General features: G+C 42.8%; 10 protein-coding genes across 14 annotated transcripts in view; 4 read left to right on the forward strand and 6 right to left on the reverse strand.

Annotated features, from left to right (window-relative positions):
* The window catches only part of LOC308409302 (progesterone receptor-like), a 10,263-nt gene extending 6,084 nt beyond the window's left edge, over positions 1-4,179 (forward strand). For 2 of the 3 annotated variants that reach the window (XM_080901936.1, XM_080901937.1), the window contains exon 9: positions 2,972-4,179. In XM_080901936.1, coding sequence (XP_080758062.1) covers positions 2,972-3,136 — 165 coding nt within the window. In that variant the 3' untranslated portion in view covers positions 3,137-4,179. The remainder of the gene's footprint in view (positions 1-2,971) is intronic. The other variant, XR_013973999.1, reaches the window with a different exon arrangement.
* A 34,254-nt stretch (positions 4,180-38,433) lies between these two features.
* efnb1 (ephrin-B1) lies at positions 38,434-97,220 on the reverse strand. Its single transcript, XM_080900275.1, has 5 exons — positions 96,157-97,220; positions 71,970-72,247; positions 50,351-50,443; positions 44,931-45,041; positions 38,434-42,698 (listed from the first exon to the last, which is right to left on the reverse strand). The coding sequence occupies exons 1-5, from the start codon at positions 96,270-96,272 to the stop codon at positions 42,307-42,309; spliced, it is 990 nt and encodes a 329-aa protein (XP_080756401.1). The 5' UTR covers positions 96,273-97,220; the 3' UTR covers positions 38,434-42,306.
* A 12,022-nt stretch (positions 97,221-109,242) lies between these two features.
* stag2b (STAG2 cohesin complex component b) lies at positions 109,243-135,531 on the reverse strand. Of its 3 annotated transcripts, none has more exons than XM_080901094.1 (34): positions 135,356-135,531; positions 133,189-133,313; positions 133,032-133,113; positions 132,773-132,916; positions 132,573-132,669; positions 132,287-132,363; positions 131,894-132,098; positions 130,620-130,771; positions 127,245-127,318; positions 127,011-127,134; positions 126,773-126,871; positions 126,530-126,609; positions 126,261-126,368; positions 126,015-126,126; positions 125,783-125,900; positions 125,581-125,684; positions 124,669-124,761; positions 124,481-124,570; positions 124,141-124,344; positions 123,716-123,786; positions 123,515-123,602; positions 123,294-123,374; positions 123,103-123,195; positions 122,631-122,805; positions 122,401-122,540; positions 122,090-122,191; positions 121,827-121,975; positions 117,592-117,720; positions 117,136-117,362; positions 115,910-116,132; positions 114,671-114,775; positions 114,460-114,586; positions 113,500-113,574; positions 109,243-111,187 (listed from the first exon to the last, which is right to left on the reverse strand). In XM_080901094.1, the coding sequence occupies exons 2-34, from the start codon at positions 133,227-133,229 to the stop codon at positions 111,164-111,166; spliced, it is 3,813 nt and encodes a 1,270-aa protein (XP_080757220.1). In that variant the 5' UTR covers positions 133,230-133,313; positions 135,356-135,531; the 3' UTR covers positions 109,243-111,163. The 3 variants fall into 3 exon arrangements, with proteins under 3 accessions (XP_080757220.1, XP_080757218.1, XP_080757219.1); XM_080901092.1 differs by having other exon boundaries at positions 114,460-114,589; XM_080901093.1 differs by lacking the exon at positions 135,356-135,531 and adding an exon at positions 134,999-135,217 and having other exon boundaries at positions 114,460-114,589.
* A 770-nt stretch (positions 135,532-136,301) lies between these two features.
* On the reverse strand, positions 136,302-141,102 carry xiap (X-linked inhibitor of apoptosis). Its single transcript, XM_080901151.1, has 7 exons — positions 140,963-141,102; positions 138,667-138,955; positions 138,008-138,557; positions 137,793-137,892; positions 137,583-137,661; positions 137,108-137,147; positions 136,302-137,016 (listed from the first exon to the last, which is right to left on the reverse strand). The coding sequence occupies exons 2-7, from the start codon at positions 138,904-138,906 to the stop codon at positions 136,823-136,825; spliced, it is 1,203 nt and encodes a 400-aa protein (XP_080757277.1). The 5' UTR covers positions 138,907-138,955; positions 140,963-141,102; the 3' UTR covers positions 136,302-136,822.
* A 3,768-nt stretch (positions 141,103-144,870) lies between these two features.
* Positions 144,871-150,084, reverse strand: psmd10 (proteasome 26S subunit, non-ATPase 10). Its single transcript, XM_080900199.1, has 5 exons — positions 149,850-150,084; positions 149,643-149,741; positions 149,347-149,493; positions 145,525-145,691; positions 144,871-145,296 (listed from the first exon to the last, which is right to left on the reverse strand). Exons 1-5 carry the CDS (start codon positions 149,961-149,963, stop codon positions 145,143-145,145), a joined length of 681 nt encoding a protein of 226 aa, XP_080756325.1. The 5' UTR covers positions 149,964-150,084; the 3' UTR covers positions 144,871-145,142.
* A 224-nt stretch (positions 150,085-150,308) lies between these two features.
* nxt2 (nuclear transport factor 2-like export factor 2) lies at positions 150,309-157,586 on the forward strand. Its single transcript, XM_080900200.1, has 4 exons — positions 150,309-150,466; positions 150,550-150,636; positions 156,228-156,372; positions 156,515-157,586. Exons 1-4 carry the CDS (start codon positions 150,452-150,454, stop codon positions 156,697-156,699), a joined length of 432 nt encoding a protein of 143 aa, XP_080756326.1. The 5' UTR covers positions 150,309-150,451; the 3' UTR covers positions 156,700-157,586.
* On the reverse strand, positions 157,547-166,689 carry acsl4a (acyl-CoA synthetase long chain family member 4a). Its single transcript, XM_080900198.1, has 15 exons — positions 166,584-166,689; positions 164,219-164,759; positions 163,950-164,127; positions 163,713-163,822; positions 163,181-163,319; positions 162,944-163,094; positions 162,613-162,736; positions 161,960-162,031; positions 161,719-161,858; positions 161,450-161,622; positions 161,092-161,166; positions 160,809-160,997; positions 160,533-160,647; positions 158,234-158,391; positions 157,547-158,130 (listed from the first exon to the last, which is right to left on the reverse strand). Exons 2-15 carry the CDS (start codon positions 164,573-164,575, stop codon positions 157,973-157,975), a joined length of 2,139 nt encoding a protein of 712 aa, XP_080756324.1. The 5' UTR covers positions 164,576-164,759; positions 166,584-166,689; the 3' UTR covers positions 157,547-157,972.
* An 8,241-nt stretch (positions 166,690-174,930) lies between these two features.
* eif4ebp3l (eukaryotic translation initiation factor 4E binding protein 3, like) lies at positions 174,931-178,666 on the forward strand. The gene is made up of 3 exons (XM_080901102.1): positions 174,931-175,316; positions 176,801-176,977; positions 178,524-178,666. The coding sequence occupies exons 1-3, from the start codon at positions 175,184-175,186 to the stop codon at positions 178,550-178,552; spliced, it is 339 nt and encodes a 112-aa protein (XP_080757228.1). The 5' UTR covers positions 174,931-175,183; the 3' UTR covers positions 178,553-178,666.
* A 7,534-nt stretch (positions 178,667-186,200) lies between these two features.
* On the forward strand, positions 186,201-193,356 carry LOC308408961 (cysteine-rich and transmembrane domain-containing protein 1-like). Its single transcript, XM_080901445.1, has 3 exons — positions 186,201-186,341; positions 189,171-189,480; positions 192,145-193,356. The coding sequence occupies exons 2-3, from the start codon at positions 189,195-189,197 to the stop codon at positions 192,246-192,248; spliced, it is 390 nt and encodes a 129-aa protein (XP_080757571.1). The 5' UTR covers positions 186,201-186,341; positions 189,171-189,194; the 3' UTR covers positions 192,249-193,356.
* A 4,449-nt stretch (positions 193,357-197,805) lies between these two features.
* tenm2a (teneurin transmembrane protein 2a) overlaps positions 197,806-257,888 on the reverse strand; it is a 226,381-nt gene continuing 166,298 nt past the window's right edge. Inside the window, exons 6-38 of the mRNA XM_080900423.1 lie at positions 254,262-254,493; positions 242,167-242,405; positions 232,221-232,343; positions 230,644-230,849; positions 229,913-230,108; positions 228,308-228,409; positions 227,602-227,796; positions 225,937-226,137; positions 222,892-223,077; positions 221,899-221,925; positions 217,216-217,362; positions 216,779-216,989; positions 215,753-215,872; positions 214,139-214,400; positions 213,593-213,860; positions 212,218-212,361; positions 210,964-211,213; positions 210,562-210,582; positions 210,187-210,416; positions 208,870-209,024; positions 208,489-208,590; positions 208,078-208,251; positions 207,355-207,992; positions 206,922-207,097; positions 203,575-203,810; positions 203,186-203,482; positions 202,383-202,940; positions 202,020-202,289; positions 201,511-201,921; positions 201,284-201,394; positions 200,924-201,191; positions 200,401-200,531; positions 197,806-200,225 (exon numbers count right to left, since the gene is read on the reverse strand). Of these exons, the coding sequence (XP_080756549.1) occupies positions 199,488-200,225; positions 200,401-200,531; positions 200,924-201,191; positions 201,284-201,394; positions 201,511-201,921; positions 202,020-202,289; positions 202,383-202,940; positions 203,186-203,482; positions 203,575-203,810; positions 206,922-207,097; positions 207,355-207,992; positions 208,078-208,251; positions 208,489-208,590; positions 208,870-209,024; positions 210,187-210,416; positions 210,562-210,582; positions 210,964-211,213; positions 212,218-212,361; positions 213,593-213,860; positions 214,139-214,400; positions 215,753-215,872; positions 216,779-216,989; positions 217,216-217,362; positions 221,899-221,925; positions 222,892-223,077; positions 225,937-226,137; positions 227,602-227,796; positions 228,308-228,409; positions 229,913-230,108; positions 230,644-230,849; positions 232,221-232,343; positions 242,167-242,405; positions 254,262-254,493 (7,625 nt within the window). The 3' untranslated portion in view covers positions 197,806-199,487. The remainder of the gene's footprint in view (positions 200,226-200,400; positions 200,532-200,923; positions 201,192-201,283; positions 201,395-201,510; positions 201,922-202,019; positions 202,290-202,382; positions 202,941-203,185; positions 203,483-203,574; positions 203,811-206,921; positions 207,098-207,354; positions 207,993-208,077; positions 208,252-208,488; positions 208,591-208,869; positions 209,025-210,186; positions 210,417-210,561; positions 210,583-210,963; positions 211,214-212,217; positions 212,362-213,592; positions 213,861-214,138; positions 214,401-215,752; positions 215,873-216,778; positions 216,990-217,215; positions 217,363-221,898; positions 221,926-222,891; positions 223,078-225,936; positions 226,138-227,601; positions 227,797-228,307; positions 228,410-229,912; positions 230,109-230,643; positions 230,850-232,220; positions 232,344-242,166; positions 242,406-254,261; positions 254,494-257,888) is intronic.

Consider the following 257,888-nt stretch of genomic DNA (forward strand, 5'->3'; position numbering starts at 1 on the left):
AGTAAATGAACTGCTAATTACAGTCATGTGAAAAATAAAGTTTAAAGAGGCCTTTACTGCTTTGTGAGTAGCTCTGTGAAAGCGTTCATGTGTGTTAACACAATGCCACAGTCTTCCCAGGAGTGGACGTCCCAGCAAATTTTCAAACCTCTGTGAGAATGTTAAATGTTAAAGTTCATGGCAGCACAATTAGAGAAAGACTGAAAAGGTATAGCTTGTTTGGAAGGGGTGCCAGGAGAAAGTCTTCTCTCTGAAAAGAACATGGCAGGATAACTTAATTTGAAAAGGTGCAACTGAATATTTTGCTTCTGGAGATTTTGAGAAACAATGTTTTCAACGTCAAAAAAATTCAACTGGAGATGTTTGGTCATAATGCATAGTACTCATTTGGGCTTGTTTTGCAGCCGGAGGACCTGGACACATTGCAGTGATTGAGTTCAACATGAACTCTTCAGTATACCAAAGGTTTCTAGAGTCAAGCACCACAACAAATCTCTAACAGAATGGCTCACAAAGAAAATAATCAAGGTGTTGCAAAGGCCCAGCCAAAGTATAGACCTTAACCTGACAGAGATGGTGTGGCAGGACATAAGCAAGCTGTGCTTAAACAATTGCCTGCAAACCTCAAAGAACTGAAGCAATGCTGCAAAGAACACAGGGCCAAAATTCCTCCAGAATTATGTGAGAGGCTGATAACCTTTATCAGCCTCTCTCATATGACCTTCATACAGAAAATTATTATTTTGAGTTATTGCTGCTTAATGTGGTTTTACAAGCTACCAAATTATGGGCTGTTTTCACATGACTGAATACAGAGGTGGAAAAAGTACAGACTTTCTTTACTTAAGTAGAAGCACAGATACATTTGTCAAAAAAACAGTAAAAGTTGAAGCACTGAAACAACTTTACTCAAGTAAATGTGAAAAAGCATTTTTGGACAAAGGCAACTGAACTTTGCACTATAATAATATAATAAAATAATGTTAGTACATGAGAATACCAATGCTATTGAATCTAGAGTCTAACTTTAAGAAATCCACTCAGTTTCAATCTGTTGTGCAGTGACAGGGAATTAAAAGTCGAAACTACCTAATATTTTCATGCAACACAAAATGAGTTTAGCTTAGTTTGTGTTGCAGGACATTTCACAACATGAAAACACATAATTTATCAAAACATATTATATGCAAATCCAATATGTGATTAAAATGAAGCTTTAAATTTGCAGTTTATCAAGTATTACTGAGCAGTCCTTACCTTCAAACCTCTCTTCTTCCTGTCCTGTCTTTCTTATCTTAGCTGATAGAAACGTTGAATTTGAAATTACCACCTTTTAACCACCAGAAAACCAAAAAACATGTCACTTCCTTCCTTCTTTGTCCTCCTCTGCAGCGCTAGCTAGATGCTGTACCGCGTACCGTGAACCTGCACTTCTATCGGTCCACTTTAACCCCGAGTGTAAATGCTATAAATGATCATTTTAAAACAAAAGTAACGAGCCTGTTTTGAAAATGTAAGGAGTAGAACGTTCAGATATTTGTTTAAAAATCTAGTGAGTAAAAGTAAAAAGTTGCTAGAAAAAGTATTAAGTATAAAAAGTATTTGTACTTCCTTACTTCCAACCTCTGACTGAATTTGACTGCATCTGACTGCTTTTTCTACTCTCACTCAAAACACTTTTCACTACAAGCCACATGTACCTATTCACACACCAAACACTTTAATCTGTGGCCATAATTTTGACGTGATGTCATAAGAGTAGTGTTAAACCTCGAAACAAATGCATAAGCAATAAAAAAGCAGGTTCATAAGATTTGCCTTCATATGCGCGACCATGCAGAAGGTTGATTAACGAGTTTCATTGTTATTTCTGTCAAACATTTGTGCACATATATACCCAATACCAGCAAAATCAGCAACACCTGAAAAGATTTTTTAAAAGCGCTTTTTATTATATTTTAACAAAATATAGAAAGGTCAAGTTGTGCTGTGACCTTCAGTAAAAAAAGAAAATGGAAAGATTATGAACCAAAAAAAAGGCATAAAAGTCCAAGTCCAGGCATTTGAGGTAGATTTGAATGAGTAATAAAAGGTCTTTAATTTAGTTTAAATTCACCCTAAATAAGACACACGCTGATAGCCATCAGTGTATTTCTAGATTTATATTCTGTTTATTTTGTTAATAATATTTTTTCCTTTTTACCTCTAAGCCGTAAAAGACTGACGTGGTATTGTAGGTACGCAGGTGTATCTACTGAAAAACACATGTAGTTTTCCTGTTACGACTTCTCGATGTGCATTTCTTGCATTTTTATTTTCTTTTTATTTGGTGAACTTTCTTTTGTTGTTGTAATACACACTAATCACTCATCTCATCCTTACTGAGGTTTAGGAGGGGGAAGTGTGTTGATGTAGATGTGCAACCACTAGGGGGTGTAAATGCACTACTTTTAACCCTTTTTAGGATTTTTTTTTTCTTTTTGTACTTTTATCTCAATGATGAGAACAATTAGCTATCAAAGGAAAAACCCCTTACATCATTATATGAGTATGACCAGAAGAGTTAAAGCGCTATGTGGAGAGGAGCCACAACAGATTGAGCCTCCTGTCTTTCACTGTGGATTTACCTTTAAATGCTCGGCTTTGTGGCTTTTGAGCTGGAGGGCAGCCAGAGATTGTCTGGAAGGGCCCTTTAGGAAGAAGATCAGAGTTGATGAGGACTCCTTCAGCTTTGCCCTGTCTGTGGAGCTTAGTGTCACAATAAGTGTTATCTCCTAAAACCGCCTCTTAAGCTGTGCCATGAAAGTCTCGTTTGTTTTTGTTCATTCGTATTATTATTTGGGCATTTTTAGTCTTTATTATACAGGGACAATAGACAGCATCTACATGTTTTCCACGTTACATATTTATTTATCTCTTTGTTTCTAATAACCCCAACACATGTATGTATCATGTTTGTCTCTTGACATAGGTTGTGAGGAAATTACACCAGTTCACCTACGATCTGTTCATCCAAGCTCAGTCCATGCAAATGCACGTCAGCTTCCCAGAGATGATCTCGGAGATTGTGAGCGTCCACGTGCCCAAAATCCTCTCTGGGATGGTCAAGCCCATCCTTTTCCACAACGCGGCCTAGTGAGTGAGAGTCTCCAAGACTGTCTTTTCATCAGCCACACCGACCGGAAAGAGTTCTCAATGATTTTTACACTTCTGTCCTGAGAGTAGGGTGCAGTCAAGGTGTAAGCAGATGTTAACAGAAGGGCAGACAGCACATTCTTCCAGTCTAATGTAGTTTGATTTCATCTTCTCACTTCTTCTTCTTATTGCCTGTTTGAATGTATCCCGCACATACAGAAATGCTTTTTGGGGGCTGATTAAAATACTTGCATGCATTTCTGTCCACATACTAATGGTGAACCTCATGGCATGTGAACTTCTTCGGCTCTTCATGTGGATAATCACAAACTCTTCTGGGGCGTGCGGTGCAGGGGGCCAAGTTTGAAGGCAGCACATCCCGGTAGCTTGTCTGTGTGCATTAGCATGACATTTTGAACTAGCTATTTTTCACAATGAATGTTACTGTGTGCACCTGAGATGAAAAAAGGAAAAAAATTAATAAATCAGTGACTGACAGTTAATAAGCGGTTGTGACGTTCATGCTTGGAAGCAAAGCTATCTGGCCCGGAGGCATATAAAAACATTTTTTTGACAGCTGTCATCATCTATTAAAAAAATATCGGACTATTACTAGATTTCTGTTTTGTCAAAATGAAAGCACTTTCAAGGTGCGACTGGAGCGTCACCAAATTTCAAATGTATATTTATCCATTTTTGATGCCAAAAAGGTCACAGCAGTCACAGTGAAGGACGTAATTGGACAAAATGACTCCATTAGTCGAGAAACACCACGGGTGACTTTATTATTATTATTTTTTATCAGGAAAAAAAAAGGTTTTTCAGTGCCAAATATTATTAAAGTAAAGTTTTTCCACAGTGGACGTTTCATACTGTTGTAACTTTTCTACAGTTTCCTAAAGTGTTCTTTGCAAATGTTTTGTTGTGTATTACCATGTAATCCTCGTAGCTTATGACAGTTTTTGCTAAAGGTCCAGCCAAGAACCCGCTCTATTGTTGCAACATTTACAGCTTGACATGTAATAAAACAAAATAAAGCCAAAGTCTGAGTGCATACCTGATGGGTTTTTCTTTTTTGCATTGTCTTGATGATTATACGGGTGAATATTCCAGTTTTTCCCCTCCGCCTCATTCAATTCAAGCCCGCGAGGAGTTTAACTGGCTGAGCAGGGCGAACGAAACATCAGGCAGACATTTCTACTACTGCATTACCCACAGTCGGGGTTATCACACATTCTCCATCCAGTCAAGTAATACATTACAGCAGAACACGGCACAGAGCTGGATATTTAATAGCAGGCCTGGAGGATTTCTTTCATCAGTTGAGCCTGTCTGCCAATCAGTAACTCCAGCCTTTCGCTACCATCTAGTGGCGGCTGCGATAACCTGCACCAGTGAAATGAAACTTGGAAGTTGTGTAGTAGCACAACATCTGTTGGATCCATTGACATTTGCTTTGTAATGTAATTGGACACGGGTTCACTCAATGTTTGAGTGAGGTTACCATTAAATAGACCGAGGCACGAGAGTGGACTTGAGTGCATTAAAGAGTAACAGCAAGTAAAGGCTGCATGAAAAGCATGATTCAGGATTGAAAAACTTAATATAAATGTTGAGTGTAGGACCCTCACATTTAACCAGGCTGTGATGTTGAAATAACTGATTTAAAAAATGTTTTTCTTTCCTTTTCCAGAGAAAGACTCAGGTATGAGACACTATAAACAGTATATATAAAGCATTTACATAACGTCTGTAAGTCTAGATAAACAATGAGATTACTTTAAGAGCTGGCTCATTTTAGTTACGTGGTACATTTGAAAGCCTCATCCATAAAAACATGGGTAACCTCTGCCGCCATTTTTAGTCCCATTTCCTGAACCACCTCTTTCAGCAAGTATTTGTCCCTCTCATAAATGAATCGGAGCTGAACGAAGTCGGGATTGAAAGACACGCTGAAATATCACTTATTTCTAAATACGTCCCTTGCTCGGCGTGCCCCTGTGGCTTCCCTTGAAGGGAATTGCATCTGGTAGGTTTGCAATGATCAAAAATGTATGCGCTGAAGTCGACATTTGAACTTAGTTTGGATTCCATTTGATTTTTTTTGTGTTTCTCCGAGTCTGTTCCGCATCAATATTACATGTCTGCTCTGAGAGAGGAGGGGATTTTTTTTTTTTCTTTCGGGTAAGGACGACCACAGAAAGCGCAGTGACTCTGACCACAAACAACAAAAGTTAAAACTATTTCCTTATGTGTAGAAGAAGGAAAGATTAACACGAGGAAAGACAAAAAGGGCGCCCAATTAAAAGAGAAAGGGCGCGCCGAGCTTGACCCCAAAGTAACTGAACACCCACAATACCAGAGTGGTGGGGAAACGCGCTTTGCGCTTGGTACAATACTTTCTTTGCCAGAGCTTATATAAAACTCAAGCGATAATGTCTTTAACACCAGGTTACCGCAACTCAACTGCTACGGTGACCGGAAACCAATTAGATGGTGGAGGTGGTAAGATGACACCCCTGAATGGGGTGTTTCAGTGGCCTATCTAATGGAGGGTGATTCCTACCCAAGCACCAGTCCATTAACAACCAATTAACTTCCTATTAATATTTTACCAGACAGGGCCTCTCATCCTGACATGTTTTTAAGGAGCTTTTCCCAGGAGTGTTTGAACATGAGCAGCTTTTAGCGCAGCATAAAGAGGCCTGTGTAATGGGCTGGAGGAGGAGGAGTGGCAACCTGATAGCACTGAGAGCAGAGGAGGGGAGAGAGGAGAGGAGACAGACTTCTGCAGCTGGTCTGCCCCGAGCCGAGCCAAGCCTGAGCAGGGCCAAACGTACAGAGAGGGTGTAGAGGGGGGTTGCAGTGATAGGAAATCCACGAATTTTGAGACTGTGACACCACATCAGACATGATGAGTAATGATCTTGAGCGTAAGCGTGTTTTATCGGTTAAAGATGTCAGCGATGAGCGTTTTTGCTGTTTGGTCAAAAAAGAAGAGAAGGGGGGGGGAAAAAGGCTGAGTAGCAGTTTTGCTTCCAGGACCATAAGTGCTTCTCACCATCACGGGGTTCATCGTAAAATAAGTCTTAAAGAGCAACATTCCTGCTACCGATCAGCCCTAAACTTGCTTTATGCTGCGTAACGCTGGTTTTTGTGGACATTTCAAACTAGTTCAGGGAAACTCCCTGCCTTCAGAGAAGAGGAAAGCGAGAGAGAGAGAAAGGCCATTATGACTATAGCCTGCAGCTACTCCCAACGGATAAGGCATTTGTCTTCACTTGAAAGTATGATTTATTTTTCCAGCAGTCAGAAGGGTTATGTTTGTCACCGCGCACTGAAAGGACTTTTGGAAATAGCAGCAGAAATGGGGAAAAAAGAATGTCTGCTGGTTTTCTAATGTAGTCTTGATGTTTTCTCAAATGCTTCTCCCTTCTATGGTTACATCGCCTGCGATCGCTTTCAGTCTTCATTAACTTTAGTTAATCATACTGAACCTCGCGTCTAATTTATCAGCGGGAGCGTTTAGTGTGTGTGAGCTGATGATTAAGAGAAAGACGGGTATGTGGGAAGGTGGCGGAGGGGGGCTGCAGGGGGGAGGAGGCGACGTGGTTGTATCAGGTTCCTCCACTGGGTGTAGATGTGGTCTTAGATTTCTCTCCGGGCTGCTGATTAGCCGTGCGTACGTGTTTGCGTGCGCGCGTGCTCAAGTGTGAGCGCGCGAGCCGGGAGTTGCACCGGAGGAGGAGACGAGAGGAACTTCGGCTTTAATTTCCCCCAGCTCCAGATATTACACCCCCGCGCACTCCTGTTTTTATTGGAACGGAGACCAAAAAACACCAAGTGTTTATGATGCATTAAAACATGGCGGGGAACTTGAGTGTGGAATTGTAAATCTATACGTTTGGCCCCGTCTCTCCAAAGCGAGCTTAAGTCTTTTATCGAGGATTTTGGCGTGTTTTACAAAGACTGATGATTGTAGTGCTCCGTGAAATCATGTTTATCATCTTAATGTGGAGGACAGAGGTGAGAGAAGCAAATGGAGGCAGAACTTTGGAAATAAAATGGGTTGTGGTTGAAGCACAGAAGGAGAGAATTATTCTGCATTCCCCTAATGGACATTTGAACAAACAGATAGGTGAGGAGACCACATTACATTCTATTAAGACCACTTTTGTTGTCAGTGAACTGTTAATGATGTACAAAGGGAGTTTTGCACCTCTCTCCAGGACACTGCGAGCTTTGTGTTTCTCATTATTCTCAGGAAAACGCCAACAGCTTTTATACCTGGAGACACATTAGCTGGCTCTAATTAGAGCAAATATTCTTCTGGTATAACAGCGGTATTGCCTCACCAATCCGGCAGCGATTAGCTCTGTGTTTTTCTGCAGGGCTGCTTATTCATTCCCGGCCCCTCTCCATCTCTCATTCTGATGTTTTTTTCTGTCTTGATCATTGCTTTCGCCTCTTCCTCACTCTTTCCCTCTCCGCACTCAATTTACGTCTCGTCTCTCTCCGCCGCTCTCTCTATCTCTCCCTCCCTCCATCCTCACAGCAGGCACGGAGCACCGCTAGCTGTGACAGAATCACACTGCCTGCCCATGCTCCACACACCTCCCAAGTTCATTATATCTGTACACACAGGCCATCTCTTGTAGGCCCTCATACCGCCTATGTCCCAGCCAAATACAATGTGACAGCGCCGCCAAAGCCCTCATTTAGGGCCATCACAGGACAGATTTCCCCTTCCAAGGCTCCCGTCTGCAGCCTGATAGATGGTACCCCTGCTTTTTTCTTGCGCGTGCATGCTCCAGTGTTGTTATTTTGTGGGCGTGCACACAGTTGTGTGTGCTTTTACATCCCTACATTCATCTACGTCTGCACCTGTGTTAGTCTTTGTGTTTGCAGCAGGCCTGAACTTAGAACAGCAACGTTTCCCCTGTCAGTAGTAATCGCTGAAACAATGTGTTATGATATTACCGGGCTTTGCTTCCACTTACTCACACGCAGTGTTTTTATATCTAATGCACTCTGCATACGTTGTTCTGATTTTGCGCTTAACTTTCAGAGCGCTGCTCAGTTTTAAGTGCACGCTTCGTGCGAGACCCTCCATTCCTGTGGCGTGCTTATTGGCGCACCCTTGGGGCGGGCACATATCTAGTTCGGGGGGGGGGGGAATGCTGCAGCACACTTTAGTTAGCGTGCACACTTTCTGGTATCTTGTCTTTTCTTCCCTCTGAATTTTAGACTAAGAGTGGCCGCCCCGGGCATCAGTTCTGTGTCATACTGGGAAGGTCAAAAACAGACACACACACACACACTCATAGATTTCGAATATCTCCATCAGCCCTCAGAGGATCAGATTGTTTTACGGGAAATCATGTCACGGGTCAAATGATTGAATTATTAATGGAAGTGTGGTGCAATAACAATCGGCCCTTGTCTATTATGATTCCAACGTGATATTCACAGGCCCCCTCTCAGCCTGACTTACTATGTTACAATCCAAATCCAATAATGCCGACTCGGCAGAAGAATGTTTCCCCTCCTCCTCCTGCTATTGTTTCATCAGTCGAAGAGCGTCTTTAGTCTGTTGAATCCACAGGCACGAGTATTTCCAAGTCTCTCAAACCATATCGACTGCCGTGCCATGTTTCCAAGGTTAAAGCAATACATTTTCATCAAAGGAGTCATGGTAAAGTAATCCGTGACGTAGGACTCTTTCACAACATGCTGCTCTATGAAAAGTGTATGTTTTTGTGCATACACTGGGTCTAATACAGTATGAGGGTGCGTAATCTAGCATTCCTTCAAAAAACTCTAATCTTTGTTCCTTTTTGCGGTGCCAAATATGGATTTTGTTTCTGAGCATAGCTGGAAATCAACCAAGCAAATCTAAGGCCTATTCATGATTCACATTATGGAAATGAAGGCAGACAATTCGGTATTCCCGCATTTGCATATGTAAAGATCCACACTCTGAGAGGTACAAGTATTTTAACCTAATTTGAAGCACAAGAGATTCAATTGGAAGCAATATGTTGGTTTTATGATGTTTTGAGAGGGGCTCAGTGCAAGTAGAAGCACTTCTTATCATTTTCCCTCGGGCCTGCTTCTCACACAGAGCCGGTATGGAAATGCATGTTCATGTAGGGAAAAGGGGAGGGGGGGATGGTGATGGATTCTTGACCTCGACTCAGGAGGATTTCTCGGGTCTGTTTTGAGAATGACCGTAAAGCAACACGGGGGAAAGAGACGTTAGGTCAACCATTTCGCATTTATTATCTGCTGGTGCCAGAAAACACAACTCTTTTAGACATCCTAAACATAGCACACTGGACACATGGGCTGACAACTTCACTTAGGCAAAGGAAATCAAGCAGGCTTGTTAATGCAGCTGTTGAAAACAGTCCCATTAGGAGCAGTCACTCCTTTGCTTTGTTTTTTAATCATTTGTTCTTGCCTTTTCATCGTCTCTCCCTATTGGGTATGGCTGTGGGGTTTTTTTGTTTTTTTTTTATTTTTAAAAAAGAGAGAAATGAAACATGTTCCCAAACATTTAATGAAGACATCTCTCTTCCTCTTATGGCTCGAAAAAGGATATCACAGAGAATAATAGAAGAAAAGAAAAAGAAAAGTTGTAATAGGTTTCTTGGTTTCATGTTCCCCAACAAAGGCGCAGGCATGTCTAGCTTAATCAAGCTCGTTTGTGTCATTATGCATTCTCATTACAGCTTAACAGAAGTTTCCCATCTGGAGAAGCAATGTCGCTGTTTACAGTCCTCTCTTCCTCCCTTCTCCTCCCATTTCAAACCCCATAGACATTCTCCTAGGCCTAAATGAGCTTGAAGACAAAAAGAGCACTGTGTAGCGTTACACGGTTCTGTGTAGAAATGAGCTTTTTCCCTCATTATGCTCCTCATTTTATGGGAATAGAAAACAAAAGAAGACATATGTAATTACAGCATGAGCAAAGCATAAACATGCCACATACAATGAGGCTACGCTCTCGGCAGCAGGCTAATTGTAACTTTGCCCTTCTCCTTCAGTGCCTGAGTTATGCGATCGCTCACTTCGAGACCCAGAAAACACGCATATGTGCTCCTAAACACGCACGTACGCACCCATGCTGTGCGTGTGCGCCCGACCGAGCTTCACTTTCAGTTTCTCAAAAACGGGGACAATTCCCAAGGTTGTTTGTGGTCTTTATTGCTTTATAGAGAGAGGCACGTGGCTTTAATGAGGGTAAGTGACACTGCAGCTATTTTGTCAAGCACATGATAGTCATATAGTTATATCTTCTGCACTTTGCTCAAATAAAATTTTGTTTTTTTTAAAAAAAAGATTCTGAAGCAAGCAGCATTTTTTTTTAGACGCAAACAGCGTTTGAGATTGCGACAGGCCATGTGTTAAAACTACTGTAAAGAACTTGCCAGTCACAGCCTTAAAGTCTCCTCAGGCAGTTAAAACCACAACACTACAACCATGAATGGCATCCCAGCCTTGGTCCACACACACATCATTCCACACATTACTCCCTTCAGCTCCCCTTTTGATGTGTCAGAGAGAGAACTAGCCACTGTTCCACTGTGTTTTTATTGCTCACACAGCAATGTGCGTGTACATATATGACTCTGTGTGTGTGTGTGTGTGTGAGAGAGAGCAGCAAAGTGTTTGCTCTTCAAAGGCAGCAAAGGGGTGTGCTACTTAAGGCCTATTAAACCTGGAGCTCTGTTCATTGTGGCTGGGAGAGAGACCACTGCATGCTGAGGCAGACAAAACGGCAAAGGCGTACCTTTGAACTGGAATCATGTGGGAGCTCACATTTTCACAAGTGCTGCAGAACAGAAAACAATGTTTTGGAGAGTCCCCTGATATATATGTGTGTGTGTGTGTGTGTGTGAGAATCTGTTATGGCTTTGCCCCTGACGGTGTGATATTACAAGCTCGCAGTACATAATCCAACATACTGCAACTTATTAAAATATGACCATAGCAGCTCCCTGAGGCTACATAAACTCTCTCTCTCTCTCTCTCTCTCTCTCTCTCTCTCTCTCTCTCTCTCACACACACACACACACACACACACACACACACACACACACACACACACACACACACACACACACACATTGGTATACATTCCTGTGGCACACATGGGAACGCACTGTCCATACTTCTGTCTCGCTCTCTTTCTCTAATAGCACATTCTGTAGACCCAAGCTGCACTGTGGCTCAGCGGCTGTTAGCACTGTTACCTCACAGCACGTCACTCCTGGGTTTGAACCTAGCGCTGGTGCGGATTCATCTGGGGGCTCCATTTCCGCCATAATTAAGCCAAGATCAATATTTTCTCTGTATTTGCTTAACTAAGGCTCTGGCTTACAGCTGGAGTTTTGGCACTTCGTTGTGGTTGCCTGTTGCTCCTTAAACTCTTTTTTGAATAATCTTTATTTTGTTATAAATAATTTACAGAAAAGAGGCACAAAAAGTACAAATATGACGGTGGGAGTTATATAAACAGACAATCATTTAACAGCATGCAAACTATTGTTCTTGGGAACACTTGTCAAATGTCAAATAGTATAAAGCTGTGCTGTAAAGTGATGCTAATACATTTTTCATACAAAAACATCATCATTTCAGTCCAGAAAATCCTTACATCACTTTGCATTTCATCATTAGTTATTATTAATCTCTGTCTTCCACAGTGTGTCTCTTGTCTACCCCTCCTTGAGCCTGGTTCTATTGGAGGCTTCTTCCTGTTAAAAGGGAGTTTTTCCTTCCCGCTGTCGCCAAGTGCTTGCTCAAAGAGGTCATTTGATTGTTGTTGTTTTCAAATCAAATCAAACCACTTTTATTGTCACATCACATGTGCAGGTACATTGGTACAGCACATGCAAGTGAAATTCTTGTGTGCGAGCTTCACAAGCAACAGAGTTGTGCAAAATACAATAACATAAACAGGCAAAATATACGAATGGCTAAATCTGAAACTAATAAATATATGTACAATATATAATAGTATATGCAAAAATAATAATAATTTCTGGATGTGTATACTAAATGTTTTTCTACGTGTGTGTGTGTGTGTGTGTGTGTGTGTGTGTGTGTGTGTGTGTGTGTGTGTGTGTGTGTGTGTGTGTGTGTGTGTGTGTATAAATATTTTACAAATTAAATAGAGTCAACAATAAATAAAATATATAAAAATATACAGAGTTGAGACATGTGCAAAACAGTGGCATTACTGTACAGTATGTAGTGCATAATGTTGAAGTTCCAGTAGGTAAGCTGAGGTGTCTATGACGTGTTCAGCAGTCTGATGGCCTGATGGAAGAAGCTGTCTCTCAGTCTGCTGGTTCGGGACCGGATGCTGCAGAACCTCCTTCCTGATGGGAGTAGTCTGAACAGTTTATGGCTGGGGTGACTGGAGTCCTTGATGATCCTCCCCGCTTTCCTCAGGCACCGCTTCCTGTAGATGTCTTGGAGGGAGGGAAGCTCACCTCCAATTATCCGTTCAGAGCACCGCACTACTCGCTGGAGAGCTTTGCAGTTGTAGGCGGTGCTGTTGCCATACCAGGTGGTGATGAATCCAGTGAGGATGCTCTCAATGGAACAGTGATAGAAGGTCCTGAGGATGCGGGGGTTCATGCCGAATCTTTTAAGTCTCCTGAGAAAGAAGAGGCGCTGCTGGGCCTTCTTCACTGTTTTGTTTATGTGTACTGACCACATAAGATCCTCAGCCAGATGTACACCAAGGAACCGGAAGCTGCTCACTCTCTCCACAGCAGCGCCGCTGATGGTGATGGGGGTGTGTACTTCTCTGCACCTCCGGAAGTCCACTATCAACTCCTTTGTCTTTGCGACGTTGAGGGTGAGATGGTTGTCTTGACACCAGTAGGTCAGGGCGCTGACCTCCTCCCTGTAAGCCGTCTCATCACCGTTGGTGATAAGACCCACCACTGTAGTGTCGTCTGCAAACTTCACAATGATGTTGGAGTTGTTAGTGGCTGTTCTCTTGTTGTTCTCTTTATTATTGTAGGGTCTTTACCTTATAATATAAAGGGCTTTGAGGCGACTTGTTGTGATTTTTGGCTCTATATAAATAAAACTAAATTGAATTGTGTGGGAGCAGTTGCAGAAGAGAGGCATCACTGCTCACAGTTAGGATGGGTTAAATACATAGAATCAATTTCCCCTAGGGGGATTAATAAGGGAAAAAAATCCAGGCATGAGCACACACTTTTATTTAAAACTGCATTTGAGTTCACATCCCGCCATGGGAAGATAAATGTCGCCAACAAATCAATACTCTGATGGAGTTTCGTACTTTCATTACACACCTCTTGCTGCAGCTAATTGTCCCGCAAGGTGAAGAAAGGCATGCCTCAGGAAGAGCATACCAGTGTATATGTTACTCAATATCACTGGATACAGCTGATAAGCATATCAGACACAGCTCTCTCTGTCAGGAAGCAGGAAGGAAGTGAGTCAGACGCACCGAGTCTGATCTGTACCACAGACTGCAGTTTATGTATAGGGAATCTAAAAAACAGAGTGAAAGAATTATCATAACCTGCAGGGCGTCTGTGCAAAGCAAAGTTTGGCTGGATTGATTTCCAAAACTCATTCCAAATAACAAGAAGCAAGTTGAGCGCAAGGGCTGCAGTAATGATAGATATGCCCGTATTGGATTCTTTTATAGAGTGGGAGTGGAGCACTATTGTTAGATCATAATTCAGACAACCTGCTTCTTTCAACTATGGTGGATGAGTCTCCCAGGAGGGTACTGTTGTAGTCATCTGCATTATGTGTGTGCTTGCATGCTCACACATAATGCATCCACATCCACCTAGACACGCACATGCACACACACATTCTGTGGGCTCATACAATTTTGGTGTTCGTGCAGTCCCCAGGGCGCTGAGCAGGACAGGAGATTTATGTTCTCTGTCGTCCAGACACGGTTCTCCCGGCTAGCTCCCCACTCATTAGAGCTCCTACATGGTCATACGTGTTACTCTAACAAGCTGAATAAAGCCTCCCTCCAAAGCCTGATGGATTCGATGGGTGGAGTGAGTTCTCCTCATTGCAAGAACCCCGAAGGAGACGTCACAATACACGAAGCAGTGCAGCAGCAACTTATCTCCATCGAAGCGGGAGGGGGGGGAGGGGAGAAGGACTACGGTGTTGTTCAGCCATCCATCATGGTTATACACATTTATTAGGACTTAGTTTAATGATCCTTCCGTGGACATGGAGATGCACTTAAATTAAAATGTTTGGTTTGCGCTGTGTCGTGTGTAAAACTGAGGCGAGAAGCCCTGTTATCACCGCTACGACTGCAAGTGAAGCCAGAGAGCGTGTTTGCTAATCTCTATAGTTACCAGATATGAAATGAGTGTTGTACTCATTCACTCCCGGTTACAGAGACCGGAGTAAACATGGAGGCCAAATGAACAAACAGATGAGTTGTTTGTGAACTGCTCTGCTCACAGGGTTTATCAGTATTGTTTCTAATCCACCTGATAATGAATCCAGAGTCTATTTTGCAACCCGTGCCTGACTGGTCATGGTATGTGCACGTGTCTTTGTGTCTCTGTGTGTGTGTTGATTACAGCAGAGCTACTGATGTATCTTCCAATGAGAGCTGTTCGCATTGGTGGAATTGATTGCAACGTAAAAAGAGCTGTGCTTTGTTATAAATTTAATTTCTTGTGAAAGCTCGGGCAATAAGCGGTAATATTGCTGCCAATGAAGCTCATTTCATCTAAGTCTGCACCCTGGGATTTAATCAAAAACCCTTTAGCTGTTCGCTTACAAGTGTTGAGATCAGGCTCTCCACTACAGAGGAATACATTATAATGATTTCTGTATGGGAGATATATTGAATGTTCTCATGCTAACTGCTGAGGCTCGGATCAGGAAAATGACTGACCAAGCCACAGTTAATAATCTCCCACTGGACTAGTTTTTTCTTCTCTTTTTACAACCAAGGCAACAAAGTTGCACACAGGTGAAGGTTGCAATGAAGCAGCCATTAGTTGGTAAAGCGAGATGGGAGACAACCAGCCAAGCATTATTTACAACTTAGTTGGCGTAAGACGGGCTGAAGAGATGCCCCTACATGCTCCACACGGCCCATATTTCACACACAGCTATCAAGAAGTGGCAAATAAAATGTCTGCAGTCAAATTTTACAGACCAGTAAAGTGTAACTTAATAAAGGCGGTGAAATGCATGGTGCATTGACTGCCTGTGCAACAACATAGTGATTCCAGAATGATGGAGGATGCCATTAACAGCATCATTAATGAGCCAACTCAATGCTTTTGTAATCAAATGAATCCATTCAACGGCCTAACTTATTCAAACAAACAGCAGGGAGTGAAAAGAGCGGTGATAGCACAGCCACAGCCGGCAGTGCGTTCTTCCCAAGCCTTTCCTGATTAATCGCGCTAGAATTTTTGTGCGCTGGGTCATTCACCTCAGCAGTTCTGGCACTGAGAAGGACTTGGATGGCTCTTGGAAAAAGCGCTGTTTATCATCGCACCAAGAGCAGGCTTTTTTTTTTTTTAATGTAGCACAAGTCAATTCATTCATCCTAAAAGTGTTTGAGTTGGCATGCGGCGCAGGTTTTTAAAAAGATATTTAGTGATCTGGGGAGAGTTTCACTTTTCTAACGCAACATCCAAAGTAAACCTTTTTCACTTCCAATGATAGTGGATCAGCGCGGCACAGACAGAAAGCCATGCCATTGTAAATTAATCAGGTTTGTGGAGGAGAAAGAGGAAGAAAGCATTCCTCAAATGAGACAAACCCCAGCCCCAGCTTGATGCCGGCAAACCCTGGCTGTGTGATATGGCCAGCTTGCATTCTAGAGCCAAGGCAAATTTAGAGCTGATAAAGTTGGCCAGGTCTGTTACAGAGAACCTCTGCGTTATCACAGCTCCGGCCAATTATCTGTACAGATTCCTCCACTTGTGCGCTTGTCTATCACTCCAGGGGCACAGATGAGAGCCAATAAGTATGTAGGAGTATTTTTCTTTTAGGGAAATAACATTAGAGTCAAGTTGTGTCTTGGCTGTGTGACTGGGATTCCACCACTGAGTCACTGTCAGATTTGTGCCTTTTTTTCACCTCACTGGGGAATAGAGTAAGGGAGACTGTTGTGTATGCAGTCTCTGTACAAGCTGCTCTGTCTGGGGGGGACACCAAGCCAGCCTGGCTGCCCGGCCCCTTCATGGAGACAGTGCTGGGTTTAATTATTCCCAGCTGTGCCTCATCTCCCTCCCCAGCTGGGCTCTGTGTCCCAGTGTCCTCTGCAAGTATGCCACCTTCAGCAAAGTCAAGGTGAGACACAAAGATGAGTGTACCCACACACAGAGCCGATGCTGGGGCTCATTCAAATCCACACAGAGAGAATCTCCCCTGCATAGAAGAAGAGAGACAAAGTAGCATGAATTCCATTTGGGACAAAGGTTTAGTTTAGTCAGCTTGCAGAAGCTGGCATTGTTCTGCAGGCTCAGTCAATTTGAATTATAACAACCCAGTTTTACATCAAATTGCACTTAGAGGAGTGTTATGTCAATATAAACAAGTGTGGCCAAAGTTATACCAGATGAACTAAAATAATATTTGGAGGTTTGTGTAAATTCCTCTGCAGTCAGTGACCGCCTGGAGTCTTTGACACAAAGACATCTGCAGATCCTTTCAATCCACCTTCTCTACTGCACACACGTTTTCAGCTTTTGCTTTTTTTTGTGGGCGCTCTCCACCTTTAGTCTGCTCCAAGAAAGTGGAATGCAGCTCAATCAGGTTGAGATCAGCAGACGAGGATTTCCAGCCTACACATTTAAGGCCGATTCCGTTGTGTGCTTCAGCATTGTTGTCCCGCTGAATTGTGAAACGTCCAATATGTTTTGATGCGTTTGGCTCAACCTGAGCGCACAGAAATCCCCCTGCAAACCTCTGCATTTATCCTGCTGCTTGCAGCGTCAGTGAAATCATCAACGAATACCAGCGTACCGGCGCTAGTGGCAGCCGTAATGATGACGGGGGTGCTTTAATCATGTCGCTGTTCTTTTTCATCCGCCTGACAGAGGTGAAGTTTTGTTTCATCAGACCAAAGAACTTTGTTCCACAACACTGCCTCACTTTTGTACATTTTTGTGAACTGATGCTTGGCCTATCTGTTTCTGAGTCTTACCAGATGTTGCATGCCTTCATCCTGGAGACCATCGAGGACTTGTGCAGCCATAAATGGTTTTTTTTTCTGAACTATTCAAATGGGTTGCCATTTTCAAGTTTCTTGTGTGCACAGGCTTCTTTTTTTTTTGTAGAAGGAAACCAACTGTTGATTTTACCTTTGATATCTCTCTCTGACAGATTCTGCCATGTTATCTCATCTTACTCTCACTCTCTCTCTCTCTCTGAGCCACTTCGGAGCTCTTTTATGCATGAAGGAAACTTTGAATAAACACACACCTGGCTCAAAGGGATATTGTGGCAGTTTCCAATTACTTTTGAATCTTGCCGTCTGGGCACCGTGTGGTTAAAATAGCTATATCTCCCACACAGTTTTTTTTTTTCATCACTGACACAAACACACTCAAATCAATGCTGAAATTATTTCATTTCAAATTAAATATACAGAATCTCAGGGAGAAGGACGTGACAAGTGGAACTATCCAAAAAACTTGTATGTTTTTGTGCTTTAATTCATTTCAGTTTCATTTATATAACACAAAATCACAACAACAGTCACCTCAAGTTGACTTATACTGCATGGCCCTATCTAGGTCCTATAAGACCCTACAATACTACAGAGAAAAGCCCAACAATCAAACGAACTCCAATGAACAAGCAGTTGGCAACAGTGGGAAGGAAAAACTCCCTTTAAACAGGAAGAAACTTCCAGCAGCAGCCATCTGCCACAACCAACCAGCTAAAGTTGAGGAGACTACTACAGAAACACAAGTGAGAGGATGTCAGGATAAAATGCTGTCGTTTTTATCAGAGAAACCATTTCCACGGGTATGTCTCCATGTTTTTAAGAAGAGCCAGAAACACTATCATTGCTCTAAGTGTACCAAAAACATGGTCAGTTACTCTTCCAGGTGTCCTTTACCGGTCCTTTTTGCAGCATGTCGCCATGGTACAAAAGTTTTTAAAATAAAGGTTGAATTAAATTTGGTCTACTTTAAATAGCTCGCCTAGTATTAATGCTGTAAAACTGAGTAGTTGGATTTCACAGAGTTGGATAAATAGAAGGAAAACCAGGCTGATCATACCCCACCCATATCTGACTTGTATTAATCTAGAGCTCTACCTCATATTGGGAAATCCCATAATCATCCAAAAAGAAAACTGAATTAACAGTGTTTTCAAGGATCTCAGTCTCAGAACATGAAGTATTTTTTGCTAAACCAGCATGTTACCGAGTTGCTCTTGTTTCCGTGAACGTGGCCTGTGCGGAAGGACAGCGACGCATTAATCATGCACACTTTCGCGTAAAACAGATGTGATGTGCTGAGATAACAGAGCAGCGATGCCGCATACTGTTTTCAGAATGAGACAAATGCTTATGAAAGCTGTCCCTGCGTGAAGCTTTTGCGTGACCACCACTCTGGCAGTTTTGATTGAATCCCAATCTGACTGAGTTTGACTTGGTCCATCTGTGCGACTGTCCTTGGCCTTGGTTTAGGGTTTTGGGGTAGAAGGGAGGGGTGTAGAGTTATCACACTGAGAGGCTGTTAGGGTCATTACAACCCTCTGCTTCGATATTTCAATTTTTTCCCCTTTTTTTTGATGGGAGCCAAATGTTGTGCTGGAATCCCTGTGTCTGTCTGTCTTTGTTCCTGTCTCTCACCATCCTGTCCAGGGCTATGCCAGCACAGCTGTGAGCGGCAGCGTGTAATAAAAGTCTAATGCGAGCAGCTGCTGGGGGTTTAAACTGTAATGAGATGGTGTGTGAGATTACCACACTTCGCTAGTCGCTGAGAGAAAGCCTGGCACCCCTACAACACTGTCCCCCCCAATGGTACAATTACACTTTAGATATGGCTAATAGAATATCCACACAACGCCTGTAAGCAAGATGCATAATGAGCTTTAGCTCTGCCTCTTCTCCTTCTTTTTTATCTGTCTCTCCATCTCCCTCACTCTCTCTCTCTTATGCCCACAGCTGCACAGAACGTCCACCCCCAAGGAGCTGCTGTAAACTGTGAGGGGCTGATGTAGGAAACAGAGACAGTGTTTTTGAAATCAAAGGCACGCCTAGTCAGAAGATTCCCACAGAGGGGGACAGTTTTTTTCTCCCCCTTTTTTCTCTTTTCTGTTTTTTTCCAGGGTCTGATCGCTGGAAACACAGTTTGCCTTCTTACATCAACCCAACAAATAATTCAGGCCTCAAGTCATGAATAGTTGAAAGCCCTGTGTCAACTTCATTAGTCATCACGGGGGAGTTGGTGGTGGAGGATGTATGCATACCCACATGGTGCCCATGCATTGAATGGCAGGGTTACAATAGAAAGGAGGCTTGCTTTAGGTCTGCTGTGGAGCCTTTGTTACGAGCTACTTTATTATGCAAAATCTTTTTTTCCCCACTTCTCTGTTATTGTCTTGCTTATTTTTCTCTTCTCTTCTCTTCTCTTCTCTTCTCTTCTCTTCTCTTCTCTTCTCTTCTCTTCTCTTCTCTTCTCTTCTCTTCTCCTTCTGTGTCATCCTATTATTAGAGCTCTCTATCCCGGGCTTGATTCGATGAATGTAGGAACATAAAAGTCCTTGTTATGATTCCCGCATCTCTTCTGAGTCTCTCTGTAATGAAAGTTCAGGGTGTCTGGGTGTGAGGCGTACGTACCTGTCATAGCGGTGCTGCGATAATAGGCCCATTGGTGCCACTGCCTCATCGTGGCGGATGAGGAACTCCTCTGAATGCATGCTGCTATTCATTACCTCATGCAGAAAGGCTAAACTCCAGATTCACAGCTCTGTAGGGCTGGATATTGTGAACGTGACCCCAGGGAGCAGAGCAGCGGAATTTCAATACGCCACTCGGCCAGTATTATTCCACACCTGAATGCAGAGCCTTCCAGACAATTAGCGGAGAATTATAGCAGGGGAGACGTTGGGTAATTTACAGAGTCCGTCTCGCCTCTGCCCCAGCCTTGGCCTTGCCATCCGTGGAAGGATATTACACATTTTGCACAGCGGGGAGATTGCAAAGTCGCTGGCAGGAGAAAGAAAATGGATGCTCTCAGAGTACTTAAATGGGAGCAAACTCCATTTCTACAGGTATTTAGGAGATGTCGAGTGAGGTGGCTCCTGCCTTTCAAAATCTTAAACATTACTGTGAGAAGTGTGCACATCAAGCCTAATGTCTGACTCCTTTTTTTTCTCCTCCAGCTGCACTCATACGTCTACATTCCCTGCAGGTATGGCTGTGAGGCTTTACGTGCAGCAAATGGCCTGTCACTGTTGCCAACTGTAACTGTTTTATCAATCCAGCGCAGACGAGCTCCATCCCATTATAAATGCAAAGGATGATCAAGTCATTAAAGTAATGTTTGAGCCTGGACCGTGGATATGCAGCCTTATCGGCGTATTCCACCGTCCCTTTCATTAGCCCACCTCGTCTTGTTATTATCATCAGCAGCAGATATCGTCTGCTGCAGATAACGGTTGTCATTTAACCGCGCCGCAGCCCTTGATTAAAGTGACACACTGTTGTTATTTTGCCATGAATCCATCTCTTCATCTATACAGAAATTTGGGTGATTATAATACGGCATGAACATAATGGGAAGTTGAGCAGAATCTCCAAACAAATGCTCAAGCGAATGCATCAGTCAGCCTCACTTCTGTTTGCCTTGTCATCTTGTCGTGCGACGCCTCGGCTCGCCGCTCGATGTGGAATGCTCCTTGCCACATGAGATCTTCTCAGTATCCCAGCCCTCTCCTTCCAAAACGTGTGTTCCAGCTGTTACCACTCTCCGGAGTTGTGAGGTTATAATGAGCATGGAAGCAGCTGCTTCCTCCTACAGTAGAGGCCCCAGCCTCTCTAATCCTGATCATTAAGAAAGGAAAGGGTGTGTGGAAGCCAGAGCGCGCAGACTTGTGGGCCTCGACACTCCAGGACAGGCTGCAGAGACTTGGGTTACTCGACCATTTTATTAGTCCGCCCAGCAGGTATAGCCCTATTGATCTGCCTGAAGTGGTAAAAAGAACCAACTTATGCAAGGCAGCTGGAGCAGCGACTACAAAGAAGCACTGCCACTATGGTTTCCGCCTATCGTTGTCCAAAAATATTTGCCTCCATTACTCCACGAAGCTGCTTACCCGAGATTAAGACACAGTAGCCTGATATTTCGGTATTCTCCCAGCCTTAACTTCGCCATGCATAAACTCAATCTTACACAGAAAATATCAGATTGTGAAATATTTATGTTCTGACCTTTCTCAGTAATGATTTCATGATTTAATTTTCTCTGGCTTTACCTTAAAGTGCTGAGAGAATACAAAACAGACCAAAGCACCAGGGACGGGCGGGGGGTGTAAAAAGATGATCTATAGAGACGATGACATTTGCATTCAGCTTGTAAATATCAACAACACTCAGGCAGATTATTCATAGGTTTAGACTTTCCTGTTCCACAAGTGTCTCTCACTAATCCTTCAGACATTGCCAAAGACATCTCTCTCTGTCTTTGATTTCACTCGGATGAAACAGTAGAGTGAGCGAAGTTTAAAACACACCGATACCCAACGCAAAAGCTGGAAATAACATACCGTGGATGCGTCCCCATTAAAGCGAAATATATGCAAGCGCACAGCATGGAATGTACCAGTGTAAAGTTAATAGAGTTACATTTAGAATAACAAGCTCGCTCAACCTTGTCATGGTTCGGTCGACGCGAAACTGCACCCAGAGCTATTTTATGTAGATTAGTTATATGCTAATTTGAAGCATGACCTCACTGTTTGCCAGAGAAAGTCTGTCTCTCTTTTTGATCTGCATATTAATGCCCAAAGAGTCGATGGAAGTTGAGACATGAAAAGGTTTAATAAAATCAGCAGGTAAAACGCGGCCTCATAATTAATCCAGCAAAGAGGAAGTCTTCTGCAGACAATGGCCGCACCTCAGATTCATAATTAGGCCCTTTATTGATATTCCACAGCCTCTCTGGCACATCACCTGAAACAGTGATTAATCTTTCGCGGTAAGAAAAAAGCGAGACATGCTTAACTTCCTCCTGTACGACTGGCTTAACCGAGCAGAATCCTGAATTATCTTGACCAGAGTCATAATACACCCCCCTCATCCCCCGCGATGAGGGGGGTGTATTATGATAAATACACAAACTAGCAAAACTACTAACCAAACTCATTTTTCAGCTCCAAGCCCAAACGTAGATGGAGTTCACGGGACGGTGCAGCGGCTTTGTGTGTCATTGCGTTTGCTCTGCCTAACCTTTCCTGACACCTGGAGTCAGGGACCCCCCTCTAAATGTGTAATATTCAATCTTCCTGACAGCTCTGCTAATGACCAGAAGGAACCAAAACAGAGGTAATAGGTGAGCCTCAAAATTGCTTTCAAATTATCCCTGATAATGATTCCCGTCCAAGTAATAAACTCTGCTGTGTGAGCGAGTGTGTGAGTGGCGGTGTGTTTATGTCGAGGGGGGAATGTTAGAATGGCAGGGCTAATTATCAGCACTATTAAAGGTAAGTACATCCAGCTGCATCCCGGACAAGTCCTAATGAAGGACAGCAGACGAGCTGGACTCTTTCATCTGTCTGCTGTTGTTGGTCAATATCCACACCTCTGGACCACCGGTGTCTGTGCCACTCTGCTCCGACTTGGAGGAGAGAATTAAACATTGCGCGGTGACAGGGGTCGTATTTCTTCAGCGCCTGCTTTCTTTTCCACTTGTCAAGCAAAGGGCGATTTTGTGATGGATTATAAAGTTTTCAAATGAAAAACTTGTTGTGTTAGGTTGATTAATTCTCTTTTGTCCTCTTTTTTACCTTCTTCACTGGTGGATATAATACAGCCAGCCTGACTTTGTCTATCTGTGGTTTATTCTTTATTTATTATTACTTATTTATTTATTTTTGACAATGGCGTTAAAAACGTACTGTCGTCACTCTTGAGTTGGGTTGCTTTCCCTATAATTAAACCATTAAAAACCCCAGTCTGCACTACATAAGAGTAAAACTGTACTTTATCTGTTGAGCATTTAAAATTGCTCTTTAAAGTCCTATGATTTATATATATATCATAACTGGATCAAGATTTTAATATACCTAGACAATTAGAATGCAATAAAAAGGTATTTGGTGCTTGTATAATTTTGTCATCTGTCCAAAATTACTTCCATAAGCTTTCAGATGGTGCCTCACCAAACAGCTCCAATAGAAGGATTTTATTAGCTGTGTAAAGTTTGGAGGACAAGCACAAGAAAACACGTGAAATATGTAAGCGTATAAATAAATGTACCCCAGTAATATTTTATAGACAAGGTGCACATATATACATATATAGTAAAATCGTGTTTCCCAAATGCTTTGTGCTCTGTAAAAAGCCCCTGTAGGCTGTGGAGCCTTGGTCTCTTTATCTTTTTTGATAGGGGATTTAAGGCGTAACACAATAGGCAAAAAATGAAGCGTACAAAAGTGAAACACACAGACTTCCACAGACATAAAACCAGTGTTACTGTTGGAAACATGTCATGAAGTATTCAGTTACGAAAAATGGTGTAATGTCAGAGTCCTCATTAAGACCCTGAGAGGCTACGATACTCAGTGTATACCTCCAGAAGTCTGATGCAGGGTATTGTACTGTAAGCACTGTACAGCTAAAAAAAAGGAAGAAAAAAGGCTGATCTGGTAGCTGTTTGGAGTGTGGCTCGACATGTTCTTACATCTGCTATTTTCCTGATCCGCCACCCTTGGTATTGAATTCTGGGGTACGTGTGATTTTTCTCATTTTGCCTTTTCAGATAGCGCTCCCATCCCGTTACCATCACTTTCCAACATCTCCAAAATTGTTTTTTCTTCCCTTTTAAAAACATTCACGGCCTATTTGTGTTTTCTGATCCGTCACCTCTGTGAGATTATCATTTATAAAGAATTGGCCAGGTTTAAACACAACAAGCGTTCAGAGGCTGTGCTCAGTGTTAAACAGACACCGACACGGATTGTTGGTAGCGGACAGGAAATAGCAATTTTTGGTGCAAAGTCTAATTTTTGATTCGTCACACTATTTCCACCTCTGCCTCTGAGAGAGGGAGCAGTCATGAGGCAGGATGCTTGTCAGGAAAATGTGCATTTCAACCAACCCAACAAATGGGAGCTTCAACCAAGTTGTTGAGTAGTGACCCATAATGCCGCAGTGCCACGCCAAGCACACAAATCCCAGGTAACACTCAGTCAGAGGCTGTAAGTGTTAGTTAAGCTTACAGCACTTTGTTTGTTCTACTTGGAAGCCTGCAAATGTTTTTCATCAGGGTCATGGGTGAATATGGGGTCAGGAAGTTGTTTTACTTCCGAAATCTATGCAATACACTGATTTTTTTGTGCGCTGCAAATGATAACAAAAACACTTATTCCCCTTTAGATAGTGTTACATGACTATATAGGAAGTCCTGGCTTAAGATATCTTGTTCCACTGTGTAAAGCCTGCAGATCTTTTCCCACTATCTTCTTGTAGGGTATGTTTGGTGCCAAAAAAGTAAAGAAATAGCTTTTAAAAAATAGCCCTGTTTCTTCTGGACCGCAGCTCATTGTATTTACAGTGCTTCACTGTAGTTCGTAAGCCAAACAGCAATCCATCAGTCTCTATTTCTCCTCTAATGCATGTAATGTAGCAGTTTGTACATTTCTAATCAGTGCTGTGTATACATCACTGTCAGCATTCAGCACCCCACCGACTTGTTTCTTTTCTCAGATTACAACCGTTGTAGTCGGTCGTATATTTCCAGAGCTCGTGAATTATGAATGATAGGAAATATTTAAAAAAACCCAGCACAGAGCAACAGTAGAAAGAGCTTCTCGATCAGTCGTGTATGCATGTGGTCTGTACTTACCTAAATGAGCCCAGAGCTGTGCATAGTCTAACTGTCTGACCTCTACGCTGCACATTTATTTTCCAAACATATGTTGGCTATTTCGGCAGCTCTGGACTGTGAAACTGAGACAGGAGGAGAGAGGTCTGTCGAACATGTGAGCATGATCTAACTGGCTGTGAATACGGGGCAAATGGACCAGCGGTTAGCGGTTGAGGAGAAAAGCTAGCAAACTGACTGACATGTTTTTGTGATCCAATGCAGATTTTGCAGAAGTGCTCTGTAGGACTGCGTAACCCCGGGCCTTGGGGCTATGAAATTCCAATCATTTCCGAAAATGCATGAGCGCACACGCACACACAGCCACACACAATCCCCACCAGCATAAACACTCATGAGGTACAGCTGTTCTACTGTGTCTGATATTAAATGACAAGGTGACTTGGTGTCCTGTGGGCCACCTGAGAGGTAGGGCTCTGCAAGGGGGACACAGCAATCTATTCTCCTCAGTACTGAGAGGAACTTACTCAAGCAGAGCAGCAGTTATTTCCCCACTCTGCTCTGCCCCTGATCCCTCCCCGTTTGCCTTCAAGTCAGCACCAGTTAGCAGTTCCTTCAGTGTGTGCACGCGCGTGAGCATGTGTATGCGAGACCGCGCGCCGGGCTAATTTCTACCGCCGTGCACTGCAGTGTGTTACGAGCATTCTCCGGGATATTGATGTGCTGCATATTAGGGAGCCGAGTGAATCAGTGCTGTGCGCTGTAAATATTCTATTGTCACTTTAATGCCTCTGTCAATGGCTTTGTCCGGGGTAATTCTGTCCCCCGTAGCGTCCACACACTTCATGCGCACACATGCAGACACTGAGACTGAAACAGAGAAAATGAAGGAAGAGAGATGGAGAGGATACACACACACATACACTTTGCCTGAGGTTTTTTTTCTTGCCGTCACAGATGATCAGGCCCAGCTCTGGCTTTAGCACAGCTCTGGCCAACCCCGGGTCCTGAAGCCAAACTGTTAAAAGACATTAAGTCAGCACAGAGACGCGCCACTGCTTCCTCTCTCTGCTAACCACAGGACAACTAAAAGTGTGTGTGTGCATGTGCGCATGTGTCTGCGCTATGAAAACGGAGAGACTTTGGGGCTAAGATCTGCACACATGTGTATCCTAATGAGTCTTTGCATGTACTACCGCATGTGTAGCCCTCTCCTTGCTGAGGTCAGATAAAGCGGGGGGTTTGGTGGGGGGGTGGCAGAATATTTGGAGCAGCCTTCCGGTCTCTCTGGGCTCACCACATGCCTGTCGCAGCTCAGTGAGCAGACTGTGAAAAGCTTATGTAAATGACGAGCCGCTCAGATGTGAAATCAGCTCTGTATTAAATTGTTTTGTTCCACTTGTCAGAGCTGATTAGTCCAAAAGCTCTCCAAAAGCTGCACAGGTATTGTGTTGATTGTATTCATATAGGAGCGAGTGCAGAAAGAAATGCGTGGAACACCTCGGGGAAGAGCATCTGTGTAGGTAGCGGGGTACAATTGCCCTCTCAAGTGTGATCACTAGTCAGATATCCGATGGCAGATTAGTAGATTCTGAAGATGCTGGATGGCCCCTCACAGATGCACACTGATTGAGATCTGCCCCCATACGAATCCAGAAACACTCCACTTGTCTCTTCAAAAGAGGCCGTTTTCACTCCATTACAAAGCCCCAGATCACAGGCTCCATTAGTCTAACCTTAGTTCACTTCTGAGAGAGCCTCAGAGCTACATCCCCCTACCTTGCCTTCCTCTGTTGCTCTCTCTCTCACACGCACATGCACGTACACGCTTCTGGGATGCAGCACAGGTGACATTGTTTTTTCAACTGAGTATTCGAATAGTGGGGGAGAAATTAGAGTGAAAGAGAGAGGTATGTGGGAGAAAGCGGGGAAGCAGGTCTAAGAGACGTGTGCAGAGAGAAAGAAAGAGAGGGGGAGAGAGAGAGGCAGTGAGAAGATTGCAGCACTACGTCTGGAGGGCTCCCAGCATAAAGCAGGTCTTTGAAAAGGGCAGACAAAGAGAAAAGGTCTCGGCCAAATACCTGAAAGAATGTAGAGAGGAAAGAGGAGCGCGGCCAGAGGGAGATAAGGCAGTTAGCCGCACACTGAGGCCAGCTCCTGTGTCATTGGATTGGGTTACTCCTGCTCGCGTTCGCATGTGCGTGTGTCTTCGCATGTGCTCATCTGCGCACTCGTCCATTTGAGCCGGCCGAGCTCGATGCCGACATTCCAGAGTGGTCTGCCTCTGTTCACGGTCCAGTGAGGTCGCTGACAAAGCTGTGATGGGCAAGGATGTGTGTGGCGCCTCCGGGGCGAGCCCAGGTTGGTCAGACAAGACCCCTGGGCTGCAGATGTGAGCATCAGGCCAGACTACAGGGTAAAAGAGGTTTAACAAAGTCTCAATATTTCTGTTAAACCCAAGAGAATCTAGGTTCCTGTGCGTCACTTTTTTCTTTTTTTCCAAGCTCTTCTCCTGGGCTTCAAAGCATCTAAAGATGAGAGCCTTCTTTGAAAATGATTTTCAAGTCTGGGCTTTATCGGTGTGTGGGAAATCACCCTCTAGCTATTTTGTAAAGCTTAGGCACCTTTGAATATACTAACAGAGCCTAAGGATAAAGGGATCTACTGAGCTACCATACTGGCAAGGCAAAACGAGGTGCAGACCAGCTTCTCCCCGTGTTGGGGTGGCAATGACAACAAATCCGTCAGGATATTAGAAGTGGATAATATGAGTATCGAAACAAATCTAAGCAGTTATTAGTTGTGATTGAGGTCTGATAGCAATTAGTCTCGCTCCGGCACACAGACTGACTCCTGTCTAATGATGTCATTGACCTTGTCACCTACTCGAGGTCAAAGTGTCCATGTTAAACCATGCGTAATGGTTCCGTGTTTAGACTACAAGGGCCCGTCCAGCTAAATAGTGATGGATCGCTTCTTCTCGCTGCTGGTGGTGTGTGTTGCATCAGATGATACGGGTCTCAACATGATACGCAGTTGATTAAATCAATACTCCAAGGAAATATGTGGTGAGCTCAATTTCAGTCCAATAACACAGGGGTTTTAGGTGCACGTGTGAGAGCGCGCGTGTCTGCGCATGTATGTCTCTCCACGCGCTCCCCTGAGGAGCATTTCCACAGCACACAGAATAAAGGACAAGGACATTGTGTTTGTTTGCAATATGCTTTTTCAAATGAGGTCATCAGCAGGAAAAAAAAGAAAAAGCTATCAGTGATCATCTGAAAACACATGAAAACAAAATTCCCTTCCCTATCAGCCATGACAGAGCGGATGACAGCGTGGTTATTTACTGCCCCGGGTGTCAAAATCATAAAGGCGAGATGGAAAAATTACAAAAAACCCAAAGTCGGCTTATGCAAAAATTGGAGAATATTTTTCTATTTTCTCTCGCTTGCTTATTAGATTTGCTTGTGTGAACTGAATGAGGGAGGCAGTACATAAAGGATGCCAAATTTGGATGCAGAATAGCAGATCTGAAAGAATTTCCACCCATATGGCCACTGCTTTCTGTCTGTGAGCCGGACAGGTGCTGCCCTTAGGCAGTGAACGTTAACGAATGCAGGCACGCTGTTCAAAACACGAGCAAAACAGGGCTAAAAACAAGAACAATCATTTGTGCTATTTTAGTCCTTACCTGTATTTTGTTGTTTTCTCTCTTCCCTTTTTTCTGCCTCGGCCCAGCGGTGACCCACAGCAACCCTCAGCCTAATGACTGCTGCAGTTTAACACTCATTAAAGGTGGTCAATTAACCAGAGGGCCCAGAGTCACTTTCATTAGGCGACTTGTAAAGGTCTATTTTAGTCTGGCTTTAAATACAAACATAAGGGGGGCAGACAGGACGGGTTGCTCGGTGCCTTGACCTCCAGTGCTTGTAGCTTTAGATGCAAGAAAATAAGGGTTGGAGAGGGGGTCGGTTAAAAACCTGCAAGAGGAAGAAAAAGAACCTCAGGAGAGTCATTTGTTTTGTTTATTATTTGTTTTGTTGAACTGGATTCTGTTGGTGTTTTATGGAAACAAACTCAAATGGTAAAAAAAACAAAAAAGCAGAGAAATTGCTGAACAGAGCACAAAAAATGAGATCTCATGAGAGTGAAGATGAAAAACAGAGCCATCTGCGCCGAGGGTTGGCTCTCTAAAGACGATCTGGTCTCATTTCAATCCTTTGTATCACTCCTTTATAGTAAATCAAGAGAGAGACTTTTTTTTTCTGTGGTTTTTAAGTTTTTGCGTGCGCGCGTACTTATAGATGCTCGCGCTCGACACAAGACCAACCACGTTAAGGGGGAATGACTGTTTTTTTCCCCCATTCCTGTAACACATCTTAGAGAGAGAGTGTGCGTGTGAGAGGGGAATGTGCGGATCTGGTTTTAGGCAGAAAGCGTCTCCTGGTCCCAGGCCTCTGGAGTCATCAGCCTGTGAAGGTCAAGTCTGATTCAGAAAGAGACAAGGCAGATTGGCATGGAAATGGAATCTGCTGTCTCTGTGCCAAACGTCCAGACTGACTGACTGGCCTCAGCCTCTCATCACATCCAAGTCTATCCTCTCATCGCACCGTGCACTCCTCCTCCTCCTCTCGCGGACGCCTCTGCATACCAATATCAGAATAAGACAGCGGAGGACGGGCTCTGAAACAGGCCTGTTTTATAATCACGATGTCAAACAACGTCCGCATGAAAAGGAAACACGAATACAGCTGTTAGTCGCAGCTAGGAACCATCTGCTAAAAGCAAAACTGTCTCTTCTTGCTGCCTTTTTTTTTTTCTTTTGCATATGGCAGATTTAGCCTTAAGACATTTCTGAGGCAGTTATTTCATAATGAAACAAGAAATGCACTTATTGTGCTAATGGATTCATAAGCAGCTGCTGCTAAAAGATATTGTTCAAATGTTTATTATATCTTTATGAGAGACAGCAAGTTAGATGAGTTGCACGATGGCTAATGGCTGGTGTGCGAGTGTGTGTGTTCTGCTGTTGTATGTAATGAGCATGCGCTTTTGATATGAATGAGTGCAGTGAGGCATGAGATGAGTATGTGCCTGCTGGTATGGAACGAGTCCTTGCACTTCTTCCGTGTGTGTGTGTGTGTGTGTGTGTGTGTGTGTGTGTGTGTGTGTGTGTGTGTGTGTGTGTGTGTGTGTGTGTGTGTGTGTGTGTAAGCGAAGGAGAGAGGGAGAGAGTGTTCACTGGGCTGAAATGGGTCCCTGCCCTTCATGAATATTCAGCTGCTCTCCCCCCACCACGTTCTACTGATGTCTCACTGATGTCAGCTTGCGTGTGGGAAAACGAGTTGGCCCAGTAAAACAGCACTCCCCTAAAGCTGTTCTTGCTGCTGCAAAAAAAGGGGATGTGCTCTCTAGGTCATCCCCGAAAATGCAGAAAAAAAGGGGAAAAAAAAGTGTGCCGGTGCAGAGCCAGTAACAACATACAGATGAGTGAAATGTTCTTGATCTCATGTGGCACTCCTAAATCTAGGGCAGCACTTAGGTCACATGTTTAGGTCAGTCACCCTTCACTCAGAGATCCTCTAATGCATCCTGTCAAGCATCGCGCAGCCGCGGCACGTCTGCGGACGCTCTCTTGATACTTCCCGGCTGCTCTTCTCCGTTTTTCATTTTTTTCTCTGTGTTTGTTAAGCTAACAAGCGCCGATACATACGCTGTCTTCAAGTCGGGTGACATTGAGAGATCCTTCACCGTGCTGCTGACTCAGAGACGTTATTATTCTGTCACTGTCGTTGAGGAACAGATTTCCAGACAAAAACACAGTGGCATGCACAGACACACACTCCACTCTGCCCCCACAGATGTTGTTCAGTATTTAGGTCAGTTAGTGTGCAGATGGGTGGTCAGCGACGCTTGTATTAGCTCGGGTTTACAGGAACTGATACAATAGGCCAGTCAGCTCTCAGTTGCCACCCTGGAGAGACCGGAAGTGCAGCTCTTTATAATCACAATGGACAGTGTTTGCTCACGGACACCAAACAGCATTAAGGACCAGTTAATGACTGTAGCCAGAAGATTTAGACTGCTGTGAAAATTTAATATACTTCTACAGTACTGTAGCTGTGGAAATAAGATTGCTCATATGACTAAGTACAGCTTACAGCATGTTCCTAGAGGTAGGCTATTCCTTTTTTTGGTATTACTCTGCACGGGGGCCATAAATGCACAGACCACTAAGCAGAGACTGGCATGCGGTAGAGGACAAAACATTATTACTGTGTGCTGAGGAAACTGGCAATCAAATACAAATGGAAATGCAAAGCTATGAGAGAGAAATCTGTGCGATAAACTAGGACGAATTTTTCATTTAAAAAAATTATCCCACAGGTTTGTATGTGTGATATGAAGTTATAGAACAAGATACATAAATGAAATCCTATGCCAGCAATTCTCAACGAGTCATCACAGAGCCATATACAAACCAAAAAGATATGGAATACTTTGAGGACTGGCGTTGGCTGTTAAATGCATTGCATTGGGATGGTGGCGTTAGTCATGCGTTTGCACAAGCATGACCGCAATGATTCTTCCTCGGGCTCAGCTTTGTGAGGTTTATCTGTGGTGACACTGTCACTGTGTGACCAGAAAGCAACCACCCATCCATTTTGCAAATGGACTATGTAAAGGTCATGCATGTAGTGCTGGCTGACTGGCAAATGCACAGCCTGGACATGGAGGGGTTAGAAAATACATATAGGAGACAGACTGGTCAAAGGGGCCTGAAGTCTATGACAGAGAAGAAAGCAAATATTAATCGACCACCGATGCATAGCAGAAGGTAGGGATGCAAAAAAAGTGACAGGAAGAAAAGAGTCCAAACTACTATACAAACATGAATGTAGCTGAAACAGTAACTCATACACAATGTAGGCAAACATCTGGACTAATTATTTGCAGCTTAATGCAGCATTTATCAAACACAATGATGGTAAGGACATAATGCTGAAATATGTCAAGTACATATAGAAGGCAAATTACAGGTAACTTTAACAGTCTCAGTAAGGTGCTGGACAACAATGTGCTGCCGGCATTGATTCTCTAGTGCAGTGCTAGAAGGATGAAAGACCACTCGTCCAAATAATATTCCCTCATTTGGTGTTTTGATGTTGTGTGCAGACAGCATAGTGCACCGTGTGTTGCGCTAATTAAATCTGATGCAATCTAGTGGCTGCAAAGGCCATACCCACCGGCCACTTCATTAGGTACTATCACTGGGTTAAACCCCCTTTGCCTTCAGAACTGTCTTAATTCTTTGTGGCACAGAGTCAACAAAGTGCTGGAAACATGGCTCAGAGGTTCTTGTTCATTCTTACATCATATCACTAAGTTGCTGCAGATGTGTCAGCCAGCACATCCCATTTCCATCCCATGGAGGGCATTTAAGTACAGCGAACGCCCCATCCTGTTTTTAATATTATAACTTTATTATTTTTAATCTCTGCCTCTCTTCCACAGCACATATTTTCTCCTGTCTCTCTCCATTCACCCACAACCAGTTGTGGCAGGTCAATGCTGCTACCTCTCTTCCTGTCAAAAGGCAGTTTTTCCTTCCCACTGTTGCCAAGTACTTTTTCATAGGGGGTTACAACATACAGCACCTTGAGGTGACCATGTTAAGGTTCTTACTCAAAAAAGTAACATATTACACATTACTCTTAAACACAGTGGAGTAGGTTATTCAATTGCTCGCTGGAGAAAAAGTAATGCACTGTTAAATGCACTCTCTCATAATTACTAGTTTACAATATTAACCTGAGGCTACAGTCCCACACACCAACACAAATGGGTACCCCTTTTTTTTGTGTTCATGTATGAACACAAAGCCAACAGCACAAAGCAAAAATGAAAACCAACCCAAGAAGAACTCAAAACAATCGCCACAGTGATTCTACTTTAAACACATGAACAGGTAGAAACGGAGACTTTAGCCCAACTGCTCATCAACTTGTTACCTGTTGAAGTTGAGGGTCTGGCTGCTGGGCAGGGGTCAGGATTCACTCAGCTTTAACATCTCTCTAGGCTCTTGGTTAGCTTAGCATTAGCATGCTGCCTGTGCAGATGCTTGCAAATAGAGGAAGTTGCATAACACAGGTGTTTCTGTCCTGGATGCAGATTACATTCTACTGTTGTTATCCTTTTGTTGAATAAAAATAAAAAGTAGTGTCCACATCTCCACTCCTGAAAAAATGCACATCACTCTGTCATTTTTGTCCTCCTGGCACATAAACTGAAATCAGTGCACAGGAAGAAAAGAACGCATGCTTGTTTGCTGTTTTTCTTTCTTTCTTTCTTTCTTTGCTCCCTGCGTGCAGATACTTTGTAACGAAAGTAGCAATATAATTGTAACAGTTTCTAATGCATTACACTCCACACATGTGGGAGGCTGTGGTGTTTAAATGATGCTCAGATGGTACTAAGGGGCCCAAAGTGTGCCAAGAAACTATCCCCACACCATTACACCACCACCATCCACATTGACTGTTGATATAAGGAAAGAAGGGCGCATGTTTTCACATTGTAGCAGAAATCGAAACTCAACAGACAAGGCAATGTTTATGCAGTCCTCTGTTGTCCAGTTTTTAGTAAGCCTTTGCTGCTTGTACCCTGAGTTTCCTGTTCTTACAGGAGCGGCGCATGGCGTGGTCTTCTGCTGCTGTAGGAGAACTGTTTCAAGGTTTGATGTGTTGGCTGTTCAGAGATGCTCTTCTGCATGTACCTTGGTGGTAACAAGTGGTTATTTGAGTTACTGTTGCCTTTCTATCAGCTCAAGCCAGTTGGACCATTCTCCTCTGGGATCAACAAAGCTTTCTCACCCAGAGAGCTGCTGCTCAACTGGATATTTTCTTCTTTCCAACCCTTCTCTGTAAACCCCAGTAAATCAGCAGTTTCTGAAATATTCAGACCAACCCATCTGGCATCAACTTTTCTTCCCCATCTGATGCTTCTGTTGCTTCTGTTTGGTCGACATGCCTAACAAAACGACTGGTGAGTGTATATGATTTAGCCATTATGTGACATTAATGCCATACGGATAGGAGCATTGCTGTTTTAGAGACATCTTAGAGTTTCATTAAAGGTTAAAGGTCATCACTTACATAAATTTGTATTGATTTCCCCTCTTTCTATGGGGTGTGCCAGCAAATGCTCCCCAAAGACTTACGGAGCCATCAGATCCCCTCACTGAATGCACCCAGAGTTAATCTTCCCCACTTTTCAGCCTGTATTTAATTTGTGTTTAATATTTTTTGGTAATTATATTTTTTTGTATATTTTTGTAGAGTATTCTCAAGGGTTCTGGAGACTTTGTGAAACATTCAATTCATTCATTATTCACTTCAGATTAAATACCCTCAGGTTTTTGAGCCACTAGTTGATGGTTTTTGTTTAATAGTTTCTTATTGCTATTCAAAATCTCATTTTAATGTTTATTTAGTCAAAAAAGTTTCTATTTCATTCAATGTTTCTTGTATTTCTTCAATGTTGTAAAGTTTTTGTTTAATTTCACTTAATATTCTCATGTTTTTGGCTCAGTTGGGCATTTGAGCAGTGATTTTTTGTCATGTTTGTCGTTCTTCAGTGCCCTCGAGTTCTTACTCTTTCAGTAATCTCCATTTTTTATGATTAGGCATTTTCAGATTTTTGTTTATCACTCATGCAGACTCAGGAAATGTAAACATTTCTCAAATATTCTGGTGTTTTAATTCCAATTTTTTTATTCCCCAGGCATTCTTTAAGATTTAAGTTTTCTTTCTTGCTACCCATCAGTCACAGGGGGCCAGGGCGCAAATGATTAAGCTCGAGGTCCTGAAAGTAAAGTTTCGTAAACACCAGCAACACATGAAGAGAAAAAAAGGTGCCATTATTTAAAAGTAGAAATGTATGTCTGTATTTGCAGGGGTGACTCTTTTGTAGTGTTACACATCAAGAGCGGTTTGAGTGAAAAGGGGGGAAATGAGAGAGACAGAACGAACCAAAGCTTCAAGGCATAATACTGAAATTGGAAAATTGTGCAAATGCGTTTTGGAGTCATGTTATATAAATGGCCAGCAGAGATAATGCCTGAGATTCGAGGCATGGCCTAATTGAGAGTAGGAGATGGAGGAGGAGAGGGGTGTTGATGCTGAGGGGGCAAATGAAGTGTGGGTTTTAAATTGGGAGAAGAAAATGTGGATGGAAATGGCGTTTTCAAAGACATGGGAGGGCGGCACAGGGAGAAAAAGAGCCGTTTCTCTTTAAAGGGGAGAGGAGGGAAAGAAAGAAAGGGAATAATTCCCACTTTCTCCCTTGCTCTCCACACCTGTGACCCAGCAGCCAAGCGGCCCCAGCTATTTCTCCAGGTTTTTTCTTTTTTTTTTAATGCATACAAGTCTCTTTGGTTCCCTCACTCTGTATGATTGATGAGTCTCGGTTAGACCTGGATCCCTGCCACGGCCCAGGCCTGATCAGGCATGTTCTGGTCATAACAATGCCATCAATATGTGGCTGACGGCTGTGCTTGTGCATGTGTGTGTGTCTGTGCATATGTGAACGTGTGTTTATAGTGAAGCATAAAATACAAACATACTATAACCCTTAAGAACCAAGATGCTTTAGTGGAATTTCCGTTTCCTGCCCCTCCGAGGGATTAAAGAGGAATGTTGTTTAGACACAGTTCCCCCCACTGATTGGAATTTGAATCACATTAATGAGCCCTTTCATGAATGATCTAAATGTTACTGTTTGACTAATGAACTCTCTTTTCATGTCTCCCCTTCCCCTCCCCTCTCGGTTTCCCCTTTCTTTGTGCCATCTCAGGTTTCCTCCGTAACTCTGAGATTGAGCAAAAATCTGCTTGATATTTGATGAGCAGCATGTGATGAAAGGCATTAGAAGGCCTGCATTATTTATGAATGGCGAGTGATGCATTAAGTCATTAAATATGTATATGTACATTACATGAGAAAGAACATGTCCCATTGCATGTCATATTGATTCTGGTGTGAGTTACGAGTCTTCTGTATGATCCCTATGAAAAAACATTAAGAGATCGCACACCAAAATCAGTTAAGAGCTCTATTGACCGCCTTTCCCTCTGGATCCCCCGGTCACAGTCGAAAAGTTGCAGAGTTCTGAACTCACTTGCTTCACCAGATCAAGGGTAGCATCTGCACGCGCAGCAGATTTTGTGAGCGAGCGGATTGTGTGAAATAACGTGAGGGGGGGACTAAGATGCGGTGCCAGCTTACACCGTTTGAGGAATCGCACCAATGTTCCTAAATTCTTTCCATCATCTGGCGCGGTGTCGCTTTTCTTCTCCAACTTTATTTTTCCATCTGTGGCTTCGTGGCCTTGTCAGAACTGCAAAAGGCTTGCCTAGTAGACAGCGACGTAGTAAGCGAAATGATAAAAATCTGAGGGAGATAACCACCAGCAGAACTGAAAATAAATTACTTAGTGCAAAGGGAGAAAAAAAAAACCATTAAGCAGTGCTTCTTCACCTTAAAAGACCCTGCTCTTGTTTAGTTTACATCACTGGTGACAATAATTAGTATGGTGGCCACACGCTGTGAATTTCTTAATGCATTTTTTTTGTCAGCTTGAAAATAAAGTTCAACTCCATTTCACAAATAAGACGTGAGTTTGCTTGTTGGGCTTGCTGACTAAGTGTGACGTTAGACTCTCCAATAATTCAAATCTTTTCCACAGTCAAAAAGAAAAATCTTCCTTGGAAGTCTTCTTCTGAATTAGTATTCATGGTCATGGATGAATATGTAAGTTAAATTGTTCCCAAGCCACCACAAGCTGCTGGCAGTTTCTGCTTTCCCAGGTGACTTGTTTCATCTATAAAGATGTTCCAGCCGCCATGCTACACGATTAAAAAAACATAAGACATGCACATACTTACATCAAGTGGGAACTCGTGAGGACGGGGTTCAGCTGCTGACAAGTAAATAGACAATACCGAGATGCAATCAAAAGGATGAATTACTGCACACTACAACCACTGTATGCTGCCAGAGTCTCTCCTAATGCTGCAGCAACATATGCAGCGAGGACACGAGGCTAATATTTGATTTAAGGAATGACGAGGAAAAATGCTGCAGTGCACGCTGCAATGCTATTTTTTCCCTAGGATTTTTTTTCGTGTGTGTGTGTGTGTGTGTTAGTGAAAACAACAGAAGAACCCCCGTGGCAAATCCGTGCACACACACACACAAACACACACTTGCAGAGTCACAAACACAGAGACATACACAGAAAAAACATGCAGTCACACACAGTAGCTCAGTGGGGGGAAGGATTTAATAAACCCACACATGCAGTCACACACAGTAGCTCAGTGGGGGGAAGGATTTAATAAACCCACAGTAACATGGATCTACGGGGGTGTCTCGGGACCGAGCCAGGAAACCAGATGAATGTACCTGCCCTCGGGCACAGAAGGAAACAGCAAGGGTTGGGTGGGTGGACTGAAGTGAAGGGCTATGGTGTGTGTGTGCATGTGCATGGGGGGGGGGGGGGGGGGGAGTGAAGCCACAGGCACATTAAGCCTCTCATTGCCCTGACTTTTTCTTTCTTCTGCCATCAGTCTCTTCACTCGCCCACTCTGTCTCTGCTCACATCATCAGCCACAACGAAAGCCATGCCCACAAACACTGATGTGTTTGTCAGAGAAAATGCCCAATCACTTTAATAGCATTTCATGCCATCTCCACTTTCACCAAGGACTTGGAGTTTGCTCCTCAGTCGGATAAATGGGGACTGTAATTTCAGACAAACGCAATGGAAATGCCGAGTGCAGCCAATCAGATGTAATCATGTATGAAGAAATGTAATTCTGGAGGACACTGGGGCAGAGCGGGTTGATATGGATATTAGTTACTATGCAAAAAGGCGTGTCCATACTCCCCGAATATGAATTTATGAAGCCTGCTTGTGATTTCAATCTGACTAATGTATCAGAACAAACCCATCTGTGCAGCACTGACCCCTGAGGTGAGGGTTTTTGGAGGGGTTTGGAGAGGAGGGGGCACTGAGGGGGAAATGCTTCGAGCGTGGGCGACTGGTTTGTGCTCCCACCATGTACGAAGGTGGTCAGTGGGAAGGCAAATTAAATCTTTTGCCCACATTCATAAGGCTTTGAAGAAGGGGGGATGACAAAATGAAAAGAAAAAACATCACTCCAGACCAAGTTCCATGGGAAAAATTTTATTTATCAATATGCGGTAGTTTCCAAACTGGTGGAACGTTATTTCCATTGTAGCTGGTGCCAACAGGTTATGCTGAGAAGCTGCAGAAAAAAAAAGTGAACGGCAAAATGAAATAAAAAACAAAAACTCGACAGCTGTGATTCAAACAAAGGGAAACGAATTCAACAGGTTCTGCTTACACATGCACATTGAAAAATAATACTGTGGCTTTGAACAATAGCAGAAATCAACCTACAGTGAGGCTCGTGCCACGAGCGACCAGCATCCTTGTGCTAAATTGGGAAGGGAGTGATGACAAAGGAGAGGGGCAGAGGGAGGGAAAGAGAAGGAGAGAGCATCTTTAAAACAAAGGACCGCCTGGGAGATAATGAGTGGTGTAAACCAGATGATTTATTGGCGAGCGCAGTACGGCCACACACTCATACATGGCCTCCTTTTCTCCTCCTTTCTCTCCCTCTCTCTACATCTCTCTCTCTTTCTCAGTCTGGCCCGACAGACTTATTAAAACTGAGGAAAGATTCATCTTTGCGGGCCCAGAGTGTTTTACATCTTATAATGGAGTGGAAGGTGCAGGTAACTCAAAGGCAGTGGAATAACAGTCTTCATATGCAGAGTTAAGTGGCGTCTCCAACAGGGAAGGGCCTTATCACTCACAGCTTCAGCGTGACGCATCCTTTTCAAAGCCACTCTGTGACAAAGCTTCAGTCCTGAACAGCTTCTAGTACAATTTGTGTTTAATGGCAATGTAAAAAATAAAATAAAATAAAAATCTGAACCCCATTTTTTTCTTTTTAAAACACATGTGGTAACAAAGACTTTTCTTTATTTTGACAATACTGGACAAAGCTGCACAAAAAAAGGCAGCTCATGTGAACTTTTGCAATATTAACTCTAAAGGAAAAAGTAAATAAAAACATGTTGCAGAGACCAAACAAAAAAAAAAATGCAAGGATTCATACAAAACACACTTTAAAAAGACAGCTATTTACAAACATCCTCCATTACAAAAATCTAATCTTAATTTTTTTGTCCTTGTGAGCAGTGTTCGGGTGAAATTACATCTTAAATTGGGCTCTATCCATATATTTACATTTACTGTTTTATACCCCTCCCACCCCGCCCACCCCGCCCCCCCCAAAAAAAACACAAAAAAAACTCGAATAACATTAAGTGGTTTACTAGAATGAATGAAAATGAGATATGGGTTTGTGGTAATTTGGTAATGACTCCCTAAGCTGGTGTAGGTGAACGGATGCGCGGCGATCCGAAACAAAAATATTTGATCTAGATGTGTTTCGCAGAGGGCCGCTGAGGGCTGCATGCTGAGTTAAAACACAGGACCACAAAAGCACAAGCAGCTGTTTAGGTTGTTAACTCTGAGGTTAACGACACGCACAAAAAAAAAAAGCCACTGGAGTCTTCCCAGAGTCTTCAAGCTGGGCTGCCTTTTAACTCAGCAGTGTCTGTCGGTGGATGGCAACGGTATGTGGCAGCGGATGATGGGTGTCTCTACCGGTGAATAAACATTAACCGGCAGCCTGACCGTTTGACTGGAGATAAACCTGGACCCGTCAGTCTTGGTGTGTTTGTGTGTGTGTGTGTGTGTGTGCGCGCGCACATGTGCGTCAAACGTCAGCTCATGTCTGCGTGCCGAGGAATGGCTGTCCTTATCTGCTCCCCTCTCCTCTCGCACATCATTAACCGGGACTGCGGCACTCTGTACTTTGGCAGCCACACTGTTTGGAGCACCTACTTCCACAGTCCCAAAAAAAAAAAAAGTCTGTTCAGAGGCTGGACCACAGAAGGGTACACTTACACACACTCACACATGTGCGCATACGTACAGAAATAAACTGCAAATATAAGCACAAATAAGCACTCACACATATGAGCACCTACACGTTCACGCAGCGAGCCTCTGCGTGCACACACACATCCAGCAGCAGTAAATCCTGTTTCGGTGCCGCTGCCCTGGGCTGTGTGATAGCTGGTCTGCAGTGTCCTCGCTGGCTGAACACCTTGACTGTGGAATAATTTGCGCAGCATTTTTATTCACAGCACAACTGGCGAGAGGATGGAGGGGGGTGAACGCTAAAAAAGCTACCTCCGCCTCACCCGTCACCCCCTCGTTCCCACCGCCATCACCCTCGCAGGTTAAAGCCAAGTCACAGGAACATTTTCTCTTCTAGCCGCCGCTCTCACTCTCTCTGCTCCCCGGCTGGTGAGTGTGGGCATGGAGATGGCACACAGATTAGTCACACGCTGGCGACACCGCTAACTGTGCACTCCACTGACTCATCCACAGATGGCAGCCAATTGGCATCTGATAATACTGTAGCTCTGTGTTCAGCTGTAGCTCTCCATCCAACTTATATATAGGGCATCCTACCTATGTAGGCCAGCCAATCAGTGCCAGCCTACGCCCACCTTGCCCAGGCAGCGAGCATGAAATTGTTTGATGCTTACACTGTGGCTCCAAAAGCTAGAATAAACAAATATCAACCTGCCTGCTGTCTTAAAAACAATCGCCCTGAAAGCTCATCAGACACAGTAAAGATCAGTGCCAACTGGAGCACTGAAAGGGTTTTGCAAGAGCTCGGGCTTGTCTCTCTGCAGGCGCGTCGTTCTGTCTGTGTGTGTCATTTTTGAAGCTTGCAACAGTAACCTAGTGTTCTACCTCTAAGCCAATAAGGCTTCTCAGATACCAAACGGGTCTGGACATGTCCAAACACACTAATGGAAGACACGCCCTGATAAAACACACACACACAGAGAAGTTGTAATGGTAAAGCTCATATCAGGCCAGCAGAGATAGGAGTATTCCTGGAAACATACATACTCACGCATACACACCTTGACATCAGCAGTCCAGGTCAAGGTAATTCCTTACGGGGAAGGAAAAGAAAAAAAGAAAAAAAATGGGAGCAGTGGATGATATGGGCGATGAGAAGATGGAGAAATAATGGTGCTCTATGTAACTCTATACATTGTGCACTTGTAGGAAAAGTCTAACAAAATACAACTGCTTTGTGAACTGAATCGGGGTTCAAGGAAATCCTCCATCAAAAATAGTAAGGCAAACATCAGAGGTGCGAAGGGAGAGGAACACATTATTTCACACACTGTGTCTGATACCTGAGCTATCTGGAGAGTTTCCTGGCCCAGCACGGAGCCCCGACTAACACACACGCGCGCGCACACATGCACAGAAATGCACGTATACACACACACACACACAAACACACACGTTTGTTTTGTAGTTTGTTTTTTTCCAACACTTGCACACAAACTGCAGGCCGAGCGGTGTTCGGGCCTGCGTCTGCCTGCTCCTGCCTTAGTGTGCTAGGGTGGTGTGTTTAATTGGGAGTAGAGCAGACTTTGGGGAACTGAGATAAGTTATATCCCGTCCCCACAAAGGGACAGCGAACGACGAAGTTTGAGTTCCATCTGTTGGTGTCTCCCCCCCCCCCCCCCCCCCCCCCCGGCAACCCCACCCTCCTCGCGGTCAGAACACAGCTGGGAGAACGGTACGGGAGGTGGGAGGTGAGGCAAAGTGGGGGGGAGGAGGAGGAGGGAAGAAGGTGGGGATTGTCAGGCAAGCCAAACAAACAGAATAAACCTCTGTCTCTTATCCGTCAGCTCCTAACCCCGCTGGTTACTGGTCAGTGCACGGTTCTCCAGATTTGTGCAGCAGGTGGTAGAAATAACACGGGCTTGAAGAAACAAGTTCCCCGAAAATGCAAAAGGAAAGTGTCCTTCCCACGAACATAAGTCAAGCGCTCCTCTCTTTTTTTTCCTTCTCTCTCTCTCTTTCTATCTCCTGACCGCGACGCCGGCTGCGCAAAAGCGCGTCAGACTTTGTAGTAGATGTTGGCGGGGCTCTGCGGCGGCATCTCCTGGACGATGTAGACCGGGTGGCCATAGTCGCCGCTCACCTTCTCATAGTGAGGGCAGTAGTTGTTCTCTGTCCGCAGCGGAATGATGATGTCGCTGGGCTCCGTCCCAGCCGTGCCCCCCGGCAGCTTGGGGTTGGACAGGGTGCTGAGGGACAGCGCGGAGGGGCGGGGCTGCGAGTGGGCGTTTTTCCTGGCCCGCTTGCGCATCTTAATGAGGAGGATAACGAGGAGGAGGATGAGCAGGAGGAAGATGATGCAGCCGACCCCGATGACGGAGAACAGGGCCGCTTTGGACCTGAGGATGCCCTCTGAATCTGAAGACCCGGACTGGTCCTGATTCATGTGGTCTGGAAAACACACATAAAAAGAGAAAAAGGGGGTTTAGGGACTGTATAAAAAAATTATTACAGTGGATAGAAGGTCAGGAAAATCGAGAATATCGTAATTTATACTTTTTTCCGTCTGACTTCTTGCAGAAAAAAACGACAAGTCTTTTTATCTTTTTTGGGGGGGCCCATATTTCTGCTATTTCACATTTTGCATTTGTGAGATTTATTATTCAAAAAGATCAAATGCATACATGAGAAACCTGCTTGTCATGCGCTCTGCAGAGTTGCATTTGGCCATGTGTAAAGAATATGTGGTGGTGGTTGTGTGCTTTCCATTCGGGGAGGAGGTGCAAAGCTATCGCCTCTTGTTGCTTCACTCATTTGGTGGCTGGAATCGGCCTAATCTCACTATATTCAGAAGTACAGAGTAGGGGGGGCTGGGGGTAACAGTGTGCAATGAACATATTAATAAAAGCATCAAGCTTATTCCGTTTTCCTTTTTTTTGGTGGTGAATAAGGCTGAGCACCCACCACCACCACTGTAATTTTCATATAGTCCCTTAGAGACTGCAGACCATTTACAGTAAGCCCGTCCTGTCGTGTGCACATCTTGCAGTCTGAATCGACTGCGAGCACGGCTCAGTTTGTTGTTTGCTCAACATGACTAACAGCCCCATTGATGTAATCTAATTGAATCAGCTCAATCAAGAATAGGCCTCTAATGAAATCTGTAGTCATCACTCAACATAACAAAGATTCATGATAGGATTTGTGCCTGGGCAAGTCGTACGACATGTCAAGGTTTATATGGCAAAGGCCAAATGAGATATGGAAAAAAATGAGGAAGGCATATCTGAGCATCTGATTTTATTTGATCCCTTTGTTTAAGGGGTTCAGGGTGGAGGGGGAGGCGAGGTTGGTTGTTACTGGTTGGAAAAGAGAATGACTGGCTCCTCCAGTGACTGAAATATGAGAAGAACCAAATCTGTTTTCCATGTATGCATGCAGCTGCTGCCAAAGAGCAGCACTCGCCCCTCTCCCAGCACCACCTTTTTACTGTCCGTGACCCCCGCACAGGCACACAAAAGTCTCATAACTCCAGAGACTGCCATCCCCGCTTAATGACTGTGTCTCCGCAATCATCTGGCCACTCCTGGACTTAACCATTTAGCGAAGGAGGGGCTGGCTCTGCTTTTGTTTTCAAACTTTTTTTTCATGCCTTATCGCAACCAAATGGCATCAAGGAAAGCTACCAGTTCTGGCCTTATCAGCGAAATCAGAAACTGGAGGAATTTTCTACACTCTGGTTGCTGGAGAAAGATGGAAAAAGAGGCTGTCAGAAATGTCATTCCTGAAATATCTGCCCCTCAAACCGCATTGCCTCGTCCTTCATTCCGCCCTCCACTTCTTCACTTGACATAATCACTGATCTAACAATGGCAGACAGGCAAAAGCCCAGGTATGAGGAAAAGTGACATTAGGAAATCTTTTTATAGAGCAACTAGTGTCAAATAAGCAATTATTAAATGAGGACAGCTTATCACATTGGGACAGGCAGAACAGTCTGTACTTGGAGGAAGTTTGTAGCATTGAAAGTTGTGGAGTAAGTCAAAAAGTTAGCACGGGGAGTGATCAAAAAAAGAAAAAGAAAGCAGTCCCTCCTGTGGGAAGCAGCTATGAAAGGTGCTGGTAAAAACAGGAAACAAGGAGGGCCCAGAGCATCCGAGGAGGCTCATGTGACTTCTTCAATTATCGCTGCCTCTAATCTTCATTTATCTGCAATTCTAATGAGGTTTAAAAAGATATATAATAAAAAAAGTGTGTCTTTGAGTCTCCTTGGGTGCAGTACACCCTGTGTGTACAGCATGAATAAGTAAAGTGAGCTGTATTTGTTTTACGGTGGCGTTTCATGTTGTTGGACTGCACCTGTACTTTTGGGGAGTTTTATTACCTGTGATTTTACAAGTATGTTAGCATGCTGACCCCCAAAATCAAAGGACTGCTGGAGGGGTGAAAAATCCATATGAGAGAATTCAGACTTCATTTTTTACTTTCTCTTTTGAGGCTAAATGTGACTAATTATGAAGAAGCCTGGAGGCTGTGAATATTCTCTCCCTCTCTACTTTTATTTTCTTTTACATTTCACAAACCTTTATTTTACTAAAATATTTGCACTCGAGAAACTAGAAAGCATTTTTAATGAAGTGTTAAGCTGCAGTTTATGGTAATAATATCAGTCAGTCTGCTCACCAGTGTTTCCTGGTATCTCTGCTCCCGGCCGATCCTGGTCAGGCAGACTGGGACTGGACTCGGGTATGGTGTTGTCTGGAACCTCCGGCACGGCAGGGTTTGCATTTGGAACTGTAGGAAATAAAACGCACACAGAAAAACTTAGCCTTGACGAGCTGCATATGCTGAATTACAATGACTTGTTCTCTGCGACGCCACGGATTACTTTTATTATCTTTTGATATATCTTTTGTGTTGGGAGAAGGTTATCTTTGCGTGTGTTGAAAGCGTTTCACAGGCAAAGATGAAAGCACAAAAAGAGGAAGGACAAGTTAGCGAGTGTCTGTGAAACACGCCAACATCCCTGTCCTGCTGTAAAAAACCCAAAAAAAACGAGCTCACATCTACATCAGCAGCTCCTTCAGCAAACACTCAGACAGCCATTTCCAACACTGACACATTCATGAGACACACACACACACCGCCATGCGCACACACCAATGCACACACCTACAATATACTTACAATACACTTAGGCATGGCAGAATGAGGGTAAAGTAGTTATATATTAACTTTTTATTGTTTTACATTATTCATCACGTTAAAAGGCCATAATATGCCTTATTTATTGCTTCGGCTTTAACTCTGCCAGAAAGAGGCAGACTTCTGAGGAGAAGAGAATAGAAGGACAGGAAAGAAAATGGGGGAGACAAGGAGAGGAAGGGATTGCATAAGCTTTGAGGTGAGGCGCAAAGGAAAGAGACAGTTTATCTCTCTGTCTGTTGTGATCTCAGCCAAAACACTTTGAAGTCTTTGTGCAGTAAACACTGGTGGGTCCACAGCGTGGTTTTTACAAGGGCAGGGTCGGCAGACAGAAGACAGTTATAAGCTATTACCGTAGCCAGCCAGATGGATGCCACAGTACACTATCAGATGCTTCTTCTCTATCAGGCCTTATCTGCATCTGCCCAAAGGGCTGTTCAAGGGGCGTGTGTGCGAAATAGAGAGGAGGGCGTGTGAGGAGGCAATTTACATTCGAGTCCCCCATGGCAAGTGTGTGTGTGTGTGTGTGTGTGTGTGTGTGTGTGTGTGTGTGTGTGTGTGTGTGTGTGTGTGTGTGTGTGTGTGTGTGTGTGTGTGAGTGAAAAGAGCCTTTCAGTCTAGGAGTGTACTTCCTATTTCCACCCCAGCTTGGCCAAATCAAACTAGAGAATGAGCAGCGTGGGGAGTGCAGGGGGAGGTGGTGGTTTTGGGGGGCGTCTGGCAGATATGATAGAAGAAAAAGGAAAACAAAGAAGGAAAGAAATATGAGAGCGTTAATTCGTTTTCTTCTTCTTCTGTTTTTTGGAGCATAAACCGCACTGTTCCCCCATGTTCTCCATGTCCACACCAGCCCATCGCTGCTTACTGATTGCAGCGGTGGTGAACCTTAGCTGTTGTGCGCTGTCAATAATTGATGAGGAAAGACAGGAGTGAGAAGTGGGAACATTCACGCATGGCAGAGGATATGAGAGGACACAGTGATCTGATTCACTCCATGAATATAGCCACAACACTGTGTCAACCACTGAGCATGTGCAGGGAGTGTTCTAACGTTCTGACCCATTTTTCGAGCGTGTACTGCTGACATTTCCCTTAGCTATGCAGACAGCAACTACCTCAGAACTGCCAACCCACCAGAAGGAGGAGGAAGGTGGGGGACGAGGAGGAGAACGCGAGTGAGTGAGGGAGACAATGATGGAGCGATAGAAGGGAAAGACAGATTTTGCTGGGGAGAGAAGAAGAGAGGGAGAGAAAACATGAGGGGGAGATGCGATCGAGGCGGTGAGTCAACACATTTCTAATGAGCACATGAGTGACACGAGTGTAGCGGAGGGGATAAGAGCGTGCTGAACAGCAGCGTAGGTATAAAAAATAGGCTTCCTGCTTCCCCTCGAACGCCCCCCCTCCAATCGGCTTCTCTTCTTTTTGAAGACAAAGGAAAGAATGCGAGGCATTTAAAAAACAATTAAATATCAATGTGTCAGAGACGGATGACTCGACGTGACTCTGCCCAGACGTGTTGTCACAGTGAAATGGAAATGCAATGCAAATGTAGCATTAGAAGAATGTGCACATATCTCACAGTGGAGTGAGTCACCAGAATACAATCGTGGTGAAAGTGCAAAAGGAGTACAAGGGGACATATGGGAAGATCTTGGGGATCTGGCAAGAGGAGGAGCTGGCATTCGAGCTACAGATACGCAGGGAATGTGAAGCAAACAGTCAAACACGGCAGCATCTGGGGTCAGAAGCAAGCGGAGCCCAGGTTTTAGCGTTTGCTAAAGCAAAGCCTTATGTGACTGCAGAAGATACGAGTATAGGAGTGTAAATAAGGCCTGCTTTCTGTAATGATTAGTCCACTGAAGATTTTAAAGCTGAGTCATTTAAATGTCAAGATACTGCAGAAATTACATTTAACCATGGAGTAGATCAATCTCTGAGCCAAATGTATTCAATTTGTGTATTAATTTAAAAACTGATTTCTTTAGTAATTTAATTCCAAGTCCATGAATTTGTGTTAAAGCCTGTCGATATGGATAAAGTGGTGTGTTATTAGCTGAATATACTCCAGTATTCAGCACTAATAATTGTTCGCTGGATTACAGATGGTGAAGGTAATATCTTAAAGTTAACACTGCAGAGTATGCACATTATTTATTTTTATATATATACATACATATACACACACACACACACACACACACACACACACACACACACACATACATATATACATACATATACACACACACACACACACACACACACACACACACATATATATATATATATATATATATATATATATATATATATATATATATATATATATATATATATATATATATATATATATATATATATATATCAGATAGACAGATTCATCTGTCTTTAGTGAAAAAAGAATAATAATGTGAAAAAGTACACAGCAGCAAAATCAAAGTTCCTGTCAACGCTCTAATTTCTCGAGGACCTTCTTCAAATAGTTACTGGGTTGGACGGGAACATTATACATCAAAAGTTCCACCCGCAGAAATAGATTTAAAAGTAGTAGCAGCAGAGCCAACAGCATCTTTTCTATCAAGGTTTTTAGGGCACATTGATTGTGAGTGACAGCTCGCTATGGACCATTTTGGAAAATGAGCGCATCGCTCTGGCGAAGTTGAGGAACAGCCAGGAGGTACAGGAACACACTCCAGCTGAGACAAACTTTCCTCGAACTTTCCTCGAAAAGGACATTTCCTTTCAACTTTGATTAACGTTAAACGATGAAATTGTTTCCCCCCAGTTAATAGCGTGGCGTAAAACCCCGCACTCATGCATCCGTGTTGTCATTCTGCGAGGGGATTGCAATCCCAGGCTATTGGATGCTCAAATTGACCTACATGGAAAGATAATGCAACGGCTGTCTCCTTGTGAGATTGCTGTGGGTATTTTTCACTGTATTTGCTGAATTTGTTCCCACTCAGACCTTGCTAGCATCAGCAGCTTGTTAGCTTCTATTCTCTCTCTCTCTCTTTCTCTGGCTGCCAGGATATGCTGCTGTCATCTCGCAAGCCAGAATTCAAATATCTGCACACAAATTTGCAGACACACACACACACACACACTGGAGATTTCTCAGCGAGACTGAGCGAGTTTATTTTTGACGGGATGTTGGGATCGAGCTTTTAAGCTGGAATCAGATCACTGTGGCAGGCAGATGTTCCTCTCAGATGGTGGTTAGTGTCTCTTTCGGTCAAAACAACCAAACTGAGGATTGGGGAAATGTTTACAGAGTAACACATCTGTGTACTGTATTCTGTCAAACTCAGGATATGGATGTCCACATATCAAGTAAAACTGCGTATAAAAGTGAAATGTATGATGCAAACCAAATGTTGCGACCAAAGATATCCAAACAAAGTGAGCTTGTTTACTTCTAGCATTTTTAGATGACTTGCCCCGACCGTGCACTTACATACCAATTTCAAACACATTTTTGTTCTGTGATTACTGTATAACAATCACAGCCGAGGAACATCAGAGGCCTTTTTTTACAATTTGGAACTGGAGTCATTCCTCATAGATGTTTCTCATTTGGTTGTTATTCCTCCGGGATCTCATTTTCCACACTGTGCAAAAACTGTTTGTGGATATTTAAGATGTATTCAAAACTAGTGTACGAGTGTAGAGATGAGCTAATGGATAAAATCAACCATTAGGGTAAATGTAACTTTATATGGTAATGACAATCTATCTTTCTTTTTTTTTTTTGCTCTGTTCAAGTGAAAATGATGACAGGAATTCAATGGGTGGCAAATCAGGTCAGTGACGCACAAATCCTGAAAATTCAATAGTGTAATCTATAAAGTAGTCCTGGTTATTGATTTACAATATTGCCTGTAACTATGTAATGCAACACAGATATCAAAGGGGTAATAACTGCAGTATTTCAGCCTGCCCTAGAGTCCAAAATGAATCAATATCTACTGATTTTAAAGTGATGCCTAAAACTGAAATTTATTTTTTTGTAATAATTAAACGTTTTCTTAAATTGTGTTTAAAAAATACGCAATTTTGTAACAATTAATTGAAAGCTACAAACGACTTCACATGCAAAGCTTCCATAACAGCTCATCAAATAACTGATGAAATATAATAAAATACAACACTTCTTCTGATAAAAGCTACAAGATACGAAAGAAAGTATCAAATAATTATTTCCAAGGTCAAGATTAATTCAAAGTTTAACATGTTTGAATGAAATTTGAAAACGACTGGAATTAACTTTCAGCATAACTGTAAACAATTTGTACTTAATTAGCCTAAATATCTTTTTTTTAAACTATTTGGTAAGTTTTTTGTTTTTTTTAAGAAAATTGTTCATATTGATGATCTCACCGTGTTTTTATTATCTTCTTTTACAACTATATTTTTTCTAAACTACCACAAAATACTGCTTTAACAATACTATTTTGATTTTTTTCTTAAATATTTTAGAATAATAAACACAAAAAAAATAATAACAGGTTAATATCAGATCATCTTTTCCTCATTATACACAGAAAAGTCCAAATCTAGTTTGTAAATGTTAATTTCATTTTATCTGGAGCAGCTCGTTTAGATGTCAACATTTTATCGAGTCCCATCATCGCCACGTCGCTCAAACTCAATAAATTAGGTACTTCCCTCAAAGAAGTCAAATAAAAAAATGACAATAATATTAACCTTGGTGGCCAATCTATTTTCTAGCGTAACTTAACAGCTCCGCAGAGCAGGTCTGGTCGGAGGCCGGAGGCAGTCGTGTCACACTAGTAACGCACGGCGTTAAATGAAAATGTCACACCAAAGTGAAACATCGCTTTGAGGCAGAAGCGCTGTATTGTGTTCTACATGTGAGGTGAGCGCACATTTACCTTGCCCGACTTTCATGATGACTTTCATGGCTCGGCTCTTGCACACGCCTCCCTCCCGGTTCTCGAGGCCCTCGACTGTACCGTTGGAGGTTGCTGGAGGGTAAGAAGGAGAAAGTGGGGGGAAAAAAAGAGAGGGAGAGAGAATGAGAAGAAGTGGGAGGACGTTGATGGAGGGTAAAGAAGAGAAAAGTGGGGGTGGGGGGGGGGAGAGAGAAGATGACACACCGGTTAATGAGCACGTCCATAACGCACAGAACTAATCAATATTTACGACAAGCACTGATTAGCTGTTCCAGTGATTAGCCGTTCTCATCCTCAATCAACCGCCGGCTTCTCTCAACGGTGTGTCTCATTAACACAATAAAGTGAAGTCAAATGAATGGAACAACATTAGAGTCTACTGAGGGAGGTGGGTGCTGAGGTGAAGAGAAGAAACATGGTCAAACCTGCGTGTGTGTGTGTGTGTGTTTCTACTTGTGCATAGTTTAGCAGTGAGGCATGCCAGCAAGACTTCCAGCTGCTTGCCAACTCCTCCAGCAGCCACATGTGTCACTACTTGCTGGTATTGCAGCGAGCTAAATGCCTCCCTCAGTGTGTGTGTGTGTCCATTTTTATATTGGTGCATGTGTGCGTGTCAGCCTCTCTGCATTTGTTTCAAAGCGCACGCTCGTTCCATAAGTTGAGCGAGGAGCTCAGGGTTGAGGGCTGTTTATTCAATGTCACATTCACTTCAGACACCGCGATACAATTGGCCGTCTATTTTAGGGCCCATGATAATGACCTAGGGAGACAGAGTGTGACTCTGACCTTAACACTGGGCAGCTAAGCACACGGCTGTATGCGTGCTCGAGTGTGTGTGTGTGTGTGGGCATGCGCCTGTGTGGGTGCATATGATGGCAGCTCTAATTTTGGAATTCCCCAAATGATCTCCATCTCCGCTTAGTCTGCCGTTTCAACTCACTCCCTTCCTCTGAAATGCTTTTGTTTCTCTTCCTCGCATTATCCGTCTTGCTCTCTCTTTCCCTGCTTTTTTTCCCCTCCGCTCACTTCATTTAGTTTTTTTTAGTCTTCTTTTTTTATCAGCACTATCTGGCTCTACCCCTCCCCTTCCCTCCCTCTTAACTCAATGACCATCTCCCTGGGTGATTGCCTCAGATGGCACCCTCATTATGATGAGATAGTCTTGGAGAGGCTGCTTATCTAATGATGACACAAAGAGAAGCAGACTTGGCAACAGGCAGGGGAGTTGGGTGGGTCCAAACAATGCACTACAAACACGGCTGGCACGGTGCATCAGTGTTTCTACACGCGTTCCCCTGCTAGAAACTGATGTTGTATCGCTCTGTGTTGAAATTTGGCTCCGGAGCGACGTAAAAGCTCATCTAGCTGATTCATGTCCCATCACTCCTAAGTGTTATTAATGTTGACATTTTGTTGCCCTGTGGGATTTCAGCTTTGTGCTTCGGCAAAATTGAAGAAAACCAAATAATGAATTGCACTAATATTATGCTACATTATCAGATCGCACTCAAGAGTCGGCGGCAAATTTACAACGAGAACCACAACATTTTGTCAGCGTGGCCGGAGAACTCGATAATTTGCAAGAAGGATTGTGATAACATCATGTCAGGGGCTCTTTGGCAAAATCCCCCTCGCTGTAGACTCAACACGACTGAGTGAACCGGACACCGAAATATATACGAGGGGGCCAGAGGAGCCCGGCGCTGCGCAGGACCAGAAAAAAAATAAGAGCGAGAGAGACTTGAAATTTACGTGGGGCATTAATGTGAAAGAACACTCACGACTAAGTGAGTCTTATGATTTATGTAAAGTCTACACAGGGACTGTGTCTCTTCTAAAGGGAACATTCAAAGACAGTGAGGTGAACAGGCCTGTTTCCAGTCTTGAAGGCGCACACCCGTCTCCCAGCCCCCGAATGGCCCAGACGCTGCCACAAGTGCTAACCTCATCCTGCCATTTTCCACCAAATTTCTTCTCTTCGTTCAATTTTTAAATTTCCAGGGCAAGGTTATACAAAAAAATGAGCTCTTTGAAGATCAATCTCAAAGGCGCTTGAATAATCTGACTAACAGTGAGCTTCATGCTATGAATTTTATATCCTCTCCAGGAGAGCAAATCTACTCAGTGTTAACTTACTCCTGTCATCTAAATTAACTATTCCTTCAGGCTGGCTGAACGGGCCTGTGCAGTACTGATGTGGCATAATGATAAGTTGCCCCTCTGGGGCCTCTGTTTAGCCAAACAACTGAGACTGAAAACAGAGCAGGATTTATAAAGAGATGATTGCTTTATATGTTGTTTGCATTCAGGCCATTTAAAAGTCAAATAATTCAGCCCTTTACTGTACCAGTGGAAACTCATAATCCGATTAAATGTGTCCAATTTTAACCACATTTCCTTATGTGAATCATTTTTAAGTATTATTCAAGATGGAAATCAACTAAAGAGACAACTGTTGAGCGCATTTAAAAACCTGCACTAAATCTCGAAACTCGCACACCGTTAAGAAACGTGCATTCCTGTGTTGCTTGATATCGGTGCATTCACATCTATCATGTCAAAGATCAGAGGAAAAAAACCTGCCAGCCATGTTTCTCAGAACCCCCAACCTTACTCTGCAAATAAAGACATACTGCCAGCTTCCTCCTCTTTAAATCTAAAAGCCTTTCGCTCATTCTATCACTTCTTCCTCTCACTCAATTTGTCCTCCCCTCTTTAACCCTCCCTCTCTTTCATTTCATCCCTCGCATACTGACGTTAATCCAAATCTGGATTTTCAGATATTAAAAGGCCGACGGTCGTGTCGCATTTTGGAAAGAGGAAACTGGGGAATTGGGTCTTCCCGTGTGTCTCGGGCAGAGATAAAAACACACGGGGATAAAGGAACGACAGCATGAAGAACAAAGAAACTCCCAGTCTGCTGCTAATGATTTGGGGGAACAAACTGTTTCAGAGTACAGCGGTTCAGAATACAGAAAGAGCTGGTCATTGCATGAAGGAATGTTGCTTTTTTTTAATAAAGCCGACGGCTCCAAAGAATGGCTTTTGTATGATTTAAGGCCCTTTTTGTGGGTGTGGATCACTGGCCACAGAGTGACTAGTGGGGGGAACAAAAGATCTACAGCTGCTGAAGTCATAAGAGAAACCAGGTGCCAAATGTTGATGTTGGGAAATATCGACAGCACGAATGTATCGGCCAAGGAGAAGCATTACGGGGGGGGGGGAGAGCTGGCCTGGAAGAAAGGCTCCCGTTCCAACGCTACACACGTACAACTACTGCACACATTACCTAAAGCATAACCCATTAACATGCATATGTGAATGTAGGCGCTTGCAAATACACCAGTGCACACAGACTTCACAAGGACATACAGGGTAGAGTGGAAGGGCTGCTCCCCGAGGTGCTCTGAAGAGAAGAGTGGGAGAAGTGTGAGAGACGCACCACTGACTGGCCAAGACAACGCGAGCTAAGGCTAGAGTGCGAAGCGGTGGTCTATATTTATTCTCAGGTCTGCTAAATGAGGTCACTCAGGTGGTCCTGCTGAATACATTCCCCATCTCTATCATGAATCATCTGCTGCTTATTATTCCTGTCCAGCCCCGGGGGGGGGGGCTTGCTTTCATACAGCGCAATGGGCTGTGTGTCCGCGAGTGTGCGTAACGCTGCTGTGTGTGTGTCTATGCGTGCAACATCTGCCCAAAGCACCAAACCAGGGGATGGATAGAGCCCATGTGACAGACAGAGAGCAGGTTGTTTAATGAGAAAGTGGATGAGAGGTGACATTCATTGGCTACCTTTCACACACACCACCGACAACACTCCCCACCCCCCCACTTCCATTCTCTACAGCATTCAGACTTCCACTTAGACGAGCTGAGCAGGCACTGGGTAGTCACAGTAACCACCAGTAATAATGTCTATATTTTCAAAAAAAAAGCTAAATACATAAACAGGCACAACCACAATCTGATCATTTACACTTAGCATCAAGGAAAAACACCAGCACAAAGAGCTTTTTCATCAATTTGAGGCAAAAGCAGGGAGCTAACGCAGCTGTGGCAGGTATGAGTGTCTGCATCAAACAGAGCGTCACAGCAGAAATGGCTATTTCTCATACCTGCGACTTTCCTATCTCGGCTTTTGTTTACATTACCGAACCAGAATCAAAGTGGTGAGAAGGAAAAGAGGGCCTATTTGCACAAAATATTTCACTCCTGAATAAGCACAGAGAGGGTTAGATTAGGTTTATGCGCCTGATTCCAGAGATAACCCACCCCAGCAGATCTGGCATGCATGCAAGAATGCATGCACACACTCACACACACTCTTCCACAGACACAAACACAAAGTGAGGTTGGCAGACTGGAAATAATACTGGGGGATCTAGATGTTTGCACTTTGAACCTTTTCTAATCCTTAGTATTAGGGCATGGCTAAAGCCTGATTATGGTGGAATGAAATGGATCTAAATAGATGTCCCAACCCATCAGCCTTCCATTTCTTTGTCCTAGAAATAGAAATGGAAATAAGTAATCAACCTCCAACCTCTCACTGGCCGACTCTCCCACGTAGCCTCCTCCGCAGGTTTGGCACCAGCAAAGAAAATTCATTCAGACTTTTCACATCATCTCTGATGAATTGGGTGCTCTCTCAGCCTGGCCGAGGCTTTTTTTTTTAAATTCCCGTGTTTCTTTTCAGTAATAAAACCTGACAGACAATATAAAATAGTGATATCTTCAACGCTAGTCCCGCGCATTTTTTATGCCATTTTGGAAATTCAATATTGAATTTAGGTTAGAATGAATGTGGTTTTGAGTAATGAGGGTGGACACAGATGATTTTCTCATCTTCACATTCAAAAGCTTTTTTTTTTTTTTTTTACAATTTACTCTTGCAAGCATCACCATGCACCAGCTCTGGCATTACCACGTGCTGTCTGCTCTCAGGAGCCACTTTGCTGAGGGTACAGAGAGCAGGTAGCAGCAGCGTTAGAGACGAGGTTTAAGGCTGGTTAGCGGCCCAGTGCACACAACTGTTGCTTAGCTCACTGCTTCAGTATACAGCCAGAGGGGGAGCTCCTCTCCTGTGCCCTCATTAGAATCCTCTCTCTCTCTCTCACACACACACACACACACACACACACACACACACACACACACACACACACACACACACACTTGAAATGGTTGCAAGAAATATATATACAGACATGTAAGAACTTGGGCCTACAGAAGTGAACAGAGATGATGCATACACTCACACACACACACACACACACACACACACACACACACACACACACACACACACACACACACACACACACACACACACACACACACACAGGCTGCCTGTGTAGCCAAAAGATCAGGCGGGACTTAAGAGCTCCTCCGGCACCAAAATTACAGGGTACCTCTAAATCCTCCCAGCAGAGAGCACTATGGGATGGCGCAGGGTGGGGGGAGGATGAGGAGGAGGGGGTGGGTGAGGTGCTGTGGGGCTGTGAGAGAGGGAGGTGAAGTGGAGAGGTGTGTGTGTGAGCAGAGCACATGTGTGGTGATCAGGGAAGGGATGGAAAGAGGAGTGCGTGCAGGGGTGCGAGGAGGGGCGGGAGACGAAGCTGGACATTCCGAGAGAGTGTGCGAGCTGGACAGGGGTGAGATTTGATCTGTCTGAAGTGTGCGTGTGTAGGGGTTTGCAGGATGGGTGTGCGTGCATATGCCGGTGAGGGAATATGGAAGGAGGTGATGAAGTGAGGAGTTGAGAAGGAGGAGGAGGAGGAGGAGGCAGGCTCCGTTTGGAGAGAAGAAGTGGGAGGTGATCTCTCTGTGAAGTAAAGGAAGCATATGTGTGCTGGATTGTGTGCATCTGAATATTTGTGTTCATTACTGTGTGTGTGTGTGTGTGTGTGTGTGTGTGTGTGTGTGTGTGTGTGTGTGTGTGTGTGTGTGTGTGTGTGTGTGTGTGTTTCGGCCAGCTTGCTTCTCTCTCACTCACACTCAACATTTCTCTTACACTCTCCCCTAAGTATTCAGTTGTGTGTGTTTTTTGGCTTGTGCAACTGGATCCATTTGAGTAAACTGTGTGAGTGTGCACATACATTTATGTGCATTGGAGCTCACATTTGTAAAAATGTGTACAGATGTCACTGGGAATATATATGACTTTTGCAACTTTTTTATTGAGTGTGTGTTTTATGTGTAGGTGTGTGGTCCTAGATTATCAAGACAGAGGTACGGCATTATGAACTTCCAGCTAGCCCTACAGGGTAAGTGCTTCAAGGCTACTTATGACAGCTTTTAACCTCTGCAGAGGACCTGTCAGCGGCTCCCAAAGTGTCTGTGTGTGTGTCTATCCTTGGAATGTGTGCGTCTCTACAAGACTCCACAGCCTGCAGTCACAGAGAGCTTCTGCATCATTTAGCTGTGGGTGTCTGCGTGTCACCTCTACACTGGATCCAGTGGGGCAGAGTTTTTACACCACTGCACTTTCCACTCTTCATTTCCCAGCTCAGCATGCTACAAAACCCCTGTGCTCCCACACAGCATCAAACTTCCCCTCGTGTCCGCACACACACTTGGATGAAGATAGAGGATGTCACTGTCCCGTGCGCGATCACAAGTAGTCTGCACACACATACACACCGCACACCTACACGCAAACAAACAAAAAGTAGGCACGCGGTGCAGGGCCGTCTGTCGGATCGGTAGGAGATAAAGGATGCAGAATAACAGGAGGACCTTGGGGAGCAGGGCAAGTCATCTGTCTCAAACACGAACAGACTGAGCGCGCTCCAACATCACATCCTGAACCTCTCTCTCTCTCGCACCCCACCCAGCACGAGCGCACGCAGACACATCCAAGGCGCACAAATTTGCAAACACACAGGGAAAACAAACGCGGCCTGCTCAAAATGTGCAAGCATGCTTCAGAGCCTGAGCCCACACAATCTGACAGGTGCACACCGAGGGAGTGCAGAATTCTGAATGCAATCGATTGTCACAATAAAACTGTGCAACCCAATGGAAGGCGAGGCTTAAAGCTCCTAATACTATAAGCTGTTGCATACACTATTAAAAGTTATGAGAAGCAACGACGGCGCCAACAGCATTCAATATAAATTTAATAAACCACGCCGACAACTACAGTTAAAGCCTACCCACAGCTCCCAATGCTCCCAATATGGGGCATTTTTTAGATATTGGCTATTTCAACTTTTACCAGTTATTTTAGCTATAATATATTCTGTTGTGTGGAGAAGTTGCCAGTAGCCCACACAACCCTCCCTAATGACAGAGTAGCTAATTGGCAGTAATGGCTCTTTTCACCGATATCATCGAGCTGCAGCCACAGAAAACCTCAGCAGTTTAACACTAATCATTTGCAGAGAAACAACTGGGGGGGGGAAAAGCCTGAAGTAGTGGCCTGGAGTAACTCTCTTTGCCTTAGATGACCAGCATCTATAAATGTGTAATTACACAGGCTTAACCATTTGAAAAAACAGACAGTTGTGACTGTTATTTTTCTTTGTTTGCTGTTGTTCCTTGTCAATAAGGTATGTTTGTTTTTTCCTAGGTACAGCCTTAGTGGGCGCACACACACATTGTTCACCTGTTAGTTTAGTGTATTCAAGGGTGCTACACGAGCCACGGGTGACACACCTACACAGACACACACACACAAACACACCGTTGCCTCTGAACTCCCCCAGCAGACAGCGCATCATTTGACTAATAGCAGCTGAAATGTTGCGTGTTCAGAGAAATAAGTAGAGGGGAAAGTAGGTCAGCGAGAGAGAGAGGAAAAAAAAACTGGCATTTCACCTTCCTATCGGTCCGAGCTAAAGGTTAGCAGGGATGCTGCACATGCTGGGACACACACGTGTGCGCACACACGAGCTCTCTAAAGCTAAAGGTTAATATGGTTCACATAGGAGTTGCTGAGTTGGTGTTTATCTCGGTCTTAACCATTATGTCTGTGTGCACAAGGCTTGATTGCACGCCTGTGTGTGCAGCTAACAATGAGCATGAGTTTCATCCCTGTTAAAGACAGAAGCCAGTTCTGTATTTGCTGTCCCGTTAATCCCGCCGGAGACTCGGTTTGCTTTCTATCGCTGTCATCTTCCAAATGTCCATTAATCCACATTAACAATCCATCAACATGACTTCTAACCGCGTATTTCAGTTCAAATCTTCATTCGACTGATAACATCCTCACTAACTTCTAATCTGTTCTAATTTGTTATGAGGAACCTTTTTTTCGCAGCATGAATGATCACTTCAGGTTGAAATAATAATAAAATTTAAAAAAAAAAAAAAAACCTCCCTTCAACATTGTTGCAATTTCATTTGGTCATGTTCACTCTGGGAAGTTATGCACAAAGAAATGGAGCATAATATTCAATTTTCATTCTCTATTAACTGTCATTTTATACAGGGGGGGGGAGCTGGGGAGATGCCAAGAGAGATGGCAGGCAAAATAGACAAGTATCTGTTGAGAATATTAAGAGTAACTGCCCTGAAATGAGCGCCTCACATGAAATGTGTCAAAAATCGTAAAGGCGGCGATAAATCAGAAAGTAAAATTCAATACACGGGATGAATAAGGTATACCAACAGGGGATCTTCAGAGGAGAAGAAGTGGTTTGACGTGTGAATTTTGTCCACTACTAAGCCACGCATTCAGACTTTTATTTATTTTATGTTGCGTATTAAGTATTAATGTTATGACTGTTAGCCCATCTTGAGGAATTAAACTAGCAAATGAACATTTGGCTGTGTGAGTCATTTAAATGAAGCCAGTTTTGGGACAGATACCATTATCCATAAGAAAAAAAACAACTGGGCATCCTTTACAAAAGTCAGAAAAACGTCATTTCTGCATTAATGGAAAAGAACGGCTGTTTCTTATCCCACACTGTGACCATAATGAGGGAACCACTGGTCTGAAGATATTCAGCTTTTCTCAAGTTTTGTCCTTACTGTTGACATGAGAGCTGATTACTTCACAGGCTGCAAAGGACAAGGTCTAACTGCGGTTTTATATGCTATAACTGTGAGGGACACCTTTTCACTATGCCTCAAGTAGAAGAAAACTCTTTCCATAGCACACTGCTGCCTTCTTTGCACAAATGTTAAATGCATGAGGAGCACATTTTTATTTGAATGCACTAAAAACTGTTTTTCTCCAAAGCAAATGCATTAACAATGCTCTTGCTGAACGCTGAATCCATAAATTGTTTTTGCAAAACAAAACTGCAGCAATCTGGCCTCATTCTTATTGTACTGTTAAGGGGGGGGGGGGGGGGGGGTGTACAACACTGATTATCCTATTATTTCTCTCATGAAAATGCCTTTGTATTTAGCTTAGCCTACTATAAATCCCAGTGGTTATGTCCTTAAAAACATCCCGCAGCATCCACATTAGTGGGTGGTAGTGCTATTGTGAGGTTGCACATGTGTAATCAGGAGGCAGATGTACAAACAAGGTCCCCCAGTAAGCTCGATCCTCAGCAGGATGCTCATTGAAGTTTTTTTTTTTTTCCTCCGTCCTGCTTCATTTGTACTGCTAATCACACGAGGTGAACCGTGGTTCACCCGCTAAATCCCGACAGATGATAAACCTGATCCTCGCTGTCTTTTCTCCGGCCTCTGTGGTCGTCTACAAAGGCCGATATGGGACTCTGGACTCCAGAAAGGAGTCGCCCTCCTCGATCCACCTCTGAGGGCGCACGAGCCACAAATCAGCCCACGCTGGCTGATAAAAGAACCACTGGGATGGATCGGAATGTGGTGGGAGATAGCAGTGTCATGTCAAAGGCCGTGAGGGTCCAAAAAAACATAGACTAGCTCTAGGAGCCATCTTTGAGTGACCTTGCCGCGAGAGAAACCAGAGGTGAAGCAATGGAACACGTCGACGAACTCGACGTTCACTCACGCTGACGTGTACAAAATGTTTGTAATGCATTTACATTTTTAAGTGTGCGAGGCTCTCGTGTGTCTGTGCGGCTCTCTTATACCATATCCATTCATCCTCCCCCAAGAGAGGAGCTTCATTTTCGCTGACCTTTTCAATACGGCCTCCAGAGGAGAGTTATGACAGCTGAGTGAGCCCGGTGTTTCTCGGCACAATAACACACATCAAAGATGGAGAAACCAACAAACAAACAATAATTCCTACTGCAGGCGCAGCGTTTCCCCTCTCAAACAGGCGATGCAAAACAAACCAAATGAGGCAATCTAAGTGAGAAGAAACCGTACCGGTGGACGGGGAGGATGCAGAGTCCAGGCACTGACCCAGGTGAGAAAACTGCCTTCAGGCTAATGATGCTGCTTGTATAATAATCAGGTGTGAGCAACATCAAAAGGGAAAGATTCAGCTAAACGTGGATTAATTGTTACAAGATGTCAGAAAGCAGCTTCCATCAAAAAGCGGAGAGATATTACTCAATTAACGACAAAAACAACCCCCCCGAAAAAGAGATCCTGCAATAATCAGCGACTGGAGCTTTTTCTCGCTCAGTAACTAACTGATGATGTGTTGCAGCGATGGAGAGATTATAATGTAAAGGCAGTGAGATAGAGGGCAGAGAGAGAGATGTCAGTGAAAGAGACAGAGGGTGTACTTGTGATGGAGGACAGAGTCGACGTCGGTCCATCTGTTGTCCACAAAAACAAAATCTGCAAAAAGCAGAACAAAGACAGACAGAGAGAGGACAGTGCACAGGTGTGTGGGCGTGCACGTGTCCCTGCGATCGTACACGTGTGTGTGTGCCCGCATGTGTGAATTTTTGCACATTAACGTGTGAGCCTGTGTGCCTGGGCCCCGGGGGAATCTCCTGTACCTGCTAACATGGAGGCGACTGAGCAAAGCTGACTGCAGCTAACATGCAGTGTAAAACGCACACGGTCAAACCTGAGACACATGGTGGCACATGGGCAGATGGATTATATATTATATACATATATATTTTTATATACATATATATATGTACATATGTTTATATTGGTTTGTTTTTTTGGTTTTTTTTAGATATATAGCAATATTAAAGTGGGTGTGGGGTGTATAATGGAGCTGATGTGAAAAGTACCAGGGCTCCAAGCAAGGCTCCAAAACCGCAATTCGGCTCCTCGAGCATTGAAGCCAGGCTTGCAACACAAGAAGCAGGGAAAGAAACACGCTTTTTCCTCCCTTTCCCCCCGTTAACCACCCAAAAAAAACCCAATCAGAAAAGCACAGCAGACCACAGAGAACATGCTGCTGATTACATCCTAATATGCACAAAGGCAAGCAATTGACACGCATATACAAACATGCACAAACACAAAACACACACACTGATTACATCCTCTCTTTCTCCTCTCTCCTGATCCTTGGTATCGTTTACACGGTAAAGACGGCGCTGATCGAGGACCAGTGTTTTTTTGGCACAGGCCAGCAAAAGAGCTCAGGAGCTTAACCTCTAGTCCGATGAGCGGAGAGAGACTGAGGCTCAGGATCCCCCACCCCCCCACCGCCCTACCACCTTGGTGCCCCCAAGCACAAATAAACAGCTACAACACAGACAGACACACACAAAAATGTCTAGCTTACTCGAAACAGTTTCCTGAAGAATCTGTCACTGTGCAAGAGGGATGGGAGAGGGTGGAGGGGTGATCTAAGGAGGAGAGAAAATAGGTGGAACAGCAAAGGCGGATGGAGAGGTAGATTAAGTTGCACGGAAGGGGGTTGGAGGGGGGGAGGAAAAGACGAACAGAAAAGAGACTGAGAGAAATTGGACCCATGGGTTTGGGGAGAAAAAAAAACATGTACGAAATCATCGAGTCGCTGCAAGAGGCGGCGCGAGCCTGAACTCAAAACGCAACACATATTCATTTGAAGACACGTTTCTTTTCAGCATCCATCCATCCAAACAACCAATCGTCGTGGCACCCGTGCACAAGCTCCCGACAGCGTGCACGCTTTTCACTCGTGGGACAGCTGACTGAGAATATCTCGTGCTGAGCTACAGCACAATGCATACAGCAGCTTCTATTAGGCAAGCAAATCTGTGGAGAGGGAGAGAGATGGAGGACGGATGTGTGCGAGCAGATTGTGTTTTTGTGCAAGCATCTATTTGCAATCTAGTGTGAGCTTATGAGTATATATATATATTTGAATTTGCTTATGTGGCTTTGTGCTTATTTATGCCTGTGTGTTGGGCGCGCATGCATGCACGCACACACAAACGCACACGCCTCTTGTGTGTTTGTCTGCTCCTGTTACTGTGTTTGTGTGCCTGCGGTCGTGCTGGAATGGAACACTGCCGCTGAGCTGAATTCACAGAAACGGGTTTGGTCCTGGCCTGCAGAGCAGTATTTAGACTCTGTATTTATGCGTCGGACAACCACAGCAATCTCTATCACCGCCTTGTGATTCATGTTTGTTTGCTTTGCTCTGTGTTGATTCGATTCCATCAAGAAGTTGCCCCCCTCCCCTTCTATCTCGTTCCCCTAAAACTCTTCCCACAGAAATGTTCACGCCATACCCGGTCAGAGTTTCATCAGCCACCCGTCATCGGAGCTGACCAAGCACGCAGTGGGTTTCCATAGCGAGGATGCGACATTAAAACTAACAGCCTCTATAATTATACATCCATATTTCTCCGATGAGTTTGTGTAAACAAGTCCGGGCTCCAGCTCGGGGGAGGCGGACTTCTTGGCAGGCCCTGGCTGAGGGTGCCACTGAATGGCTGTCGGAAAACAAAGCCATTTCAGAGTGTGCCTTGGAAAAGACAAACCGCTGTTCTAGGGATGGTGGAGAGGCAGAGCAAGCTCCATCTGACAGACACAGAGCTGTGATTTGAGCTCAGTTATTGGCCAGAGAAGAAAGACACTGAGAATATGTGTTGTTGGCAACGCAGAGGGCAAACAACCTCAGACAATCTCTGATGGAAAGGAAAATATGCATTTCCAGAGTGTTTTAGATTACGGGCCTTCATTGTTTTATCCCGTGTTTCTGCTTACGTGTTTTTTTTTTTAAAGCAATACGCCATTGTCCAGTATAATTTGCCTTATGGACATTGACGCTCGTCTTTCCATGTCCTACATTTACTTTTCCTAATCATCGCGGACTCCAAAAATGCAGCTAACCAGCAGTCTTAATATGCCTCTCCTTCTTTTTGCCTGAAGCTATTTTAGGGGTTGTAAAAACCACAGAGGTAGTTTCAGCATAGAGGATGAAATTAAAACAAGCCCAGGAAGCCACGTTTGACAACTGAAAATCGCTCCTGGAGAAATAGTAATTCGACAAATGAGTTTGTGCTAGATGAGAGGGTTGGAAAAAAAACTAAAACAAAACAAAAAAAATCAACAGTGTTGTTGCTTCTGAGTCAGCTCTGCGGTCTCTCGTGGCCTCTGTGCTGAGAGGAGATCTAAGATAGCGGTTAACAAAAACGACTTGAACAGACTTCCCACAGCACCTGCAAATGCACACACACACACTCACACATATAAAACTTTGAAACGTGAGAGCAGAGGACGGATGGTTTAAGGGGTGGAAACAAGGAATGACATCGCAGGAAAGAGCAGAGCGCGAGGCCTCGCATCCGCGCAGGATAAAAATATTCTAATAAGATAAGCGCGGAGCACAGCCGAGGAGGGATGAGTGTCTGCGTTTGGGGGATGCACGGAGAGGACTAATTGAGATGAATACATGAATATATCAGCTTCATCTAGAAGCAACGGGTTCAGTCGTAACCAATGGTTACCATTCAGTTGTACAGTCACATGAGCAGCCCCCCCCCCCTCCACTTACCAAATAGCCCCCCCCCCCCCCCCCCCCACAACCCTTCAATGCCCCCCCCCCCGCCTCCGACTCTAAACAAGCTCCTCTGTAATAAACGAAAGGCAATAACCAGCGACAATCATGCTGTGCCTGCTAACCCTCTCTGAATGAAATATCCAAAGGAGAGCTAGCAGAGGCGGCCCGGATAGATTTGCAAAGCAAGCAGAAAGTCATATATTACACTGGCACTCTAATAAACACTGGGCTATGTTCACTCACGGGGGGAGGGTGGTGGTGGTGGGGGTTAAATCTCCTTAGTCCAGGCCATGATGCTTCACCGGTGATAACCTGACCTGTTAGCGGGGTTTACTTTTGAAAATGGAATCCTTTAAAGCTTACTGATTAGCCGCTTTAACCTGTAATCAGTAACATCAATGACAGTTATTTAGTCAATCAACAACTATTACTCTCTACGATCAATACTCAATAACTTAAAACACACACTGAACTTAATCATGTATGATTACATTTAAGGGTTACTCGAGGCATCTTTTGTGTTTTGCTTGTTTTACAAATGCTATTTATAACTTTTGAATCAAAAGGATGTTAAAACTGCTTCATTAATATTGCTTTTAGAGTCTTTTATGCTTTTAAACTGTAACGTTTTACAAAACAGGACAGACAGAAATGTTTGCCAACATTCCAAATTATTATTTCAGTGCCTGTTTCTTCAATGTCCACAATCTGATAAATATGCAATGAAACAATACAGCTTTTGTTCTCTACTTATAATAAGTATGTAGGAGAGGCCATAATTGATGCAAAAGGAAAATCCTACACGGAGCCTCTTGCTTGTAATTAAAATATTTCAGTGTGATTTTTACAGAGGGAGGCTACCAGATGTTAACAGTTATCATTTCTTGACAAAAAAATCATTTAATTGCCAGTTAAGAAATGTGCGAGTTATTTGCATCTCTATAATCTGACAATCAAAATGCCTTTGTGTAGTTTAAATGCTCCGCTGACAACTGCAGCTGCCTTGTTTCTGAGTGCCTGTGATTTGATTATGGTAATTTTATGTTAACTCTAAAAGATGACATTTAACACTTTTTTTTAAAAAATCAGATTACTGTTATTGCGCTACATCATAATCGAGCCACTAGTGTCGATGTATATTTATTTGGCTGTGTACGTGCCTTTGCATTTGTATGCGTGTTTCCAGCTTCCTGAAGTTGTGAACCTTGCATTAGTGCATGCGAGGTATGATAGAGAGTTTATGTCCTTGCATGCAAATGTGGGGCAAGGGAGGATCTTGTGATCTTCTGCAGCCGAGCCCAGGGTTTCATTCTCAACCTCCAACAATTCCAAGACCAAAAAAAAAAATTCTTATATATGCGAATGTTATCCAGGGGGAAGATGACTGCTATAGGTGGTGGTTGGATGGAGGGGTATTATGTGTGGGCTGAAGCAAAAAAATAAATAGAGATACTTATGTAGAGGAGAGTCCACATCAAAAAGCATATTATGAGGCGTGAGCAAAAAAATCATCTCAGTGTGTCAAATGCAGTTTGTCAGATGTTCTCGGGCAGTGATTTTCAAATACTGGATAAGCACCCATCTTTAAGTGTTTTGGGAGATAAATACGGGTCTTTCGTGACTGACTTATTCTCAGATGACAACAACAGTCTCTTTCTGTTTCCAGAACAAACAATCAGAAGGTGTTCCGACAGATTTATGTGGAAAGTCAAAGAAATAAAATCAGCTACACTGTTTGCCGTGAGCAGACATAATGTTTTTGGGCTTTTTTTTTTCCTCCTTTTCGGTTGCTCCCCCCCCCCCTCTCCCCCTTCCTGCCTACTTTCTCTCTTTCAGTGGGGCATATCTTGTGGAGGTAAGACAATGTGTGCACCACTGCGGCAGCATTCTGGTGGGGAAGTCTGTGCGTGTCAGTGTCCATGATGGTACACTGTGATGGAGAGTGACAGCTGTCGGGAGGCATCAGGCGTACTCTGCCCCGCTACACGGGAAGAGGAGAAGTGCACCACGATAGGTTGCCTCCGTCTCCTGCCTCGTGGCCCTTTTTCACTTATATCTAGCAGAGCTTTACCGGCCCGGTTAACCACTGCAAACGTCTAACCAAGCAGTCACGCTACATTATCTCAATGAGGAGCGAATGGGAGAGAAAATGAAGGGACTATTTTTTTTTGGCCCCTGCTAGGTGACATATAAAGAGTGCCTGTGTATATATTTGTACAGGCGTGTATGCTTGTCCTCCCTCTCTCTCTTACCGCTCTGTTGCTCATTTTCCCCATTATATTTCCTTTTCCTTTAAAAGCCTCCTGTCTAAAATCACCTCTCCTGCCTCTAACCCCTAAACGCGCCGCAGTCATTTTGCTCACAAACAGCTCGTTCAAAATCCACGTGTTTAGACAACGCAATGAAATATAACCAGTTTGTCCGCTTTTACACCTGGATGGGGGGTGGGAATGTGTATGTGTGTGTACATAGCTGGCATGGAGGGAACTGAAGGTCTGGGATTAAGATCAGTGCAGGGTTATCATTACTGACCCCCCTGCTGTGTTTCCGTGACCCCTTGGCCATGAATTTTGACCTTTAAACCCACCACGACTCCTGTAAGAGCGGGGCTGGGATGAGTGGACGGGATCCCCTGTGGTGATCACCAGAGTCAACACACACACGCTCACCATTTGGTGCTTACTTTACCCCAAACCTTTTGTTGCTTATTCTGCCCCACGGAAAGAGACGAGGTAAAGGATGGGAGTGGGGGTGTGCGAATGATAAAGGGGCTAACAGAGCCACGGAGTCAGACTGGAGGTCGGGTGTGGACAAGAAAAAGACTGCCAGTAGATTGAGTGGAATGTCCACTCCCCTGTGCGTCTTCTTCTGATCTCAAACGGTGTCTTTCCCGTCTGACCGTTAATCAGAGCAGATAAGCCAGGTCATTATACACAGAGCAGATTTACACCGCTCTGCTGGCTGACCGGACCACATTCCCACAGAGTCACTGGGATAACCTACTCACATCTTCTAGGCAGGGATAAGCTTGCCTAAGGGGGCCTCAACACACACACACACACAAACACACACACACAGTGCACTGCTGCACAGGTAAAGCAGGCGGTGCGTTCAATGCAGGTGCTTATTCTCTCTTCTCTTGCTCCCTCAAGGAAATGCACACATAACACACACACACACACACACATATGCGCCAGCCACACATGGCCATTATCTAAATGATAGATGAAGTGTGTCATGGTGTATGCACAGGCTGCGGTGGAATAAATAAAACAAGCTTTTCCTGTTGCAAAGGACAACAACATTACCATAATACCAAGACAAATACTACATCCGATTACTGCTGACACGAAAACGTTACAGTATATGAGCCTAATAATGATCCACCATCAGGCTGGATTCTGCACGACCAGACTCCCCCGTGAAGGATTTACAACTGCTTCTGTGAGAAAACACTATGGAGAGAGTGTTAAGTGCTCCTAATGCTTACATAAAAAAACACACATCAGCAGGAATGCTGTTACGGAGCAGAGACACAAGAGAACGTTGCAGAAAAGCTCATTCGAGCTAAAGTAAAGCTGATGTTCGCTCAAACCGCAGTCGAGATGCACGGAGATGCATGTGCCATTAATAAAGTTCGCTCTAATATTTATGAAGACAATATGCGGAGAAGCTCTGCGAACAGCTGGTTAGCAAAACTTTGAGGAAGACGCCCAAAAATAACAATAAAAAATGCCCAAGGTGTTATCTGCAAGACATGTGGGCGTAATAAAGCTCAAAGAAATATTTCTAAAAGTCCACGAGATGCGTTGCAACAGCAGCCCACCCCTCTCTAAAAACGTCCCTTGATAACATCACAAGCTTCATGCTTCTCTGCATCCCCGTTTGTGAGGGGGAGTTCGCAAGTATCGATTAAACCGCTACACATGAAAAGAGAAACATATGTGCGATTTAATTTGTGTGTGTGGAGAGTGTGAAAAAAACAGAAGCCACTTGTGAGACTAAAATCTACACATCTGAACTTTTGAGATGTTTTATACCCAAAGTTACATTTTATACAGTTAAACCATGCAAGGAAGACTTATGTTCTTATTTGGGAAAAATGTAACATAAGGAGATTAATCGTGTTTTGTGAATATTTGGAAATATAAAAAAATTAATTATGTGTTGGATAAAACACTGTTATGTATCACGCCTCATTAGAGGAGACTGGTACTGGGTCCATGTTTTCCTGCAGTAATTTCTCATTGTGCCAGTCATCCTCTGGCATACGGCAGCTTGTTGCATGAGTTTAGACAGTGTGTTTCTAATGTCAGAGTCATCTCTAATAGTTTCAGAATAAATCACAGATGCAATGAAGACTTTGACTGACTGTTTTCTGAGACAAGATCAAGCAAAACTCGGCGTCTAATTTTAGAAATGTTTTAAAGTCAGACAACTTAAAAAAAAATAAATACTAACAGAAGATAAAATTAGAGCCTAAGTAAGCAAAACAAGGCCTTATTTTCCTTTATTAGCTCAGTATGTTATCATGTGCAGAATCCCATTAAAAAGACAAAAACAGCAAGTGTTTCATCTTTTTGCAGATTGAAATCATTAGCTCCTTCCACGATAAAGACGACATTTGATGACGTTCTGAAACCTCAGTGTATATCAGTAAACACGTGGTGGTGGTGCAACTTCTGATGCACATCTGTGCTGATTCCTGCTTATGACAGAAACAGCTCAGTTCAAATAAGAGCTTCAAGAGTTCCTCCTAGTCGACTTTCAGACTGCAGAGCATTAAAGAGTGGTTCTAAACAAACATAATATACAGTAAAAATGCATGTTGTCTTTCGACTTTCCCGAATAAAACAAATTAATGTTGTTTTTTTGATACGCTCATGCACGATCTGCCTCTGCAGCTCGGCTGGCTTATCAACAGTTAAAAGATGTCAGGTGAGATTTACTGTTACCACCAAGCCAAAACTAACAATGAATGTCTGCTGCAGTCTTATCAGAGTGCATTTAAGTGTGAATCATATGCTTTATGTTTTTTTAGATCGCACCAGTGATAGAACTCCTCCAACGTCAGCCAGAAACTAAGGCTGTTGAAGACATGATAATCCTTGTGTTGAAGGACGGCAAAAGGACAGTGAGTTAATAAGACATATACAAACCAACCGCCCCTACATGTTAAACTGTTTGCAATGAAGTAAAGTACCTGAGATAAAACCCCTGTTTTCATTTCTCTTTGAAGGCTTTGAGAGTTTAAACTGGAGTTGCCAAGCCTCTTCTCATGCTGGCAAGGCTAGAAACCAAAAGAGGATCTATAATAGTTGCTTTAAATTCGTAATGATTTTATCTTTTAAATGTGTCAAAACTGCACTTTATATCTGGTTTTTCAGGTGTGAGTTTTTCAGGTAAATACAAATAATAAATGAGGTTTCAAGGCCAGATGCTCCACAGTCCATTCTCTGAATTTTTAGCAAGCTATATTTGATGCACAACTACTAACAGCTTCAATTCTGATGACTCGAACCTAGGGACATCCTAAAATCCCAAAACATGGCATTCGATGTATTTAGAGAGAAGCAGGAGGAGGCGGCCGACCGGTATTGGTATCTTCCAGGATTATCAGGACAACTTCTCCTATTCCATCAGGTTTAAAATGGTCCTGTTCATTTTGAAATTGCACGTTTCAGCCCAAGATCCCAAAAGTCTGACTTGTTTCTAAATCACCCCCTGTCAACCTTTTTCCAGGGTTCGGAGTAACAGGATTGAGGTTTTCTACATTCTCCAGGAGAAAGACCTCAAACCCACCAAAGAACCAGACACTGCTGTGATTCTGGATTTTCCGGCTCCTCTGACCCCACCTGTTAAACCACTGGTCATTACTTCAGTGCTAAATTACTCAACCAGACACTTGGGTGAAGCAGATTTACACAGCCAAGTTTAGAGGTAGATGCGGTCCCATCAGTTTTTTCCCCCTGCTGAGCCTCAATCCTTAAAGGAAAATATAGTACGTAAAGGAGCAGTCCAACCACGAGAACTCCTTCCAGCTCTTACACCCATTGCTAACTCTGAGGTAATTACTACGGCATCAAATTACACGAGCAGGAATCTGTGTGAAAGGCAGCAACCGCCACCCAGTACAGTGACAGACCCAGTTCCTTTGACACCCTCTACTAAAAGTCCTTTACTCATAGACAGACAAGTGAGGTTACAAATTAAAAGATCTGTCCTAAAGCCAACCAGAGAGCAAGACTCTGCTATTGTTCCAGCGTGACTGCAAAAATAGTCACCTATAATAAGGAAGCAGTAATAATTTATTTTGACAGTGTCTAAAAAATATGTGTAGGGGAAAGTTTGCACAATCTACAATCTTTAATTTTTTAGTAAGTAAATTTAACACTACACAAGCATTATTACTAAACAAAATATGGTAAAAGTACACATTAGATGGAAGGGCAAAAAACTTTAATTCTACAAGTTTGTAATTTCTTAATAATTTTCCAGAATATTTCCCAAAAATAGCTTTACAGTTTTACTTTACTTTTGGCACTAATTACAGAGAAAATACACATTTCCGTAAAAGAAAAGCTACATTTAAGCCCAAACTGTTCACTATTTATTTATCTTTGCAAACTGAAGTCTCCATATATGTTCAGCTGCCTCTCTGTGACAAATTTGGCATTATCGCACGCCCATCTGTCTGAAACGTTTCGCTCTGGTGATGAAAAGGTACGCTCGAGTTAGTGGAAGCGATAAAATAAGAGTGCAACAAATGCACTGTATTTTTGCATTTCCATCACGTAGAAAAAAAAAGAAAAAATAGTACTTTTTTATTTTTATTTTTTAGGAAATGGAATGAAATATTACCTCATATTATTATAATATAATTGCATTCTAATTGTTTATGTTGTGTTAAATTAACCTTTATTTAACTTCAATCAGCAGCGGTTAAATATAATAATATGCACACAAATGCACGTATGTAAAGTACATATACACACATACATGTTATAAAAGACTGAGGTCCAACATAATAAACTTCAAAGCTAAACAAACTAAAAACAGTGTATTAAGTCACTGTCACAGTCATCTCAGACCAAACAAGGGCAGTAATGTTCAGGCTTAAAAAGATTTCCAAAAGATTTGAAGCCTTTTCTTCTGTATGAGCTCGAGGAAAAGCTAGAATAAATAAGTCAACAGCTTCCTGTGCTTTTTTAAGACAGCTGGCGGTCAGTAAAACAGAAACAGACAAGTGTTTATTTTATTACTGACGTTTTAGCAAAAAAGCAATATTTAAACCTAAAACGCTGCATCTAGTGGGAACTGCAATATAGCTGTGTTGTTCTCTGTAAAACAGCAGTTTGAAAGAATAAAGTAGAATCAGGCTGAAAACTTTAAGTGAAATATCGAAACAGTGCCCGAGCGCAGAACTAAATAGCAGCAGTAAATCTACTCGGTGACTTTAGACGACTGCAGAAAATTCTATTTTTCCCACCACAAAAATGTAAAAAATAAAAAACCCAACATTCAGCAGTCAGTCAAGGTTGCCACTTTAAGGTCCCGTAATGATATGGAACATTTCCATCCTAAACACCTAATACCGCTCTGCTCTCTAGCTGCTGCTGTGGTGCTGCTGCAGCGGCCATTAAAATGCAGTTTTCCTAGGAAACTCCCAGGTGTGACTGTGTGTAACTGAGTGTGAAGCAGAGATTATTACTCAGATCGTTCAGTCGGGCCTCTGCGGTTAAATGAAGGTTAAAAAGCTAAATATCAACAATAAATCATCTTTCACGACAAACTTACAGGTGATGTAGTAGTTGACGTTCCTCTTGAACTCCAAGCCCATGTAGTTGGGGCTGAACTCCTGGAATTTGATGGTGAACTTGATGTCCTTCTCGGGTTTGTTACAGTTGACCAGGACGTTAGGATCGAGGACTGTACTGCAGCTCTCCGCCTGCTCCCTCTTCACCAGATACAACTTGTAGTATTCGTAGTCTGTCCCTTGGTCCGCTTTGGGACAGATGATATCCAGCTTGTCCCCGATGTCGGGGTAAATCACCAGGCCTTTTCCAGCCACAAACCTGAGAGTGGGGAGGGGGGGAGAAAAAGAAAAGAAATTGTTACAAACACATAAAAAACTAAGTCTGGAAAAGCAGCCGCATAATTCAGCAACAGTTTATACAGCCTTAATACTTTGAGCTGTCGGAGTTATGGGTTTAGATTTGTCTGGCATGGCCTTTTAGGCAGAGTGCAGTTAATTTAGCCCCGCAAAAACACTACATGTAGCAGCTTGACATTGTTCAGCATTAGTGTGTTTCACACAAATCCCCTTAAGTTCCTTCTCATACTTGGATATGAATCAAAGCATACCAAAAGTTTGCGAGAAGGGAAACAAGATGGCCTGACACAAAATGGCCGCCACAGAAATGGCCGTACGGGTCGGATTACATCACATTTTTGAAAAAAAGCTTCTTCATGATTTCAGATTTTTTGAGTTTTGGATAATACCAGCCTGTCGGCGTGGTATTCACATGGCATCTACTTCAGTAGCCTGCATCTCTGGAGGAAAACATTGTACCAGGGGTCTGCTGGGAGCTTACAGCTTCCCGGTTCATCTTCCCCTCTGCCGTGATCATCTACTGAAGGATTAAGATAATCCATCTGGCCTTACTGTACCTCTCCACCTCGCTCTCTGCTGCCAACTCAATCAGATCAGCTCTTGTTCTCCTTTATTCACTAAAGGTGGGGAACAGGAGGAGACCCAGTGTGTGTTTGTCTGTAAGTGTATGTGAAGAGAGGAGGCGGAGGGGACACGCCAAGTACTAAGCAGTATGTTTGGGCAGTGGTGTGTATGTTCATGCACGCCTGCCTGTGTGTGTGTGTATGTGCGGTCAGCAAAATGGGCTGAGGTTGCAGTCTGATGTGGGGTGGGGGCTGGACGGGCTGAATCATTGTTCTGGACTTGTTTGAGGCTTAAAATGTCAACATGGTTCAACTCTGCTGTCCCAGTTAGCCAAGCATTAACCCAGACAGCCGGACTGACCACGGGTGTGTTTATGTACGTGTACGTGTCTGTGTGTGTGCGTGCGTGTGTCATGGGCGCAGACAGCGAGCACAGCAGCAGGGCTATCTGCTAGATCTGCCCATGCCAGCGGATTTAAGCAGGATTTAGCAACGCGCGATGCATTTGTTGTTTTTTCTGATCCCTTGTGTTTTAACAAGACATCAGGGGTTGGGCCCCTCTCTGTCCCCCCCTCTCTCTCACAGTCTCTTCCCTCTTTTTTTTTTACCCTTCACAGTGTAATCTCACCTTATCTACAGCCCCTCATTTCATCGTCACACACATCATTTCACCAGTAAATAACTGACTCCTCAGACAGCCCCGGATGAAAGTAGAGAACTGATGCCTGATAGTGTAAGTGCGCGAGTGTGGTCGAGCTTATTGGGGGGAGGCAGCGGCAACGGCGGTGGTGCTGCGTGATCACCAATCTTCTTCCTCTGATGATGTTAAACGCTGGCAAACACCCACCCATTGTAAGAAATGATCTTTTAAAAAGTCTTCAATCTTCAGAAGAACCCCCCCCCCCCATGAAAATTAACATGATTGGATTAACATTCATGGCCATTCATCTCAGACAGGGTCATTACCAAACATATGAGTTCATTCACAAAAGAGATATGAGATATAAGATAAGAGACATGCAAAGTGGTCGAAATCCTCTCTGTCAGCCCGGCTGAATATGATGTCATGAAAGCATGTGTGGGATGGTGGGTATGTGGGGGGGGGGGTCTTATACAACGCTTGGAAGAGGGTGAGACGTTATTTGGCCGCCATTGTCTGAGGCTCATTGGGGTGGAGGTTGAGGGGAGGGGTTGTGCAAATTCAAGGGCCGATAAGAGAGAGGGAACTCGGGGTATCCTTTTGTCCTACGTCTCCCGACAATCTGCCCATTTTCAGCAGCAACAATTTGCATGCGCTTGTGTGCTCGTGCACTTGTGTGTATGCGTGCATCCATATGTTTTCATGCATGTGCGTGTGTGTGTGCGCTGTGCCCAGTTACACGTGCGTACGTCTATGAAGACACAGACACAATCAGTCTCTAATTGGATCTACAAGATGCATCAGTGAGGCATAAACAAGTTTCCATGGCAACATTAGGCTTTGTTACTGACCACCCCTCCCCTCCCCACCTTCTTGCTATTCCTCCATCTACCCCCCCAGCCCCCTCTATTTCTACTCCACAATCTCATTCCCCATTGCTTTATCCTTCCCTCTCATTCACCTCCTCAACATTTCCCTCATTCCAATTTTCCCTCATCACCACCACCACCCCTTTCTCCATCCTCCCCCTCGCTTCTCTCTCCACACACACACACACACACACACACACACACACACACACACACACACACACACGCACACACACACACACACACACACCTACAGAAAAACAAGCATGAAACCACAGAGCAGGGGGGGAAAGGAGAAAGAGGAGGCAAACATCATGATTACACTGCTGTTTGTTTCACTCAACAAGTAGCTTGCAGTTTCTGTTTTCTTTGTAGGTAAATTGTTGGCAATTTTGGGGTTTTTTTGATCAAATGTTCTGATTCAAACATTTAAAAGTCTGGCTAGCAACTAAAACGAGTAGCCTCACACTGGACTCCTCGCTTTTACAGGCCATTTATTCCGTTATCAAAGCGAGCCGCAACCATTTAGATGAATAATTAAGATTTCCAAAAAATCTTAATATCTTAATATCCCTGAAGGATTTCATCGCGAGCCGGCCCCTGTCATTGATTCAATTTTCCGAGCAGGCCTCCTAGTTGGCAGTTAGATAGCTATCCTAAGTGAATTCTCCGCTTCTGTTTCCCAGCCTTTGTTAACTGTCTGCTATAATGAGGCTCTGGCTGCTGTGGAGGTCTGGAAGCGCCATCGCAGATGGGAAAGAAGCAACATAAAAGAAATAGGGCAGCAATTAGTGTTTAGCCCAGTTTAAAAGCCCTCCACTTGGCAAGCTGCGGCCCAGCTCCAGTCCAGGATGTGAAACTAAACTGGTGGGCTGGGACTTTGTCTCCTGTTTGTCTCTCTGTTGGCTTAATCAGCACCACTCCGGTGCTACACACAGCCACGCAATGAAGAGGAGGAGACAAGTGACTGAAGATTATTGTACTTTTGAGGAGGTCGAAAAGGGAAAAAAGGGGGTTGGCGGTGGGGTGGGGGTGAATTGCATCTTTCATTCATGTTGTCTGGAGACTTTTTAAGACCTGTTGATGAAAGAAGGTTGAGCGCACAGAGGAAGAGCTGTGCAGATACAAATAATGTTTCTGGGAAATGACCCTGAACGTGAGAGAGCCTTTATTCCCCTCATGTCAAACGAGGTGGATCTGCCCGAACCAAGCAAAATAAAGAGAATCATTTTCAAAACAACCAAATGAGGTTGGTTTTGTTTCATCTGGATGGCTCCACAGCATGCTGAATCCTGTAAAGAGCTTATGCAAACATACCTACGCTGTGGTGGAGAGGGAACAGAAAACAACGAAGCAAAAAGAGAGGAGAACCCCCCACCCTCCCACCCTTTTCTTTTTACATTCCACTGGTGAATATGAGCACATGATCTCAAATATGCTACACCCCCCACCCACCTTCCCATATGCGCACACACACACACACACACGGATGTGAGAGCACACAAAAGCACTGTGGGGTGCATCCTAGGCCTTCCCAGCCACCCCTATTCAAGCACCCTGCCCTCACCGACTTTCATATAAAACGCCGCCTACACTAAGGCCCACTCAAAACCCCTTACAGAGCCTCAATCTCCCCCCACCACCGCCATGTTCCCATGTTCTCCACCCCCGTCCAGTCAGCCCAAGCCTCTGCCCCGAGCGTTGCGCTGGCAGGCAGCCTTGGCCGCTGAATGAATGGACCCGAGGCACAGGAACTGAGAGAGAAATGGGCAGAGACGGCTCATATCAACAGAATGGTGTCAAATTGATTTGTTCCTCCTGAGCAGCAGCTCGAACATGCCATACATATCAATTAAAATCAATTACATTTCTGCGACGTATACACAGTTAATTCCTCCGTGCCAGGCCCCAGATGCAGGCACCGGCTCTTCTCTTAATGTCTCGATTTTGCAGCTGGGCGCATAATTACTCTCTCGTTCTCTTCAGCCTTTACAATACATAAAATCATGTAAAATAACAAACATATGCACGCTCTCCACAAACGACAACAGGTATTCAATTCCCCCTGATATCAGCGTGGTAATTATCACACCAGGAGATCTGTTCCCTCACCAATTACTTCTTCTCTCTCTGCATTATCCACACAATCAGCATGGCCGCCCCCACCCCCCACCTATTATTAGAGATTACACTTTCCATACGGCGTGAGACATTTCCTAACATTTCAATCAATACTCCATAAGTTTGCCGCTCAAACATACTAGAGTCTCCCTGCAGTAAAGCACCCGTGTGACACAGTTATGCTTAAGTCTGCAAAGAACACAAAGCCGTGTTATGCAAAGAGCATTGTGGTTGAGCGCTTGTGTAAGATAGTGTGCGGCGGCAGGGATTTACAACAGATTCATTCACTCGAGGCAGTCTATGTTTTGTGTAATCACAGGGTACAAATGCGTCCTGTTCTCATTCAAGTCAATCAATATTAAATAATTGCCTGCTACCAGGGACTGCTTTGGCCTTTCATTTCCCTCTAGGTGCAGCCAACTGCTTGCTCGGCCTCGCAATGAAAACATTCAAATAGCAGGTTCTGAAATGGCTTCGCTCTTAATGTGGCGGCACGCCGCATGGTCGTTTCAGGCCAAAGAGAGTTTTGCCACTAATTCACGTGAACGACGACAGAACCAGACCCCAAACCGGTCCGAAGCTTCGAGAAGGTGAGCTGGTCGCAGGGTTGCGCTTGTAGCCCGCAGCCCGACCCCGATCGGTTGTATACATAGCTGGCTTCTGTCAGGCTGTCGCGGGGGCAGATGTTCTTAGGGAGGCCTGACTATAAACACACGCGCATAAACACACGCCCCGCAGTGTACACACACAGATTTCCTCACATGTCAAGCACAGTAAACAAGTCGCCTCCAATGCTCACCCAGGCCCCACACACACACATAAAGACACATGAGCAAACACAAGCATCCTGAAATTAAGAAAAACAAGGTCCATCTGGCCCCAGAACTGTTTAGTAAAGCAGGAAGGATTTGACCCTTATTATAGAAAAAGAACAACAAACTAGCCAGAGGGTAGCGATATTGGATAAACTATAAACTCCGGTCCAAGCTGCACTGTAGGCCAGACTTGGCAACAGTGACTTGCTGAAAAGTAGAAAGCTTGGTATTTTCCCTCCGGGCTGTCCCCATTAGAGGGACATAAATGACGATGTCAGAGGCAAAAAAAAAAGACAGACAGAATATCCTGAATTCCACCCTGCAGAGAACTGCTTTTGTATGTGTGAACACAGGCTTCCTTTTTCTCTCTCTTTCTCACAGAAACACACAAACACGACACTAGCTTTAGTTAGCTCAGTCAACAGGCTGGCATGCAGAGCAGATCAGATCCCATCCAGCGTGGCTCATAACAGTGGCAAACGGATGAGCTCCAACGCAAGCGCACACACCCCTCGTGTTCAAAAACGAGCCCCGTATGCTTGCCCTCTATCACTGTCACATGAAGGGCTAGCATAACACCATCAGCGGCTGTAATGAGCTAACAAGATGATGCCCAGATGGCCTTGCCACAAGTAGGACAGAAGTGGACGTTGTTTCCAGACGAACAAGCTGAAGAGCACTGTTGAGCGAGAGGAGTGTCAGAATTCATTAGGGAGGAGAAAGAGCATAATCTGTTTCTTCTTATGGCCTCTGTGGTTTCTGTCGGAGCTGAGCCCATCCCTCCCTAAGAGCAGGGGAGTTAAGCGAGCATGGGTGTATGCGGCGTGATTGAACGGCATCCACGGTATCGCTGACAGCAAGAGAAGGCCCAGACTGTTGCTCTCTGGGCCTCCACTTATTCATTCTTCAGCTCGGGGATTGAGCTCTTCCAGCTGGAGGGCTGAAGAGAAGAGAAGAGAAGAGAAGAGAAGAGAAGAGAAGAGAAGAGAAGAGAAGAGAAGAGAAGAGAAGAGAAGAGATTTGGCTCGGCTTGAGAGACATTGGGTCAGTTTCAGCCTGAGTTTAGCCCTCATTCTGAGGTTGCTCTGTGACCCAAACACACACAAGGCTCTTTCCTCTCCCCTAGCCCCTTTCCTGGCCACAACACAACACACACAGACACACACACACACACACACACACACAGCCAGCTGCCTCCCATCACTGAGGAGCAGCCACAGATGGGCTCTGCATGCTCCGTAAAGATCTCTCCACAGGCCCAGTCTACAGTCACAGCCAAACCCGCCTGGCCCAAACTCACTGTATATGTGCTTGTGTGGCTGTGTGCAGATTATACATGTGTCCGTGCAGGCCTGAGTGGGTGACGGTGAGCAGGCCTGTGTGCCAGACGCCCCGATTGAGCCAAAGTTTGCGATGAATGTGCGTGTAAATGAGGTGTGGGCTGCTGGACGATCACAGAGAGAAGGATCCCCGAGGACGAGCTGCCGCAGGGCAGAGAGTCGAGAGCTGGACCGGGATGCGAGGCTACAATCAGTGCCGAGCAGACCGAAAAGGGGGAGAAATCAGGAGAACCTCCCAGACGAACAATAGCATCCCTCACCCTCACCACGACTGGGTTTCACTCCCACTTAAGGGAGCACAGGAAGAAACCAGGGGAAAGAAAAAAAAACATAACCATTATCAAACCCACACAGCTTGCAAACATGCTACCAGAGGCCTTTTTGTGCTTGGTATCTCTAACCCCATCAATAAGCCCTTAGAAAACATTTTCATTAAAAAAAAAAATTGCTGCTCAGTCACATGCACTAATAAACACATCCAACACACACACACACACACACACACACTAAAACGTTAAAAAGTTATTTAATTTCTGTTCAGCTCAGATACAGCCAGTCATGGTTAAATTCAATTGCTAACAATTGCCCTCCTATCTCAGCATGGTTAAAATTACTTGAGGGATCTCAGTTTTAGACTGAATAATGAAGCAAGTAAAAAAGCTTATTGAGGATGAGGGTCTGGATACGGTTTGTTGCTAATTTTCCAAACTTGTGCTTCTAATAAAAGTGGCTCTTAGAAACACCGTGATGAAGTGCAGCTGCCCGGTTTAGAAATATTCTGGCACCCACACATCTGGGAATCAAATCAAATCACCAAAACACACTGGACACCCATTACTAATGTGGTTTTTCCTCTGAGTGATAGCTTGACATTTTGAGAATTTTGTTTATTTGCTTCCCAAAAGGCTAGCTTAACCTAGCATAAAGTTCTAAACGTCATAAGAGAACATGTCACTTTAATACTTCAGTTTATAAACATGAGATATGATCATTTCTAAGACCTTAAGGTGCATTTAGGTTACCCTGCTCTGTCCTATGTGACAAAAGTAAGTAATTTCTCTGTTTAAAGTAAGCTACATTGATACTTGCTTGTTTTCCAAAAGGCTAGCTTAACCTAGCATAAAGTTATTAGTACAATAAGAAAACATTTTGGTTTTACTCTCCAGTTTGTGTCATATAAAAATGGAATATTTTAGTTTTTAAGACCTAAAGGTCCATTTAAGTTAATTTGTGACATAGGGCAGAATAGCTAATTCTCTTGATTTCTATTCTTTTTCTTTAAACACTTTAACGCTTGCTTCTAAAAATGGTTAGCTCAACCTAGCATAAAGCTTTTGAATACCAAAAAATAACATGACATTTTCACTTCAGTTTGTGTCATATAAAATGAGATATATTGTGATAATTTGCTTATGCTTGCTTGCTAGCTTCATAAATAGCATAGTCTTTATCATAATTCTTAGCAAGAAAGAGCAGGTGATTATATATTCCAAAAGGTCAAACAGTTCCTAAATGAATCTGCCATAATGTGATAATATATTAAGACTTGTGCTCTTTCTTCTGAAGGATTACTTGACTTTTTCAAAATTTTGTTTATTTGCTTCCCAAAAGGTTAGCTTAACATAGCATCAAGTTGTGAATGTGAAAAGACATGATATCATTTTAAAACTGTATTTAGTGTTCTATATAAAAATGAGACCTGATCATTTGTAAGAATTACAGGTATATTTTAATTAATTTTTTCACATAGGACAAAGCCGGACAAACCATTTTTCTCAATTTCCAGTCTTATGCTAACTTAACCCATATGGAAAAGATATATATAAATCTTATAAAGTTTGTATCTGTCTTGTGTGAAACTTGTATGAAAAGCATAAAAGAGTGAGAACAGATATAAGATCCTTAGAAAAATTATATAAATGAAACTTGTATGTTTTGGATACTTCCTAAAATAGTATACAAAAGTAATGAGAAAGTGGCCTTATATGATTCACTATATGAAGCAAGCCAAATCTGATGCAAGTCTTTTATAACTTTTTCCTATTTCTTTCCCATATGGGAAACAAGCCTGATGTTCACTTTGATGCTTGCTTAATTAATGTAAAAAATAATTATATATTCCAAAAGGTCAAATAGTTCTTAAATTAATCTGCCCTAATGTAATAACATATTAAGACTTCCAGAGTTGGGGTCTTATAGAAAGATTTGAGTTTGCCTCTATAGAATACAGAAATGAACCGCATGCAGGTTGAATTTTACAGCAGCTCTTTACGATCAAAGGGGAGCTACATCTATATTTTATAAGCCTGTATGTTGTTAACAGGTGTTAATATGACACAGCTACAGAAAATCTGGAATACTGGAAAGACACCAAAGCCTTCCTGGAAGAACAAAGGGAAGACATGGTGCACAGAAAGCGAATCAATCAATCTCTGCCAGAACACGTCTGGCTTTGACAGCGCAGCTCTGAACCCAGAAGTAAAAGATAGCACGCAGCAAAGTTCAAAATACTTCCATTGTTCATCTGTCAGTGTGAAAGACAATTGCACGGGAGAGGGAGGAAAAATACTAACACAATATTTATCTTGTGTCCCCTTCCATCCTGACTTACTCTTTTTTTAATGTATTCCTGCTATTGTGAGGAGTGCTGGGAGATGGATGGGTAGAGGAGTCCGGTAGGTGATATGTGTCTGCTACAAGCACTGTGCAGTCACTCACACATTTCCCCCTCCGTCTCCAATCTCGAGGAACGGCAATAATTCAGTCACCAACAAACAGCACCGGGGGTTTTTTTCTTCTTCTTCTTCTTTTTCTTTGTGGCATTTCAATTGTCGGTGGTTGGTGGTTTTTCTTCTGCATTGTTCTTGAAACTGCTTCCCTGGGAAACTGGGAAAGTCAAACAGCTGATGAGATGTCACCTCATGAACTCCCTCCTTAGTTTCACACACTCACAAACAACCACGTCGGCGATCTGACACACACTCACCCGGTCTCTCTTTTCTCCTTCCACAAACACGCACACACAATTCTAAGGATCTCTCATCAACCGCGTGTCAAGCTCAATGACACACATCTCTGTCTAAACAGGCCATGAGCTGCTGCCTCTCACAGGCACTGGCTGTTGCCTTTCAAGGCCGGTGACTCTTGATCATATCAAATTGGACATGCGAGTCTTATGAAGGCTGCCGGTCTTCGCTCTTTGTTCGCGAGTTACGATAAAAGTCTCCCAGTGAACGTCTCGGGGTTTATCTTAGAGTGTGGACACATTCCTGAAAACCTTGTTTTCCATTTTGCCTCCAGCAGCGATCACTAAAAAAGTATGTGTGTGGTGCAATAAAACTTAAATTTAACAGTCATTTCCCCATAGCAATACCTGCTCACTGTGCATGCCCGTACCTGGGCTTTGCACATGCCTGTTGCGACTGGCGTTATATGAGAAGCACGTATGACCCGAGGAATCATCCGGTTGTTTGAACAGGGTTGTGAACACACACATTCTCACATGTGCATATATACTTACACATTCTTTAAAAGCCAACAGTAGCGAAACAAGAGAAGATAGGCCTCTCTGTATGCAGCTGACAGAGTGAATTACACAGAGAGCTAAAAACCACCGCTTCCCGTCTCACCCAACAGCACTGGATGGCTTTCAGATGGATTTCTCCGAATCTTGTACAAACAGTGAGTCAATATCGGGGTAATGGCCTATCGTTGAGGAAGAACAATTCACAAGTGATTTGCGGAGAAAATGTGTGTTTAGGGCACTTTGGACCGCACTCTGTCACCCAGCCGTAACTAGGGCGCTCTGCCAACAGGCTCCATTTGCAGGGCTTGACAAGAGTACTGCATGCAGGTATTTGAGTATTCTACCCGACCCCTTAATATGTGCAGCCATTCCTCATCAGAGGCAGGCATCGGAAAAAGAAAAAATAATAATAATAAGAGAGAGAGAATTCCCACTGATGAATAGCTGATAATTCTGTTTCTGACGATTCAGGAAGCCATGAAATCAATGACAAATTTGCATTATGAGCAAACGTACACGACGTTTTAATCCTTCCGCACTTTGCCTCTGATGTTTATGCCTGTCGCGGGCGCTTTCATTATCATAGAGCGTGTTTAATATTTCTCAGCTGCGTGAGAGGGACCGCCACACTACAGATGATTGAGTGTGCTGGATTTAGTGTCGTTCTCCTTCCCTTTCTCCAGCTGTGACCATGTACTTCAGGACATATACACACACACAGACACGACAGAGTCAACCGAGAGAGAGGGCACCAGAGAGAAGGGGGGGAAAAAAAAAAAGAGGGGAGGCGGGGAGGAGGGAGCAAATCTGAGGACGTGGTGCCAACCAGAGAGGCCCACCGTGCCTCAGTCCCATCTCTCCAGCTGAGGGCTTTGATTCGCCTGATTGTCTCCAATATTGAGACACACAATAAACACAACACTTGGCGGCCATTTGCAATTCTAATCAGCTCCTCTCAACTGGCCAGGACAACTCGGCTAGAGCCCTCTGAGATATCACTCATCTGACTGCAAAATAATGACACAATCATCGCCATGGCTACGCTCCTACTACATCCCATGAGCGGCAGCACAGAGAGGATATTAATACACAGGAGCACTTGGAGAACCAAACGAATTAGCAAAGAGATTAGCCAGATACCGGGTTAATGAATGTGCCACGCAAGGAAACGTGCTCACACCCACCTCCTCTTTAAAAAAATGAGGAGCAGCAAGCGGACAAGCTAGCAGGTCTACACCTGTTTCCGCAAGTGCATGCCGCAACAGGTTTGCTAAATAAACTATCTTCTTTCAACGCGAAATTCCGACTATGTAAACTTAAGCTGATTGTTTCTGGATAAGGCAGCGAGTTGTTAACTTTGACAGCACTATCTGTTTTTCAAATGCTCTGCAGAGTGCAGAAAAAGCAGCATGCGAGCTCCGATGCGATCATTATCGAGTGAAACCTGAGCCTATATGTTGACACGGTGAAATACTGTGTTTCCTGGTGTTAAGAAGTTAACGTAATTTAGGACGTTTACGATAAGATAAGAGCGAGGGGGGAACGAGGGGTTTATCCTCAACAAACTGTCCCAAAAATCCTACATCTGTGAATTCTAAAAAGCCCATCTGTTGGCTTTTCTCCCCCGTGCCGTTTGCACCGACTTGACAACATGACGGTAATAGATGCTTTGCAGATAAATGAAAGCAAAGTGACATGCAATCATCCAGCGTTTTAGTAGCCTTGATGTATTTGCTTTAACACGCAGGCGGAAGATGAGAAACTGAAATTTATTTCAGAAAATAACAGGCAGGTCTTATGAAACTGGTTATTAGACTTGCAAATCATTCCGATGATTCATAACCGGGACCATGCTCGTATGACCTCGTTTTTGTTTTTTATGTTTGTTTGTTTTTTCCAAGCATGCACAAGTGCATGCCTGCATAGGTTCATTTAAGTGTGTGTTGGTTTGTGAGGATTCTTGCAGGGGCATGTGAGCGACAGCCTGTCAGTGAAAGCGATGTCATTATCTGGCTGATGTCTGTGTGAATTGTGACCGGGTGCAGGGTCACATCTCTAGTGGGAAGCTGACACTGCGGACAGGAAGCATTACTTTATGATTTTCCCTCCAGGAGGAAAACACTCATCACAATCAGCGACGCTACTGTTCAGGCCTCGTTTAGAGGTTAATTCAATATGGGCAGCATGCTAATGACAATAGCATGACGAATGCCTACATCTTAAAACCCGCTTTTTACAGGATACATGTTCTTTAAAATAACATAGTGGGGAATTTTTTTATGCTTTGTTCTCAGTGCCTTGAAAAAGAAGAAGGGAGGGAGGGGGGTTCAGGCAAAGCCCTTCCCTCCCTGTTCTTAGCCTTTGACTTTTTCTGTGTAACAACAATACACGGGGTTTTAGTTCAGTGTCCTGCAGTCGATCTGTTAGGCCACTGATAAGAAAAGCTGATGGATAGGTTTAATCAGCCAAGCCCAGGGATCAAGACCACGGGACAGATCAATCAAATGCTGTGTGGTTTCTAAAAGAAACTGCTTTTATCAGTGTCAGAAAGGACTCTCGCTGGATTTTTTTTTTCTTTTTTTGTGTTTGCAGGAAGGAAGAAAGCAACATTAGCAAAGTAAACTAAATATAAAGAAACAAGGGAATGTATTTCAGGTGCATGAGTGGAAAGCTACACTAACTAAGCCCGGCTAAAAATAAGTGCAGCAGAGCAGAAAAAGAAACATCTGTAATCACTACGCTGAGATTGTTAAAACTCCTTGAGGCAACTCTCCGACAAAGCATAAAACTAAATGTCCCTGGTCTCTTATATACTAAACACCTCCTGACATAAACAGAAATAAAATGTAAAAAAACCCAAAACCTTCTGAAACAGTGAAACTAAACCTGCACTGAAATCAAACAGGAAGCACAACAGAAAGACTGAGAGCTATCTCCAGCGCACAACAGATCTCTGTAGAAGAGAGCAACGATGAACTGTAATAACTAGGACGCGGTGCTTTTAATACACAGCTGCCTTCCATTTCTTAAAAGAAGCTTCTTATCGGAGAATTTGAGTGACAAGCCTATTCTCTCGCTTACAATCTCGGGCTCATGATTGTAAAAGACAGCTACACATGTCCCATCAAATCCAAGACAAATTGGTTCCTCTTTCTTCTTTGCCTTGGATGGGAGATCTTATCCAGGCGGACATGCTTAAGTTGTCAGTGGGTTTTCTAAAACCCGTATTGAACGGCATATTGACTGATGCAATCGCGGAGACACACATCATTAGGCTCATTAACAGCGAATGTAAAAAGGGGAGGACGGCCTAACTGGTGCAGCGGGAGTCTGTGTCTCCTCTGATAACACTCGCCTTTAACAAGCGGAGCGCGCGGGCAAAGATGCAGGCTGTCGGTATTAAAATGAAATGTATGCTTGTGTGTGTGATGCATCTGCTAATAAATAGCTTGTTTGACATGACGCTGTTCTCATTCGCGCAGTTTGCTCTGTGATAACCGGTCGGATTGTGGCCTCGTAAAGATGCTCCATGTGTTGTTTTAGGAAGCCATTACAAACTGGGCCGTCTCCATTACAAGGGCTATCTGATCATTATTACTGCCATCTGTAACGCACACTCAAACCTTAATCTGGGCGAGCCAACCACAGCTGACTCCTGAGTTGGCACGCACGCACATCCATACTACCTTCCCCTGTATGTGCGTGTGTGTACATCCAAACGTGACACGGCAGCTGTTGCCTCGTCACATTGCAGGCCCTTGGGCTCGACACATTTTACTCCAGCCTACTAAAGCAAGGCTGAGTGGAGCAGCGCAATCCCATTGAAGCCACTGACTTGCAAGTCTCTTTTTGAGAGGCCGAACCCCCTCCAACACCTGTGCAATGCAATCGCAATCTCCCAGCCAGAGCTGCTCCCACCCTTCAAAGGCTCGTCACAGGACGCACATCTAATGCAGAGAGATGGCCGGTTAAAGCCTCAGCCAGGCACACCGCTTTGAAGCGACTGCTCCGGCCCCACCAAAAGAGAAGCCAAATCATTTCCCTTCCCTCTACCCCCGTCCATTGTGCGAGAGGTGCACCAGGCGCTCTTATTCGGTGGCCGCATGTGGGGCGCCTTCAAAGATCACGCCACTCCATTCCAAAGCAGGGCCACTACAGGAAATGAGACTCTCCCGGATGCACGGGGGCTTCTCGGCGATAAATATATTCATGCATTCATGTATATTTCAAATAAGAATTTGACTCAGCCCGCATAATGCACATGGCAAGGTTCAGACTTTGAGATTCTTGACATGCATGAGGCGCTACAATCAGGAGTGTATAAATAAATCAGAAAACGCAGCAAACAGAGCTCCTAAAAGCAGCAACACAGGGCCTGAGCTCGGCGCGAAGAAAAGGACTCGCAGAGGTTTGTCTGAAAGAGAAAAAGCTTTCATCTCCGAGACAGCAGAGGAGAAGAGAGGAGTGATGTGATGGATGTTTGGGCTGTCATGTTTCACAGCTGGGGGGGGGGGGGGGGGGGGGACTTGAGACAGATGAGAGGAATAGCTAAAAGTAGTCAAACTTTTCAGGGCGAAGGGGAAAATGGAAGATGAGACAGCAGAACAGCGGATGGAGCGCCACACATTAAGATTAGCCGGTTAAAATCGCAGTGTGAAATCTCGTGCTACGGAGCCTCGAGGGGCAAAACCGCCAGAGTAACTCGTTAAATGGAGCCGACGCAACGCCGACGGTCGTGTTCTCCGAACAGTTCATAAAGGGAAGCTGAGAGGTTTTGGAATATTGTGTTTGCTTTAGCAGACCCTAACTCCGATTTCCAATATCGGAGAGATGATGAGGGACTTCCACGGCTGAGCACATCATGGGGGAGAATAAACACACGTGTAATGGGAAACATGTGTGTGCGAGATGAAACGGCCTCCCTCATATGAATGGGATGAAATATAGACCTGCATCCTGCCGGGCTCCAATCAGGGCCGTAAGAACTCGGCATGGAGGGGAAATGACGGACCCCCGACGGGCTCACACACACACACACACGCACACACACAGATACGGATAAGCTGCCAATATGGTCATTCTGGAGCAGATTCATGTGGAGGCCAGAGTCTGACAGTGACATCTCCATTCACTCCTGAATTCTTTTTCGCTTCCCAACATGCATGGGCACACACACACACATGCACACACACATGCACACAGAGCTAGAGGCCATGGGAGGAGGAGGAGCAGCACTGAGGCATTAAAAAAAAAAAGCCTTTCTCCCCGCCGTGGGTCTCTGTGGGGTTTAGCATGGCATTATGGGAAGATTAGACTTTAGAGTGCTTTACTATCTGATGTCATTGTTGGTTTTACGTTGTCTGGATGGCTTGTGGAACTCGGACCTGATGGCAGGCACATTTCTCTCCAGACAAAATGCTCGGGGCTGCAGTTGTGATTGATTACAGGTTCCTATTGTATCTGTCTGGTATGGCTCTGTTGGAAGAAGAATTAGTCAGACAAAAAAAGTCATGGAAACGCTACACATTTGACTCCATCAATCAAGTCAGCAATCAAAATAATTCAATTAAGAGACTTAAATCCCGCTGGCTCACCAGTCCCTGCTCCAATAGCCCAGAGACAAACTCAATTTACTGACAACCCATACATGATAGCATTAACTCCACTTTAAGGCTCCAATCTTTTTCCATTACTTATGTTTTCTAAATATCAAGGGAAATTCAGAGGAAATAGCAGAGCTATGGTGTTTACGAGAGACGACAAATTGGAAAAAATTAAATAAACAAGAGCAGCTTCAAATGCATAATGAAATTGAAGAAGGGCTGTCCGGACAACTAAGCTAATTTGCAAGTTGTTTAGAAGGCAGACTTATTTGCAAAACACAAGAAACTTTGCAAATGTGTTTTCATAGGCCGTACATCAATGATGCAGGATTGCAGACAGACTGGGAAGGGAGGTTGCTGAATATGTGTGTAATTGTCTTTTTTCCCCCCCGTTTCCGAGGTGTGAAAGGGAATGCAGGGTTGCGCTGGGGCATCCCGGGGAGAGGCGATTGAAGCGTCACTCACAGCTGCCACACAGAGCCCCGGCGCACACCAAATCCCAGGCCCGGGCTTTTCCCGGGCAGAGGGGCCGGGGCCGGGCCTGGGAGCAGCAGGAGTCCCACAGGCCTTTTCTTCCAACTCCTCTCACCAGCACAAGGGGGACCAGGTCCCTGCTGGGAGTTTGCTTAGAAAAGACTGAGCCAAGACTTGGCAGAATGGGTTAACGGAGGCATACACACACACATATACACACACTATTTCAAATGCTTTTTGGGGGCTGTCTGTCTTGCCTGTGGGCATGGTGGGAAAAAAATGAAGTAGGGAAGAGAAAAAAAAAACCCCAAAGATAAATCAAACTTCCAGTTAACAGCTGAAAATTTGGGACACGCAAACGCAGAGATGCAGAAAGAGACGACGAGCAAGAGAGGCACTGCTCAAACTAGATTACCGGAGAAATGAGTGGGGGGTTTTCTGCTCGATGCCCGGGGAGCCTAATAGAGGAAAAGTCCCAAGGATTATACACTGTGCCATTTCCACGCTCGCCCTAATAGTCTCCATGTCCTGCCTCTGTATGCCATAGATGGATTATGATGCTTTATAATTAACATGGGTAAGGGGGTTGTTACAGACCGCCCATCTGCCACGCTGACACACTTACGGGGGGTATCCCTTGGGAAAAGGAGGCCGCTACCACACTATTCCATTACTTTATCATTCTATCATTCTATTATCCTACCACTCGATTCAATTACCCTGTCACTCCATTAGTGTACTCGTAACAGTGAACAAAGAGCTCCGTGATGATCATTAATGATATGTTCCGAGCCGGTTGTGGCGTGGTCATGCTTCATCCAGGCTCTTCTTGTAAAAATATGATCTTTTACAAAGCACGGCTCATTTTTGGTTCCAATTAAGATGTCAAACGTAAATTGAGAAGCTCGTCGGCAGCCATAAGAAACATCTAAATGTGATACACTTTATTTTATTATTCTTTTTTGGAGCATGCAAAAGATTACTTGCCTTCATTTTCTGCAAGAAAAAACTGAGGACGTAAACTGTTACTCGACTTGCAGAGTAAAAGCATTTTTTGTCAATAATACACATTTTTTAGTGTTGAAAGTTCCAGAAAAACTTTTGTCCAACCAAATCTATCGTTTGATTAATTAAGTTGAAACTTGTAAAAATGCTACAATTTTCATTTGTATTTTTGTTTTGGAGTTTTTTTAAAAAAGGCGAGAAACCGTATAACCCTACATCGCAATTTATATTCCCACCTCAGTGTTTTCACCAATTTTATTTGTTAATAAACACGCACTTCCTCCCCTGTCCCACACATTTTTGCGATTAGTCGCTGGGCTCCGTCACCTCCTGGCACAGTAAATGCAAACCAATCCTACAAAGGTCTTTAGTGTGCCACAAACTCGGAGGGGGAAACAGATCCCTCGTCGCCTGTATGCCGGTGACAGCCCCTGACGTCTTAAAGAATGTGCGGTGCAGCTGGCTGTTGAGGTTGCCTGCCCACTGTTAGGGAATGGCATCCGATGAGGTCTGCCTCCTCAGCACAGAGGGGTTCTATGAGAAAGAGTTAAGTCTGTGAGGTCAGTCTGGAGGAGGAGGTTACGAGTTCCCCGAGTCGGAGCCGTGGGGGTAATGGTTTTAGAGATGGCTGTCACACAGATCCGTTCCACTGTCCAATACTGCCGCTGATCTCCACCAGCCCGAGTCTGCTTGCTTTTCAATTGCTCAACTTCTCTCTCCCCGTCCTCCTTTCTTCTTTTCTCCCCTTCTTTCCTCCTTGCACTGACACATGGAAGTAATCTAGGATCTCTATGCTGGACTCAAAGGATGTGCGGTTGAGCCCGGGGCTGCATTTCGACGCTCTACATTAGCTTCCTTTCCTCTTCTGTTTAATCCCCTTATATTCAACTGCTCTTATTTAAAAGAACTTAGCTGGAAAACAAAAGGCAGACTTTGCCCATTCAACTTTTTTCTCTCTCTCTCTCCCTCTCTCTTCGTTTCCTGTAACTCTGCATCCCTTCCCATTTTTCTTCTCGAATCAGCTAAAAGCACAGGCGAGGCGACAAGTAGGACTCTTAAGGGAAGCCTTCCAGCACCGTCGTCTGTGCCTCTGCTTGGCAGAGCCGGAGCTGATGGGAACTTCCTGGTCGCTGCCAGCCAGGCCTCCGTCTAATGAAGCTGGGTCGCTAACAGCCTGTAAGGCAGCCACTGTTCAGCCACTCTACACTCATCCACCACCCGGCCCTCGACACTTTCACAGGGGCACACTGGCACGCTCCTAACACTTCCTTAATGCTCCGCTGTGGCTGGACAAAGAACAATGGCGCACGGACGTGCACTCTTAAGCACTCCTTCACTTCCACGAGCTCAAGAGGAAAAATAAACAAGACTCAGACTGATTGGAAGTTTATTTTATACTCAACTGAACTTACAATTACTCTTTAAATAAGCATCTATACACCCTATTTTTTCCTTTTAGGAGGTAGGATCCTTTATTGGGTACAAGCAAAAGAAGACAAGGCAGGAAATACGGGACAGAGAGCAGGGGAGCGACTCCCAGCAAAGGAGGCAAGCCAGTTGCGGTGCTGCTCGGCTGAATTTGCACCCATGTGGTGCACGCCCTAACCACTCAGCTATCATGACCCATTTAAATGAATGTGGTGTTTATCCCAGTGAAGAATTTTTTGTTGCATAATGCACTTTGCTGCATTTGTCATTGTTATCAGTGACTCACAACTCTGACTCACTAGCAACTGTCACACCTATATGAAAATTCCCCAAATGTAAAAACAGTTTTTACCCCAGGGCTTTGGTAACAAGTTCCTATCTGTCATCCCCCCCCAAGCATAAGTATATTAGATGTCTTATTTCACACAAACACTCCAAAACAAAAAGTGTTAAAAATGCTAAATCCTAACCAGCTTTTCTTGTATGAAAAATTAATTTAATTAATTGGTGGTGGGGGGCAGGAATTAGGCAATATGTGTGCAATGTGTGCATTTTGCTGATTTTTTCTGTGCCGTTTCTGTTAGTTGATGTGTGTGCAATATTTCTACTAGTGTCAGGTTACAATCCTGAGCTGCAACTCCCCACATAAACAAAAAAAAGTCAATACACTTGATTTGGATTTTTGCCTGTTTGTGTAGCTGTATATATATTTAAATAGAAGTACATATGGTAATATTGTGATATGACACGTTGCCTGCGGATTTAGATTCTCGACGTCAGTAAAGTTGCTGTTGATTGTGTCCAGTCACTGCTGTTTATGTTCTTGTTCTGCTAATTGACTAATCCTTCCAGGCATTGTCCACTCTTGCCAAATGATTCACTGCTTTCAGCTGCTGTCCCTGTAATATGTCTTGAAAGAAAACCAACTGGAACTGTGGGTCACGATGACCAGTTGGAAAAACACACACACACACACACACACACACACACACACACACACACACACACACACACACACACACACACACACACACACACACAAACACACACACACATAGAACAAAAAGACGGAGGAAGAAAGAAAGAAAGAAAAAATCCAAACAAATTAGTAGCAAATGCTACTTTTCCCAAACTCGGGGAACAAAAGCTTTGGTTTCGTGTGCACCACTGCTTGAATATAAAGAAATGAATGCATCAATAACACAGCAAAACAGAATGATCAGCTTTCAGTGATGTGGCAGCCAAAACCACCAGTGGATAAAGTGAGTCCATCTGGAGCAAAACCATGATGAAAAAGCTGCATTGTTTTCCTCTTTTTCTTCTTCTTCTTCTACTTCTTCTTCTTCGCTGAAATAACCTAAACGCCCTGCAGCCCTCTTTCCCGAGCCCAGGTGCCTTGTGTAGATAACCAAATGAAGAATCTGCCATTACCCACACACACCGCTGAAACAACAGTCGTGTCGACACAGAAGCACGCGTGTGCGCGCACACACACACACAGACACATAAAAGCAAACGCAGCTGTCCTTACAGCGAGACACAGGGACCCTTTACAGCACTGTGGGCCAGTTGCTATCCAGAGGTATTTCTTATTGGTTGGCCCTCTCTCGTTCTCTCTGAGTGGGGCTCAGGCTCTAAGTCCTCTCTGTGTGTAATGAGATCTCTATCAGAGGGAAACATGATCAGAGTCTAAAGGGTGGAGAAAGGGGGAGACTGTGGGAGGCAAAGAGAGAGAGGGAAAAGGTACGTATCGCGAAGGGGTAACGGGGGCAAGCGGCGGGGTGTGAGGCAGGGAAGAAACAAAAACAGGCCTCTGACCCTCCCGACAGTGACCGCGGCTGCACGGAGCAGGAGAGGGGAGCGCTCGCTGGACTCCAAACCAAATCCTGATTCTCGTCTGAGGCTGCATCCGGCTCTCGCTCAACAGGTTTCGGCAGTTTTCAAGTTGTGCCGTTTCAGTTTGTTTTGTTTCACTTCCTCCTGAAAGTCGGCATAGCTGAGCAGGTGAAAGTGGCAGATGAGTCAGTGTCTGAGAACAAACCCATTGAAATGATTGCTTTTGTAAGAGGCACTTCCAAGATAAGGAAGACATTGTATTCTTCTCATTACCTCATGCAAAGAAAAAAGAAAGAAAGAAAGAAAAAAAATCTGCCTAATTAGCTTATTGTAAAACACTAAACATGAAAACAAAACCAGCAGCAGTTAAATTAAATTATGCTGTGATGGAAATGTAGTGAACCAATAAAATTGCTGCCTCATCATCTCAAAGCGCTTTGCAATAAAAAAAAAAAGCCACAAAAATTCCCTTTTTTTGTTTTGGGAAAAATTAAACATATTTGCTAAATGTCCCAGTGGTAATAAAGTTTAGCTTAATTACAAGCCCACTGAACCATTTAACCACGCAAGCGTGATATAAAGCAAACCAGTCAACTGTTAAACTCTGAGCCAGACAGCTGAGGTAAAGGGACAGCAAAGTAAGTCGAGTAAAGTAGAGACTCACAGGCTCGAATCAGGAGACTTTACTTTTTATCAAACGCGAACGCTCTTTTCGTTTTTACCCCCCTTTCTTCTGCTATTTTGCGTCCCTTTGTGGGCTTTGACACAGAGGCCAAAAAATAAAAAATAATTCATGCAAAGTCTTTCCAAGCCTCACCAAAAAATGCAAAGAGTTCAAAAGCAGTGCAGCAGACTGTTGCCCAGCCTGTGGCCGCTTCCTCGCTGCATGTTTTTAGAGGTGTGCAACTGTGTTTTCCATCTCTCCTCCTCTCCTTTTCTTTCTCTTACCCCTCTCTCACCACCTTGTTTGTCTCCTGAGCTGCTGCAAACAGGCTGTGGTAGTTACAGGTCATGAGGTAAATATTAGCCGAGGAGGGCTGGAGGACGTGCAGGAACTGCTCACAGCAACCTTGTCAGATCATCATTAAATTGGCATCACTGCAGTGTACCTCAGCACAGTGTGAGTGTCAGTGTGTGTGTGTGTCCATGTATGTAGCACGCCTGTACATAGCGGCGCTAGCTTCAGCCAAGGCGATGGGACGTGATCAGTCATAACAAAGTGACATTTCGTGGCGTAATCCCACTCAGCTAAATGAGAACTAATCCGATTTGCTCTGATCAAATGTTAGACTGTGCTTTACCGGCCGGGGGGACGCTGACACATCTCAGCCTTCTTCTTCTTTTTCTGCACGGCTGCTCCTTCATCACCCCCCCCCCCCTCCCCTCCCACCGACACCCCTACTTTGCCACTTCACTCATCCGGCCCCAAATTAAATATCAAAAAGGTATGATGCATCCTGCAGCACAAAAAAAGAAGAAGAGAGAACTAAAACTCAAGCATGTTTCCTCTTGTTATTTTTCTCACAAGACAGTGCTACCGTGATGATGTATGCTGCCTGTTCAAGCACGCTGGGAGGAAATCAATTAAGCAAACCCCCAGTTATTGATAATACAGGAGGCGGGAGTGATGGCCTCCTCACATGAAAATCCATAGCAGCAGGAATGCACATAAACCTGCACAAACACACACACCGTAGCGGCCCAAACCTGCTGGTTTCCTAGACTTTGCCTCATAACTAATGGCCTGTGGGGAGGCACTGGTATTGTTATAGTTTTTGTGTGTATGTAGTACACTGTGCAAGCAGAGGGCCAGATTAATTTATTAGCTGAGGCAGCAGCGCTCCCAAAAGCAGGAACAGGAAGTAAGACATCGTAAATCTCGATAAGTCACCAGATAGTGTACTGTACATTTCTATAGGCTTCTTCCACTGTTATCGCTATAGAGTAATATAGGCCAATACCGAGAGATGGAGTTTAGAGGAACAAACAGTGAAGACTGATGCTGATTCCTGCGCAAGCACACCCACCCCATCTCTGTTTCTTTTATTGCCTATCAGCGAGTGCTGCTGACTGATACATTTCAGAGCAAAAACAGGTTTGTCTCTCTCTCTTTTTTTGTTATTGTAAAGCCTGCACACAGCAAGATAATTGTCTATTGTTTTCCAAAAGGCAGAGCAGCGGGATAATTAGCTTGAGAGAACACTTTGCAGAGTGCATTATTGTTCCACTGTGAACTTTATGAAATATTCAGCCGTTCGTGGGGATTTTACAAGGAGCAGAGTGGAGAAACAGATGGAGAAACGATCTTCCAGTCCCTAAAATCCCAGCATGGTAACCTTCTAAGACATTCCCTTCAGGTGACATCATCAATCAATAAATGTCTCCCTCTATTTTTTTTTTTTTACTCTTAACTAAAAAGTGTGGATTTTTGCATGTGTGTGTGTGTGTGTGTATCTTTGTCTGATGACGCTCATTGTTCCACTACTTCTGCAGCCAAATAAAAGCTGATGGGCCGTAGTCTTGCCATTAGGACCGGGCCACACACACACACTCAGAGACACACACTTCAATGAACATGGCAGCAATATTCATACCCACTGACTGCACAACGAGCCTCTATGACATTTGACATTTGGGGGATAAATCATGGATTCACTTCAATGAGTAACTTACAGTTATAGGCTGGTCGAGCTACTCTCCATTTCCCCCCAGTGCTGTGAGCTCGAATGAAGGTCAGCTCCAACCACACAGATCTTTCTCTCTCTCTCTCTTTTTCTCTTTTAGTTTATTTCCCCCCCCTTTATGAATGCTTTCCAACATGATGTAAATGTGGGAGTCAAGTCTAAGTGGGTGATAATTGTTACCAGAGCGTAATCTATTATCAGTAGTCTGGGCTCACTTTACTTGTTTGGATGGGAATAATATGGATTTTTAAAGAAAGTGTCTGGCTTCAGCTGCTGACTTTTGAAAAACGTGTCCTTGATTTCATGGGAAGAAATTGCGCTGGATCCAAGCCAGGGTAATTAAGAAAAATACAATTATTTTCAATCATTTGCTCACCTGATATCTGGAACCATCTTGTTATGCATTTTTGTGGGGAGAAACTAAATTCAAACTTGGCCACTTTGGACGGAGTGTGGCCCTCGTACGCCTGTTGGGAGGAAAAAATATCCTGCGCTATAGCTGAACACACTTGGCGTGGTTTACTTGACTTTTTCACCTTTATTCTTTGCACCAATTATGAGTGGATGAACTTCTCACAGCCCTAGAATAGCCGTGATTTAGTTGGAAAATAAAACGGTGGGTGCAATATTGCGAATAAAATTGCTATAATTACCCATCTTAATGTGTGATTTAAGCTGGGCCCGTTGTACATTGTATAAGCATGTACTTAACGGTGTTTCTTCAGTGTTGGGAAATTCCCCACTGGGAAAGACGTCAACGCCACACTCTGCGGCGCAGAGAGGACAATTAGAACTAAATAAATTGTGTTCTTTTTAAGATAATTGCCACATTTAACAGAACATTTAACCCAACGTGTACACAATGGCAACTTTTCCATAAATGTTAGCCCTCCATTGAGCGCGCACACACACTCACACACACCCATAGAGTTTGAAACCCTCGTCCAAATGAAAATGCAAGACTTACTTGGGATTCTGCGAGCTCCAGATTATAGTCTCCAGCGACTTAGCCGAGGGTAACGCCGACCTGCACATTATTGTAAAGATCCAGAGGTAATACTTCCAACAACCGAGTCCCGCCATTCTGATAAATGCACAAGACGGGTGAGCCGAGAACTCTAGAGCTACGGACGGTGCGCTTGGCAACCTTTATCTGCGGTTCGCCCGGTGGGAAGGTGAGCTACGATCAGTCGGGAGCATGTGAGGTCGATATCAGATACATGTCCTTGTGTCCGACTTCTTTAGATCTGCTCCAGACCCCGTGTCCTTAACTGAACTGCCGTGCGAAGGAGCCCCGGTTCTTGATAGGATTTGGAGGAAAGCAGCAGCAGCAGCCCACCGAGTGTCCTGGTTGACCTGTGGCTGAGGCAGTAGAAAGAAAAAACACGACCTTTTCTTTCACTCTGTGGACAAAACTCAGCGATCCCTATGCGTGGAGCGGATCTGACCAATCGCGCAGTTTTGCCAAAATCTGGCGATGCGGCTGTCGGTGGAGCGCCGCGCCGCGTCTTTGTCAGAGCTGCCCTCGGTGGTGCGTGTACCTGTCGCCGTTTATAGCCTACAGATGACCACATTCATCCATCAGTCACAACTCCGCAGCACGCCAGGAATCCCGAGGTCCACTTCATTCCAGTGTTATCTTTCACTCCTCCGCCCCCCTTCTTTTGCTATTCTTCCTCCCCCCCCCCAAAAAAAAAAAAGGAATTGAGTTTCTATTGTAAATATTCCTCCTGGCTCTCAGTGGCGTTACGCGTGCGTGTTGCGCTCCGGCAGGGTCGCTTCTAGTCCAACTCGGGCATGCTGCGTGGCCGGTGCGTAAAAATACAGTCCGGTCTCCCCGCTAGTTTATTGCTTCATGAAACACACACAAAAAAGTGCCGAGGTAAGATTAGACCTGCTCCCCTGCTTCTCGACGTGGCTCCTAAATCAGCTCACCAACATTTCCACGCCGGTATGTTGTTTTTTTTTTCTGACCGTCTGTAACACTGTGCACTCCGGTGTGTGCGGCAGCCCGAGCTCAACTGTAACCCGAGCTGAACAGAGCGCATGAGGAACAGCCCACTGTGCCAGCAGCGGCCAATCACAGCGCTCTGTCCGAACTTGGAAGCAGGAAGCGAAGGCATTTAAGGGACGTGGATGGGTAGATGGTAGGTAGAAGGAGGGAGCGAGAATTGGTGAGGGGGGCGGGGGTGTTATTGGGTTGACCCCACATCTCCACCTCGGCCCGAGCCATCGACCCAAATTGAAATGGACGTTGGAGTTATTCGTCATACTGAAAGCTTCGGTGAGGAAAACGAGTGCACCAGTGTGTGTGTGTGTGTGTGTGTGTGTGTGTGTGTGTGTGTGTGTGTGTGTGTGTGTGTGTGTGTGTGTGTGTGTGTGTGTGTGTGTGAAAGTGCTTACAAGAGCAAAACTTTGGCCCCTTTAAGTCCAGGGCTTGTTGTTCCCAGTAGATAACTAATTACTAATTGGTCCATCAAGAAATTCGCCTGGAGCGCCACATTTATCATTTTGGTTATGAAGGATTGCATTTGTAACATTTTCCCTACGACTAGTCTGTTATTTCTGCTATTTCTAGCTGTGCCGCTGTAAATATATTGGTTTTATTCTATATACACAGGATTACAGTATCTGTTCTTTTGGCCCCCTTCTTTTTCTTCTCTGAAGGGAATGATGATTAATGGTCTCTTTGGATCTCTTTCTAGTCGTCCTCTTTTGGGATAATGAACTGCATGAGAACTTAGTCTCCAGTGTCAATAGACAATAGACGGTCGGTAGCCTATAGTCACTGGGCCATTCATTCACTGAGGAAGAAATGCTTGACACATAATTGATCATGTCCATGTCTGTGCCCCCTTTGTGCGCGCATATGTGTGTGTGTTTGAGGGAGAAAGGAGAGAAGAGTTCCCCTTCATTTCCTTGCATTTATTCAATCAATGCTGCCCCCTAATGGCTGTGATGAAATCGATTCTCAGACTACAGGTGGGGGGGGGGGGGGGGGGGGGGAAGACTGAGTCTAATTGGAAAGGAAATAAAGCAGACATGTAAAGACACGTCTTATGGTTTCTGAAATTATTTTTTTTATTACATCCTGTGGCGTGTTGACAGCTCATAAATCTCTGTGAGACAATAACACAGGCTTCCAGTGATTATACACCCTAATTGTCTGAGTAAATTTATATTTGTGCAGTTAATGTGTGCGCATCCTCAACAGCAGCAGTTGCCACAGAGTTGCCATCTTGGATGCCTGATGCTTTACCAATCAGAGGGTCATGGACAGATGCCACCTGTGTACAACTTTGTGGACTGCCACACATGGTGCCAGCAGTTCGTGAGAATAGTGATGTAGAGGTTTGTTAGCCCAGCAAAACATTATCCATAGATTTGTCCTAGGAATGATCAAAATTAATCTTTTACAATAGTATATGTAGATTTCAAAAGAAAAAAAAATGTTATATTCACTACAATATGTGAAACATGACTGACTGTCCACATGCCTTTACATAAACAAAAACTCCTCTGTGCAACAAGGAGTGTATTGAGCTTAGCTTTCATATTCACTCACATCATAGAGAACCCATTTGAGTGTTTTTCACCCTTCCTACAGCTACCTATGAGATACTGGCATTTTCAAGGAATGAGGTCATTGTGTTAATGTGTATAGGTGGCTGTGATTAGTGCTTCCATAAATAGCCTGAATGTACTTTCATATCACAGCAGCTCACGCACACACACTTCAAAATGGAGAATGCCCATGTCTAAGGGGTTTTTTCATCGCTGATTGGTAGTAATGTGTAACCTCACATTATTTATTTCAGCGCAGCTGTTTATCAGCTTGTTATCCAGGTATGTTTTTACTGCTTTTCTAGTGTGTTTGTGATCAATATCAGATGATACTCGCTGTTGTACCTCTCTTTCGACCTCCCACAACCTGTTACATCTGATTTTCAGTTCAGTTCTTAAGTAATTTAGCAAACCTCAGCCCCTTCCTCTTCCTTAAGAATGCCTAAATGACACCTACCCTTCTACTGAGACTCTTTCCGATGAGGCTTCAGTCAACAGTAGTACAGATATTGCTCGTCTGCTGTAGGGTTGTTGTCGTTTTTTTGTCTAGTTCCCTCAAAAATTTTAAGGCCATGCTAAACACCATGTAACAATATAACAACTTGTCATCTAATAGCTCTTTAAGAATCACCTTGTTGATGCAAAAATACAGTTTTATGTCGGTCAAACTGTTTTTCATAGATTCAGTTAAACTAATTATGTGTTTTTGCAAGAAGCTTCCGGTAATAAAGTGTCTAAAGATACAATTTAAAATTGGTTTATGTTTGTCTGTTTATGTGCAGACACAACACTGGTTCAGCCCACACGTTAAGTGCCTTTTTGCTTTAAGAGCTTGAATGATTTATAGATCAGGTCAGTGTTGAGCGGCTTAACAAACAGACAAACAAACAGAAGCTTCCTCGGAAAGTTGTCAGGTACAAGGACTGGACTGAAAATGAGTTAAAAAGCAGTCAATGTCCAAAGAAAACCTTGGAATGACCTTCACAAAGCCTGGAGAACTGTGGCTCAAGACCACTTTTTAAAATATTACAGGAAAGTCTGGCTCCTTGGAAGCAGAATATAAAGAAATCAGGGGTAGCTCAACACTTGTGCACAGCACTGTAATCATGCTTTTATTCATTTAATATTTAATTGGTCAAATGTGTCAGAATGCGGTCAATTCACAGTTCAAAACACCTACTACCACGCTGACACGCTTATAATGACCAGGCAGATACCAAGTAGGTGTCCTGCTTATTCACCCTCTCACTTTTAGTGTTGCAAAGTTCAGCTGAGGCTGATTAAGAACGTCACCACTTTAGCAGTTATTACGTTGTAACCCAAAGTACTGGATTAATTGAAATTTTGACTGGATATTGGCACAGACACACGTGAAAGGATTACTAGAGTATTTCTATCCCGCTTTAGGGAACACGAGCGCGCAGCAGATATTATTGCAGTATATCCAATTGCAGTGAAGACTTTTTCCTTAAAGATGCTCCTGCTGGTGTTAAAAGAAATGTCAGGTGATTGCCATTCCTCCTCTGTGGGCCATGAATGTCTATATGAACCTGCAAGGCAACACATTCAGTAGTTTTAGAGACTGACTGGCAGTCAGCTTAACATTACACTCCCCAAATCCTGCTACCGTTCTTGCTATGAATACTATATTGTCATATAAAGCAGGAACACTGTAAATTCTCCCTTTTTCAAACTGAAGCGATTCTTTGGTTCTGAAACGTTCACAGATTTATATGAAATTCATTGTGTCGTCATTTCTTACAGCTCGTAAATGGGAGAACGGAGAGACATTTGCCGTCGCTTTTGTTTTCTTCTCTCTGAATCCAAGATGAACCCTGCTGTCGAGCACATAGTTGCTTCCCAATCTGATATTTACACTTAGCAAACACTGAAAGTATGACATCATGGTTCCAGGATGAAGCCGCTGCGGGCTCGTAATTCGTCCAGCAACCTCACAGGGGAAGTAAATCACGGTTAAAACGCCCTCCTCTCGCTTTTAATCTGCCCTTAATGAAGTCTGGCACATTTCCCTTTAGTCGTGGCTCCATGACACGACTGTGATCTACAGGCCCAGCCCGGAGACCAGAGGCCCGTGGCCTTGGTAAGTGCTGTGGGAGAGGTGGCTTGAGCCGGGGCTGCGCGTCCAGGTATGAGCCGAGCCCCTTTGGCATGCACGGGGTCAAGTGGTTAACCCTCATTATCTGGAGAGGACGAGGAACATGTGACTGGGACGTTCCAGCTGCAATCAATATCGAACAGTCATTAACCGCAGAGACAATGCATCCTCACACACAGAGACGCCCGCGCACACCCGAGCACTTAGTGGCACATGTTTCTCGTCCATGTCACGTACTGTAAAGTCTCCACCAAAGGAAACGTAAGGGCATAAACACAAACAACACTGATCCACTCCAAACACTGAGCCATTTTAAACGGTGGGAAAACTCAGCTAATGTTAACAGGCTATTTTCAGAGGCTGACACTTGAAGGTTGTTGTATAAGCTTTTCCTGCTGCTTTGATTTAACTGTAGCGGCAGAGAGGCCAATCACAACAGCTGGGCTATCCGCAGACTTACATTTCCTGTTTGTGGTATGCTTGATTGCTGTCCAGACGTCTTCCTCCCTTCTCTTCTTATGCTTGCTTCAATCTACCTCCTCTCCTTTACTCGTCTCAGCCATCACGACTGACAGAAAAGCACTGATTACACACAAATAACAATCTGCTTAAAACATGTCCTCCACATATTACCATCCCAGTATGAGACGCAAGTAAAACCCTCTTCTCTTCTCTTCTCTTCTCTTCTCTTCTCTTCTCTTCTCTTCTCTTCTCTTCTCTTCTCTTCTCTTCTCTTCTCTTCTCTTCTCTTCTCTTCTCTTCTCTCATAGTAGTAATTAGGCTTGATAACCACCCAAGACAATAGATATTTCATGTAACCATCTTTGTCGACATATAAACATCCAGGAATCTCGATAGCAATCCTGATTAGTGCCTGGTTGTGATCCTCCTATCTTAACTTGCCGCAGTTCCCTGCATTATACCTTTTTAGCCTCTCGGATGAGATTAGAATTTGAAAAGGGAAATTGTCCTTTGATGCTTCATATCAAAGAACTAGACAATTCCCATTGAAAAAACGGGTAGAAAGTGAAGACATGTGCTCACAAACACACACACAGACACGCACACACGCATATGTTATTAACTCACTGTGATTATTTGTTAGCGTAAGCTGCATTTTGTAGGCCTGTGGCCCGGAGGGTTTAGAAAAGAGCTAAACTGATGGAGAGAATATGCCAAATGCTGGCCTGTGGGGGTGTTCTGTCTATTCTAATAGAATTACCAGCCTCTGATAGATGAGTCTTTTCTCCGAGGCTACTTGTCTGTCAAACATTAGGTCACACTCAGCTTCCAGACTCGGAATTGGGGTGGGATGGGGTGGGAGGGAGAGAAGAAGGGGGCTCAAGGCGCAGGAAAAAAATGTCTGGAGAGGTGCCTCACTCCCTGCCAAGAAAAGGAAGGCAACAAAAGTGAAAAAGGGTTAGAGAGGGAGGGATGGGAGAGGGGGGGGAGCGAGGGTGGGAGCTGGTGAAAGAGAGTGAAATGAGTGAAAGTGGGGGTTAAAGAAAGAGAAGAGAGCGAGCAGGGGTACAAAAGGGTGCATTCGAATCCACTCTAATTAAGGCCCGTGTGATGGACAGGACCTGCGGACGTGCCTTCTTTTCTTTTTTGAGTGTCTGTGTGTGAGGGGACAGTGTGACGATGGGAGGAGCCGGAGCCCTAGTAGAGATGTCTACTGCCAGCACCCTGAATGGGACAAAGACCTGAATAGAAACTTCAAAGCAACCTCTGTGAGCTCGACTCCCCCCCCCCCCTTCTTCGCAGTCCCTTGGCTGTGTGATGGTCAACAAGCTCCTGCTCAAGTGTGTCCGTGTCCGTGTGTGTGTGTGTGTGATTCTGTTTGGCAGTCTGTTATTTTCTGACTGCTACATGCATTTCTTGGCAGCTATGCGTGCAGTGTGGATTTCAAAGTGTGTCTTTCTGCCTGGGTGTGCTTTTTGTCTTATGCGACGATGTGTGCGTGTGCGTTTTAAAGAGCAGACTGCAGGATGCAGATATAATTGGAGCAGAGGATCTGACTCATTGCTCTCTCCCTCTGAACTGAGCGCCGGCTCTCTATGGCAGGGTTGGAAGTGAAACAAGTAGCCCACAGAGCTGACGTGTTGAAGAAATTATTGTCGCTAAATGATACACGGGGATTTAGCTTCTAATTTGATCCCAGTGTCCTTACTGATTTTGGCCTGCGTTACGATCTTGTGGTGTGCGTCATCTAATTCGATTTGGCTCCGGCTCAGGCCAACTAATGATCTTCCACTTATCACCCCTCTTCTTCTCCCCTGTTGATACTCGTCAAAGTGTCTTTCCCATCAGACCCACCAGCCTCACATGACTCCCGACAACTGCAGCAGAGAGTTGGAATCACTCGGGGCCCCTTCAGAAAAACAGGAAGCCCTAAAGGGTGAGGGCCAGGGCAGGCAGAAAGATAAGATTTATGCATACTTGTGTGCTGTACGCTCTGGCATGCTAACGATCGTGTGCGTGTGTGTGTGTGTTTTCGGATATCTCGTAGAAGTATCTGTCCTGTCTGAACCCTCTTGCACCAGTCAAGTGTCAGGTCAGACTCTAAAGCTCCTGAGATCAACATGTCATTGTTCCTGCCTGGTGTCACTGACATGTCCTCAGTGACATCATCGCCAGGGGACGCTTAGCATATCTCTCACCTCTCTCTTCAGTGCTCGTCTGAAGTAGCATTAGCCTCCGCCTCTAATCAGAGTACATAATAAAGTAGCCACAACAACCTCATCAGTGGCTTTTATGCCCTGGCAGGTGCAGCTCAGCATTGTAATTGTGTAGGCTGCTGCAACTTTGATCACGTATTTATATTTAAAGAGGTAGTATAGCAACCCTGGATGCGTGCGTGCAAGTACGCCTTCACAATCCTGGTAATGGAAACATCGTCTGAATGGGCCTTTTTTTTCTTTCAGTAGCACTTGTTGTATTGCATTTCCGAGCAAACGTGCTTCAATTCATGCCATAGAAAACCACTTTGAGATAACTTTATCAGCAGATAGAAAATGTTATCTGCTATCCTGATTATGTCATGTTTTCAGCTGAGCAGCAATAAATAAAGAGGCCGTAAAAAATCCTGGAGGTAGTTTATGGGGAATAATTCCCCTGCCCTCTCACACACACACACATAATGCTGTAATTGTGACACGCCTTTAAAGCAAAGACGCAGGAATGCATATGTGCACATGCCCACGCTCAAACTTGGAAAAGAAAGGAAGCATTGCACCTAAGAACGCACTGTTGCGCAAACACACCTTTGGCAAACAAAGATATACTTTAAAAAAAAGAAGAAGAAAAAAACACTTTAAACCCAGGGAGACAAACTCCTAAATCTGAGGATGTCCTTGTTAGTAAGCAGCCGAGGGTACATGAGTGCTCTCAGCCGCATCATGAAAGCCTCAGCAATTACTCCCATGCTCCCTCGCTCTGGCATAAATCTGCTCTTATCTCGGCTCGCTGCAGGATCAGGGAATATCAGCTCCAGCATCTGCTCCATCTACAAACCCAGCCACTAAAAGCACAACAAAGTGGTTCTGCAGGCATAAATAAAGGAAGGTGGTGGCGGGCGGGAGGCGTACCGGAAGAAGCGCAGGGGGTTGAAGAGAGGGAATATAGAAAGGAACTGAGAATGAGAAATAGGAGGAGGGGGTTGCGTCTGTATCTCTTTAGCATTTCTCTCTGCATGTGTCAATCAGCCAGTCAGAAAAACATAATTCCAGCTCAGCTCAGCTCAGCAGAACCTCTTGGAGGGAAATGAAGATATATGGAGAGAACAAAAGGTCAACAGCATGGGTCATAAGGGGCAACTTTTACATTAGGGAGTATGGGAAGATGCAAAGTTAAGTCAGGGATGTTTTATCTACTGGAGGGGTAATCACCGATGCTTCTTTTATCCAATAAACTTTTCTTTTTCTTTACATTAACATCATTTTTGTCATTACAAGTTTATTCAGAGAGGTCAGCGGATTCTGGGCATGCTATAGACAGCAAAGTTGCTCGCACCTGGCTAAAGTAACAACAAGGACGGATGAACAGGACTCCAAACTATTTTTAGGAGGATGTTTATTTTCCTCACGGTCCGACTGGAACATCTTTCATTCTGGCCTCTTTTTTTTTATCACAGCTGTGACCCTGACCCCCCCCCACCACCACCACCACCACCACCACCACTCCGTCCTCCGCCTCCTCCGCCCGTCCTGTCTCCTGTGCCTCCCCGGTTCTCTCTGCATTTCTTCCTCTCTCACTGTCCTCTACTCCCATGTTACCTTGGGTCAGCCACTCCTTTCTCTCTCTGCCTGAGTGTGTGTGCATGAATGGTTAATGGAGCCATATAGAAATGTATAACCATTCCAGTCGGTTCTGCTCAGCGTGCACGCCTGGGAAGTCATAATAGAGATGAAATGTTACAAGGAAATGTTGAGAGGAAATACCTCAGCTCCAGGTGCTGGCTGAGGGTCAGGGGTGAAGAGGTGGCACACCAAGCCTCGGGGTCCCCTGAACCCTGACCTCACGAGACTGATGAATAGCGTGCTAACAAGGACCAGCTCTCTCTTAGGGTGTCTGCACTCTCTCTTCTTGTCTTTGACTACCTCTTATTTTGCTCTCCCAGGAACTGATCTGGCAGCAGCAGAGTAGTAATACTTATACCGGCTGAACCTTTAAAGTACCTCGCCATCTGTCGTCTTCCTTGGATTTATAATTATCATCATATCACATTCAAACTACGCACTGTCGCACTCTTACATAACCTAACCCCTATCTACCAGTGCCTGCAATACTTAAGAATAGATTGAATAAATTATTATTGGGTGAGGTGTTAAATCTTGGCCAGGAGTACAAGTGCTTTCTTTCTAATGAGGCTCCGCTACATCGTCTCTGCTCCTCATCGGCACGGAAGAGAAGCGAGAAAGCCTGCAGCAGGCACATTCACGGGCCTCCCGCATACACATATGCATGCACATACACCGAGTACACCCCCACATACATGCACAAATGGTAATAGTTTAAATGTGGGTGTTGCACACACGAACATGCACATTTACACTCACACACACACACATTCCAGCCGCACCCTGGCCCATTTGCAAAGCTGTATCATAAAGCCAATTAAAGAGATGAGTCTTATTAGCAGAGGTGTCTCAGCCCTCGTTCATCACTGGGGTTTCCTGGCAGGGGCTGGTGACATGCAGAGCTCTTCATCATCTTTATGAGACCTGTCTCATCACGCCCTTATAAGACACTCATCCAAACTTTACTGAGACTCATGATTTAGCAGAGCGGGCTTGGCCCACAAATCCATTCAGTCGTCCTCGGGTCACCTTTGAATGCGCTTCAAGGGATTTGAAAATGAAAGTGGAGAAAATGTAGGCCTTGCATGGCACACTGCTAGTGTCTTCTGTCCCCCACCCTCCTCCATACCCTCTCATTGAAAAACCCGTAATCTTGTTTCCTCTTCCTGCAGGGAAAACCTTTATTATCCTCACCGCAGAGCACAGGCCCACTGGGATGAGTGAAAGTGGCTTCACAACAATGGTGTGAAGTGAGGAGAGAAGGTGTAGAGAATCAAATTCCAGGGTAACCCTGGGTAAATATCCTCCTGCTCCCAGCTGAAAACTCGTCTTGTTTTCTTGCTTCGTGAGGTCGAATGCCCCGCTCAGACCTCTGGACCACCTGCAGCTCTGCTGATGACAGATTCCCTCCACACTCTGGACCATCAGTGCCAAAGAGAGACTAATCCTCCAGCTTCTATCCCCCAAGTACAATAGCCCTGTCACTCGTTCACTCATTCAGCATACCTTTAGCAGCTCTGCCTGTGTGTCAATATGAAGAAAACCGACAGGAGGCAGAAGGTGGATTCCCACGGCGCTCTATTCATAGCTTCTCACTGGAATCTCTGACCTGTTCTGGCTTGTCTCATGAAACCTGCTCATCATAATGAAGGGCATTGATCCTACTTCTCATTTCACATTCACCTTGACATCTCAGTTACAGCCCACAGAGCGTCTCCTCTTAATCCAGGAGAGATTATTTCCCTTTATTTGGTTACAAGATATTTTATTGGATGCCCAGCACATTGTTGGAATGATACGGTTTGGAATGAATGAGGCGCTAGAAGATGAGTCTGGACATTCAAGCGCTGCTGGCCTGTCTGTGTGAATGAGGCCGCGTGCCTAATCTGAGGCCGGCTCTGGTAAATGATTTTCCAGGGTCAGCTGCTTTCCTCTGCCCTTACAAGCTGAGAAGATTACAACCGATGTTCTCATTAATGATTTATCCACGGAATTAAAAAACTCTAGGTTTATCTCCTCGCAGAGTCCTGGAAAAGTCTCAGGCGCTGCGTGAAACAGCTCTTCTTAGGGGGAGGCTTGTGATCAATCACAAGAAAGAGCAGCAATTAATGTAGAGCAAAGATATTTTGAATGACCATGAAATGCTGTTCGGATCCTCTTAGATGAGTTTCCACAGTGAACTCACGTGTATGTGTAAATCAGAAGTCCTCCTTGACCCGCTGAGGTTTCAACACCAGCTGAACTGATAGTGTATGTTGAGGCCTTTGGGTTATCAGAAGTAAATACAGGCTCTAAGTCCATATGAGGCTGTGATTTAAAATCCGCAGCCCTGACCTCTGTACAGCTTTTAACCCCCAAGTCAGCCCAAGCAGATGCATTGCTGTGGGAAAAAGAAAAGGAAGTAAAAAAAAAAAACAGCTACAGAAAGAAAAGTATAGGGAAGATAATCGCTTTGGCACAGAAGCGTGAGATGTGGAAATAACTTTGACAATTGGTTTGACAACAGCTACACACCAATCCAAGATTCCTCTTTGGTCTCTTTCTGCATGAACACCACTAACAGCATGTTACAAAAAAAGGTTGACAGCTCAGATGACAATTACACAGGGCTGCAGAGGGAAGTGCTTCCCTTCGCAGTATTCTGATAGCCGACGTGTGACAAGCAGACGTAGTGATAGATGAGCCTCTTCATGTATTACAAGCTGGACATGAAGGGCGCTCACTGCCAGGTCCTATTCTGGTACGCCCGCAGTGATCTGAGCGCCTCTTTATTAATCATGCATTTAACACAGAAGTCTCAGTTGCTTTCATCCCTTTTTTTTTCCTGCTACCACGCGTCCTCACTTTTATCAGAAGAGGAACACTGGCGCTCTTTGTCTCTACATGACAACTCTTGCTAAAAATGGGATGTTTTTGATAGTCAACACAAAGGTTGTGTGTAGCAAGATGTGTACATTCTGTTTGTCAGTAACTTAGAAGTGCAAGATATAAATCTATATGTATTATGAGTCAGAAAATGTACAGCAGTAAAGCCACTGTAGGGAGAGTGGAGGTCTGCCTTGAACCACACTGCCCCCATGTGGCATGAAAGGTAATACTTTTCCAGCGGTTACCTGTTGTTTACCTGACGTCCTGAAAAACTCAAACTCCCTCAGAAGTAATTCAAAATTTCAAGATTGTAAGTCAAAAATTTTCTCCAACTAGTAATTTTGTAATAACTCAAAATTTCAACATAGCTCTGCTTGCTCCAGAAACAAGCTTCCATAGAAGTGTGTTCAGTTAAACCCATTTCTAACTGAATTTAAATAATGTTCGCTGAACAATTACTTAACTGTAGTTTGTTTCAGTTGTATAAATTAACTCAAGGAATCAAAAGCCTTTTCAAGGATTCTGTTTAAATACAACGGTTTTTATCCGCACTAGAATGTTACGGCTTTAAAAATTAATGCAGTTTAACGGTATACCTCCTAGCCATACTTTAGTCAAATTTACATTTTATTTACATCCGCCATCCACTGAAGTTTACATTGTTTGTTCAACAACTCTGTTTACCTGTAGTATAATTTGCTTTAACAGTTACTAGCTTGCTAACGGTTTGCCTCCGAGCCATACTTTAGGCTAAATTTACATCTAGACATAAACACTGTTGTTAATTATGTATATCCGTAGTGTTTCTCTGCTTTATATGTTAAAACCCAATTCAAAAACTTAACCGCTAGCTACACTTTTCGTTCAATTAATATTTTATTTATGTGAATTTCCATTTCCTACCTACATCGTTAGTATGAAAGCTAACTATTATCCATATTCTAGTGTTAAGGATAATCGGATTTTCGTTTTTAGATTTACACACTTTGCCTTTTTTTTTTAAAACTTTATATTAATCAACTGTTAACATGTTGAGGTGCACTTGATACTGTATACGTTTCAGCCTCCTCCACCTTTGGAATCACCAAACCACACCATATTTAGGCTTTGCAAAGAGAACATAAGAAGTCTACTGTGCAGCCCGATTAGTCATAGCTCCATTAGTTGCAGTTTGTTTCTTGTGGTCAAAAGTAAAAAGTACCACAGATGAAATGTGTTGATTTTTATTCAAAAGTTACTGTCTCCAGACAAGTACAAATCAGAAAACAGAGTGACTGAAAGAGGATGGGATAATAGACAACAACTCAGAGTGTAGGCAAGAGTGCTGACAAAATAAAACACAGACATGGCCAAAATGAAGGAAAGAAATAAAATTTTGTATATATACACATGATCTAATAAGAATTTATACCGATGTAGTGGTAAGTAACAAACAATAAACAGTACTTTTTTCCTTAAAAGAATTTTTCTTTTTTACTTACATAAAATAATTAGGCAAAACACATATAGGCTGTTTATCTACTTTATCACATTACATCTGACCACCTCATATTTCATGTTCTAAGAAGCCAATTATCCACCTTTAAACATGACTGATCCTCTGACATGGAAGATTACTGTGAGAAAATGTGACCTCCACAAGCATGTTTAAGGCTTAAGCATGGAATGACTACAAAATAAAAACCTCAGTAGACAAAACATTTCATTAAAACTTGTGTGTGACAAATACATGTCAAAATCTAAGCTTTGTCTAGCTGCCACAGCGCTGCTGAATAACTTTCATCTTCAGTATTGGCTGAATGACTACCTTACAGTTTTAACATTTGAAATCTAGAAGTATTTTGTGACCGGACTCTTTTTTTAAATGTTGAGAAAACCTTAAAGCTGAATTTCACAAGTCTTTTCATTAGTTTTATCCAAACTAATTTACATGTAGGAAAAAAGGTAGAAACCCGAAGACATTATCAAGACAAAGAAAAAATAAAAATAAAAGAACAAAACATAAAAATACAAATTTAAAAATCTTCCTTGATGCATGGCTTTACATGCTTTCATTTTTTTTAGGTTTTACTTACACATTTCTCACTTTGTGACTGAAGGTTGAAAAGTTGAAAATAAGAAAATAATAAACCAAAAGCACATATATAAAATCAGCACCGATTCATATATAACTTTTATTTAAAATGTAGAGATACCCATTTCAACATTATGCTGCTGGATTTTAAAGAGAAAAAAGGTGATTTTCTTTGACCGAGCCGTTATCCCCCAGAGCCCACACAGTGGTACTACTGGGATTAAAAAAGAAGAAGGGGAAAAAAAGCTCATTTTGAGGGGGAAAGGTGTACATATGTATCTGGTAAGATGGTGATTAAGGAGTGATCCAAATCTTGGGCTAAGCTCTGGGACTTACAGCGTGGAGCATTCAGTGGACTCTATAGGAATCTTCACAGCATAAAGGGATCTTAACTGATTCTACATGACATCTTAACCATCTTAACCACCAGTGGTTATTAGGACCTCAACTCAGGGCCAACAACAGGAAGAAGAAACAGACAAAAGGGAGAAAGGGGGGAAGAAAAAAAAACCAGAAAAAAAAAAACCACAGAAACATAAAGACCTCCATCCACTTGGCTAACACAGTACAAGCAAGCTACTACAGTCCGTTTATAAATTACTACTTCACACCTGGTAACTTACTACAATTGTAAAAAGGGTTAGACATAAACAAAAATGTTTCTTAAGTTAAACACACCATTTCATCCCCATTAAAAAAAAAGAAAGAGAAAAAAAAAAAGGAAAACAAAAAGCTATTACTGATTTTTCTTCAGACATGTCTCATCTCTAATAGGTTTGGAAGTGGCCTGTTACGCTATTTCTGAACAGGAAGAGCTTACCCAAGATTATAAAAGTAAATATTTGAAACAAAGTCCTCTCTGAGCAAGCAACACTGAGTGTGGGTTGTCATTGGTCCATGTAAAGTACAAGCCAGATTTTTTTCTTTCCTTTTTTTTTTTTTTTCATTTTTGCCTTTTCTTACAGAAAACACTTCTGTTTTCACTTCTAAAATTCTCTTTAAATACAAAGCGCCTCTTCTCTCATCCCAGCGTCAAAATCATCTGGATATTAGCTTAAAACATGGACACCCCAAGCATCTGGAAGAAACAAACAGAACATTAATACAGACTTCACACTGCACTCTCATGGATGTTTACATGATTGAATGTCCATCTACATCAGTAATGATTAAAGTCTGACAGAACATGATCGTTTTCAACCAGTTTCCAAACTAAATTAACAGTTACTGAGAAATCCTGATCTTAATCAGGCTGGTTCTGAGCCGTGCAAAAAAATTGGTAAAAGCCAAGTACATCGCAAATGGTTTATATCCTCAGAAAAACCTTAATGGAACAAGATTTGAAGTATTTAGCGCAGACAAAACTGCTCCAATCTGATGATTTAGTTTCATTTTTGTGATCAAAAAGGTTGTTAAAGATAACATAAACCAGTCACACAGGGCTCTACTTAGCCTTACATTGTTCTATAGGGAGTGCAGAATTATTAGGCAAGTTGTATTTTTGAGGAATAATTTTATTATTGAACAACAACCATGTTCTCAATGAACCCAAAAAACTCATTAATATCAAAGCTGAATGTTTTTGGAAGTAGTTTTTAGTTTTAGCTATTTTAGGGGGATATCTGTGTGTGCAGGTGACTATTACTGTGCATAATTATTAGGCAACTTAACAAAAAACTAATATATACCCATTTCAATTATTTATTTTTACCAGTGAAACCAATATAACATCTCCACATTCACAAATATACATTTCTGACATTCAAAAACAAAACAAAAACAAATCAGCGACCAATATAGCCACCTTTCTTTGCAAGGACACTCAAAAGCCTGCCATCCATGGATTCTGTCAGTGTTTTGATCTGTTCACCATCAACATTGCGTGCAGCAGCAACCACAGCCTCCCAGACACTGTTCAGAGAGGTGTACTGTTTTCCCTCCTTGTAAATCTCACATTTGATGATGGACCACAGGTTCTCAATGGGGTTCAGATCAGGTGAACAAGGAGGCCATGTCATTAGTTTTTCTTCTTTTATACCCTTTCTTGCCAGCCACGCTGTGGAGTACTTGGACGCGTGTGATGGAGCATTGTCCTGCATGAAAATCATGTTTTTCTTGAAGGATGCAGACTTCTTCCTGTACCACTGCTTGAAGAAGGTGTCTTCCAGAAACTGGCAGTAGGACTGGGAGTTGAGCTTGACTCCATCCTCAACCCGAAAAGGCCCCACAAGCTCATCTTTGATGATACCAGCCCAAACCAGTACTCCACCTCCACCTTGCTGGCGTCTGAGTCGGACTGGAGCTCTCTGCCCTTTACCAATCCAGCCACGGGCCCATCCATCTGGCCCATCAAGACTCACTCTCATTTCATCGGTCCATAAAACCTTAGAAAAACCAGTCTTGAGATATTTCTTGGCCCAGTCTTGACGTTTCAGCTTGTGTGTCTTGTTCAGTGGTGGTCGTCTTTCAGCCTTTCTTACCTTGGCCATGTCTCTGAGTATTGCACACCTTGTGCTTTTGGGCACTCCAGTGATGTCGCAGCTCTGAAATATGGCCAAACTGGTGGCAAGTGGCATCTTGGCAGCTGCACGCTTGACTTTTCTCAGTTCATGGGCAGTTATTTGGCGCCTTGGTTTTTCCACACGCTTCTTGCGACCCTGTTGACTATTTTGAATGAAAGGCTTGATTGTTCGATGGTCACGCTTCAGAAGCTTTGCAATTTTGAGACTGCTGCATCCCTCTGCAAGATATCTCACTATTTTTGACTTTTCTGAGCCTGTCAAGTCCTTCTTTTGACCCACCATGCCAAAGGAAAGGACGTTGCCTAATAATTATGCACACCTGATATAGGGTGTTGATGTCATTAGACCACACCCCTTCTCATTACAGAGATGCACATCACCTAATATGCTTAATTGGTAGTAGGCTTTAGAGCCTATACAGCTTGGAGTAGGACAACATGCATGAAGAGGATGATGTGGACAAAATACTCATTTGCCTAATAATTCTGCACTCCCTGTAGAAGAGGAGGAAAAAGAAAGAAAGAAAAAAAACCTTCCCAGAGGTTTTGTGACAGTCTGGAACAAGAATTTAAGGCTGGATATCCAGTCAGACATAAATAAAAATCATTTATACAAGCCTAATGGTTGCTCTGCTCACCAAAAAGAAATGTTGCACTTGGCTTAAGGTTAGTCAGCTCAGCCTGTCAAAATGCACAGCCTTATTCACAACCCAAATAAAACAGGCTAGCAGCTGGTCTAGCTTAAAAAGGCAGGCAATTGCAATTTACTTCCCAACAGTTGTGTCGCTTCACATGTAACAGACGTCAACAAACAAAATATAAGATTGTGAGCAGGATCAGTACAGGATCCTGATCTTGATGCTGCTTACCGATTCATCCATGATAGAAGGGTCAAAGTAATCGGGCTTGAGCTCAGACCTCTCACGGCGGTTCTTGGAGGGTGGCTATGAGATTTAAGAAACGGCATATTTAGTAGACTGTCAAACAACTACTCCCACCCACTGTTAGAACTTTACCCCCATATATTAAAAAAAAAGGAGAGAGAAAAAAAAGCAGAGACTGCAGAAATCGACAGAACCAACATAAACAAATAGGGGGTATGTAATTTCAGCATGTGTTTGGAACATTCAAGTAGAGTGAATTTAGAGAAACGAGGACAGTTGTACAGTCTTCTGGTTGATTCAACATGACATTTGGAGCCCATCTCATGGAATCCAGCTCCAGCATCCAAGAGGGGTATTAGCCTCGGATCAAATTTTGTTCTGGCTTTACACTCGGCATACATAAATCTGTGGTGTTGGCATAAATGATGAAAATAAATTTGTCTTTTTTGATCATGGTATACCAACAATTGCAATGTACTGGCAAGTACATACTTTAAAAAGAAGAAGAAAAAGACATATATTCTTCCCACAAGCAAACATTTCTCTTTAATGATTTCTGACTTGTGCTAGTTCTATTACAGGCAACATTCAAAACAAGGTGCCTGGTTACATCCTATGCTGGCAGTTTGTGCAATAAAAAACACTTACACAAATGCATCAGAATACATTCTGAACTTAGTTGTAAAAGGGTTAATTTTCTTTGTTAATCTCCAACTACCATCAAACTGAATCATTAAATGACAAAGAGACAATTTAGAAACAGATACTTGTGTAAAATGCTGATTTGCCTTCCAAGACCATTAACAAAAAACAAAAACCGACTTTAATTGTGATCTAGAGTTTCCTCTAGATCACAAGAAGACACAAGCTTGTATCACAGCGCTTTAGAGGACATCTTAATGTTTGTACACCAAGTACAAACTCATGAAAATGCATGTATCTCACCAGATCAATGTCCATGGTGTCAAAGTCCATGCCTTCATTGAGGTCATCCATACGGCCTTCTGATGACATCATCACATCCTCCACAATCGGCTCTTCGTCTTCTTCCATGAGCCCAGTGCCGCGACGACTGCTGAGCAAACCATTAAATAATTACTAAGTGTACCCAGTCTTCAGATTTACACATCGGCATACAGGTGTGCCTGTGACTTACATAGCATGCTGCAGATTGGTCCTGAGCTTGGCATAATTCATGGCTCTTTCTTGCTGGCGTGCCTCCTCTTGCTGTCTTTGAGCCAGCATCCACGTCACCTGGGAACTAAATATATGAGAGCACATTATTTAGCCATGTTTTGACCCACAACTGTCTGGTGTTTTTACTGGGGATACCATGAGGATACAACTTAGTTGCACACTGGCCCGATGCCTGTAAAAACTCAGGGTGGATAAATAAACTAGTCAGTCACTGTCCCAGTAGGACCAACACTTGGCAGGCTGTTAGGCACAACCATTTTGCTACCATTTGCCCTCCAAATTAATAGCATGCAAATGGGCAATTACACTGAACCCTGTCTTAATGTATTTTGGCTCATTCCAGTCCAAACCTTTTCTCAGAGAATAAGTGATGCTCTGGCCTGAATAATCGGCCTGGATATGAGCCTAGATGTATTTATAAAATGTTATAGTATGAAACATCGGGATAAGCTCAAATAACAGATAATTAATTAAAAGTAAATGGTCATTAAAGAGCTTTGAGATTATAGGGTCAACAAAGAAAGAAGAGGGAAAAAACGTTAATGTTGGACTGTGGGGTTTTTGAGTAATTGGAGATGCTAAAGGAAAGTAAGTGGTTACTGCTGTAGCTCCAGGCTACTTCCAGTTTTCTCAGCCTGTACTTTGAGAAGCTACAACTTTTCACTACTCATCTTATATAATCTCAACTTAGTTAGAGGCACTATTCCAAATCCTGCTCACTAATATCATGTAGGCAGATTGATTAATTCAATTCTGAAGCTCAGACACCATTTTTCCTCATTGATCTGCCCATTCTCTGCTGATTAAGAGACACATAGCAAATCTGTAAAGACTCCTAATGTGTTTGTTCTTTTCCTAGAGATTTATCTAGGTAATAGGTCATTATCAAAACTGCCCTCATTATTGTGCATCAAAATGCTTCGCTAATAATTTCACACTGATATGTTACAGACCTAAGTAATGTGTTTGAGTCTTTGAACCTATGTGTGGTCTTGCCAACTCAAGTGTACTTGTATTTTATTACGCACTTATAAACAAAGTTTTCAGAGGTTTTGCATCTAAGGACAGTGAAGAATCAATAAGTCCTCTACAGTAAAAATGTTTTTATTTGAAAGAAGCAGCGTGTATTAGCCTGTAACGATTACGGTGCTGAACATGACAGCAATAGTGCAGCAATGAAAGACTGAGGCATGCATACTTGTAATCCATGGATGCCTGGTGGTGCTGGGGCGTCGGTTGATGGTGCTGCGGGTGTTGGTGGGGTTGCTGCTGGTCGTGAGGGAGGGGGTAGACCCCCATGAAGCTGTCATCACGTGCCCTCTTAGGGTCCCGCATGGCAGTGGAGGTGAGATGGGGAGATGGCATCATGACTGGAGTCTGCATGCTCTGCTGCCAGACTTCGCTGCTGCTGCTGCTCTCCTCTGCACGGGAAAAGCCAAAGAGTTTGTTTCAAACAACCACACACATTCTCGTTTTTATACATTTTGCATAAGTTAGCAATGCAAAGCTCTATTGTCCTGGCCATGCTGATTTTGAGGAGAATCAAAATTTAGGATTTTGTTTGGTTGCTATGGCAAAAGCAACACATTAACCCTTGCACCAGGGGCAGGGATTGCCACAGTTCACAGAAGAAGCATACAACTGAAATACAGTTCTGAGCATGTCTGTGTGTTTGGCACTCCAGGAACAGAAACCACCTGGAAAATTACACAACAATGAAAACGGTGGGCCGTCTCTCCCCAGCCTCCAGTGAGCCACAATACTCAGCCGTGTTGTCACATTGATAAAGGCTAGCATATCTACCTATTATTAACCGTTATTCTTGGCTTAATTTGTCCACAATATGAATTAGCATGGCATTCTGTTTAAGTGCTCTGGTGGCAACAGAGTAATGTTCTCTGGAGCTGTAAATTAAGCCATAACATCAGAAACATGAAGTATCACTTGTAAAGGACAAAACAAAAACAAACTTGATGGTGATTGTATGAAGCTTTTATGCTTTCTCATTTATTAGTTAGGGGCTTTAAAATAACCAAGAAGGCTTGGACTTTGCCTTGGGGCCGGTAAACTCTACTTTTCTTGAAATCAGAGCGATATCCTGTCATGAATAGTTCCGAAGCAAACATACACAAGAGAGGTTTTTTGACTGTTAAAGAGTACTTTGACTCCCTCCTAACATCTGCTGTTTAATCTCCTAACCCCACCCATGCAGGCTAGTGAGAAGACATCTGGGTTAATCTGGGCTCTGTGTTTGTAACATCGTACCTGGCTGAGTTGTATGCATTTCTCCGATTTAATTCATGTTTATAGTTTATAGAAACCTGCTAGCTTTAATCTTTTTAAACCAAACTAAAAATCAATATATTTTTTCCACCTGCACTATAATTAAGCACTTTTATTTTAATATTCCTGAGTAAACAATACCTTCTGGCAACTTCCTCTTGGCTGCTGAAGTTCCAGCTGTAACAACAGGAGGCTTAGTCTTCTTGGAGCGAACGGAAGAGCCTCTGCTGGAGTAGCCACTCATCACAGACATGGTATCATCATCGCCCCCAGCCTGTAGGGAATTCCTGTAGGAAATGAGAGGAAGCCAGCAGTCCTCTCGCTGCAGCGCCATCTGGAACGTCATGAATCGCTCCAGGTACATGTGGCTGGGGAGAAGAGGGAGGTCATCTTGAGAAAATGAAATACGAAATACACAGGACAAACTTCACACGTGAAACCAGGTGCACATTCCAATTGGGGCATTCGAAGCTGCAAAAAAGCTGTCATGCATCAGAAACACCAGTTGCACCAGTTGTCACAAACACCTGTTCCACTGAGATACTGAAGCTTCCCATCCAAAAACAGAGGGGGGAGAAAAGAAGAAAATCAGCTTACACAGTCCTCTTGTCTTGTCTCATAAGCTTGGAGGAGAACTCGCTGAGGATGTCCAAGAAAGCCAGGTTGCGTGGGGGGCTTCCTTCTCCTTGGGGACTAGGCTCCTTAAATGCAAACTCAATACCATCCCTGAGAAAAGCACAGAGGCAGAGAGAAAAAGAAAGACCTGTGAGCAAGGATTAGCAACGTTTTGTGGACATTAAACAAAAAGCAGTTCATCTTAACTGTGTAGTAGAGGTGTGCATACGCACATCATTCATGATAATACCGGTATTTTTTGGTTTTGCCCCGGGTCAATAAATAAATATTATATCGCGATGGTGTAAAAACAAATCACCCTATTACACAGCGGATTACGCTAACGTCGATCATGCAGCATGAAGTTATTAAAGTTGTGAAAGTGACTGCAAACATGGCTAAAGCATCACCGCTGAAGATTTAATTCCCAAAAGAGCAGCTACTTGAGTGGTTTGGAAATATTTTGGATACAAACGAGCAGAAACAGAACAGACCACAATAATATGGAAGGAGTGCAAGATGCCTGTAATATCGAATGGGGGAAAGTACTTCTAAACTTACTTCACCATCTCAAGCATCAGCAGCCAAGTCTGTACCAGGATTGTCTGAAAGCCTGAGAGAAAACTCTGCAGCTAACACTACAAAACTAAAACAAAGTAAGCTCATTCAGCATAGCCTCACCGAGTCTCTAGCTAGTTGTACTCCGTATGATTTTAAAAAACAAACGCTGGAACTAGGGCTGTGCGATATGACCAATCACAAAAATTTCTGTAAATTATGTGAATCTCGGGCAGCTCGACTTGCGTGAAGTGTTTCCAGCTGCGCATCCTTTACCTGGAGTCGAGTGTTTTAACCGATGTATGAAACTATACATTTTTAAACATAAGTTGTAACGGCTGCCGTTTTCTTTGTATTTATTACACAGCGTGTTGCGGGGAAAAGCCTGTTCTAACTTTTTTAATTCTCATCTGTAAATAATCTGCTCTTTCACGTGATTCAGTTTATTTTGAAAAGTCTCAACAGGATCTTGAGCTTTTTTGTGAAAGGTTTATGTGGAACATATCACTCATTCCTACTGTCGTAAAATATCTGAGTTAAGAGCAGCAACCCTGTGCATATCCTTAGATGCTGAGGCTGGAATCACTGGGATTTTCAACATTTAGAGACCTTTCAAAATCAAAAGATAAAAAAAAATAATCTGCTTCAATAACTATTTGTATAATATGGTACCTACATAGAGCTTCACTAATTAGATTGTTAATTGCTCAAACAGCACACTCATTTGTTATTACAGGCTAGCGGTTTACCTTTCCTAAATGTAACAAACTGAGAATGGACCACTGAATATTTTAGGTTATCGGATTCTTAATATAAAAACAAACTGTTGTGACTTGTTGGCCCCATATCAGATCAGTAGCTTAAGTGTGTTGAACACATACAGCATTTGATTCGTACCACTTAAGTAAAGCAAGTTGCAGTAGGCATGCCACAACTTTCAATAAATGAAAGTTGTGGCATGCCTACTTTAAAACAGTTTAAAGGGGTGGCTGTAGCTCAGGTGGCAGAGCAGGTCAACCACTAATCAGAAGGTCGGTGGTTCGATCTCAGGCTGCATGCCAAATATCCTTGGGCAAGATACTAACCCCATGTTTGCCTACTGGTGGTGGTCAGAGGGCCCGGTGGCGCCAGTGTCCGGCAGCCTTGCCTCTGTCAGTGCGCCCCAGGGCAGCTGTGGCTACAATGTAGCTTGCCATTGCCAGTGTGTGAATGTGTGTGTGAATGGGTGAATGACTGAATGTAGTGTAAAGCGCTTTGGGGTCCTTAGGGACTGAGTAAAGCGCTATACAAATGCAGGCCATTTACCATTTTAGTGTAATATTACTTTATATAAAATAAACCTGTGAAATACTAGAGAGAGCTGTCAGAATTACTACCTCTTTAGTACACATTTTAAAATATGACCTCATGACAAGTGTACTGGACCCAACTAGGCAGGCATATTGTAAGATTCTGGGTCTATAGCAACAATTAATGGGAACTACTTTTATACATTTATTTTTGTCTGTTTCAGTCCTCTTGCACTCTTCTCTCTGCACCATGGAACAAAAGAATTCAATTTCCAGTAATAACTTAAGTAGTTTTAGGCCTTCTTTCAGAACTCTTTGAATTGGAACAAATTTAATAATACTAATCTGTGAAACTGATTGGCTCAAACAGATAAAGGTTTACTAGTACCAATGTTTCATCAGAGATTTCGCTCCGGATGTCCAATATAACGTAGCACTCACTGACTGTGAGAGATTTAACAATTCACATGAAAGAAACAAGCCACCAAGAAGATTGAATGCTTAAAACAACCAATTTTCCACCACTTATAACAGTATTAAAATAGATTTCTACCACAGTTTTTAGAGAAGATAGTTGAAATGATAGTAGTGATTAGAGCAGGGCGATATGGCCAAAAATATTTATCACGATATATATTTGAAAATTTGCGATAACGATATAACTGACGATATAATTGATGCGAGACAAAATACAACTCCACAACATTACTAGCGCAAAAAGAAAACCTTCCATTTATTTTCACTTAAATAAGAAGCTGGTTTTTATGTACATTAAAGCTTTATAAAAATGTAACAGTGCAAATACAAATTCCTTGCTGAAAGTTTAACCAAAAGGCATTTCCAGTAGAAATGGGCTGACATATCCTGAGCATAACCATGTATAATATCCACTGAAGTTAAAAAGAGGTGCTTTGCAAAATTAAACTGCAGTATGCAATACGTATTTTTCGGACCATAAGGTGCACGGGATTATAACGCACATCAAGCGAAACAAAGCAGTCAGATAAATCTAACTTTATTAAACTCATTCTTCTTGCTTCCTCCACTTCTGTACCATTGATTCATTAATGTTGAATTCTCTGGCAGCTGCTCTATTCCCATGTTGTTGCAGTATATTAATGACTAACCTCGTATTGTGGATGGATTATCTCAGTTGTTCTCCTGACTGAAGTTTGGTCTGTTTACAGCACCCTGCCATGCGATTGCATTTGTCTCTAACCATGAGGAACCTTAACGTTAACTTTTATAAGTGGAAAAGTGTTAGTGTTCGTCCTCCAGCTTCCCTGTTTATGTTATGCTAACATAGCTGTGTCGCTAGTGATCACGTAGCACATCATTATATACCAGCTAGCCCAACTTCAGTAACCCTACAAACGTCACTGCTGTTTAGTTTCCTGTCTTCATTTATGTTGGAAGTGATAGCAGAGCTGTACGTTTGATTTTTTTCAGAAATCTCTCAGTCAGAACATGCAATATCATGCTTAGGTAACTAGCGAGCTAACTTCCGCTAGCTTCCCGCTAACTTCTAACTCTGTTAAATGTAATAAATTTTGTTTTAATGGATGCCTGGAAGTTAAACTTCATAGTTACACCTGGTAAAGCAGCAATGCTGATCGTTTTATTAAAGATGAAAGAATTTAGACAGTTTTTAACGCTCAGTGATGCTGCAGTGTTCGTTTGAACTGAAGAATAAGGAGTTTAGGACCCAGATTACTCCCAGATTTAAGAGCATCTTAGTCCGACAAATACGACAATAACGACGGCCGCTTGCATGTTCTGCAAAAAAAAGTGCTTTGTCGTGTATCTGACGGACAAACACCAAACCAGTTCCACATCACTGAAGTTGCACCATTTTTACAAACCAATTCTGGTTCATCTGTTTCACTCAACAATCGGCCATGTGCGTATGAAAACAAAGGCACTGCACATGCGCGTTTTACTCATATTCTATCGCGATATTTCATTTTCCTATTGTTGCCTAACATTATACCGGTATTACCGTGAACGGTATAATATGGCCCAGCCCTAGTAGTGATGATCCACCATCAGATATTAAGAAAAGTCTGTGCGGCTCATTTCATTCACACGGCTCAAATATGTAACGGTTGGTTGCCATCCTTTATGTTTCTGCAGTTCAGTGTTGTGTTTTTGTTTTGTTTTAAACATGTTTTTCTACAATACTTACTGTACTGGAAAAGGGTAGAGTGTAACATTTCATGCATTAAGCCTCTCCAAAATCCGGAGAAAAAACAACATGGCAAAGGAAACACAGTATTCAAGAAGTAATTTGTCTAACATGACAGTTCCCAGATACGGGGCCAAAATCTAAGAAAAGCTTTGTAACCCAATATGAGCAGAATAAAGCCTTACTTGTGCAGCATGGCAATGGCATCTCTGGTTTTGACTTGATCGAGACCGAAAGTTAGAGAAAAACGACGTGCCAACTCCTTGATTCCACAGAATGCCGAGGAGGAGCGATCAAAGCCATGACCCAGTTCAGTCACCATTTCAATAAATAACTAGGACACAGAGAGATATGGAACATTAGATAACATCTTAACCACTGGGACGCATGAGCAGAAGGTCACAATTATGGAATTAATTAATATGCGAGCAACAGTGTGCACACTGACCTGCTGCAAACTGAGGATGAGCGTCTTGGCACACTGAATCTTGTCAATTTGCCGAGTCTTACTCATAGTCTCCTTGATGATATCACCGTAATCATTGTAATACTGTAAAAGCAAAAAAACAAACAAACAGGAAAAACATTGAAAGGTCGTGAAGAATTTTGTGCGTGTGTGCATGCATGTGCCCAAGGTCAGGACAACAGCAAATGTGTTAATTAAACAACTATTTTTTCCTGTAAGAGTTACTTATATTCACAGTTAATGGGGGTAATACACAACTGCATATTTTTAAAATGACAAATGCTTAAGCTTACCCTCATGTACTGTTTAAAGATATCAGCTCCAGTCCTCATTTCTACCACACAGTAGATAATGAGTTTACAATAGGCAGCCAGGAGGTTTCTTCTCTTGTGCAGAGCTTCAATCTTTACTGCCTCGTCGTCCTGTTGCCCATCTGAGGGGGAACAAACAATTTGAAATCCCATTAGCTACTTCCTCACTTTGGCCAGTGCAGTGCCAAAACTGCACATCTGCATATTCATACCTGTGCTATTTGTGTCATCATCCTGGTCTATGAAGACATGGTTCATGATGAACGAGAGCAGTTCAGACTGTAGTGAGTCCTCTGGAGAATAGACCAGGGGCTCCAGGTGTTCTCTGCCTCCGGACACCATCTGGTGGCTAAAGATGAGCAGGAGATCACACAGGATGGTGAACGCCTGTGGAAAAAAACGAAGAAGAAAAGAACAAAGTTAAAACTCTGTGTGCACAAGCCCTAAACAAAATGATCACAAATTAGATTTCGAATTAAGCAGATACATTATAAGTGCTCTGGAGCTTAAAAAACATCCATTGTAGCTGCAATAAGGGGCAACAAAACCACCACTTCAGAGTTAAAAGGAAAGTCTGTTCAGCTGCACAAAGTCCATGTACTTTAGGTGTTCTTGCTTTGCTTTCAAGTTGATTTTACACGCACTTTTAAACATGGATAATTGTCACTTTCTCATCTGTGTCACCTGCTCTTTGACAGCTGTGTTAACGTTGGTGAGGTAGCGCTGACACATCATACAGAATGCCCTCATCTGCTTCCTCAGGGTCACCAGATCATCCTGAAACAAAGACAAACGCATTTTAAAACATTACATTTATAGCTGCTTAAATCTGTTAAAACAGCACAAAATAGCAATGAAATATGATTAGACCTCACCTTTCTGGAGCTGCCCTCAGATAACTTGGCCAGGTGCCACAGTATCACGTAGTGGGTACATTGCAGTGAATGGATGACTATCTACTCACAAGGAGTGAGAGAGAAAGAGAAAAAACCCACACAAAAGAAAAAAGAAAAGAAAAAATGTATCAGTATTTTCGAGCATTTAATAAAAATAAAACAAAATTATGCAGAGTAACTTATATATATATATATATTACCTGCTCAGGCATGTCCCCGTTCTCTATGCCAGTATTAAGCAGCTTGAAGTTGCTGGTAAAAAGGTCCCATCCCGAGAGGTCATGTGCACTGCAAAAGAGTTGATGACGTCTCATCACTTTCAAAAACGTGCACACTGAATCTACCAACAATGCAGCAGACGTAGATAAAATCACATAGAAAATACTTCTGAGAAAACATACTTGTGAAAAGCTGTGATCCTCTTTAGAGTTGACAAAACCTGATAAGCATCATCTTCATCAGCATCTTCACCCTGTACAGAAAAAAGTGATTTTAACAGGTCAAGATCTTTAATGTTATCATAAATAAAAACAAACTGGAGTTTTCAGATTGTCCAGAAAGGTGAAAATTTCTGATGAGCTTCTTTACAAACTATATGGTAAGGTCATTCACAACACATCAAGTATTTTCATCCTTGCTATATATAAGACTTCTGTACAACAGGATAAGTTCCAGTACCAATAAATGAAGAGTTATGAAATGTGACAGAGCTAGAACAGAACACAAATAATGGAGGCTGTGCTCTTTTCATGGTTTATGTTGAGCTAGTTTCTGTTGTACTGGACTTATAGGTATGCTGGACATTTAAGCGCACTATTACTCTCACCTCTTGTAAAAAGTCCTCCAATAGCCTATTAAATTTGTCCACCAGCTCATCCAGCAGCTGGGAGCGGGCTATGTCCACCCTGTTAAAGATTGTGAATTCCTCATTGCAGAGGGCGTGGTAAGTCTTAGAGCAGGACTCTAAAACCTCAGTGTCTGTGTGCTTCTCCACAATTTCTTTGATCTGACGCAGCAGGGATTCCAGGTGCTGGATGGAGGAGAGCGAGAGATAAGAGATATTAGCATCGCGTGTGTGTGATAAACAATCACATTAATATGTTAAATACATTAATCCAATTTGTTCTGATCTGATTAGCGCTGTCCGACAAGCCAATTTGTCTTACCTTCTCCAGACGCCCTGTGGTATAAATTTCCAGGTCAAAGAATTGCGGAAGCTGCAACAAGTTAGTCACCTTCTCTCCATCCACGGCATACTGTGGAGCACATAAAGAGCACAATGATGCTGTACTGTTAAAAGTACAACCTCCTTAGGAAGATTGCTTCTAAGAAAGCTGAGTGGATGACGACATACCTTTGCCAGTAGAGGGGGCAAAGCCACAGCAAACAGCTCTGTTATTCTGGTTCTGTCATCCAGCTGAGTCTTCTTCTCTTTAGCTGTCATCACCTGATGTGTGATGCAACCACATTAGACCACACAACTAGTCTCCATTCATCCATTCAGAAAGTGTACTCTGACTTCTTAATACCAAACACCACCATTTAGGGTAAATGTAAACTACATTAATTAATTAATCTTTTTTGGCGCATCTGGGGAATTTTATTTTTAGCTTTTAACTGAATTTCCTAAATAATTTAAGTAGTAAACTGAGAAATCGATGTGTTGTAAACAACTCAGAAGGACTGCATAAAAAGGGCCGAAAGCAGCTGTGGTTAAACTCATTAAAATAAAGAAAGTATGCAAGTGCAGTAGAAACATGACAGAAAGTACATGTTTAGTATCTACAATTATGCAGAGTGAAGCTATGCACCAACTTTCAACTGTTTAAAAAAAAACAACAAAAAAAAAACATGAAGAATATCCCAGAACTGTTCTTATCTCCAAAATCAAACACCACGACAATGAGCAACAGAAAGTATATACATTAAAACAATCTTAGCAAACAGTCTTATCCTCTGATAGCCTACATGTTGCACTTCAGACAGCAAAATTACAAAAATAAATAAATAATCAAACAACAAGTTGGCTGACAATTATTTGAAGACCTATGAACAGACGTGGATCTGTAGATCTTTTAAGTGGCCGTGTTTCAGAAGGTTCATAAAGAGTTAACCAATTTAACATAATTAACTCTATAATATTACTGTCACCAAAGAAATCCCAGGATAGTTGGCCGATTAGGAGAACAGCACAAAGACAGCATAATCCAACAAACAGACATGACTAGTATTGGCTTGTGATTTTTAGCGTGTCAGCCACTCTTACCCTCTTCCCTGTTCCTCTTCCAACAGGTGGGTGGCACTCAGCAGCCTGGCGTACAGTGCACAGCATGATTTCAATCAAAGCCGTCTCTTGTCTGTCTGTAAGAGCTGCGAAGAAAAACCAAACAGAGAAATCAATAAATCACAATAGTGCTCTCAACTGCATACCAGTACAAAGAAAGAAAGAAAAAAACCCAGTGCCATACCTTCCTCTCCTGGCAACGGGTCATCTAGCAGTAAGCTGATCATACACTCCCAGTCTTTCAGTAGCTCTGCACCACATTCCCAGAGTGAGTCCACTAGGTAAGCCGCATGCTCGTGGAGCTGATGGAATAAGTGTTCAAACAGATGAGGGATGGATCACTGATACTGTTTACAAAACAGTACGCGCAATAAAGACAGAAATGTGAGAACAGAAAATATAGCATGATAATGTACCTCACTCTCCAGGAAGAAAAAGACAGTGGTCTTAATGAGGTTGGCATTGGGACTTTGTCTGCCTCTCCTTTTAGGGGCACCTTCATCTTCCGGTTCTCGGTGGCTGAACAATCTTTGAGAATATTTTTCATTAGTTGGGAATCACATGGAATACTAACTCAAACAGCTGATATACTATTTCTTGGAACTGTAAACAAAAATCACTACAAGCCTGAAGCTAGAAATCTTAACTTATGTCTAACATACTTCTTAAAAAGGAATTCTCCAGCTGCAACTGCGACCGGCCTGTGTGCCGAGTACACCAAGTGATAGACACTCTCACAGTCCTCAGGAGTCAACACCTCATCTGTACTACTGCAGAAACAAATACAAAGAAAATTACAAAGACTTTATCAGTAGCACACATGTACTTGATGCAAATCACAAAATTTACAAGTGCTCAGCCTTGAAGTATAAACTACGTCCCAATCACTTGTGCTGAACAACATTACATATTATCAAAAACAACCACTTACTTCAAGACAAGAGTAAGTAGCTTAATAGCTTGTACTGCTACATCATATTCTTTGTCAAGAGTCATAGAGACGATGCGGTCCTAAACAAAAGGAGAGACAGAAAACTTAATGAGTCATTTTGCCTCGCAAACTCCTGAATTACTGAAAGCATAGTTAAATAAAGACAAGCCCATGGAGTTTGTTTCTCCAAGTATGGAACAAATACAGTTGTTGTGTTTAAGTTGTCCAGCAGGTGGTGCTGACCTTAAAGCGACTGGTGAAGAGCTCCAGTCTGGCATTGAGTTCTCTGTTGTGATAGAGGCCCTGCAGTGCTGTGAGACACTTTAGACGTACTTCACCTTGCTGGAATAGAGTACGAAAGTATCCATTACTGGTTACTGCAGTTATCAACACACTCTTTTTAAAAAAATAAAATAAAATAAATTAAGTATACACCTTAAGAGGAGCTTTTAAAAAATTCAGAGTCCTTTGTATTGCCCACCTTATCGTGCATCGTCCATCCCACATACTTCAGATAGCTGTCGTTGAGGAAGGCATCACTATAGAGTTTCATCCACACTCCAATCTCTTCTATACAGATCGCCCTGATTTCTGCTATTGAATCCCTGTTAAAACATTATTTAATAAAAAAAACGAATGAGGGCTGTTAGCAGTCTGTAGAAAAGACAGTGATAACAAAGTTCAAGACTGGATGCTGACTGACGTAAGGCCATACCGATATCTGTGCACAAACACTCCTTTGAATATTGCGTTCATCATGTTTTCAATCTCGTCCTGATTTTCCTGGAGCTGAAATTAAGAGCAGAAAAAACCATGTCAGCGCATTTTATCACACAAACACAGCAACTGACCAGACTGCAACAATAACTGGTGGTCAGGATGCATTGTTAACATAATAAGACTAGTGTGACAGTCAACTATGCCACCATGCTGCGGTGTGGCTGCACAGTGAACTAACAGATGGATGCCCTGTGGGACCTGCTGTTATATAACCAATAAACCCGCCATACAGGCTAAATAACACTTGGCATTATGGGTTCACCACCTACAGAGGAGCAGCAGTCACTATTCTTCCTAAACCAACAAATGTCTGCTCACAAGCTACAGTAATTCCTGTTTACATGGTTATATAGGTTCTTTCATGACTTGGGGAGAGTCCAAGTTTAACATCAATTGTTGATTTTGTAGAATACTGGTTTCAATTCTTTGAGGTGACCACAAAAAAAAAAAAGGAACAAATAAAGAACAAACAATATACTGTGAATCTTTCACAAATCACCTGAGATTTCTGGTATCGTCATCTCTGATTCACAATAGAGTCCTTATTTTGAAACAAAGTTCAATTCAATAAATACTCTAGTTCAGAAGAATATACTGTGTATGCAATGACTATCACTCCCCCCCCCCCAAAAAAAGTTCTGAGAGAAACTGGTCTGTGTCCTCCCACTTCACGGGGGAAATGGGTACAAAGCGCTGTGTTGTTGCCAACACCGTCTCCAGCTGCTGAAACATAATAACCAGTTAAGCCCATTGTGTTCCACAACTCTGCACAGACGCAAGCTCTTACAAATTAAACAAATCAAGGACCAAAGTAGTTTTCTTCACCTAAACAGAGTAGGCTAAAATTTATCTGTTCAAATGGATTTGGTTACCAGGGAGTTTTCAAAGCTTGTTACTAATTTGCTAAATCTAAAATGGATCCATTCTTTACAGTTCAACTTTACTGTGTGCTAGATGATACACATTATTCTCACACATCAATGCTACACTTTTACCTCATTTACATAGCTACACTGGCAATATTTAAAAATCTATAGCTGCTTTCAATTAATGTAATGGCATCTGAATGTGTTGGCTTCGTGTCTAAAGGACTCTGGTCATTTTTCAAAAATGGAGAAAAAGAACATGAGAGTATGTGCACTAGGGCAGACACAGTAACATTTGCAAATCTGCTTGAACAGGGCATAAATCTGAAATGCATGCAGTCACATTAACAGGCAGACCTTGAACAGCAATAACATTTATCTCTCCAACTTCAATTTTCATTTGCACCAAGATTGAAGCATTAGTCATTTCTGTTACTTTCAAGCTGTAAGAGACGTCCTTCTCACAGCCTGTGTGGAAGGGGCAGGGAAGAGATGCCTCTCAGCTGCAGCATCATGCAGCACGTGCACACAGACACAGAATTAAACTTTCAAAAGTGTGGCTCCACTTCAACAGTCAACACGATGCTTGCCAACACAAATGCAACAAGTCTTTTAAACACAGGGCACACCTTTCTTATGCACCGCATCTCTCTGAATTAAGCAATTTTCTGTAATATTTATGAACTTTAAAAAAGTATACATTATTGAAAATTTTCTCAAAATATTGTGATATATTTTTGAGGCTATACAGCCTACCCAACTGCTCCTGTTTTTGTCTAACTGAAGGAAAAGCAGCATTTAATGCAAATAAATGAGGGGTGTTTTCAATCCTTCTTTTCCATAAGCTACTGTCATGGATGACAAACTACAGTTGTAGTTTGTCAGCATTATAACCATCAACAGCATAAATAAAATGCAAGCACAGAAGTAGAAGTCTAGTTAGCGTTTGTCCTGTAAACTTTAAGTTTTATATAACTCTTTAATACTTTAACAAAAGCTGACATAAATCTAAATTCTAATTCATCAGAAACTTGTACAACATTTTCATACATGTGGAAGATGAAGTTTTTTCTTTCTATTTGGGTCAAACATCTCCAGCTGCAAGCATCTCCTTCCTTTGTAGCCTGGTTTTACTCAACAGTATGTTTTTATCTCAATAAATGTGTTGTTTCCACATTTATGGGGAACAGTTGTATATGTATATATTGTATATATTATATACATTGCAAATATCAGTGCTTTGTTGGAGATTGTTGAAGTAGTTCTCTTTTAGGTACGAAACTGTCATTAGAGTGTGACACAATGCTCTTACTTTCAGACATGCCTGGCTTTGTCTCCTTGTTGTACACACAAAAGAACGTAAACAAATGGTTTTGCTACAGTAAAAATATTGCGATAGTAGGGCTGCACGATTAATCGTTAGAAAATCGCGAGCTTAATTCATACTTATGTGCGATCTCATTTCCAAATGACAACGATTAAAAAAAAAAAAAGAAAAAAGAAAAAAGAAAAAAGAGACGACGACGATTGTACCGCATTTTGATCCGGGACGTAATCTGCATGAAAACAAGCGCTCACTCTTCCTGCTCAACAAATGACAAGGGCGGAGCCTTATACCACGTGATACAGAAGCTGGCTGCTAAAATTAGCAGGGAAAAAACAACGGAGAGCACGTCAGGGATGACGAGAAAGTGACTGGAGAAAATCCGTCCCGGTCAACCACCCAAACATCAATAACGGGAACCTTATACAGCGCTTCCCTATACACGTCGAACTCCCGCAGGCACAAACAAATTACGGAGGCTATTACTTATCACCTGACCAAAGATATGGCTCCCATCAACACTGTGCAAAACGAGGGATTTAGGAAAATGATCAACACCCTAGACAAACGCTACACAGTGCCGTCCCGCAACTATTTTTCTATTGTTGCACTACCTGCTCTATACACGCAGTGTCGAGCAAAGGTGGAGACGAATTACAAGCAGTACAACATTTGGCGGAAACGACAAAATGTGAGACATTTGTTGTTTTTATGTTTATTTATTGTTTTTATGTTCAGTCTCAACTGTTACGAAGTTGATGTGCAGTTAATAAGTGCAATAAATATTTATACTGGAAAAGAAAATCGTGAGAGAATCGTGATCTCAATTCTAAGCAAAAAAAAATCGTGATTCTCATTTTATGCAAAATCGTGCAGCCCTATGCGATAGGATACTTTTAACGTAAAAATGTATACCGGTACTATAGCTGATGATACAATGTGGCAGAGCCCTAAGAAACAGTCGCCAATTATTTTGATACATTACCAAATCACTACTCAAACAAACCAGTTTTCAATGTGAAGTTTAAGTGTCAAACGTACAAATGAATAAACATGACATGTGCTTAATGTAATAAGCTGCATGACAAAAACAAATGCAACCAATTGTTGCAATGCTTACCTCTTTACGTTTTTGCAACAGCAGCTCCAGCCTGTCATTTGCCCTTTTAGCGACCATTTTATTTCTCTCTGCCTCATACTGGCGTTGGGTGTTGTCCATGTTGATGCTCAAGTTTAGAGCTACATTCACCAGGGCTGTCATCAGCTTCATGGCTGTCAAAAACACAAAGAACATGAAGAAATAAAATAATTTCTGTTATCTGTAGATTATTTCAAAACTATCTCTCATTAAGTTATGTGAGCTTATCTGACATCAGTGGGTTTTGGTATTAATAATTTGCAATGAAAGTTAGTTCTGATTGCACTACAGAGCAAAATTGCAATACCTTAAATTTAGAGGATGGTGAAATGGTCACAACTGGAACAATATTTGTATTTTAGAAAAAAAAAATAAAATATGTTTGGGTTCCTTTAATTCTGACTAAGTAGACACCTTGAATTCAAGTATGCTTTACAAAAGACGACAAGTCACCAAACTCAAAGCAAATTGATTATGAATAAATCCAGTTTTAGCAACACCTGGGTAACACAGTAGCTTAGGTGCAGAGAACAATCATTAACTAGTGTATTATCTAAAATAACTATCCACCAGCTGAAACAGGCCAGCCTGCCAAGACCAACACTCACACCCAAACAGAAGCACAAAAAAAAGCATATTGAAAGTTCATGACAACAACTTTCCAGATAGAAAAAACCCCTGTATGTTTTATAGTCACAGTACCCACGTGACAGAGTAAGCATTAAGCCTAACAATATCGCCTATGTGTTCTACACAGCTCGGATTATTGTAGAGCATATGATCAAGATTCTTCTGCGTTTTTTTAATGCGTTTAAATCCCCCTTTGCTGCTTACATTTATCCTAAGTGTTCATGTGTACACAACATGCTCATAATAAAGACTTCAGTTGCCCTGCCCTTAGGAGTGTAAAAACATTTAAAAGAATCTAATCACAAAAAATAACTTAAAACATTTGTGCAGGTGGCCCATCTAGGTTGATCACTGGGGTTATTAACTTTAATACTACTATGAAACAAAATGTGCAGACTGTATAAAAAAAAAACTAGAGTTTACACCAATGAAAATTTCTGACCTCATAAATATCCAAGAGCACTACAAATGAGTCTCCAGTTCAAACACAAGGATACAACAAGGAAGAACCTTTAAAACACACAACTTTTCCCAGCTAGCTAACTGTTGTATGCTTGGAAAAGAAGCTATTGATTGTAAATCAGCACAAACACTTAAATATAATTCATAAACACACACAATCTTACCTGCCAGTGTTGAGGTGTGTCTGAAGGCTCGGACTTGGGAATCCGATAGTCCGGTGAGAAGGGAGATGACTGTGTCCATCATATACTCATCATAGATGATACTGTATTGACACTGGCGCACTAGCACCGAAATGAATTCACAAAAGCTTGTTTTGAACTTCTTCCACTGGGGCCCGGCTATGGTTAGAGGGTAGTCACCGCTGTCCTGCAAAGTACACAGAGGAACGACAGTCCTTCACTACAATGACTAGTACAAGTGGCAGTTATCTACCACAAATTAGCAAAGTTTATTGTCCTTGGTACGTACATGAATTCTGTATTTGGCATCTGAAATCAAACTTAAGTGATTTATAGCGAATATGGTGTGATTATTAGTCTAATGTGGTAACTTGCCTCATCAAATTCCTCTGTCATCCGTCGGATGATCTCAGAGTTCTGCATGTTGCGAAACATTTCTCCAGTAACCACACCTGACAGGAAAAAACACAGAAGAAGAAGGAGAAGATGAAGAATAAAGAGGTTAGACAGAAGACAATTTCCTGAGTGGAAAAGCAGAACTACTGATTCAGATGAGTGGAGGGAGGTTCTGCAGGACAACAAAGACTACATACTTCCTCAATATAGTTTAAAAAACAGCCAATCGTGTAGTATTCGTACTGAAGCTGAGAAACATAAATACCTTTGCATCCTGAGCACTGGATGAAGAAATTGATGAGATCCAACAGTGCAACATCTCTGTCATGTTTGTAAGATTCAATCCAGTCATCAACAACAGACTGCAAGAAGATGGGGACAAGCACAAGTTGTGTATTTTTTTCTCTTACTGAGTAAAAGAAAAGGGAAAAAAGGTGGCAATTTCAAAGGGTTTCCTGTTCATACCTGCATTGCACTCCTTCCCAGCTTCACAACCTCAAACAGCATCATGTTTTCCATGCCATTCTCTTGGTGGTGGCCATTTATACGGCCTGCTCCTTTCCCTCCTTTTCCTTTCTCCCCTGCTGCCTTCTTCCCCTTCTTTCCACCCTGGGAAAGTAGTGAAAAAACAAATATAAATCTGAGAACCACTGCAGAGTGTAAGGAAAGAAAAACAATGTGTGTTACCAATACTTGTGCAATGGTCCATTTGTTGCATCTATACCTTTCCTTTAGCTGAATTTGCACTCCTTCCATCAGGATCCTCAGAGAAGTCTGTGTCTGAGGAGAATCGAGTGTCTGTATCCCTGACAAAAACAAATAACTGCATGAGATATCATATCAACCTTAACAATAAATGTAAACTATTAGTAGATACTTACTGAGTATAGGCGAACTCTGATGGTATTTCTGGTGCTATCATTGTTGCAACATCTTCTGGATAACTTTAACTTACGACTGGCTTATAATCCTCACAAAATACAAGGCAGGAGACGTTGCATGTGACCTAGAATATGGAGCAGAATTGTTGTAGAGTGCTACACATGCAGTCTTATTGCACATTTCACCAGCAACACTGAAAACTAAACAAAATAAACACTTTGTGTTTCCAGAAATCACAGCATCTGTAGTGAGCAAATGTTACTTTGATGTCTTTGAAAGAGAGAGTGAGAGAGGAAAAAAGAAAAAAAGGTTTCACATGGTAACAGGGGGCGGACACAAACGCTCCTGTCATGCTCACTGTCCAACCATTGGCTCCCTCCCTTTCTCTGCTCTCCTGGGTTTACAGACAACGTCATACAATCAAGACCGGAGTGTCTTCCTCAATGTCCAAATATGGCACTGCCCTATCCGCCCCATACATATCTCAACCAATCAAATGCCAGTATCAACATCAACAAGATTCTGCAGGCCACAGGGAAACTATTGCATGGTTGTGAAGTGTAAATTAGTGGCACACAGATCAAAGTAGCAAGTAGAAGTAACTTTTCAAATCAGGACTAATACCATGTCCACTCTGAACCAAATGTAATTTTTTCTGTAGCAGTCAGTGAAATCAATAAAAGCCCTACCGAGTAAACGATTCAGTCTGGAAAAGACAAACTCCACCCATTATACACCAGGTTGGGTGCAGTGAGTCCCTCTTTCAGTCCTAGTACACTTAGAGCTAACATACACAACGTTGTCATTCTTCCATTATTAAACCAGACACTTAGTAAACTTTAAGGCCGACTATCCGATTTAAATCGAAAGTAACGTTAGCAAATTGATTCTTACAATTTCACGCAAAATGAAGGCTCACGCGTGCCAAATTACAGGTTATTACTGTTTACTGTGAATTAAATAGTAAACGTGAAATTGGTTAACATCAGCTAACAACAAAGCAAAGAGTAGTGCTCAATATGATGATGTTTCTATGACTATGTGAGTTTCAGCTTTTCACAGTTAATTCTTGGTTTGAGAGTTTGGTACCGTACCCATTTCCTTGATAGTGAGGGGGATACTGCATGACAAGACGGGATTCGTGCAGACAGAAAAAGTGGCGCCAAATCGGGGAGTGTATCTCATAAACTTGTTAATGCGAAACGACAGTAAAGAATGCTATATAACAAAAAACACGCTAATGTGAAACTCAACTGTGTGAATTTTTCAAGGACAACTATACCACCAACTACCGGCTCCGCTCGCCCCAACGCTGCCGACACGGAGCCGCTCTTCGTCGGTTCCTGTCAAAATTGACGCCGGTGCGCTGCTGGTGCTAGCGCGAGTAGCTAAGTAACCGTGCATTTTTGGCGTATTTTCCCCAGCGTCAGCTAGTTGAAATTTGATGAAGTAAGCATGCGCTACTTAGGGAAAACAAACTATGAATAGCCAAATAAGAAGAACGAGAAGCGCATACAATGCAATATCGTCAGATTTTCAGAACATGCCAGCGTTTACCATTGCTATACTAGTTGGACCATAATAACAAAACAACGCAAGCCTTTCTGTACTAGCGTAAGCTAATATTAGCCAGAACACAATAAGGCTAGTCAGCAATGCTGCCGTGTACATTAACTAATTTCTGTCTACGTGTCACTCGTAACCAGTCTTCGTCCGAAGATAAAGTAAATAATAGCAGATAAACTCCAATGGACGAGCTGAAAATAACTCCCACTAGTTAGCAATGCTAAGAGCTACTGCTAACGTTACCTAAAAAAAACATCACGTCCTTGCGTCCTCCATCTTGCCTCGGGAGTTCCAGTACCGTATTGCATAAGCAACAAACACTTTGTTTACAAATATATAAAGTGCAAGTAAGTCGGTTGTGGCAATAAAACGCTTCGGTCTGTTCCGAGCTACGTATTTTGCGCCGCTGTGTAAAAAATCCAGTTCGTTAGCCTGCTAACAACCGAAGTAGCCATGTTCCGCGAGCTAGCGAAGCGACTTGGTTCAGGCAGACATCCGCGCTCTGCGCTCATCTAAAGCTAGCCTGGCTAGCGAGACAGCTAGCAAAATACAAATCAACTAAGTTCCAGATAGATCTCCGCCATTTTACAGCTAACTTACCTTGTTGTGAAATGTAGTCCCGGTACAATCGTAACTTTTACTACTCGTATACAGCCTCCGTCTGAATTCCGCCACAATTCTGTAAAAAGAGTTTAAAAGTCGCGGTCAGAGGCGGTTTCGGACGTTCTCTCACCCCGCTTGCTCCGTAGTTCGGTTTGTTGTTTCGACGACCTGGGAGGAGGATATCCTGGTGCAGAGCTACCACCTAGCGGCCACAATACTCGCACTGAATGCACGGTTTATAGCCTGACATCTAGTGGTAACTGACGAGAACTGCACGGAAACACTACCGCCTCTGTTTTCCGTGGGCTAGCTTTTCTAGCCATTTGTTTTGTATGTATAAAAGGAGCACACAATACTGACCTAGGATGTTACTATTTGAAGTATCGTAGCAAATCTGTATGGTTCTCGTCTGCAGTTCCCTCCCAGTTCACAGTGACAACTTACACACAAACAAAAACAAACTAAGGAGCTAAGCAACATATAGACAAGGTATTTTGTTTAGCACATCAGATAAGACAGTTCTCCAATTCTGCTGTAAGGGTTAAAACACCCTCCCCTACTGTCCTTTAGGAAGATTGTGGAGGTATGTAAAGACGACACCTGATGGTCCGTCACGAGATACTTAATAAAATACAGATCTAATTCCTACAAGATCATTACTCTATATGAGTAATGATTTTTACCATAATTGAAACTAAAATGCTGCACAAAAATTAAAAATCTGTTTCTAAATCTGATTAATTTGGGTCAGTTCTTGTATATTTTACCATCTGCCATCACTTCAGTTTATAGGCAGTCAAATGCCACATCACTCTTACACTTTCTCAAACCTCATCTGATAGAAATGTGACTTTCTAGCTAACATTGCACAATCAGTGCACCGGGATCATCTCTGCAAATACAACACAAAACATTTTGTTTAGTGATGAAATGAAACTCCAAGTCTGCATAATTATTTATTCACACTTAATTAAAGAAACAATAAAATGATTCTTACATTACAATGGTTAACTCCAAGCCCTAAACTTGAGCTTAGAAATGTAAAGGCACAGCAACTGGTTCTATACATAAAACACACAAGTTAAATCCGAATAAATAGGATAAAAGTGGATGAAAATGACAGCAATAACATCAAAGTCAATTTATCTGTGGTAAGTGATGCATTAGAATACATAAACCAAAAGAAAGGCACTTCTGGCAAAATGTGTTTCAAAATAGGAACGGCCCTTTAATGTGTATTTACATCTCAAGGAACTATTTATAAAACCATCTACATCTATACAGATATTTACCATTGTAAGGACTAGGAAAATATAGTTTTACACATTATCATTCTAAGATTTATTAAAGAAAATTGATCCAGAAATAATATTATAGGCTCTCTACTTTACAATTACGATATAATTACAATATTATAATGACAGCGTAAAAGCAGCATTGCGTCTGAGCAAGAGTATATTGTTCTCAAGCAATATAGGTCTTGATCTTCTGTGTTATGTCTTGACAGCAGATCGGACACTTGTTGAGGGCCTGTGAACAATTCTCACAAGCAACAAGGTGAGCGCATGGAATGAATACAATGGCAATATCTCTGTCCATGCATATTTTGCACTGTTTTTCCCTCTGCAGCCTCTGTAGTTTCTCCAGTGGGTCCTCATCTGACATAAAATTAAATAAACAGAAGTCAGCACTGCTCAGACTTTGTTTCATGATGTATCTGGGGCACTGAAGTAAAAAAGAAAAATGTACCTTCCATATCTTCTGAAACTGGATTTTGATGACTTGAAGCCTGGAAGCAGAGAAAAACAAAATCCTGTGATTGAGATCACTGAAGACCGTAAGTCCTTTAATTATGACGCTCCTTTCACACGCTGAAATGGAACACTAAGCTTATTTTAACTAGAGCCCAATCTGGGACTACTGATGATTTTTCTGGTGTAGAAAATTAATATACTCCCAAATATTCATATACACCCATTTATACATATAAAGTGTGGTACATTTCCAAAACAAGTTAGTGATTGTCTGTGAAGAACAATGTGAGCCTTCCTGCTTTGCAATCCATGATGAAAACCTTTCTAAACTAACCTTAAGATTTTCAGCACTGTTCAACTTTCATTTGGGCACATACACCAGACCTCTAGTGTTGATATTGACAGTGCTTTAAGGGAATGTTAATTTGTAGTTTACGCATCCACAACTTGTGGAAAAAGCAAAAACTTACAGCTCTGTCATGTTGTGGTCTTTGTAGCTGGATGCTGTTGACAAATTCTGGCCCTTTGTTTGCCAAAAGGAAGCTGCACCTGTTTTAAAACAGTATATACTTTGATTAAAACAGACGCAAATGCCACAGAACAAAGAAGACAACCTGTGTGTGTGTATAGATATGTGTAAAAGCATATTAAGAAGACGGGGGTACCATAGTTGTTCTTACCCTGGGAAGTGTTTGGCATGCTCCACCCAAGGGTCTTCCTCAGGCTGCCAATTGTTCAAGCCTCCACCGCAATGGAAACACAAGACTGCGTCTCCTCTTCCTGCAAGGATACAAATTACATTTGATTGCATTCACAGCTACCTACTAGAAAATTTAGATCATACATTTTAAAATGTTGCACAATGTTTCTTTAGCCTCAAACACCTGAACATTACCTGTGCTGTAGAAACCAGCTCTGGCAAGCCTCTCGTGGTCAATAGGGTGCCGGACACCAGCAAAAGTAGCACGCCTTGCCTCAAAATTCTGCATTAAGGCCGGGTCATTTGCACGCAGATTGTTGCTGGCATCCTCCTCTATACCTGTCTGGATTGGGATGTTCCCAACATCATGCCCAAGGATAAAGTAGCAGTTGGGATAATGCTTGCTGTGCTCACTCCAGGCAGAATCTCCTGGTTCCCACCCATTCAGCCGACCACCACAGCAGAAACACTGAACCTTGTCACTCTGCCCCACGTAAAAGAAGCCGGCTTGGGCCAGATCTCTGGGTCTCACCGGAGTACGGTTGGGCCAAGAAGAGAAGGTCCGAAGTCGGGCTTCTTCATTTCTCATGTGAGGAACTATAGGGTAGGGGGCCTCATCAACCACTTCACCTGTTCTCAAACGATATTCCACGTCTCCTACTTCTTCACTGATTAGTGCAGTATTGGAATTCTGGTTAAAACTGGTACGGTGGACGCAGGTGAGAAACGTGCATGATGGAGAAAACTGTGAGAATGAGAAAATTAGAATTGGATCAATTTGGAAGAAAACCAAACAGACAAAAAAAAGTGAAATATTAACCACTTCCACTTTTTCATGTTACAAGTTTGATTACCTGCTTGTGCTTGTCTACAGGCCTGTCTCCACTGTACCAATTATCCACAGTCATATTACAGCTGAAACAGCGGACACGGTCAGACTCGCCAGTGTAGAAGAAACCAGCCTGTGCCAGTGTTTCCGCAGGCACCTTGTTAGCAAGGTTGGAGCCACGGAATGAGTCTATGCGTCTTGTCAACGAGGAAAAATCGGGCGCATTGTCCGACTCCCAAAGACCATCTTGACTGAGATCACACATGATTGAAACAGGAAGCTGTAGGGATTTGTTAACTTGATGGACAGATGATCTGCAAATAGAAAGAAACAGGATATGTTTGAAAAAAAAAAAAAATGGTACAGTCTCCTCATTTGCTTGTTTGTTTGTAAACAGACTCTTCAGTGGTTAAATTCCTGCATTTCCATGTCTGGCGCCAGAGAGCCAAACGGCACATCTGCAGGGTCTCTGTACCTTTAAGAGAATGCCAGCCTGTTATCACATGCAGGAACTGAATGTTCCATGTGAGGGATGGGCACTGGAGAGGCAGGTTTGTCTACAGGCACATTGCATATTACACCACATAAAAGGGTTATACTGCTCGAAGATACAATGCAGCAGAGATCTCAAACAAAAGGCCCAGGAGCCAGAATCAGCCGGTTCGGTTCGCTGTACAGCTTTGGAAAATGTGAAAGAAGGAATGTATTTTGGGCTTTTGACTATAGTTTTACTGCTTTTCCTATTGACAGAGACCTCCCCGTTCATAACACACCAAAGTAATTAAGTAATACATAAACAATAAAATGACAGAATAGTTCCTGTTTTATCTGTCTACAATAATAATGTCTGTTTTTTCTTTTCAAAAAGGTAATGTGTAATGTAATGTGTTAGTCCCCATAGGGAAATAGTTCCTCTGCATTTAACCCATTCACCCAGTGAAGCAGTGGGCAGCCACCAATGCAGCACCCGGGGAGCAGTGTGTAGGGACGGTACCTTGCTCAGGGGTACCTCGGGGTAGCCGTTCAGTGGAGTCGAACCCCCGACCTTCCGATCATGGCGCCACCACTCTACCTACTGAGCTATCCCTGCCCTTTTACTCTGCCCAGAGTTTTGTTTTGTTTTTTGTTTGTTTTTTAAAGGGAGGAGGCGAGCATTTTCTGTGAATTAACAGAAACTTTCTCTTTTACAATTACAGCACAGTCTGAGAAATGAGCTGCCAGAACTTCTGAAAGTTTATGCATTTATTTCTTACAATTTAACCCTGGAGAGCTGTGCTGACAGGTTTCTTTGATCTACTGCAGCAGTGTTTCTATGGCCTGAAGAAAATCTGAGAAGTACTGTTGAAATCACCCTTCTTTTTTGATACCTCAAGTATGAGATTTTGCAGATAAACTTCTTAACGCTGAGAGTAAGGGTAGTTTCACTGGGCTTGAGGTCTAAAGTGAGCTTGTATGTGGCCTTAGAAGAAAAATGAGTTTGACATCCTGGCAATGCAGAATATGACGAAAGAGAGCAATAATAACCCAAGGCGTGAAACTATGATTTCAGAATCTTTACATTCCTCAGCGTCATAGTTTGACGCAAATTGGACTTATCGTCCAACGACAGCACACAGTCACCGATTGTGTGCTGGGTCAGATGTTTAAACAGCTGTTTATCAGCTGATACGTTGCCGTATTGATGGGATGCGATCTTTGAACTGTCTTTAGGTGTCTGCATTATTTCAAGTAAATCAATCGCCAGCGTCATCCTTTTATTTTTTTTTTAACTTGAGCCAAGACTGCATCGTCCCACGCATTAAAATGCTCACTTTTTGACTGACTCGTAACTGCGAACGACATCTAACCGAAAGTAAAACCAGCGACAGGGGAGTTTTCCCACAAGCAGTTCCACGTGTTTCTTTTAACATTTATTAATGATCAGAGTGGAGAGGATATAACCCCAGCAAATTCCAGAAAGGCCCCACAGCTTTGCTTCAGTTGAACACGACACAGAAGCCGTACTGTTTCTGGGAAACGCCGAGAACAATGACAGCAACTGACAGCCAAGACCTCGCTAAACCCACACCGTGTTTTCGTTCAGTTAGAAATTAGTCAATACAGTTACCTAAAAGTGCTTTTATATGTAAAATGTAAACACCCAAAGCGACAATCTTGGACTCTGACCTGTGCTTTGGATCTGTACTGCTAGGATCGTAAGCGGAATCGCGAATGCTAGCTTCAGAGTGCTTGGTAGCTACATTAGCTTAGCCTTTTTACCCAACGCTAGCTAGGTCACCCAGTGACTTATCGAATATAATAACGAAATTTTAAATGTTTACCTTTCAACACAGCTCCTCTGTTTCCTCCAGATAGTGTAGAGTGCGAACACCTCGGAAAGGAGACTCCGGTGAAGTCTTTTGTGACCTCCCTGTCAGGAAGTGAAAACAGCCTTATCAGGTGACGTCAGGAAAGGGTTGTGCCGTGGTGGTTTTCCGTGTTTGGCCAGATCTCTTGGAAAAAGAAATTTTTGATATTAATAATATTTTTAAACCTGGATTACTTATGTAAGAGTCAAATTGCATTAAAATGCTTCTACGTTCTGATCAGAATGGGGGTTCGCTCAAAATGGCTTAGTATCGTCCAGGAGAGCTATGTTTATAAGCCAACAAGCTACATTTGTAGTCCGTTTTCTGATTTAGTTGCATTTCAGCTGTCAGCTACGCCGTTTAATTTAAATGTATCTCCTATCGAATCCGCCAGTCACAGAGCAGCAAGCCAATGCACTTAGGAAAATGGCAGAAATGGTAAAAACGACCTCAAACTGAGCATCAGAATGGGGAAGAAAGGTGATTTAAACACGGTTGCTGGTGCAAGATGGGCAAATCTGATAATAAACTGCTAATCTACTGGGATTTTCCTGCAATACTAGTATTTAATAAATAAATAAAATAAATAAAAAAAACTATTCAGTGAATGTCAGTTGCAAGGTATGAAGAAGCGCATAATGTGGTGTGAACACCACACCTTGGTATGTTGTTCTTTGCATTTTATTAAACACACAATAAACATTGAGGTAGATGAGACTCAGCAATAGACTACACCCGATGGCATTCCTGTGAGCTGAGAACCTGTTTGTTTTCAGTTTTATTTGTCATATGCAAGTTAGCACATGGTCAACGTTGTAATGAAATGTGTTTGACGAGCAGCAGTCACTAAGCAGCATGATACAGTAGAAGAAAATATAATAAAATAAAATAAAGTAATAAAAAATAGTAAGGAGCAAAATATTAGAGAGATGTGGTAAAAGAGAAAGATGACTAAATATATATGTATCTATAAATATAAATATATGTACACTAGTGATTAAATAAGAAAATCTTGAAAAGAAATATGAAGGGAGGGCAGATGGGATATTGCACAGGAATGAGCAGCAGAAAATTACAGTATTGCACTTTTAAATATAAATAGCAATAACAATAACGTGGAGTGACCAGTGCAGATTAAACAGAGTACTTGTGAAGCTGCAGGTAGCTTCTGAGTGCGTCCTGTGGACTGTGTTGTGTGTGTTTAAGTGTTGTGGTTGAGGTGTCGTATGGCTTGGTGGTAAAAACTGTTTTTGAGTCTTGTAGTCCGAGCAGACAGACTCCTGTAACGTCTGCCAGATGGTAACAAGGAGAACAGCTGATGTGCTGGGTGGCTGTGGTCCTTGATGATGCTGTGTGCTTTACGGAGGCATCGCTGGAGATAAATGTCCTGCATGGCAGGAAGCCTCATGCCAGTGATGTGCTCTGCTGCCTTCACCACCCTCTGTAGTGATTTACGGCTGCTGGCAGAGCAGCTTCCGTACCAAACTGTGATGCAGCTCGTCAGCAAGCTCTCAATTGCACACCTGTAAAAATTTGAGGTGATGTTGGCGTTCATGCCAAACTTCCTCAGCCTCCTCAGGAAATAAAGCTGCTGGCGAGCTTTCCTGATAGCAGTGTCTGTGTGAAGGGTCCAGGAGAAGTCCTCTGTGATGTTGACTCCAAGGAACTTGAAGCTGCTGACCCTTTCGACCTTGATACCGTTGATGTGGCTGGGCTGGTGTTCTCTGACTGGTTGTTTCCGGTAGTCCACTATCATCTCTCTAGTTTTGCTGATGTTGAGAGTCAGGTTATTTTCCAGACACCACTCGTACAGTGCCATCACCTCCTCTCTATAGGCCGTCTCATCATTGCCTGTGATGAGGCCTATGATGGTTGTGTCATCCGCAAACTTGATGATGATGTTGGACTCGTGTTTAGCAACACAGTCGTGTGTGAACAGGGAATATAGGAGGGGGCTAAGCACACAACCCTGTGGCGTACCTGTGTTTAGGATGAGTGGTGAAGAGGGGTGCTTACCAACTCTCACCACCTGGGGCCTGTTTGTGAGGAAGTTTAGAATCCATCTGCAGATTGGTGTTTCCAGCCCAAGGTCGACGAGCTTCGTGGCAAGTTTTGAGGGGATGATGGTGTTAAATGCCGAGCTGTAGTCGATGAAGAGCATCCTTGCATATGTATTCCCTTTCTCCAGGTGAGTGAGGGTGGTGTGCGTTGCCAGGGCGATGGCATCCTCTGTGGCTCTGTTTGTCCGATAGGCAAACTGAAGAGGGTCCAGTGTGTCAGGGAGGGAGGAGCAGATGTGACCTTTGACCAGCCGCTCCAGGCACTTCATGATGACGGATGTCAGTGCAACAGGACAGTAGTCATTCAGACAGGAGACCACTGATTTTTTGGGAACGGGAATGATGGTGGATGCTTTGAGGGACGTGGGGACCACTGACTGCCTCAGGGAGAGGTTGAAGATGTTGGTGAACACCCCTGCCAGCTGGTCGGCACACACTCTGAGAAGCCGGCCTGGGATGCCGTCTGGTCCTGGAGCTTTGTGAGGATTGACCTTTTTAAAGGTCCATCTCACAGCTTCTGTTTTCAGAGTTAAAGTACTGTACATTTGGATCCAAATTGTACATTTGGATTAAACGACATGAAGTCGTGGATCCAGCCTGGTTTTTATCAGTGGTTCAAGCAGCTGCTGATGGTGCTGAAATGGTTACTCTTGGCCTCTTAATACCAAAGGAACATCATTTAAATGTCACAGCATACTTGAGTGTTGTTGCTCACCTTGGCCATCCTTTAAATACCTAAAAACTATTCATTTATTTTTAGGCAATTTGAAGTTTCCTCAATTTATAGGCTGGCCAGATCCCAGCAAACTCAATGTGGTAGAACATTGGACCCATTCCTAACACTGAGAATCTTTTAGCATGTGCTAAAACTTGATATTTTTGTTAAGTGACAGTCTTTTCACTTTCATGTATTCTTCTTTTTTGTCTCAGAGTCCTTTAAAACTATTATTTACTGTTCTTTCCGTTTTCTCCAGCAATCATTTGGCTTCCATCAACTTATCCATTTGTTTTTTTGAGCTGAGTTACAAGTGAGAGTTGCCTTCCCAGCAGTTTCATGCTTATTCTAGCTTTATTTTCCTTTGTGGTAGTTTCAGTCATGTTCCACAAAAACCTGCTTTGCTTGTGGGGGAAATTTTCCACTTCAGTGTCGACAGCCTGTCATAATGAAGACACCCTTTGCTGCTTCCTTCACAGCCATTGAGTAAAAGGCAGACTATAGAAAAGAAGGCTGAAAACTTCCGCTAATAAAAATGTGGGCCATAATCTCAACATGTGGAACAGGGAACAAGAAACAAACGCTTTGCAGCACTACGTCAATAGGGAAAACCTGGCCACTTCTGTTTTCCACTCACTGTTCCTTGTATTGGCAGTATTATAAATAACATATAACATATATTGCATGACTACTGCAGGATTTAAATAGCTGTTGTGCTGGGAAGTTGTCAGGTTGACATGCTACAAAGGTATGCATTATTTAAGATTTAGCTTAAAAACAATGAAGCTGCACAACTTTTTATTTGTTATTCAGTTAATCTGAAATCTGAGAAGTCCAAAAACGGTTTGCTTAGGATTCTTAATGTCCAGGGTTTTGGGGTGTGGTCAGATAAAGCTCTGTTGCAGATTTAACCATATTCCACATAGCCACACCTATATGTCACCATCACCAGGTGAGAGGTTAATACTGTTGCAGGTAGGCAACAATATTTTCAGTTAGTCTTTAAGGAACCTGGGTATAAGCTAATAATAAAAAGAACAAAAATGTAGGAAACATTCACAATATTTTGTGCAATAATAGCTTAAATTACTAAAGGCAGCAGTACGTCATTCATGAACAACACATTTATTAACAGGTTGAACTTCATGTTTTACATTACAATTCAAATTTAATAGAAAATAGCCTGTGGGGTTTGAAAACCTGTGCTCAGACAACAAATAAGATCTGTGCAGTCTCAAAGCACCATCTGAGTCCATCATCTCATCTTCCACACGGACCGCTTAAGGAGGACTGAGCGGGATGGGAAATCTTAGAATGTAACTTGGCGGTTGGTGGTGGGGATTTGAGCTGGAACAAGACGCGTCGGTCAGATAAAGCATCATCCCTCCACGATCTGACGGAGTATGTTCCCAAGACTGCCCTTTGCTATCTGGAGCGGGGTCTTCTCCTCCTTGTTCTCAATGTAAATGCTCGCTCCATGTTCCACCAGCAACTTGGCTGCTTCAACACGCTCCTCATCGCATGCAAGATGGCTGGGAGAAGAAAAAAATAAAAATCAATGCATAACTATAAATACAGAAATGCCTCCCCCCCCCCAATGCTAATCACACTGTATAGCTAATGTAATGTGGATGATAACTTCTAGTACTGCTAGGATAAGTAAGAAAACATTTTATTTTTAGGTATAATTAGAGTTCATCTTTGTATTCATATTGCATGATGTTAAAAAAAAATTGCATGTGACATATATGTAATCATACAGAGGTGTGTTGCCCTGTGAGTCCTGAATATTTGTTGATGCACTCTGTTTGAGAAGCAGCTGGATGAGCCGGTAGTTGCCCTTGGCAGATGCTCTGTGAAGAGGCGTAGAGTCCAGCTTGTCAGTAGCATTGGGGTCTGCTCCATTTTCCAACAGCAGCAGGGCAATCTGCAAAGAGGTAACCATGTTTCATTCACAAGCTGAAAACCACACTTTTACATCCAGTTATTTCTAGTTTCTATGAAATACCCGTTTTCAGATCTCGTCATTTTGGTTACCACAGTCATGTGGAAGTTTCACGTTAGGAAGTGAGACTGAAAGTTAGGACAATCCTGACTGGGAAAAGAAACCTGTGGTTGAAATAAAATCCTGTAAATGTACAATGAAATCCATTCATGTCATGTCCAAGTCCTTGTGAGAGAAGACGATGAAAAAATTCAGTTTCATGATCTTTTATATGCACATTTGATTTAACAAAAAAAATGCATCTTGATTGTTGCAGTGTGTTGGACCCCGTTTCCCACCATCTCAAGTCTCCCATATATACATAGGTCTTTATTAAATCTTTGTAATATTAGCAATGATATAGGTACTGCAGCATACATGCTACAACAATGCCACGATTTTTGAGATAGCTATGTCCTTTTATTGTTATATTATTATCAGTTATATTGAATAAAACATTCTTGTCATCTTAAAAATAAAGCTGCAGATAGTGATTTTTTTTTGTTTTTGTTTTTTTTTGTTTTTAAATAAAGCTGACAAATCATCTTTTCTTATATCCAAGGGATCCTTCTCAGAGAGCAAGACGGGATGTATTGATGTATTAGTGATGATGGTTCAGAACAAATAAGAAATGTTCAGTAAAACCTTCTAATACTCCAGATAAAAACAAATACGGAAATAAAACTTCATTACATGTCCAGAGGAAAGGTTAGAGTCTAACTGAAAACTGTACATAAGCAGTGAACACAGCGGGAACACATTACAAGCACGTGTTGACGGTATCTTTGTAATACCTCTATGTGCCACAAGGGGGAGACAAATATTCAGCACAACAAGTTTATTGTTAAAGAAAAGCTGTTTTGTTTTGCACATTTGAGAAGTATAAGCAACCTATAATTATATTTTACTTATTCCTACAGGGTTTCCTTAAAAGTACTAAAGCTCATATCTACAAGTTTCATTCTAAAGAGAAAACTTTATGCTGATCTAAGAAAAGACGAAAAGGCACAATCGAATCCTGGTACCCTGGATGAGAACATGTTTCAAAAATTTAATAACCTGTTGCGTGTACAGGGCGTGACTTATAGGTGACAGAGAGTGGTTACTCATAAGCCAAGCCCTGTGTGTATAGGGCGCAGCGATAATAAAGGGGTGGTAACACAGGGGTAATAAGAAAAAAAAAAAAGATAACAAGAAACAGCAAGACGGTTGTGGGTGTAGGTGATGGGATTGCTGTTTATCTTGATGTGAGGAAAGTAAAAGCAGCAGACAAAGGTACATTAGTCATACTATACGGGAAGAAAGAAAAAAAATGTAATGAAAATTATCTTAATAAGAAGAGGAGGGCTTTTAGACATTCCAGCAAAGGCAAGCCACAGAATAAAGGTGTGCTGTAGGGTCCAACACCTGCCTCCCCCATGGATGCCCCAGTCTCAAGCTGGCCTCCTGCCATGCTTACTCTATTGAAGTGCATTTATCCCCCTTTCCTGTGTTCTGTTGCACTTTCTATATTTGTGTGTGAAGCACCAGTAGAGCTTGTGTAGAGAACAAGAAACCCACCGGTGTAACCCACCATTCAGCACCCCACCTGTAGCATATTACAGGGCCCACCTGCAGGAAGCGAGGGCAAAATTTGAAAAAATAAATAAATAAATAAATAACAGCAACAGATAAACAATTAATTTGAATTAATATGCAATCATTCCTAATGATTATTACTATATTGAGAGCCAGTGTTATTGTACTAATGTCGGGTAAACTGGGCCCTGAAAAGTCCTACTTTGCATAATTATCTTTTTTCAAAATGCTTAGGACGCATTAGCTCAGATCACATGGCCATAGCTGACTGAAGTCTTGGTGTGTTTCACTTCAGCTTTCAGGGGCTTACCCACTGTGTCTAAGTGTAGAACAAAAACTGATGACATCGCAAACTATGGAAATACCAGCGGGCACCAGTTCTACCCCTTTATGCCTACAGTATAAATCTGAAAATACCCTATCAGGCTTTTAAGGTTGTGGGTAAAAAAGCTTAAGAGTCATCTGCAGCACCAGGAGTGGCAACAGCAACCACAGCCAGGTTTAGTGTCACCCACAGTATTCACAGTGTAATTACTGATGGCACTGTAGAAGTCAAAAAAAATACATACCTCACTGATGCATTTGTTCCAAGGGCACATGATGCACTAATGTATTTGGAGCAATGATGTAAACATTTGAATAAACAGCACATCTTGGAAAAAAGTAAAAAGAACAAAACAAAATATACCAATATATACCCACAAGAAGTGTACTGTTTAATTGTAGTTTTTCCAAGGCTGAGGAGGTAATTTGTATTAAAAATAAATAAAAATAAATAACTAAATGCAGAGTCTTTAATATATTAACACGTGTGTACATGCGTGAGACATGCTTCATCAGTCTCAAAGTTTTTCTCGCTTTGGTCAATGAGGATTTCTCCAAATCATGCGCTGGTCATACTTATTGTTAGCCTGGTATAACTTATAGCTTTATTTAGAACTGTGCAAAACACGTTTGTTGTGTGTTCACAGAGTAGACATCATCAAGACATGACAATAGTAAAAGTGGCCAGTGGGTGTCACTGTGGAAATTGTTTTGAAACCTCAGTGCAATCCTGGCACAGCTGCTTCAAATGTTTCACTACTTCACACAGCTGTGCTTTGCCCATCACTAGAAGACACTCACAGCTGTACTTCTCCCCTGAGCTACACCACTGACAACAATTTTAACCAAAAGTTTCACATTTAAATTCATCACTCCATCAGATGTGTTGCCACCGATTTCAGTCCAGTTCTTGTGTAATTTGTCATACTTGAGCCTTTTGTCCCTATTTTCCTTCCTTAAGAATGGCTTCTTGATAGCCAACCTTCAGCTGAGACCATTTCTGAGGCTTCAGTGAACAGCAGATGGGTCAACAGAAGTGCGAGATGCATCTTCTCAGGTTCTATGTCAGGTCTTTCCTTGATTTTTCCTATTTTTTGAGAAAATGACTTAAATATATTGTTGCATTTGTTGTAGATTGCCTGCCACTTCTTTTGTCGTCCACTTGTCCACTTTCATTTAAAGGACATACTGCACACCGTGGTGAGGTTTGCCATGTTTTTGGCGTACAAGACATTTTATGCCTCTTAATCTTTTTTTTTTTTTTTTTTTTATCTCTGGCATTATTGTAGATTTAACTAAAGAAATGGGAATGAATTGTGTTTTCATGACAAGCTGCTAGTAACAAAGTGCCTAAAGATACTATTTAAAATTAGTTCTTTGCTAATTCGTCTGTTATGTGCAGCCAACACTGGCTCATTCCTGGAGTTAGGTGTCTTTTTTTGTTTGTTTGAATGATTCATAGGTTAGTGTTATGTGGCTTATATGGAAAAAATACTTCTCTGAAATTTGTGAGGTATAAGAACTGGACCGAAGATAAGTGGAAAAAGCAGACAAATGTCCAAACTCTTTTGCACAACACTATATAATTAATTATGTGCAGAAACAAAGCACCACTGAACTAAACGGGGAGATAACACAACTGTATTAACTGACTGCAGAAGTATGGAGGACTAATACTGCAACCTGTGGATGTTACCTCATATCTGTCTTTGGAGGCGGCGTAGTGCAGAGGGGTGCATCCATTTTGATTAACTGAGTTGAGCTGAGCTCCTTTGGATATCAGAGATCTCACGATGTCTTCTCTGCCTGCAGATGCTGCAATGTGCAAAGGGGTCCACGAAGCCTGAGAGCGAAAAACAAAACACAGACATCAGTGGCATCATTCTGAAACAATGTGTTCATCAGTATATCTCTTGTATTAATGGTCACATGGCACCTTATAGGGAAAAGTCTACAGAAGGAAAGAATTAATGTACCCACAAATAAACTTACATCATCTTGCAGGTTCACTTCAACTCCCATGTCAAGAAGAAACTCCACAATATCGGTGTGTCCAGCAGAACAAGCCCAGTGCAGCGCGGTTCTCCGGTCCTGAAATCACAGAAAGTTGTGTTGCTTTAAAAAGAAAATTATTATTCCGATTTACTGTAGGGAAAAACGAATTCCCGCAGGCTGTACTGGTGGGTCATGTGTTCTTACCTGGTCTGTTTTGCAGGCAAGCGTTTTATCTGACAGGATGCACTGTTTTAATTTCTCAAACTGCCCCGTGTAAGCAAAGTTACACACCTCCACATTGGACACAGACCCCTCCATTCTTAAAATATAGCTAAATGTCCAAATAAATATATTAAAGCTTACTGAGGATACTCTTTAGTTATTTCGTTTAATAAACCACAGAAGCAATGACTCAGGAAATTATGAGTTCTCTTTCCGCGCTGGTCGACCTTTTCTTTTCAAACTAAAACTCCATCACCAAAATGGTACTGACTTTGCCACGCCACTTCCGCGTTATTATCCACACAGTCAACATTTACTACCACTATTGTTTCCTTAAAATGTAAAAAACACGACATGAAAGTGGAACTCGGAAGAGAGAAGCTTAAATGAGTCTGAAAGATTGTACTGACATCTTATTTTGGTAGGCAGAGTTGGTGACCCGAGGAAGTAATACCCAGTGTGATAGAAATGTGTTGGTTGCTAAAGGAATAACAAGAGAAGAAAAGAAGTTTGAATTGTGACGTTTTCTCGGTCTTTTTGTAATATTTTTGTTTTGAGTTGTTTCCAATAATTTATCTGTTCATATGGCAACCACCCTGGTAAGCTTTTCCATGCCGTTTCCAAAAAAACACACGTTAAATCACCGTGTCCAGCTTTGAGTAATACGTAGTTATCTCTTCAGGATTTCAGGACTCATGCCGACCAGTCATGCAGATATTCAGAAGAATTTGTCAACATTTATTACGACTGTATGGATAAGAAGAGGCGGGTGAGTTTTGTTTCTGTAATTTAACTTAAATTAATTTGTAAGACCAAACTATATACGGTGGCCCGAAAGTGCCGTTGTTCCAGATCTACTGGCGTTTAGATCAACTGGCGTTGGTCGAACAGATGTGTGGCAGTCTTGTGTTTCAGGAGCTGCTACCGACAAACCAGCAAAAAAACGCCAAATGTGTCACCTGTGACACTTGTGAGGTTGTCTCAAACACACTCCGTCAGTCTTGATGCTGTTGAACAACAAAATGTTTAAAAATGTGGCGAGTTTACCTGGTGATATCCTCATGCGCGACCGCGAAAACAGCAAACAATTAACACCACGCCGATGTTGTTCACGGGACAGCAAGAGTAAACGATCGGGAGACTCTTGTCGTCGTTATCGTTCCCCTCGCACGGTTTATTTCTCCGGTTTCAGCGTTTTTGCTTCACAACTAAAGCGAGCAGTTTGCTTTGTGCACTAACATGGAGTCGAGTCAACCAGCGCCACCTCTGGCCAAGTGCCCCAGCCTACAGCCAGATCAACCTGTGACACACATCTGTACCACGTTTGAATTCGTGTCATGCACAACACATTTGTACCTTTCAATTGTGTCTGTTTGTGCGTCATGCAAATAAACCATTGAAATGAATGAAATGATATCATATATTTATTATCAGCCTACATTTGTACAAAATGCCAAATGACATACACATAATCATAAGAATCACCATCCTGATATCAATACTTTTGCCCATAAGAAAAATGCCGTGAACAAATATATGACACACTAATATTTCACCAGTGTTGTAACATCACATGTCGTTAGCATAGTCTGCCTGTGTCTTCCCTCTGCAAACGAACATTTCAGAGTTGGTTGTGATATACAGTCTGCATAAGTGTGGTTAATCTAATAAACATTTGTAAGGAGATGGCAGTTACTGTGAATGTACAGCAGTTACACAGTGATTAGTAGTAAACAGTCAGACAATGACTCTGACAATCTCATTCAATCTTGCAGATTGAATGCACCTTCTGTGGAAAGTGGTACCACACGGTGTGTGTGTGGACTTCCCCTGTGCAGAAGGCGACTACAAATGTTGTGGGTGCTAAATAAACAGAAAAAATTTATCCCTGTTGTCTTTGCTTACTGATTGTTTTCAGTGTTGACAATCCACATTGCTGGCATTGCATCTTTCAACATGTTTGTGGGTAGATTTGGATGTACCAGGGGTAAGTGCAGCCACTCAGCCTCTACTCAATGTGATCATAGCAGCAGGTGCAGATGTGTCACAAGTTAATCTAGTAGTGGCCTATGGTAGTAGTGGACTGACTAGTGATGGGCAGATGAAGCTTCATGAAGCACTGAAGCTTTTCATCCAATTGGTTCACCCCAGCGCAAAGCTTCTTGAAGCTTCATTTGCTCTAGTAGGACACCTACTGGACGTAAAAATATTAGTTGGCATGAATTTGAAGAGTGTGGCCTTTTGCACACAGCCTGTAAATGTCAACAACAAAAGTGTATAAAACAGTGTGTAAAACATCTATATTGTAGTGATGGCAGTATACTGTGTATATTTATACTGGCAGTATGGAAAATGATTATTTGGAAATGCTTAAAATGGAAATGATCATTTACTGTGAGGTGAGGTGTGGTTGGGGTGTGGACAGTAGTTGTGCTTTTGTAACGTTGAGGTATGGACAGCTACAGACTGAGGCCTCAGTCCTGCCTGTTCACATTTTATTCAGTAAAAACTAAATTTTCACTGCTTTTATGACCTTTTTAGTGGGGAGAACATAGCTAGGATTTAATGATTTAACAAATCTTTTAAATCCTTTGTCCTCCACAATGCTAAATGGCTGGGAGTCCTCAATCACCATGCTAACCAGGTCTTCATCTATTTGAGATTGTCTTTATTGTCTTTCCTCAGGAGAACAAAGCACAAATATAAATATCACACACGTAACTTATAACAGCTGTATAATATTGTTATATCATTTAGTAACATTACTGCATGCTATATTATCATTGCATTTGATGGCTCACCTGGTCTTGCCCCACAATCGGTGTTCCCCTTATTCTCATGCAAAGCTCTGTAGTACCTAAGCGTGGATGAGGTGTTGTTGTTATATCCCAGCTCCCTGGCACATAGCAAACACTTCACCTTGTACAAAAGTCAAGACAGCTTAACATAAATTGTATTGCACCATCAGTATTATGAAAATACATCTTCTGTAGAAATTTACCTTGTTGGGAGGAATAAGATCAAAATGTTCCCACACAGGGGAGGACATCCTCCTCTTCTTAGCTGGCGCTATTCTCTCCTGACTTTCTCTCCTCACTCTCATAAACCTCCAAACGGTCTCCAAACTCTCACTAACAGCAACTCTCCATCAAACACCCACATTTTGAATGAAGTCTGAGGGGTTTATATCTCTGTCATAGCTCGCGGCAAAGTTCGAACCACTTCCTGAACCAGTCACGTGGTACAGCCGGGCAGCGAGGCTTCGGACGTCTCATTTTCAGCTCCTCCCATAAATGAAGCAAGCCTCGTTACGCGCATCGCGGAAACGCCCCCTCAATTACTCGACACAAGCTTCGAAGCCTCGATACAGAATGTCACATCACTAGGACTGACCTCCATTTGAAACTGCTCCAGCTGCTGTGTGATAGTGGATCTGCTACAAATTGAAGATCATATGGAAGTTTTGGAAATTAACCCTTGTATTAAGTTGAAGAACACACAATTGACATTGATTTTGTTGCGGGTCATTTAGATCCGTACTGTGTAAATCCACTCAGAATTATCCAAAAACTGCAATAAAACAATAGCAACTTTATTTCCCATTAGATAAACATGTAGAACACAGACATACAACTGTTAGACTTTACATAACTATTTTAGGAACAATTTGGCTTTTGAACTTGCCCAACTTTCTCAGTTTTTCAATGCTCAACATTTTCGATTTTGTCCACATGATGGACAGAATGTAACTGTGTGCTTTCTGCAGATGTACTTCTTGCATTTCTCACAAAAAGTGCTTGTTTTCAAACAGGAACCTTCCTAACTAAGATTTAAAACAAAAGATTTCTACGTCTCCTCCAGTCTCACAAACAGATGACAAACCAAGCGACACACCTGAGTCACTGACTTTCTTAAATCCACTCACTCTCACTGGCTGTTTATTACTAATCACTGTGTAACTGCTGTGAATTCACAGTAACTGCCATCTCCTTACAAATCTTCATTAGATTAACCACACTTATACAGATTGTATATAACTACCAACTCCCCAGCCATGTTGATGGATTGCCTATATTGGCTGGAAATATTAATTTCCAGGGAAAAGACACAGGCAGACTCTGCTTACAGGATGTGATGTGACAACACTAATTAAATATTGATTTGTCATATTTGTCCAAGGTGTATTTCATTGTTATGGAAAAAGAGAATATCAAAATCATGATGACCAATTGGAGTGGTGATTTCTATGACTTTGTGTATATAATTTGGAATTTTGTACAAATGTAGGCCAATAAGGAATATATGATATCATTTCATTCATTTCAAAGGTTTATTTGCATGACCCACAAACAGACACAATTGAAAGGTACAAATGTGTTGTGCATGACACGAATTCAAACGTGCTGCAGATGTGTGTCACAGGTTGATCTGGCTGTAGGCTGGGGCACTTGGCCAGAGGTGGCGCTGGTTGACTCGACTCCATGTTAGTGCACAAAGTAAACTGCTCGCTGTAGTTGTGAAGCAAAAACGCTGAAACCGGAGAAATAAACCGTGCGAGGGGGACGATAACGACGACAAGAGTCTCCCGATCGTTTACTCTTGCTGTCCCGTGAACAACATCGGCGTGGTGTTAATTGTTTGCTGTTTTCGCGATCGCGTCGCGCATGAGGATATCACCAGGTAAACTCGCCACATTTTTAAACATTTTGTTGTTCAACAGCATCAAGACTGACGGAGTGTGTTTGAGACAACCTCACAAGTGTCACAGGTGACACATTTGGCGTTTTTTTGCTGGTTTGTCGGTAGCAGCTCCTGAAACGCAAGTCTGCCACACATCTGTTCGACCAACGCCAGTTGATCTAAACGCCAGTAGATCTGGAACACCGGTCATTCCATTAGGCACACATTTCTAGTTGCGCCTCTCTTTTTCCTTCAGTCCCGTCTTAAATCTTCATGGCAAAGATTCAACAAAGTGATTTTGGTGCTTGTGGACTTGACAGCGTCACAGATTTGTCAGCTGCATATCCATGATGTAACTCCTGTTCCACTTTGAAAGGCCAAGTTGGATTGTGATCTAATGACCGGAGGCCATTTTACTACAGTGAATTCATTGTCATGTTCAAGAAACCAGTCTGAGACGGCCTGAGCTTTGCAATGTGATGGAAGAGCTTGTAGTAGTCATCAGAAGATGACTACACTGTGGTCACAAGGGGATGCGTATGGTCAGCAACGTCAGCTAAGATGTGACATTTAAACAGCTGGTACAAAGGAGCCATGTACCAAGAAAATGTCCCAAAAAATCTTAAACTCCAATATAAATGTTAAAGACCAAACGAAAATGACGTATTTCATTGAAAATGTTATTCCAAAAACACAAACCACATTAGCTATAAATTGCTAATGTTGTGCAGTCGTATGAAAAGTGTTAAGGCCAATGTGTGACCCACTCCTTCAATACAGAGTTTAAGTTAAAGTAATGAGTAATATCACAAACTAACCACCTCCAGTTACCAATTTTAATTTCTGTTTCAGATAAATGTATATAAATGTTTAAGTGTACATACTTGTGAGTAATTACAAACTGAATTTCTGTTATTACTGCAGCCTACCTGCAGTACCTTTTGTGGCCTGCCAGGGGTGGGGCAGCCCACACTTTAAGAATCACTGACCTACGCCATCACACCTCCACCATCCTTAACTGTTGATACAAGGATAGATCTGTGCTATCACTTTGTTTACACCAAATTCAGACCCTGCCAAATGTTGCAGCAGAAAGCAAAAATCATCAGATCAGGCAACATTTTCTAGTCTTCTGTATTTTGTCAACTTTAGTTAGCACGTGTGAATTGTAGTCTCCGCTTCCTGTTCTTAGCTGACAGGAGTGACAGCCTGTGGTCTTCTGCTGCTGTAGCCAATCTGCTTCAAGGTTTGAATGCATTCACAGATGCTCTTCTGGGTGTTTCATCTTTACGTTTTTCATCTTTTGGCCATTATAAGTCCTGATATATTGGTCAGTACATCGGTTGGGCTCCAGCTTGAATAAGTACCTAATAATGTGGCCAATGAGTGTAGGTTATAGCATGTTGAAACTTAGCTTTAAAATCTTCTAAGTAAGAGATATTGTGAAGACTTCCTTATTTGGGCCTGTGATGTAAATTTATTAAAGTGGATTCAACTATGAGCTCCCCACTAACCCACAGCTCCTCTGCAGTGAAAGCAGTCTTATTCTTAAAGTGATAGTTTTCATTTTAAAGATCACAACCTTTCAGTTTCACTAGAGCTAATGAGCATGGTGCTCTGCTACAGGCTGATGGCACTGTTGCTGTTAATGTTCACCATTGTCTGGCTCCCATGTGCTAGAACTTAATCCGGCTCTACCTGGACAAGGCTACCTTGGTGTGGAACGGAAATGCGGTGTCAGGACAGGAAGCCCTGGGCGAGTTTTTTGAGTCACTGCCATCCAGCGAGTTCCAGGTTCAAACACTGGATTGCCAGCCTGTGCACGGTCAGTGGGTCAATCCCAAACTCAACACATTTGAACTATTAAATTGATCCCCATTAATCATATTGTCTCATTAAAATGTGAATGTAAACCTTTATTCTTCTGTTGCTGCTTTAGAAAATAACTAACTTCTCCTCACTCACAGAGCAAGCAACCCAAGGCCAGACAACACTGCTTGTGGTGACCGGTGGCATAGTCAAGTTTGAAGGGAACAAACAGCGTTTTTTCAACCAGAACTTTCTCCTAACAGCTCAGGCTTCACCCAACAACGATCAGCCCGTGTGGAAGATCGCTAGCGACTGTTTCCGCTTTCAAGACTGGAATAGCTGAGGCTCTGCTTTCCCCTGAAGTGTACAAAGGCTTCAGCAGTGATCACCTTAATAATAATCAATATTGCATTTGTATATTCAGTTTTTTGTAATAAAATAAAGTGTCATACAACACTGAGTACGAAAAGGTGTTTATTCTTGAAATGTCGAACATGGCATGTGACTGCAATGATGGGAGTAATAAATACACGTAGGTTCACCAAACAACTAAAGTGACTGCCATCGTCTGTGTACTTAAAACTTTTAACAATGCAAATCCACCAACATGATAGTATTTGGAAAAATACATAGAAAACACATTAAAACTGAGTTCAGAGGATCCTTTATACCAAATCGTACAATAACCTATTAACTGAGGTAAAGTACGCACAGTATTACAGTATGCCAGTTGTGACTATAATAAAGGCTAAGCAGTTTAGTAGTTAATTGTGTGGTTTTTTTAAATAAGGTGCCTACAAACATTTGTCAAAATGTTTCTATACCCCACATTTGACAACTTCATATATTAAAACATTTGTCCGTCTTCCTGAGTCATTTAGGCCAACACATTTTGGTCTTCCTTTCTTAACAAACCATTAAAATAACATTAAAGCATAAATAAAACAGGTAAGAAACAAAATCAAAGCTAAATACACAGACAAACGACTGTAAATGCTCTTGATCGTGTCGATGTGTCTGCGGTGGGGAGTATTTTTCCTTTCAAGTAAACACGGCATTCAGCCTTTTTTGTAACTTTTCTTTTTTACTGTCTAGCTACCACCTCTGCTCGACTACATGAGAACTGCAGACTGAAGGCACCTTAACATCAGTACTCCAACTTTACAAAACAGCATGACATGCCTCTGTGATCATGGTCGCATTTTTTTCCTTTATTTTTTTGAAACATTTTCAATGAAAGCAGCAGCAAGACTTAAGCAACATGTGGACCGAAGGTGCCGTTTCTAACAGCTACAAATAAGAGTCCCAGCAATTTCCAATGGATGGCAGTTGAGAGCTGCAATAGCCTTTCACCCTTCTAATAACAAAAACTGACACTTTGGTGCATCTCTTACAAACACAACTTCTCACACACTCACACACACACACACACACACACACACACACACACACACACACACGGATAAACGGCTACAACTATTTATAGCTTACGCTTTTCTCTGTGAAGCTGTGGAACACAAATAAACTACAGCTTTGTAACCAGAGGAATATTTGCACATCAAAATCGTGGTTATGGTGAAAGCAGTAACTCCTGGGTGGTGTGGGCCTGCTGGAAGTTACTTCCTCCCATACATTCTCTCTATGTGATGGAGATAGTGGTTCTTCAGCTCTTTCCTCTTCAACTTGAATGCATCTGTGACTAGGCCCGTTTCAGGCGTCCACGGCTCTGGACTCAGATGCACCTTCACTGGAATCTCAAATCTCTGGAGTTTAACTACAAGGAAGGAAAGTGATGTTCAGGCACGTTTGGACAAAGTATGGATGAAAGCAAAACTTGCAAAGCTTCTGTTATCGCAATGCTGTGAAAAGACTCTTACTGTTAATGGCGACCTCCTTGATCGCCTTCAGGACCTCGCTTTCCATTTCAGGATTAGTGCAGATCTCCTCCCATGTCCCCTCTATGCTCCTCTGTTTGGCCAGTTCTGTGAGCTTTTTCTGATTGGGAACCACGAAGCTGATCACATAGTTCTGATCACTGCAAGGGCACACAATTTAAAACAAACAAAAAAAAGTTTAGAAACTGTTCAACATTACGTCGCATGCCCACCACTGAACAACTACAGACAAAATAATTAATTCAAGTTGCAGCCGTAATCACTTCAGTCTAATTAAGTGCCATATTTAATTGTTCCGATATCAGCTGAAGTCGAAGTGAGCGCTACATTTGTTGATTCAGTCGTCATTAAGACACTTAAACGTCACTTGGAGTTCTCATGTCAGCCAGAGTGCAGGTGACACATCTGAAGTGGGAAGAATTTCATGACGGTTTGGGTGTTCACACTGAAAGCTGTCAGTTCAAGTGCGTAGGCGCAAAAGCCTGTCAGGTAATTATGTATGAACAGTAACAATTTGATTTTATTGGAGCTTGGAGAAGAACTGAGACTGGAAATGATTTAAAGTGTAAACATGAAGGTATAATAAGCACAGGGAAAAAAAAAAAAAAAAAAAAAAAAGGCAAAGAATGACTGCAGGAGCGGTGCTGAGTGATGTGGAATGATAAAAGGAGAAAAGAATTCAAGGAGTGGAGCTGTGAGACACAAGCAAGTGCTGGCAACGTTGAGAAATACTGCTACTGCTGGGATATCCTGAGTAACCATCTCTGTGTAATATTATGCAATATACCATGTTTAAACTGTTCTGACAACACGTCAGTACTGCTGTAGCTAAACCGGGTGCCCCTTTTCAGAAGCGGAACTAAACCTGCCTGCATAATTAGAACAGTACACACATGTTTAACAGACTGGACTAAATTTAGGTTGAAAAATGTTTTCCTGCACATTATGTTTATATTAAGAGCCCAGAAATAAACACTTGCTTAACACTGTATTTGGTCAGAAAAAACAAAATAATAATTTAAAAAAACAAAAAAGAAACAAACACAAAACACCTACCCAATGAATTAAACCTTAGCTTGCTTAATTCGATATGCTAAAATACATTACATGGACAAAAGTGCTGGATGACCTACAAGAGCTGCTCAGCCATGCAAACCCACACCGTGAAGCTCCCCGTGCACAGCGTTTATGCTGATGTTTGAAACTCTGCAGTTATTGAATCAGCAGATCGTTGATGACTTTATAAAACCCTGCTCTGCAACTTTACATGCTCCGAGTTGCTGTGGTTCCAATAATACATTTACAGTCAACTGTAGAATATCTAGTAGGGAAAAAATGTCCCACACTAACTTTGTCCTATTACAGCACCACACTCACATTCAGTGAGCTCTTTACAATGACCCACTCTTTCACGGATGTTTGCAAAGGCAGATCGCATGGCTAGGTGCTTGGTTGTATATGCATTTGGCTAAGAACAGAAAACAATGATTGCAAGGTGTGGCCCAATTCTTTTGTCCATATACTGCATTATGTACTGCATTTATTAAACTGATGATAAAGTGTCATTCACATTTTCAAATGGAGATCATCATCTCAAATCCCAAGTGTGAGATAAGTGAAAGACGTTTCTATAGATACGCAATCATGTATAGTACAAATAGAAACCGCCTGTAGCTGATGAATATACCATACGTACAAGTAAACATTTCATGGAAATGTCATCTGGGTTGTTTACTAGTACCTTTATCTTTTATTTCATTTCCTGGTTCATTTGCATCAACTGATAAGAAACCCTGACCCTGAATAACATTTTCTGTAATTCTAACTTTATGCAAGTATCTCGTGAAATAATATTTGTTTGTACCCGTCATATGCAAATCTGTGTTTAGTCAGTGTTTATTAGCACAAAACTTCAGCTGGCCTATCATGCATATGAAACTGATATGAATCTATGACTGATCGCTATAATGTAATTTTTCTCCAAAGTCAAACGTGAAGAATGAAAAAATATTTCAAGAAGCACTCGTGTTCTTAAGTTTAGAGTAAAAACACAGACGCCTGCAGCAGTTGAATATGATGTTTGAACTGTAAACAGCTCGTGGAAAGGTCACCATCTGCAAATTCATTCAGCTGTTTCCCCATATCGTTTATAATCTGCCATTATACTCGTTGATCCAGATGTAAATCATATATTAGGATATGGAAAAACTTTGCCTCTAAATTGCATCTCCTACCATTTTAACTTTCCCTGAATAAATAAATAAAAAAGTAGGTCACTCACCTGTTTGCATAAGCACAGATGTTGTCTATAAGAGGGCAGTTTTTCAGAGCAGATTCCACTTTACCGAGAGACACGTACTCTCCAGCCTGCAGTTTCACCAAATCTTTCTTGCGGTCTTAATGAGAAAAAGTAAATGATAAATGGACTGATTTTTATATAGCACTTAAAAAAAAAAAAAAAAAAAAAAAACTCTACTTAAGCACTCAAAGGGCTTTATACAATACGTATCATTCACAGTAGCATCCCACCCCCACCCAGAAAAAGAAATATACACACCAACAATTTGTAGACAGCCATCTGGGTAAACCTCTCCTACATCTCCGGTGCAGAACCATCTCTGACCATTTTCATCCACAAAGAAGTCCTGATTGTTGCCTTCACTCCTGTAGTAGCCCATGGTTACATTGGGGCCACCGATCAAGATCTCCCCTCTTGGATTTGGCTTGTCTTTACTGGTGTAGCCACCTGAGTGAAAATAAAAAACACATGATTACGCTGCAATGGAGATCTTTCCATTCTGCAAAAGCATGTCCCGGCATGTTTTCCCCCCCAAACATACCTTCAGCCCAGTCCCTGAGTCTAATCTCACAGCAAATCAGAGGAGCTCCAACACGACCAGTGCTGATGTCTTCAACTGTAAAATGAAAAACATTTCTTAAGAACAGTCATTTAAACATTATTTTCAATTTAGGCCCATCTGCTTCTATCCTGAGGTATTTGTTTATCCTGTGTGACTATTGGCCAGGCTCACTACAATAATGACTGCTTCCAGTCAGCAGATCACTAGGGAACTGAGGCACTTTAGTTAATCCAACTTAAAATAAAACTGTAAGTCAGGATTTGTTTCTTTTAAATTAAATAATGCCTAAATTTGAACTCATCTGTCATTATTTTGGGCACTCAAAATGTTATCTTACCCTCTGTGATAGTGCCTGCTCCACAGGTCTCAGTGAGGCCGTAGCCCTGGCCCACTGGACAGCAAAAACACACATTCATAAATCTCTGAGTGGCCGGGGACAGGGGGGCTCCTCCAGACAGCATCATCCTCACTCGCCCACCCAGCAGTTTCTTTACTTTCCGGAACAACAAGCTGCAAAGAGAGATCACGCAGTGTTTTGATTTTAAGTTAAACAAGCCAATCATGTTTTAGTGCAAGGGTCACAGGAACGCATAGGATGCTTCTTACGCATTGCAGAGTGGTGCGTCATAGCCCCTCCTGATCTGCTCCAGTTTATAATTGTAGCCCAGTGTAAACAGCATCTTCTGAACAAAACCCATTTCCTGCACTTTGCTCATCACGTTCTTGTTGATGCGATCCATGATTTCCTTTTTGGACCAAACATATAGGAGTTATTTAGACACCAGTTGACAAACAAAATAAAATAAAGAAAGACACAAACAGGATAAATAAAAAACAAGGTTCTTACTGGCACAGCTGCCATCAGTGTGGGCCTGAGCACAGAGCAATCTCCTTTACTTCCCTTCTTTATCCTGGTAGACTAAAGAGGAGAAGGAAAAAAATAAAAATTGAAATATTGTCCAACTTTTGTAATGTAACTCCTCCTCAATCTGCCCTGCTTCCCACTGATGTGACTAATGTGGCCACAGACTACAGAATCTAATCGACAAAGGCAAGATCAAGTCACACTGGTTTGTGGACAAACTCATGCCTCAAGTTTTAATAAAACCAGACATTATTAAAGTGTTTCTCATCATTTCCAACCGACTTGTTGCGCAGTTAGCAAAGCTTCCAGTGGGCTAAGTTAGGCATCTCCTTTAAGTAAGATTAAAAAAATAAATATAAGAAGCTGCTTTTTTGGAGAGCTACTGTTCGCCATGATAAACACGATTCACATCTGGTTTTGTGAACTCTCGTTTCCTCAAATCTTTACAATGTAGATAAAGTGTGGACCGATGCCACGGCACGCAATCGTCACAATGGCCACTTAAACTGTGAAAAACAACAGCTTGAAATAAACCAGACTTTTCATCTAAATATTAACAGAAACACCACTAAGAGTCAATTAAAATATAGACTACAGTGACAGAAACAATGCAACCTGGCGTCGGTGCTGCTTACCTGGTCTGACAGTGTCTGTGGGGACGAATAGCCAATCCGACAACCATATGTGACACAGGAGATTTCAGCTGTCATTTCCAGAACATGAGCCAGGGGCAGATAGGCTATGTAGGTATCATTAGGCCTGCCACAGTAGAATCATTGAAAGTCTTGGTTAGGACCAACGATTAGTAGACATTTTCAGTTCCTCTTTCCAATGTTTACACTGAGGATCTTTGACTGCACTTCCTTAGTTCCAATTTGAACTTAAACTTTCTTTTTTTCTTAGATTTCTTCACATCTCCAAGTAGCCTTACTAAAATACAACAAATCAGCCATTGCTGCAACTCACCCGAGCCCAGGGATGCGTTCACACTGGCCTGTCATTCCTGCAATTAGGTTACTGTGGACAATGACAACTCCTTTGGGTCTGCCTGTGGAACCGCTGGTGTACATCACAACGGCCAGATCGGATGGCCGGGGCTCAACAATTGCCCTAGCCACTGTAGAACAAAGGAAAGCGTTACCGTCTTGTACTGTGCCTGAAATAGGACAAAAAGCACAACCAGAGTGAGTCAGAAATACACACCATTCTCCGGCTGCCTGCCCATCTCTCGTACGGACTGCATGCTGCGGATGGAAAGCCCTGCTGGGTAGCCTTCTGTGTTCATTTTCTTGTCATCCACATAAATCACATGCTTCAGGTTGGGGATCTGTGGCAGTACAGTCTATGCAGAAAAAGCAAAGAGTAAAAATGTTACAGGAGGATGCCCAAGTACAAGATTTCGTTCTATAAATAACATTTTTAAAAAAGTGATAGTCCTTTGGGATTTTCTTTGTAACAGAAAGCCAGTAAATGCATCTTTTAAAAAAAAAAATAAATGCTTTAACAAATCAATTCTGTGTTCCTTATTTCATCCATGAAGCTGTGGACAAAAACATTATTCTGGGCTTTCCAAACTTTAATGTTAACAATTTGCTACATCTTAAATTATAATCATGTGATGATAATTGAGGCTGTTAGATGGTAAACAAAGACGTCTCATGAGAATAATCATATCACTGCTTCTCTTGCTCTTAGGAGTGGTGGTTGGACCATGTGCTGTAAAGGATTAACTCACTTTCAGCTTAGTCTCAAGGAGCTCCACGTTGGTGACCAAATGTGAAACACCCGTCTCATTCAGTCCAAAAGCAATCGCCTCCTCCCCCAGTGTGGCGTAGAATGTCACCACTGCAATAATAATATTGTTTAAAAAAGGATCTCAGTGAGTGAGATAATTAAATTATGAAACACTTAACACAGCATTCACGCTATCTGACCCCAAAACCTTGGATTGAACGCGCTGAGATATACTTACGTGGGAAATTGTGTCTGAAGCATGCCTGAGCAGTGATCATCCACTCTGCCCTGGTTTCACAGAAGACTGCAATAGTGCTTTTGGGTTGCTGCCCCAAAGCCGCCAATCCACTGCCAAACTCACCGACTATGGAGTCGAGTTCATTGTAGGATAACCATTTGTACTCCCCCAGGATCAGCTAAAAGGAGAAAGGGTCACATAAATAACACCGAACATCTCTGATCACTTACGCATTTGTCAACAGAGCAGTAAACTCTAAGCAACCTTACCTTTTTAAAAACTTTGCCGTTGGGCTGAGTCTCGTTCTCTTCGCTCAGAATCTCTCGGGTTCCTAGACAATCAGCTTCACCGAAGCGCTGCACAGCATGCTTGAACAGCTTATCGAGTGTGTCCTTGCCTGGGAAGTCTTCCCTGGCCAGGGAATCAAATTGGTCCACGGAGCGGTATGGTCCCTCGGCACATCCTGATTTGGAACGGGCTTTTATCCTCTTGGACAGAGCTTTTCCTTGGCCAGCTCCGGTGAGGTAGTACCAAGGCAGGAATGAGACTATTGAGTACAGCCATATGATAAGGTGGATTGGAAAAAGGAGGATAGATTGGAGGACAGAGTCTGACTGAAGACCCATGCTTTTTTCTGGAAGGGAGCTGAGCAGCAGGTTATCAGAAAACTTTCAAGCTTGGTGGCCCCAAAGATGTTTGAGGTGCGTCAAGAGAATTGTGTTGGACGGGAAGAGGGGGAAAAAAAGCTCTTAAACTCTTAAGAGTCCCACAGTTGTAGCATGTAAATATTTGGTCCACAAAATGCTTAAGCTAAAGTTGAGACAGAAAAGAAAAACAAAAAACACAATACAGTCAATTGATACAGTTCATTCATCAGCTGCCTGTGAGATCACTTAAATAACTCAGGTTAAAAGTCAAAAGCAAGAAAGTTGATTTTCACCCAAATATCTATCGCATGCCAAGAGATGTCACAAAAGGGAAGTTGGCTGGTTAACTAAGTTTGTCTGGTGGTTGACTTCTTGCTTAAAGGAACTCTGACAAAACACTAGATTGGAAATAAAAAGTGAACTATTAACCATCAGTATCTGAGGCTTATCTAAACCGTTCCACCACTGTGCTACCTCTTCTTACAGACAGGAAGACTGCACTACACACGGCAATTATCCACAGCCTCACCACCTCCTCGCTGCGTACCAAACCGCCTCTGTATGTCTGAACGTTTTCAGTGCTCAGCTCCTTATAATGTCCTCTGCTGCACTCAAACACCTGCCTGCTTTTAAACAACAGGTCAACTGAAAGGTCATGGAGGGATGCAGTAGTGCGGAGATGTGGTCACTCTGACCAGACTGGCTACTGTCCAATGAGGATTGTGCTGCAGACAACCAATGACAATACTCTTTAGGCTCACCCCACTTGGTGGTCAGGGAAGGGTCACTATAGAGCAAGCTCAGCCTGCTGATATCCTCAGAGTGCAGAGACGGTAAAGTAGTTAAAACAAATTGTGTCTCATAATTGCAAAATGTAGTCAATATCCACATGTTTGCTCTGTGGCTAAACGTCACGTGCTGAACCCGTTTAGCACGTGACAAAGTAATTGTAGCCTACGGCAGTCAGCTATTAAGTGGAAAGTGTCTTCATGGCACAAGACAGACACCGGTTACCTGCAAATAAGAGAACACTGTGTACTTAGCTACATTAAGACATTTATGGAAAGAGAAGGTCAAACCACGTAACTGGCTTTCCCAATCCTGAAAGCTCACACTCTTCATCGTGAATCATTTCCGTGAATCATATCCTCAGTGTACGTCACATCTGTCCATACATCTTAAAGAATGACAGTACACCCACAGATGAATCAAAGCGGCGGAGAAAGAAATATTTATATGTCAGGATCTTTTTCTGGGCTCTTACTGTGAAAATAAAAATACCCTGAAAACATTCCTGTGTGATGACAGGACGTGGGGATGGTGATGATGATGATGGAAAAGCCATGGACCACTAGCTTAAAACAGTTTTTCCTCTCTCTCTTGGGTGGAATTGAATAAAAGCAAATTCAAATCATTTTACACGGGAATACGGGAGTGAGTGGTTCGATGCAAATCTCCTCACACGTCTATATCTAGTTGTGAGTGATAAACACGTTATCTAACGGTAAAAAGCCAAACACTGCATATCCGTTTAGGGCAGGTATTGCTAACAAAAGCGACAGTTTAATACCGGGAAATGCTAAAGTTGTAGCCGGGGTTTGCAGTTTCCACTTGTAACACGTTACGCTAAAACACCATGAAAAACAATACGAGCTGTAATTAAAATTAAAGCGCCTTTCTTGCTCCCTTTACATAATTGGTGTGCTTCAAAATAAGGCGAGCTGGGAAGCAAATCTGACCTCCTTATCTAGCACTGAAACGACAATGGGTCAGGAGCGGCATGGCAGACGAAATGATGACAAAAAGCCGCCGCACATTGCTGGCACGGCGCGTCTCACTGGCAAGTTGATTAACGTTAGCTGCTGTCGCTTAAACCTGCTCAATATTAGCAGTACATATTAACTAACGGATAAAGGCTCTAATGAGATTACAGCGGTCAGCTAGAGAGTGATACCATGCTGTATTGGCAGGCTGGCAGCGTTCTTACCTTCAGCTGAAGAAAGCCCGGTCAGCCGTGTGCCGCTCTTTCACAAATGACCGAAAGTTACCTTTTGTTGGGACCTAGAAACCCGGAACCACTACGTCATCTGATTCCATATTTCTCGACCAATGAGCAGCCAAAGCGGATTTGCGCTCTCTTATGCTATGTCCGCTTAAAAAGAAAAAGAAAAAAAGAAAAAGGTAACAGGAAATCAGTAATGCGTATGTTCTCTGGCTCTGTTACAGCACCTGTATTTTTCTTTCATCATGTAATGGTTATGTGTGTATTTTACCGAAGTTTACATCCAAACAAAAGCAAAACAATAATAATAATAATAAAAAAGTTACCGTACTTGCACTCTTATCTAATATATTTTGCAGATAGATCTGATAATTGAGATCAGATCATTTGTTTACATATTATGCAGCTTACACAAATCTAGCTGAGATCTGATAATTTATGTTTATATATGATGGAGCTTACATAACCCCGTATAATATTAGATTGAAACCTGGTTTTTACATTTATGATCCTGCTTTGATGTGTGCCTGATTTGGTATTTTTATTAAAGACACTGAAAATTCTTTCAAGTACAAGCACCATTCCCACTCATTAAAACAACAAATGGTTGCGCACGCTCGGAGTGCACCAGTGAAGACAATGCATTCATCATCACAGAGCATGCCGTGAGGAACACCTTCAGGAGGGTGAACACCAGGAAGGCAGCAGGACCAGATGCAATCCCTGGCCGGGTCCTGAGAGCCTGCGCTGACCAGCTAGCACCGGTGTTCACGGAGATCTTCAACCTTTCCCTGGCCCAAGCAATGGTTCCCACGTGCTTCAAACAGTCCATCATTGTCCCTGTTCCAAAGAAACAACAGCCCGCTTGCCACAATGACTACCGTCCAGTAGCACTGACTTCAATTGTAATGAAGTGTTTTGAAAGACTGATGAGAGATCACATCACTTCTTCACTTCCTGCCACCATCGACTCATTTCAGTTTGCTTACCGGACTAATCGTTCCACAGACGATGCCATATGTCACCTGCTCCACACATCCCTGAGTCACCTGGACACTGGCAGAAGGAATTATGTTAGGATGCTGTTCGTGGACTACAGTTCAGCATTCAACACAATAATTCCCTCTAAGCTTTTCACCAAGTTGACGGATCTAGGACTCAGCTCATCACTGTGTCAGTGGATCCTCAACTTCCTCACAGACAGACCCCAATCAGTGAGGGTGGGAAAACAAGTCTCCCCCTCCATCTCACTCAGCACTGGAGTGCCTCAGGGCTGTGTTTTAAGCCCCCTGCTGTACTCACTGTACACTTATGACTGTGTAGCCACATCAGACACCACCTCCATTGTCAAGTTTGCTGACGACACTGTTGTTGTGGGCCTGATCTCCGACAACATTGAGACGGCCTACCTGGAGGAGATTAGGAACCTGGAGACCTGGTGCCAGGAGAATAACCTCCTCCTAAACGTCAGCAAGACTAAGGAGCTGATCGTGGACTTCACTACAAAGCAGGCGAGGAATTACAAGCCCCCCATCATCTGTGGCACGCCAGTGGAGGAAGTGGACAATTTCCGATACCTGGGTGTCCACATCACTCGGGACTTGTCATGGTCCTGTCACATCAACACCCTGGTTAAGAAAGCTCGTCAGCGTCTCTTCTTCCTCAGAAGACTTAGAGACTTCCATCTGCCACTGAAGGTGCTCAAGAACTTTTACTCCTGCACCATCGAGAGCATCCTGACGGGAAACATCTGCACCTGGTTTGGGAACAGCACCAAGCAGGACAGACGAGATATGCAAAGAGTGGTGCGCTCGGCCGAACGCATCATTCAATCAGAGCTCCCTGACCTGCTGTCCGTCTACACCAAGCGGTGCAAGACCAAAGCTAGGAAGATTATGATGGACCTCTCCCATCCCAACAATGGACTCTTCTCACTGTTGAGGTCTGGGAAGCGCTTCCGCTCCCTTAAGGCCAAAACAGAGAGAATGAGGAGGAGCTTCTTCCCCCAGGCTATTTGGGTCCTGAACCAGGTGTAGGTCTGGACTCTCCCACACACATCACATCACTATAAGACTGGACTCTCACACACATCACATCACCACACGCACTCTGTTTTTTCTTCATGCACACTTCCTATAATTTATAATCTCTATTTCTGCTATTTGCACATTTTTACTGTAAATTTCTAAGTTAAATCTGTAAATTTTGTAATAACCTGTAAATTGTAAATACTGTAAAATCACTGTCATTTAATGGTCAGGCATTGCATTGCACAGCTACAAGCATTTCACCTCATGTCATACTGTGTATGGTTGTGTGTGTGACAAATAAAATTTGAATTTGAATTTAAATAGATTGATGGATAAATAGGTACGTAGATACAGCATAGACTGATTGCTGATTACTGGACTATGGAGTCCTTAGCCTGAACAAGATTATTTAAAATCACCTGTGCCAATCTGAAAGAGCTGGAGTGAGTTTAGCTATGAAACATGGAATGGATTCAGAAAACCTCAAAACTGTAGGAGTTCAGAATCAGAATCAGAATACTTTATTGATCCCTGGGGGAAATTATTTTTTTGTTACAGTGCTCCATTATAAACCAACATAAACCAACATTAACAAGACAGACAATACGCTAACTAACAATAGTACAATATATATATATATATATTGTACTATTATATATATATATATATATATATATATATATATATATATATATATATATATATATATATATATATATGTATATATATATATATATATATATATATATATATATATATGTATATATATATATATATATATATATGTATATATATATATATATATATATATATATATATATATATATATATATATATTTAAGTCACTCATTAACAAATAGCTGAAAAAGAAACATGTGTAGTTGTAGCAGTAACCAGTGTGTTAAGTGGATGCGTTGTACAGGGAGATGGCCACAGGCAGGAAAGATTTCCTGTGTCGTTCAGTGGTGCTTTTCGGTAATCTCAGTCTCTCACTGAACGTGCTCCTGTGACTGACCAGCATGTCATGGAGTGGGTGGGAGGTGTTATCCAACATTGTCTTTATCTTGGACAGCATCCGCCTCTCCGACACCACCTTGAGGGAGTCCAGCTCCATCCCCACAACATTACAGATTAGTTTATTGAGTCTGTTGGCATCTGCTACCCTCAGCCTGCTCCCCCAGCTCGCACTGGCCACAACAGACTCATAGAAAATCCTGAGCATTTTCTGGCAGATGTTGAAGGACCTCAGTAGCCTCAAAAAATAGAGACGACTCTGGCCCTTCCTGTAAAGTGCTGTGGTGTTTTTAGCCCAGTCCAGTTTATTGTCAATGTGTACTCCAAGGTACTTCTCCAAGGTTGGAGAAGTAAATCCAAGAAAAACAATGACAGCACAATGGCATATCACTCTGTGATGTAAAAAAAAAAAAAGAGAGAGAGAGAAAAAGAGAAAACTCTTTTAAAGCAAATAAATATTCCATCACTGAGGCACAAGTCAGCTGTGAAAACAAGGGATGCTGGATTTTTTTTTTTTTAATTCAGTGCAGGGGAGCACTCATCCACAATAACAATACAACAACTTAGGTAAGAGTCATCATCTTTATCACCACATTCTATTGTAAAATCACTGAGTTGACAAAATTTGGCATATCAGAGCATTCAGACTTTGCACACGGATCCCTCCAGGTTGATTTATTTATTTATTTATTTTTGCTTTTTATCCACCAAGGACATGACTTTCAGGTACTGCTCATCTACTGTCGTTTTTTTCAGTTGGAGCGTGCCACTTCTTCTTTTGTCCTCTACCTTTCCAGTTTCCTCAAATTTTCTAAGGTCAACATATGCAAGGTTTTCAGCTAATAGCTGTTTGTGAATGACAAGATATCTGTTAGACTGTATTAACTTTGATGCTCTATGCTTAGATAAGTTACAGGTCAGTGTTGAGTGTCTTAAATAGAAATTATTCATTTGAAAATGGTCAGATAAAAGAATTGGACTGAAAATGAAAAAAAATTGAAAAAGCAGATAATGTGAAAGAAAACCTGAAGAACTTTTGTTTAAAAACACTTTACAAAATTACAAGAATGTCTAGCTCTTTGGGATTTTTCTTCATCATCACCATCATCATCAACTTTATTTATAAAGCACTTTAAAACAACCACAGCTGACACAAAGTGCTGTACATTGGAACTGTAAAATAAAATTACATAAGATATAAATAAAACACAAATAAAAGAAGAGTGAAATCATTAATTAAATAACTACTTCAATTAAAAGAGAAACTAAATCTCACTGAGGTTAAAAGCCAAGGAATAAAAGTGGGTTTTAAGACGTGATTTAAGATATACTTTTGTGTTTGACTCTTTTGTTCCTCCAAGCCACAGGTGTCAAGCTCCAGTCCTCAAGGGCCAGTATCCTTTAACTTTTAGATGTGTCCCTGCTGCAACACACCTGAATAAATTTAGTAGGTCGTTAGCAGTTCAGCCATTTGATTCATGTTACAGCAGCTAATGAATGAATGAACATGGTGCAATAAAAGTACTTTTAAAAGTACATTTTTCCAAACACAAAATGTATTTAAATTTACTTGAGTAGGATTAGTGGTTGCCACCTCAGCATGCAGTCAAGACCTATAGTGTCTTGCTAACGATCTACTAATGTTATTCAGGTGTGTTGGAGCAGGGACACATGTTAAAGATTCAGGATACTGGCCCTCAAGGACTGGAGTTTGACATCTCTGCATCTAAGCAGTTGCACCAATGAGAATGCACCACGTTCCTGCTTGTAGTTCCTTGCGAAGGCTTTGGAAATGATACTTCCAAAACACCATTCTACCAGAACCCTACGGCACACATGAGTCAGGCTGTTACCACCACCGCTCAGCTGTGGGGGGCTACAAGTATGATGTAAACAGAAGATTCTGAGCAATCCTCCCTTATGATAAGGTCTGGAAATCATGAGCTGCACCTTTCTGTAGTGTTTCGCAAGAATGAATGAAAAAGCGTACTGGAAAGCGCATATACCTTGGAGGTTTATGCAAACCATAATCTTGTCATTCCTGTTCTCCTTGGTACCTGGATTAGAAGGATGTGTTATGCAAACATGAGTTCCATGTGTGTAACCCATGAATCATAGAATGCTAACCTAATAGTTAGTATGTGTTGTCAGGGAAGTTTGTGTAATGTTAATTCACAAACTCAAAGTCAGTTAATGAGTTTATTGTCGGTTCACTGACACCACACAAAGCCCCAGTTTCTTTGTGACAAAAACCTTAAAGTAACAAGTGCCCAGAGATAAACTGGTTCAGGCCATCCTCTGCAGGTCACAGATGAAAGCTGGATTTCAAAAGCGTAAAAATCTCCGTAGCTTTTCCCTTAAACATTCAAACACAATCTCTAAAACTGATTTAATCAAATTGCTGCTGGGGTCACTTCATTAATGTGGTCAAATTAATTTGACATCCTAAAATTAATATGAAGTTAAACCTTATTCCTAGGACGTTTATTTTAAGCATCAATGCAATACTGGAGTAGCACTAAACTTTTTATAGTTAAAACTAGTGATGTGACATTCTGTATCGAGGCTTCAAAGCTTGTGTCGAGTAATGGAGGGGGCGTTTCCGCGATGCGCGTATCGAGGCTTGCTTCATTTATGGGAGGAGCTGAAAATGAGACGTCCGAAGCCTCGCTGCCCGGCTGTACCACGTGACTGGTTCAGGAAGTGGTTCGAACTTTGCCGCGAGCTATGACAGAGATATAAACCCCTCAGACTTCATTCAAAATGTGGGTGTTTGATGGAGAGTTGCGGTTAGTGAGAGTTTGGAGACAGTTTGGAGGTTTATGAGAGTGAGGAGAGAAAGTCAGGAGAGAATAGCGCCAGCTAAGAAGAGGAGGATGTCCTCCCCTGTGTGGGAACATTTTGATCTAATTCCTCCCAACAAGGTAAATTTCTACAGAAGATGTATTGTCATGATACTGATGGTGCAATACAATTTATGTTAAGCTGTCTTGCCTTTTGTACAAGGTGAAGTGTTTGCTATGTGCCAGGGAGCTGGGATATAACAACAACACCTCATCCATGCTTAGGCACTACAGAGCTTTGCATGAGAATAAGGGGAACACCGATTGTGGGGCAAGACCAGGTGAGCCATCAAATGCAATGATAATATAGCATGCAGTAATGTTACTAAATGATATAACAATATTATACAACTGTAATAAGTTACGTGTGTGATATTTATATTTGTGCTTTGTTCTCCTGAGGAAAGACAATAAAGACAATCTCAAATAGATGAAGACCTGGTTAGCATGGTGATTGAGGACTCCCAGCCATTTAGCATTGTGGAGGACAAAGGATTTAAAAGATTTGTTAAATCATTAAATCCTAGCTATGTTCTCCCCACTAAAAAGGTCATAAAAGCAGTGAAATTTTAGTTTTTACTGAATAAAATGTGAACAGGCAGGACTGAGGCCTCAGTCTGTAGCTGTCCATACCTCAACGTTACAAAAGCACAACCACTGTCCATACTCCAACCACACCTCACCTCACAGTAAATGATCATTTCCATTTTAAGCATTTCCAAATAATCATTTTCCATACTGCCAGTATAAATATACACAGTATACTGCCATCACTACAATATACATGTTTTACACACTCCTTTTGTTGTTGACATTTACAGGCTATGTGCAAAATGCCACTCTCTTCAAATTCATGCTAACTAATATTTTTACGTCCAGTAGATGTCCTACTAGAGCAAATGAAGCTTCAAGACGCTTTGCGCTGGGGTGAACCAATTGGATGAAAAGCTTCAGTGCTTCATGAAGCTTCATCTGCCCATCACTAGTTAAAACACCCAGACTAGTCATTGAAAAGTTCCACACACATTTAATATGAACAAATTGTTCATGTCAATGTCGCCCTCAAGTGGTCAGTGAAGTAGCAGATGGGGTTAATGAGGTTCAGCTGCTTTGGTGTTAATGAAATTAAGAGCAGCAACAATGAGACAAACCAAACCTGGACCCTACAAAGGTCGCACAGATAGTCCAACTCCTCCAGTGCGGCACATCAATAAATACCATTGCCAGAAGGTTTGCTGTGTCTCCCAGCACAGACTCAAGAGCGTGGAGGAGATCCCAGGAAACAGGCGGTTATTATGAGAAAGATTTTTAATTTTTTTTAAAGTGTTCCTTGTGTTAACGTCAATGTCGCCCTCAAGTGGCTGAAAAGTAGGAGAATTTTTTTTAAAACAAATAAAATAAAACCAAAAGGCAGGTCAATCTGTCAAATAAAACTACAAACAAATATGTCACTTTAAAGGAGTCCTGATTAAACCGATTTAATGCCAACTTTAATTATCTCTTTTGTGTACATATTCTATTGGAAATACATGTTTATTTATGTATCTGTTTATGTTTATAATAACAAGACTAACTGACCAAAGGCTAGAAATTTCTAGACCAATGGGAAATCTGTTTTGCTTCTCTATTTGCTGATTTAATCCACTCCAAGAGAATCTTTATTATTCATAAATGTAATAAAATAAAACGCAAGCAACACAAGTGAGTAAATAGACAAATGTATAACTATATGCATCTAATGTATCTCCCGATTACAGAAAAAGTAAATCGCGTAACCCTTATTGATACTTACTGCAGGAATTGATCAGAGCTCTGCTGATTCGTGCGAGACGTGCACACTTTGTTCCAAAACACTGAAACGGGTAAATATATCTCCATATAAACCTATATATAGGAAATGTTTGGATAAATGAAATGTTGGAGAGTAATAAAGCATTTCCTGATTAAAGAAAACTTATAATAAAACAGAGATGACTGTAACCCGTATAGACGGTGCTGCTGTTATTGATCAGAGATCTGGAGCTGCCACGTGAGAGACGTGCACACGGTGCTTCTCCTCTAAACATGAAGGCATGGTACTAACACACTGACACACATGTAGGGGGCAGTGTTGCCAAGTGATTGACAACCACGAGGTGGATGCGTGGTTTGTGAACCAGATGACCCCTGTCTAGGTATTCTCGCGGGAACTCGTGTTATTTCTATCCAGTATACGGCTATTTTAATACCATTCGTTTACAAAGAGAAACTAATGTTATTCATTGGTAATAATACAATTCCCACTATTTCCCCCACGGGGTAAACTGACAGTGATAGAGAGTAGAATACAACGCTCTCTTTACTCATTGTCACCGCCCTCGCGGACTGTCGTTTGGGAATAAACATTCGTACCCAATACACGCTGTCCCACGTGCCTGGTAGCTACTGCACAAAAACATGACGGCTGGCTGCTGCAGACTTGGGTACCACGAATGCAGAGTGTAGCAGCGTTTGGAAGCTGGTTGTCGTGACAGACCTTAAAACTTTGAGCTTGCTTTAACTCTTAGTTTGCAAGTGAAACTTGTAAAACTTTACGGTATCTTACGTAGTTTTGTCCGTGAGGAAAGCTGTGGGGAAACTTGTATTTACGAGTTTCGGGGCTAAAGAAACAAAGAAAGTCGCTAGCACTTTTTGAAGCAGTAGTTAGGCCAAAATTAGCATGTCGGTCGACGCAAATCAAGTTAAAAGCCGTCCTATCCCCACCAGGGTGCTTACCCTGAAGGACTGGTCCCAGCTACCAGACTGTTACAGCCAAACACCCGGGGGTACCCTGTTCTCCACCACGCCTGGAGGTAAGAAAAACTGCACTGTGTTGTGTTTTTGTGTTATCAATTTATGTTTTCAGAACTCAACAGGAAAGAAAAAGGGGAAAACCCTCGAAAAGTTCGACTTTTGCTGGAAACTAATGGTTTGTGCCTACGTCCAAACGGTCACGCGTCATCTCTCGCGAGAGGCTGCACGCGACAACATAAGTGTCTGATGTAATATTAGTTTCCCCTAACGTCAATAAAAACAGCCCTCGCACTTGCTCGAGACCAAAAAGCGGGCAAAGATGGGGCCCCTGCCTCGTTTGTAGATTAAGAGCATGCTCACAGCAGGCCACAGCCCCGTATGTTCACGAGTGTGCTTTACCTGCATCGAGTTGGTTAATACTCTAACGTCGGTGTTTTGTTTTTTCCTAAATTGTGTTTTCTTTTCTTTTTTTATACATGTATAACTACATACATATTGTTTAAGTTCTGTAGTTAAACTTGTATCGGTAAGGCTTATAACAACACTGCCCCCTGTGACAAACGAAAACACGGTGGTCTGATCGGTGACTTGTTGCAGCGTCAAACTTACTGATTGTTGTCTCAAACACAACACGCCCAGTCTTAACTCGTGACTTTTAGGGTGTATGTGTCCGGCTGCCAGAAATGCAGAGTGATTGGCCTTCGCAGTGGTGGAGGAGCGGGAGGCCGTCCTATCCCTGCTTCTCTCTGTTCTGCATTTGAGGAACAGTAGAGAACATTCTGTACATTTTGAAGGGGGAGGGGATGAAATGTGTAATGCATGGGGGAATGTAAACATTTCAAGAAAAAGGCCTAAAAATGGATGCCAAAGGACACGTGACAGGATGTCGCTACTGAGTTTTGACTTGAGTTAAACTTTGTATAGTGACACATTAAATTTTGCACACCCTATCAGGTCGATGCTTGTGTTGCTAACCCTAACCCTTTGTCACATGTAGCTGCATGGCGCAGTCGCTGCTTTCACTATAGGTTGCATTCCAGCCCCCTTCCCCTGCCCCATTTCCCTCTGCTTTGCTTCCCTTTGTCTAGGATGAATTGCCGTAACTGTTTTTCAACGTGTTTTTCCTTGTAGACGGTACAAACTCCATTTTGAAAAGAAAAATAAGTACTTTTAGGTTAATTCATAAGCATTTAATGACTGCTGTATATGTAACAGCTTTCTGCTGAATCAAAATATGAAACATGTGGCTTTAATCTGAAAGCATCTTGCTTCAAAGTGAGAATGTTTTGTGGTTTGATTTCTTGGAATTCCTAGAATTACTGTGACGGCTCTAAACATTGTGTGCACACAACCCTTTCCCCACTTAAATCTCTTCCAATACAGAATAATATTGTCCAAATCTCCAGATGTGCACCTTAGATCACTGCAAAGGGGCTTGAGTAATAACTAGGCTGCAGTTTGAGCTTGCAGAAGTCCAGCCTTTGTTCTGTTGTTTGACTCTTTGTTTCGATTTTAACCCCCACCCCCTCCTAAAACAAAATAGGCACCCGCATCATCTATGACAGAAAGTTCCTCTTGGATTGTCGAAACTCTCCTCTTGCTCGGACCCCCCCATGCTGTCTTCCCCAAATCCCAGGGGTAACTGTACCAGCCACACACTCCACGGGGAAGTTGCAGGATCTCAAAGAGGAGGAAGAAGAGGAAGAGAAAGACATTGCAGGTAAATGTCTTGTACATATAAGATTCATTTGTGTCACCACAACTTGTAATGTGGAATTTTACTTGATATATATTGAGTCTCCTGAAAGTTCAGAATCCTTATTGTTCCCTTTATTTGTGAGAGTGATGTCAGCCAACACAATTTTATCAATCTGAACACTCAGGATAAATACTGGGAGGGGAAAAAAGCTTTGCATGTGACTGAGGTGCCCAAAACAAATAGTTCAATAATTTGTTTTGCAATGTGCAGCTGTTGGGTTAGGGTGGTGGGGGGCATGCCAACACTGATAAAAGGGATTAATAAGCTTCAAGGCATATGAGCCCATGAAATGGAACCTGTTCTTAAGTAAAACAGTTTTTGATTCCTGTCTTTTTCCTAACCCCTGAGAAAAGTGTGTGTGTGTGTGTGTGTGTGTGTGTGGGGGGGGGGGGGGGGGGTGTCGCAATTGACATTAAATCATCCTCCCCTCTCAGATTTTTCTAACTGATACAAAGAAGGCTCCACTGACTGTTTTATGATTAAGTCGAAATGCTGATTAAGCCAGCGTGTCCAGCCTTAACCATCATATGCATACAGCCTGCTGTTCTTGCAGTCCTCAACTCTGCAGCTGAACTGTTTGTTAGCTGTTTACCTTTTTATTAAAAAGAGGCCAGCAGTTTATTGGTAAACAATCATGTCTGACAAAGTGACTTTGCACGATTAACAGTTCAAAATCTGGTTATCTTAAACTGCATAGATGTTGTTCCTCTCTTTAGAACCATTTTAGCTGTCTTTTGATTGGCGGCCCCTCATGGATAGAAGTCAGAAAGTTGTGTGAGATGATCATATGTTCAGGATATTGTTTTCTGGGCAAGGAGAATAAAACAACTCAAGGAATGAGCATTTAGACGAGTGTTAAGCCTGAGCTTGTGACTCACTGCGATTACTTGTACAAACACAGCCAAAGATTCAGATCATAATGTCACAGGCTGAGGAAAAGCATCATATTTCCACTTTTTTTTTTTTTTTTTTAAAGTTTAATGTCTTTTGGTAAACAACTTGACTTATTATTATTATTATTATTATTGATTTCCAATTAGAATATTGTGACTTGCTAGAGATAAAGTTCCTTATTTTGGCAACAAATCCTCTAGTGGGGCTTATTGTGGCCATGTGACCAAAGGTTGGGTTCACAGTTTAGTCATTTGTTATTGACTGAAGTACATGCAGCTATCAATCTGCCCTCCTCCATTCCTCCTGTCAAACTGAAGACCATGAGGATTACACGTGACCCCTGCCTACTTGTCTCCTTCTTTGTGTGGGTAAAAACACCCAAGACGTGCCGTGGGTCTTGTTTTTATGTTCTATGTCCTTGGTGTGTCCGTGTGTTTTTTGCCCCCTTGATGGTTTCCTTTGCAGTGATAAGAGCTAGTTTGTTCTCGTCGCCATTGTCGGTTAAGGTGTGGCTGCAACCGCACAAATAAGGTGATGGCAGATTATCAAACCTCACTGTTTTTAATCTCAACTGTTTTGTTTTGTGCTTCTTTTTTTTTTTTTCCCCCAACAGATGACAACCAGTTTGAGATGGACATCTGAGCTGCAGTATTACCTCCTGTGGAGATGTTTAAATGCCTCCAAGGTCATCACTGACCGTAACGCATTACAAATGAAGCTTTTTCACTTTTATTTTTTTTTTATTTTATTTTATTTTTTTTTTTAAAACGAGTAAAAGCTTTTGTCTGGAATTAAAGAATGAAAGCATAAAAGTAGGGTGCTTTTAACCCTACAAAAGTGTTTATTGTACTAAATGGGTTGTTTGGTTGCTGATTCACTTCAGAACTGTAGCAGGATTAAAAAAAAAAAAAATCCATTTTGATTTCACTTTTTAAAATCTTTGTAAATAAGAAACTTGTACTATGTTGCTTTTTTTTTTTTTTTTTTTTTTTTTTTTTCTTTTTTTTTTTTTAAATCGAGGGACTATAAGATGATCGTACCGAGACATATGAAGTTGGTACTTTCAATGCATGCATCATTTATCATTTCCCCCACCCGCCCTAAAAAGGAAGGTTGACTTTCTTTGTTTGGTAGACAGGTGTCACCTAACATTGCGGGGGTGCCTTCTGAAATTCAGGTCCTACTTTGTTTTGTATAGAGGAAGTGATGGAATGTGAAGAAATTCAAATAAAGGCTGTGAAAACTGTCAAATTGTTTCTTCGCTTTCTTTTTGTCCATGTTTTAGCTTTTAAGCTGCACACTAACATAAAGGCCTTGTAACTTAAACTTTTACCATTTCCAATAAAGTATATATTTCTCTAAAGAGAAATGGTCTACAAGGGTTTCAAGTGTTAATGTATTTTTATGACCCCAAAGGATAGCTCATAAAGTTTGATAACATGTACTTTGGGTAAAGTACACGTCTGTGCTTTATGTCAGGTTTTCTCTGTGCTCAAATGGACTCAAATGGAGCCTGTAAGCCTGGGCTTCACGTTTAGTAAATGATTGTGCTGCCTTATTTCACAGAAATCCACTATAGCCAGTGTAGCTAAGACGATGACCCTGTTACACCTTGTAACAGAAAAGCATGTTGCCATGCAAAAATGTATATTAGGCAGTTAGTATGTTGCATTACTTGTGTACTGATACTCTTGTATTCTTAAAAAGGGAAATCCACATGTGCATAGAAGCTCAATTTTGCTGATCTGTGTGAAGTAAAATGGTTATTTTTAGGCTTGTGGTTCTCTGAATGTCAGGAACAGGGCCAGACTGAATATGATTTTTCTAGGAGAAGGTGGAAAATAAAAAAAAAAAAAGTCCTTCCAGTCAAAGTTTTGTGGATAATCCCCAGCTATTCTAGTCTGCATGCTGAAGTATCATTGTCCAAGATGCATTTATCAGTGCGTGTGTGGGAAAGTTAGAGAAAAAGTATGAGAACCACAGCTTTAGTCTTTATCCTGGTATTATGCACCGTTTATGTTGATGGGAAATGCAATCTTGAATTTTCAGACATAGCAAAAAAACACTGAAAAATCTATTAAGTGTTTTTTCTTTTTTTTTTTTTTTTTCTAATATTTATCAGGAGTGGCTTTGAAGCACAAGGCTGCCCAGAGTCATGTACACTGTGTCTCCGGCCGTGGCCACTCAGCAAGGTCAGTGCTAGGCATGCTGGCTTATTCCAGACACTGGCAGTCTATAGATCAGGGAAACTGACTGTGGAAGTAGGTCTGGTCTTAAGGAATGAAAGCAGCTGCACCTCAGAGGCCAGACACAGTAAAACTATACCGCAGTATGGGGGCGGGGGTATGACACCTGCTGGTATTTGACCAGATAGTCATTTCAAATATGTAATTGTGGATTTACTGAGTATTTTAGCTAATAATAATGACAGTCTATTCTGAGTGGAGTATTCAAGCAAAAACGGACAAGCAGCCCCTGCCCCACATTGTTCATGTTTAATTTTGTGACATCATTCTGTTCAGATGTTGAAGACATGGTTTTGCAGATATTATTACCAACCACCTCTAATTAATTAAAGCAAGCAGTGTAGTAACTGTAGTTCCTTTAAGAACAAGCAAATTAAATGTGCTCTGTTAGCTTGTATTAGCTCACCTTACAGCAAATACAATGCTCAGACAGCAGGTTAACATTTTGCTTCTGTAATAATTCTAGACTAGACTAGACCATCGAGGTCACCATCTATCAACGATATTTGGCTGAATTCTGGCTGCATTGAGCTGATTTTACAGCTGAATCCAGGCTAAAGTAAGCTACAAATGTTAGCCAAGGTTTTCAAACATATTTTGATTTATTTCTTTATTTTTAATAAAGTACGTAAATGGACTTTGCATGCTCATTGCCAGCTCTGTTTTTTTAAATTCTTGGACTCCTCTAGAGTGGCTTTACATGACTCACAGTTCAAAATAATCCCTGTTTATCTTACTGTGGACTTCAGTGCAGGCTCTCAGTTTTTAAACTATCTGAAACAAGCTATTTTGCATCCAGTATCTGTGTATCCATTATTGCGACAGTATATATATGAGATAAACCAAGGGAAAGGATGATGGGTCGACTTCAGAGAAATGATAAGAAAGGTTTGTTGCAGCAATAATAAGTCTCAGAGTGAGCGAGATTTACTTAAGGAACTCTATTGCAGGGCATATGACAGCCTATCGATACCTCCGACATCTCAATATGACAAGATATAATAGCACACATTTCAGGAGTGTAGTAGGCCATTATGATGCTTTTATACAATGCATTTTCACTGCATTGCATACATTACACTGTGTCCAGCAAGCAGCTGATCCTGAAATGTTTTGTGTTGTTGATGAGTGGACTACCAGTCTCTGGTCTGCTGCACATTTGTGAAATGTTATTTTGGAAAAAATATGTCTGTGCTGTTGAAAACAACACCACAGATGACCACCCTTGCCATCCAAGTTCAAATGAACCCTGGTAAACTTGCTCCAGTGCCCTTTTCCAAAGAGTTAAGATCCCTTCTTTGCGTCTTCGCTCCTCCCAGTTTCCCTGTAAGAGGGTCGGGTAAAGCTGGCATGGCCGATGAGGATCTATTTTTATCAGCTGCTCCTGTGCTCCTGTTAAAGCCGAGCAGTACAAGTTCAGGATGAATCGCCCGGGTGACGATGTAAACAGACACTCAAACACACAGCCTACTAGGTGACATATATCCTGACAGGAAGGGGCCTGGAGGGGTGGGAGTGGGCTGATGCAGGCCGCATGTTTGACACATACACGCACACAAACTCAATTTCACATTACTTACACCACAGGAAAGCCAGCCAGCTGTTTACCAGGATTCCTGTTGAGCACATGAGTAAAAGAGTACACTGTAAACGCTGATTCCTCGATCGCTGTTACACTGAAATTTAATATGAGACACTGTCAGATGTTTCTTGGATTACATGAGGCTTATATGATGCTTGAAAACATTTCATTGTAATTTTTTTTTTTTTACTATATTCCCTAGAAGTGATCTTTGAAAAGTATTTTTGAATTGTTTTTCATGTATTCAGAACTGGTCTGTGATGTTTACAATGCAGGCTACACCGTCTTGCATTTGGCTCAGTAACGCTGACGATTTCTTCACTGTTTGTTGCACAATCGCTGCTGTTGCCTAATGTGTCACCGGTAACTTTCATCAACAGACTTTCTGTGCATGACTTTACGCTTCCGCTGTAAACATACTGTGCTTAGTGTGCATATGTCAGAGATCAGGGTTTCGATACCCAGTGGCACCACTGGTTTACAGCTCTGTTTGTTGATACAGGTGTCCTGTTACACATACTCAATGTGCAAGCCTCATCACATGTTGCTACATGGAATTCTTTGCAGAACAGAAATCATTGCCTTTTAAATTCAACTGTCAATAGCAGAGGTCACGCTGTCCAATTTCTGGTATGCTACTCATTCATTAAACAGAATATCATGTATTGTCAAACATCCACCATACCTGCTGCTGAAACAAGCATGTATATACTGTATATATAGTAACCAGTTATCCATCCCTTCTTTATTTCATAATTTATTCAAACATCTTTGCACTCCTCACCATTGCACATACAGTATGGATATGCCATACATGTTGTTACTATACTGGCTGTTCATTCTGTTTACACTGAATGCAAAGGGAAAAAAACAGAGCCCAGTTCCTTGTATGTGCACACATACTGATTCCGATATATAATAGTGAAGAATTATATTTTGGTTTAACATCTACCAGTGATTTAAAAAAAAAAAAACCCTTATATGTGAGATATGCCCAGGTTGGTTTGTATTACAGTTACTTTACAGTGTAATAAGATAGATATAAGGGTGTTATTGTCTTAGAAAACATGATGTATGTTAATGAATTTGTAAATATTATCCAGCAATATATATTGATGTAAGAATTACAGATCCTTTTTTGGTTTCATAATGAGTACTTACAGCTGGGAAAACAAACTTATACTTCTAATGGAGCTATTGACATGAAATCATTACCAGATGTTGGTAACATCCCAAATAATCTGTGCATACAAAGAAACCAAGACAAATGAGTCCTTAAATTAAGCCATGTGTAGTGGCGTGGAATGACACAAGGACATATGAAGAAAGGGAGGTGTGAAAAGGCATTGAAAGCCTTAGCCAACTTTATATCTCAATGTCACCAGGTGATGTTGAACCTATCCAAACAATTAATAAATGCATTGAGCAAATTAACAACTGGATGTCTCATAATTTCCTTCAACTGAACAAAACCAAAACTGAAGTACTTATCTTTGGACCCAAAAAAGATCGACTAAATATCAGTAATCAGCTTAAACTGGTCCAACTAGAAACTACTGACCAGGCCAGAAATTTAGGTGTAATAATGGACTCAGACCTGAACCTCCAGGGCCACATAAAAGTAATAACAAGGTCAGCCTTCTATCATATGAGGAACATTTCTAGGATTAAAGGACTGATGACACAAGGAGACCTAGAAAAACTCATCCATGAATTTATCTCTAGCCACCTTGATTACTGTAACAGTATCTTCACAGGTTTACCTAAAAAATCAATCAGACAACTGCAGCTGATCCAGAACGCTGTTGCTTGTGTTCTCACTAGAATCAAGAAAATAGAGCACATTACCCCAGTTCTAAAGTCATTACACTGGCTCCCTCTAGCTCAGAGAATAGACTTTAAAGTGCTTTTATTAGTTTATAAATCATTGAATGGGCTAGCACCAGAGTACATTAGAGATCTGCTATCATGGTACAAATCATCTAGATCAGTTAGGTCCTCCAGCTCTAGTTTAGTGACTGTCCCTAGAACCAGAACTAAACATGGAGAAGCAGCTTTTCGTTTCTATGCTCCTCACATCTGGAGCGCACTATCAGGAGAATGCAAAGCTGCAGAGACACTGAACTCCTTACTTGTTTAGACTTGCTTATGAGTAACTGATCTTATTATGGCTTTCTACTTGCTTGTTTTTAATTTTGAATTGCACCTTGAATTGCCTTGTGCTTAAAGTGTGCTATACAAATAAAATTGCCTTGCTTTGCCTAGAAGCCAGCTGAGATCTCTCTCTATTATGAATGCAATCCTGCCCCCTATCAGTGGAAATTAGTACTAGCTGGTTCAGTCCTAACTCATGGCCTATAAGAAAGGTTTCTCATTACCAAGGTGTCACAGCAAATGCAGCTTATGACGGGTAAACCTTATTGTTGCAAGACAGTAGGAGCCTTACTGTTGCAGAAGATACTGATGGGATCAGTTACGGGCATATTTCTGACCTTCAGGATGTTACAGTGAATTAGGGAAGTGGAAAGAACATCATTTCACGATAAACCAGCCACAATCAAACGTTCCTCACAAGATTTCTGATAGAAGAGTCAGAACCTCATCAAAAGAGTTGTCCAAGAGCCAAGAACCACTCGGGGAAAGCTTCAGAAAGAACTGTGGTCTATGCTAAGCAGCCAGACTTGGCTGGCTTATCCAGGTAACTTCTGGGTTAAACCTGGGTTTTCTTTACTATGAAGTATTCACTTCTTGTTGGGGTAAATTGGTAGATTAAGAATCAACTCAAGAATCAAATCAAGAATCAGTTCTCCAGAAAAGAGTGTCACCGTACCGGGAGATCCCTCGGGCACCTGCATGTGAACAGTAAAAAAGGTCTAAAGTTTTTTTTTTGTTGTTGTTGTTTTTAAATACCATGTAATGTCTTTGATTCCCTGATGAGCATTATTAATTAACACTTACATATAAATAAATAATTAATACTTACATATTTTTTTCAATTTTATTGTTCTGCAGCTTAGAGAATAAACACTCAAACTGTCAGGAGAAGGTTATGTTCAGAGTTTGGGTTTAAAATCATTTGTAAGCAACACGTTTTCACTAATTCTTTTCTTTTAAAGCACGTTGTAAGTGTGATGTAGATTCTCTATTGGGACAATACATAATATGTTAAGCTGTACCTTACTAAAATCACAAAATGAAGCCAAACTGTGTCAGTTGTCAAAGGAAGCCCTTTAACAGTCTTGCATTTTACTGGCATTTTATGTTGTTTTGAGATTTTCATCACCATTTGATAACGTCTCTGGAGTAGGTGACACTCACAGGGATCATTTTCTGTGGAAAAGTCACATGAGTCTTGAAACCTCCCTTCGTGATTGGTCAGATGCTGACGTCACCCCTTTCATGTGATAGCACAGGGGAAATCCTGGGTTAATTTAGGGAGTTGATAACCAGCGTTGTTTGCCATTTATCCTGATAGCCAATGTTAGGGTAGGTGAATCTAGGTAGGGGAAAAAGCTTCTTTGAACTCGCTGTGTAGTATGGAGCCCTGAGTTAACAGGTACAGTTGTTTCAAAGAAAACAAATTCACTCAACCGCCATGGCCTCTCTGCACGTGCAAGACATTTTGACAAGCCAATAAATCACTGGGAGAATACGGTCACAGATAAGAGGGTTTATAGCAATCAGCCTATAGTGAACACAAGTGCAGCTATACAGCCCACTCCACAAACCACTTTCGTGGAGTTTGTTTTCCTTCTCTCGGATCTGTAAGATATACAATTGAAATCTGCCAAAGTGCTGCAATTACTGGGACCCAGAAAGATCGAAAGTGTCTTAGATTAATGCCTGAATCTTACAGCATATAATGTTAATAAACAGCTAACAACTCAACGACACGGTGTCCTGGTGTGCTCAGCAACTTAAACAAAATTAAACACACGCATTTGGCGAATATCCGAATTGTGTATCTCATATAAACACGAGAAGGTCTTATGATTCCAGGCTGGGGCTAGCCTGACATCTGCTGGGACAAAACCAGCAATGCAATATGATAGATAAAACACAGGAAATAATAAAAAAAGTTCATTCTTACATATATAAAATAATATTTGACTATGTGTCTTTGGTAACATGTAAATTATCCATTAGCTTTATGAGCAAAACTCCCATGAGTGAGAGAAATAAGATCATCGATGAATAATTGACCAGTTAGTCACTCCTCTGAGCTATTCTTGCTCCTCGTGTGAATTTCGTCACTGGCTGGGTGATGTAGACCCGCTAAATCGGTTATCTGTTCAAAGGACCAGAAGTCATTGTTTTTTTCCCTGGCGAACGGCTGGTCATCGCTCTAGCTTGTGATTGGACGCTGGCGAGCGGGGGCCGGCTCAGCAGCCAATCCCGCCCTTCGGTGGCCCACCGAAACGCCTCCCGCATATCGTACCCTTTAAATGACGTCACACCCAGTGAACGCGATACGCACCAAATTTCTGGACAGTGGTCGGTCATTGCGGTAAGAAGTAGTAACAAGAAGAGAAGACTGACGCCGTTTCTGGTTAAGCAGACTTTGCTGCCGTCTCCAGCTGACCGGAATAGTGGTTACTCAAAGGTAGGAAGCCCAGCCAGGGCCGGACTGTGTATATTTGTGTGTACGAGCCTTGTCACTGTGAAATTAGAGATGGGTCGGACTGGGTTGTGGCCTGCAGGTGCGACTTCTGTTTGCCTCATGTAAAGGCTATAGAGTTCTTTAAAAAAAAAAAAACATTTAATAGGCTAAACTAAATTCTGTTGACTAACCCTGATAATAAGTGGGCTAGTCATACTAACAAACGCTTATTGAAAATACAAACGGATCAAATATTAACAGACTAGCTTTAGCTTAACTCAGATTAATTCAAGGCAGCGTTGCTGAGCAACAAAGGTTCCGGTTATAGTTTCTGTTCTTTTTTTCTTTTTGTTTTCGTGTCTTTTTTTAGTTTAGAGCTTTTTTTTTTCTCAGTTTGCTCCAAGCACCTGTTTATATGACAGAATTATGGTTCTGATTGCTCTTAATTGGGTCCAATGGGGTGTCTTAATATACACGGAGTCTTGTCTTGTCTCTAGACAAAGACAAGGTAAACAGGGGCTGCCAGGCTACCGAACTGCTTTGCCACAGCTCAGCTTGTACAAACATGATGTAAATCTAATGTAAGCTCATTCATTTTGGGCAATATGGGCTTTTACCCCCCCCTTTATTTATTTATTTATTTATTATAGCTGGTCCTTTTAGGCCCTGGTATTTAGGTAGATATGTGTATTTTCTCTGAACAGAATTTTTAAATTGGCATCATATCTTAAGTAGTTCAAGTCCTATGTACTAAAAAACATTAAAATGCCCAAATAGATTTTTTTTCTTTTACTACTTAATGCTAATTATTAGCACTTCTTTTGGGTTTGTGAGGCTATATTTTAAATATTCCATAGTAATGCTTACGTGTTCTGCTTTACCACCCAGTTTATTTTCCAGATGTTAGTGTTAAACTCAGCCACAAGGATAACACAACTGTTAGGGAAACTTCTTGCTTGTCATTATTTAACAATGGCATTTTCAGTGGCATTTAAAGGATTCAGGAAGGTTTAGTGTTCAGTGTCCAGTTACTCCGTGTGCCCTGTTTGTCTGTGATATTGTCATCATGATACTGTTGTGGAAACACATGTGATCTCACTTCACTCATTTATTTTTGCTTTTCATCAGAGGGGAAAAACAAACACATGCAAATTATCACTCTCGGACACAGTAAAGACACACTGAGAAAACCTTCATAGAAATCAACGTCTATTAAAATCTTTTCATTAAAACTTAACCCTGTACCAAAGTCTAGTAAGAAATGTACGTAGGTATAATAAAAGCCCATGGCCTTCAAGGTGAACTTTGACAGTATATGCAGACATCCTCATAGGTGTCAGGTTACCGATCATTTGTTTGGCTTCTTTCTCAACCTTCAACACGTAATCTTACACAGGAAGAGAGGGACAGAATAGACCTTCATCACAGGGGACACTTTGGCGTCACCTCTCATTGTCCCAGCAGGACAGGTGAGCTTATTCCAGTGTTGTTGTTTTTTTGCTGGTGAGTGTGCTGGCTTACTGTAACTACTTAAACAAATCATCAGGAATTGTTTTGTCCCTCCTAGGCATCTTTAGAGGGAGTGCCGTCTGCTAGTAGCTTGAAGAACATATTCAGGTGGTGAAATGCGTGAAAGCCGTGATAAAGCTTATTGTCACATGGGCTGCTAATGTTAACATTCCCACATCACTTTGAAAGTGGTATGAAACCAACCTCATAGCTTATCTGCAGGTATAACATTACCCAAGAGCCACAATCAAACATGGTTATTAATGCCATTGGGCAATGACACTTATAAAAAGACTTATGTACTTTGAACCCAATAAGAGATTTTCCATAAGTGATAAGTACAGAAAAGTACACTGTTAAATCCTACTGAGTAGATTAGTGGTAATAACGTTTTTCACCATCCAGTTTGGAAGTACTCTGTGTGTGCACCTTTTTTTAAATTACAGATGGGAGATTGAATGTGGATAAAAAGATGAGCAGGAAGGAATGAAAGCCATTTGGATGTTTATAGTGTACATATACAAGGTGAAAAAGGGATTCCAGTGATGTAAGCACCACCACAGTTTTCCAACTATCAGCCTTTTCTTTTTCTGTGGCTCTTCTACGTGAAAGCTAGCAAGTGTTTCGGTGTTGGCCTTCTCAGAAACCACTGGTTGGGAAATGCACTTGAAAGAAATGACTTTTAAATGGCTGATCTCAGACATAGTTTATTTACTTTGATAATGGCTTTGGGATCATTTTCTTTCCCGTTTGATTCGCACACTGACAAAAAGAAGACATGAACGTGTGATATAATGTGATACGTGTGAAAATGCAACTTGTACGGGCCTTGTGGTTACAGAGTTCTTTCTTCCTCTCTCTTATTCACGTGTTCTACTGGCCTCACTCTGTACGCTGTGAAGCCAATCTTTCTGTGTGAACAGTAAAATAATTATGCTTGCCTCTGGAATGGTTGATGTGTTTTGTGACTGACCACTGAATCATAAGATATCCTCTGCAAACATTAGAGTAATGTACTGTGCTTGTCTTTCCTCTGTGGCTGAGTGGAGATAATGGCTGTTTGCCGAAAGTGTGGAATAGTCAACAGGTTAAAGAAGTAGTGAGTGAAGTGTGTGATGTATACAAACTAGAAACAGTTTCTCTTTTTTTTAGAACTTTGGCAAAATACTGCCAAATATTACTTTAGACTTTCTGAGTAGGAAACCGGAATATGGAGGAATTGAAAAGGTATTCTGTGTTGCTTCAGTGTATCTGCTTTCTAGTCAAGAAAAGGGCCATAATCACACCACCTTTAACTTTTTTTTTTTCTCTTTTCCTTTTAAGCAATCGTTTGACCTAAAGCCAAACATGGAGAACCCGCCTCCATACCCAGGCAATGGCCCGACTGCTCCTGGTTACCCAGCCCAGGGCCCACCACCTCAAGGCTACCCAGGGTATCCTCAGCAGGGATACCCTGTGAACATGGAGCAACCTAACCCAGCTTACCCGAACTACCCTCCCGGACCAATGGGACCTGGCGGTCCTTATCCTGGACCAGGACAACCTCCTTATGGGTATGCTGGACAGCCTCAGTTTGGCTGGCAGGGTGGACCTCCTCCCGGGCCCATGTATGGGGAAGCTCCCAAAAACACAGGTAAGCACTGTGACCCAAATGTGCTACACAACACTTGTGAGTCCAAATCCAGCAGTACTAGCAGAACTACAAGTTGTCACTGTCCTTACACAATTTTAAGTCCTGTGCTGAATTACTTGTTGACTGGATGTTATGGAGATGCACTGGGAGTCTTGCAAGTCTGCATTCAGCTGCAAGGATTAGCTACTCGCATAACTCAAACAGTAGGAAAGCTGTTTGTAGCTACATTGTTTTCACACACTGGTTTTTGAAAGGCATTTTGAAAACATTTTGGAGCTAAGAATGACCATATTTGTGTGAGACGATGCAGTGCTACCTTGTCAGCTGGCTACTAAAGGAACTGCACATTTTGGCACCTGGCATTGGTTTTAGGTCTGGAGGTTGCCCCTTGTTAGTACCACTAGGAAGCTGATCTGTTAACGTTAGCTGTACCTTTTTAAGATGGTTACATAAGTACCTTAAACACATATTCTTTGTAATGGCAAGAGAAGGGCCTTTCCGCTGCTCTAGCAAATATGCCAGATAAGCAAAATATCTTATTGCTCACTTGATCTTAGACCTTTAACATTTTCTTGATGAGTTTATGGTCATAGCTGGAGTAAAACTGGTGGTATGCTTTAGGACTGGCCTGCCTTGTGATTAACAAATTTCTACTGAATGAACAAGCTGTATTGCTCAGTCACATCCTCCTGAGGCATATGACAAAAAATAAAGCTTCATAAACAAAAACTGATGTCTATGTTTGTGACAAGTGAAGTGAACTATATTTAAATACTGAAGTGGACACATTTCAGTGGGCTCCTGAAACACGAGTTCCTGTTTGGGACAGGTGTGTAATTTCTCTTAGCTAGTTTTAGATTAGACTGAATATTACACCCTCGCTGCAAGAAGGAGCGCTTTCGCAGATCATTCATCCCAATAGCAGTTAGACTCTATAACTCCTCAATCACAATGTCATAAGTCACTGGACACTGTGAACAGCCACGGTCACCACTTCATGCATAATGGTGTGTGTGTGTGTGTGTGTGTGTGTGTGTGTGTGTGTGTGTGTGTGTGTGTGTGTGTGTGTGTGTGTGTGTGTGTGTGTGTGTGTGTGTGTGTGTGTGTGTGTGTGTGTGTGTGTGTGTGGTACAATAGCTATATAGTTTATGTTCTTCCATATTTTCAACCATATCCATGATCACATACTGTGTATGCTACCATTGTATATAGTGTATTATCTTACTTTTTTTCCATTGATTGTACTTATTTGTATTTTTGTATTTCCTTCTGATATCTGTACCTGAGCTGAGGTGATGCAAAAATTTCCCCGTTGTGGGATCAATAAAGTCTTATCTTATCTTATTGAATCTAAGCTTCATCAACGGGAAGTCACTACTTTAGCATGTAGTCGTTACTACTTTTTTTTTTTTTTTTCCCCCTTAAGTGTGTGCTTAACACAATAAAGTCAACATTGTTTAACAAAGTATACAACACACTCGGGCAGAATGGGGGGGGAAAAAAACAGGATTTCATTTACATGCTTGGCTTCCTTGAAAAAGTCCCACTTTATTAATGTAAGCATTGGGGTTTCGCTGCTTTAAAAGCCACCATTCTGTTCCCTAACAACATCAACAAATAACGTGTTGTTAAGTCGTGGTACTTGATAATCTAATTGCCAATTTGACAAATGCCTGTGTTTCTACCAGGAACCTTAACGTGGTACAACTTCAAGCATCCCCAAGCAGGCAGCTAAGGTTTCAGATGTGTGAAGTCAAGTCGGGTTTTAGATGAAAGGTGTGTTAATGCGGCTTGAACTCCCCACTGAGCAGCCAATAAAGTGTAGCACAAGCTGGGAAAGAAAGGGCACGTTTTAAAAATAAATATTCAAAGTGAGTATGCAAAGAGAACAGCCTTGCATGAAGAAAACACGGCCAATCCTTCTATTTATGAAAGCGAGCACTAAGGTGTTGCTGCTTTTGTAGCCTAAGATAAACCTGATCTGGTCAATAAAAGCTAAGTGTGCTGTGACTGAGATTCTCATTGCACGCCATGTCGATTAGCGGCATTAAAAATAAATATTGGCCAAACATTTATTAACCTTTGCCACATCGTTATCAGAGTTCAGTATGAAAAGTGGTAAGCCATCTGTCCTTGCCTATTGGGTCAGTGGCATGTCACCTAGGTAACTTGCCTCCCAGCTGAAGCTGTTAAAAGCTGGATTAGTGTTTGCTTCCACATAAATGATTAATCAGAAACACAAAGAAGGTGAGATGTGCTCATTCAGGCTGGAGCAGCTGTTAAAGCTCATGTATGGCTAACATGATCATTTGCCTCGACAAGTTTCCACATGTTGGTGAAGGATGAAATAAAGCCACTGCTACACACGTGAAGTAAAGGGAAAGCACCGAAGGCGAGCTGATGTTAGTCAAGTGTAATGCTGTGTGATCATGGCTGTGCGCTGCTATGGTATTACTGTAAAGATTAAACTCCTAAGATGACTGTAATTAGAGGAAAAGTGTATAAACCCCTGGTTACACTTGAACTCCCTGCTGGAGATTTGACACTGAGAATTATATCACTGGACTTTATGTTGTTTTAGAAAAGAAATCACTAATTGCTTTCTTTTTCTTTAAAACCCTTTCCAACCTCTTTCTTCCATCTCTACTCTTTATTTCACTGTAGTGTACGTGGTTGAAGACAGGAGAAGGGATGACACAGCGGACACATGCCTGACAGCCTGCTGGACAGCTCTGTGCTGCTGCTGTCTCTGGGACATGCTGACATAACGCCATTCCCCTACTGATTGACCCCCATTACCCTCTTGCCCCTATTTCTGTGCCTCGAAGCCCATCGCCCTTTCTCCCATCTGACTTAAACCTTGCACTTCCTCACAAATGCCCCTCTGTTCCCTCCAGAAGTCTTGTATGTCTGTAAAGCTATAAATTACTTCTATAAATGAAGTCCTCGCTCCCACATGGAAGCTTCATCCCAGTGCTCTACCTTCATGTGCAACCCTCCACCTTCATGTGCAACCCTCCACACTGACTGACTGACCTGTCCACGGTTACACAGTTGCTGTCCACGGTTACACAGTAGCAGTTTCTAACAGAGCTTGTAAACATTACCAAAATCTCAGGCTCCTTACTAAAATTGTGCAACAACACACAAGCTACAGATTTGCACACACAATATGGTAGATGCCAAACATACAGCATACTATGATCTCAGGCTCATCCTGCGTGATTCACTTGGGCACTTTATAATGATTGCCTCTGTAATATACTCCTTCCTGTCTTCATAACCACATAAAAGCTTTCCTTACTCCTCCCCTTCAGCTATGCTATCTGCAAAACTTCAAGGACTCTTACCCAGTATGATGATACCCAAAGGCTGTGAGAACCCCGCTGCAGACAGGGCTGATGCTTGAAATGTTTCCCATCTCATTTGCACACAAGTCATTTTAACAAATGTACGTTTGTCCATAGGCGGTAAGACAATAAATGGAATGCTCTTATTTTATTATTTTGATTAATGGCAACATTTAACAGCCACAATGTTTTTCTTCATATACAAAGAAATGACTATCAATATTCAAAGGAGCTTGCAAAGAAAAGCATCTGGACTTCTGAAGAAGCTTCTCGGATGAGAGGTGAAATGTCTTCAAGCAACTTAAAGAAGTCCAGACGCTTTTCTTTGCAAGCTCCTTTGACTGCGATGACCTGGATGACTGAGAACCTTCACAGACTATCAATATTATTTTTATCATATTAGCTTTTCAGCTTTATTTCTCACTGAAACAAGATGTTGTGATTGCTATACAGACTGATCCAAATTACCCATACGATGCCTTTTTGCTGTAGATGATTAAAATAATTTATTGCCATAACCATAAAAGGCTCTGTTTGGGTTGTTTTTTTTTTTTTTTTTTTAATGGGCAATGTGAATGAGGTATGTGTGTGTGTGCGTGTGCGATTTAGGCAGGGATGAAAGTGCAGATTTGTGGCTGTTGGTGACTGAGTTTTCAACTATTTTTAACACCAAATGTCTTACAATCAAATAAAAGGAAGGGGGGGGAGCAGAGGAGAAAATGAGACATAATTGGCAGCCAGTAGTTGTGGAGGAGGTAAATTACAAGATGCATAGTTACTCAAGCATAAACACTTTTAGGGTACTTGTACTTCTAGTGATTTTCTTTTTTGCCACAATACTTGAAATGCAGGATCTTTACATTTTCAGAAGAAATCCTAAAATAAACTGCACAGTTGAAACATCAATCTGTTGCTTATTATCCATGTTTATGAATCAAAATTAACATTACTATATATATTCAGAATATAAAGAAGACTTATTTGTAATGTAAGTTTCTGTATTTTACTTACACCTATAAGAGCTTTCTCTAATTGGCCACTTGGGGGCACTGTGGAAACAGTCTATGAAGCTAAAATTCCCTTGTAGCAACATTTTCCCAGTTACACTACCACTCTGTTTGTTTTTATCAAATATAAGTCTGACACTCACCTGCAAGCACTACTGCTTAATGTTTCCACTACAGTTGCCAGCTAAGCTAGTTCACTGCAACTGGTGGTAACAAAAGGAGACCCTTTCCCCACCCAAACTGCCTGCTGAGCTAAGAATGAGCCATCACTGAAAAGTCGTGAGCTTTGAGCATGAAAACTATCACTTTACACATTAAACATAGCATTAGACAGTTTTCACTGTATTTCACTTCATTTGTGGGATACAGCAGAGAGCTCACATGTGAATCAACCGTAGTTTGTATCACATTTCTCATTAAGCTAGCCTCCACAGTATTTATAACTGTTTCAATTAAAAGACATTCAAAGCTTTTTAAAGTTATAAGTTTAACTTGTGCTTATGCTGCTGTAACCTACACTGGCTGGGCAATTTATTATGTTCTTATTACTGCTAATATGCATTCAAACAATAACATGACGGAAACTTAAAGCATTTAGGTTTGAAGACATGGCTGACGTGACATAGTTCAAACTAGGCTCAGAGTGGGAAGAAAGGTGATTTAAGTGACTTTGAATGTGGCATTGTTGTTAGTACCAGGTGGGCTAGTCTGAGATTTCCCATAGAACATGGGCTTGCAGAAAATGGTCTGGAAAAGAGAAAATATACAGTAAGCAGTTCTGTGGGGGAAAAAGCCTTGATGATGTCAGAGGCTGAACGAGAATAGCTAGACCCCTAATAGCTGATAGTTGAGTTACTATTGCCTGCCTAACGAACTCACTCTGTACAACCGAGGTATGCAGAAAAGCATCTCTGAATGCACGTTATGCCAAAACTTGAAGTTGATGGAGCAGAAGACCAGCAGAAGACCAGACCAGGCATCACTCCTGTCAGCTATTAACAGGAAACTGAGGCTACAACTCATAATAGAAGATTAGGAAAATGCCATGTGGTCTTATGAGTCTTGATTTTGCTGCAACACTTAGATGACAGGGTCAGAATTTGCCATAAACAACATAAAAAAAACATGGATTCATCCTGCTTCGTATCAATGGTTCAGCCTGATGTTGGTGTAACAGTGTGGGGGATATTTTCTTGTACCACGTTAGCACTGTTTAAATGCCACAGCTTAGCTGAGGATAATTGCTTACCATGTTTGTCCCTTTAACCATCTTCTGCTGTCATCTTTTCACAAAGCTCAGATCTCCTCAAACTACTTTCTTAAATATATGACAGTGAGGTCACTGTATTTAAACGGCTTCTACAGTCACCAGATCTCAAGCCAACAGAGCACCTTTGGGATGTGACCGACCGGTGGCACTGACGTCACATCTTATGAAGACTCTAGAGCGGCTCTTCCTCAACCTCCTCCGACCACAGGTACAACATGCCCAGGACCCACTACAGTTTGCATACAAGGCGGGTGTCGGAGTGGAGGATGCCATCCTGTACCTCCTACACAGAGCCCACTCACACCTGGATGGGGGAAAAGGCACGGTCAGGATCCTGTTTCTTGACTTTTCCAGTGCCTTTAATACCATCCGGCCCTGTATGCTTCAGGAAAAACTGAACAGGATGGAGGTGGACCCCTGCCTGGTGGCTTGGATCTCCGACTACCTCACCGACAGACCACAGTACGTCAGGCTGAAGGACATCACGTCTGACACAGTGGTCAGCAGCACAGGAGCACCACAGGGAACTGTGCTGTCCCCTCTTCTCTTCACCCTGTACACCTCTGACTTCTGCTACAACTCTGAATTATGCCACATTCAGAAGTTTGCAGACGACACAGCCATCATGGGGTGTATCTGGGATGATCAGGAAGAGGAGTACAGAAGTCTGGTGAGGAACTTTGTCGCATGGAGTCACACAAACCACCTGCAACTCAACACCTCAAAGACTAAGGAACTGGTTGTGGACTTCGGGAGGTCTAGAGCAGGTCCACTGCCGGTTCAGATAGAGGGGGAGGAGGTGGAGGTGGTCAACAAGTACAAGTACCTCGGGCTGTGGGTGGACAATAAACTGGACTGGTCATGCAACACAGAGTACCTGTATAAAAAAGCCCAAAGCCGACTGTACTTCCTCAGGAGGCTGAGGTCTTTTAACATCTGCAGGAAGCTCCTGAGGATGTTTTACCAGTCGGTGGTTGCTGGAGTACTTTTCTATGCTGTGGTGTGCTGGGGGAGCAGCACAGCAAAGAAGGACTCATCCAGGCTGGAGAAACTGATCAGGAGGGCTAGCTCTGTGGTCGGCATGAAGCTGGACACTCTGGTGACAGTGGCAGAGAAAAGGACATTAAAGAAACTGATGGACATTATGGACAATGCTGGGCATCCTCTGCACACGGCCATTAACAACCAGAAGAGTCTGTTCAGTGACAGGTTGCTTCTCCCAAAGACAAGAACTAACAGACTTAAAAACTCCTTTGTCCCACACGCCATCAGACTGTTTAACTCCTCTCTGGAGGGGAGAGGGAGGGGAAACAGGAGGACAAAGGAGGGAACAACTAAGCTGTAGTGCCTCTTCACCTCACTGTGCAATACCTTTTGTGCAATACTTTTGTAAATAGTCAACGGTGCAATAGACTCAATACTTTAAATGTGCAATTCACTTGTATTTTTATTTTTATTCCTATTTATTCTATTTATCCCCTTTGTATATTTTATTTATATTGTCTCTGTATTTATATATATGTGTGTGTGTATAACTCTGTAACTTCTGTCGGTGCTGTGCTTTTTTGGAAATCGAATTTCCCAGAGGAACCCACCCGAGGGATTAATAAAGTTCTATCTTATCTTATCTCTTATCTTAATGGGAGAGTTACATTATGGACTTTGTGATGCTGTCATGCCACTTTGGAACAACATCTCTGAGGAATATTTCCAGAACCTTCTTTAGTCTGTGCCATGGAGACTTGATGCAAATCTGAAGGCAAAAGGAAGTCCAACCCGGTATTGGCAAGTTGTACCTAAAAGAGCGAGCAGTGAGCGTAAATGGACAGTAAATTCTACACATTTTAATCACATTACTAATACCCATTAATACAAACATTTTTAATGTTTATAGGAAACATTTACTAGAGTAGTTGCTGGTGGCATGGACATGAAGATGTCAGAGTTATATTTTTTAAACTGTGTTGTCTGAGCTGGCAATATATCAGATCCTGCCCTGTGCCTTATTGCGATAATTGCCTTGGCAACAGTGAGAAACCCCTAAAAAAAAGAGAGGGAGACCACAACTTCACCTGTCAAACCTGGCAGGTGTATTGCTGGAGACTAAGAGTGAAAGTGCAGGTTCGAGTCTGAGGTTGTGTTTTTTGGGGGCTTTTAAATTTGTAAGAAACATCATCAAAGGCACTGCGATATCATCTGCGACCGCACGCTCCTCCTTTATAATTAAGCCTTCATTCAAAATGCTGTCACATCTACTTTAGCTTATGTAAACATGCCCGAGTAAGTGTCAAGAGGCAGCAGATATAAAAAATGTAGCCCCCCCCCCCCCCCCAGAGCATAGACGAGAGGGAAATGGTAGCTCTCTGTGTGTTTATAAAACACTGCTGTTAATTACCTCTTATTTTCCGAACAAACCTAAGGAAATTATGTACAGTTAACAAAGAAAGGGCTGGGTGCGGGCTGCCCGTTTTAATTATTGGAACTTTCCAGTACCAGCAACAAGCTCAAAGATACCTTTGAAATGCATTTCAGCATCACACAACTAATACGAATGCATGTCATAAAATAATGAGGATGTTCCGTATGAGTAACATCGGTAGTCTTCAAACGGAAAAGTGGGATGAAAGTGAAGTACACGTCACTCGGCTGAAGTAAACAATTATGTTTTATTGATAAGGTTTCTCAGAAGAGTCTCGTTTTCAGCGAATGTATAAGAATCATCCTTTGATAATACTGATTTGGTACATTATGACATCCAGCACGAGTCTCTTCACAGTGAGAGGGATCCATTACTGCTACTGCTGTTGGGATCTAGGACAGCTTCCGAACAAAAAGAAAAAAAAAACAACCCCCAGTCAAAAACAACAAACTGGGGGTCGGGTGGGGGGGTCGATATTGTAGATATGGAGTATTAGAGTGCCACAAAACTCTAGAGTAGTAAGACCAGCTAAAGATTTTGCACATTACAAGCCACTTCCTCTTAGAAATATAAAACTTGATAATCTGAACAATATTCTACTGTGCTGCATAAAGGTAAGTCTATACACTGTACATCGAAATATATTTCGAAAAAACAGATTTCACAGTTTTAAAGACTTTATTTAAAGTATAAACTGTTTTTTTTAAAACACTTTATTACATAAATTATTCTTTTTGAGAGTGACTATTATTTGCCCTGGCAGCAAACGGAAATGAATACAAAAAAACCCCAAAAATGAACAATTTCTTACATATCTTACAAAAGAAAATAAACTCATCCATTTAATGTTCATATTGAATAGAACTGGTGACTCATTCATGATTGTCATATAGTACTAAGAATAAATAAATTTAAAAAAAAAGAAGAAGAAAATCAAATAAATACTAACGTAAGCATGTTGTCTGGACTCTGTGATCGGTGTGTTTGATCGTTCTGTACAGAAGTGCCTTATGTGAAAGTCTCACAATTCTACCGCGACTGGAACGTACAAAACTACGGCATCTACAGTATACGCAACATCCTGAAATTCAGTGTAGTTGGACACATATGTAAGTAGTATGATTCTTTTCCCCGTTTCAAAATAAACAATGCCGTGTGACACCACTGTCCACAAATATAGCCATCACATTTTTTTGACTTTGTTTTTGTTAAAAAGTTTACTTCGTAGTCTGTTAACAGCGTGGATTTTTCAAGGATGCCGTTAGCCCGCGTGTTGCTTGGTTGGGTGTCCGAGGTGGACAATGGGAGGCCTGAGACAGGGAGACGACTCATAGTGGTGGGCAACTCTTAGCGTTGCCGTGTCTGTCGCTGTGCACGACGTCCTCCTTTTGATGAGCAGTTTTAATGGCGGCACTCTGGAGTGCTCCTCCACTTTGGTCCCTTTTTTTTTGTTTTTTTTGCCTCTAGCGTCGATTAGAGACAGATAAGCCTCGATCGCAGAAGCCACCGCAGTGCAAACCCTCCGTGTTACCAGTAGCTGTCATGGACGCTCTCAGTGTGACCCAAAAAATATGGGCAAAAATATCACTATCTTTTTTAAAAAGGGGAATCTTCTTACTCATTAAGCAACAGTTCTCAAAGTTCTTCAGTGCTTTTTCAGTTGTTCAAAGTTTTTTCAAAAGAAAAAAAAAAAACAGAACAAAAAATCTGACTGACTAAACTGTATTTTTTATTTGTATTTTTATTTTTTTGCCTGTGGCAGTAAAATTAACAATGTGTTGTCTGGTAAGTCATTCTTTTTTAAAAGTCCCTGCAGCGTTCCGTGAATAACCCCGTTTGTTGGTTAAATCTCCATGGGTTTTAAGAGGAGGGAGGGTAAGAGAAAAAAAAAGGAACCGGGACAAAATCTCGAGATGTGAAAGTGGGAGAGAGTGGGAAGAGTCCGCCCTTCCAGTGGGCTGTTACCTCCTGCCCATCTCGTTCTGTCTGAGAAACTGGATGTTGTTGCTGCTGTCAGCCAGTTCTGGATACTGCTCCACAGGCAGTACGTAGTAGCCGTCATAGCCCTGTACTCGACCTGTCGTTAGGAGCTGCTGTCTCTCCCCTTCTGTCCAGAGGCGACTGCCTCCCTTTCCGTCCCTAGCTCGCTGCTGTTCCTTGGCCCAGGCCCCCGCCAGCGCCCTCTGCCTGGCCAGCTCCAACAGTCTTACCTTCTCTTCGTCCAGCACGTCTGCAGCGAGCCCGTACCGAACGCTCAGTAATAATGATGGAACTGCAAACTCCACGGTCACTCCTCTCCTCGACCGCCCGCTCACTGTCACATTGATTCCGCTCTCCAGTGACTTGCGCCCGTTTGTGAGCCCCAGGGCCAGCAGGTCGCTGTCAGCAGAGCCTACCTTCACAAAGTAGTGGCAGTCCTTTCCATCCTGTGTGTAATGCGTGCCTTCGAGGTACTGCGCACCATTGAGCACCAGAGCCACTTTGCGGCTGTCTTCGCTGGCCAGCGCCGACACGCCAGCCACCACTCTCCCCTCCTGCAGCGCTACCATTACTCCTCTGCCTATTATGGGGGTGCTGGTGCCGAACCAGTGGCCAGGCTTGTCCTTGCGCCTGCGACGCTCCTTGTTGAGCAGACGACCCTCCAGGGCCATGAAGGCCTGGTTGTGCCGCTCAGCTGCTTGCTGCACCCCGGTTATGAGCTATATAGAAAAAGTTAAAGAAAAGCTTTGTCACTTTTTTGAAAGAGATGATAATGTAATAACACACAGCTGACCGCAGTGAGTAAATACAGGGCACATTTATATTAGATTTAAAAGAAAATGGTCAATATTTGATTTAATAATGAGAGTGGGTATATATTTTAAATAGGTGTACCTGTCCGTTCTCACAGTGCTGGGTGGCCTGCAGCTCATACGGTGGCTCCACAAAGTAGAGCGAGTGTCGAGGGAACCCTGGGATTATGTTACTGAGCTGGAAGCCAAACATTACCAGCCAACTCTTCACATCTACAGCAAGCAGACGAGGGGAAATTACTTTTGCTGAATGACAAAGTTAAACACAGTAGCAAATGAAGCAGTGGTTTTAGTATAACAAAAAACCAAAAAACTGAAAGCGTGTTTGCTTTTGTGACTTATCTCGTCCGTGCCATCTGTAGTACATTGTTACTAGCATAAACTATCTAGTCCACAACAATCTGTTCTGCTGAACACTAGAGATTCCTGACAGTCTCAGGACATAAGCTAAGATGAGCTTGTTAAGTAAACTAGAAGCGTTATTTTCCCTGCTTTTTAATATGCCAGGAAGAAACACAGCCAACCATCTGAGACAGAGTACAAGGGCTAAATATTCATACAACACATTTCACCATTTGGCCCACATAATATTTGTAACTCTCTACCTGTGACGTAGTTTTTAACATCCAGCATGTCACTGAGTGGGTTGTTGTTCTTGAACATATACAGATTAAAGGGAGCGGGATCTTTTCCTATCTTGGGCCACATGCTGTAGTCGGGTGAGGTCCACCGCCCAGCCAAGACATCGTAGTCCCGCTGGGTGAAGTGGACCAGCTTCGTCAAGGGGTCGTACAGGCCGCCGTGGAAACCCACCACCAGTTGGAACTCTGGGTTAGAGTCCAGATACACCTCGCCGTAGGCGGTGTACTGGACCTGGGTAAAAGAAGCAGATCACTCAAATATAAACAACAATGCGGATGGTGGAGGGAATAAATGTGGAACAGGTGTGATTCACAGCTGGATACCTGTTTGATCATTTGTCCATTGCTGCTGAAGACTGCTAGCGGTGTGCCGGTGTTGTCAGAAGCTATGTAATATTCCTCTCCACTGCTCACCTCCATGGCAAAGAGATGACCCTGATCATAGGACAGTTACAAATTCCCATTTTAGTTCAGGATCGTGTTTGTGCTGATTAATCAGTCTGTACCACAAACATTATAGGATGATCTTATAATTAACCAACCACGCCCACCTGGAGGTCATAGTAGAGTGACGAGATATCAGAGCTGGAGTGATTGAAGATGTGCGTCACCCTGGTTGGATGGTTGAGGTCAGCATAGAAGAACTGAAGGTGCTGCCCCAGGCTGTTCCTTGTGGACACCCTGCGACCGAGCCCATCATAGTGATATACAATGCTCCAGCCTCCTGGACCTCTGTTGTACGCCCGCAGGAGCTGACCTTTGGAGTTATAGTCAAAAACGTCCGTCCCACGCTGACTCAGGAAGCCGTCTTCGTCCAAGCGATATTGGACATCTCCCAGGCGCGTAATGCGATCTCTGAGGTCGTAACGCAGAGGCAAGATCCGGGCACTGTTCCCAGGATTCAGCAGGTGGAGGTTACCGTTAAGGTCGTAGCTGTAGCGCCAGGTAGACCAATCATTCACCTGGAAACAAACAATGATGTTTGTAAATCAGAGTTATGGATACTTCAGCCTCTAATGAAGACACACCGCACGGTTAGAATCCCAGCCTCTCTGCTCACCTTGACGCCACTGAGCTGCCCGTCTCCATCGTAATCGTAGCGGTACTGTGTGGTGTTGGCGTAGGGCCCGATCTTAAGCTCTCTCTTCACCACACGTCCCATGCTGTCATACTGGACCGTCATCCAGTACATGAGAGAACGAAAGATCTCGTACTGGACCTCCTTGATGCGACCGTGGGTGTCAAAATGCTTACTCAGTGTCATAACGGCAGTGGTGATGATTTGATTGATGTCGTAGTAAATGACCCCAAACTTTCCAAAGTGTTCTATCTGTAAGGAGGAAAAAGCAAGAAAGGTAAGCTACAAATACTTGGAAAGGGCGTTGCTAAAACAGGAAAGTAAACCAGAACAAATCTTCTGCACCTTTCCAGAGATCTCATCATATCGGTAGAGGTCAACAGGCAGTGGCGTCTCACTGATGACCGGCTTCATGCTGGCAATCCGGAAGCTGTTGTCATGGTAGGTGTAGTCGAACCGCGCGTTGACCATCCCCTCCTCACTGAAGCGATAGATCTGCTTGTCGATAAGCGGGCCCATTTTGCGATAGCGGATGGTGCAGGAGAAACCCCCGCTCTGCAGGTTGACCATCTTTAGCACGCCGGCTGTCTCGTCATACCCAAAAGTGACGGCGGTGCTGTCGTAAACGATCTCCGACAGCTTTGTTAGCTTGCCGTACTTGTAGAGGACACGCCGCCCAGTGCCCAGGTAATGTACGGCCTGAGGTCTGCCGTCCTCACTGAAATCGTGGATGATGGAGGCGTTGCTCTCCGGAGGGTTGTAGGTGTTGCGAATATAGCCAACGGACACGTGCGTGAACATAGTGTGGCGAGCGACACTGGGCATCGTGACAGCTGTGACTCGACCCGAGGCGTCAAACTCAAAGATGTACTGCCTCTGGCTTTGCAGGAGCAGCACCATGGACTGGAAGCAGAGCAGGGAGGTGAAATACGGATTAATATAATAGCATTATCACTGCGTGACTTGTCTCCTGTGAAATAGCACCAGGAGTAATTTGCTCTCTCCCCTGACAAATCTGAACCTTCATAACCATAAAAATGATGTATTATTTCACTCAGTCCTACAATCCAAATTACTGTACTTTCTTGCTAATGCCTTCCTCTGGATGTGACTCTGCGGCTGACAGTGTTGAAGATAAATGCACTCACTTTGTCAAGATAGCTGTAGCTCCACACCTTCCCGTCTACAAAAGAGCGAGACAGGATGCGTCCCTGGGGGTCAAATTCCGTCCTCTCACTCATGCTTCCCCTCTGCAGCCCTACAAGCTGTCCGGTGGCGGAGTACGACACGTTGACTACGGCCAGGCTGCTGCTGGGCAACCACATAGCTGGCCGGCCCTGAGCATCGTACATGATGCGCAGCGTGAACTTGCGGTGATCGTCGTAAATCTTTTCCGTACGGGTGTTGCGATCGAAATCGATGGAGAGGAGATTGCGGCCATGAGCCTAAAGAAAAGGAAGGCGTTTGTCAGGTAAGTTAAGTGAACTGCACATGTGGATTTTAACAAAGCAGTGGACAGGTTAGTAAAATTGGTTACCCTCAGCTTCCTCCCAAACACGGTGATCTTGCCCTTGGTCTGCTCCTTGCGCAGTCGCCACTCAATGGAGTTGAGACCATTGTCTGTAGGCAGAGTGATGTTCCTTCGGCCGATGGTTGGACTGACAGAACCCGCCAGGATGTGCGGCTCTGTGTGGAAACTGATGCCCATCCCATTGGCGTACATCACTCTTAGGGTCCCGTTGTTACACAGCTGATAGCTGTTCCTCACTTGGTCTGTAGGGGGACACCAGCAGACACGGCATCAAAGACAAGACGAGTGGCACACAAGACTTCCAGGTTCCAACTGAATAGCCAATGTCTTTTGGGAAGCTTCCACAATGAGTGAAGTGACCCGGAAATATGGGTGTGGCGACCATAATAAGAGCTGGTAAACACTAAAGTGCTTTAGTGCTTCCTTTATGACTTCCTTAAGCACAGGCTACAGCGGACTATGAAAGGAAAGAAGATAATGCTTGAGAACAAAGTGATGACTAGACTGCTAAACTGTCAGCCTAATGCCACATCTGGAGCTGATATACAAATACTTTGAAAACTTTTAACAATTTGTTAAACCAACTCGAAACGTTCCACTTTATTTAAATCTGCTGCTGCCTCATGTGAAGTATTTTTCAGCATGAGTTTACAAAAGCGCTATATAAATAAAGCTAATTAGCCATTTTAAAATAATGTAAAAGGGAAGGTTGTTTAGTTTAGTGTTGTGTGCTTATATCCTTGTTTTGGGAGCTGCTGCACACACTGCCAACTTTTAGGATTATCATTACTTAATTTTGCTCCAGAGATGCTGAAAGCCCCAATAAAGGATGAGTTAAAGTCGATTCAGCGGAGAGAGACAGAAAGAGAAAATACGAGTGGACAGGAGGGGGAGCAACATCTCTTAAGACAACACCACCGCTGTGACAGGAAAAGATATTCTTCTTATAAACTCCAATCTAACTAATAAAGTGGAAAGTGCTTCATCTTTGGGCAATTTCAGCTTCTACCTGGCACACTCAGGTCAACAGCCTCCTCATATTATCAAACAGCTTAGTGTAAGTGCAGTCTCTTTGCCTACATCTTTGCAAATTCTCCTCTGCACCTTTCCTTTGCTTCATGACGTTTTCCACTGAGGTGAATGAAAAGTGGTTTGAAAAAGAGAAAGTCTGACTATTCAACTGCAACCTAAGTTCTTGTGTTGAGATCCAAATGACAGTACCTCAGAAGAAGCGTAGTACCTAAATCTTAGCAAATCGAAACCTCAAAGTATTCGATTCAGGTCAGACAGTCGGTAAAAAAATTATAATCTATGAAATCAGAATAGCAATGTGAAGGTACTAGTTTCATGCAGAGGATATTGGCAATAGATAGGATATGAACACTGGTGAGGAGAATACATTACGTTTTATGACCTTTCAGGCAAGGATACATAGGATCATTCACTCTGAAAATTACTATACGTACAGTAAAAGAAGGTGAAAAGATAAAAAAACACTGTAGGTTCCATCAGACAAGTTGTATCATTTTATCTTTGCACTGCTTTTCAACCGTACTGCATTTTCACTGTGGTCTGGGAAATGTTACATAAGCTTTCTACTGTTTGGATGAGCTGATTCTGTCAGGCAAACTGCAGCCTGTGTTGACAGATTCACGTATTTACTCTGTTTTTTTACCGCACAAAATCCAAGCTTAGACCCGATGGACCAATCAGAAGTGATCCGACAGAACGGGCACTTTAGCATCTGATGGCGATGGGAAATCCGAGTCACAGAGGCTTACGTCAGTCGGAATCAGATCGTGTCCATTAAACGTTTGCCGACCTGATTTCTGACTCCTTCCCACAAACTGCGCGCTATTTTAAATAGAAAAATCCTCAGGCTAAAGAGACATCGCTCCACAATCAACATCTCTCCAATTTATCGACTTCAACAAGAATAGAGACAGATAAGCCCGTGATTAATGCAGAGGCTAAATTTTCCCTCTGATGTCTGAAAGCAAGCTCTCCTCCCCACCCCCGACCACAATGAAGTGATTAAAAGCGAGATTAAATTGTTTTCAGCTCAGAAATATCGAGAAGATGCAGAGTTGGGAGCTTTCTTTATTTCACTTACAAAAGGTGAGAGGGTAGGGGATTGGATGGTTGTCTCTTTGAAGTCCTGCCATAAATGACAGTAATCCATAAGGCCAATTTGTAATAAAGCTCCAGGCACATTTTAACAATGCCTCAAACAGACAAGTGAAGCTTTTTCCATTGACTTGGCAGCAACAGCCTTTAGATAAATCTTCTCCGCTCTCTCTGTCTGAACAACCTCGTAATAAAACAGAAGCGAGGTAGAGGGATAGCGAGCGTGCGTGAGAGAGAGAGAGAGAGAGGGTGAAATGAGAGCTGGAGGGCCAAGGAGAATTCACTGTGCTGGAGTTAATGAAGAGAGCGAGAAAGAGCCGAAAGTGAGGGAGACGGTTAAGTGAGTATGTCAGCAGAGAGCTGTGCTCAAACCCACACAGTGCAGTGGAAACCTTAAATTACTTACAGCCGTGTGAACAACTCTTCTCTTCTACCACAACAAAGGTGGACGACTAAACATATATGTAGACGCAAGGTTTTCTCAATGTTTTTGGACCGTAACGAGTCTGGTCTGGATTCAGACATCCGTCACACGGCACCGGTCAGTGGAGGGGTGGGGGGGTCGGGAGAATTCTTCTTCTTCTTCGTCTTTGTCCCCCCACCTCTCTAAACAGACCAAATAAGCTCAGGGATCATGGGAACTGTCAGTATGTGTGCGTGTGTTTCTGTCTGTGTGTAAGGAGAGAGCTTGAGGGATGAGGAGGATTCACTCTACACGAGTTAATGAATTTTGCTGTGATGATATTCAAAAGCAGGATGATCCCAGCTGGGATTAACTATATATTGGTAATTTTACTCCTTAAGAGGGGAGCGAGAGAGGGCTGGGTGTGGGTAGGGGGAAAGAAAATAATCTCCTGGAGCATGCACATAACTGAGTGAAAATTATAAGACTTTCAATTAGAGCCGGCAGGCCTGAGCACATTCAGCATCAGAGGGCGGCTGTGTTTTTTTGAATGCTAAGACAAAGCAGTGCTAGAGCCTGCATGAATCTCATTAGGGCGATGATACCACATAAACAGATCTGCTTCACCGTTATCAGGATTACTTAAAAGTCTACTCAGAATGACTAATGAATGATAGTTGCTTGATTTGCACTGTTCCATGTTGATAAGTTGAACCCAGGATTAGCCTGTCTTTGTGCCACATCATTTCACAAGTATTTAAAAATTCAATGCCGGATCATTTTTCCTCCGTGTGTCCAGGTATGTGCTAAGCGTGTCCCCTACCTTGTACCACGGTGTATGAGGCTTCAACCGAGGACAGGTTGGTGATGACGGTGACATCGTCGTCTCTGCTCGAGCTCTCAATGTCGATGTTGATGGAGCGCTCGATCTCTCGGTGCAGACTTGTCACCATGCCCGTCGGGTACGTCACGTTGGTCAGTCGACCCTCGCTGTCATACCTGCGAAATGGGAGATTGCAGACTTGTTCATACTTGTGCCACCTGTGTGTTGAAAATCGAGCGCACATCCAACAGTCACAAAAAACAGTTTGGCAAGGGGGTGGGGGTGTTTGGTTGTAGATATAAAAGCTAACATTTGGGGGCAGCAGAGCACTTTGTGAAACTCAAGGAGAAAGCAGGAATCAGAGGACGGGAATTGATGGAAATGAACCCGACAGCACTCAAAGACGACAATGCAGACAGTGTCACACACTTACTGGTAAAATGTGGTCCATCCAGTCTCGTCAGCTTTGGTTGCCAGGAGGCCCGTGTTGCCGCTGTAGCTCATCAGAGCCACTTCTTGGCCCAAGGCTGACACACTACGCAGCCCCCCACTGGGGTCCAGTGCAAGGGTCACCACTTGATTCTCAGGCAGCAGCACCAGTCTGAGCAGGCCGGCTCCTCCTCCTTGGCCCAGCCCATCCCGCCTCACTTTCACAGTATTGTTGCAGTTATCCACCAGCATGGCCAGCTCGCCATCGGGGCTGTAGGTGAAGTTGAAAAGCGGCTCCCCAGTCACGAGGCTGACTGTCTGGATGTGAAGCCCCTCCCCGTTGAAGACGTACAGCTCCTGCTCCCTCGGAGACGCGACTTCGTACTGCGCCGATCCCACGTACCCGACGCTCGAGAGGGCAGGGCCGGGCCGGTTCGCTCGCACGGCTCGGATGCGTATGTTGTTGAGGTCTGCAATAAAAAGAGTCCCGTCGGGGGACACGGCCAGGGAAGTTGGGGAGTTCAAGCCAGCGTCGGGGGCGTAGCCCTCGTCACCATAGAAGCAGTTGCAGTTGACGTCGTTCTTGCAGTCGCAGTCAGAGGCAGCACCGGCCAGGAGAGAGATTTCTCCATTAGTGCTCACCTAAAAATAAATAAATGAACAAATAAATAAATTAAAAAAAAAACACCCACACTTTGAACAAAGAAACAACCAGACAACCGCATACCTGTCTCACTCGGTTAATCTTTTTCTCATCTGTTTCGGCGATGTACAGGATGCCGGTGTGGGACAAGGCGATGGCTGTGGCACTCTCCAGGGCGGCGTGTATAGCCAGCTTACTGAGGCTGTAGTCAATGCCCGGCACTTGGCAGTGCATAGGCCGACCCGCTATAATGCTCACCTTTAGGAAACAATGCAGAAAGTATTGATGATCCAAAAAAGTAGGATGCCAACATAAGATTCCAAAGTAGTAAGTAGTATCTTCCTAGAACTAATTAATCAGTAATTTTCCTGCAAAACTTAGAATTTGAACTTTTTACTTCTAAATTGGCTTTAGGAAGGCTAATTGGGACGAAATCTTGTCAAAGCCTATGGTGAGTGTGCACTCTAATGGGTTTGCAGCCCTGTATGTACAGACCTGGTGGTTCTCAGTGATGCGTAAAATGACGTTGTTTTCCAGGACGTACAGAGAGTTGTCCATGGGGTTCACGGCTAAGTCTGTGGGCCACTCAAGACGCACCTGACGGGCAGAAACAGAAGTTATACGATCTGTGAGACGGTATCTATGCCGAAAGGGTGCCAAGGTTCAGACAAGTCTCTTATTCATTTAAGTGACTGCAGCAGTGTTCACTTTCTTCTGATCCATTCATTTATCCATTGACTCTTTAATCCCTCCCTAAATCAGTTTCTCCCTGACCTCCCGGCTGGCTCTACTCCACAGAGTCATCATAGCTCAGCACTAAGGGAGCTCTTAGATCATCATCAATCACACCGTCGGCTTTTGTCTCTTTTTCCCCACCTGGCTGACGTCCATGCTGGTGTCACAGCTCAGAGGCCGCACGGCGGTCAGGTCGTTAGCCCCCAGCAGAGTAGAGATGATGCCATTCTGGTCCACCTTGCGGATCATGGTGGCGTCCACGAAATACATCAGCCCGTTTTTATCCACTGCGATACCTGTCAGCGGGGGGAGATGAACACCGTGAATGACGACTCATAACTCAAACACTGCGGGGCCATACCCATAGACATTTTAAGTCAATTAAACTTCACTCTTTCAGCCGCTGAAAATGAATAGCAGCCCGGGCCGCTCAATTGCTCAATGCTTCATCGAATGAGAGGGAACACAGAGATGGAACGGGCATTGAACTGTTGAGAAATGTTAGTTTTGGGATGAGTCATTGGGATGCCGAGCTGAACTCCCCTTAGAGGGCAACCGCAGACGGCACGCAGATCATCTAGAATGGCGAGTGATCTCTTGCGCTTCTCTTCCTTCCTTGGTTTCCTCTTGATCTCTTTTTTGTTTTTTGACACCCAACTTTCGACTTGTTTATACCTCTCTCCGTTTTATCCTTTATCACTGGGTTGGTGTCACCCCGTCAGTCTATCAGACAGCAGACGCTCAGAGAGGTGTGACTGTTCAAGTAAAGTGTACCCAGAAATAACTTCTAGATGCACTGGGATAGTAAACAACAGATGGAGGATACAGCGAAGGGTGCACAGAGTAAATGATACGGAGATAAATAGGAAAAAGAGCGGAAGAGCTGGAGGAAGAGAAGAAACAGGAAAAGGGAGGAACTGACGCTTTCTGACTGCGTGACGGGTAAGAGAGAATCAGCAGTTCATTGTCTTCCCCGATCGTCCCATCTTATCTCATGAACTGTGCATACACACACACATGCATGCACTCTTGCATGCACACAGTGTATATATTCTAACATCTGTGGTGCTACATGTACACACATGACAAGAAATGTGACAGTGTGACATCCTTGACAGTTTGGTGTCACAGTGTTCTGAGATCCAATGATCCACAAAAATAATCCCATTATAAGTTTAACATTAACCTGGTTTATAACCTCCTTCTGTCTCTGTCCTGCTTTAGTTGAGTCATAAGATGGGCGCATTATGAAAAAAAAAACCTCATCAGTGAAAATGTAAGCACCCTTAAATTACACGTCTTGTGAACTGAACTGTGGATCACAAAGTCTCCTCAACAAAACTCATTTCGAAGGATGTCTTAAGAGTCTGTATCCACATTTTATACTGTAATACAAGAAAATGCAATTTGAACAATATGAAGTTAACTGTGACGTGAAATTCCCCCTAAGTGGCTCACCTTTGGGGCTCATAAGTGTAGCTTCAGTGGCTTTTCCACCATCGCCACAGCGCTCATCGAAGGGCAGGCACTGCTCCCCGGTCCCCGCCACGACCTCAGCATTATCCGACAGCAGACGACCACCGGTTAATGACCGCACGCGGTAAATCCGTCGCGAGTTTGTGTCTGAGATAAACAGCGCCCCAGATACCGGATCCACAGCCATAAAGTATTTATGGGTTGGGTTATTACTGAAGCAAAAAAAGACAAAAAAACAAAACAGGTATAATTATAAAATCAGCCTGGATTTACATTGTAAATGATACTTTGAAGCGCTTTTGCATTTATTTTTTCCTTTGCTGGCATGTTGTTAATTTCTCATCCTGAGCCTCTTACCTGTGTCTGAAATCTTTGTTCCTTTAAGAAAAGAAAGGGAGACAGAAGCACAGCAAAACAAATGTTAATTCACACAGTCTGCACAGAGCAACCTACAGAGAGCAACACAAAGCTGGCAGTGGTGTGAAGAGCAACATTTAAAGATGTGTAAAAACACCCTGGGGAAATGTTATCTAGCACAGTCTATATTTCTTGCCAGTCCAAGTCTCTCACCTCACTTCTTTCATCTAACATCTTGTAAGCACTGAAAACATCCAGTCTTTATCCACAATTTTTCCTTTTCCTGGTGACTTACCTCAATATATCTGCAACATAGAGAAACCTCTAAATTCACAACTGCTTTCCTATTGATTACTATTCTATTAATTCGTAATTTACTGTCCCATAGATCTGGAGGTTTACCTCAGTTCCAGGATGCCAGTTGTGTTCATAGATGGGTAGACCCGGCGCACAAAATTGAGGTCCCCGACATACAGGCTGCCATCGATGCCCATTGCCAAAGCAACCGGAGCCAGCAGCTTGTTGCCGTCCGCGAGGCCATTACAGCTGGGGCACGAGATGCTGCGCCTGCGGCCGTTCCCCATGATGCTCGTGATTACTGGAGGCTGCTCTGTCACAAAGATGTTTTCCCCGCTGCCTTTGTGAAGGATGCCTGTGAACAACAAAAGACAAACAGATATATCAAAAGCAGATAAGGGCTCATTATTCCACAGGTAACAGTGGAATCAGCTACCCCCAATCACATCCACCCCGATGTAGAAATGGTTTCCTTTAACTCGTTGGTGGAGCCATCAAGAATGCAAAATTTAGCTTGTTCAATGTTTTTTTTAATTTGATACCTGGAAGCTTTTAGCCTCGGCTGAACTTGTGCATAGTGAGCTAATTAGCTCGTTCAAACCAAGCGGCAACCCTTAGGGTTGAAAAACGAAGCCAACATAAAAGTGCCAAAAAACCCCAAAACAAAATTACAGTTCCCTTTAATTGGTAGCTATCAGCTAATTCAACTCACTGAACTGGACTTCACGACTGGGTTTGCGGTGACAAATATTATGTCAGCTCATGTCCAAGAAGCCGAGGTTCCAGTTTTAATGAATGAAATTCTAGTATTATTTCACATTTATCTCTGTTTATTCGAGGAAACGACACGGACTTGGTAACCGAGCTTACTGGCACTAGCTGATCCTGTGCCAACACGGCAATGGCCATAATGCTAAAATTAAGGCCTCACAATTGGAGTTCACAAACCAATAGGTGAGATCATCTATCTTTTATATACAGCTTATGGAATACCACTCAAGCGATCCTGAACTAAGTTTTGGCAAAGGTGTCTCTGCCAACCACACCACCTGTCTCTGTTTTAGTAGCTGCTGCTGATTGGTCGGTGCACACTTTTAGTGGATGAGGGAGTCAAACTAGGTGAGACAACACTTCCTGTGAAAATCCTCACTGACAGATAAAGTCTGGCAACTTCAACTAGAGGAAGCGCAGTGTGGTCTAACCCCTCTCCACCAGCACCACCAAGACAATAACACATTGTGTACTGTAAACCTGCTACACACAGGGAACGGGCTAAATATAAACTGGAAGGCAAAACAGGGGACAAACAGAAAAGGCTTTTGCATAACTATGAGTGTGTAAGTGTGTGTGTATACGTACCACTGCGTGTGTTGAGTATGTGGTGCTTGTTGAGCGACCAGCCGCCCAGATTTGTGGGATCCAATTCGTAGCCCTGCAGGAGGGCCGTCCTCTTCTCCCAGAGGATGAGACTGGCACATGACTCATACTCATAGCCCACTGACACTACATGCAGGAAAGAGTAGAGGCAAGAGAAACGAGAGGGGTGGGGTTGGGTGGAGGGGAACGTGCAAAATAAAGGGATGAGAAAACATCAAAGAATCATTTAAGAAACAACATAGGAAGAGAGGCTGTGAAACTTCATCAAAATATAATCTCCTAAGTTCATTTAAGGTGTGAAACACAGAGAAGCTAGTTAGCACCTGTACCAAAACCTGCACTCGCACCTTACTAACACTCTGGCATGCTGTTAAACCAATTAAAAAGCTTGCTAATTGGAAAGATTGCCCTTTAAACCTGCAGGCCACGCTGGCTGCAACAGTAAAAACTTTGCTCGTGGAAAAATAATGCCCTGATCGTGTTCGCGTCCTGACTGAGCCACGGTTAATTTGAGTAAATAAATTGAACAATTAAGGGAAATTAGTTGCGATCAGGTGTATTTTTGAAGACTACTCAGAGAGTGTTTGTGTTACGTGCTTGTTTTTGGGTTTTTTTCATGGGTGTGCTGTTGTGTTCCTGCTTGTTAAAGGGAAAAAAGTGTGTTAACACATCATTTCCCTCCTGAGTTAAAGAGAGTGCTGCTGCCAGCACATTTTCAGCTTCACTACAAGCAGTAATGCAGTATACCTGTGTCTGTATCTATGCTTAGCAAAACATAACCTAATCATCAGCCACGTATGTCCTTTATATTCTCCAGGAATTGGAAAATTGCTCCTACTCAAGGGACATTTAAGATCTTTCAGCGAATGCAATTTTCCAAACAGTGTGCCCCTCCACACTGAAGCCCCAGATGTCCACTGCATCTGTGGCCTGACAGCAGTGTTTGGCTGACAGCATCTGTGAGCGACTGTGACAGCAGAATGTAATAGCACTGAGGCTCCCCTGGACTCCTGCTTGCTGCTCCAGTAGTTAACTGCTAACTCCTCCTGATGGTTAATAACCCTTCACCACAGTTACGGCTGGCTGACTGAACCAAACGCGGCTTCAATGAAAAATAGACATATGAAAAAAAAAAAAGAGCCCTTCACTGGGGCCATATTGCGAAGTGGATCCAAGCTGGGTTTCTGGTGTATTATCTCTCCTTCAGGCTCACTAATTAGCCCCACTCCCTCTGTCATAACCAGTGCTGTCTTAGTGGTAAAGTGTCTAATGTATTCAGGGTGTGCAAGGCTGGGAGAAAAAAAAAAGATCTGTGCCCGCCAGCACAGCTTTTCCTCCATCCATCCCTTCCACTTACCGACAGCTTCGGAAAGCCCGTAGACCCTTTGCCCGTATGCATCTGTCTTATCCCAGATGTAGGTATATGCCAAGTTGGGCGAGGCGTGGAACCACTTCTGGAAGAGGTGGCCCTCCACCGCGACCATCAGGTGAACCTTCAGAAGGCCCATGGACACCACAGCTGGAGTCATGGTGACCTTGAGGAGGGAGCGATAACCTTGGGTCCTGGAGCTTAGGTAGCACAGCTTTAAACTTGTGCCAGGCACCTCGATCTGCTCATGCAGCACCTGGAAGACAAAGAGAGGATGGCGGGAGAGAGGGATTAGGGAGGATTAGAGAAAGAGGGAGTAATGGGGGTCACGCTTCCACTGATGGCTGAAGGACAAGAAATGGCAAAAAAACAATGGGAGAAATAAAGGAATAGGAAAGAGGGAATAAAATGGGGGAACTATGGAAGCGGAAGGAGAAAGAGAGCTACAAAAAGATAAGCATACAGGAGAGTGGGAAGAGAGCGAGGGAACCAGAAGGAAGATTAGCCGGCAGCCAGAGGTCAGTGGTACTGCACCTGTGTCTCCGGTATGATGGGTTTCTCCCCTGGCTTGGAGCTGAAGAAGGAGGAGAGAGGGGATGCAATCACAAGTGGGTCAGGCCTGACGAAACCGCTCAGGTCACAGCCTGGGATCGTGTTCTCTTCTGTCTTAAGCACCAGAGTGTCCATAGCATAAAACTGGCTCCAGGGCAGCCACACGGTGCGCTCCTGGCTCAGGAAGGGGGCGCGCTCGAACCGAAGGGTCAGTGATGCACCACCATTAGCTATCAGGTCAAACCTGGAGAGGTTTGCGAGAAGAGGACGGGAATGAGGTATACATGGGGAGTGCCGTGGTGGATGGACAGGCCAAGTTACTTAGACCTAAACAGAGCTTAACACAGCAATTACTCCACAACAACAAAACACCTGAAATAAATATTCCGACATTATTAATTACGGTCCAAAAAAACAGTACACAGACCACAACAAGGTGACAAGTTGAAGGCCAACCTAGCCATCGGTCTGCTCTGAAATATGAACAAGGCGACGTTAGAACACACGTCTCATAACAGAAGTGATTTTATTAGATGTTATCCTTTTACCCTTTGTCACTAAATTATGGGTAACAGCTGTAGGTTAATGATTAGTAGAGGAAAAGGTCACACACACACACACACACACGCACACAATTGACACGTCTTATGGGAAACGGCCAGAGCTGCGTGAAGAGCTGCGAGAAAATAACATAGAATCCGCGAGACCAAACAAGACCAGACGCAGACGTGTTCATTGAAGACCGCGTCTGGAATTCAAGGTCAATTAAACATTACAAGAAGTTTGCATATTTCTCGAAGAAACCGCTGCAAAGAAACAAATGATAAAAGGCGATTGCTTAAAGAATATGACAGAAGACAGGGAGAGGAGAAAAATGTATTTTTAATGCGTGGAGATCAGGCTGAAGAACCAGTGAATCAAATTTTGAAATAACATGTTAGAGATGTCAGCCAGACTTAAATTAAATAGAAGTTGTTGGGGGGGAAATTGGACAGAGAAGTCAAATCAAAGCAGCCGAGAAGCTGGAATTCCTGCAGAGGAACTAAAAAGACATGTAAGATGACTTAACTAAGTGTGTTTGGAAAGTGGCTATCAAAGAAGAAAAAAAACCTAAGAAATTCAAAAATTAAGCTGTTAAGGCTTTGATTCAACCTTGCTTTGATCGCTACAGTGAAAAAGAAAATCACATGTGAAATCACGAAATCAAATCAAGTTTAACAGGAGGAAGAAGTAAGAGGTAATGAAGTAGAAGGAAGAATTTAAACCCTACATTGCGTTATGCACTTTGTTTTTCCCTTTCTTCCTCTGCATTTGCTATAATGTACATGTGTTTTTCTTTTTAGCAGTTTCACTTCAGAGAAGATTCTAGTGTTACAATCCTCAGTTGTGTTGTTCTTGTTACAGACATTTACTCCTCTGCTATTTGAAATCTCCTTTTCTTTCATGTATCTAATTATTTATTCCACCAACAGCACTGCCTTCTCGTGGGATCAGTTTTCTAACCTAATCTAATCAAATCTGATTTAATAACAGAGCCTATGTGGTGAGGTAGTTTCCATATTTCAGCAAGGAGTGCTGGGTGGCTGTTGTACATACATTCCATCCTGCCGTGTCAGCGTGTATCCGTAGTGGGGATAGTTGACAAAAGACACGTTCACCCCCACCAGAGGGGTTCCATCTGTAGTCAACACCTGACCCCGAATTAGAGATGCCAAGCTGGAAGAAGACAGAGGAGACACAAGTGAGGGGAGCGAAAGTCAGCCTGTCAAACCAGTCTTCCCAAACCATCCATCATCTGATTTGATTAATCTCTCCATCTTTCAATCATCCAATTTGCCCATTCAATTATTGCCCTGCTCTTCCACCACTCATTAATTAGAAACAATCAGCTACCCCCACCGTCTAGATGAGCTCGTGTCAATCACGTAAACAAACCATGACAATATAGATGGGATGTGCACGTATTGTTAAGTACGGGCGAGAGATTGCATTCTCGAGAACTAATAGACGCAGATTAACATTTAAACATTTCAGGGTAGCGTCGCTTTGATAAGTTATTTTCTTTGAAACGTCCGATGTCAGCATGTGTAAATATATTCGGAGGAAAATCAACACAGTGGACAGCGCTTCACAGCTCTTCTAAATCTATGGGGAATCTTGGCTTGCCAGCAATTGGCTGTGGGATTTGTTAAGGTCTTGGCTAGCTGTACGAACCATTTCAAAGTCTATTTGATATTTGTTTTTGGAAATCTAAAGATTGGAAATTTTCCACGGCTCGTATTTTTTCACTTAAATGTCAAATCTTTTAAGATTCGCAGTCAGATTGCAGTCATGCACAGTCACCACACAATGTTACAGTGTTTGCAACACCAACGAAAGACAAAGTAAATGTAGATGATCAAAGCTTTTATCCTGCATTCCTACTTTCATTATTGGCTTGTATTGCTAGTTTGTGGGGCGCAGAACAGTATCACTACACTGTATGTATAGATATTCACCGGTGACTTCATATTATTCTCATATTTTAAAATATGAGATCTGTAATGTTTCTGTGAACGGCTCTTTTGTGTCACAGTCTTAAGATATGGCCTTAGTTGCTAGCGGTTGAATTTCCTGCCATACCTGGAGTTGAACGGGTTTTCCAAAGGGATGATGTGGGTGCTGTCCCGTCCCACAAGCATCTTGACGCGGTCGTAGAAGGAGCGGACTCGTGGCTGGGACATCGGGCTCTGCTGGATGACTAGCAGAGGGTCCCGGGAGCCCCGGCACAGGGGGCTGTTCTGGCAGGGACTCTGGATGCAGCAGTCTGGGTCCATGCAGTCTGTCAGTCCATCTGATAGAAGAAGAGCAATGATAAATGCTCTAAGGGACGCGAAAAAAAAAGAAGAAGCTTTGAATAATCTGTTTCTTTCACTTAGGAAAGTTTAATTTTGCCATCCACAATCAAGGCTCTTCTCAGGAGACCTTAATTTTATATTTTGTTTAATTTATTATTTTCTCCATCATCCTTTATTTCTTTGAATTCTTAAGGCACTATACGCCCCCCCACCCAAACTCACCTCCTTCGTTGTCCTTGTTGTCGGCACAGGAGGTCTCCATGGCAACACTGCAACCAGGGCCCCTCCACCCCGTCTGACATTCACAATGCCAACTCTGCTGGCCCATGGTGCACTGGCCGTTACCGTTACACAAGTTAGGACAGCCATCTGTGAGAAGAGGACAGGAGAGGGGAGAGGGAGGGGGGGAGGGAGAGAAACAAGGTGATGTTTGTTTTATCATTAATGATGCACAGATGAAAACACACACACGCACGCACAAACACACGCACGCACACATATGCTCATATGGTAATGATAGATCAATGAGTCACACTCAGTGTGGTAACCAAATAATGGTAGCATACTGCCAGTGCTGATTGTTCAGGAATCAATTCCAATCAGGAGGTCAGTTTCCATGCACACCTTTCCATCTTTATGTCTCTGCACCTGAGGGATGCCTCCTAGTATGTGTATATGTGTGTGTGGACCGAGGTGGATAGATCACTTTATTCACTTACTGGATGGAGCCCAACCCGATCATCTCTCTCTCTTTCTCGGGTGCAGTTTCACTCTCTCTCTCTTACTTATGATTCAGTGTAGGTAATGGGATTCTGATGGCCTGAGAGTAATGCTTTCTCATGAGAGAATGAGATTATGCTTGACAGAGTGTGTGCGTGCATGCGTGTGTCTGTGTGGTGGCAGTCCATGAACTAATAAACCTTCGCTTCGGCGTATGCAAAAAACCCTTACCAGAATCTACGACCCTGGAGCCAAGTAAGTTCTGTTACTAGCATAGCGAGGGCACCCTCAACTCAGGAGTGACTTTAAGGCAAGGCAGAGCGGACGTTTTGAGGTGCTCTGGATAAGGGAATTTGCAATTATAGAGGAAAGTGCCATTTTCTCACTTTAATATTATCTGGTAACTTTTGGAGGCTTATATCATATATACATATTTATATATGCTATATATATGTGTATGCTTTATACATGCCATATTTCTCTATGTGAGGCTGTAAACTGCAGCCAGTTATCTTAACATAAAGACTGGAAGCAGGGAAACAGCTAACTTGGCACTTATGTTATAATATCCATCAATCAGTTCTGATAAAACTGCACAAAATAACATGTTATATGCTAAAAGTGGAGTGCGAAAACTTGCATTTTGTCATTTTACAGGAAGGTATGTGTGGGATTATTTCTTGCCAGGCAGCAGAGACTTCCTGGAGTGTTGTGACTGCGTGTTGGCCAGGAATCCAGGAGAAAATCCAGAAAGTTATAGCGCTATAGGGCACAAACAAGCCTCATGCATAACCCCGTGTAATAAGTTGTTTTGAATTCAATTCATTTATTTTTTTTTTTGTATAGTGCCATCTCAAAGTGCTTTATATTGTACGGCAAAAACCCTACAATAAGACGACCCCAACAATCAGATGACCCCTATGAGCAAGCACTTGGAGACAGTGGGAAGGAAAAACTCCCTTTTAACAGGAATAAGCCTCCAGCAGAACCAGGATGGGGGGGGGGGGGGGGGGGGGGGGGATATCTGCTGCGACTGGTTAGGGGTGAGGGGAGGAAGACAGGACAAAGACAAACTGTGGACCAGAGTGAGACAGTTTTGCACATTGTACAGCGAAGCTAGCTTTTTCCTGGCTTGATGCTAATCTTAGCCAAATGGCTGGTCGTTCGTGATGAACAGATAGGCCTGAGACTACATCAATTTTCCACAAAATGTTCATTTCTTCCTTTTAACTGACTCCTATATTAAGACAATTTCACCGAATTGGGACCATTTAATATCTCCTAAATGCCACAAAATCAAAACTTTTCTTTAAAAATCATTCGATTCCATTTGATAATTTGCACCCATGCTGAGACAACGTACCCCATCAATGCCATTTAAAGGGGAAAAAAAGCCTTTAACTCCTGGCTTCCCTTACAACTTTCCCGTATCTTTCGAAATCCCACCTCTCTAATGCAAAACTGTCTGTTTGCCACATTATAATCTATCAAGGAGGGGAGGGGTGTGGAAAAAAAGGCATGATGACACACAATGACAATGTTTTCTCCAGCAGCACAAAGAGCCCCAAACAAACTTGTCACAGTGATTTCCTCTTAAACAAATGAGGGAGCGGGGTGCGACACTCTTAAGTCTACCCACGGGAGACGAAGGCAAAGAAAAGGGTTGACTGATAAAACAATACGTGCATGCACGAAAAGGCTCTCGCTCGCAAACACACGCACACGCCTAGCACGACACACCCTGGAGATATGACCTGACATTTCTCACTCGGTACTATTGTGCCGACAGAGTGAGGAAGGACAAAATAACCCAGTAAGAGATTATGAATATGAAATGCTTTTCACTGAGTCCTGCTCAGTAGATTAATGAACATATTTTCACTCAAGTTGCACTGTAGAATTTTGCCCTCTAACAAATCGCTGCATCAATAAAGCCATGCATTATGAATACAAATAGTGCAATCTAAATCGTGGCAGCGGCTAAATTAACAGGCATTTCACCCCGATTGGCATTTTATCATATGTCTCAACCAACAGACGATGAGGGGGGAAAGTCAAAAAAGGACTTTTAGAGAAAGACGGCGCACCATCTTGTTTGTGGTGGAAGAGGTGGGGAGCCGGGCGAGCTTAACAACGTTACTCAGTTCAACACGAAGACTCAAATCAAAGGTTTTATCTTTAATTATGACCATTTTCTGCATCAGGGGACTGCTCATGATGCTGTATTAACAGTCAGCCTGGAATAGATTGTCCCCAAGTATTGAGCTCGGGGAACAAAGGCAGTTAGCAGTGATTGCCTGTTAAATGGAGTTGCCATTTAAAAGCAGCCAAATACTTATGAAGCACCCGGACAGGACAATCCATAGCGGGCATTGATTGGCTTGCCTGGGCAGGCCGGCACGAGGCTCCTCTCTCTTTAATGCCAGGACCCAGTCGATACCCCCTCATACTAACTAGAATAAAGTGGGATTTCAGAAACTATTAAGTCCACCCTCCCCAGTAATGTGGTTGGACTCTGATGAAATCCTCCTAAAAATGAGAAGAAATTGCCTTGGGTTATGGGTGAGCACACACACACACACACACACACACACACACACACGCACACACACACACACACACACACACACACACACACACACACACACACACACACACACACACACATTATGTGGTGTGCAGTGTCTGTGGGTGTGGATGGTGGGGCATATGACTCGAAAGATATCGTGTAGGACTCCAAGGATGAAGTGAGAGGGAGGCAGGCGGAGATAGAGACAGATAGAATGAGAACAAAGTGTATGAAAGAAAGTAAGTTGAGACATTGTACTGAAAAGTTCCACCTTTCTCTCCATTCCCCTTGTACCCAGCTCTGCCTCCTTTAAAGGTCATGAAGTAAAGGTCACAGCCATAAATCCGCGATCAGAGCTCATAGATGGACCAGATAACGCTGTACTTTCTCAAATATACCCCACTTAGCTGCTTCTCCTATTCTTAACAAGCTACCTTTGAAATTACATTGATTGCTTTATCCCAAATTGTTCTTTGACCTGCCTCTCTGCTTCCCTTTGGCTCCGTCTCTTCCTTTTTCTTTTTTTTGCGCCCTGCCTCTTGCTCCCTTTTTAACCCTGCAATTTACCTTTTCTCTGGGTTGGCTCTTCATAAAACAATGAGAGCTATTCCATTAAGCGTAGAGGGTGAGAGGACACTCTCAACGGCGCTCCAGGGACCTGTACTGTCAGGCAATCTGTGCCGCTCCGTGCAACCCGGCAGAGGTTCAGCTGCGGGGCTATCTATTAAGCATTCTTGTTGTGCGTGTGAGACAACTCACCTCAGACCCAAACTCGTCTCTGTGTGTTAACCTCAGCTGTTATTCTGTTTATTATTGAGTGATCTGACTAAATGGCATATTTTTTTGCTTTGGTGTGGTTTTGGCGGGGATGTTGAAAATCAGAAATTCTTAAATTAATACTGTAGGCCCTTTCAGTCACACAAGCATAATCAAGCACACACACGTGCACAAAATAAATTTAGCAGCCACTCTACCATGGCCACGACACTTGCCACACAAACCCAAATGTAAACACACACACACACACACACACACACACACACACACACACACACACACACACACACACACACACACACACACACACACACACACACACACACACACTTAACAGTTCTGTATGTATTTGACACCACATTGAGGACCTGCATCATTGGGTTATGAAATACACCAATTACCTCCAAACTTTTTTACAACTTTCATTATTTTCTCCTCGTGTGAAGCAGATTGTGTTTACACAACACATGAGTGGAATACCTGAGTGTTTTTTTTGTGTTTCCAGGCTCCACGTTGGAAATATTAAGGAGAACACGCTCACACGCATGCACGATCACACTTTTCACAGCACAGCCCCTCGACACTGCTGATACCACACTAGGCTCTACGGTACCCCACAACACATCAAGTCTCAATGACAGCTAACCCCTGCTGTAGTCCACTGCTGCAATGGGAGTGCACTACATGTAGGGAGTCATCATTGAGGCTGGAGCCCTAATCTACGGACAGATAGCACCACAGAGTCTACAGAGCCAAGCCAGGCCAAGAACCCACAAATGCAGCAGCTAGCTTCTACCACCACAGGCTAAGAAACAAAACACCAGAGTCAGATACGGTACCTGCTTTGTCAACCATGCTCCCATGGTCTGCAGTGGGAGAAAATGTGCAAAAGGTAAGAGATGGGGAGAGTATTTTTTTTCTGAAAGAAATGCAAGCAACATCATGCAGAGCTGAAATGAATAACAGGCAAGCTGAGATAAGCTAACGCTGAGAGTGTCTGGTGCTAGTGAAGTGTGCTTTGCACCAAGCTGAGGCCTGATAACTCTTTCATCTTGGGCTGATGGTGCAGTCAAAGCTGCCCTACTTTCTGATGGGGGAAATCGGGAGATCATAAACTGTTATTCCCCTGTGCATATGTATGTGCCTATGCGTGTGTAGGTGTGTGCGTGTGTGTGTATATATATATATATATATATATATTGGTGTTTTGTTTGGTGTGTGTGTATCAGATTGCAATCACAGTGCTTTTGGTGACAAGGAAATGAGACTTTGTGTCTCAAAGCACTGACGGTGAATCAAAGGAATCTGGCACTCATCCATCCAAAGTGACAGTGATGTCAATATGAGACAGTGATTGACTGACAAAAACGCTCACTCACACTCTAGCGCAACTGTGTGCATGCACACACCATAAACAAAGTGAGAGTTATTTTTTGATCGCAGTGAGGTGAAGTGGGGATTTTGTTTTGTGCCTTTCATCACATAACTTTGGTGTTTCAAAGGCCATAAAAACTAAAACTCCTGGGGTCTGCAGTTGAGAGGCAGCATAAAACAGCTAAATCCTGCTCTTGTGTAATCTCCCACCCCCACTTCTAAGAAGTTTGCACCTCTTCTCTCTGCTCGCCCACCTTCTACGTCAGCCCCTTCTTCAATTCCCCATGGCCTTCCTCCTGCTTCCACTTCTGATTTCCAAATTCCTTTAAGAAAGTATAAAGGAGCTGCCATTTTAGTCTGACTGGGTGCTGGTGTTTCTGTGCACACCCACGTGTTGACACACAGGCACGCACGTCAAACACACACCTCCAGACACACGCTCACGGGAACACACTCACCGATGGTGCAGTGCTCTCCGTTCCAGCCCTGGTGACACTGGCACTTCCCGTCCTTGCAGGTTCCATGTTTGATGCAGAGAGGGTTGCACACACGCTGGTCACAGCCTGCACCGGTCCAGCCTTCCTCACAGCGACAGGCTCCGCCCATGCACACTCCGTGAGTTCCACAGTCCACTGAGCAGACCTCTGAAGGAGAAAAGATTTGGATCACAAACAAACGGTGCTAGACTCAAAAGTCAGTGTTTCCTGTATTTATTATTTTTAGTATTCTAAAATTTCATATACAGTCACGTGAAAAACCAAATACAGCTCTTGATTCAAAAGCTTTTAACCAATGATAACTTGAAGTAATTGTGTTTTGTATAACTCAGTCGTTCACATTGTTGTGGAGGAATTTTTTTGCAACTTTGCTTCAGTTCATTGAGGTTTGCAGGCATTCATTTAAACTGTCTTAAGGTCTCCCCACAGCTTTTCAGTCGGCTTGACGTCTGGACTTTGACTGGGCCACTGGAGCATCCTGATTCTTTGCTTTTTCAGCCATTCTGCCGCAGATTTACTGGTAAGTTTGGATCACGGACCAGTTTGGGTCAAACTTCAGGTGTTGGAAATTTGACTCTAGACTCTACACAGAGTCATGGGCAACTCAGTGACTACAAGGTGACCAGGTCCTTGTCCTTTCAGTTTGATGACAGGCTTGTTTTGCAAAACAGCCTGAAGTCATCATGCCTCCATCACCACACTTGGCAGTTGATTTTTGGATTTGCCAAACATCTCCACATCGATTCTTCAGTGGAAAAGACACAAGAAGTCTTGTGGTTTGTTCAGATGAAGCTTTTCAAACCTAAGCTGTGCTGCCATATCCTTTTTTAGAGAGAAGAGGCTTTCTCCTGGCAATCTTTCTAAATAGGCCAATCACAGTGTTCAGTCTTATTAAGTCTTTTTCTATTTGTACTCTCGCAAACTTTAACATTTAACATGTTAACTGAGGTCTGCAGAGTCTGAGATGTAGCTCTTAGTTTTTTTGGAATTCCTCTAAGCATTGCATGATGTGACCTTGAGGTAATTTTGCTGAGACACTTACTCCTGGGAAGATCTGAATTCTCCAGTGCAGGAAACGGCAAAGACGTGCTTTTATAGACGTGCTTATATTTGCAGATGATCAATTAATCCGGTGCATTTGATTAGCAGCTCCAGGCTGCTACTTACCCTCTTTACTCCAATGGAAGCAGTAAGGGTGCACTTAGTTTTTCACAGGAACACATGACTATATGTATTCATAATGGACACTACTGGGCAGTGAACATGGTTGCTGTTCAGATACATATATGATCTTTTTCATGAATAACATAATAGCAAATGTTACAAAGTACCAGTTCCTAACTTGAAATGCCTGTAAATATGGTGGTATCTGAAAAAAATATCTGCAAAAACTTCATTTTCAATCCTTTTAGTCAATTTTTGAAGCTAGAAAACATAAATTTGTCTGCATTTGATTTCAAATCACATCGGCAAGTGCAAAAATAGAGAACCTTGAGCTTCAAAACAATCAAATCCACATTACACGAAAACACAACTCTCTGTCATGTATTTTTAATTAAAATCAGTAGTTATAGTAGTGCAACAACAGGGTTTATTTCCTGAGCTTCTATTACAGTCGCTGTCTGAGAGGCTCAGATGTTGCAGTCGGCGACAGTGCATGTGGCGAAATGTGACAATCCCGCTTGTGTGCTCAGGACCCCTGGTGTGCAGGGAACGCGGTATGTACAGACGTTTTGATACACACTTGCTGAGGGATCCTGCAGTGTGAAACAATGTTGTCTTTATTAAAGTTAAGCATTGCTTCTCTCATAACAAATGCTGGTGCTCTCGTCGTGCTCCTGAGGAAGCGTTCCCAGGCTGGCATGACGGAGGTGGCTGTCTTACTTTCTAAAGTGGAAGCTTAACGGCTTCATTTTATTGAGATAAAGAACTGTGAAACCTCCTATCCCATCTTGGTAAACTGTATGTGTTACTATCCGCAGTGCAAGAACACCTCCAATACATTCTTATGAAAGCCTTGGAACTAGCATGCCATTATCTCCGCGGTACTAGAATCACAGAATTGGCTCCCAGAGCAATACATAACCAATTAAAAAAATTCTGATAGTAATCACGAAGGCTTAACAAAGTTAGGATTCCTACCTCATTTCTGAGTAGCTCACTGAATGCAGCCTAATCATACCTCTTGGGTCATACAGTCTTTCGAGTCTACAAGATTAAAAAAAGTTTTACTTTGGCCTGAACTGAGATGTGTTACAGCTACCTTGTTTAGACATTATAAATTTCAAGTGCTTGTATTTTCTTATTGGCTGACCCTATAAACAGCAGGTCTGAACAGCAGGTGGGCGGGGCTTCTGCACTCAAACAGTGTATCCGACATGACCGTATTTGGATCATTAAGGAGTTTCGAGCAGTTTGAAGCCCAAGCTTTTGGTTCGTAGATGCAACTTATACATGCTCTGAAAGCCCAGCCATGTTTAATATGTGTCAGAACACAGGGACAGAGTCATTTTATTCATATTCCTTTTATGCAAAACCCAGAGTACTGTAGTTTGGTACATAAATAAAAGTGTTCTGCCTTTCCCAAATTAGAATTTTAAGCACTACCCTGATAACCATAAAAATCTGTCATTACCATACTGTCACTGACAGTCTACTGAGAGAGATAATTTTATATAGTCTTGATAGTACAAACTTGCCACATTTTTATTCCTGCATGTTCCAATTTGGCTTCGATACCACAACAGTTGTTGTACCCTGTTTCTGAGCATGTTGTAATTTTTTTTTTTTTTTTTTACGATTTGGTAGATTTGGTCCAAGTGTAGCTCGAAAACCAGAACAGTATGAAATAAAATGGCAAACTAATTAGCCATACTGGGACCGCGAAATATGTTTGGACAAAGGGTAATCAGCAGTTATTTCTTTCCAACTTTCAAACCCACAACCCCCATTTTTACCCGATGTATCTGACTCTCGCAGCTGAACCAGCTTTACAATCGCACTCACCCATGGAGCAGTCGGGTCCCATCCAGTTGGGGTCACAGCTGCACAGCCCAGTGTCTGGTATGAAGGCACCGTGGCCATGGCACTGATCTGGGCACTGGGCCCTGGGCAGTTCGCAGTGGAGTCCTCCCCAGCCTGGCTTACAGTGGCACTCCCCGTTCACACAGATGCCATTGTTGGAACATGTTGGATCCATGCAGTCCACTGGATTAAGCCAGCAATACACCAATTTAAAAGAAAAAAAGCAGAAAAAAAAGAAATTAACAAACAAACTAAAAAATGTCATTACAGAGCTGACGACAAAAACAAATTAATGGTTGTTTTTTTTTTTTAAAAAAACAGACGTGACAGAGGACATCATTTCACTCTGTGTTTATAAAAAGATAATGAAATAAAGTAAAATGTTACCAGACGTATTACTAAAGCAATTAAAGCACACGATAATGAATAGCTAAGTCTATAATTGGGGCACAGCAGCAAATGCGTTCCACTCTGAAAGAGCAGTGCGCTTCGCTGACACATCATTTGGTGTGAGCTTTTCGCCCGTGTGGATGTGGAAGTGTGTGTGTGTGGTTGATTTGTGTGTATGCGTGTATCGTGCCAATACACGGGGAGAATCTGACACTGTCAGTCTGCCAGGTTGACAGGCAGCTCTGAGTCCAAGCAGTGAGTGAAAACCAATTTGACAAATTACCTCCTCCCGGCAATACGCACACCCATCCCACCCACCCACTCGCTCGCCCGCCCCTTCTCAGGCCTCCTCGCATTGCTCTGTCCCGGTCACTTGCATTTTCCTCTCTCTCTTTCTCTCTCATCTTGTCCTCTTCTTTGTGACACTGCTCTCCCCACCTCCATCTCCTCCCCCTTTTTCCACCACCTCGGGCATGATTGACCCCGGCGCACACGCAGTATTAATAAAAGCAGCCCCCTCGCACACAACCTCGACCCTCCATTTCTGTTTGCCTGGCAGAAATGGCGGATCACAGTTATCGATTTTCATGTCGCTGGCACTTCAGGTAAATTGTTTGAGGGACTCTGCTGTGATGAATATCAGATTTGAGGCTGGAGTAGAAGGGGAAAAATTGGATGAGAGGGAGATTGGGGATCGGCGGGGTGGGAGAGAAAATTGAAGCGCAGAGGAGAGAAAATGCTGACCTTGTTCTCAGGCCCCATGTTTTGACTCTTTCTGCCACTCATCTCTATTCTTCACTTTGCATCTCCCTCTCTGCCGATCTTCTTCTTCACCCCTGGCGTGCTGCTTTCTCTTTTCCTTCTTCTCAACCTATTCTCTCTTTCTTCATACATATTCACCTCTCACCACCCTGACTCCAGCTCCCTCCTCAGCATCTTTTTATCCCTTTATTTTTTCTCCCTTGCTTTCTGATGACTACGATCGCGGCATGCTGATCCTTCTTAACAAAGATCAATAGAAGCGATTTCAGCCCTTAATAAAATCTGTGATATGTTTGGCTGCGCCATCATACTTCATCTGTATACATGGACGCTCAGTCAGCGTAAGATTATGCCATGATAAGCTGTCTTCACTGGTGTTAGAAGGGGTAAATCTGTGAAGTTTGTTGTGCTTCACCTTACTTTCAAAGCGATCACACAGAACAGTTTTAAAGAAAAAAAAAAACAAACATGCACCATTACACCTCCTGCGCTCACCCTCTGCACAGTTTGGCCCTTTGTAACCGACGGAGCACACGCAGTTTCCATCAGTGCAGGTGCCGTGGCCGCTGCAAAGAGGGTCTATGCACTGTGTGACAGGGACGTCGCATTCGGGTCCTTTCCAGCCGCTGTAACACACACAGGAGCCCTTGTCGTACTGGCCGTTGCCGCTGCACAGCACCGGGCATGCCGCTGTAGGAACAGAGAAACGGAGAGATTAAACCCTGCGCATAAGAACAAACCAAACAAACAAACAAAGAAAAAAAAAAACAATTAGCAAGCTTTTTAAAAGATCGCCAAAGCGGCGAAAAGTGCACGTCGCCCACCCACGCAGATCCACATCCCACCGTGCAGGAGGGTTGAATAGAGTGGCTAAGGGGCTGGAGAGCGCCAATGACATGAAGAGTAATTACAGGCAGAGGTAACTAAACTATTCATCAAAGCTGTCTACCCCAGGTGAGCACAGAGCCAGGGAGTCGTTAGCTAGGGGAGCTGCCATTCATCATCAGTCATCTTGTCTCAGCTCCACCTAAGGCCATGCACCATCTTGCTACTCTTAATCCTCTTCTCCTTTTTTTTATGTTTTATTTTTGCACGAAGCTGAAATGTGTCTGCTCATCTAATTAGACAGCGGAAATGACAGATTTTTTTTCCTTTTCATCCTTGCTCCGACGGAAGAAGCGCATTCGTAAACAGCTAATACCTTTGGAGCAGTCCATGCCATGGAATCCTGGGAAGCAGTGGCACACACCAGAATTACACTCTCCGTTGCCATGGCAATTGCGCGGGCACTCTTGCACTGAATCTGTGAAGAAGATGAAGTGAAACAGAGAGAGGGAGAGGCGAGGGGTGAGACAGTGTGACGGCAAGCATCAAAGCCTTCCATTAAACCATTGGCACAATTCATTCTTTAAGATACTACAAATTGAGTCGAAGCGCTGCCGAGTCTCACAGTCGCACAGACATCAAACGCGCTCCTCCAAGATTCCATGAGTTTCTTTTTTGTCTGCATTTTTCATAATGTGGCAAGAATGTATTATGAATCAGCCATTTTGACGAGATGGGATCCACCAATGCTCCGCTCATAGAAAACAAGAGTATCCCCCTCCACTCTCCTTCTTTCTCTTCGACCCTTTTCTATCCATGGCTCACTTTCTCACTCCTCACTCATGTCCGGCCCCACCGAGGTCACTAATATTTCATCAAGCTGCGGATGTTTGGTGCAGCTAGGCCAGATTTTAGCTGGACTCTGAGCTGCTCCATCTGCCTTCTAACCTACTCACTAGAAATGAGAAACAGTTTGGTGGGAAGGAACGGGGTCGGTGCTAATCATAATCACAAGGAGGACACTTGGACTTTTATCCTCTCTGTTCTATATGCTTCTTCCAACTTCCACTCTTCTTACACAAAGAATGACACAGCCAAGCCTCACTGCTTCTCCTAACACTTCCCCTACTCCATGCACCCCCCCCTAAATAAAAAAAAACTAAAGCCCCTCGCCTCCCTCTTTACCCTAATGCCACCCTCTCTTCCATTCTCCTCTTCAGCTCCTCCTCCCATCCTTCACTCCACTTCATCCCATTCTGGCTTTGCCCCTACCATTAGGCCTTTCTTCCAACTCCCCCTCTAACTACTCCACTCTCATTCTGCCCCTGCCGCCTCCGCCTCTCCATCTCGCCACTACTCCAACTGCTGAAAGCTCTACCCCTCCGTTATTGACAGTGAAGGATTCTTTCACTCCGCTTGACTCTTTCCATCCAACCCCGCCTTTTGTCCTTTTGTTCTCCTTTGGCTCGAATGCAACCGAAATGATCTGGTTAGGATCCTAAAATCATTCTGTTTACAGGGCCGTGTGACACTGTGGTCCTCACCCACCTCAAAGATGAAGGTTGTTTAATGTAAGTGTGTGGGGTTTTTTTTGTTTTTTTTTGTTTTTTTTTGTCACACTGTTGGACATATTAGCGTGCCCAACTATGTTTTGGCAAACGTACATTTTTAACTCACTGAGCAGTCTTTCCTACTTGACAATGTTACTATGGTTGTGTTGCATTGGCAACATTGTTCACATGCTGCCGGGGAGCATTTTTGCACGTCGTGAATGTGTAAAGTCACAGAGTAACTGATGGGGAATCTATTTGACTAAAATAGCAGCCTTGCTTTGCCGCCAGTGGTAGAGAAAGTTTCTGCGTGCCTCTCTCTAACCAGCTCCTAAAATCCGGTGCCTAATCTCATTTTCACTGCCGTTCTGCTTTTCCCTGCCGCGCTGCCACCTCTCCGCCCACAGCGACAGATGCCGACTCTGTCTCACCCATGACATTCGTGCTGAAGGAAACCGTCTCTCGCTCCCGACCGTCGTTGTAGAAGGCCAGGTGCCAGGCACCGGCGTCCAGGTACTGGACAAACACCGCCTCATTGAGGACCACGGTTTGGATACTCCTCCTCTCCCGTGGAGACTCCACCACGCTCCACTTCTCCTTCCCATCGAGGCGCTCCATATAGTCGTACTGCAGAGGAAAACGTGTGAGAGCAAGTTCACTTTTTCAGGCTTCAGAAAATGAGGCATGGTTTTATATGCTTGAGGAATTTGGTAAATAAGATAGCTGGCAAATGACAGTGAAGCATGAGGAAGGGAACACAAAGCTCCTCGCAGGGTTTTCTTTGGGTGTCTGTGTGCATTGCAGGGGAGTGTTTTTACACTTGCCCCGACTGTGCAGTTTCCCCAGCTGAAGTCAGGTCAGGCAGTGAAACAGCTATCTGAATGCAATTATCCCTTCCTACAAATCGAATCCATTGTTAATGGAGTAGCTTCTAATTAATAAGAGGCAGTAAAAGTTACATTACTGTGAAATTTAATTAAGTGTAAATCTTAGTCTAAATTAGTTTTTTCAAACAACTATTACAATGAATCACAAATGAATTTTAAGATGTCCCAAGAAACAAGCCCATTTCTTTCTTTCTTTCTTTTTTAAAAATACATTCTCCACTCAGATGAATATGAAGATTATTTTTTCATTATGATGGTCCTTGTACAGATTTTACCTGCGCATGCGAAGGAGGCAAGCCCTTGCGGATGTACACCCCGAAAAGGGCATCTTTGCCGAGGGAGATGTTGAACTTCAGGAACTGTGGTTGGCTGAGGTGGAGCAGGGACCTCCAAAACACTCCCGGAGGGACTTCTTGGGTCACCCGCCTCCCAACCTCGATGCTGCCTGAGTCTATACTGCTGTTCCGGCCTGCCCATGGACCTGGAGCAAAGGGGAAAGAAACTGCATAATCTGTGATTCCAGACATTGATTGGTACAGTCAATAGTTAATCATCGCACTTTAATGGGAATAACCTGGCACAAACATTGAATGGTATAGAGGACACGCACCATTAGCTGTGCAAACTGTTCAAAGTTTATACTAAAACGAACGCCGTTAGGCGCGATATGCGGGATGCAAAATGACGCCTCTGTATCAAAGCCTGCACGACTGTTGACTCTGTTGTCTGGGCTGAAATGATAGAGGGCTGATAGAACTGCAGAGCACAGATTTCCAAGCAGACAGGCCCGCACACAGAAACATCCTGCAATCAGGTCAGTCATCTAACAGCACAATGTTGGAGCCCAGAGAGGGAAAAGACAGCAATGTGAGCGCGCGTCTGTGCGCAGAATAGCAAAGAAATAAAAGTAACAATGTGGAAAAACAACAGCGGCATCTGGCCCAGACAGTCACACACACAGCAGTCCTCTCATTAATACAGAATACAGACACAGAGCAGCAGCCCACAGATACCTATAGTACACGCTGTGTATGTTGCAGAGCGAGATTGAGCAGGCGAAAGAAGAATAGATGGAAAAAACCGCATGGGGGCCTTTAAAGAGAGGGGGTGAGCGAGGGGAGCTTTACCTCGCTGCTGACTGAAACCCAGCTCAACACAACTCAGCAGAGTGGTTAAACAGCATACACAGACAGCACAGCTACTACTGCGTCATGAATTATAGAAATAATTTATGTGTGCGAGGCTGTCTGGTTGGGAGGGAAAAAAAGAAGCTATTAGGCTGTTTTAGTATTTAACACAGCAGATATAGCATTTATAAGCCATAAAAGATAAGGCTGACATTCTTCTTGTTTGCAACAAGAGATGTGGCAGTCTGTCCTTCAAAACTTTCTGACTTTCCTGCAACGAGTGGTGCATTCAGCCTCAAGCCAGCTAAGCTATAAATATTCACAAATGCATTAAAAATACTAAAGTCACTTCTGTTGATTCATTTTACGCAATTGGCATGCTAATTAGGATGCTGCTTTAGAGAAATACCTCCACAATGGTATAAAAAAATGGTGGAAGCGATTTAAAATAAACTCCAGCGTCCCCCTCATCAAAATGAAGGAGCACCGGAGCTCTGTGGCAGAAAGAAACGAGTAGGCTTTGGCTGCACAAACAGCACTTGTTAGGATCTATTTATTGTTGAATTTGTTATGTTCACGAGGTCTGTTGCTAGGGGAAAAACAATGCAGAACATTAGCAGCCTTAACCTTTAAGTTTCTTTTTTCTTTTTTTTTCAAACATGTAAAGTGCCTGCTTCTTCAGGCAAAGATGTGTGGGAGGGGTGCGTGTGTGTTGCAGTTCATACCTCTCCCTCCAGAGGGCAGTGTGGCCACATCGCTGTTGACAGGCAGACCAGCTCCCAGTCCGTTGTTCAACACGGGGCCGTCGGATGGCTTCAGCTGCCACGTCAAACCCAGCAAGTTGATTGCTGCACACAGAAAGATGAAGAGTGAGGATATAGGGGAGGAAAAGGAGGATGGAAATAAATAAATAAATAAATGCATGAATGAATAAAAAGCCCAAGATGAAGGCTCATCAAGGCGAAGAAATATGAGGCCAGCCCTCTTAAATCTGATCTGTCATTTAGACAGCAAATCCCGTAGCATCAATAGAATCAGCCACCTCTATACTTAAGTCATGAATCAAGCGCACGGTCATCAGAGTGGCGGGTTTAGTTAACAGGCACACAAACAGAGGTAAAATCTTACAAATCAGGCAATTAAACCACCTTCCCAAAAAATCCTTCTCTGTTTTGCTTTCTTAACCCCCGACCTCTCGCAGCCATCTTTCACGGGGAAAGCATCTTCAGCTTTTATTTGGAAGCCTTTACACCGTCTCACAGAGAGCAAGTGACAGATTGCTCTCTGAAGAGAATGCTCCATGGCTCTCCTTTCGCTTCTCCTCTTCTTTTGTCCTCTGTTGTGTTATTGTGTGCTGGTGGTATAAGGCTGCTCGAGTGTGTTCGCTCTTCACTTTGTCAGCTCTTTACTCTCCCCACGTCTCTTCCCTCCTTAGCCTGCTGCCAAGCGTCTCCTCCTCCTCCTCCTCCCCATCCAACTCCCCCTCCTCCCCCCAAAAAAAACTGAAAGAAAAAAAGGAAACAGAAAGACCGTACTGCAAAAGTTCAGCGATTTATTTGGTGACAGGTATGTTTTCTGTTTGTTGTAAATGATTTGTTTTGATCTCTTTAATGCCTTCAAAGAATCTTTGTAGTGGGGAGAAAAAAACGGAGACGAATCGCCTGCTCGCGTCTGAATATCGAAGATAACGTTAATGTTAACGGCGGAATGCACCAGCATTTTCCCGCGTATACGTGAATACTGTGATGTGAGCTTTGATGATACACGCAGCACGAATCTGTGATCGAGTCCAATGCATTATGTAGGCGCTATCGCACGCTTCTCAGCGTCGGCCTTATCCCCACCGCAGAAGCCTCACAACACCTGAATCTGAAGCCCGGGAATCAATTTCCTTCTTGTCAAATTCTATCTGTGCTTGCCGAGCGTTTGCACACACAGGGGTGTAAAAGTTGCAGAGGGAAGGGGATGCGCCTTTAGGATTCGCTGCCGGGGCAGACTCATTCTCACCCCCTAAAGTGTCCCGTCGCTCTTTTTCTCTCACCCTGCTTCTTTGTTTCTTCCTTTTTATGCTTCTGCTATTCCCCTCTTTCCTCCCTCCCTCGCTCCTGGTCGAAAGAAAGCGCTGACACCTTTGGCTGCTGCCCGGCCTCCACTGTCAGCTCTTTTTTATTTTTCATGTGTGAGGGTGGTGGTGGGGGCGTGGGGGTATAGAAAACAAGAGATGGATTGGGAGAAGCAAAAAGAGTGCTCCCACCCCTTTCTCTTTCCCCTGCTACACCAACTCTTGCCCTCTCCTCTTTCATTGGGCTGACCTTCATTTCTCTCCTACTTTTCCTTTTAATTCCTCTTTTTTCTTCTTTCGTTTCGTCTTATCTCTGCCTGTCCCTTCTTGTAGATAATGCAGACATGCATCCACACACACACGCACACACACACACACACACACAGGTGCGCGCAAAGATGGTATCAGAGGGAGCAGTCGATTGAAAGCTTGCCTATTGAACCATCTGGAGACAGTAAGCAATTGTGAGTCTATTGTGACGGCACTCTCAATCTAGGTCATCCCCAAGAACACACATAGCAGACAGCCCTATAGTTAGCTTACTGTGTGTGTCTCATCATTGTGTCGGTGAGGGTTGGTGCACACTTTTCTCAAATTTGTTTTTCCTGTCTTGTTTTTTTCCCCCTTCTTCATCTTCTTCTTCTGTGGGTGGTTGTGGAAAGCTGACCAATAGATGGCACACTTACTCCTTAGCGACAGAAGCGCAAAAGCCAACAATTTGTCAACAGGATTCTTTTGCAGCAAGACACAGAGCAGGAGAGACGTGCAAAAGAAAGAAAGAAAGAAAGACAAAGAGAGACACTTGTTATCATTCTCTTTACAAGTGCCATCCCTTATTTCAACAACACTTCTAAGTTTGTTAGGGTGTAATTTTAGCTGAAATGAAACTGCTGAAATTGATGTATTTAGCTTTGTGTTGCCATAATTTTAAGCATTTTCTTTTCTGATCATAATTGCCATAATTACTGTTTTCAAACTGGATTGGAAGGCTTTATTAAATACCATGCCAATAAAGCCTATCTGAATCAGATCCGACTGACAGACTTGGGAAGAACAAGAGCGATAGTCAGACTTGGGCTGTTTTTCTTTTTAATCTCCGTCTTCTCACTCATGTTCAATTTGACAGACACACACACACACTGCATATACGCACACATAGAAAAGATCACAGAGAAGCAGGTTTAACAAGCAAACGAGTCAGATTAAAAATAGATCAGTTGCTCCGTGAGGTTTTTATGTAATCTCGATGCATAATTCAGACAGGCAAAGTGCTTAACAGTATCATCTGCAAAGAACAGCGTCTGAAGAAAACAAAACGTGATCATGTGATGACAAAAAAAAAAAAAAAAGGACGGAGGATGATGGACGGAGAAACAAGAGAGATGAAAAGGGAGAGGTGGTGGCCGGGCTCGGAGAGGGGGCAGCGGTCAGGAGCTCTTAGAGAAATTGTGCCAAACCTCAGCACGGAGGAGGAGAGGCATGGGGGGAACAGAGAGAATACTGGAGGACAGCGAGAACTGAGAGAATATTAAAGAACACATGAAATCCCCTGAGGAAATATAAAAAAGAGGAGCAGAGAAACAGGCTACACATGATGTTGCAGAAAAAAAGGGAGGAAAAGATGAATAAAGGCCCCCACGGATAAAGTGAGGAAGGGGGAAGAAGATGGCAAGTGAGGAGAAGAAAAGATTTAAGGGATAAGTGGCCCCGTATTCATTGACTGGTTGGGTAAAAAAAAAAAAAAGGATGGTGGTGATTCATCCTTTGACAGTAAGTGGTTCACAACACGGGCAATCAGGCAGAAATACAACGCACATGCGCATGTTTTGGGAAATATTTATATATCTCAGAGTTAAAGGGTGTAAATGGATTTCTGGATGAGAGAAGGAAAGAGAAGGAAAATAAAGAGCGAGGCAGAGATGGAGAAAGGTGACTTTGCAGCGAGTGTCCCCTGACTGGAAAATATTGTATCATCATCATTCTGTTCTCTGGAACATGTTCCAAATGTTCAAATCCTCTCCCCACCCCTCTTTCTCTCTCTATGCTCTTATGTCTCTCACCCTTTTGCACAAAGAACACAAGCCCTGGTCGGTGGCAACACTTTTTTTTCTCCCCCCATTTCGCCTTCTCCCCTGGCCATCCCGATAAATGCATATTAACCGTTTTAATTCACCACTAAATTAACAACTCTGACCTTAATTAGGGCAGTAATTGTAGACCACCTCCCCCCCAACTCACCCCACCATCCTTAGTCTGCCTTTTAATTGGTTTAGGAGCCTTTCTACCCCCCTCTGCTTTCCCCACCTTGCACACTCCTAAAACATACATGCAAAAAAAGGAGCCACCTGAGAAAAAAAAGAGGCGTCTGTACCTCTGCGGCACAGAGGTGCAGTGCTGCTAATATTGAAGAGACTGAGGAAAAGAGCAGCATGCCGCCTCAGGTTCTCAATATTCAGGCCATTTGGGACGTTTTCTCAGAATTTACCACACAGTATCCACTTATGTAATCTATAAATAAAGCAGCCTTCTCTCTTGGCTAAGTTTTGAAGGCGCTGCTTGCTGAGATCATTTAGAGCCTCAGACAGAGGAACGGGGGCGGCGGTTGGCTGCTGCCCTTGGGGGTCATATACACTGAGAGACACAATTTGTCTGCTTCTGAGTGTGTATCTGCGTATGCATGCTGAAAATTGCATGGTATTAACAACAAGCGCGCATGCACGCTGCAACCCCCGACGGGACCTTCTCACCCAGCTGATGCAACTGAACTGTAATTGACTGCAACACAAAAGGTTATGCGAGTTGCTGGCAGCTCCTACCTGCACGGCTGTGTCTAGCCGAGAGAAACGGCAACTCACTCAATCACACAGCTGAAAATGGTTTCTTTATTGGCACCGAAATATTGAGACGGCCCGGCGCAGACGTAGCCGCCCGGCGCGCGTGTGGGTGCGCGTGCACGTGTGTGATTGGTTAAATGAAAAGAGATGTGAATCTGAGTGATGTCCTCCTTTCTGAATCCTCATTTCCTCTTCAGATATCTCTACCCTGACCCCCCCGCCGCTTTACTCCCCCCAGCAACATCAACCCACTCTGCCTCGTCTCATCCCTCCCTTCCTACCTCGCTCCTTTCCCTCTCATCGATCTGTATTAGAAACAGGATATGAGGAACTATGCTATCTTATCACAGATCAGAGAGTGGGAGAGAATGAGTGAGGACGAAAGACAGAGAAAAGAGTTCGCTGTGGAGGCCAAGAGACGGAGAAACCGAAAGAAAATGAGAGACGGAGCGAGAGGCTAAAAAAAAGGGAGGACAGCAATTTCTTTTCGCTTTGCCTTCATCCATCTCCTGTTTCCAACACAGTACCAGTGAAGCACCATAGGCCTAATTGGACTAACGATTGAGGCCCCGATAAGACCCGCACTAATGAATAAATGAATGAGGAAATAAATGAATGAAATGAGCTCGTGCACACTAATGCACGAGATGGTATGAACATCGCTCAGCAGTGACATCAGTGAGGATGCAAATCCTCAGTTCATGCACACATGGGTATTATTTCCTTTAAAGCATGTACCGAAGCTCAAGTCAAAGGAAGAACATCGATGTCACCACTTAAACAGCTCCTGCTCCCTGCTTTGCATTACCTTTACCAGTGCATTGACCCATGTATCCCTCTGGTGCAGATGGTATAGCACCTTGTGCCTGGTCCTGGCCATGCCCTGCCCATTTTCTGGACTGGCAACGTGTGGTAAGATCCTAACCTTTATCAGTCCGACAGGCCCTGCTGCTGCGGACACACGCTCCACGTCTGATCCTTATGCCCAGGTTCCTGCATTCACCATATGCCCAATTGCATCTTCACCTCCGCACACACACACATTAAATGCACACACGGACGCCTACGCTGGCATGAGTGACACATCCTGACCTCTAGCTGTTCCACCTCAGATCAGCAGAAGGGAAGCCACATGCAATGTGAGAGGGGACTTTGGGGTCAAGGAGGTGCGTTTGGAAAGCAGCCACATTGCGAGACCTGCATGGCCAACACAACTATTCACTTGACTGTCTTGACTTGCTTTTATACTTACTCATAAAAGAAGCAGTCTTATTCAAATAAATACAAACTTTGGCATATAACTACTTGGGAAAACAAGCATGCACTATAGAAGTTGTTCTTGCGTAAAGGACGATCAAGTTAGGAAAAAATTGCTCCTTTTCTTGTATGCTTTTACGATCTTTGCTTATTTTTAATATGACATAATGAATACTTTTTAAAACATCAATCATTTAGCCTGTTAAGAGTAGACTTTTGTATATCATGTATATCAAAAAGTGTAATTAGGTACTTTTTTTGAATCTTTTTTTCTTTCTCAGAAGAGTAGCACAGTAGTACCTCCCATCCACACAAGGCTGGAAGCTTAAAATTAATATAAAGGCTCTAAAGATGATTGATAAGGAAAGGGACGAAGAACTAATGTTGTATTTCTAGTCCAGAAACTGTTCAATTGGCAGAACAGTAAAATCATTAACATGTGATTATGTAAGGGAGCAGGGATATAAATGCACTGTAGTGAGACACTTGTAATCGGGAAGAATGGGCAGTAAGCGATTGTGATCACTCTGGAACAGGAAGACAGCGGTGATGGATGGAAAGTGGTCGGCTCGGAGGCATGAAGGTCACGCTCGATGACAGTGCCACTGTGTGTGTGTGTGTGTGTGTGTGGAGTGTGGTTCTGTTGAATCAACAGACAGGGGAGCTGAGAGTAAGACTAAAAATACATCGTGTGTGTGCGCGCGCCTGTGCGTGCGTATGTGCGCCCTTACTCATTAGTGGTGACAATACCATGTGGATTATGCCACGTCGCCTGACAAATTCCGCAGATGCACACGCGCACACATCGGCGCCAAACACCCCTGCAAAGGTGACACAAGCGCCCGCTAGCAAGTTTACTCATTGCAGTCAAGGGCACACCTGTGCATGTGTGTATGAAAACAGTCCACCTGGGCGCAAGCAGTTTGACACGACCTCGATTTCTCATCCATCAAGCCAGGCTCTCCTCTCATTCCTCACTACAGCGCATTTCTATCTGTTTTACCCCCCTTGCTGGATGTTTTTGCTCTCAGAGGTTTACATCCCTGTTCTCTTTTTTTAATCCTCTCTAACTTCTCTTTTTCGTCACCCCTTGTCCTTCACAGCCTCTCTCTGTCCTCTGTCACACTCCCTCTGTTCTCTGCTCGCTGTGATCAATTAGGAGACATTAGTCCCGCAGATATTCCAGGTGACAGAGCCCTCAGGAGGCCACGCTCTCCTTCATCTCTCCCCCTTCTGCCTCCCTTCAGTTTCTTCTCTCCACACCTGGCTGTCTTGTCACTCCTCCTCCTCATCTCCTCTACTTTCCTCAGCAGCGCAAACAACCTCACCCGCGCCCCCCCATCAACCAATCTCACACCTTACAGTGCTGACAGTGACATATCAGCCCACCTCTCCTCTGTCTCTCCACTGATCTATCCCTCCTTTTTCTTTCCCCTTTATGTTCCCCTCTGCCCCCTGTGCACCAACTCCATTCCACCCCGTTCCTTTTTTTTCTTCTTCTCTCACCCCTCTCTATCTCGTTCTCTCCAGGTTGCCATTCACAATGATGGACCTGTCTTCTCTCCTGTATGCCAACCGCTCACCTGTATCCTAGCAACCACCTCTCCTTTGGCTCAGGTGCTCCATGCGGAGCAAGCAAACAAGACGCCGGGGGAATGAAGAACAAGCACTCTCGTTTATCCTCCTCCCTCCATCCGTTCAGTCATTCCTTCACACATAAAGAGGAGGCCATACTCCGCTGGAGTTTGAAGAGGGAAAAAAAAACGCTTTCTGTCCTCCCTTACAAATAAACTCCCTCGAACTCACACAGACACAAATAATGACTCGCAGCTCCAAACGCTTTTTTCATGCTACGTGTGTATGTTTATCTCATCCCCAAGGCTTCATTCTAACAGTAGGACACAGTAAATAAGCTTCACAGAGATACAGCGAGTCAGCTGTGCTCCTGAAACATGCAAAGTCATGTTTTTTCTGAAGATGTCGTCCTCAATTGGCACACACATGTGCGCGCCTGAGTTTCTGGAAGATTGTCAAGCAATTTTTTTTCTTCTTAATATTCATGTGAAGTCTGAATAAAGAAAAAAGAAGGAAAGGCAAATCATTTGAAAGCCAGCACACTCTCAGACACACACGGAGAAGTTAGGAGTTCTCACACACACACATGCCAACCAGCACAAAAAATGAAAAGTGCTGTTCAGGCACATGTGTCTTGGTGTAATTTATGAGTGGGCTCCTGGGCGGACGCCTCAGAGGGGTCCTCTTCACGCTGCATGGCTCTGGGTGCTCTGCACAATCCCCACAGTGAGCGCTGGGCCCCACGCACACATAACACACAAACAAGGTAGTACAAAATCCCCCTTATGAGTAGTGAACTCGCTGCACGATTAACGCTACAAAAAGCATGGTAAACACAAGGGTTTCAGGCTTGGCAGCACTGCTACAGCTTTGTTCAGCGTAGAAAAAACACCGGAGCAAAAACATTTCCTTACAACAGCTGAAAAGGGGCCACGTTAGCAATAGTAATAATAACAATAAAGTATCATTTCAGCTTTGTTTCAGCTTACTGAATTATAGCCAGTTGGACAATTAAGTTTGGTGGTGAAGCACACACACACACACACACACACACACACACACACACACACACACACACACACACACACACACACTATTTGGCATATAATAAAACTAAACTGAAAAATATACAGAAAGTGGGGCTTAGAGGGAAAAATATTACACTCTATTTCCCCTTAATCATGCAATTCCATTAAAAATGCAATATTATACAGTATACTGACAGGGTATCTGGATAGCTTGCTCTTTTGTGCTGTAAATACACCAATAATAAAAAAGAAAAATCTTTTATAATATAGCTTACAATCTAAAAGTACCTATTATTAAGACAGGTTAGAAAGCTTTATGTGTCTGCAGGTACCCAAAAATTACTGATGGAGTGGTATGAAAAAAAGAAAGGTAGAAGCAAAAATTATTCTTTAAAACAAATGTGTTTTGATTTATGTCCCCAATTAGATGTTCATTTAACAATTATATGTTCTGAAGAAAACAAATATTTGTGTCATTAAAGCCCCAGGTGAGCTCTGCGCTTCGAGTAAAAGATGAATAACGGGAGGTCTTTGGTCCTTTCTGCGCTCCAGTGCCCTTGAGTACATATATGGAGAGGATTTCGGGGGGGTTAGGGGGTATGAGGGCAGCGGTTGCCGTCCTTCGTCCTTCTCCCGGCTTTTGTTTTGTGGCTCCATATGTGGCTGTCTACTGCAGTGTGACCGTGTAAAGCTCAGGAGAGAATGGATCTTACTGTGTGCCCTCGGCAAGAGGCCTTGATCTGCTCTGGAGGACACACTATTGTCAAGGGCACTCCACGGGGGTTACACAAATCACACAAATACTGACACATGCACAGATTGGAGTGCACATGCATGAAATTCGGTAGGCCAGGATGCATACGACACACATATGGGTGCATATATCACAAACTCACTATGGACGGTTAGATCGATGTGGTCACGTTTGGATAAATATATTTATAAATAAAGAAAAAAATGATCTTAATAATATATGTAGAGAGGGTTGTTATTTCTGCTGATGCCACTCTTCCCCCCATCTGTTGACTCTGGTCTCTTGGGTAAGAGGCCAATCAGGGGCTCAGTGGCACATCTGCCTTCTTGCACACACACTAACACAGTGAAGTAGACAAACACACAAACATGCACATTCATACATAATTACATTTCCTCATTTTCTGTTCCTCCTCCTTCTATTGTCTTCCTCTCTCCCTCAAACACACACACACACACACACACACACACACACACACACACACACACACACACACACACACACACACACACACACGCACGCATAGGTCTGCATTCTTTTGTCCAGTGAATGAGGTCAAGAAGGAATAAAATCCACACCCACACACACACTCCCACACACACTCTAAGCAATGTTTTGTATTTTTTCCCTCCCTTCTCTTCACACAGATTCGCCGGTAGACAGCCCATCAGAATCTCTTCCTGATGTGCTGGGTAAGTGCTCTCCTCTGAGTATCTGCCATTCCTTAAAGTATGACTATTGCATGTTGGCTTCAGATCAGTGAAAAACATCCACTTTCCTGCTGGGTCTGTTAGGATTCCTACCTTGACTGATACCTGCTTGCAGAAACAGCCGCAGTATGCTGCGGTTTGTGTATCTTTCTGCCCCTCTAACTGCCTGTGCACTGATGCTGACTGGAGGCCGAGGCTCCAGCTGGGGTTGATTTTGACAGTGCAGCAGTCGACTGAAGTGACAAAGCTCACACCTTCTGAATCTGCTTTGTGTTTTACAGGCAGGGGCTACTAACTTGACACTTTGTCGTGGAGGTGTGGGAGGTTTATGCATTTTAGGTCAATGCGACACAGTGTGTCGACTGAGCTTGTATTTGTTCAGGGGTGTATATATAGACAAAAAATAAAATAAAATCTGGTTAACCCTTTTCATAAAAATGCTTTCACTTACCAATGAAGTAAGACAGCAGGATGGCCAGCAAGGCAGCGGCTGCGATGGCTGTCACTGCGGCACATTTCCAGCTGCAGTACTTGGACGGCTTCTTTAGTTTGAAGGCTGAGCGGGAGAAGGTGTTTCTGGGTAGCAGGCGAGGCGGTGGAGAATACACTGTTCCCGAGGTCAGGGGGTATCCGGGGGAGGAGCTACTGAAGAGAGGGGTGGTCCCTGACGACGTCTTGAACAAAAAATGCCTGAAGATGAGAAAAAGGGGTGAAAAAAAGAAAAGTCAGCACACACAGAAAGACGCTTTATAAAGTAAGTGGTTAAAACAAGCTCTGCTTGAGTGCAAACACACCAAACTATAACCTAATCACCGTCTGGATGACAGGGCATATGTGCAAGCTTCTGTCCAATTTACTTTCCGATGAACCCTTCCTGCCATATGGGTTTTAACACCCTTGAACTGATTGTGTCTCCAATTCAGTGCTGTTCCAGTCAGAGGTCTCTTTTTAACCTCCACCTGCTCTGCCCTGTTTTTTTCCTTCTTCTGTGGCTTCGCTTCTCCTCTGTTCACCCCACTTATAATTTGCCTTGTTTCTGCCCTTAATGGCTGGAGAGGATCACTGCCATCCCCCTTTTGCTGTCCTCATTGTCCAGGTAGGGTCAGAGCTCAGAGAGAGGATAAAAGGGGGATTTGAACCATCATCCCTTTGCTCATATTACCCATTATCCTCTGCTATCACTGCACCTGCTCACCCGCTCACTCTTTCGCTGCTCCCCCTACTCCAGCTGCTTTTCCTATTTCTTGTCTTATCTTTTCTTTTCCACTACCACTCCAATATTCCTCTTCTTTCTCCCCCTTTTTTATTCCTATAATCATGTCTTCCCTCGTTCCCCTCCTACAAAAAAATGTCCCTTTCTTCTTTCGGATTTTCTTTTGTTATCTGACCTTGAAAGAACACTTTCGCCATAGCAAGGAGAAAGACTGCACTTGAAGACTCTTTTAAAGGACACAAGAAGAAGAACTTCAGTGAAACCTTTGTGACATCTTTTGTGGCACGCATGCACACACACAGCCCCTACGCAGACCTCAGGTGGTATGACAGAACAAAGCCCTCAGGTGAGGTGAGTGTGATCTATCAGAGGAGAGAAGGTCACTCCACTGCCTCAGAGATGACTGAACAGAAAAATAAAGTCTTTTTGTGCCAGCTTTTTGTGGAACTTGCTTGTTTGTGTGTTTGCTACTGTGTTTGTGTGCACATATGAAGATGCTCTCTGAATGCTCTCCTACTTTTATCTTGTGAATAATGAACCTTGGCCACACAGACATTTCTGCAAAGAGAGGAAACAATTTTTGGCCGTCACTTCATCTAAATGCAGTGTGAGGCCTAGAGTCTGGGTTTTCAGCATTCTGTCATGATTAATGGATAATTTTGGATTATTACAAATGCTAAACTATTTCCATAACTTCTCTGTTAGGATAACATTATCCTCACAAAAAATAATTACTCTGACAGGCCAAAAAAGTGGCGAGACAATAGGATGGGGAGTAAACAAGCCAACAGTTTAGGATTTGGGTAATTATTTTACAATTTGTATGTTTTTCTCTTCCTAAATGTTTGGCAAAGCCAGGGGTTTGTTTAAAATCTGACTTCTAATTTTATCTCCTGCCTAATCAGGCCAGATTCACAGGACTAAGCAGTGACTTGGTGGAATGCATTATGAAGAGGTGGAACTAATTACTACCAAATTACTACTAAGTCTTTATAAATCATGAAAAAACCCCAAACCAACCAGTCTTGAACCCCTAATTTCTGGATGTTTTACTAGTAAAATAGGAAACAGATGCAAATATAAATTAAAACAGAGCATATAAGGCAAAAACAGAGTTTGCGCATATCTAACAAGCTTGAAGATCTGTATATGACCACCTTTATTCTTCATCACAGCATGAACTCTCTTAGACAACCTTTCTTGACATTTCTTTAAGAAGTTTTCAGGAATAGTTCCCCGGGCTTCTTGAAGGACATTCAAAGCTCTTCTTTAGATGTTGGCTAAAGAAGAATATCTGAGTGTATATAAGATGCCCATGAGAAAATTACCCGATGACCCACTTGACTTATCCGCTCAGAAAACATTTTCTGGTGACTTTATGGTCTCATTCACTGGTTTTAAGTCTTCGTCAATACAGCAAAATAAATAAATAAAGGGTAGCTTTAGCTAAGATCGGTGCTACTGTATGCATACAGTATCCTTGGTTTTCACCTGTTTTTTTCGCTAACCATTACCAGTATTTCTTCTTCAGTCACCTTTCTCACTCACTATGTGTTAATAGACCTCTCAGCACTGAATCATACTTGTTATTAATCTCTGTCTCTCTTCCACAGCATGTCTTTATCCTGTCTTCCTTCTCTCACCCCAACCGGTCACAGCAGATGGTCCCGCCCCTCCCTGAGCCTGGTTCTGCCGGAGGTTTCTTCCTGTTAAAAGGGAGTTTTTCCTTCACAATGTCACCAAAGTGATGATTTTTATATGATTTTTTTTTCTCTGTATGTATTATTGTAGGGTCTACCTTACAATGTAAAGTGCCTTGAGGTGACTGTCGTTGTGATTTGGCACTGTATAAATAAAGTTGAATTGAATTGATCCCAGTTAATATAATGGTGAATAATGGATAAACCAAAAGCTCTACCCTGTAGTTTAAATATGGTCACATGGGGTTTCAAAAGTCCAAGATAATGATGGCTAAAATGCCAAAAGTAGTCCACAAATCAGTGGGCAACATCATGACCGTCTATCTTTCATATGCGGTCGAACAAAACACAAAAATCTGAGAAGGTTGCCGGGTTTCTCTTTGACAAGCTGGAGTAAAGCAGATTCCAAGTCCCCAGCCTCGTGCTTTCTCTCTACCTCCACACCATGACAAATGACTCATTCCTGCACAGATGTGTGTCTGAGTTGTCCTCTTTCTTCTGCAGCCTGCTCTCTCTTCTTTTCAGACTAGTCTAATGGGACCAGTAATAACCCACCACTGTTACTGGACTGGATGATCTGTTTAAAAAGGTGTTTCACTGCACTTTGTGGTCTTCTATCCTTTTGATCGCTGCTGTTTCATAACAGCATGTCCGCTCATCTGAAAACAGTTGGCAAAACCAGGTGACGTGCTCAGAGCATGAAGATTTAGTTTGGGAGCGCTGTTCCACTCTCTATCAATTATTCAGCCAGTCTGTGCTTTGTCTCTCTCTTTCTCTCTCATCATTTTAAGCCACTGATTGTTGGACTGCTATCTTGCTGGATTTTTTCCCCTCTTCCATTGCTTCTCTCCCTGTTCCTCTCTTTTAGCTGTCAGGTATGGCCTGTGACTCCAGGAAAAAAAAAAAATAGGCAAAAGAGAGAGAAAAAAGCTGAAGACAGATAGAGGCTGAAAGACCACGAGGCGATGACACCCAAAGAAAAAAAGAGGTTATTGTCTAAAAATACCACATTCTCACTCTCACCAACATCAACACATTGTTATGCATTGCATAAACCTATATGCTCTGGCATGCATGCATATATGCTCAAACACACACGCGCGCCGTCCAAGGTCAAGCGGCTCATGTGCTCGTTTCAATTCATTTTCACAGCTGCTGACTCACTGTGATGGCAAGGCCAGCGGTAATTAATGGTGATACTGAAATAATGCACGTGTGAGCACAAGGAGAGGGTGAGCTGCTGAACTGTTTGTATTCTGTGTCACACGAAGCGTATGATTCGATGTGCTGGTATGTGTTTGAACTTAAGCAGTGAAATCATTTCATTCCCTGGCTTTGTTGTTTGTGTGCAGAAGCTCCGCTGTGAGCTTGGTGTGGGATGGGAATATGTCTATGGGCCATACTAATTACGAGTAGGAATGGAAAGTGTCTAATGTGCTCTGGGGAGGTAATTGACATTGATTTATGTTGCTGAGGACTATGGAGGGGTTCTATCATAGCAGGCAGCCGGCAATCACAACTCTGTATCATTAGGCTGGGGTGTGTGCGTGTGTACGCTTGTATTTGTGTTTGTGCTTTTGTGTGTGCCTATTGTAGGGTTTTTGACAGGGGTCCAGCGTGGAAATGTCACACATAATTAGAGAGAGCTGACAGAGATTCCCTTAACCACCGCTACCTCGCTGTCATGCATTCTGTCTTATATATGCAACACACATCCATACAGAACATTAGTCAAAACTGACTCACACACTGACACACATTTACCCGGGCTCACACACAGGCGCCCACCCACGCGCAGTAAAATATAAATTTATGTGGTTATTCTTTCATGAGATTGCCCCGTATGTGCTACCGAGTGTTTAATTTTCATCCTTGCGGAACAAACAGTGACACAAGAGGGGAAGGATAGACAATGGAGATAAAGGCTATAGATTAGAAGACAGAGAGAAGACGAGAAGATGTGTTTTCACTCCGTTCCAACCCCGCTCCCCATTGAGAGAAAAAGAGGACCTGGACAATTAACCACAGAACAGAGAGCATGCTGGGTAATTAGCAGGAAGTCAAAGCTCGCATTCCCCTTGAGCGAACAAACACACACAAGCTTTTTGCATGCCCGCACACACGCACGCTCTTCATATTCTCAGCTCTCACAAACATGCGGTTGCTTAGCATAGCACTTTCAGAGTCATCATCAGATGTAGAGAACAATTAACGGGGGTCTACACGGTATGGGGGTGACTGAAAAACAGTCAGATCTGAGAATGAAACAAAGAGCCCAGGGAGGGGAAGATGCTCAAGGACGGAGTCGTGAGTATTGCTACCTGCTACGATCGTAGGAAAAAATTGTGTGCAGATGGATACAGTAGACTGGGATTCATTTGCTTATTGTTGTGCAGATGAGGGGAAAATTCAGAGTTCTAATGTTCATAAAAAGCAAAATCCAGGCAGATTATGTATATATCTTAGATTTTTCTTTTTTCCTTGCAAACTAGGCGCTGTACTGGGATTTTATCCATTTTTTAATTCTGTTAAAGGAACATTTGAGAGATCCTTTTTAAATGAAGCCAGTTAGGCATTGATTCATTGACTTTACATAAAACTGGACTTAGCCTCTAGCCTCTTAAAACTGCATTCTTTCTAATGGCCAGCAGGAGGTAACTTCTGTGGGTAAAATGGCACTACTAGTGTTGGGTGGAACGTGTTTGCAATTCATTATCATTGCATTACTGTAATCACATAAAATTTTTCAGCAATGCAGTAATGTAATGCATTGCTGTATAAAATTTGGCAATCACATTACAGTTGTTTCTTGCTTAGGATATGCTGAACGTTTCTGTTGATAAGCGCTGTTGTTTTTGCTGCTGTTAGCTGCTATTAGCTTCTGTTAGCCGCTATTAGCTTCTGTTGGCCAGCATTAGTGAAACTATCTTTGAAGTGGACTCGGACACTCAGTGATAAAAGTCATAAAACATCAAACTTGTTTATCAGATTAAAAGTGTGATTTTTAGGACACTTGAGCATAACATTAGCTGGTATAACGCTAGCTTATAACCAGCTGCTGCTGTTGTTTAGCAGACTTTTGTCTGGAGATGGTCGTTTGTCTAATCTGCTGACAATAAGTAACTGTGACAATATTGGAAATTAATGAGTATGTTATGCATATTTTCTTGTCATTGAGGTGAAGAGGAAGACCAACAAATATGTTGGGGGAATAACAAACTGGTGCATGCTCCTATGTATTTTAATGGATTATGTATGAGAATGTGTCATTTTGTTGGACGATGTAATTACACACTAATCAATGTATATTTAGAAGTACAACATTTTTGTTTTTGTTAAATAACATTAAAAAATTACTGAGTTTGTAGCTTTAATGTATGAATAACGAGGTCATGTCATTAATAAACCTGATGTTACACAGCGGTGCCTGTTACAGTAGTGCCTACAATATATCATTTAGGAACAGATATACTGCCTCTCCTCCTTCTTCTTCACCGGTTGTTGTTCCAACAGGTAACATCTTTGTATCTGTCCCCACAGTAATGCATTTGAAAGTAACCGGTAGTAACGTCCACCCCTTCCTTTCCAGCTCCTTCCAGATAAATTGAGATGCCGCATCCCTCTCAGTGATCTTATTCCGCCACCCCCCAGGGTTGTGGCCCACAGAGGAGCGTGCCGGGGTGCAAGGGAATATCCCGAGATCACGGAGATTGAACCTGGCATGAGCCACCCATAGGGGCTCAGAGGGAGCGATTGGAAATCAGATGCTTTCACACAAATCGTGCGCACACACACACGAGCACACACATGCGGTCGCATTCACACAGAGAAATGTATTCTGTCTCTGTGTTTCTCATTCACACGCACACGCAGCGGCACCAGCCATCTATAGTCATTTATCTCACACAGGTAAATGTATCCATGTTCTGCGGGCCTCAATCTCCCTCTTCTGCCTTTCTATCTCTCACACACACTCCCCAAAACAATCTCCTTCAATCACCACCTCTCTTCATTTCTCTCTCTCTCTCTCCTTCTTTATCTCTCCCTCCTCTACCGTAAACCATTCCTTTCCACATTCCCCCGCCCTCTCACCTCCCACTCTCCTGACTTATATTTCTTTGCTATATAACCGCCCCCCCCCGCCCCCCTCGTCTGTTTCTATCTCTCTCTGTCTCTGCCAGTCATCCAAGCCCTGGGGTGTTCTTAGGTGATCAATCTTCATCCTCTCACCGCTGTCACACTGTCGGGTCAAGCCAAAACGCATGTGCACGCACACACGCACGCACGCACGCACGCAAACACACACACACACACACACACACACACACACACACACACACACACACACACACACACAATGCATAATGAGTGGACAACAAATGCCAAGATTTACATATGATTACAGTGGGGAGCAGTCTGATTTTAAAAAAACAAAAAACAAACACATGCTTGGATGCAAATACACACACAAGCGTACACACATACACTCCCTCCCCTCACATGAACAGGTTGCTCATCATTTCCTATAGCTGCAGGTTATAATGAGATGGAGGACAGGCTCTGCCAGCACAGGGATGGTGTGACTCGCTGGCTCTGCCTGGCTGGCTCTGCCTGGCTGGCTCCGTCCCAATCACGAGCTCCAGCAACTCCAGCAGCTCAAGCCAGCACACCCAGCCTCCACCATAGCCTGGACTGGAGAGGAGGGCCCAATCTGGGCTGGAGGGTGGAGCTGGAATACTCTCTGTGCTGCTCTGGGCTCCATTCACAGCGACAGGCTCTGAGCCATGCCAAACCCCACCACCTGAACATGACCAAATACTGGCACTGTAGAGGCCTCAACAGTGTGGGCGTGTGTGTGTGAGACGCTTCAAATCTGCAAAGATAGCAGTCAGGATTTATAAAGTTATAAAGGATTTATAACTTTAAATAGATTTTATTTTCATCCTACATCACTGGATCAGAAATTGCAAGAAAAACAAATCGTCCTTCATCTCGAGTGATGTTGTGCCAGTCACGTCAACATAACAACGCAGGCCTAGAAGAAGAAACTGCCAGTTGAAACAGCTTCTTTTTAAAGGTGTACGTATTCTTGTTCCTACCCATCATGCATACAAGCACAATGTGTGAGCACAGGTTGAGCATAGACCTGAGATCAGTGGGGATGAATTAAACATAGCCAGGCCTCATAAATACTGCACAGGTCCAACGCTCTGGGGAGTTTATCCAGGCCCATCAGTGCTGGAAGCCTCAGCACCCAGCAGGAGAAACACAAGTACAGCTTGCAGAGTAAATGCTCGGAGACTGACCACGCGCATGCGAACAAGCATGCAGGCAGTCTCCCTCTCACTGCCATGCTTCATGAATAGTAATACCCTGCATGAATGCTCTGTTTTCCTGGTAAGTGTTCTTTGTGTACTGACCCCCCCCCCCCCCCTCCCCCACATGTGTAGAGTGTGTGAAAAGGTTTGTATTTCCTGCTTCTTCACTCCAGGTTGCATGCATAATACTCTTTTGTAAGGGGTCCTGTTTGGGGATGAGGTAGAGAAGGAAACTGAGCAGCACACTTTTATGAATCACAGCCTGGAGCCATTGGCTTTTCATTTAAAGGTTCATATACTGGTTTAGAAATAGGGCTGCCACGATTAGTCGACTAGTCACGATTACGTCGACTATCAAAATCGTCGACGACTGATTTAATAGTCGACGCGTCGTTTGAAGCTTTGTAAGATCACAAAAGACGCAGGAATACCGGTAAGCAGTAGGATTTAAGAGTGTAATAACGGCCTGACACAGAAGATGGCAGCACTGCATGTACAAGGATGCCAGCTGCCATTAACCCCGAAGAAGAAGAAGAAGCTGTGTCCCAGAATTCATAGCGCAGCCCAGCTCAGTTTACAACAATGGCGGCAGCTAGTTAGTTTTAATATTACTCTTATTATTCTTTCTGGGTCACAAAATAAACGTTTAACATATTTTCATGCGAGAATGTAGCTGTGTAAACCTCAAATATCGGCTCAGTTTATCAAGACACCACATATTTTCAAAAGCGCTCCGACGTTTTCGGAGACGTCTGTTACCCACTAGCTCGATAGCTAGCCGGGGTTACAGGCTCACCGGCAAATCGTTTTCAAACCCACCGTCGTCTGTCGCTACTCAGGTTAAATATATATAAGTCACTTAGATAACTTCAAAATGTTATTGTTTGGCTTTTTTAATATTTTATTTGTTCCTGAGTAAATCGGTTTGGCTGAGATTAAAGTTATAGTTTTTACACAGCTGAATAAACAACTGATTATCAGAAGTGTGAGATGCTCGAGAATATACTCCGGTGTCCCGTTATATTTTAGATAGCAAGGAGTTTATTAAACTTCACCGAAAGAATCTGCAAATTTCATTAAAATTTAATAAACTATCATCTTGTCTTTATTTTTAGTTAGCACATACCATAAACACTTAAAGCTGTAAGCTAATGATAGTTATATAAGAGCAGATGCTGCTGGTGCAATAAGCTGTACGTTTTACGTCCAATGGATGATGATCTGATTAGTCGACTAATCGCAAAAATAATCGGTGACTAGTCGACTATCAAAATAATCGTTTGTGGCAGCCCTATTTAGAAATAATGGAAATGTGTGAGATCGTGGTTGCTTTGGGAACTAAAACAGTGCAGATACAGTTAGGTCCATAATTCCTTGGACAAAGAGGCACATTTTGTAGTTTTGCTTCTGTACGTCACCACAATGGGTTTTTAAAGCATACAATCAATAAGCGATTAAAGTGCAGACTTTCAATTTTAATCAGAATCAGAATCAGAATACTTTATTGATCCCTGGGGGAAATTCTGGGGCTTTTACAAACATTTTGCATTAACTGCTTAGGAATGACAGTAATTTTTAAACACAGTCCCCCATTTTCAGAGGCTCAAACTGAGAAACTAACAATTTTAAATACAAGCATAGTTATTACTACTTGGATGGAAATCCTTTGCAGTCAGTGACTGCTTGAAGTTTAGAACTGTGGACGGCACATAAATGCTGTGTGTCCTCCACTGAGATGCTCTTGCAGCCACCTTCTGTTGCGTGGGTCTCTTTGAATTCAATTTCAATACTTATTAAGATCAAGAGAATTCTCTTTTTGGCTGAGAACAAACGACTGACTTTGCCATTGAAGACTTTTCCTGTATATGGGTCATTATCCATGTTACGGGTGTACCTGAGCTGTTTTCTGGCTCATCTGGTCTTCTTCTTCTTGAGTATAATCAGAGTTTTACACCTTATTTTTTTCTTAATCATGGAAATAATTCTGTGATTGTGCACTGTACTTGTGGTCTCCCAGGCCTTTTTGGTGCCAGATGTACCAAACTGTTGATTTGGCCACTCCTAAAGTTGTTCCTATCTCTTTGATAGGTTCATTTTGTTTTGTTCAACCTAATCATGGCAACCATATTTGCACTGATATCTGTTGATAGTGACAAAACTATAAAATGCAAATTCAACATTCAGCTATTATGTCTGTAAGAGAACAGGACTTGTCTGGTCATGATGATGTTTGTCACAAACACACAATTATTTCTGGGACTGAAAATGTCTCAAAGTTAATGCGAAACGTTGTAAAACCCTTGCTAGTGTGCACTTTGATCATATATTTGACTTAAAATCCATTGTGTTGGTATAAAAGAGGAAAAAATACAGAAATTGTATCTTTGTGCAACATATTATGGACCTAATTATGAACGTTTAAGAGACAATTAGCTGAACTTTATTATTCAGACAATTCATGCAGGTGCTCCACTCTCACAGTGCCTATGAACTGATATCCATATCTCAGGGTTCCATAACATTTATAACAAGAATGCTAAATATACAAACTCATCATGGCGGAGACAATCAGTGATTTGTTGAATTAAAAAATAAATTGGTGTTAGGTGGGTGTTAAATAACAAAAAATAACAAGGGACAAAGATCAAAGCAGCATTTTAAGAGCAAATACAGGGTCAGTTAATTCCAGTGCAATTGCAATAAGTGGTTTCACTTGTGAAGGCAGAGTAGTTTGTACAGCGCTCTGAGGTGGAGTTTGTAATGAAATTTCGCAGGCTTAGATCACGTTTTAAAACGTGGATTCTTTTTAGGCTTGGTGAACACAGCTTTGTAGACTGGAGTTAATGAATATTCTGACTGTGATAGGTTTGTGTTACAGCTGGAGAAGTGTCTACATTTTACTTTTCCACTTTTCGGTGTTAAAAGCTTTGCTGACCTTTAAAGGAATGGCGATGTCAAAGTGGACCTTTCATTTTAAAGCTGGGATGGGTAGATTTTTTTTGTTGTTGTTATTGGTCCAAAATATTTTAAAAAATACAAAAGTTTTTGATTTATTTATATGTAGATTTCAAGAAAAAGCAGCTGATGAATGGTTAAGTGGAATGTTGCTAATAATTTGCTAATAACCACTAAGCTGGAGCCTAAGCAAATTATTATTAATTAATTAATATTAATTGTCTCTGTTCTTACACAAGAACGCAAATATTTAAATAATAAATATTTACAGATTTTGGGGCTTATTATCGTCATTTTTTTTATCGATTTATAATTAACTCTGTTTTCCTGGGTCTTTTCCCCTGTGTTATGAATAAATCTTCCTTTTTTGGTACCAGTACTGGTTTTATTTTGTTGTATTTATCCGCAACACCTTAAAGGCTGGTTTGTGAAAATATTGTTGGACATAAACCGGTCCGTGGCGCAAAAAAGGTTGGGGACCGCTGCTCTATGTGACGCAAACACACACTACCCTACACATCCTCTGCTTCCTGTAAGCATGTCTCATTGCAGTCCTTTGCATGCTTTGCTTCCTTTCACTTCCGCTGATCCGTCACGTTATTGTGTCCCCAGAAACGCTTCTGTTGTGTTTTGTGAGATTTTGTTTTTTTATACTTCCAATGTGTCATTTTATATTTCCATTGTGTTTTTTTCTTAAGCTCCAGTGTGTTTGACCTCTCAGGGCTGCCGTATCATTAACTCACAGTTAAACACAGACTATTTAAAAGGCTCCCAAAAGCTTACCAGCAGTTGCTACGGCAAAAAAGCTTCGACAGCTTATTACTGGCTAGAGATAGCCAGTGTTATTAAGACACTCTGTTACCAGTTAGCTTGTCAGCCACAGCAGCTTACTAAATAGTCACTTCATCACTTAGGTTACAGCACCATTTATTTCAAGAGGACATAGTTTGAAAAGTGTCCATGGCCCATGAAGTCTAATATTTTTTTTGCTAGTCTGCCAAGACCTTCCATTGATTTGTTCCCAGTTCCCTAATTTCCTTCCTTTTTAAGTTCTTAAGTATTCTTTCATTTTTAGTGTAACACGTTTTGTGGTAGTCCTAGTGAGTGAATAGTTGTTATTTTACATCATGGCCAAATACACCACAGCTTCTTTCTTTCTCTTCTAACATTTCTGTCTGACACCGCCACACTGAGCTTACAGAAATGTTGCTGAATGGATCTGACCTTTCATTCCTCACTATTGATTACTCAAGGCTTATTCAACTGCTGTGCTTACTGTAAGTGGCTCCAGATATCAGCGTCAGGTAAACCCGTCAACAGAAAAACAATCCAAAACAAAACAGAAAATATATACTCTGACCTGGTCTCCAGCGGCACGTTACTGTTAAGCACCCAGCTGTCTTGTAACTGGACAGACTCAGGGGTGGTCGGACCATCTCCCGTCCCCGGAGCGGGTGCGTGAATGGGGTTTCGTCCGCCTCTCAGGGTGTTTCTGTTCAGGCTGTTGGCAGACTGGTGGGACAAAGTGTGGTGGTTGTGTGGAGGGGGCAGTGGAGGTCGTAGCGTGGTCTGACTCTGGTGGTTGGCAGCCCCTGGAAGAAAACAAGCACAGAGACGAATTTAAGAAAAACACTTCTGTGTGAAAATAGAGTCTCAGATCAAAGGGATCAAGGACTCGGTTCCAAAATGCTACAAACCCAAAAGTAGAACAGAAATGTTATTTGATATTTGGTGATTATTTCGCAGTATGTCAAAAGCAAAGCTCTTCAGCTTGCAAATAACTTCATTATCATTCCATTATGTACTACTTTTGCCTCTGCAATCATTTGGTTCGGAGTAGGTCTCATGTTTTCCAAACGGTCGATAACTTATTTGAGAAGGAAATTCCAGCTCAACAGATACGTGGAATTTGATAATCATCTTCTTACATTTTGATTCACGTTTTTCTCCATTTTGTCCATCTTCATTTTTATCCACTCCTCTCTCTCCTTGTCTCACTTTTACGTTTTCTCTCCAGTTTTCTTTTTCCCCCCAAGTAGCAAAAAGATGCGTGTGAGCAATATTAGAGCACTCAGCACAGCGTGCGCCCTCATCTCTTGCTCTCAGACTTGGGGGAACATGTCAGCTAGAATCCAATACCAGCCCTTCCAACAATGAGCTAATGGACTGTTGAGTGAGAGAGCTGAAAAACAAACCCGGATGACTCAGACGAGAACACCCATTCACACATCACAGTTCTCTCCCCCTCCCCCTCTCCCTCTTTCCATGAATCAGTGGGGGATTTGAGCCCATCTTCATCGTGCGTGTGTGTGGGTTTGCACGGGAAAATCAATAAACCACATACTATACGGTACAGGAGATCTTAACATACTTTTTTTGTTGCCAGCTGCTTAAAAAATTACATATCATGACAGTGCAAAACCTGCACGTCATTTATGCTTCACGCAGCTTTACGACATCGTTTGCTATTTCTTTCATCGATGCCACGCATCAGACTTTCATCATTACTGAGTATGGAGATACATGAGACTGTTTACTTGGTGCGTCATCTTTCTCCAATTGATCAAAGTTTGGAGCACGTGCACACACATATGTGTGGGGTGAAAACAACAAAAAAGCAACTGCTTTGTCAAGCTGCGTGATCACACTTGCCCTCCTCCATATGTCATCTTCTCTTGGATTTGATAAGAAAAGAAACAGCGTGCGAGAGGAAGGGAGAAGTGTGGATGTGCTGAACTCTCCTGTCTGTTCTTCCGCTTTGATATTTGCCTGTTCACGTGTGTGTGGCGGAGGGAGGGAAGGGGGGGGGGGGGGGGGTGACGACTTTTGACAGATAGAAACCAAATCAGAAGACGAATGCATTTTGCATCTACATTATGCAAATGCATCTTTCTTTGTTCTCCTGAATGTGTGTTTAAGGGGAACCCGGCTTGCTTGCAACTCCCGTTGTAATGACAACCAGTTTGCGAGGTGACCTGATTCCTCTGCGATACTGCGGGGATGCAGGTGTCACCGCCGTGGCTGGAGAACAGATGCTCGTGAAAGGAGAGAAGGGGCGAGAAGGGGGAAGGAGACTGGGGGAAAAAAGATGGGGCCTGACCTCTGCTACACAGGAGAGACGCTAAACATCTGTTTGTGCGTGCAAAGATGCTCTTGGGAGAAACAGATACACATGCGTGCATGCAATCACCCGCATACATGCAGCCACAACACAGCCCGAAAGGCCATCCTTCTCTATCATAAACTCTGCACGTAAATTGATATTAAAGCATGCGGTGGGGTTTATTTCGTGTACTTCCCTCCTCCTCCTCCTTCCTATACTGCCCTATTTCTTGTTAAGGATTGTTTCTCTTTCATCTTCCTTTTATTTGCATTTTCCTTGTGTTCCTTTGCTGAAATGTAAAGCACTTTAAGATAAACCTTGTTTGTTAAAAGCACTTTATAAATAAAATTAACTAGACTTCCCCTCCCTGCAACGTCCCTATAAATGTGAAATACCTTTTACTGCACCCTATCTGCATAAATACTTTTATATAGTGTACCCATATCAACAAAAGCACACAAGCATCTAAATACAAAAAACAAAAGCCGTATACTGGCTGGGCACGTATGCAGGCATGGACACAGTCCCAACGATGCAAAAAATACAACTAGGCAACCCCACGCTCACTAGACCAGCCTGCTATCTCCCGTGTTTAAATCTGCGTACAAAAATGCATGCCTTATGCTTTTGTTCACTTTCTCTCCCATAAATATTGAACAGGTTTTTCATTCAAATTTGAATGAATAATATATGGCACACCTTGTATGGAAGAGGAATACTTTTTTCCCCAGCCCTACTTTTCCCACAAACTGCTGTAGCCTGGGTGCGTGAATGTGGTAAAATCTTCTGTGTGTATGTGTGTGTGCAGAGTCAGACACACTCCAACCACTGGAGAGGGTTTTCTTCAAATATCCAGCCACTAAATTATGTTGCGCAGGTATCAAGTCACGCTCTGTTCTGTCTGCAGAAACTTGCATCCACCACTTTTTGTAATAAGTGCATTTTGCTTTGCAGACTCAAGGCAAAAGAGAAAAAAATGCTAATCCTGTTATCTATCATTCAGCAGCAAATTCAATTGCACGTCTCCAGATAATGTCAGAAAAATGTAAATTCGGAGAAAAGTATTGCCTGTAATTCTATGCATTAACTCTCTTCGTAGCCTACTGGGACTGCCGCGGCTGTCATGTTCTGTCGGGCTAACCGAACTGAATTGTTACATGATAGAATGTGATTGTTCCTTTTATTCTTCGCTGAATCAATATTTACTGAATAAAGTGGATAACGACTCATTACTAATGCTCTGCTTGTGTTGTCGTAAAATGTGCTGCAGCGAAAAAAAAGAACAAGTTTTTTAAAGAAAGCACTATTCTTCCAAAAAGTCCCTCAACCTTTGGTAGAAGTTCAAGAAAGAAAGAAAGGAAGAAAAAAAAAACAGAAAAGAGAAGAAAAATATTTCTAGACGTGCTACAAAATATTTATGATCAGAGACAAATTGCTTTCCTTTTTCTGCTACAGCACGGGAGATTGATGTCAAAGAAATTTGTTCTCATGCAGACTTCAAATCCATAAAAAAACACAACCCAAAAAACAACCCTTAGAGCTCGCTGGAGAAAACACAAACATATTGAGAAGTGGGGTCTGCCGGAGGAGCAAGGCTGACGTATAAGGCTGTTTTTTTCATACATGCAGAGAACCGAAGAAAACATTTGTGTTTCTGTTTTGGCCACAAATACACAAACGCGAGTAACCACTGGAACAGAGGCGGCGTGCAGGAATGAGCAATCTTGAGCTAAATGGTTCTAATAAATTAAGATAGGGGACTTAGTCAGATAAAGTGTGTGGTTTCCAAACTACAACCCGCAGGTAGGCTAATAGGAACAACCGTTTTACTAGGAACCTGGTCTGATAAAAGACCAAACATGCGAAAAAGGAAATAGAGCAATT

This window comes from Rhamphochromis sp. 'chilingali', assembly GCF_963969265.1.
Source record: "Rhamphochromis sp. 'chilingali' genome assembly, chromosome: 13".
Taxonomy (NCBI): domain Eukaryota; kingdom Metazoa; phylum Chordata; class Actinopteri; order Cichliformes; family Cichlidae; genus Rhamphochromis; species Rhamphochromis sp. 'chilingali'.

What these genes read in the sequence shown, in the direction of transcription:
- efnb1 (XM_080900275.1), bottom strand. Translation starts at nt 96,272, where the DNA reads ATGGCGGGACTCGGTTGTTGGAAGTATTACCTCTGGATCTTTACAATA. An exon ending in TGGAGCTCGCAGAATCCCAA is followed by an intron (nt 72,248 to 96,156) that starts GTAAGTCTTGCA and finishes CCCCACTCTCAG; the next exon opens with GTTTGTGGCTGGAAAAGGCC. An exon ending in AGAGATACCAGGAAACACTG is followed by an intron (nt 42,699 to 44,930) that starts GTGAGCAGACTG and finishes TGTGTTTTCCAG; the next exon opens with ACCACATGAATCAGGACCAG.
- stag2b (XM_080901092.1), bottom strand. Translation starts at nt 133,229, where the DNA reads ATGATAGCACCAGAAATACCATCAGAGTTCGCCTATACTCA. An exon ending in CCAGTGCTCAGGATGCAAAG is followed by an intron (nt 132,364 to 132,572) that starts GTATTTATGTTT and finishes TTTTCCTGTCAG; the next exon opens with GTGTGGTTACTGGAGAAATG. An exon ending in GAAGAGGAACAGGGAAGAGG is followed by an intron (nt 124,762 to 125,580) that starts GTAAGAGTGGCT and finishes ATCACACATCAG; the next exon opens with GTGATGACAGCTAAAGAGAA.
- xiap (XM_080901151.1), bottom strand. Translation starts at nt 138,906, where the DNA reads ATGTGTGATCTCAGTCAAGATGGTCTTTGGGAGTCGGACAATGCGCCC. An exon ending in AGCTGGTTTCTACAGCACAG is followed by an intron (nt 137,893 to 138,007) that starts GTAATGTTCAGG and finishes GTATCCTTGCAG; the next exon opens with GAAGAGGAGACGCAGTCTTG. An exon ending in CATGCCAAACACTTCCCAGG is followed by an intron (nt 137,662 to 137,792) that starts GTAAGAACAACT and finishes GTTTTAAAACAG; the next exon opens with GTGCAGCTTCCTTTTGGCAA.
- psmd10 (XM_080900199.1), bottom strand. Translation starts at nt 149,963, where the DNA reads ATGGAGGGGTCTGTGTCCAATGTGGAGGTGTGTAACTTTGCTTACACG. An exon ending in AAGTGAACCTGCAAGATGAT is followed by an intron (nt 149,494 to 149,642) that starts GTAAGTTTATTT and finishes TTTCGCTCTCAG; the next exon opens with GCTTCGTGGACCCCTTTGCA. An exon ending in TCACAGGGCAACACACCTCT is followed by an intron (nt 145,297 to 145,524) that starts GTATGATTACAT and finishes TTCTTCTCCCAG; the next exon opens with CCATCTTGCATGCGATGAGG.
- nxt2 (XM_080900200.1), top strand. An exon ending in GTATGGATAAGAAGAGGCGG is followed by an intron (nt 150,637 to 156,227) that starts GTGAGTTTTGTT and finishes CCCATGTGCTAG; the next exon opens with AACTTAATCCGGCTCTACCT. An exon ending in GGATTGCCAGCCTGTGCACG is followed by an intron (nt 156,373 to 156,514) that starts GTCAGTGGGTCA and finishes CCTCACTCACAG; the next exon opens with AGCAAGCAACCCAAGGCCAG.
- acsl4a (XM_080900198.1), bottom strand. Translation starts at nt 164,575, where the DNA reads ATGGGTCTTCAGTCAGACTCTGTCCTCCAATCTATCCTCCTTTTTCCA. An exon ending in AGCAGGCACTATCACAGAGG is followed by an intron (nt 161,167 to 161,449) that starts GTAAGATAACAT and finishes TTCATTTTACAG; the next exon opens with TTGAAGACATCAGCACTGGT. An exon ending in CAAGGAGGTCGCCATTAACA is followed by an intron (nt 158,131 to 158,233) that starts GTAAGAGTCTTT and finishes CCTTCCTTGTAG; the next exon opens with TTAAACTCCAGAGATTTGAG.
- eif4ebp3l (XM_080901102.1), top strand. Translation starts at nt 175,184, where the DNA reads ATGTCGGTCGACGCAAATCAAGTTAAAAGCCGTCCTATCCCCACCAGG. An exon ending in GTTCTCCACCACGCCTGGAG is followed by an intron (nt 175,317 to 176,800) that starts GTAAGAAAAACT and finishes AAAACAAAATAG; the next exon opens with GCACCCGCATCATCTATGAC. An exon ending in GGAAGAGAAAGACATTGCAG is followed by an intron (nt 176,978 to 178,523) that starts GTAAATGTCTTG and finishes TTCCCCCAACAG; the next exon opens with ATGACAACCAGTTTGAGATG.
- LOC308408961 (XM_080901445.1), top strand. Translation starts at nt 189,195, where the DNA reads ATGGAGAACCCGCCTCCATACCCAGGCAATGGCCCGACTGCTCCTGGT. An exon ending in GGAAGCTCCCAAAAACACAG is followed by an intron (nt 189,481 to 192,144) that starts GTAAGCACTGTG and finishes ATTTCACTGTAG; the next exon opens with TGTACGTGGTTGAAGACAGG.